At 39.3% G+C, this 288,358-nt stretch overlaps 5 protein-coding genes and 1 long non-coding RNA gene across 14 annotated transcripts in view; 1 reads left to right on the top strand and 5 right to left on the bottom strand.

Annotated features, from left to right (window-relative positions):
- The window catches only part of sardh (sarcosine dehydrogenase), a 49,721-nt gene extending 20,716 nt beyond the window's left edge, over positions 1–29,005 (bottom strand). Inside the window, exons 1-12 of the mRNA XM_042508865.2 lie at positions 28,794–29,005; positions 26,560–26,749; positions 25,299–25,435; positions 24,880–25,058; positions 21,874–22,053; positions 20,931–21,054; positions 20,520–20,620; positions 16,540–16,644; positions 11,619–11,748; positions 9,762–9,848; positions 4,391–4,481; positions 3,997–4,138 (exon numbers count right to left, since the gene is read on the bottom strand). Of these exons, the coding sequence (XP_042364799.1) occupies positions 3,997–4,138; positions 4,391–4,481; positions 9,762–9,848; positions 11,619–11,748; positions 16,540–16,644; positions 20,520–20,620; positions 20,931–21,054; positions 21,874–22,053; positions 24,880–25,058; positions 25,299–25,435; positions 26,560–26,744 (1,461 nt within the window). The 5' untranslated portion in view covers positions 26,745–26,749; positions 28,794–29,005. The remainder of the gene's footprint in view (positions 1–3,996; positions 4,139–4,390; positions 4,482–9,761; positions 9,849–11,618; positions 11,749–16,539; positions 16,645–20,519; positions 20,621–20,930; positions 21,055–21,873; positions 22,054–24,879; positions 25,059–25,298; positions 25,436–26,559; positions 26,750–28,793) is intronic.
- LOC148186204 (uncharacterized) lies at positions 27,685–38,962 on the top strand. Its single transcript, XR_015775095.1, has 3 exons — positions 27,685–27,745; positions 34,886–35,109; positions 38,298–38,962. It is a non-coding gene; the product is annotated as an uncharacterized LOC148186204 (long non-coding RNA).
- On the bottom strand, positions 31,976–49,135 carry cercam (cerebral endothelial cell adhesion molecule). Its single transcript, XM_042508866.2, has 12 exons — positions 45,365–49,135; positions 44,007–44,117; positions 41,130–41,247; positions 40,801–40,935; positions 40,396–40,600; positions 40,109–40,228; positions 39,831–39,907; positions 39,491–39,597; positions 38,980–39,112; positions 38,286–38,413; positions 37,492–37,695; positions 31,976–35,147 (listed from the first exon to the last, which is right to left on the bottom strand). The coding sequence occupies exons 1-12, from the start codon at positions 45,586–45,588 to the stop codon at positions 34,913–34,915; spliced, it is 1,797 nt and encodes a 598-aa protein (XP_042364800.1). The 5' UTR covers positions 45,589–49,135; the 3' UTR covers positions 31,976–34,912.
- A 13,490-nt stretch (positions 49,136–62,625) lies between these two features.
- urm1 (ubiquitin related modifier 1) lies at positions 62,626–76,162 on the bottom strand. The gene is made up of 5 exons (XM_042508752.2): positions 76,084–76,162; positions 73,144–73,214; positions 66,350–66,431; positions 64,399–64,447; positions 62,626–63,755 (listed from the first exon to the last, which is right to left on the bottom strand). The coding sequence occupies exons 1-5, from the start codon at positions 76,116–76,118 to the stop codon at positions 63,687–63,689; spliced, it is 306 nt and encodes a 101-aa protein (XP_042364686.1). The 5' UTR covers positions 76,119–76,162; the 3' UTR covers positions 62,626–63,686.
- Positions 76,163–81,364: 5,202 nt separating this feature from the next.
- sh2d3ca (SH2 domain containing 3Ca) lies at positions 81,365–159,563 on the bottom strand. Of its 7 annotated transcripts, none has more exons than XM_088070604.1 (20): positions 159,294–159,563; positions 157,587–157,659; positions 157,122–157,284; positions 149,659–149,833; positions 146,575–146,757; positions 145,122–145,394; positions 144,512–145,028; positions 141,260–141,299; positions 99,567–99,695; positions 96,004–96,153; positions 92,135–92,412; positions 91,952–92,029; positions 90,553–90,680; positions 90,071–90,443; positions 87,128–87,257; positions 86,620–86,735; positions 86,152–86,323; positions 85,923–86,034; positions 85,624–85,830; positions 81,365–83,707 (listed from the first exon to the last, which is right to left on the bottom strand). In XM_088070604.1, exons 5-20 carry the CDS (start codon positions 146,591–146,593, stop codon positions 83,532–83,534), a joined length of 2,898 nt encoding a protein of 965 aa, XP_087926730.1. In that variant the 5' UTR covers positions 146,594–146,757; positions 149,659–149,833; positions 157,122–157,284; positions 157,587–157,659; positions 159,294–159,563; the 3' UTR covers positions 81,365–83,531. The 7 variants fall into 7 exon arrangements, with proteins under 7 accessions (XP_087926730.1, XP_087926727.1, XP_087926732.1 ...); XM_088070601.1 differs by having other exon boundaries at positions 146,575–146,736; XM_088070606.1 differs by having other exon boundaries at positions 146,575–146,638.
- A 2,652-nt stretch (positions 159,564–162,215) lies between these two features.
- strbp (spermatid perinuclear RNA binding protein) lies at positions 162,216–266,502 on the bottom strand. Of its 3 annotated transcripts, none has more exons than XM_088070777.1 (19): positions 266,382–266,502; positions 232,180–232,274; positions 209,497–209,677; positions 196,738–197,000; positions 195,110–195,278; positions 192,162–192,420; positions 188,711–188,823; positions 187,710–187,805; positions 186,842–186,953; positions 185,332–185,429; positions 183,483–183,588; positions 182,598–182,681; positions 181,693–181,901; positions 179,563–179,715; positions 179,167–179,301; positions 178,444–178,584; positions 177,838–177,967; positions 177,270–177,323; positions 162,216–169,599 (listed from the first exon to the last, which is right to left on the bottom strand). In XM_088070777.1, the coding sequence occupies exons 3-19, from the start codon at positions 209,497–209,499 to the stop codon at positions 169,505–169,507; spliced, it is 2,220 nt and encodes a 739-aa protein (XP_087926903.1). In that variant the 5' UTR covers positions 209,500–209,677; positions 232,180–232,274; positions 266,382–266,502; the 3' UTR covers positions 162,216–169,504. The 3 variants fall into 3 exon arrangements, with proteins under 3 accessions (XP_087926903.1, XP_087926902.1, XP_042364796.2); XM_088070776.1 differs by lacking the exon at positions 266,382–266,502 and adding an exon at positions 264,403–264,660; XM_042508862.2 differs by lacking the exons at positions 162,216–169,599; positions 266,382–266,502 and adding exons at positions 171,986–172,543; positions 264,403–264,647.
- Positions 266,503–288,358: the final 21,856 nt, after the last annotated feature.

Below are 288,358 nucleotides of genomic sequence, written 5' to 3'. Positions count from 1 at the left end.
ATGGCCTGCTCTGAAATAATCTCATATAGCCTCCTAAAAGAAGACAGTCGCATTATTCGCACAGGGACAGCTCCCATAGCGGATCAAGCTCCTTAAGTACTTCTTAGCCATAAAACATAGTGTCATGATCAGAAGCAAGAGCCAGTATCATGAACAAAAGCTCATTTAAAAAATAAGAATTAGACTTCTGTGTGTTTTTTTTTCTTGTTCTGTCACCCCTACATTTATCTGTGGCTCCCCAACAGTAGGAAGACCAGTTGCTAGGTGATGGCCCTTGATGAGTGATTAGCAGGGGTCTAATGGGCTTGCAGCCGAGGGTTGGACCAACACATTCTCACAGGGACTGTGCTCTCCTTCGAGCTACTGTCTGTCTACCTGAGAGCAGTTTTTTATGTCTTTTTACTGGTGTACACTGTAGCTGACTAGCATCAGATCTGGTGGCATAATTATAACGAGCATAACATGATACTACCTGATCCAGCACTTGTTATGCAAATTGAGGTCTTAAGTGCTGGCTGGAGAGAGCTGTAATACTAAGGAATTAAATTGTAATGGTACAGTGTTGTGCAACAGGACACTATGTCTGCCACAGCTGCCTCAAAATAACACTGCATGTTGACACAATCTACTGAGCTTCTGAAGTGTCGAGCATCTCATATGTTTTACATTAGATCCATTCTTTTATTTTGAAGGGCTATCCATACTGACAATGTCTCAGTGAAATTTAAATTGCAAGTGGTCTATAGGCGGTCTGTGGAAAAACTGTGCAGGTGTTTTGACAGGCATCATTCATCATGGTGTGTTGCTGTTAAGACAGTTGGAGCTCTCTTTATATCCTGGAAGTTAAAACTACGCTTGACAGTGATGTTTGCATTGTACTAGAAGTAAGACTCATCGCTTTTGTGTTTTACTGATTTTCATTAAACAAAATAATCTGAGTTGTTGAGTTTAGTGGTCAAAATCATAAATTTAGATAGTAATGAATTCAAAACACATAATAGAAATTAAAGGGAAACAAGCTTATAACAAAAACATTTTTTAAAGAAGTTACCATTCCTTCATGTCTTTGCTCATTCTGTACAACATCTTTTAAAAAAAAGCCCCTGGGGAAATCTGGTTAATTATGCATGAAAGGTGTCAGCGAAGCTAAATAAAACAAGCTGTAAGAAAGCAGTGGGCATGATCTACAAAATACATTGACAACATTGCTAATGCAATTCGTTTGACAATAATCTGTTCTGAAATAATGCCTGCATGCATGAGCAGGGGAAGAAATTGCTACAGTTAAAAGGTAAATGAAGTCTGGAACAGGAAAGCAAGGCTAAGTGGGTCATTAATGCATAAAATATGTCAGCGAGGCCCATTAAGAGTTTATGTTGGGCTAAGGAGAGAAAGGAAGCTGAAAGACATCCGAGACCAGGCTACCGAAGCTAAGTGTATCATTTATAGTCATTTTGGCAGGGATCGCATTAATAAATGTAGCTGCTGGGGATAAGTTACACAGCTAACTGCAGTCAGACTGAGCTTGAATCTGCTATTTGCCTACAGACTTGAGCAAAGAAGACATGAGGAGAAACAGAGGGATAAACATACTGAGAGTACTGAGAGGGATGCGGTCAGAGTTGACAGATGATATCTGTGCAAACACTTGAATCACCAGGACTTCAAGACTACAAAAGCTGGGCAAAATATTCAAGGACAGACATGAGAGAACACACACACACACACACACACACACACACACACACACACACACACACACACACACACACACACACACACACACACACACACACACACACACACACACACACACACACACACACACACACACACACACACACACAGTTTGTACCACATTCCCATTTGCTACTTGAATCTGAATTTTAGCATCAACAACTGAAGCGAACTCAGTTCAGTGTCGATTACAAACATTCATGCTTAATTAGATGTTGAGGCATGCACAACCCTGTGGTTTCTACAGCAACTTTTATATGTTCATTTTGTCACATGACTGTCGTGATGACTGACTCAAAACTCATTGATCATTTCTAAGGTCAGAACTGAAAGGCATGGAGAGGCAGCCTTTTTTAATTATGCCTCTAAACTCTGGAACATGTATCGTTTTAACAATAATTTTCATTTAAAGTAAGTCATTATTATTATTATTCTTAATAAGAAAATGGGGGACAATCCAAGGACACAGACCTTTAGCTTGAAAAGCGACTCAGACTCAGCCAGCCCAGTGCAAACTCCCTGCCTGAACAGTGAACTTTCTGTTGCTGCAATTACAAAGATTAGACCCAGCCTATTGTGAACCCCGGTCCTGGTGTTTGCACCAGCCGAATTCAAGTTGCTTCAGCCGCCACTGTAGGCCTGTCTCCAGTGTCTACATGGACACAGATGGAGCTTTCTGTCCATACTCTGCATTTCTTTTGTTGTTTTTTTTTTGCACCTTTTCTGAAAAGCTTGTGGATACAAACAAAACAGAGCAGTGCCACCGCGGATCATGGGGGCATCGTAGCATAGTTCAAGTGAGATATAACTGTCGGAGATGACATTTTAAGAATGGTGCAATGGAACAACTTAGTAATATAGTAAAAATAAATCTCTGTCCACATTGTGTGCATGTACATTTTAGTAAGTAAAGTTTGTCTTTCACAGCAAGGTCATCAAATTCTTTACTGGAATAAAAACATTAGAAATAAGACCATATAAACAGTAATTAATTTATCTATCAAGTTTCTATGCAGTTTATGATGCTGCTGAAATAAATGCCAGAAAGACTGTCATGAAATGTGAATTGTTTGGGAAATCTGATTCATGATATTCAATGTCAAGAAGTGCATGATTTAATTTTTTCCTGTAGTCTAGGGTTAAAAGAATGAACGAAAAACGCAGAAATCGCGATAAGGAATGGTAACACTGGTAAGAATCTCAGTACACAATTAATTGGCACCCGAGTATCGTGATAGCACTGAATCAGGAGACAAACATATCGTACCAGATTTATAATTATTCAATCAGATGCTGCCGCTACAGATGTCAATAGAGGGAAAGAAATGGCGGCAGCTCTTTTTTCTCTCAGACAAAACAAAGATTGGAACGAGAACAAAGACAGTGGCAACCACAGGAAGAGAAAGAGAGAGGGAGAAACAGACATTACAGTCTGAACAGACGGATGAATAGAAGAGGAAATTGTGTTGGGGAGGATGTCAAAAGACAGAATACCAGATGAGAGACATATGAGTGAAGGCCGTGGGTAGATGCATGGAAAAAATAAACTGAGAAAGGAGCGAAATGAATGGCTGAAGGAGAAAAAGGAGAATAGAAGTGAGTCATGCAACCTCTAAAAATACAGGAAGTGATCAAAGACGACTGGTCGGGTCATATGGCAGCAGAGTAGCTCCTGTGACTTAACAAGGTGAGCTGGTTTCATCTATGTTAAGAAACCTTGTCAATAAAGGTCCAGATAGTTTTCCCCTCAGCTATGTTTCATCCAAAAGGTGTCTGTCTGTCTAAATCCAGAGAGATACAACACTGCCTACACTTTTTCACAGAAACTAAAAGCTCTGCTTACCTAACCGAGAGAGCCTGAATAGAGCCGAGGCTGAGCTTAATGGTTATCAGATCGAGGAAAAAAATATATGAATGTGGTTTCGTAACATCTCAGGGATAGGTGCCGGAATAGAACATTTCTGCTTTTTGCTTTTTTATTTGACTTAAAAGACTCAATCAATAAAGAAAATCACACTGTATACTGGGTCTATGTGTATTTTCAGGATGAAGAAATTCTTTTCATTCATCAGCTTCATCTTTCAATTTTGTCTCATTTATAAAGTTGGTGTATAAAGAAGAGAGAGTAGAAAAGATTAAACCAATGGTTCCTTGACATAAATGACTGATCAAACCACGGTTGAAAGAAGTGTTATTGACTCACATTAGAGTTGTTACTTTAAACTCCTCAAGACACATATTGTTTAAATGCTCATCTACCTGATGGAACGGGTCCTTCCTCATGTTTCGGCTGGCCAGCGGCTCGTCAAAGGGGAACACCACAGAGTAGTTTTTAGCATACGACTCGTGGCTTCTCTCTCTGATCCATTTTGCATTGTCTGTCAGTGAGTGATGGAAACGCCTGAGACGGGAGGGAGAGGAATTCAAAAAGATTAACGCTCATTAAAAGTCTCAAGGATTTAGACTTCATTAAAACTTCATTATTCTGGTTCCTGCTGCCCTTTGATAAAATGCCAAACGGAAACTCAGAGACATGTTCTACTTTACAGAGTGGCACCATACCTGTGCAGCCTTCTGTGATTAGTCATTGCTCAAATACTTTTGTGTTTCACCTCTGTAGGTTTTTACACAGTCTTAAAGTGCATTGATGTACCTGATGTCATAGCCGTACATATCCTTCTCAGGGCGGCCATGTATGATCCAGTGAGCCAGCTCTCTACCACAGCCACCTCCCATCATCATGCCTGAAAATAAACAGAGAGAGACAGAGAAAGAGAGAGAGAGAGAGGGGATAACAAAGTGTTATAAACCACATCTCGTTATCGCATTAAGTTCCCTCTAAAAAAAACTACTGCTGAAAGTATTAATTCAATTAAGGCATATCCTAATCAATTTTGAAATCGTGTTGCATCATGCAGATAAGAAAGAGAAAAGAAACTTGACACATTCTTCTCTCAAATTTCAAAAATGCACAAACTGCAAGATTTTGAAATGACACATCACTCACTACAGGATATTATTAAGATAACCATGCCAGAGGGAGCATTAACGCACCACCTCACTTGATCTGTTACAACAACCTTCTGTAATGCTGACAATACTTTGCAGTGAGAAACTAGAATTATCGCCTCGCGGTTGTATGCCTCCACACATCAAAAGTTAGTCTAGGGGTTAGCTTTCACTTGCTGGTGATATCATTTACAAACAGTATCCGACTATTCTGCACAGTTTACCTTTCAAAGCTGATAATCACTTGTGTAAACTATTAAGCAAAAAGGGCCAACTCAATGGTTCTATCTATTTTTCTTGAAAGTGAGGATTTGATTAAATATCCTAGGGTTTTTGTTTAGAGCTGTATATACAATTATTTCCCACAAGTCTGAATTTGATTAATTGTTAAGTCAATGAAATTCAAGACAAAAACGAACAAATTAATTGCTAATTAAAATGATCGTTACTTGGGGAATAAACACCGTGTTTGTATAAAATTGTCACAGATTACTAGCAGGGAAATGAAAGCGGAAAATCTGAACATAAAAACAGGATCTCTCTTCCCTTTTCTCTCACTGATAGTCTATCTGCAGGACTCTAAGAGTGTCTCATTAATTTGGAGAAGAGAAGCGTTTTTATCCTCTGCAGCAGCCTCTATATATGTCATATGACCTACAGAGGATAGTTCTGACCTTTGTTCCATCATTTGACCCTTGCTCAGAGCTGCCCCTGAGCAATCTGACCTCATCAGCTGCACCAAGCGGTCGCAGCATTCTGTTTTTTTCAAACAGACCAACAAACGAACACTAGCAATCCAACATTTTACCCGCCTATTCCCAAAACTGCTGTGTTAATGAACTGCTCCCTTTTGGCATCCCCCTTCTTGTGTGGTGTTGCTGCTAATTTGCATACATCATGCATGTTTGTGTGATCTTGCATGTGTTGCGAGCACAACATCAATATGCAGCAGCACGCTCAGTGTGTCCTTGCATCCCTCCTTCCTCCCTCCATCTCCATCTCTCAGGGCGTCCCCTCTCCCTTTATCTCTCATCGCTTCACTCATCTGCGGACAATGCCACTCCAGGCCAAGCCTGGGCGGATGTTTGAATGGCGGGATGGATGGATGGGAGCAGGGGTAGAGAGATAGATGGAGGAGGGTGGTACGAGGATGATGGAGTTCTCCCAAGACAACTTGGAGACAACCAACAAGGCAAGGTGGCACTGATAAATGTCACCCAGGATAACTACACCGATGTGTGAGTGTGCATCTTCGTGTGAACCCTCATGCTTGTGCTTCCACTTGTCTTATCATCCCTTCTCTCTGCCTTTGTGCCTTCCTTCTCCTACCCCACTATCAGTATCTCACTGCATTATTGTTCGTTTATGCTGTACAAACATTTGTTCCTTTCTATGTCATTATCTGTCATCCCCCTCATCTGCATGGCTCTCAGATTTTTTTTTAGATAGCTGCTCTCTCCGTTTCTCCTGACATTTACAGTGATGCCGCTAGTAATCCAAAAAAATGCTTCAAAAGAGGAAGAAAATACACATAATTTTATTAGTCCTTCTCTACCATAGAAGCCTGATAAGCATACTGATTTGCAGGTGAAAGTACTCCTAAATATCTAGGTCAAAATAATATAACTTCGGATAAAATGTTTTAGAATTCACTTAAAGCAATACTCCCAACATTTTAAACAATGCACCCACCTAGTATCATTTTAAGAAGTATTTCACCAATATACAAGCCTTCATATAAAACTAGGCCATCTATGCAGTAGAAAGACACACATACTTTTGAAACTGGTGCTACATGTCCACAGAAAAAGAGGGAAAAAGGTGCTTTTGCTAAAGAGGTAGAAAACCTACAACTACCAAAATGCCAATAATCACTCCTGCTGGTGGGTGACGTGATGTGGAATGGTCTGTGTGAAACAACAGCAGCTGGACAGATCTCAGATTACAGTTCAACAGTAGGCAAAAACATGTTTCTAAAAACATTTGAGGTGAGAAGTATACAACGCATTAACAGAATCTTGGTTTATAGTAGACATTTCTTGCCAAATTTCTGATTTCTTTCTTTCCCCTGTGTTTTTAAAAGAAATCAAATCAATTTGCTCACCTTTCAGAGGTTTAAATGTTTGTAAAAGGTGTCTGAATGCAGCACAAGAGAGCTGTTGTCAATCCAGGTTTCAAAGGGTTAAACGTAAATAAACAAAATGTGAAAACAACAACAGTCTCAATTCATAGCACAAAACTGCATTTAGTGAGATGTGATTTCGTCTCAGGCCTTTTCCTTTTTCTTTCTATATGGATTCAAACTCCTCTTTGGGGCTACCATCACCATATCTGTTGTCCTGTAGGACAGCCGTAGGGGGATCAGGTCCTGTAGCTTTTTGCATCACTGACTCTATTCTTGCAAAAAGCATCATGTCACTGAACCCAATTTTTTTCAGTCTTCACTGCATACTGTCTTAAAAGCAGGCATTTTTTTGTAGAATGGGATGAAAAAACTCTTCAAGTCTAAAGGTGCTCTGTATTGTGATTATGAGCAACATGGTGACACATATAAGGAGTGCAGCAACCTTTATCAGAACAAATAAATGCACTCAATGTTCAGCTTGATGGTTTCGACACTGAGAGTAAGTAACTTAAAAAGGTTGCTAAGCAACAAATACAACTCCTACAAAGCAAGTAGAGTTACTGATTGCTTGGAAACTGAAATAAAAGCAAGCAAGCAAAAAGAAACAACTGGAGGCTTAAAAAGTTACCGAGCACCCAGTGATGGATTTTTTTAATGTGAATGTGTCGACTTTGACCCTGTGGTTTCTGAATTAGCCCACTTGTCACAGCCTGCCTTGAGCCAAATAAGCCATGTGACTTCATGTGTGTGCCTGTGTTTTTGTGTGACAGAGTGTAATGGACACAGAACTTTTCCCTTGCCAGAGGGACAAAGAGGCGGGGGGGAGAAAGACTGACGGGCTCAAAGAGGGAAGGTAAACAGAAGGCATGAGGAAACACGGACATTATCTAGCTCCTGCTTTGATAAAAACTGGATGTTTTGTTTGTGCGGGTGCATGCTGAGTGCAAGTGTGTGTTTGTCAGGCAAGTAGAAGGAATTTGAAATATCCTTGCTGTGCGTTGCCAGTGGAAAATCCTTAATTATCAAGTCACTGTTACCTGATGTATCGGTGACGCTGGGCCCATTTCAATGAGCTTGGGGACAGCATGACACATCAAAACTAGAGGACGAGGGGACTACAATAATTTATGCACCCCCATTCAAATAGGAAGATAGGAATTTTAATTTTTCATTTGCACTAAGAAGAAAAACAAAAATGTGCAATATGGGGTGAAAAGGGGCTGAGGCATTGTTTTAATTTATCTGTCCTTTTTAGGAAAAAAAATCATTTAGTCTTTAACTGACCAAATTTAGTGAAACATTTCCACTGCAGTTTCCAAAAGCCTGAGGTGACTTCTTCAATCACTTATTTTGTCTGACCAACAGTCCCAAACTTGAAGATATTCAAGTTACAACAATATATAACAGAGGGAGCCAGACAACCTTCACATTTAAGACACTGAAACCAGCATATGGATTTAGTACTTTAAAACTAGAATTACCGGCTAGTAATTGTATGCCTCAGCAAACCAGTCACACTGCTGTTACAGTGAACATTCATGTCAGTCCAGACTCAAACGCAGCTATGACAGATGACAATACTTCAAATATGGATGTTACTGTAAAGAAGTAACAAGTAAAACACACACAATTCCCTCAGAGTCTCCTTGAGCAATCACATTGATGAGAATGACACATATGAGGTCACAGTGACCTTGACCTTTGACCTCTAAATCTAATCATGATTGTTGAGTCCAAGTGGACACTTTAGCCATATTTTAATAAATCCCCTTAAGGCCTTTTTGAGATATCATGTTCATCAAAAGTGTACATTTGTGCCAAATTTGAAGAAATTCCCTAAACATGTTCTTGAAATATTGTAATCATGAGAATGTGTTCAACACAAGGTCATGTTGACTTTGACCTTTGACCATAAAAATGACTTGCACAACTAATCCATCATCAACTTTGTTACAGATTAATTTTGTACCAACAGACTAAGAGCTCAACCATCTTATACTTTCTACACAGCATAAAACCATAATCAATACAGGTCCAATGAATAAAGTATGAGGTAACATGTAGGATACATACAGCATCATGTGCCCCTTTGTTAACACAGAAAAAGTGTCTCATGGTTAAGTGTTTGAGTAATAAGAGAGCTCAAGGACAGCGAGGATCAATCAGCAGTCTGCCTCCAACTCACAAAAACTACAGTCTGTGAATGTTATTGGTGTTGAAACCATTTGCTCTCTCATTAGAGCTCCACCTCTCTGTGCCTCCCAACCTCTTGTCACAACAACTTCAGAGCTCTACCCTGTGATCTTTTGCTCTAATGCAGAAAAAAAGCTCTCTCAACCGTCTGTTACTGCTGATAGCGATTACTTTACCCTTTACACCCCCCTCTCTATGTTTTTCAGATTGCTGAGATACTTACATTCCTCTCTGTCTACTGTCAAAGGTAAGGTTGTTGTTTGTGTGTGTGTGTGTGTGTGTGTGTGTGTGTGTGTGTGTGTGTTCTTCATGGACTCAGTGAGAAATGAAAAGCTCTCCATTATTCATTTGTGCCTTGAGAGTGTCCACAGAGATTGACGAACGCTGGGTCAAAGTGTGGAAAAAACACTCTTCGGCCATTTCTTCTTGCTTGTTTTTTTCCCCTTGCTTATTTTGTCATGTACTGCCGATTGCTTTGACCTTTCTAGCTCTATCATTTCATGGTTCCCTCGAGGGAAAGCTCTACATCACAAAGTATTTGAAAGCGTATCACTGCGAGTGATATGTATCATCGTTTACAGTCTTTACACTCTCTATCATCCTTGTGCACTCCTAATTTCTCCCCATTCTTTTTCTTTTCTTTCTTTAAAAGTCTCCCTCTGTTGTGTTTCGATCTTGCTGTCACTACAGCACTTACCAGCACTGTTAAAGCCGCAGCCCAGGAAGAAACCTCTGACCTCTGGGGCTTCTCCCATCAGCGGTTTATGGTCGGCTGTGAATGATTCTGAAAACAGACAGTGAGAGAAACCTTGTAGATAAATGCAGCAACAAATGTAAGACAGAGAAACTTAACACAGAGGTGACATATTTCCCAAATAATATTTTTTTTTGGCATAAAAGATGAATGAAATTAAAGAAGTCCATGTCTCTCTTTATGACGCTGTAAGTGGTTGTGTTAGCTACTTCTAGAAAGGTACTATATGCAGTCTTTTGGGCTAGCTGCTTTGCAAAATGTCAAATGTCAGATTTCCTGGCTAAATAGCAAATGAATAATGACATAAAATAAATAAATAGTACCATTGTCTTAAACTGGGAGTTGAATGGAGGGCTGATATTAATTTAGTTTCTGAGCATTCAGTAGACCAACTGGTGTGGGACGTGTTGCCTTGGTGCAGGAGCAGGCGAGCCACTCGTATAAGAAGATAAAAGCAACACAGCAGTAATCGAAAGTTGTTTGCTATTTACAGGCTGTGTGTTTTTAGCTGGCTTTCTGTTGTTATTCACCTGCAGTGGTGTAATGTGGTGAAGTAATTATGTTACAGAACTTGAGTATTTTTTGGGAGTATCTGTACTTAACTTGAACTTTTATATTTCTCTCAACTTTAACTTTTATTCTATTATATTTCCTATATCAAATGTAATGTAATGTTATTTTACTCCACTACATTTGCCCTAAGCATTTTAGTTACTTACTGCAAAATAGTGAAGGAGGGGAGGAAGAGAGGAAGGCAGTAAGAGACGGACGGCAGAATGAATAAGAAGGAGAGAAAAACTGGATTTTGTTCTTTAAATTCTTTGAGTTGCAAAAAGACCTTCTTTTTCTTTACGTGTAATGTATGTTCCGTTTTTAAGGTGGTGCACGTTACAAAGAAAAACTTTTTCTGTTTTGTCTGGTCACGAAGCACCAATTTCAAAACTACTTGTGTCTTTTTACTACATAGACAGCCCAGTTTTTTTAAAAAGACTTTTTCTAGCAGTGAAATACTTCTTTAAAGTGTGGGTCATGGTCACGGCGATACTCTGCAACAACTGTGATGAAATCGGCATTTTCATCTCCATTTCATCTGAGCTTCCTTACCCTCAGAGCTCCGTTTTTTGGGGTTTTTTTTAAACTTTTGACCTTAAGTCATTTTTCTTCCTATCATAGTGTGCTTCTATTTCCTACATTTTGGTTGTCGCTGCCATTCTGTACATTTAATCTCCCCGTCTTTACATCTCTCTACATTTTCTCTTTATAATCTTATTTCTCTATTAACTTCACAAGTTCTGCTGCAGTTTCTTTTTCTTTTTCACATTTCCTTCTCAATTTCTCTGTTTTCTGTCTTCCATCCCTACATGTGTGTCATTTGTTCCACTTTTTTCTCTCCAAACAGCTGCATCACACTATGGTGATGAAAAATCCAATTCAATACTGTAACTCTTCAGGCTGCACAGCCACAGGCCTGTTCACTCAACCACGTCAGCCACTTGATATTGCCTGGACGGGACGTCAGGCTTGAGCTAATCAAACTATCTCCTCTACAAACATGACACATAGTCTGCTAGTTTAGGTATTCATGAGCAAATGCAGTATTGGAGTGCTGCATAAGATATTTTACAGACGGATACATTTCACTTTTAAATTAGAATGTGTCCAATTTAAGAAGTGTCATGGAAGTCGCTTGTTCCCTGCTGTAATGCATAATGTTATAAGAAATTTGCAAGAAGGGCTTGCAGGATTTTCATTAAAATGGATCCTTATGTGGAACTGGTTTGTGTGTGTGTGAGAGAGTACCTGGTCCACACACAGTAGACTTGATGCCAGTCTGCTCCAGGACAGGAACTCTGTTGATTGCCCCCTCGATATGTTGCATGAATACATCCCAGTCCAGGTCAAACAGGCTGAAGGCAAACTTATCAGACACCTTGGGAATAAAACACACCAGAAATGTAATTGAGGTTTTCTAATCCTGGCAAAATTCAACAGTCATTTTTAGAAGCAGCTCATGTTGGGATGTTTTCAAGGATCAATGTTTTCAGCTTCAGTACAAAAAAGAAAAGTAAACAAAACTGATTTTTGAACTTGCTTTCAAACAGATTTTATGTTTCAAGTCAATTATGGAACATACAGCAACGACATACTGATCTTAGTATAAAGGCGCTCTTACAAGGGGCACATCTTCCCTTTAGACAAAGTAATGAAAAATTATGAAAAAAAATACAAATTAGTGACAGATGAGTAAAACAGGGTTTAATTACAGAATGCTAATGTAAAAATTTGTGTCATTTTGTATTATACATATCTTTTTTTAAGTTAAAAAACAGATTAATTCCAGGACATTTTCAAAAACCTGCAATACACTGACACTGCTGACCATTAAATACTATTGGATGGACTGGAAAATTTGGTTGGATTCTCCAGGATGGTCTTAGACTGGTTCAGGTACTATCTGAAAAACAGGGACTGTTTTGTCTCAAATGGCACCAACAGATCTGAGCAAGCTAGCACAATGTGTGTGTACCTCAAGGTTCAATTCTGAGCCCTCTCCAGTTCAACCGCTACGTAAAAATATTGTTTACCACAACTATGTAGGCAACACTCAAACATACATGTGCAAATTTGCCTTTGTATGAATTAAAAATTATGATTTAATTGGACTATTTTCTGGTCAGGTGATTAATGTAATGTTAACATTCACTATATTTAAGCTCTGTTTGAGTCTCTGAGAATGAATTCTCTGTAGTTTCCTCCCCATGAGCAATCACTTTCATATTGTCAAATAACACATTGTGATTATATAAACATTTATTATAGCCAATTAAAAAAAAAAAACAAAAAAAACACTCAGGTCTGGCTTTTTTTTCTTAATTTTTCCCTACTAAGTGAAGTGGCACTACTGCGGTGGATTGTTGGATATTTTATGTTCACCTCAAGGCCAATGTTATCAAGGCTGATGTGCTCTTTTGTTCCTAATCACTGTTGACAAGAAAACTGTGAACTTCAATCCAAGTCATCACACATGACTGTAGACTACCAACTGTATGAGTAAGACACACACGGCAGCCACAGCACAATCCTGTAGCATCTGTTGAATGGACTCTTCTTCACCAGAGAGTAAACATCTGTCAAATCCCTCTCAGTTCCCTCTCCAAGTCTTAATTTGCTCCCATCTGGACCTCAGCAACTCCCTCCTTGTCAGCCGGGCCAAAATGGAGCCTTTAGCTCCTACAGCTCATGCCGAGCAGTGCCGACCGCCTCGACTTAAAATTCTCCCCTCCTACACTAATCTGACTGACTCAGGGTGCTCAGATTGAAAAGTCCAGCACACCAGCAGCGATTTTATCAGTCATGCATTTCTCTCTATATCCTGGTACTGAACTGGTAATCCTTTCACTCAAACTTCTCCATCTCCTCCACAGTGAAATGCAATTCAGGAAATCAGTCATTCTCTTACTTACAGCACTTCTCATTGCAGACATATCACGCTGGATGATCAACCTACAGCCTAACATGGTAAATATGTTGAATGCAAGTGATTCTTAAGTTGGTAGTCTGCAGTCAGACACAAGTGCTCAAGGAGAAAGGAGTTCCTGTGGCTTTACAATTTGTGTCAGCATTGACACTTTCAGTTTCGATTAAGACTTGAATGTCACATGGATGTGCGTGCTGATGGTAGCTGCTTTCATGTGAACAAAGAGTTTCTGCATTAGTACGGAGCACTGACACTCAACCGGAGTATCTGAGGAGCAGCGTTCTTTGTCCTAGCCGCCACACTTCTCTCAATCCCTCCCAAGCCATCGATCCTGCTCATCTTCACTCAGTAGGCACCCTCTATTCTCTTCGTCTCCCTGCTAATTCTCCTTTCTCCATCTCCTCTTTCTTCCTCCATTCGCCTAAAGACATCAAAGCAATGCTCAGCTGCAGAATGAGAACAAAAGACGCTGCTTCCGTACAAAGAAATCCTTTAAAATGTAAAAACCACTGAGGAGTCTTTAGACAGGCAGCCAGCCAGACAGAATGACTAAAGTCATGAAGTCAGTATTATCGGTGTCCTGCAAAAACCCTGTCTGGTGCCTTTCATAAAAACTGAGAGTATATATTTTGCTATTCTTTTACATTTCTTTGGGTTTGACAACTTGTATTAAAGACAGAGAGATATCTTTTGTACGTGTATTTTCATCTTTCTCTCTTTCACTCCACTGGGATGCGGTCGTCCTCAGCTGACATTTCTGTCTGTTGGAGGCTAGAATGAAGACACTGACATAATTTAAACTAGAAGACAAGTAATCCATTGGTACCAACCATGCCAAGCTAGCTGACATGGGAAGGGGGTTAAATAAAGCTCCAAATTTAGGCAGAATTTTGCAGAGGGAAAAACTAACATGCCCATTTTCACCTACTAGCATCCCTTTTACAGATATACCCCAGTCCCATTCAGTTTTGGACCAAAACATGCAGCTTTTTCCATGCAGTACAAATCTGTTATTTTCACCTATTGTATTTGAATATTTTTGCATATTGGAATCCATGAACAGCCTTGGAATTGCATAAATTAGGTATTACTGGAGAGCTGAGACTCATGTAAATTCAATTTGCCCAACTGTATTCATGTGGGATGATGTTAGTCCCCATAGCAGCTATTTCAATGTGGAATTTTTTAATGGACATCAGTGCATAAACTAACCTATTGTGACCTCTTGTATAATCACAGCCTCACGAAACTTTACAAGCACAAACCAGAGACATATTGCATTTAGGGATGTATGTTTTTCACGGGTATGTTGACAATAAGGCAGTTTCCAGAACAAAAGTGCATGCCATCCAATTGCCAAAAAATGCAATACTTAAAGACATTTACAAATGTTAAAAGTTCTGAAATCAAATCACAACATGTGGTACTCTGAAGGGATTTTTGACCTTTTTTTATTTCTGGTCAAAAATACTTTTAGCATTAAATCTGTGTAACAATAAGTAGCCAAAAGTTGCTGCAAAAACTTAGGAGACATAATTGAGCACAGTAATCATAATCTAAGCCCCTATATACTCTTAACTAGGAGGTCGAATATGCCCGGAACCAAAAAAAAAAAAAAAAAGTTTATTACATACTTATGGAAAGAAAAAATTGACGCACAGTGCTGAGTCATGTCTTAAATCAATTGTCAGGTTCTCAGCTTTCAGAGGATGTACACCACTTCTATGTGGAGTATACTGTTGACCTGCTGTCTCCCCCTAAATATTCCTCTGTCCCCCCAAAAAACACAAAAAGGGTCTCCAGTAGGGAGGGAGAGGATGGAAGAGGAAAACATGAACAGGTTGACGAGTCAGTTATGTTTGCTTGTGAATAGTGTGGCTCCAGGATGACATTGCATTGTTAGAGCACAAATTAAAAGGTATAAAAAAGGACTGCATGAGCAATAAAAAGTTACAAGCATAGAACACAAGGACGAGAAAAAGAGCAGAGATGCCTGCCACCAGACCTGCCAGCCTTCTTAACAAACTGCTCTAAAAACCTGTCCTTAAGGAAAGCACATATCCATTAAGGACCACCTGCGGATTTAAAGGCTTTTGTAAAGATCATTCTCCAAAGTCAGCCACCCCTTTAAATAGTCAGACTGTGCGTGAGAGAACGGCCTGTATGATTACCATTTAAAGCTGCCAAGAGTTGTTTGAATAATCTTCTCTCGTCCTCACAGCCTTTTGTATTTTAGAGAAATGCTTGGGTTTTAATGCTCCAATAAAAGCAATTTTACCAGCAGTAGCGCTACGAATGTGGGTGGTGCTAAAAGCAGCTATGGGGTCATTAAAATCAATGGATTTATCTCCTTTGGAGCATGTGTTATGCTCATCAATCTGCCTATTAGAAATGAAATATGGAGTGTACAGGCAATAAGACACCCGAGTTTCACCATGGATGACAACAAAATACTTTTTGATAGCTTACCTCGTTGTTTTTTATAAGAAAAATAAACATTTCAAATGCCCACAATACCTATAAAAACACTGAATTGATAAGGCCCTATCACTAGTGTGAAAAAACATTCATGAGTTTTATTTTTGCATCTCTATTCCCTGTAAGAACTTGCACCACCAGGTACAGTTTAGCCTACACTGCTGCATGTAACGTTCCTTGCACTTTGCCATCTTGAACTTACTTTAAAAAATGTGTTAACATTTTGAGAAATATGCTTTTTGCCAAGAGTGAGATGGGAGGATTAATACAAACTCATGTTTGAACTCTTAATATGAAGCTACAACCCACATTTTTAACTTCAGCAAATTTTTGAATGCAGAACTTTTACTCATAACAGAGTAAATCTTAATTATACTATTGCAACTTTCACTTGAGTGCAGAACCTGAATACCACCTTCCAGTGCTGGGAAATGAGTGAACAAACACACACACAGTTTTATGAGTCCTGTTATGAATATGGTTTGACCTCGAAGCTAATACAGCAGCAGGTAATGAAAACAAGGGAAATGAAGCCAGACTAAATAAGAGATGAGGTCAAACTGACAGAGAGATTGAGAAGTATATAAACAGGATTAAACTTTATTCAGCTTCCTAATAGAAGTATCTGATTTTATGTCAAACAAGACAGACGTGCGTAATCAATCTCACTCTGGCACATAGAAAGTCAATATGTGAGGTTTCAGAGTCCTGACGCTATTGACAGTGAATGAGACAGTTAATCATTCAGATCATACTTAGGCTTACCTCATCCCAGAAGATGGGGTTGGCTTCGTAACCACCCACAGATAGGGCGTCACCTTGGAGCCGCAGGTACACTGAGGCATCGTGGTCCCGGACGTTTGGCATGTTCTGTGTGGAAACATTCAAAACATGAATTAGTTCAAGCACATTGTGTTTCCGTGCCAACATGATGAGCAGATTCTTTTTTGTCAACAAGAGGAGGATGAATTGTAAGAGCCTCAGTCCTCTTCCAAGAAATGAATTAATTTGATTGGCAGCTAGAACTGTAAAATCCTCATTCATAATGACACATAGAAAATCAAGTTTATGGCAACATATTTGAATCTGAATCAGCATATGCTTGTCATTTTCATCAGATAATGGACTTGGGTTACAATGGTAAATCATGGCAGAGAAGCACCAGGTCAACAAAAAGCGAGAGATTTTTAGTCTGCGTTTCCAGTCAAAGGTTTGGACACATTTTGGCTTTTGTAAAAATGGGAGATGTTCTTGATAAAATGCTTTCTGTTTGCAAAATATGCAGAAACAAGATAAAAAAACAATGGCAATTTGTCATTTAACTGTTGTGTTAAGTCCTGACCTCTACTATCCAGTACCCAAGTATTTATTTCACACTCTGAAGCCTTGCACTGAATGTTTGTGTAGTTCAGTGTATCATGCTTTTCCAGAGTTTTACCTCCACTACCACTGACAGATGAAGTGAAATACACTGATCATCTCGTAACAACGCAATGTTCTGTTGGGAAACCTTGGGTCCTGGCATTTACGTGGATGCCACCTGACACCCACCAAACACCGTTGCAGACCATGTGCCCTTCCTCATTGTACTCCCTGATGGTAGAGCTGCCCCCCATTTTCTAAGAATTTCCTCTTGAAGTTCAGACTAGGTCCTCATAAAAATAAAACTTATTCACAAAGCATCTTAGCCCTTAAAAGAGCTTCTAGGGTGAAAACTGTTAAAGAGTGGAGAGGATGACTTTTAAGAGGCTTAAAAGTTTCTTAAGAGGAGAAAATGGTGGAAAGACAAAGAGACTGGAAAAATATTCTTAAAGTGCTGAATGACAGCAAGTTAATGACTTGCTATGGATTAGATTGTGCAGGGATAATGTATGTGGTTGATCTCATAAGACATGCGCTCACATCTCCCACCCAACACAATAACGATACAAGTAAATGTCAGAAATAACATGATCACAACACTGATGTTATTGGTCTGTCAAACCGTCGATCAGCAGAGTGATCACACGAATAATGACAGCTCTTTCATAAGTTCAAATTGTGACACAGTTCACTTCATTTCCACTGGGTGTCAACGCCTTCCAGGCTCACAAAAGCGCACGCCTTTGACAACTATCACATCTGTTAAAAGACTATGTAATAGCTTGCAAAAGGGTCAATCACACCTCATCAGGTAAACGTTCTTGTCTATTTCTTGTTCAGAGTTGTTCTTAGGACTTTTCTAAATGACCCCTGAAAAAGGACTAGAACTTGGTACTTGGTCTGCAACAGTGTTCGGGTGGGAGTCAGGTGAGATCCATATGAATGCCAGGAACCACAGTTTCCTATCAGAACTTTGTATTGGTGCTCTACATAATTATAGCGTATGTTAAAGAAATATGGAAAATAACAACCATAAGAACCTTTACTGCATCAGTGACATACGTATACCATGACACGTCTTAACAACCAGAGTCTCTTTATGTATAGTACGGCAGCGACTGACACACTATGAAATCTTCTTCAAAAACAAAAACAGACAGAAGCATTAACCCCCGTTGTGTCAGAGTAAATATTCTTGTAGAAGTATCTAATGAATAGTTACACTTTAAGTATGTTGTGTCATTTATATTCAGTCTGTCGTGAGTGCTTTTCATTCCAAAGTCAATTGGCTCTCTGGGTACAAAAACAAAATACCAGTGAGCAAGCTGACATTTGGAAAACGGCACACTACGTATAATAACAGCCAAACTGCTCCTTTCCTCTCTCTTCTGTGCCGAGTACAGTCAGGCAGCTCACTCCATGTGATCAACACTAGACTTCAATACTCTCTCTCCGTCATGCAGATAAAAAACATACACCAGTTACTGTCTGCGAGCTTTTTCAGTTTAAACCTGCAGCAGCCTCTGAGGACAAAAAAACATCGATTCACACACAGACATGTGGTCAGCATGAGATGTTTGACCTGACAAGTTGCACACCCTGTTGGGAACAGATTTCCTGGTAGCATCCGAGTGTGTCACTTTGTGTGTGTGCGGGCCGCTGTCTGTGTACATGATGTAGCAGTAATGCCGGTAAATCTGCTCTTAAACTACATAACACAGAGAAGCTCTGACAGCCTGCCTAAAACCAACAGCCACTAGAGGATGAGCACAGCTATGCATGTGCACACTCAACTAAAACTGATGCGGATGAGATCCACAATCACAGAGATACAGTGGATCACATACACGAGTCAGATATGTGTTATATCTTCTTACAGCGGCGTCCCAATGACCCCTAAAAACACACATCATCAGAATTAAAGGCTATACACAAAACTATATTCCCTTCTCTCACGCAAATACATGCACAAACCTCATTCCTACAGCTCCTAACAGCAGTTTGTAACATTACAGTTGGAAATCTGTAATGTCACAGGGCCCCCTGCTGGTCATACAGACTTAATGCAGATAGATGAAGAAATTTCCGTCTACATGGAGAATTAAAAGATGAGTAAAATCTAAGTTAAATGAGTACTTTGTGCCTGATGATGCCTGAATAGTGTATTTAAAAATCATGCATAATGTAATGCAAGTCTTGTGGCATCTTACAATAATTGTCACAATTAAGGTAATAGTGGCACTCCGTCATTACACACCATCAGATATGGTAGATGTATTAGATGATTCCTCTGCCCTTTGTTTTGAAAAGTTACACGCTGGAAAACTGTCTGAATTGAACTGAATTGAATTGAATTGAACTGTCCAGGCATTTTAAGTGAAGTTAGAGAAAAGTTAAATAACCGATCCAATTTCATTACCTTAAATCAATTAACACATAATTTGAGTTAAAATTGCACACAATATCAAGTTCATGTAATTATCAACTCATCAACACAACCTATAAAAATTATGTTTGCAACTTAAAAGGTTTATCTAGATCAATACATTAGAATTGTTATCCTGCCATCACACATTTAATTAGGCGGGGGTTTTAGGTCCCATGAACTGGCTCTAAAAACGGTCCACATCTGTGAAACAGCCTGCCTGAGGACCTGACAGCAGCAGAGAGGGTTGTTATTTTTTAAAAAGCAAACTCAAGACTTACCTTTTTAGTCTCTCTTTTAGTTTTGGTTTTATTGTACGAAGCACTTTGTTACAGTTTTGTTTATATAAAAAATGCAATACAAATATAGTCTGATTGATTGAAAAATGTAATTTTTGTTTAGAACATAATTTCTGAATATAATTGCAAACAACATACAATTAAACTTGTTTGCAAGGGTGTAGGGTTAATTTTTATGCACCCATGAGTGACTTTAAATCATCGGTTTAAGGTGTCTTTAAGTTTGCCAAAATAAAAGTTTATTACTTTCATGTTTTAATTTTGGGGGACAAACACTTTTCTGCGTTATGAAACAGCCGCAGCTCGATGAGCTTAGAGCAGCCTCTGCAGCTTTCCATTGTCAAAGCATGGCAACCAACTAGAGGATGTACTCCCATGCTGCTCTGAGCGTTTTCAGTGTAAGCATAAACCACAGAAGCTAATTCAGAAACAGCACTTTTATAATCAGGAGCCTCTTCCATCTTCTGGTGTCTTGTGTTAACAACAATACAAACATTTCCAGCCACAGCTGTGCTGCCAAAGTCAGCATTTTCTTTCAGGATGAAAAAATAATATACAGTATTTGCCAGCACACTAACAGGGCCTACAGAACTGATTAAATTTTGAGTGTATCATGAACTACTGTCAAGTTGTTCAGATATAACACATGGAAGTCCTACCTGTATGCCTTCAATTCTCTCTGTCACCACATAGGCATGATGCATGGCGATAAGAGGCACCTTGACTCCGGCCATTTCCCCCAGCTTGGTGGCCCACACACCTGCACGCAACACCAAAAAGACAAAAATTATGTTAAATCTGAGTAAATGTTATTTGGGCAAACCACCAGTAAATATTGTACCAGATTGTTATTTAGATTAAGTATCAAACTACTTTGCAATCTCACTTTGATATGGAAAATTTGCATCAGAAGGTAGATGCTTCTAAATCTACCCCAAATTTTGACACACTGTCATAAAACATGCTCTAAACAATGTTTATTTCCCATGTCAAATACAACCAAAATGCTTTTAATGTGTGGTTTTGTTGTCTTTGGGATGATTAGTTTCCTGATTTCTTCTGAATCTCACCTGCACAGTTCACAACACAAGGCGTCTCAATGGTCCCATGAGGGGTCTCCACTGCCTTCACCCTCTTCATGCCAAAGTCATCTGTCCGCACTTGGATACCAGTCACAGGGCAGTTCTCGATCACCTGATTTAAAGAGGACAGTGTGCGTTTTATTCACATGCAACACAGAGAAAATGTATAAGATCTGCTCCACCCATGTAAGAGTTTTTTGTAGAGTAAATTCAGCTGATGACAGATTACTACACACTTTCATCGATAAAATTTGTAAACTTCTTCATGACTTTTCAAGGACACATAATTAAAAAAAGATACATTTCTTGTCCTACTTGTCTGGTGTTTTTCAAACGTATCACGTATAAACTCTATTCAAACATAATTTCAGCTAGCTGGCATACATGAAGGGAGAGATGGTACACGGGGAGAAAATGAAGAAACGCACATGATGGTCAACAAAACATCACATCAATGCAAACAAGAGCAATGCTACATGGACAGCTACATGAAATAAATTGCCTCTATTATACATAATGTGGAAGGTTACCCACACAAAATTCTTCTTTAGTTGCCAATTGCTTATTTTTTAAAACAAGCCAATTGGTCTAAATGACTATATCTGGAAAATTTACATGATTCAACATAATGTAAAGCACCAAGACTCAAAACTGCAAAACTGACCTGCAACTTTAATCACATTCACATGACTTCATAAGCTTCTAGTTCTGCTGTTGTATTGTGGCTTTTGGCACATTTAATCCATCTGCTGTTCTAAAACTACAAAAAAAAAATCTAATAAACGCCACAATCTACAAAGAATATCTGATATTTATTTGCTTGACTAGACTGCAATCACAAATATGAGCATGCACTCTGATATATGATGTATAACCATGACTGGATCAAACTTTATGTGTACATTATGTATATGTATGTAGTGTACATTACCGTGGCTCCCCTGGCGGAGGCAGCTCTGGTCAGCGTGGTGCAGGTGCCTGCTGGGTCCATGGTGCCGTCTTTTGGTACGTACAAGGTTCCATAAAGATCATCGATGTTCATCAGAGGATACAGGTCTTTGGTCTCCGCAGGTGACAGGACATGGGACTCGATACCGTAAACTTTACCCAGCTGGATATGAGAAGAGATTGTATGTTTTATTGATTATGGTCCTGCGTGAGAGCAATTTTTCCCATTTTAAAGATAATCAGTTTTATCACCTTAATTAACTAGAGGGAGCCTGTTGCGTACGCACACAATTACTTTCTATCAGTTATTGTTCTTTGGTAATTGTGACAATAGGGGCCATTACCTCGGTAATCCTAATATTTATGAGCAATTACTTTCTGGCAGTGCCCTAACTGCCAAAAAATCACTATTTTTTTTTTCTTTTTTTTTTTTTAGATGTGTTACTTAGAGAAATCGCTGTAGAATATACAATTGTTTAAATGCACTGTATTAGGCAGGGGATATGAAATCTTAAATTAGGTAATCATAAATCACAAGGTCCTTCTGCATAAATAAAAGATGAATTAAAAACTGTGTGTGTTCTTTTTTCATTCAGTTATAAGCATATTCATGTTAATCCCAATAATGAAAATTTGCCACAATCAACTTATTGTTGAGTGTTTTTATTGTGATCAGCAATAAAACTGTACATCGTCCCATTCCTAAACTGTCTGGTTATTGTAAAACCTGTGTTCACATGCAGTAGGCAAGACCAGCAATAATATCACTCTCCTACCTACACACTTATTTTGCTTTTTCTTGAAGCACAAATGTGTATGAATTTTACAAGAAATTTATTTACTTAGCTGATTTATTCAGAGAACTAAATTCTTTTAAATACAAGGATAAGCCTTTATGTGCCAATCTCCTCTGTCATCCCGCCTCAGCTCTATCAGTGATGCTTCATCTGTCTGAAGTGTTTTTGTATTCTTGAAAAATCCCTGTTAGCATTAGCAGCAACTTACTTTGTAGTCGACTAAGTGACACATGTTGCTATAGAAACCATTAAAAGCTATTATGACAGGACCTTGTGCCAGTTAATTACACATTTAAATAACCTCGGCTTATGCATGAGCAGCGGCTGCGTCATTTGAACAATTAGCAGGCAGCGACAATAACACACAAGTGTCCGTATATGACCCCGATTCAGCAAATATTAACTGGTTCAGTATCCCCCTCTGTAATTAACATTTAAGCTCTCAGTTTGATCATTTTTCTTCAAACAAATACATAAAGTTTAAAAGTTTATTTTTTTTCTCTTCCACGTTTGACAAAGAAGCAGAGTTTTGCTTTAAATGTAAGGCTGCACATTAGTTATTTTGATTATTTTGACAGACATTGCGATTACGAAATGAGTTGCGATTTTAGTGGGAATGGTAATATTTGCATTTCATTTTCACTGGAAAAAAAAGACAACGTGGTTTTTGCTGGGGTCTTTACCAAGCAAGCGTGTTCCCTTACATCTGGAATAAGATTTGTTTTCCGGGGCGTCTCTGTAGCACCACTGTGCTTTAGTTATTATGTCTTTTGTATGCACCGTTATCAGAAATTGCAGCTTTGGATATTGCACTTGACCATATTGTGAGTTAGATAATATTTTGGTTAATTGTGCTTCTCGATATAAATGTTTGTTTTATAGACTATTTCTAATAACTACATTGCTGAGAAACAACTTGAGTCTTGAGTTTGATGCCATAGACATAAGTCCACACACTGCAACAAGAAATAAAATCAGTCCATATCATAAACAATGTTTAAACTGATTAAATGACTTAAATTTGCAAAAAATAAAAAAACATAACACATATTTCTATGAGAATATATATTTTTGTTCCCAATATGACTATTAATTTGGGGAAAGTTTTGATAAGCTTGCTCTAATGTTTGTCACATTACAAACATTAGAACTACTTACAATGAAATCCAGCCAAACACTAAAGCGGCAACTATTATTCGACTAATCAACTTGTCAAAAATAAATTAATTATCATGCAATCATTTTAGTCTTTTTTTTTCTTTTTAGCAAAAAATGTCAAATGTGCTGGTTTTTATACTTTTTAAATGTCAGAATGTGAAGCTTTTCTTTGTCACACGTGATAATAAAGACTAGATTGTCAAATAAAACATACAATTTGAGGATGTCACCTTGGGCAGTGGGAGATTATTAGAAAATGCATTTTTTACTATTTTCCTACATTTTACTGACAAGACAACTAATAATGAAAATAATCTTAAGAAGCAGCCTTACCTTGCAGTAGATAAATATTGTAACTGGGCTATCAAATTATTCAGTTTTTAAATTGCCACCAATCCCTGCATTTCAAAGTTAATCCCGATTAATCTAAAATGTTTTTTTTAATGCATGTTTACAATTCCATTATTTTGCATTTCAAAAGAGTTTTTCAGTCCATATTGACAAGATAACGGAACCAGTTTGTCTTGTTTGGGGAAACAAATAACAGCATTTGCACTTTTCAGGAGTTTCAGTTTAGCTGCTTTCTCTGGTTCATGCAGGTCCTGAATATGTAAAACCTCTGTTCAGATATCTTAAGGTGCTCAAGGAACCCCCGTGAAATGGCCGTGCTGTTTTACCTTGTCAAAATTTAGCCTTACTTTGGAGCATTTTTACCCCCCTCCCAGAGAAATGGGTTGACATGGTTGGTACCACTGGATTCCTTAAGTCTTTAATTTTAAACGATCCAGTATCATCACTGCAGCTTTAAAAACTCAGCCCGGTACAGCCTCTTTAAGACGGGAATGTTGGCCGGGATGGACAGTAATTGACCAGTTAAAAAAAACAACACGTTCTATACGAACTTTAACAGCACCACAACTAATTCTTTAACACTGACAGCCATAATTGTATCCATTAATAAGCCTTTAACTGTTTATCAGTGCAATGATATTTTTTCTCACAGTGGCCAAAAATCAAGCAATCTCAGTTCTTACCGACATGAGGCGCTTGTACTCATCCAGCCTCTGCTTGTTGGAGGCAATGAAGAGTCCTCCATTCTGGATCCAGCCTGTGTGGAGGCCTGTCTCCTCTTCCAGGTCTTTGCTGATCACATTCCTGGTGTGGGCCAAGAGCTCTACCTCGACATCACTGGGACGGAGCTGCCACAGCAGGCCTAACAAACAGATACACAGATAGCAGATTTAGAAGTTCTTAGACAGAAATGCATGCACAGTGCGGTGAGCACTTTATCTGCAGAGACCTTAGACTAGACATGAAGTACAGGAGATAGAGCAAAAAAAAAAAAAAAAGATAACGTGGGTAGATAAGAAAAGAGTAAGGGTGAATGGTTTAAACAGTAACAGTGACTCAGAAGTGCTCCTCACACCTTTCCATATTCTATACGCTCCGTTACCTGCAGTGTGCCAGGTGGTGCCAGCAGTCAGTCTGTCCCTCTCCAGCAGAACTGCGTTGGTCAGCCCCATTTTAGCCAAGTGGTAGATGGTCTGACAGCCCAGACTGCCTCCTCCGATCACCACCACATCTGCTGACCTGAGGCAGGTAGCAGTTAACAACAGGTGAGCTGAGAACATGACAACACAACAACACATTTCACTAAAGTCAAAAATGAAAGCTGCCTTTGGGTACTAAAAGGAACAGTTTAACATTTTAGGGAAGACACATTCACCTTGTTGTCAAAAGTAAGATAAGCATATCAATACCACATTCATTTCTGTCCGTTAAATATGAAGATAAAGCCCGCAGGCAATGAGCTTAGCTTAGCATACAGGCTAGAGCCCGACTTATATACTGTTCAGCCAATTTTTTTCAGACAATATTGGCCCATCACAGAAATATCAGTATCGGCTTACAGGTTGTCCAATATGCATGTTATAAAAAGTTTGTTTTTAACAGAACATGATGCAAAAAAAAAAAGTAGAGTAATTTAAAATGATCAAATTCCTGATAAAGTTTGCTGTTTCAGTGCACTGATGTCTTTGTGTTTATTTTCAGCTGTAAAATATCTTACCTCCATCACAGATCTTTGTCACAAGTATTTGATAACAACATCTAAGGAATCACTGCATTGCATAATTGCAAATTTATAAAATAATATTGGCCGATATATCAATACTGGTATTAACAAAGTCTACAAATACCTCTAAAGTTTTTGGAAATTCTGGGCACAGCATGCCCGTGTGATCAGAACTGTATATGAAAGAAAGTGACAAGATGCCTGACCATAAGCAGCACTCATCCATGAAGGAGCTAGAAAATCATGGACACAGTGTAATTAAAAAACAAAAACAAATAAAAAACCGATAAAATTGAGCAAAAAAAAAGAGGGCAGAAAAATACAACAAAATTGAGAGGGATTACTTCTTTCTTCTTACTTTTTTGCACAGAGTGAACCACAGAGCACCTACAATCTGTTCAGGCCATGCAGAGGTCATCATGACCTTTATTCCTCCATCAACTGGTCAGTAATCACAACTGTGTACTGATCCACTGCACAAATCCTCAACTCACTTAGCTATGAACATATTCTTCAGCCTAAATCACTTCATCACGATGTCAAGAAACAAACAGAAGCTGGTCTTAATTTGCAAAAACTATCAGAGATCAAATTTACTTTTACAGCACATAAATAAACACTATCCATCCACTAAGCTAACCTGGGTAAAGGTTTAGTGGGTCCAGACGAGGTTCCTTCATTTTGTTTAAGTGTCTTTTCATAAGGGACACTTTTTTCCGTGGTGGGCTCTGAGCTGTAGGACCGAGCGCTTGTCCGGCACAAGGGAGAGAGAGGAGGCCGCACTGCCGACACCACCCGCCGAACCGTGCTCCCAAGGAAGGCCATGGCCCCTGTGGACAGTCAGAGGACACGAATGGACAGAGTGATGATGCAAAAACATGTAGGGGTTGCATTGTGTATAGAGCTGCATGATATGCAAAAAATAAATAAATAATTATATTGGGTGTAATTTCAACAGATATTACGATAACAATATGATTCACCAAATCAGCGGAAACAACGTCTTTTTCTTTATTTTTATTGAAAAATAAAATTTAAATGATGATGATGTGATTTAATTGTGCGGTCTAAATGTGCATAATAATCGAGGTCAGAGTAAAGGCATGAATAATGCAGCCTGTTTTCAAATTTATTTGAAACTTTTTTCTTAACTACACAGCAACATGACGCAGCAGCAGTGTGAATTTGCATATTAGCTAAATATTTACAATCGTGACATAAAGATTTAGGATTTAACATTTTGATTTAATATTTAACATTTTGATTTAATATTTAACATATCACATTTAGATTTAATATTTAACATTTAGATTTAATATTTAACATTTAGATTTAACATATAACATTTAGATTTAATTCAAAATGTTTTTATTTTACAGTGATATTATCTTGAACATATTTTTTCACGAAAGAATAAATCTGACAAAGTTTGCAAATATTGCTCTAAATGTGATTAAGAAGTGAATTTGAAAAATTCACACCTATTTTTAATCATGTTTTAAAGTTAAACATGGAGAAATGCTGCTGTTTCTTTTAGAGTGCACAACTTTACAATCGGCACACCATACATCTTATCTAAAGTGATTATTCAAATCCAAAGCTTGTGTGCCATTACACTGAATTGTGCATTATTTTATACAACATAGTGGAAGGTTAAAGTCTAGTGTGCAGGATTTAATGACATCTAGTAATGAGCTAAACATGCAGGTAAACTACAATACCCAACATGAAGCTAGTGTTTGTTTTGTCTGTTTTTGGCTGCAGTCGAGCATCATGGCAAACTCCATAGACGAGGACCTGCTCCATATGTAAACAGCTCATCTAAGGTAACTAAAACACACACTATTCTTAGTTTCAGGTGATTATACACAAATAAAAACAAAGTTGTAAAGATTATATATTTAATTTCTGTCATTAGACCCCCCTACATCGTACACACTGGATCTTTAAAAAGTGTGGTAAAACAGGTAGTTTGAGTTAATTTCTTTTTGATTACTGTTTTAGATTTCGATCCTCCAGGTTGCAGTTCTGCAGCTGGCTGCAATCTGAGCACTAAAAACCAAATTCCTCTAGTGAGATCAAGGTTCAGAGTTGTATTATCACAGGGAAAACGACTAAGAAGTGAGTTTAACATGGTCAATGAATGACAGTATTGTTTGATCATGATGGTAAAATCACAGTTTTAGAGGGTTCAAAGCAGGCCATCTTGCTAACAAAACCAACACAGAAAATGTACTTCTAGTGATCCAGCTACCCTGATGTTACATCAAACATTATTCATATGAACTGCACCCCAACAAAAAGCAAAGACAACAGAAAGACTTTAGACTGACAGATTAACTGCACTCAAAGCTCCAGACCTGACTGCAGTAAACCAGTCAGGTCATGTATGAACTGGAAATCAAGAGAAGGCTGACAGGTTTAGTTAAGGGTAACATGTGTGTGGTAGGCTGACGAGTAACTATGGACTTTAACACGCACGCTGTTCTTATGCAACCTCATACAACTTTAGTGGTAAAAAATCGCAACAAACTTGACACTGGCTGCGTACAGCATTAAAATAACGGCACACTGCGTTTTTAATGACATGGTGGTCACAGTCGGCGTAAGTTCATTGCACTTGATAATAAGCAAAAAAAAAAAACAAACAAATTAGCTCATGAACGTAAGAAACGGAACAAGCTTGCTGAACAGGCTGCATGCACTACATCTTAAAGCCACGTCCAGAAATAACAACAACAGCATAAACAGCTGCAAGGGGTAACGTGGCAAAACGCTGAACGCTGCATGCGATCTCTCACACCAACAAGCATTAAACACAGAATAACGTTGATTTTCATACAGTAACTTTAAGGTTCCGGCATGCACACTTACACTCAGTACCGCCTGCTACGGTCTGTCCCGGAAAATTCACTCGATGCAAAATCTAAAAACACAACGGTTTGCAGAGAGAGGGAACTGAAGTCGCGAAAAATGGCCGAGTACTTGTTTAAAAGAGACCGACAGCGTATGAAAGTGCAGCAGGGCAATAGCTGTGAGATAATAGGTGTAGGACCGCAGTTGTAGTTCCTGTCTAGACCCCTCCTCTCAGTTTCTCAAGAATGTCACCCAAGCGGTCAAACGATGAATACCCGCGCGTGTATCTTATGGACCATAGAGCGTGCAATTTGGCACCAACCCAGAAAAATGATGAGTCAAATAAGGACGCTGCAAATCAAGTGCTGAAGCAACTCAGAATTTCAAATCCCTACACTTCTCAGAGAACATTTTCAGTTTGCTAATTAATCAGACCCTACATATATATATATATATATATATATATATATATATATAGGCTGCATGCATTGAGAAGTGGTCAGCAAGAAGGTGAATGTGCATGACCTATGGAGCTAAAACTTGCAGCACTATGGTTGTTTTACAGATAAATATCACCTGAAAAGGTCAGGTGTCAGGACTATGCATTACCACTAGCCCCTACCGACATGGGACGGATTCAGTTTCGATTCCTTCTAATTGTGGACAATTCAGAACATTTTAACCAAAAATAAATAGGTTCATAACCTACCAGCAGATTTTAATTATCCTAAGGTACAAACCATGACAGCATTAGTAGGTGTGTCATACACCACAGGTTGTAAAGAGTCTTCCACAGAACTATCTTTTATGTTCTCTTAACAGTCTTCTCCGTCTTCCTTTCACCGTGGTCCTTGCTTGTTTTTCTGATTAAAACTGATGTCTTTAATAAACTTTCGTTATGCATTCGGTAATGCCCTCTGTCTGGCTGGCCCTTTCAACTCTGAAGGAACACAAACTGCAGCTTACTGTACTACACTGAATCAATTCAGACTTGTAACACATGTTGATTAGAAGCAAACCACCTGGCACTGGATTTCTTCCTGTCTCCCTAATTAAGATAGGGTGACACATTCACTCCACCCTAACCTGCTCCAGTTCATTCCTCTGAGGCCAATAAAGCAAAATCTCCACAAAATTAATACTGCCAGTTAAAGTGGGGGCACTAGAGGCCATAAGCAAAGTCTGACTTGGATAGCAGTGCCTTGAATCAGCTGATGCCCACAGCAAATCCAAGACCATGGCAGTGATCCTGCACCTTTGACATCTCTACTGATAGCTTTTAATTTATTTCATGGTTGGGACCAGGAGGTTGCTTCATCACTAACCTCTACAAGGGCGTGTCATTGGAAAAAACCTGGTCTGGCTGCTTCATGGTCTCTCAGCTCTACCTTTGTGCTGGCATATTTCAGGAATAAGATGTGTAGTAGCGTGTCTCAGTTGTGCTTGGTGCAGCATCTTTGGGGGAAGCTTCCGATTCAGACTTAAGCTTGAAGCCACAGGCTGTGTAACTCTCAGGTAAGCAGGGCTCAGTGGCGTGGTCACGTCCACGTAAGCAGTTGAGTTGTTGTTTGCAGATTCAGGCCCAGTTAGGAGCACATCACATCCTGAAAAGCCTTTGTCTCTGGTGTTTATCAATACATTCGATTAACGAGCATTTACAAAATAATTCCTTGATGTATCTCCAGTTCTAAGGGCTCATTTGTAGCCTTCTAACAGAATCCCCATCTGCCTGTCTTCAGTCAATCAGGTCAAAAGCAGACAGATGCTTGAGGTACTATTTCATAAGGTATGCAAGCGTGCAAAGCATATTATAGTTCTATGCATGTACTCATAGATCTAGAATTACTTTCAGGTTACAAATACATGAGAGAAGAACTGAAAACATTTACAAAAGCGTTCAGCACAAAAACGTGGTCAAAGGAGAAATGCAGAAGCAGTTGTTTTCTTGTGTGTTATATTCATTTTCATTTATTTAAACGGTGTGTTGTTGTGCATGCTGGAAGTATGTCAGGATAGCAGCTGCTGTTAAGAGCCCTCACAGTCAGATCAAACCAAGCAGAAGTAGCACATCAGATTTGTATAGGACTACACGTATGAAGCATTTCTGTGTGTGAGGCATTGGATTCATAGTCATGATAAATTTACAATGGAGAAATAACAAAGAGAAATGTTTTAAAGCAAGAAAAAACCCTACTAAACTAACTTAACATTATGAAACCTTATGCTCTGTAGCCCTAAACTATAGAAATTGCTCCGCCTGCCAAGTTGACCTCATGGATCCCCACCTCCAGGCCAGCAGCCAATAAGGTCCCGAGTTTAGGCTCCCTCCTGTGAAAGGAGGTTTGCTCCAGTTCATACAGCCTTGAGCAGGGGAGGGTCTTAATCTGGGAGCAGCAGCCAGTCCCTGTTTTATCTATAGCTGTGTGTTCTGCTGTATGTCTGAAACAGACTCACGTGGTTGAATAAACAGGTTTCTGAACTAGTTATTATCTGCACACATGCACTGAGAGACACACCTCTACATACACATGCCTTTGCGAGTGTCCTTATACAAACAGCATGATTATGTCTACACAGGTTGCATTTTGGGACTTATCTTTGGCTACATTTCCAAGAGGGAAATAAGGTCATGTAAAGCAGATATATTATTGCATGTGCAGACAGCTGTTGTATGAATAAGGGTAGATATACAGGATTTGGTTTGACTTGTTTACACCTTTTCAATGGTAAGAGAACAGACAAATCTGCAACTCTGATTCCACTGACAGATCAATAATAAAGTTACAGTATATAGTTATGGTGACATATAACAGTAACATACCACATTTGCATTTACTTTTAGACCCCTTAATTTTTACATTTTGCCATGAACTAAAATATTTTGTAAAATTCACTAGCTGAAATTGACTTTCTAGCTACATTAAGTGGAATAAGGATTATACTGATTGTCACTATTATGAATTAAACAATAACTATGCAAGAGCTGTCACCTCTTGTTTTGTTTCAATTTAATTTTTCAAAATTAAATACTTACAAAAAGTTGTTAAATATGGAAATCTACAGCTGTGTTTACCTTGACTCATAAAATCCAGGGATTAGTAGCATGCTTGGTAAAATTGTGTTACACCCTCTTGTGGTGATTTTTTGCCAATGCATCTGGTATTACTTTTTTTTTTCAAACCACCATATACTTAGATTGCTCTCTGTCCACAGAAAATTTGGTTTATTAACAGTAAAAAAAAATGCATAACCACAATTAAATCAATTTAGTGTATAGCAAAATCTGTCATGTAGCATTTGAAAATTCTGCTACACAGTTGTCCTAAACATCCTGTTTCATAGCTTCTGTATACAAATGATCAACGACAGAAAAGACGAGGCTTTTGGCAGAAAAGCCATTGCACTTTGATTTCTTACTTTACATCACGTCATGTGACTCATGCATCAACTGCATCAAGAAATACATGATAAATAAATTAATACATATGAAGGAAAAACAACACTCAGAATAACAAAAATGAATACATGAAATCAGACCATCATAAATGCTTATGAAGACAGACAAATGCGACTTTAACTTGATCATCGTAATTTAAACCCATGAGGGACGTCAGACTTGCAACATCAGTCACTTGCATCGCAATCCAATGCTGACAAACATTCCAAGATATGAGGATCCCAGTGATGCTACAGAAAGGTTATTACAGGTCTGTGTTTTAATATGACTTTTACTGAGTTTTGCTACACATGCGGGGTCATTTTTCTAACTGGATGAAAATTGAACACAAAGTTACCCTCTAAGACTTACACTGCCAACAAATATGGACATGCTGCACTGATTTTGTGCAAATATTTCCCAAATTATTTGTTTACTTCAAAGACACACTTCTAAAGTAATTAACATACATGATAAAGCATGAAATGTGTCCACTGACTTGTCAAATAATCATGCATTATTATATTGCCAAAAATAAAAAAATGTCAAATTGAACAGCCTGAAGCCACATAAAGGCATTTTGTTTGTGGTTACTGTTGATTAAACTGAAAGAATATAAAACATTAAGTCTTTCATAATGTTAACGGCTTTTTTAAAGATACTTTCAAGTAATGTCAGATATGCCTTAGTTGCTGTGTAAACAATTTGTGGTTTTCTCTAAAGCTGAATAAATTATTTTTATAATGTCAGAGTCTATATGAATACAGTTAGAATTTTCTCTAAACATTAAATTAAAAGGCTAAAGTGGAAAAGATGACCTGGAGGTGGTAGTATTGGGAGCCCTAAATAAATATTCCAACTTATGTGCTTAAATGTAAAATGTAAGAAATATTAAAGCCAAGCCATAGAGGAGACTGTAGTCTGATGAGTCAATGTTATTTCAGTTAATCTATTAAAGATTTGATATGTGATATGTAAAAAAAATAGAAAGCTTAAATTGTTCAGATGCAAGAAATCTTTGTGTTAGTTTCACTACCAAAACACTTCCTGAATATTATCTGGTGCCAGTGGAACAGCAATATAAAGTCCCTAGAAACCATGAGGTACATCAGGTTCAAAGTGTTAGAGAAGCCAATGGAAATATGAATTACAGCCTGTCTAGATTTGTGTAAAAGGGTACAACTTGGTCTTTTTCAACCAGGTCCCTATTTTCCCGTGTTATTGTGTCTGAATGAGTAATGAAGCCAAAAACAGTTACAACTGTTTCAGTGTGCGGTGAGAGCGCTGCAGCCGGCAGCGAAAAAAACCGGCTGTAGTGTTACATTCGCAGGCAACTGTGCACCGTCAATTCACGTCCACTAAAAGTGTCTGCGCCACTTACAGATTCATATTGCCTGGCAACAACTACAATGTCTGCCAGCATAATGTAAAGGATCACTACAGCGATACACTTTTTTGTTAAAGAGTAAGATCCTTTTTGAACAAGAAACAGAAAATTGCCATCACCAAACCCATCAGACTCCTAGTTATATTGTCACGGTTAAAAAACTAATATTTAAAGTCGACAGAAAAAAATGAAACTCATAAAAACGTTCTTGGTTTGTCTTTCCACTGTTTCAATATTCAGCGACTCTGGTTTGGTTGAAATAAACTCTTAATTCATCCCGTTAGATGTGAAAATATGCTGCCTCTATACAGCCTAAAATTGCTGTTTATTTAAATAGAGTCTCGTGGCTTTGATAATAGTGATTTAAGGGCTGTTCTGGTTTAACAAAAATAATCTTACTCTTTAACAAGAAGGTTTATCTCCATAGGAACTAATTCCAAAATGTTGTCAGGCACTTAGAATAACAATATGAGCCTTTTACTGGACGTAAATTGATGGTGCACAAATGCCCTGAGTGGATACATTGCAGCATGTTTCACTACTGCCGTGTGCTGCGCTCTCACAGAATACTGGACAAGTTTTAAAAATGACTGTCTCCAGTAGTCACCTAGATACAAAAACATTAGAAAATAGTTACCCTTTAAAATATAATTGCATCTAATAACAGTCCTGATGGAGGGTGTGGACATATAGAGAAAAGGTTAGACTGACAATCCATCAAGGACAAAATATAGCAATAAATGTCAGAATATTGTCCAGACTTGACAGGAGTTGCGAAACAGTGCTGCTGCTGCTGCTACTGCTGCTGGAGCCTCTGTCAGCGATCAACAGATGACATAAGTCCTTGTAAAGCCGCCTCTTTGTGTTCTTTTGATAGCTGTGTATTAAGCATTGTAAACATACAATGAAGACAAGCACGCAGCCATCAAAATCATACATTCAAACAAAAATCAGCCATACAAACTGTATAAACTCTCAAAATATTAAAAATGTTTAAAAATATTTGAAAACGGTAAAAAAAAATCTAAAGAGTGGATCTGTACAAATATTAAAACTCCTGTAGTTTTACATTACTTTACAAACAACCACAATTAGCACTGTCCCTTATATTGTTTCCCTCCCAAAAATCCTCTTGTGCCATACACTTGCTGACATGCTTTGAAATGTTCAGTTTAAACAACACTGAGCATGTCAGCGGTGTGACACAGAGTGGACTGAAATAAAGTCTGGGAACACTTTCTCTCCTCAGCCTCTGTCTCTCTGACCTCACGGCCTTTTGACCCGCAGGTTCGCCATGGCTACGTCTGCTCTGCACTAAAGTTCGTCCCTGTAGGCAGCTGACAGCATGTCGGGTGGCGGAGTGGAGCCTTTCAGGGTCTTGTGGGAACCCCTCCAATCAGTGCGTACGTTGTCATCGTCCCACAGAGTCGACGTCTCTGTGTCGCTCACCCACTGGGGATCACCGGCGTAGTGACACGGCTGGACCAGAAGAGGGTGCGTACTGAAGGCTTGTAAGTTTCTGTTGGGGAAATGGGACTTGTAGTCCTCACTGCAGAGAGAGAACAGTGAAAGAGATATTATAGACCTGATTAATTTGAGACTTATTTAAATCCTAATAACAGTGTTGGAAACTGCAGCACATATTTTTTTTTGTTCACCAGTATCCGTGATGTTTTGTCATTTATATGGAATACACTGGTTTAAAAAGAGATGGAGACAGAGGCTGATTTTCAAAGACAGTTCAGTTACTCTTAGCATGAAGGGCGACAGCAGGACCGATGTGTGGTGTGCGGTCGTTGTGCATTCTTAGTGGACCAGTCAAGCATATCGAATTAGATTCACAGAGGTGAGAGAGAGAATAGAGAAAGTGGGTTGGCTTTAAGCCAGTTTTCCACACATGATGGAGCACACAGACACTGCCAAGCCTTCTGGTTTGCAGGCCCTTCAGCCCAAGGTGCATTTCATCTCTTACAGTCAGCGCCCCATATGTGTCCCAGTTACTCTGTTAGATCATAACTGTGGGCTGATGATAAAAGTAATTTGTCTTGGGCCTAATGTCAGGGGGATTAGGGTAAGACCCATAGGGTAAGGGCCAATAAATAAATAAAAACAGCCTTCTATATACTATAAAACTAAACTGTTTTGAAAATTACACAATTAATAACACCACATCTTTATAATAAATCACAAACAAACAATAATCACAAATTGACATAAACAACCATCTTATGTGAGTTGAGGGGCAATGAAGCAGTGGACAGGTGGGAGGACCTAAATGTTGTTGCTGTTTTGAGACAACATTGGTTGGACCATCTGTGAAGCAAATATGAATAAAAGAAAGTAAACTAGAGTCCACAGACCTGCAATCAACTCTGTGAGGATCTACTCAGGCACTCTGGAGCTTGAGAAAAATGTTGGCATGCTAATATGTCATTATGACAATGCTAACATGTTCATGTTTAGCTGGTGTAATGTGTACCATGATTCCTGTCTGAGGTTAATTAATACAAGGTTTTTAATACACTAACAGTACAGCCAATGCTCAATGGAATGCTATTAGGTATAGAAAGAGGTGGGACCGAGTCACTGTTTTGCAGGTCGCAAATATGTCTGAGGTCTTTGCACACCAGTCCAAAGTGGAGACAGGCAAGATCCTTGTCTAGTCCCAAGTCTTAAACTTTGAGTTTCAAGTCCTAAACAAGTCACAATGGACATTTTAACATCAGAGTAGTGATATATTACATTTTCAAAAATCACAAATGATTTTTAAAATTTGTATTTATTTGTTCAAATAAGTGTGATGAACTTTATCACAGAACTAGTATTACTGGTTTGTGGTTGTATGTGTCCACGTGTCGAGGTCCAGTCAAGTCCTGAGTCATTTGTGTTATAGTCCAAGTCAAGTTGTCATTTTTCATTTTGTCAAGCCAAGTTTAAAGTTATCAAATATGTGACTTGCGTCTGACTAGAGTCCAAGTCATGTGACGTGAGTCCACAAGGCACATGACAATTATGGAATAGGAAGATGACTGGCAATGACTTTTCAGTCTGAAATGAAAATGTGAGCCTTGAGGTACTGCTGGAGGAAAAATCTGGTTATCAAAGACGTCATTGGAATTCATCCTTTGGACACAACAACTGTCTGTACAAAATTTCATGGCAGTCCATCCTGATCCTCATCCTTTACTGAGTCATTTCAGTCCAAATCAAACTGTTGGACCGACCGTCAAAACTGCTGACTTTCCCATCCCTCAAGCTATGCCAACAGCACGGCTAAAAACTTTGAGAGGAATGTTAATTTTACAAACACTCAGCACAAGTGTGCCACAAACACATCTGAATCCCCTCAGGCTGTTCAAGTACATCTGGCAACCACACTGTACCTAAAAAAAAAAGTGGCATTCCACATTGCCCAAAATCTGGACAACCATTCAAAGAAAGAGATGCTGCTATGAAACCTGCACATCATTAAAAGACCTACTTTGAGATGTGGTGTTTCTAATTCAGCTCAACAAGCACCACATTTGAAAGTGACAGGAATAAAGATTTCAGCCCAGAATGCCCTTTAATGCCAAAGAACCCACAGAATTCACTAAAGCTCTTTAATCTATAACTCCACAAAAATGAGACTAAATATATGGCGCATGTATACAAGTTTAGGTGACTATAGGGAAAAATATTTTTAGAAATAATGAGATCCATTTTAGATTTATAGGTCTGGCAACAGAGGGGAGTTGAAGAGTGCTGAAAAACAGTCTGATCGAAGAAATCACTTGATGAGAATATTATTGAAACAACTATAATTCCACATAAATGTGGATTAAGATCAAAGATTAAAACAAATGTGAAGGAATAAGCACAATAATTTTCTGCAGTGTTGTGGTCATACTCACTTGGGATGTTTGTCATACATGATGGGGAGGAATTCATCAACAGGAAGCATCTTGGACAGTGGCTCAGCGTTGAGCAGTTTTTGGGCTCCCTGCAAGGAGATGGCGTAGGACAGAGTCCAGTACGAATAGTCTGCAATTACCAAGTTTCGAATGAACTCCACGGGTTCCTCCTTCCCAGGATTCACCTGTTTCCTGCCAAAGTATCTGCAGCGAGCCACAATGACATAGAAGAGGACAAAAAGAACAAAAAGAATGGTGAAGAAAAAATGAGGCAATGTCTAAAACATCTGAGTCCTGAAATCTGCTGTGGTATTGCTCTTCTTTGTTGCCAAGTTGGAAATCATTTTTGGAGTATCATCTATTTTTCAGCATTTGTTCGGCATGTGTGTCCGACCATTTTCAGAAAGTCATGGCAACAAATACAAATACACACACACCAAGAAATAAGCTGGGACATTTCCCGTCTTCCTGTTGATGGCTATTTTCAAATTGTTTCATCATGTGTCTGAAGTTCGTTCTAAACACTTCAGTATGATTTCTATTAAAAACATTTGTTTGTATGTCTTGTACAAACCTTAATCACAGAAACACTGACACACAAATATACAAGCGATATGCGTTACGTTTCTTTCCTCTGAACTCTGCTCCTATTCCTTTACAAGCATGCACATGCACACGCACACACACACACACACACACACCATACTTTTGAGGATACTGTATTGATTTAGCCAAACCGTACCCATCCATGCCTAAACAAGACCCAATAATACAATAAAACGTGTCTGTCTTACATGATGTCCCAGTCCAGCTCCACCTGCTCCACATCCTCCATCAGCTTGAGGACTCGTCGTTTGAAGTTGGCCTGGAAACGAACGTCGTCTTCAAACACCAGCGCCTTGTCCATCTGCATGTCGACCATCTGAGGAGAAGAGGGAAAAACTGTTTCAGAAAGACCAAGACGCAGTTAGGGAATACAAATAAAAAACATTCAAGACTTTGTCATTAAAAACTACAATGATGGAACAACAAAAGATGGGGCAGTGACAGAGAGGGCTGAGACTCAAAAATGGTCCTAGTCAAAATATGAACAGGGAATGTCTTGAGTAAGTTGTATACCGAGTATAGATGTAGATCTTTTATTTCCTCTTTTATTTATTACCAAAGACAAAATTACAAAACATGTAAGTAGTTATTTAGCCAAATTGCAAATATGTTATCTATAAGTCAAAATTGGAGTTTGGTTGTTTTAATTTCATTCTCCATTTTATTATAATTTATTTATCCCTGTAATTTTATAAATTGGGATTGAATTCCAAAAAAACAAGGTTGGAAGGTTGGTATTTTATAAACAGATTTGATACTAAGTTCACTGAAAATACTATAAAGAAAGCTGATTGCTCTTGATTATATAATCTGTATTGTTCTATGCAAACCACTGTCAGTCATACTAATAAAGACTTCCATGTGTTGTGTGTGTCGTCTCACCTCCTTCCAGATGAAATAGTGGCTGAGGAAGCAGCCCACCTCTCCTTTGGTCAGGGTGCGTCCAGAGAACGGGTCATAGTAGCCTGGCAGCAGGTCGACGCCAAGGATCTTAATGTCACTGCTGTTCAAAGCACTGTAAACACATGCAGGAGTTATGTTATTGTATGTCAACAGACAAACTCATCATCCAGATTTTTCTCTCAATGTAATTAGAAATGAACAACAAGCTGAATGACCAATTGTTTTAACCTTGCACAGATGACTGAATGGCCATATTTAAGAGGATTTTTTCCATTTACCATCATTCAGAATTTTCCGAGAACCCATGACCATGAAATAAAGTGAAGCACGAGCTGATGTATCAGTACAGTTCTGTTATGATTGTAACCGCTCTCCAGTCTCTACAGTTAATTATCAGTCTCTTGTATTTGGTATAGATATTTTGTCATGTAGCCACATCCTATCTAAGCCAGTTGAGTGAACTCGCTGTATTCCTGATAAGTGTACTCACTTTCCATCCACAGCGTCCACAACTTTGACGTCAATCTCCAGCTCATTCAGAGAGAACAACATCCGGTCTCTACGGTCATGACGGCGGCGCAGATTGATCAGATATATCTGAGGAGAGGGGAACAAATGGTTATTCAACTCTGTAAACTGCAGTTTAGAACTGAAACGTTAGTTATTGACTTCTAATTTTCACTTTTACGAACAAGTCTGTTAAGTCTTAAAGTTGAGAAGTTTGGGGATATTGGGTTTTTTTTCATAGATGCCGAGACTAACTTAAATGATTGTGGCCCTAAAACACGGCTACTTCCCTACCAGATGAAAAACAATGGGGTGTCTCTTACCTCATCAAAGCCCATGAGGTCCCTCTGTTTTGTGAACATGTGGACGTATCTGGACGGGTACATTGGAGGACCATCAACTGTTTGACAAAGCAGAAACACAAGTTAAAAGAGAAGGACATAACAGAATTGAACAAAGCCGAACCAGCATGCTGTGCTGAAATGCACTGACACGATGGACTGTTTTTTGCTTTTCATATATTTCTGTCTGTGTATTACTTTTTTTTATTTTTCTCAGTATCTGTATATTGATATTATTAATGAATGCAGTCTGTTCTTACTCATGGAATCAAGATGGACGTGGACAAAGTTGAGCCGATCATCTTCCAAAGTGTGGTGAGGTTTGGCCGGGACGTTCAGGTAGCCGTAACGCTCCTTGTTACACAGATACATCTGTACCTCTGAGGAGCAACAAAGATGAATTAAACAATATATTCATGTATACATGAATAAAATACATTATTCCAAATTATGTTAAGTGTGTTTATACTTGTATTTTTTCGCTTGAGTTAACCCAATTATTTTTCGCCCTGTTTTTAAATGGATATGATTACAAAAATCAACCGACCTGCAGCCCGGCAGGAGAAGGCGAACACGATGATGTCATCGTAGGGCCACGAGTAGTCATCGTGAGGAGGAAAGAAGGCCAGTTTCTTCATGCCTTCCTTCCTTAAATCCAGCAGGATGGTGGAGTGAACCATGGGTACAGGGAAGCAGCCCAGTCTGTGACGGTGACGGGTGGGAAAATACTCTGCTGTTCGGCGATAATATCCCTGAGAGAAAAAGAGATGGATTAGAATATACAGAAAGGATGAAATAAGTGTACATACAGAAATATATAAAAAAGTATGGTTTGTTTAAAACAAATATAATAGGTGGTCGTAAGAATGAGATAACCATGTGTCGAAGAAATCTTGATATTGTTTACTTTCTAGTCGTTTTTGTATGCCCTCCATGTGTCAGACACACTCACCTGTGGAGTGATACCACACCAGTAGTTGGAGTACGCTCCCTGAGAGTCAAGCATGGGAGCGATGACGGACTTGTTCTCCGCTATCATCAGTTTGAGTGTGTCTGGGTTGGTGAGAATATTGTCTGTGTCAGCATACTGAAACAGAGACACAGAGGAAAAAAACACGAGAGTGACTGTGGTATCATGTCTCTGGAACAATCGTTGCCAAAAGTCTTTCTTGGATGAAGACACAGCTGCGCAGAGGGAACAAATCTTCTCAGATAAATCAAAGGAAGGAGCTGATATGAATCTCACATCGCTGTCAAAAGAAATATTATCTCATCATGTACCAGGATGTAATCGGCCCAGCGTTTCCTGGCGAAGTTGAGCGCTGCCTGCTTCAGCTTCATCACATACTGATATCTGCTGTTGGGCCAGTGCTTAGGACCCATCTCTCCTGCATACGACCTAAAACAGAGAGACATTATAAGGACATTATAGTATACTATTGTACTGATTTACCATTTTCTCATTTTCTCTAACAACTTACTGAATTAGGCTGAAAGGACTCTTTATATGGTTAATTCTGTAAATGTCTATACACACTGTTAAGTCCACCCAAAAATAAATAAGACATATTTTTTGTCTCACCTGTAATGCTATTCATCAGTCTAGATTGTTTTAGAGTGAGCTGCTGAGTGTTGGAGCTATTAGCTCCAAAAATGTCTGCCACCTCTTGAATATAATGGAAGTAGATGGCTTGTGCTGCTCAAAGTGCCAAAAAAAGGGGAAAAAAATAATCTATTTCCAGAAATCATGACCTGGTTACCTAAAATAATCCACAGACCATGTTGTGAGCAGTTCATTGTAGAAACTACATAGGAACTATTTTCCTTCTACCCAGCTACACCAAGCAATCATATCCCCGCACAGATGGGATTGTGCTTTTTTCACGGATGAGAGGTTCGTGCTCGCGACACCAACATTTATTGCCATACTCCTTGGTCGAGCTGTAACGTCAGCTAGCTCAGTGGTGCTAGATGAGCAAGCACAGACGCACGCTTCCTTCTGTGAGGTGATACAGTTTGTGGGTGTAGTTCAGTGGACAGAAAATAGTTCCTACATAAAATTGCTCCCAACAAGGTCTGTAGATTATCTTAAGTAACTCAATCAGGATTTATGGAGTTGAGTTTTCAAATTTTTTTTTTTTTTTTGCAGTGTAAGGGCCACCAGCAGCGTGCCAGCAAGTTCCATTATATTTTAGAGAACGCAGACATCTCTATGGCTGATTTCTCAAACACTCTGACTGATAAAGACTGATAAAACAGCAATACAGGTAAGAGGAAAAATATTTATTTCTAATTTTGGGTTGAACTGCCCCTTTAATATACAGCTACACAGACAGTTTATGGAGTTTGACTACTGTAAGCAGATTAGCAGACTCTATGACTGATATGCACAAATCATTTCCACTAACGGCCTCTTTAGCTCAGACACATCTCCACACAGAGTAACGCGTGTGGACAAGCAGAAGCGTGCTGCATCATTCCTCATTATTGAAAGTAAAGATGAGTTTTATCTTCAGGCAACACAGTGGATCCACTGTAACGGAGAGGTGCACTACAACTTAGAGGCTATAAAGGTGTGTTAAACTTTCAGACAAAAAGTTATTTAGTTACCCCAGTTGATAGATTTTAAGTATTATCAACAGAGTGAAACTTCAAGAAATCTTTGGTTGTGATCCTTATTAGATTAAAAAAGAAAAATCAACAAAAAGCTTTTGCTGGGCTCCCAGTAGCTCAGTGGATGGTGCAGGAGCCCCATGTACAAAGGCAATGTCCCCTTTTACGCTTAAATTATGTCCTGTCCAATAAAGGCAAAAATGGCAAAAAATAATCTTAAAAAAATTGCTTTCTTATGATAGCCAAGCAGGTTTTCAGGTGGGTTGGTGTATTGTATTGATGCATAACATAAACATAGCAAGATAAATGACAAAAAGCAAGTATTAAAAAATTAGGAAACATAAGTAGAAAATAGAGGAAGTTTTAAGAAGTGGTTGTGCAAAATATTCCAAGGAATGAGCAAAGGTTCATTGTACTATGTATAAAAGTATGAAAAGGAGGTCAATCAATCCTTAATTTGTCATATGGAATGACATAAGGTACAACTTGAGTGAAGTGCGATCCTATAACTTCCTTTAACTTGTGCACTGTAATTTAGTCTTTTTGTGTCTTCTTACATTGTTGGCTGCAGCTTTATAATAGTCCGTGTTTCCGGATGGTTCTGGTAATCCATAGGTATAATCTAACTGTCCACACATCCTGACCTCAGCAGCCATATAGTTGCTCCACCCAAACATACAATGTATATTGTACAGAAGTGTAGTCCTAAAGATGTGTGTTGATGTAACACATATAATGGGGCGGCATGGCTCAATATCTCATAACAACCGTTCAATTTTTTTCCAAGCGTAGTATTGAAGACCCAAGATCACTTGTGGGTATATAAACTGTGAGCTCTCACTTTGTTCTTCATTGATAGATAATAGATATTTGAGTTTATTTTTAAATGAAGAGAGTAAGTCTGAGTTGCAGATGTTTATTATTATCATTATTATTATCACTTGTTATTTAAAGTACATAAGTAACATACAGATAATGATGTAGAATACTGACATTTTCTTGATGTCAACATTCGGTGGCAGTACATTTACTGAGCATTGTTACATGGCCTATGTTAGTATGCAGCTGTACTCTCCACTGCTGCAGCTGAATCCAGTTATTACTATAACGTGCAGAGGCAATTTCATCATTTTGTTGCATTTTCTTTCATTTATTATGTCCTTACATTGCAATAAAACATATTTTCACTTTAATTTGTATAGAATTAATATTTGTGGTGTTGAAAACATAGACACAGCAGCTTGTGGGTGGCTAAAGTGCTCTATACCAGTAACAGCAGGCAGCCATTTTTGAAAATGGCCGCCATGGTCAGGAGAACGCCAGTCTGCAGTGGCCTCATATCCAGATTTCTTCATAATACATTAAGCTATATTTGTACCAAATTTGGTGCTTGTATCACAAAATGAACGATAGCTATATAGATAGATAGATGTGAAAACATTGCACCTGCTGAAATGTCCTGTGTTTGATTCGATCAACAGCGTCACAATGTTTGTTTACCCAGATTCCTGCTGTAAACAAATGCATTCATATATTTATACTTACGTGGGCTGATCCATTGGTCTCCACTCGACATAGTGGTAAAACTTCTGCATGACAGTGAGCCACTCCTTCAGTATGGCTGTGGTGTTATCTATATTGTGATCCGTGGCTGCCCTGAGGAGCACAGAGAGAGCAGGTTGTCAGACAAACCACTGAAGAACTGATATGTTTCAAATGTGGGAATATTAATTCCAACAAATCTTTAAGATATACAACTAATTGCTAGTTTAGTCTTTGTGATCAAGTGGCATATTTCTTTTTTTGTACATTTGTAAGCACACTCTTGATTTAGTGGAGCAGCCTATCATAAACCGGAAATATTTGGACCTCTTAACCTTCATACAGTTTCAACAGAAAGTTCTGAGGAAATTGCTAGACATTTCTTACCAAATTGGGTCAGGTTTTTTGTGAAGGGTGTTTACATGCAGCACAAGAAAACTGATCTCCATCCAGGTTTCAAAGATTTAAGCAAGAAGACGGTGATCAAAACATCTTTAGGCACAGGATGCCATTTTGGGCCTAAATGTAAATCAATCAGCAGAATCCATCTACTGCAAAACTGCATTTTTATATGATCTTTGCATAACTTAGATGAGGTATTTGTTTTTTTCAGGTATGTAATGTGTTGGATTGACTGAAAACAGACACTATTGTCTGATTTCTTTCATCCATCAACTACTTCTTAACTGATTTTTTATAAAGTGTACTTTATCATGACATTTACATTGTGATCTAAATGACCACAATATGGTACTTTTTTAATGTGGAAATTGTAGGTTCAAAATCCTGCATACACACTGCTGTTAACACCATCTAAAATGCCACCACACAATCACATATTTGTGTTACTGCATCATTATTCGCATAGATCATGCCATCTGACTATCACAGCTCTGTTTTAGACTTTTAGGCAGCCCAGTAACAGTTGATCTTTTCCCTTTGATTCAGTTTAAATACACCAGCAAATTTGATTTTAAATTAGAGTCAGTTCAAGACAAACAAAGTACACTTGAGTACCCCACAGAGGAATACACTGCTAAAGCCCTGATGACAGTTCAGTTTGAGGGTTTTAATAATGGGTGTTAAGTATTCCTTTTATGGAAATGAAGCTAAGAAAGCACATCAGCTACAACAAAATCTACAGAAAATAAAATGTCATGCAGCCCTCAGTAGGAAATGAATGCTGCGGAGAGAAAGGCAGCAGGAGTGAAAGGCTCGCAGGGAACAGGGGAGGGGTAGGACGCTGCTGCTGCTGCTGCTGCTTTCACAAACTCATTTAAATGCCATTGACCTTTTGAACAGCTCGGATAAGAAGGAGAGCCCTCTACAAACAGCCTGGCGGAGCATGCAGGAAAACCCACCACACAGAGATGCGATCTTTGGGGTAGTTGAGTCTCTCCAGAGCGCCGAGGTAGTACGGCAGGGAGTGAGCAGTGTTCCGGGCTATGATAGCGATAACCACCGTAGGAGGCTGCATCTTCGACTCCTCCGGATACTTTTCTTCCGAAAAGTAACATTCAGCCCTGAAAACAAAGGCCCCGAAAACTAGAAAGTGAAAAAACATAGTGAAACCTGGCGAGGACATGAAGCCACGGTGCTCCAGCACACAGCACGCAACGCTGGCCGGTGGACGCGTCAGCAGTCCAAAAAAAAAAGAAGGGTTTCCCAAATGTCCTCCCCCTTACTTTAAGTACAAGCTGGCTCGCTTTTTCCAGCAGCAAATCCAAACGGAGTTAGTGAGAGTTACATGACAACTTCCGCTTTATGCGCAACAGAAGTTTGTCAACGTTATCCGAAAGATGAAGGCGTGATTTGGCCAAAATATGAAGCATCGTAAATCTGTGAAGAGCAGGCAATGTCGACAGAGTAACTATGGCGTTTGGTAGTTACACTGAACTGTAAATGAGTCAATAAGTTTAGTTTTTAGTTTTAGTTTTTGCACAAGAAATGCATTTATAGTAACAGCTGCAATAGTGCATCGTTACTTTGTGTCAACGTTTGCCACTGCAGCTCCTCTCTTCATCTTACTTTTTTTGCATAATCTGTAAATAAACAGATGAATTATGAATATAAAGACTTCATAATAGGTGTTTACATGTTTTTACACCATATATTAGGTAGGTACATTTACTGTTATGAAATATAAACTGAGGAGAGATATTAGATAAAGGTAAAGTCTGAAATAAACTTCAGTTGTTTTTGTTTATTCTGGCAGCAGTTTCAAAGATTCACCAGCAGAGGGAGGATTTGATCCAAGAGAATGTTACTCAGACCCAGGAGATTTTTTTTAGTATTTTTATTAGATTTTTTAAAATATAACAAAGGTAATGGGATCTAATGGGAACTAAAACTGTGTTTGTGAATATGAGGTTTGGTGGTTGCATGTTTGAAGTAAACAGAGTCAGGTGGGATGCATATGACAGAGGTAGGAGGGCTTCATGGCTGAAAAAGTCTCATCATTTGAAATATATCTCATAATTTGTCAATAAGAAGAGTTTCAAAAGTTGTAAACAGATTAGCAAAGATGATTCAAAAAGGTACATTGAGTCACAACAGTTACAAAGTAAAGGAACATGCCAACCAGAAACTGATGGGAGCGGGACTCTGGAGATAGCTTCCACAGCCTGCTTAAATGAATAGCCATGGCTATTTGTCAGTAAAGGCCCAACAAATTATCTTATGAAATAATCTCCTCCTGGTGAAGTCATAACTGGAATGATCTTGCATCTCATGCACACACAAGTTCAGTTAAGGTTTTGCTGCAGTGGACCACCTTGAACCTCCTTGGTGACCCCTGGAGGTCCCTGGGGCCTATTTTGAGAAACTTCTTTGAAAGCCACAGGTTCTCATAAAGAAATATATGATCTCAGTACATCACAGGTGCATCCTGCAAGCTTTAATCATCTTAGTTTGCGGAGAACATTGCCAAAAACGATTTATAACATGCAGCATCCATATGTTTAATAAATGACATGCGTGTGTTAATATAACAGGAACCAATAATCTAATATAGATAGATTAGACACAATATCACTAACCTAGCAATCTAAATTATAGAAACAATGTTAAATCTATCAGTCCCATACTCACATGCACACAGTTAAATCTTCAAATAAATCTCACTTATGTCACAGGAGAAATGATTTTCTTGGAATGAAAAATAGATATTGGAACAGTCCTGGAAAAATACAAACACTAATTTCAAGTGAAAAATTATTTTTTTTAAAATGATAATTTTTCAAAAATATGTGGTAAAGGCACTGAATTAAGTTTTCATCTGAAAATTTAGTATAGCTAAACCATAGTGAATAAAGATGCAAATAATTTTGCTCAATCTGCTCAGAACTCGATTGAAAATCCAGGACCAGAAGCTGAGGTTGACAGGACAGAGTCTGTGAAAAAAAAGCCAAAAGAGTAGTGATGGGAGCCGGAGGAAGACAATGGGGATGATGGAAAGAAGGACGATGAAATGTGGGGAGGAATAAAGACATAAATGTGGGTGGAAAATAATAAGCAAAGTGGTATATAATGAATTTTGCCTCCTTTGGCGGGCTCTCTGAATAAACGCAGGCAGTCATGGCTGACAATAGCCGAGTTGGGTTAAAGGGGTCGTTTGTGTGGACAGGTCAGAGGGGTTGAGGGTCAAATCCCTCCTATTCATGACACCCCAAGTGTTGCCACACTCACACACAAACACACGCTCACACGCACACATATACGTATGTCAGGCCACTTTCCCAGCGTTTGTGGTGGAGGCAGATCTGGGAGAGTTCAACCTCGGGTGCACTAACTTTTCACTGCGAGGTCAAGGGTGGAGATGGCGTTTGTGTGTGAGGGGGTGTGTGCATTAAAGACGGCGGGCAAAGGAGAGAGAAAGAGAGAATGGGAAAATCTTCATTGTTTTGGCCAGATTGCAGGAAAGAGACTGAAAAAAGTCGATAAACTGCAGTTATTGAGGCTTGTATACTTGTCTGAAATGATGATGGAGGAAGTATAGATCTTTTACTTTATTTAAAGTAAAAATATAGAGAGAAATGTAGAAATGTTCAGTTACAAGTAAAAGTCCTGCATTCACAATTTTACTTAAAAAGTAAAAGTACCAAAGTATTGGATTCAAAATATACTTCAAGAACCAAAATTGAAGGAAATTTCCCCGCAAAATACAAATTTGTATTGAGAAAAAGGGAAAGAAAATTATTAGAATTTAAAAAATAGGGTAAAATATATAGTTAGAATTATCATGATCATACATTTAACATTATGTTACAGAAAGAATATATTAAAAAGATATATTTTATTTATTTTTTTTATTTATTATTTTTTTCCTCACATTTTCCCAGGTCATTTCCTTGTTTATCGTTTTCCATTTTTTAAAATTTAATTCTGTTTTTTTGTGGTAATTTTCTTGTGACTTTTTACTAATTTCTTGCTGTTTTTTTTCCTTTTTTTCTTTTTTAAATTGTTGTTAAATTGCTTGTTGCCAATTTTCTCAGGTTTCAAAGGGTTAATTTATTTAAAAAATAGGCTGTATCATAATTTATTAGTTGCTAGTTTAGTTTTAATTAATTAATTAGTTTCTATTTTCTATTAATTTGAATCTGTGAAGTAACTAATAAATTTGTAAACTCTACAGAAAAATGGTGCTTTAAAGTACCCAAAAACAGTTCTTCGGCTTGTAATCATAGGAAAACCTGTGTCGACGCATGTCATCCATCTCTTAAAGGTGCTATAAAACACTTTGTCAAGTATATAGAAACATTAGAGGTGTCATAGCACTATGTTGTTTTTTTAAATTTTTGAGCCTAGGGCCCCTTTAATGATGCCAGATGATACCAATGTGCTTTTAAATATGACAATCATTCATGATTTCTTACAACATGTTGGCTTAAAAGAGCTAGAATCCTTTTCTTTCCCTGATAAACAAAAATGACGCTTGTCGTAAAATCAGTCAGGAAGACTTTCTTTACGCCTTTTTTTTCATTCAGAAATCTCTCAGCCTCCCTCCAGCTTCTACTCTATCAGCTGACTATGGGCGTCACTCTAAGTTAATCCAACCCGATTTTGCCACGATCTTCCTCAGCCAATCATGTCGTTGCTGTTAAATTTAAAACTGTTCTCCTTTCTGCTGCTGTCAGTTGTCATTTTAGGACAAACAGACGCAACCCTCCTCCACCCCCTTTCACCTCCAGTCTGCACCACATCCACCACCCAGTCCTGCTCCTCATCCCATCACCCTCGTTTTCAGCCATCCCTCTCCTCACCTCCACCACCAGAGTCTAGACTCCATCGGTGGGAATACTCCAAATGCTCTTTGAGTAGAAGCGGCACGATATAGCACCTTAACCCTTGCCAAAGAGTCATTGAGGAATGTACATTTTTCTATATCTTCTCAAATCTAGAGAAGTACAAAACAGGTTTCCAAAATTTACTGGAGTACTTGAGTAAATACAGTTAGCTACACTACAAAAACTAGCTATATTTTCTCTTTTACTGATGCTGATATTGAGTCATGCATGTAGTTTGGTTTTATTTGTGCAGATTTTGAAATATCTAATCCTGAGACTTGGCAATACAGTGGAAATGATTAACATTTTGCATGTGGCACTTAAAGCACTCAAAAACAGATATTTTGGAAATTAAGCAGCAATGTGTCATTTTAGAGACAGTTCCCCACTTGTCCTGCATAATTACATTGGCGTAGATTGGGGAAATTGCCGCACAAGAGGCATGTCCCCCTCAATTTAAAGAAAATGTGCATTCGTCTCCTGAAATAAACACTTGAAAATAGTACATTTTTTAACAAATGAAATTCCATTCACCTCCATTGTACTGGAGTAGCAGCAGAAATCTAAATGACAAATATCTCAAAATTCAAGCAAAATAAACCAAAGCTGTCTGCATGATGCCACTGGGGTAAATGTGTCTTTTGGACCAACTCATGCATGTGCACACACACAAATGTACACCTCGACCCGCCAGGCAGTCACTGTGCCACCAATCTCCCTTTCATCTTTTCTTCACCCAGGCAGAACGCTTTAGTTAGTGTGAGAGAATGAGTGGCTGTAGGTTAGGATGTGTCACAGTGAAAGTGTTTCTGTCTTTGTGTTTGCGTGTTGGGACCGGCAGTGGAGAGTCGTGACATTCTCACAAGCTTCCGGGACCTTTATTGCTGTGGCAATAATCAATAGCGTTCCCACAGAGACGTCTTTTGGCTGGGCAGGTCAATACCTGTCACTCAGGGTCTGAGCCGTGGCACATACCCTCTTACTCAGCAGCTATAGCAGCCCTGCTCTGTCTGCTCCCCTCCTCCCATGTCATCTCATGTATCTCAGGAGTGTGATGTTTCCACAATTTAAGGAGTCATGTGTTTCATCTGAGCTCATGTCCAATTGAGCTGCTGTATCAGTGATTTGTTTCTTTGCATGGTGTGAAAATCTATAGTGACTCCAGTAAGACTGCTGATTTTGATGATTGTTTGTGAATAATCTATTAATCCATGATCCATTTACACTGATATAAAACAGAGAAAAGCTGCATATCTTTACCTCTGAGAAGCTGGAACCAGAAAAAGGATTTTCTTTTCCTTGATCTTAAACGATTAATTGATTATCAGAATTTTTATCAATGATTTTTTTGTTAATTTAATTTTTTTTGTTAATTTATTGTAAACACATAATCATCTATCGGTTCAGAAAATTTTGACCACTTGAGCTTATGAAAATCTTGCTAAATCAATTTTATGAACTGAAAATTTCATGTCATTTTCAAGAAAACAACATCTCTATATTTGGTTATGGAGCAGCTGATATTTGAAAAACTCGAGAATTTTTCCTGAGAGCAACAATAAGCTGCTACAACAGCATAGATTTCATTTGAACTCTGGGGGGACACATATGTAATGTAAAAATGTAAAAATCTGAGCATTAAACACTTAATTTCCTACATTCTGGCAATTTTTTTTATGTAGTAGTGTGTCATTTTTTTCAAAATTAAAATAAACAAATAAATAGAATTAAATAAAAATATGTAAACTCCCTGAGTTTCCTCTCACCTGCTACAGGCACAAAATTATTTACCCGCTCTGCAATAAAGGCAGCTAAGGCACCTACACATCTTTCCCTAATAAATGGAAACCGGGGTCCAAAAAAGAGAAGAAGGAAAAAAAAATGAACAGAAAAAAAGCCAGCTTTGTAAAAATAAATAAATAAAAAAGTGCATGAACAGGACATGGATTAAGCGAGGAAGGGTGGGGGGCCCACAGAGACTGCTTATGCATAGGGCCCAGAATTTGGTGCTCCGCCCCTGTGTAGGTTAAGGTTAGTTTTTGGGGTTCACATTTTGTTGCATTGAAATGACATCCATTCACTCTATATTTACCTTTTTAAAAAGAAAATGCCCATACTTTTGTTGAAACTCAATTGTTTTTTGTAAGAAGTTCCTCTTTCAAAATATGAAATTAATCCAACAAAAGCTGTTTCTGTGACAATGTTTTAAGATTTAAGGGGGGACGCTGGGGACATATCCCCCTCCATATTTAGAAGCATGTGCATTTGTCCCCCTCAATAAAAACATGAAAGTAGCAGAGGACTTTTATTCTGATGAAATTAAAGACATTTACACCATGAGCTGACGCAGGTAAGGCACAAATTGGTGCATAAAAAATCCACAAAATGCAGCAAGTTAAGTGTTTGATGCTGTGTGTTTGATGATAATTCACAGGACCCCCACAATGTTGAAATGAAACCTAGGCCCTTGAGTTTGCAAATGTCAAATAAGAAATTCTCAACCCAACAGATGTCATGTTTCTGATCACAGTCGACAGGGGAAGAGGCAACAGACAGTATGGATAAAGTGACTGACAGGCCAGTAGGCTAGGTTTTTGTTTTTTGGTTTTGTTTTTTTTACCCCAGGTGTCCAATACAGCTGTTTGACTCAAGCACTTAAACAGAATTGTTTCAGTAAAAAAAACCAAAAAACCTGTGCACGTCAACTCCAGTCTTTACACAACACCACTTAGTCAGCACAAAGAAACTGATGCTCAGCCTGAAAGCTCTGGCGATGACTGAAATAATGAGATTATGAGGGCAGTGATACAGGTGTGATTTCATTATCTGCTCTTATGAATATGAAAAAGATTGTCAATAAATATTTACAATTTCTTATTTGATTTTTTCAAAAATCTATTCGATTTTAATGTTGTTAAATGAAATACCTGCCCAGTTAACTTATTTTTCAGTAGATGATGATGATGACAATGAGCCGTTCAGTCTGGTGTAATGTGAAGTGGAGGTTTTATCTCAGGATAACGAGACGCTGGGACCTTCTCTTAAACTCATCTTCTACTTTTACGCTGCTGCAGTTCAAAGTCAATTTAAGGATTTTAGTTGCCGAGGTATGATTGAGGAATTTCACCTTTTTAAACTCTAAAAAACTCACAGAAATCTTGCTCGTTTACTTTAAGGCCGGTTTACTTTAGTATCTTTTAGTCCTTCAAACACGGACACACAATAACAAATTACAGGATATTTGGAACGCTCTGGAGCCCTGTGATCTCTACAAAGTAATGGTGAGATTAGTGGAGACTTCTCTGCTTCTCATCTTCTCTGTTACTCCCTGGATGACGCTGTCCGTCGCCTCGTTGCCAAGCAACAGCGCAGCCACTGTCAAAGAATTCTGGGGGATGTTTAGGCAGCGGCATGCTTGGGGGGAAGGAGTGTGTGCATGCGTGTGTGTAGTGCTGGCAGAAGAGAGGTGTGTACTGGTCTGAGCGGGGAGTAGCAGGACACACTCAGTTGTGCATTTATATGAGAATTTTCTTTTAATCTTTTAATCTCAGCCATTATGCCACTTGGTGATTCGTCAGGATCTATTTTACCATCCCGCCTTTCATCAGTGTCACAAAGTACACCCCCTTAATCTCTGATGAGTCAACTTTTTTTACACCAGGGAAAACTTACGGTTCACACTCACTCATATGTGTGTCTTTTTTTTTTACGTTTTCAGTGCCTTTTCATTGGTCGCAAGGTCAAATTCTTGACCTCCAGTAAGATGTGAAGCAATCTCCTGTCAGCTAAAATTGATAGTAAAGTTGTATGAGATTTGGCTTCATCTGTCAAACACCTAAAATATTTTACCAAGACGCAACATTACAGCTTGGCGGGAAGTAAATGAATGTGCAAAAATAAAGCAAAAGTACATGTTCACATGAGACTGTAGGACACAGAATGAAAGGTAAGACTCTTTTTAGAGTGTCATGGCCTTAAGATTTCTGCCGCTCTGTAGTTTGCTTCCTGCATTTGCTGTTTGTCTCAGTTAATGCCCCTGGTTGTGCATCATATTTCATTTCCTATCACTTACATTTTCTCCACTAACTATTGCAAGCTACCAGTAAACAAGAGTATACGTTTTGTTTTTAATTTCTTTTATTTGGTGAATTTCTATGTATCAATATGATCGTTTTCTGCATCAATTTACAGTGACAATGTCTTAAATTTTGTCAAAATAAAAGTCCTCTGCCACTTAAATGTTTTATTGGGGAATACAAATGCATTTTCTCTAGATCCTGGGTCTTCAACAGGGGGTCTTTGACACCTAGGGGGTCCTTAGAGATACTGCAAGTGGGCCACCAAATTACACCTACATAATTGAAGTTTTAAAAGTTTTTTTCATCAAAAATTAAAATGTGCCTGACAATACACATTTAATTAATCCAACATGTTATAAGGGAAGATAAATTGGTCTATTCATGAGGCCTATTTAGTTACATAACATTTATAGCGACTACCACCAATAAAGAAGCCACAAAGAGGCTAAGCAGGCTCATAACTGTGACTGCTTTAAAGAAAATCATGATGACGTCTAAAGATGCTGATGATTATTTATTAACAAAGGACTTGAAACTGGAATAACAGAAGCAAAACGATGAAATGTGATTTTATCAGTCAACAGAAAATAGCAGAGCCTCACTCATCCTCTTTGTCTAAGTGCCGCCACCTCAGTGAATGAACAGGTAAATAATGTGAAATCAACCCCCCCGTGCCAATTCCTACGACGAGAAGTGAACCAAAAGAACATGTGCGGCATAAACAAATACAACAAAAGAGGATAAATACACATTATGGCTCCTACAAAATTAGTGATAGGCTAACTGTTACCCATGAATCCTTGTGCAATCATGTGACTTAATTAATGCTAAATCACTTTGTGGCACCTTTTTCCCCCACAAATTGGCCTATTACCTGTATCATTATACAGGCCGCAATGGGCAGTTTTATAACTTTTCAAACAGGGGACCCTGACACACTGTCCATCCCAGAAACCACTGCGGATGATGCAGAAGGTGAGGCTACCTCACCTCGCCAGGTGAATTCACACCTACAGGCCAGAACAAACAAGATGCCAAAATATTAAGACAATTATCCCCAACACTACTCCGTTTTATACAATATCCTGGGGTCCCTTCTCTGTCTCTCTTGAAAATAAAAAATATTCAACCCCTGCCACAATCATTGAAATCCAAAATTTCTGAAATCTGCGTCAATGCAGATGAACAAGTCCCACTTTTATCATGGCTGCTGGATGAAATTAGTGTGGTGCTAATCCCATAGTGATCTTTTTCAAAAAGAGTAGAGCTCCATCGGGTAGATATGTGGACGAACTTGTGTTTGTCCACTGAGCCTGTTCAATAGCTCTCCTCCCAATTTCCCTCTTTGTCCGTTAAACTCTACGTCCTGTCTTGCCCAAACATTCTTCCCACTATAAATTCCAATGACATTCCCTGCCACAGCGTTGCCTCTCTCTGTAACCTCTCCACTCCACTCTCTATCCTCTATAGCCGTGCCCTAGCAGCGGGGTGGAGATGCCTTCACCAGAGGAGGTTTATTTTAAGGATTCCCCTGTTCCTTTTGTCCTCTCTCTCCTCTCCATCTCTCGACGGGATGGTTTCATAGCTCTCCCTGCCGACTGGGCCTCCCTCTCCCCTGCCAGGCCTTTTAGCCAGCGGGTTAAACATTGATTTGTGAATGGAGGGAAGCACAGTGGCCCCTGCGTAGAGTGCAGCGGTCCCCTACTGTTTCTGTGTGTACACACACACACCCCTACTATACACCACCAAGACTAACAGCCAACATGAAAGCTACTGCACTAAAAGGCTTTAATTCAACAACTGAAGATAGTGTTTCACAAGTTTTTGTGTCGCTATAAAGCCTTAAATTGTTCTGATAAGATTTTTTTAAATGCAAAGTTTTCACATTCAGCTTTGTGCTGCAGAAGTCAAATACACACAACTTAAGAAAAAGAAGTAAAGGAATGAAATTTTAAAATAGCAATCTTCTCTCAGTGCTTGATCTTAATGTTTAGTTTAGTTAATCAGCACGTATGTACATATTGAAAAATGACAGTAAGATCTGAAAAAAGTTTGAACATTGTGCACGAGAGGTTGGAAGCCAAAAAATTGGCTTATGAATCTAATTCATCTATTAAAGAACAATAGTCATACTTAGCCTTAAAGTGGTTTGTATCCATGCCTTCAATTGCAAAATGTCCAGGACCAGGAAGAGGCTCAAAATGACCACAAGGTACCTAAAAGAGATGCAAAATAACCAAAAATTAGATTAAATTACTTCAACAACACACAAAATTACCTCAAAGAGACAAAATGACCAGAAAATACAGAAAATTATCACAGAGACAAAAAAACACCAGAATTTGATACAATTATTTCAAAGAGACAAATGACCAAAAAATATCACCTAAAAAAGACACAAAATGACAAAAAATAGATCAAATTATCTCATAGAGTCAAAAAATACCTCAGAGATAAAATGACCAAAAACTACAGGACATTATCTCAAAGAGACACAAAATGACTGCAAAGACATAAAATAACCACTAGGAAACACAAAACGACCAAAGAAAAAGAAATAAAAATACAGAAAATCGTCTCTGAGACACAAGACAACTGCAAAGAGACACAAAATAAAAAATAAAAACCTCATTCTCATTGACACAAAATGACCAAAAGGTACAGAAAATTATCTCAAAGAGAGCAATGTCTAAAAACAGATACAATATGACCCAAAAACACTAAAAATTACCTCAAGACACAAAATTCCTTCAAAGACACACATAAAAACTGCAAAGACACACAAAACAACAAAAAGAGGCAGACCCCCCTTCTTCCTCTGTAGGAGAGGTAGTGGGGCCCTTTGTCTCATTATCTGCCTGTATCACCTTAAAAGGATAACCTATCTAATATTTCAATGGTTTGCGGTCTGAAATGTAATTTGCAGGTTCAAAGATGTTTATTGACAATTTGAAAAAAAAGTATTAAAAAAAGCAGCTGATGCCGTACATTATGTGCATCACTTTTTGAACTGTCAGTTTTGCCACATGTTGGCAACATATAGTTCAAAATAATACATTTATGTTGCAGGCGTTTCTGTGATCTTAGCAGCGCATGTTCATTTGAACACATTATTGCAATGTGGTACTCAGCGTAAAGTAAGAGTGTCCTGACTCTCCAGATCCGTAACCCTGAGCACCATAAGTGAGTGGATGTCAAGGTGAGAGTGAAAGTAGACCCTCTTGACTTCTGAGTTTCCCGCCTCTGGAAGAGTCAGGGCATGAAAAGGCAAAGAGGGAGAGAGGGAAGGAGGGGAGTGGAGATGGAGGGGTTTGCTTTTCACCACTCAAAAAAAAAGAGCAATGAATGAGTGACTGGCTGAATGAATGAGAGGCGGGCTGGGCCTGAGAGGGGCTCTGGCCCTGTGGATCAGCAGAGGTTAACTCGGCTTCTTCAGAAGGATGAAAAGGGAAAAAACGGATTGAGCTTTAAAGAGGAGGATCCCCCTGCGCCCGGGGCGGGATCAGACAGGATGATTTATTAGAGAGAGAGAGAGAGAGAGAGAGAGAGAGAGAGAGAGAGAGAGAGAGAGAGAGGAGGTGGCGTTTGTAAGCATCAAAAAGCTGCAGAGCAAACGCAGCATTCAAAACTGCTGATATGCACGACATGAGGATGGGCTTGATTCAGATTCGAGTTTCCACTGAGAGAGAGACAAGCTTAACACTTCTTACCTCTTGAATTATACTCACATATTGGGGCATTTATGCAAAACCGTTTTACGCATGAACACAAAAGCTTGCCAGCTGTCTTGATGAGATTTTTTCAGTGTTTAAATTGCAGTTATGGGGCATACAGACAGAAAACACTCAAAATACGCTATTTAATTTGGTTCTTTTGCATTCGTGCTTGTAAAAAAATACCTAAACTGGTCTCATTAGTCATTTTGTTCAGAGTGTAGTCAGGTGCGCCTGGGGGCTTAAAGATTTAACCTCGTGTGTTTTAAAATAAATTAAAGAAAAGCTGCACAAGTGACACACAATCGTGTATTAATAGAAAAAGTGCAATGACATGCTGAGCCCTGACAAAATGCCCATTGCAGTTGTGCGTTTTTTTTTTTGTTTTGTTTTTTTGTTTCTGACTGCATCTTTTTGTACAAACTGTGAGATTTATCCACATTTAAACTATGAAACAACGCAGCCTCTGTTGCCCCTTCAATCGGCTGTCACATGAGCATCATATAATCCACTCATTTTCTGTCACTCCGGACAAACACTTTGCCACACAGGCCTACAGTAGGCTGCCCTTTTCTGCAGCAGAAAGGCTGCACATGGCGCTGAAGGCGCCGCTTTATGTCCAAGTGCCTGGTTACAGCGTTGCACTAGTTTGCTCACACAAGAGAGGGGGCACAAGACAAACACTAAACGTCATGCAGTGCGGTCAGAGAGTAAACAGTGTCGGGATTGTAATCTCTTTTTGGGGTAGAAAATAGGGCTGTTGTGTCTTTAAGAGGGGCTGCTGGTCCCTCATCGCAGCTGCTGGCGTGTGTGTGTGTGTGTGTGTATTTGCGTGTGTGTGTGAGTGTGTGTGTGTGTGTGTGTGTGTGTGACATAGAGGACAGCGGAGATTCATTACTTAAGCAGTACAATGGACATTTATCACCCCGTGGTGTTATTCAAATTCAGTACCAAGCGAGGACCTTCTCCACTCCTCTCTCCGCCTTGCGTCGCGGCCGCAGCGTTTATTGTTGGAGCAGCGTGAAGAAAAAGCCAGGAGGGCAGGAGACATGCATCCAGTCAGTCAGTCCGAGAGACCCGTACAGGAAGGATGGAAGCGAGGCAGGAGCGTCTCACCGGGAAGCCCGCTGCTCTTCTTTGCTCCTCAGCCTCTTTTTTTGTCACCATCCTCCGCTGCTCGCTGGGGGGCTTCTGGACGGAGCACGGAGATCCGAGAGAACGCACGACGTGGGAACTGAACCAAGGACGCACCAACGGGAACTAAGGGGTTTCCTTTTCTTTTCTTTTCTTTTCTTTTTTTTTAAATGTCGGTTTCATCACCAGCTATGAAACACCAGAGGAAAGAACGAAAACGCTCCAAGTCTTCAAATAGGAGGGATTTTTTAATGTAATATCCGTGGAAAGCCATTGTGCATCTTGAGGCACCAGAACTGAACAGTCTTTCCCCGAATCGATGACAGTAGCCTGCACAGGTGCAGAAATGGCGTTTTTCTAACGTTCACCTCGGACTTTAAAATGAAATTAACTTCACTTAAGCTGTTTCATTTCATGTTTTTTCCCGTCTTTAAAAGAAAGACTTTAAAAGTGAGACTCTCCAAAAGGAGATGACATTTTTACTTAAAGATGCAGCGGCCATTCAGCCATCTTAAGGGCCCAGAGATGTGGACAGACTTGGGGTTAACTTTACAACTAGCAACCAGTGAGGCAGCTAAAAGAGAAAGTATACTTTCCCTATAGGGAAAGGATGCTTCAAAAAACAGCAGAAGTGACTGAGGCTGCAACAATGCCTTCTTGGCATTATCAAAAAAAATGCAAAAATGTGGAGATCAGTCCGACCTTCTCTGCTTAAGCATTTAAGATGCACTAGTTTGGGTTAAAGTTGTACTACAGGCTTTATTTGAATATTTTTATTCTTAAAAAATATCTTAAGGTTTAGTTTTCTGCTGCGACAGCTCACTGTTGGAAATGCATTGTGAGATTTCTCTCTACGAGAAGCCAAATCCGAGGCAATGCTGAGCAGAGAGGATGTCAAAAATAATGCACAGTACTGCAACTCCCTATCTTGTAGAAAAAAAAGGCGAAAGAAAACAGTTATCCGCGTCAGACGCAGCCAATACTGTCAAAGGGCATTTAGGCAGCCGTAGCAGGTGCAGCCATAGGGCCTATACAATAACTGCTCGTGCACACTTGTGATTTAAATAATCAAATGCTTCATTTCTTCCTTTTTAATCCTGGCAGAGGATACACAGGAGTCTTTAGCGACTGATTGTCCAAACGCAATTCTTGAGTAAACTCAAATTCAACCCCAAGAATTGTGTATGGACATCTGTTGCTGCAGACTCACATTCATCACTGCTGTCTTTGGCCAAACGCCACATCAAGAATGTGGGGCCTCCGAACCACAAAGAAGGCTACAGAAAGGCCTTTTAGTCTCGTTTTGTTTTGTAACTGTCTCGTTTCAGGTAAGATACGGAGCACATTTAGCGTGTTGTGGAGGGAAAAGGACGGGGGCCAAATAAAGTGGGGGAGAAACCTTACTCTGCCTCGTGTAGTGTGTTTTTCGAGGTGTGCGTTATGGTTGGCCCGATTGGTATTTACACTTTGTCGAAGATCTAATCAAGACTGTTTGTTTTAAATGGCAAATATCGACTGGGAGCATTGATGTATCGACTGTGTTTGGCAAATAGTAGAAAGCAGTGAGTTGAGTGGTCGCAGAGTGAGGCCTGCATGCAGCACGAGATGCACGTGAGGAGCTAAAATCTGGACCATCACATACATGGAGGCATGGTCGAGGAAATGAGCGAAGCAGACTGAATACATTTTTAAAAAGTCTTCGTTAAATGCTGAATTTGGTTATAAAAATAGTGAAATAATTCCTGATAATTTATCAATATATTAAGAGCACATTTAGAGCCTATTAAGGCAACGTGCATCCTACAGGAAGCCACTTAGCCACAGATAAATGACTGAAAACACAGTTTTTAAATGCATTTAGTCCCTCTAAGGAAAAATAACTACATATTGTGTCACAGTGCTGTAAAAGCAGAAAACACACAGAACAGAGGAGGCCTGATGATTGATGCTGCCAAATCTCTGGAGCCAAACAGCGTCACTCATCAATCACGTGGGACACTTTTTGGGCCATTAGTTTTTTTTAAATTTAAATTAATCTTTTTACTTTTTTCATTATTATATTTTTTAAATGAATGATTACACTGATTATAATACTTCTAATTATGTTTTTCTAAAACAACACATTCTTTAAAAAAATACAATAATATTAATCTTACGGATGATTAAATTATTGACGTTTTCACATTTATTGCAAAATAATTTTTAAAAAAGATCTCTAAAAGGAATTTTCTTCTTCTAAATATCTTTTGAATTTTTTTTTTATTTCGTACGATCGCCATTTAATTGAAAACAACAGCACACACACACACACACACAAAGCAAACGTGTGTGTGTGTGTGTGCTGTTGTTGCTTAACATTGAAGGCTAACATTTTCTTAATCCAGGGGATCAGTGCATCATGTGGACTCTGTCACTGTTTCTATTTATTTATTTTTCAGAATACCAGTAGCCTCTGAATTACAAACTTATGTTAGCCTAACTATTTTTTTAATATGTGAAGCACAAATGCACTGATTTGTGAAGGTGATTTTCTGCGTTTTAAAAAATATATATAAGGGGGCAAATTTTTAAATAATAATCAGCAGATTTTAAGAGTTAAGTCTTGTTATGATTTTGGCCAGAGATCTAAAGAAATACTCCTAATTAAGAGTTATTTGGACATGCAGGCTGCAAGCTTATTTTGTATATTTCCCACCACATTGTTGTATACGTGTTATTAACATTCTTTTTAGCCCCAGCACTGCAGGTAACCATTAGTGCAACAGGAAAACACGATGGAGAGCAAATCTGTCAACAGTTGCTTTTGTCAGCATAATCGAAATATTAGGGGTAAATGTATATTTTCATGAGTGGCAAGCTAGTTTCCCTCCTTTTTTTCGTTAGCCTGGCTTTTAGAAAAGATAATTTTACAAACATCCTGACAGCCTGAAATCAATGCTATTATGTAAAATCATAATCTCGCACTTTATTTTTATTGGCTACTGTTTACTACATGGCTGTTTATTACACAGTGGAGATCACAGGCGCCTTTTTATGCCCACTGAGCTGCTCAGAGTAGTTATGATACACTTGTGTGATGTGATGGTGACGGTGAGGTCGACTCTCACCACCTGCATCGTCACCATCTCCCCTGTTGAGCAGCTAGTCAGTGTGCAGGCTGTGGACTAGACTATGAACAGTGCAGGCCCAGGAAATAGTCCAAACCTTGCATGCATTGCATAACAATGGAAGAGGGAATAAATTATGGGCACAATCTTGACTGTATTATTATAGCATTACAGAAAATTAGAGTCTAATGTATGGGCTATAACTGCTAAAATATTATTTTATTTAAAAAAAAAGGTTAACAAGCCTTAAAATTTTAAACAGCCTATAAACTTTGAAACCTTTGATGTTTTTAATATTTGGTCCATTTTTAAATGGTGGCCTGTAAGAGCATCAAGCCTGTAAACACATGCAGAACCATGTTTTTGATCATCTTCTCCCTCTCACACACACTCAGTATCCTCGGCCTGCACTCGCTGACACAGAGCTACACTTTCTCCTCTCTATAACCCCCTCGCAGCCTCATTAGCATTTTCTTTCTACCGGCCATTATCGGCCGGTTTCCCGTTGCAAATCGGACTCCACAACCGAGAAAAGGTTTTAGGTCGCCCCGGGCGTTCAGGGGAGGGCAGCCTGGAGGCTAGACCTCGACCTCCCGCAGTGGTCCTGTAGTTCACACCCCACCCACCACCACCACCACCATCACCACCATCACCACACACACACACACACACACACAAACACACCCTCGACCCCCTCCGCTCTTATGCATATTCCAGCTCAGGATAGGAAGGTAAAATCTCCCTCAAGTCTCATCTAATCAGCCTAAAACTGCATGAGATCACAGAGCTTGTCTTAAATCGATCAGATATAAGCTATCACCAGGAATTATCGAAGCGTGGTGTAAAATCCTAATCGAGGAAGGCGTTTGGCTGTAGGCCTCTGCGTGCGGTAGCCTACATGGGTGCTTTGAATCTTTTCTGCCAAAAATGCATTTTATGGTGACACAGTCGACAGAAATGCTGTCAATTGCAGAAACACACAATGTGGTTTGGACAATTGTGAAAGAATAAGCTTTACACTGGAGAACAATAACATAAACATAGAGGATGTAACATGTAGCAGTAGAAAATCACAAGAAAAACATTTATTGCAATTGCAAAACTCTTAATAGGCTAAATTAAGTGTGTTTAAGAAGTGTATTTTCTGATTTATTGTAGTTTAATTCGTTATTTTGACTGAAAATAATCGTTCATTTCAAACAGGTAGGTGTAAAATAAATATATATATTTTTTTAAAAACCCATGAAAAATACTCGTTTTATGAAGAATTACAGAATTTAGGGTAAAGATAAGGAGGAACTATATTTTTCTTTTAAAAAAGTTTTTAATCTTATTTTCATTTTGCGAGGAAAAAATGTAAGCAAGAATAAAACATTCTAAGAAAAAATCTTTTTTCAATCACCTTTGACCAGAAATTATAAAATTAAAAAAAAAACAATAAAAAATACATTTCTTCAGTACACTATTTAATCCCCCGATTAGCATTTCCAAGCATTTCATGAACATTTAATACATATTATAATACACAATAATATAGTTGTAAGCAGATAGATATGCAGGGCATTTTGGTTTATTTATTAGTTGTGTGATATGAAGCATCCATAACTGGTAACTGGTGTTTAAACAGGTCATGAATGACAGTCTATTTAAACACAGATTGAATGTGCAATTTAGAAGTTATAATAGTTTTTATTTAAAAAAAAAATTGAAGGATATGTGTAAATTACAGTGTTACAACTGAAACAATATTTTTACTTCCATTTTTCTTTGAGCGGTATTGACAAATACATTTAAGAAAAACACCTAAATTGCCCTTTTATCCACTTACAACTACAGCAGAGTGTGTTCTGAACATATTGCTAAATGTTCACATAATGCTTACAGATGCTAATTAGGGGGGTTTAAAGCAAAGTGTTGCCTTTTATTTAATCTTCTTGTGGACTGAAGGTCGTTGTAGACCCTAAGATAAGATCAGTTTGTGTTTCACAGTCATGCTGCAAAAAAGGATGCAGGGAGATGAGGGTTTACACACCAACTGTAGGTGTTCATATTCACACCTGTGCACCCACAGCTTCATGCGATTACACCTGTCTTTCTGAATTTAAAAAAAAATGTTACGCAAACAATTCCTGTCTCACAGTTTCCACATTTTTCTTGGTAACCATCTCTGAATTTTCACTCATGTCTGCGGACCAACATCAATCACGGTCAGAGCTCACGGTGCAGGCTGACACGTCCGCAGCGTCCAATGGGGTGGTGGGTTGTTAAGATGTGGAGGAGGGAAAGAAGTGAAGAGTGCAGAAGATGTGGAGGAAAAGGCTGTTACAGAGAAGTCAAGGATGTGTTTGTATTCCTCACTCATTTGCTATCCTCCATGAAGAGTAGAAATAAACACAACGTTGTCTTGGTCCTGTAGTTGGTAGTCCAGCTCCCCCTGAGGTTCAGAAAACACACCAAATATTCAATATCAAGTCAAAGGAGAAGCATCTGTCTTTACTAATACAAATATGTGTATCACTCCTCTGTTCCCATTGGGGTCCAATCAATGACAAACTTTTCATTTCATTTACATCCTATCTTGTGTCCTATAATTGAATCAATGGATTCAAATTGGAGCGTTCACACTGTGTGTGCATGTAAATACGTGCTCAGATATGAGACCCCAAGGACAAACTCGTCTTGCAGCTGCTTTCACGTTACATGAAACATTAACTGGCTCAGAGAAAATGAGCAATCTCAGTATCAGTGAGCATACAAGCTAACCTCCACACTCACACAAACAGTCCTAAATTAAATGTCCACACGAGTGTGTAGTTACAGAGATCTATGCATGAACATATTAACACAGCTGTGTGCATGACCTCCCATCATTTAAAACTGTAATGGCACATCCTGGAAACAAACATAAGGGTTAAAAGAAAAAAAAATAATGCATGTTTTTACAAGCTGCTGGAAACACACACACACACACACACACACACACACACACACACACACACCCACACACACACACACACACACACACACACACACACACACACTCTGTACACCATCTGACAGTGGCTCCCAGTGCTCACCATTAGCTCCCAGTCTGCATCGTTGATAAGCACCAGGATCCCGGGTCTCCTGTGGGAAAACACATCGTTTTGATTCAGACGCATTTCCCAAAGGTAACAGACATAAACCCACGTCATACACACGTGTAAATGTCTCAACAGATGCACAAAACAAACAAACTCAGGGAAAAGGCAATCTGCATCCTGCATCAACAAATACAATTAAAAAACTAAAAGAAAAAGCAAAATTTACCGTTGTTTTGAAATAAAACTAAACCAATACCACAAAGATTCAAATGATGTTAAATAAAAGAGAAATCACAGTCTCTTTTGTGTTGGGCATGATTTTTAATTTTTGTGTAAAATGTAAATGTAAAATAATTTGTTTTACTGATTATTACTGTTTTTTCTTTCACCTTTAAGGGTGACGAATCAAAAATCAGGTCCTTTCCTTGCAAGTGCAGCCTGACTAACAGTTCTAATCAAAGTAATTGATAATAGAAAATGACAACTGATTAATACACCTAAAAGTAACTTGTAAAATTAGCAAAATGTGTTTTTGCTTAAATCTTTTCGGTCAAAAACTATGATTTTTTAATATTTTTAATTGTTTTTACAAAGCATGCCAATATGTACACCAGAAGGAAAAGAAAGGAAATCAACTCTTAGGTGTTTTAATTTCAAACACCTCTCAGTATAAAATTAATAGACAAAAGTATAATGTTTGAGAACACTCACTGGTATATTTAGGATAATAAATCTATCAGCATAAGTGACTGCATGTCTGCGCTATGTCCATTTTATGGCCCATATAAGATCATAAACAAGCACTTTGGGGTTATTCTCATTGCTGCTCATGCTGTGTACATTTACACTGCTCTTTCTGCTAATATGCACAAGCATCACACATTTCCACAATATTCTGACTAACAAGGACTGAAAGTCATGATGATTTTTTAAAAATAAAGCAGTTATAAGTGGCGGAGGTAAAAGCGATCGTGGGGGGAAACAAACTGTCACCGGAAATTAATGGCAGCCCAAAAATAACATTCAGATGATGCCTAAAAAAACCACCACCCTTCAGAAGAGGATAATGGGGATTTTGGGGGAGGGTGACAACAGGCACCTATGGGTGCAGTCCTGTAAACATAATGTCAGTGTGTTTTAATCCCGAAAGCCACAGATGAAACTGTTTAGGTAGCGTGGATGGTGAGATAATGCCTGAAGCAGTTTGAATAAGCTTCTCTCCACCTTGTAGATGCTCTATGACGTCAGTGGGACAGGGCGATGTGAGAGGAACCTGAATGCAAACGTGACCGCACAATCGGTACGCACACACAAAAACAGGGCTGCCTCCAGAAAGCACAAAAAAGGGTAAAGATTGTAGACTAATCACACACAGCTCCCAGTTTTTAAAAAAGATAATGAAGAAACACCTTGATGATGGTTTGCTCAAAAGCAGCATGTGCTGCCAACATAAAGTCCACACAAACACACACATCTAATCTATACGGTTTATAGGTAGGCCAGCTTTTATCTTCATTCATTGGTTAGGGGGTGCTATAAATAGGCCTGCACAAAGGCAGCTGTAAAAGTCAGCCAGTCCTATAAGGCTGCTGTAAGCCCTGGACCCACACACACATACACACACGTGTGCGCACAAGCTCGCATGCACATACACACTTGCACACAGGTAATCATCTTACTGAAACCCATAACCTCAAGGCTAGACTGTTTTTTTTCTTCCCCAGCATTTCTGAACTGCAGGAAAAAATGCTTCAGAAAGCTCCTCGACTTCAGTTTCATTTTCACATTTTCAGTATACCGAAAGCTGTTTAGTTTTGATCAAATATTAGTCATATTTGGCTGTTAAGATTTTTGTTTTCAGTGTCAGTGTGACATATAACATGTCCTTTAGGGTTATATCATTGTGCACAGATCAAGTGTGTGTCAAGTGCACGCACACACTCACACAGAGTCTCCCTGGACAAAGAGCTCAGGCCGTTCCTTCAGCAGGTTCCGTTGGATCCAGACCAGCAGCTGCTTCACGTCCCCTAGAAAACACACACACACACACACACACACACACACACACACACACACACACACACACACAGAGCCCATACAGCAGCAGACAACAGAGGTCACAGGTCAGGGGTTAAGGGTCAAGGTGCATGGTTCCAGCCCCCTGGTCGATGTGACGCGACAGAAGCACCAGGCGGGACGAGGCTGTGTATATGTGTGTGTGTGTCTGTGTGCATGTATATTTATGAGTGTATGTGTATGTTGGGGGGAAGAGGACACTGGAAATGGGGGGGAAGGGTTGACTGATGTCAATGGCCAAGAGCGACATTGTTCACCTTGGTTAGAAAGAAATAAAATTAATAAATCTAGAAATGACTGTTTGGATAAAAAGAAATAAAAATTTCTGAAAAAATCCTGTCGACATGTCATTTTTGAAGATTAAAATGAAGAAACAAAAAATATTGAGCCAGACATCCCCCAAAAGCATCTACCTCTTGAGTAAAAATTAAGATTGCAATTATATTTCTCTTTAGCATCGCCCTCGTAGTGAAATTTGTCAATGCAGGACTTCTAAAATGATCAGAAAATCCAATTTTAGAAGAATAATTTTCTATGTTAGAGTCGAACATATGATGCTTCTCGCCTGAGCTTGAATATCAGCATTGCTTGAATTTTCTATGAGTCTGACCTCTTAAACAATCAGATTGACCTTGTCTGAACAATAGGTTGAGCCTCACTCAGGCCGACTGACAGAAAGCCACAAAGGCGATGACAATGAAAGGTTTTAGGATAAATCCCCACTAAACAACCGAAGATGAATACATTATACTTAAGGCTGTTGTTAATATTAGGAGTCAAGGTGGTGCAGGCGCTTATGAGTGTGTGTGTGTGAGTCAGTGCTTGATGTGTTTCAGTATGTTTACTTTTTTTTTTTTTGGCTCTACTCTAAACTCTAATGTGATAATATATATACAACAAAATCATGGCAAAAGTAACAAAACACACAAATCTAATATTTTCTGGTGACCATTTCCTGATTGTGTGTTTGCGTGTGTGTATGATCACAGCTGTCTTAACGTACACGAGCACGTCACCTCGCGATAACACTTGAGAGCAGCACTGCAATTGCTGGTAGCTAAATCACGCTCACACGCACTCTCTCTCACACACACACACACACACACACACACACACACACACACACACACACACACACACACACACACACACACACACACACACACACACACACACACTCAAACCATTAAAATGAACAGTATCTGCTTCCTTGACCAGTTTACACAAGACTGAAAGAGCAGAAAAGATGAGAGATGAAAATGAGAGTAAATAAATTAAAGCGAGAGAGCAAATATATTACGAGAGAGAGAGAAAAAGGAGAGAAGCAGATGGAGGAGATGCAGGAGATATGAGGGGAAGAGGACGACAGTGAGTCATCCTGAGCCAGGTGTGAGGAGAGCGGTGAAGCCGTAGCAGGTAGGCGTCGAACCACACGGGGATTCAGGAGTTCAGCTGGATCAAAGGCAGAGCTAATACGACATTAAAACTGTGCAAAGGCTTCAGTTTGTTTTTTTTTTTTTTTTTACATGAAATACATTCAGAAAAATGCAGGAGAAAAAAATGCTGTACAGGTGGAGCCAAATTTGGATTTTGCACGGTAACAAATACGTGTTAACAGCGTTTTACTGCAAAGCATCAAGACTTAGAGTGTTCAGCTATATTTTGTAAAATAAGTCCATTACCCCCCCCCCAAAATATCGTAAAACATTAAAAATGTTGATACTTTATTGAGCCAAAAACAACACTTTTCACATAAACAGTAGGCTGCTGTGTGACTTTATGACATTGTGCAGTATTTTTTATTTTTACCAGAAGTACACTTTTGTTTTCAATGAATTATTCTATTATATATGGAATGCAGACATGCATTTTGTGCACATCAAAAATTTCTGAAACATTTTAGTGTCTAAAATCTAAAGAGTCACTAAAATAGATGTCTTTTGAATAGTACAAAACTGAACTGAAAGAGGGCTTAAAATGCAAAAACTAGGTCCCTAAATCGCAAAATAATTCAATTTTCTGCATCTTCAAGTTCAAGTGTTTGTTTATTCACCTAAAAAAACACAGAAATTACAGTGCTTGCTGATTAGAAAACATATAATACAAAATAAACTACAGAATCATATCACGTTATCAATTTATATCAGAAATATTAAAAGGCCGACTTGTATCATTTAGCTTGTGACAAAAAGATTTGTCGAAAATCCTGCCTGGTCACTGTGACTGCGAGGGCAACAGACTGTGCACATGATATGTGATGTATAAGGTGTGTGTGAGTGTGTACTGTGTAGATGTGTGTGAGTGTGTGTGCACATGCGTGTGCGAATGGTGCTCAGGTTAATTGCAGTGCTGTCGGCCAGCTCGGTAGTACAATGATAGTGCTGGTTTTCTACGGGTCTAGGCCTCCATATAAAAAAAAGACATATACCTCCCTTTGACAGACACACACACACACACACACACACACACACACACACACACACACACACACACACACACACACACACACACACACACACACACACACATTACAGAGTACTGGGCAGTGAATATTGACCTGCACCTCTGCGGGGCTAAAAACAGAACTAATCACTACAGCAGTCATAACTCCTTCTTTGTGGTGACTCGCTTCTTTGCTCTGCCTTTAACTATTGGTAATTTTTTCTCCACCATTACCCCTTATTCGCTCTTTCATCCTCTCGCCCATTTACTTTTTCATTTGCTCTCTCTCTCCGTCTCTCTCACACACACACACACACACTTTCATTCTCTTGTAAAACCTGCTCTCCTCCCCTCTTTCCCTCCTTCATCTGTTTCCATCTTTTGCCTTCTATTTTTATTTCGCTCCCTGGAGACACACACAAGCAAACATGTTAAAAGTTGCACACAGAAAATAAATAGGTTGTCTTAGCTCGATACACAGGTCGGCAATAATTCACTTTCATTAATGAAGCTTTTTTATAAGAGAAACAGTCATCAGGCGCTGCCCTTTTAAAGGCTTTCTTGTAAAAGGCTACAAATTTAAATCATCCACAAGCAAAAAGGCTTGTATAACTTAACTGTTTTAAAAATGGAAGACATGTAAAGAAATTAGGAGTCAGAGAGGTGAAAGGAAAGAACGACGACATGGTGAGGCGCCGAGGTGAGGGTTTTTTGATAGCGCTTTGCGGTCCAGGTAGAGGGGGGAAAAGAAAATGAGGGAACAAACGGACAAGAGAGAGGGAAAATGCGTCACAGGCTCCCGAAGCATCTTGGGATAGCTGCGTTGCGTGGGTGGGAAGGAGACATGGAGGGGAGGGGAGGGAAAAGGCGCCATTTTGACGCTGATTCAAAACCGTGCCCGTTTTTTCTTTTGTGCGTGCAGTTTTTCCGCCCTTTCTTCTCATTTTGCTTCTCTGTCTTTGTGTGATTATGACGGTCATGTGAGGGGGGATGAGCTATCCATCTTTCTGCTGATGTGAGGGGCAAAAACTGTGTGATCCTTAGACCACGGGGGTTTTGTTGTGTGTGTGTGTGTGTGTGTGTGTGTGTGTGTGTGTGTGTGTGTGAGAGAGAGAGAGTTAGATAGAGAAAGAAAGAGAGAGAGAAAGTGGGGGTGGGGTCTTTCAGTCGAGGGTCATCAATCACCGACTGGGGTCAAAGAGAAATACGAAGGATTCAGAACCAATTATATCTGCCTTCACTGCACCCCCTCTGTACTAACACACACTGGTGCAAACACACACACACTGACGTGTAAGGCAAAATTAGTTCGGGCCGACATTTTCAGGATCAGCAAACCTGCCAGACACACAACCGGCCTAGACGTGACATCACAATGAGCAAATACATCCCGAAAATGTTGTGTCAAAATGTCTGCGGTCTTGCGACATTAAAATTATTAACTTTGTGCACAACGTGACAAAAACTCAGGTTATGTTAAACACACACACACACACACACACACACACACACACACGCACACACACACACACACGCACACACGCACACACACACACACACACACACACACACACACACACACACACACACACACACAGGTCGACTGGTGCAGCAAGGTCATATCTGACTGACATTCCCTGCTCTGGTCAACTTTTGTCTTTTTGTTGTCGTGGAAACATCAGCGCTATGGATGAACACCCTTTGTTTCATCAAATACCAAAGACACATATTTTGTTTGTTCTCCACACCAACACACACACACACACACACACACACATGCAAACAAACAAATAAACAAACAAACAAACAAACTCCCAAAACTTTTTTTAATCTCTAGGCAACTTCCATTCCTCTCTCTATTTCCTCAATGACCCTAGTCCAAGGCTGGCTTTGGAAAATAAAATTGGGCTGCAGGCGGTTTTCCCTCGATGCCTCCATGCTGAGTTAGTGGCCCATATTGGAAGGAGCTTGAATCCCACAGCAAAATAAAATCTAATCTATTTGGATCCTGAGGTGGGAAAGTTTTTCACAAATTGAGATATGAGCACACACCTGCCAAGTCACCCAAAAGGATCTCAGACAGAAAAACAACTCGTCACTCCATCGCTCTTCTGCAACCCACTGGAAAAACATTAACTTTCCCATTTGCACCCTTTACCTCCATTTACATACGCATATTAATTGGCATAACCTGTGGGCAATATTTTAGAGTGAAAGACGTGGAAAGGATCAGTTCAGAGGTGAGGATAGAAGGAGAGAAGAAAAGTGACAGAAGGATAAGGGCTTACAGGAGGAAAGGGGAACATGTGTTTCCATATTACACTGTTGCAGCAGTGCAATGACTGCTACACTAAACAGACAGCCTTGAAGCATAAAAAATAATAAATAAATAAAAATAAGAGTAAATGCAAAAATAAGGTATTTCACAAGCCACAAATTGCAAGATGTGTCCCCACCTTTCCCCCACAAAACCTTGTAAATGTCCGCACTTTTCATATTTCACTGCCAGTGGCCTAAAAAGTGTCTCTCAAAAGGCTTCCTGGCAAAATTAAGGTTCAAATCTAAAAAAAAAGTTTGGTCATTATGATCTAAAAATAAGCATTCTTTGCATCATGTTTATTGTTTTGAGCTAACAGCTGTATTTATATCAAATGAGGACCATACTGATGGCTTCACATTTTTATGCAATTTATCTTTAAATGACTGACAAACATTTCCAAACCATTCTCTAAGTAACACAGAAAACCCTCACTGAGGTGTACTGAATCACAAAGTCTTGACACTATCCATCAGGTAAAAGACTATATTATTAATAAACGAATACAAGAGAACAGCGTGCAACGGGATCACTCCAGCTGGGATACAGCGATTGCAATTTAAAATGAATGCGGGCCAGGGGCATAAAGTGGCCCCTTCCATATGTCCTAACCCCCTAATTACAGCCTCCTCTCTCTGACCACACCCTCCTCAAACCCGGCCTTCATTTAAGCTCAACTACACACCTGTACAGTTTTGTGACTGCATCTTGCACGGTTGCGACACTAACAAAATCTGCCCACACAGACAGACATATGAACACTTTCCACAGTACTTTAAACAGCCTCTGTGGGAATTCCCACTATAATATGTGCCACCAAGACTGAATTTGGGGTCGACATATTATTGGCTGATGACTGAAGACAATATTTGGCATTTTGCTGATTATCTGTATTGGTTTTTTATTTTAATGATCGCCGATAATATTTATTAATTTAAAAAATGCAAAGAAAGTGACGGCATGGGACAAAAAGTAGCAGGGAACTTGCTGTATATGATGTTGAAAGTTTAATTAAACATTTGCTAAAGACATTTATACAAAGTTTTGTGTTGGAGTTTATTATATTCCAAATTCTAAATATTGTTAGAAAGATTTTCATTTTTATTGTGAATGCAGATCAGTTCCAAATATCAGTTATCGGTCTCATTAACTACTAATAATCTGTAGAGGTATTGACCCTGAAAAACCAATAAAGGTCAACCCCTAGACCAAATGATGCCATGATGACACACACACACACACACACACAGACACACACACACACGCGCACACACACACACACAGACACACACACAGACAGACTCAGGCCAATGGGACATTGTTGTGGCTGGTAACAAGTGATCGAGAGTGACGGATTCTTTGGTTTCTCGGTAAAACACACTACCTGCCAGGAAGTCATTGGTTTCCATTCATTTCTGCACAATATGACTCTCAACTTGGCAAGGCTGTAAGCTCGATATGTAATCTATTACACCAAACTTCATATCTAGTTTTAATTTAGTTAATTTAAAATCATCATCACATGGCAATGCAGCTAAAAACATGGACTTATTTGAAACGTCAGTAAAGATGATGCATTCAGGTCCAGGAGGGCTGAGGTTTGGTTAACCACACTACATTATCAAACAGTGTGTTTGAAAGTTGAAACCTGAAGACAAATAATATGCAGAGATGGATGTTGTGAAAATGATTTAAAGTCATGTGTAAAAGTTTATGCAGTAAAGAGAAGTGATTTAGCAACCAAGATGTGTGATATCTTGGATGTCAAAGCATCTCAACATGAATGACCACAACACTGATTAGAAACATTTGTCATCCTTGGGTTTTTACTTTAAACATATTGGGGAGGTCACTGTTTGACAGTGAGGCTCTATTTATGACATGCAGAAAAAGGTAATACTCACAAGGTTCGGACTGGCTTGGCAGAGTCACATGATGCTCCTTCACGCTGTCAAAAAGCAGCTCTGCTCCGCCACTGAACAAGAGAAGAGTCAGAATGATCAAAGTTTGCCTTTTTGTGAAATTAAGATATTTTTACAGGAAAAACTAACTAACTAACACAACATGAAGTCCTGCATCCTGAACAGGCTGCAGAATTAAATGTACAAAAACAATTAATACCTGATGTCCATTACTCTGACAAAGAGAAAGGTTGTGTACATACACGTGTTTCAAGTGCTTCTCGACAGAAACCATTCAGACAGACTGACAGCAGGTTCCAGCTGACAGCGTTCACGTGTACAAGCTGCCTCTCAACATATATTTGGGAGTTTATTGGGGGACGTTGCATGATGACCAAACTGCTCGCCTATGTCACTAAAGTCTTTTGGTGCAGGTCCAAGTCAATTCTCAAGTCTCGTCAGTCTGTCGTGTCTCTGCTGTACAGATATTTCCTTTATATCGATGCGTATTAAGTGATGGACAATAATGCAAATCACCAGGCAGAGACGCTTTATGATAAAATTGTATTCTTATGGGATTTTTTTCATCGCTATTATTAAGTACTCTTAACTGTCAGATATTTCATTGACTGGATTAGCCAGACATTCCTGTCTGCTTATCTGATTAATGAATATGTCATTTTAACTTCCAGAAAACCAGAAAATGATTAAATACATTTTTTCTGTGAATTTTCCTGAAAAGAGCCACCGTTTGAACACATTTTACCTGACGAATGAATGACAACCAAAACAATGTCGTTGTTGTTATTTTTGTTCTTTGACACTCAGTTTCTGATCAATCACACCTGTCCGTGGAGACATATTGGGGCACAGGATCTTTGAAGAGACAGTAATATTTGGGAAATCAAAGCAAAGTTCTGAGAGGCATTTAAGTTTTTTTTTTTCAGAAGTCTTTATGACAAAAATGTTAGTGATACATTCAAAACCCCAAAAGTAAAAAACAAATCTTATTATTCACACATTCATACACAAATTGTTTCGGGAGACACTTGAGGTTCACTGTCTTCTTGCTTAAGGACACTTAGGGACATGACTAATGTGAAAGTGACGCATAAAATAAAGCGTTACCAAAAATATCATCTACAGCTGCTGTCATATTTCCATAGTCCTCATTTTTGTGATGCAAGTCCAACTTGAGTCTCAGATCTTTAGCTTTGGTGGCGGCTGGTTTTCACTTTTTTCTGCAGGTTTTTATTTATTTTCCTGACCAGTGGTGGAATTCAAAGTACATTTACTCAAGTACTGTACTTCAGTTGAAATTTGAGATACTTGTACTTTACTTGAGTATTTTTTTCATGTCACTTAATACTTTTATTCCACTGCATTTCAGAGGGAGATATTGTACTTTTTACCTCACTACAATTATCTGAACGCTTCAGTTATGAAGTTACTTTAAGATTTTTCCATAAAAACATGAGAAAAGTTTATAAAGTATGTGCTGGTATAAACTAATTTACCAAACAGCTTATACAAGAACAGAAACAATTTGTTGAGATTAATCAATTAGCCAATTTACTGTAAATCAATGGACAACTATTTTAATAAAGATTAAAGTCATTATTTGTTTAGTTTTTTTAAATACTTTTCTTTTTTTTATGTTTTTTTCTGCACAGTGCAAGTTTTTTACTTTTAATACTTTGAGTACATTTTCTTGATTATACTTACTTTTAATCATGTAACATTTTCAATGCAGGACTTTTACTTGTCACAGAGTATTTTCACGGTGCGGTATTAGCACATGATCAGATCTGACCTAGTGTTTGCATTATGGAGGAGTGTGAGATAATCTCACAGTTTTAAGTATTTTAGCATCTGCGTAATAACAAATATTGTGTCACCAATAAACTTATAGAAGTTTCCTTTAAAGTAATACATTGAATACATCATGTCGACCAGATAATCCCTAAACTGAGAGATGTGGGGAAAAAATAGTGTCTTTTTTAATAAGGACATCAAAAGTATTTGACGTATTAAGTAGTATTTTATGTGTGACTTTGTGTTAAATTATTTGAGATGGCAATACAACATTTCTTTTAAAGACTGACAAGTTCAAGGGTTCAGTTAAATCGATTATAATATAATATCTAACATTTTTGTATAATAAAAATGGACTTGATCATCCAAAAAAATTTATTTTTAATGTATTCATTTTTTATTCGAAATGTAAACTGACTCAAAAAAAAATAATACAAGAATATAGAAATTGAACATTACATCCAAACATTACACGGACTGAAAGATAGCAAAGCTGAGAAAACACTAGACTTTTATAATTCATTAATCATTTTTGTGTGATTCTTTGGTTGATACCCCTTTGTATATATGTATATATGCAAAGAATTATATATAGTTTGTCCTTTTTTTAACTTTGTTTTGTCTTTTTTTTTCCTTATGTTTTGTTTGCAGTGTCCTATTTCCTGTTTGTTACATAACTGGATTTGTAAATATACTTCAGCCGTGTATGGAATAACTGGAAAAAACGAATTAATTTTTTAAAAAGGGAGAAAAAAGAGTCTGCTCGGGTCAAATATGTTAAAAGTGGAGTCAGTCAGCTGTGTCACTTCTGTGTGACGTTATAGTGTTTTTCTCTGCTCGCGCTCTGAAACGTGTTAAAGCAGCGCGCGGCGCCTCTCTGTATCTCTCTCTGTCAGATCAGACGGAAAAAAACGACCACACGATGGTGAACATTTCATAAACAAACTCACAACTTAGCAGGCAGCTACATGTTACACTGATCTGAGCTCTTTGTTTAAACCAACAACGGACGATGGTAGCAAAGCAAACTAATGCAACTCTTCTTCGACGTCTAATCTCCGCATAAATGCCGACAAAACACCAAAATATACACACAAAACTATCAAAATGAGGTTTAAATTCGCCTACCCAAACTCCAGGTGAATCGTTAAGGGCGCTGCCATATTGTCGGCACAAGCAGGAAGTAGTAGAGGGGAAGTCGGAAGTGACGTATGTGAAAAGGAGACTTGGGTTAGCAAATGATCATATATGTATGATAAATGATGCACTATTGTTAACTGATTTATGTAATTTGGAAAAATTCATATTCCTAAAAATAAATTTTCTAAATTCAGTCCATTTTTTTCATTTACTTTAAATTGAAAGTGAATTTTTCTCTCATTTTCACGATTTCTTTTTATATAGAATAGAATATAGAATAAATAAGAAATAAGAAATCCATGTCAGTCGCTAAAATTTTCTGAGATGTTTGCTCGATGAAATCTGTCACATAAGTTATTCTTTTCTTTTATTAATCATGATTATTTCTTTTATTATCATTATCATTAAAGTAGCCTAAACTTCAAACTTTTCATTTACTTCTCTTTACAGTGAACTAGTAAGCTCTCACTGAATGTGTTTGAAGAGACTTAATATAATCAGCAAACTGAAAGCAAACTCCTAATTAGTTTTTAGAATAAAACATATTTTGTAAACAAACATATTATCCTTGAATTGATTTTTTCCAGCTCTCGCTTTCTTTTTCGTCCTTTCTAGTATTCAGTTTAAAATGTCCTTCATATGTGAACATAATCAAGTACAGTACTGATTACTTTTTTATTATAATAATAATAATAATAATAATAATAATAATAATAATAATAATAATAATAATAACAATAATAGGGTACAGCCATGTCTACAGGAAATGTTGAAAAAAAAGCTGTGGTTATGTTATTATCTCTGCCAATTTAATCAGTTTGTTTATAATCAAACTGCAGGGTATTCTGTGGCTGTTTTTAGTTTTTGGTTTTTTTTTTAAAATACATTTTGCTGCTCAGTTACTTTGATTAGATTTGATGTGTTATATGTCATAATGAAATCGTTCCCCTAAATATAAAAAAATAAGGAGCTTTTGAGCAACTTCTTCTGATATTTAGTTTGGTCTTTTTATTTGCAGTGTTGCCAGATTTTATTTTAATACACTTTCAGTTATACCCTCACTTTTGTTGAACTTGAACATGAAATATTTTGGATTGAGTCCTGCTCTTCACACATGTCAAGTTGTGCTTCTGTAAAATAGCTTCTTTATCTCAAGGCAAGAATGTTTGTTTGTTTTATGTTTTTAATGCATTATGTAAAGAAGATTAAATTTTATTTGTGTATGTAATGTTCTAAACAACAAAGGAAAGTAAACAGCATAAAACATTAAAATGCTAATTGAAGACTAGACATCTTTACAGGAGAATTCAAACATTGAGAACAGCGACATAAATACAGGATAGGAGAACATGATGGTTCATGGTGAATATTTAATGTTCAGTCAAAGGTAGTGCAGAACATAAAAGTTTATAACCTGGATTTAAAGGTGGTCAAAGATGGTGCAAGTCTATTATCTCTTAGATGTTTGTTTGAACTCTTTGCGGCACAGTAACCAAATGCTGCTTCTCCGTGTTTCGTTTGCACTCTGTTACTTATTCTGTTTGATGGTGCCCCCATTTATGAACTGGTATTCACTTGACTTTAATTTAGAAAATCATTATATTGGAAATTCATATAGCTCTCTCTTTCTCTCAGACTCTGTGTGCATGTCTGCATGTATTTGCATTGTGTATGTCAATATGAAAGTGTGCAGAGGCATGACATGAGTGTGTGAATGCACATCTGCCTCTGTCTTTCCCTCTCTCCTTTCTTACATACATCCTCAATCATACTGGTGACAGTTCCAGTCCCAGTATACAGGGCCGGGAGGATGGGGTGCGGGGTGGGAGAGGGTCGGTCAGAGGTTTGAATTGCAAATCCACTGCCTTCTGTTGGCGTCCAAGCCTTCGCAGGCCCTTCCCTGTCTTCATTCATGTGTTAATGAGGAGTCAGTGCAGGGGCAGATAGACAGATCGACCAGGGGCCTGGGGGAAGTGAGGCGTGGGGTTGGTGAGGAGGCAGGCGGGAAAACGAGGGGGTCCTCTGACGGCGGTGGAAGTTTTGAAAGATGATGAAGACATGATGGGTGCTATTCGATGTGGCTGGGATGATGTGTATACAGTCATGGGGCGAGCTCAGAGGGAGGCAGAAGATGGGGGGTGGGTGGGATTGTTATGGCTGTAAGTTTCATGAGTTCCCCAGGAATGATCACACCATCACTGGGTGTCACGTCACATTTGCTAAGCTGCCTTGAGGTTCAAGTACAGCTGTTGTTTGGTACACCACACCTCTGCTGAACATTTTGAGCTTTCTTCATCTCACCATGCAGTAAACAAAAATGAGCATTTACATATTTCTTTCACAGGTTTAAACAATCAAGATGCTATTACTATATATTTTTAAATATATTTTAAATGCATAAAACTAGTTGAAAATGATATGAAATAGCTACCTAAACCCTTGTGATAATGCTCAATCTAATGTCCTTAATATAGAACATTTGAAAACATCCCCATAAAAGGATCTACGCCATTCAATGCCAGTATTCATAAAACATTTAAATTATCCACCATAGACTCATTAAAAACATGAATCACCACCTCATCCGTGGTCTAAAAACATTATTTTTATTAGATTATTTTTAATAACACTATGACTTTAGTCTGCGAAGGAGTATTGGTAACCTCTGACATGACAAATACAATAACCCCCCCCATTATTTTATCATCTGCCTCCAAATATCCCACCCAAACTTCAGTCATCTTCATCTCAGCCTCTCATACTTAAACCTGCATGCGATTTTAGAGATTTCTTGAAATTAGATGGACGTCAAAAGTCAATGCTATGCTGCCAGGCACCAGCTATAGAGCAGCCAGGGTCACACATGATCAGATGACAATGACCCGCACAATGGATTAGCTATAAAAGGACTGGGGGGAGAGATTAGGGGTGAATTGATGACGGTTGGCTGGCTGGTTGGCTGGCTGGCGAGCAGGCCTGGGAGATCTTGGGTCTGTTTCAATAAGGAACATAAAGAGCTGAAATTAACATGTACCATGATACCAAGCAGAGAGAATCCTCTTAGAGATTACATCCATAACATGTTACGCCTATGGAACTGTATGTAAAGGGGAGACAAAGAGCAGAGCGAATGATAATTTTCTATTGTAGCAGATTATGGGGCATCCTGTTCGCTTCTATTCTCTTCGATTCTATTGTGTCTTGTCCATTTCTGTTCTACATTAGATCTTTCTTAATGTCACAAATTAAGCAATTGTTCTACTTTATGTTTTTTTCACCTGGAATAAACTGACCCCTTCTCGGTGTAACAGCTGCCAGGCCACACTACTGCCTCCTTCATGAAGGGTGTAAGCAGCAAGAGCAACAGCAAGTATCCCTGCAACATCTGTGTTGTGGCACACACACACATGTTGACAAAAGCACACGTTGATATAAAAACACACGCGTGCACACATATGGACACACGCTCACACATGCATGGATACACACACACGCACAGTCCATCTGTCTTTGTCTCCCTCCCACTGCTACCACCGTGGGTCTGTCTGCAAAACAATGTGTGATGCTTCACGCAACACGCATGCTCACTCCATACGGTGCATTTTCAGTTATATAGGAGATATACTGCAGATTTTTATACATACGTAACACTAACAGAATAGCTGAAGAGCCCAGAAGGGTGCAAAATACAAGAAACTAGTTGATGCTCTGGGCTATGTAGGGAGGGACCATTAAAACTCAGGACTGCCAGTCATCTAAACTGGTCCAGGAATCAGGATGCTCTTGACTGCAGTTGGCTAGAGGAGGAATAACTGTGGACAGTATAGATGAGAGAGGTCAGCTTTGCTTTGATAGTGAAATGATGCCCCCTATTGGCTACTAATGTACATTACAAGAGAATGCCTCCTTTGGGAAAAAGCCCTAAGTAGAAAGAGTATTGTTGCTAAGTGTCTTCATTGGAACTCAGAGGTGGCATTCAACATCTTCATCTTTTCCTACAAAAAAAGCCCAATATGTGTTTATATCGGTTAAAGCAGCATTTTCCAAACCTCTCCTCCAGTAGCCTTCCTCCTGTTCTGAATGTTTTAGATCTCCCCCTGCTGCAAACACAGCTGATTCAAATAATCAACTCGTTATAAACTCCTGAAGCTGCATGATAACAAGCTGATAATTTCATTCAGCTGTGTTGCAGCAGGGAGAAAACTAAATCATGCAGGACAAGCAGTACTCAAAGAGAGATTTGGAAAATGCTGGCTTAAAGGATAAAGGCCGTGTTCTTTATTTATTTTACATTTTATTTTTTTCTAATTTTCTAGTGTCAACAAATCCCATTTAAGGATCCAAACAACTCATTCAGTCATTCCCAAGCTGTCTGTGCAACAACCCCATCCGTATTCAATCCTACTAAAGATGTCAATTGTTCAAAACACCTCATAAATGAATAGTTTCATTGTTTAAAGAAACTAAAGATTCTTAAAACAGCTTGGCATTGCAAGTTTTAGTAAAAAAAATGACTCAAGAACAAGTCAATAGTGTATTTGTTGGGGGCTAACTTCCAGCACAAATGATGCTATAGTGAGCATTTGCATCAGTAAATACAGCCATCAGCAGTGGCAGATCCTCCTGTAGACAACATAGGCAGAACACTGAGAAGAGGGGTAACAAAATTGTGGACACACACCTCTGAGGATGTCCTGTGGCACGACTCACGGGGATGTTGGTGTCAGATCCTTTGAGTCTTGTGGGTTGATTGGATTGGAATCTGGGGAATTTGGAGACCAGTTTAAAACCTTGAGCACTTTTTCATGATCCTCAGACCTTTACTGAGCAGTTTTTGTAGTGTGGCATGGAGACTTGTCCCTTCTGGTGTTTGCATGTCAAATTGCATCCACGTGAATGCCAGGAGCCAAGGTTTTACGTTGTATTTTGACATCATGATCAATATTGTTTGCTTCACCTGTCAGTGGTTCTAATGTTGAGGCTGATTGGTGTATGCAGTGTATGTAGGACTGACTCAAAATAAACTGCAGTGCCTGTGTTCATTAGGATGAAGGAACATGTCGCCCGGTGCAACAGTGTGACTGATTGATTTGTTTTTAATAGTTTTGGGCAACACTTGAAGTCTGTGTCACAGAAGTCACAGGATAAACTTTGTCAGTCTTTGGCTGCACAGCCAGCTTCATTGTTGGTTTAGGTATTAGATTAGGTAAGAAAAAAACAATAACAGCAAAAGGCATGTATGCATTTTTTTCTGGACAAAATCAAACTCTTTGACACAAGCAATCATTTTATTTGAAAAAAAGTGAATTTCTATGTACAGTATACGTTAAAAAAAACATGAGATCAGTCCTGAAACATTTCTCTTTTTGCTTTTTGTGTTCATCTCATACAGTCCTGTTATACACAACAGGAGAATCCATACACTGTCAGAGCATTCCTGTACAGCATTCGACAGAGAACAAATAAAAACAAATTATATCATCATCACTTTTTCATCATCAGTGTTATCAGATACCAAACCTAAACCAGTAGGGTTAATATTTAATAACAATGATATCAAACATTGGTCTCAAAACACATACAATATGTTTTTATGTGTGTGTGTGTGTCTTCCTGTTATGTTGTATTACAATTAATGATTCAGAGTTTTTTTGCTGACTAAAGATTGCCCCCTGTTGGACCACATTGGGAACTGGCACATGGTTCATCTGTACAGGTTCAGACTAAAGAGCAGGACAATCAAACATCCATTTAAGAATCTCTGATATGCAAATCTCGGGTAGGAGGATATTTTTAGAGTTATTTCCATTTGATTGATATCTGATAGGACTTCAGTTCACATATAGATAATCAGTTTGGATAGGCTTAGGAAGAACAAAGGATATACATTTTTAAAAGAAGGCGATGTCAGGGGCAAAGAGTGAATATGGCGATCGGGTGTCTGTTCAGGGGTCTCAGCCCTTGGTTGAAATGATTGCATAGCTCTGAGAGTCGGCTCCAGCGCTCTCAGGCCCATATGCTGTACATACAGCAATGATTTAACACTGAGCAGTCAAACAAAATGAAATCCCATAGCATTTAAAGAATTAGCTTGATTGCTGAAACACAAACTCAAAACATAGAACCAAAAAACATTCTCTGTAGCAGGGCTATGGTCAACATTTGCCTCAGTTTGGGAACTTCTTTTTATCATTTAACGGGTTTCAAACTGGACAAAAAAGACGAAAAATAACAGATTTCTCTGTCTGTTTGGTATCATTCAAGATTATCCAGACATGAAAGATCTTCATGGTATCATCTGCATATATCTAAAGTTTGAAATGTTGTTATACTTAAATTAGTAGTTTAAAGCAACATTTTACTTGGTAAAACATCTATAGCTGCATGCATCAACGATTTCAATAATTCCTGCAACTTTATAAAATGTTTGTATACTAAGTGAAACATTGCTTAAACTAAATTTAAAGAGTGCACATCCCATTTTCTCCTCTGTCTCTTAGTGCCTTTTTTTCGCAATATTTTGTGCACAAGACACACAATATCAAATGTATTAGTCAAACAGCTACAACAGAGGGGACGTTGCTTTGTCCTCTTAACATTTTTAACAAGTCACAAAGCCCTCGTATTGAAGTTGCTGCATTACTTCTGCAAATGTTTCATTTCTGATACATTTATTAATGCATGCCTGATACATTTTTAATGGGATTCAATGGGACTGCTTGATACATTTTTAATGAGGTTTTATGATCGTGGTTCCCACAGAATGAGCACTGACAGATTCTCATGAGTTTGGTGAAGCTGCGTCCATGATGTTTAGATATTCTTTGATCATAACAAATAAATAAGACAAGAAAAATAATACATGAAACATTTATGACGTACAAAAATGAAGGAATGTAAACACACGCATACAGACACACACTCACTCACGCACTAAACATCTATATATGAGCTATGTAAGTTATTGTTAGCATTTCTGCTACAGTGTGTGACAGCGGTTGTTTGAAACAAGAGAGTCTGTTTTTTTATTTTGGAGCAAAGCCAAACTCGGCAGCTCGGTTTGGCCCTCGGGACGCACCATACACGTTACTGTTTGTACCAAGTGGAGGAGCTGGTCACCCATCTCCCCTGTCTTCTTTTCCACTTAGCTTGTCTCCTTCCAGACACTGTTTACATATTTTAGCGCTAAGTGAGGAAGTCCACAGGGGGGGACAGAAGTCCACAGTGAGTGCATCACATTTTACAAGTGAGACCCTCTTCTTTGTATTTCTCACTGCACATGCCCCTTTAGCTGCCTCTTCATTCACTCTCCCCCCTCCCAGTGTTCACGATGGACTCTTCTACATCATCCTTTGCGTTGCAAAATAAGACCAGACCACAATGAGTGGTGAGTGCAGATGGGGGTGTTTTGGCGACGGCTGTTGTTGGGGCAGGTGCTATAGCTCGCTGTGACGAACAGGAGGCTCTAGCTTGTGTGACAGAGCGGTGAGGACTTTGTCAAACTTCTCGTAACGCTCTGATTGGCTGCCCTCCGAGCCACGGCTGCCCCAAAGGAGACGCATCTGGAACTCTGTGTGGAAGATTTCATGTATTTCTGGCCTCTCCTGGAATCCTGGAGATGAGAGGAGAGGAGGTTACCACTGAAGTCATGATAGTCATGTTGACAAATTATCTCATAACAGCGTGGTGCAGAGATGGTGTTTTTTGTAGTCACTTCATGGCTTTTGTAGAAACTTGAAGGCTTTTAAATTCACAAGTGTGGTATTTACTGATGAATTTTATGTTGCAGAACAAGTCTCTCAAGTCTCCAAGGTCCGCGAACTAGACTTTCAATCATGTCTCATGACTTTCATCTATGCACTTCTCCCTTGTATATCACTTCTTATTATTACATGACAGACTTTCCACACTCCTGTTCACAGGACAACAGCTAAGTCCATATGCTGATGAAGAACATGAGAGGAGGTTGAAAGCTCTGAAAAGTGGATCTTTGAGATGGCACTTTGTAACAATTGCATTTTGAGAGCAACAAAGCATTTTTTGTCCATATCCATGCTGTGATGATCAACTAAATAATAAAGCTACCCTAAAGATGAACTACAGATAGCTTTTGAACATAAACATCTTGGACTGAATCAATGTTGACAACTGTATGAAGTATAAGCATCTCAAATTTGGCTCATAGAAATGTTGATGATGGGAGCAGACTGAGGTCAGGCTGGTCGATAGCGGGATATATCAGGAAACAGAGATGTGAGCTGATAGCTATTGACACACTGTTCAATAAAACAGTAATGGCTGGGACTGGGAACCATTGGGGAGGTATTAGGGATCAATACAGTTAACATAGTGGTGACCACACACACACACACACACACACACACACACACACACACACACACACACACACACGATCATTACATCTAATCAGTGATACTGAATACACACATCATTATTAACAACAATACATTAACAGTGAGATGTAACACAATGCCAGCTATACCACAGCAACATGAGAGGCTGTGGAGAGAAAATAACTTATTTTCATAATTTCTGAAGGTCAGTCAAACATTGGGGTGCCAACTTGGTCACAATGACGATGCTAACTTGCTATCTAATATGTTGTCTAAGTACGTGTCATCTTGGACAATGTGTCCCATCCAAAAAATACGGTGCTGATCAAACATAGGACGAAATTCAGTGAAAGACTTTTTTTCTCTGGGATGCATCACAGAGCGCCAAAGGAAGTAATTCCTGCCTGTGGCCATCAAACTTTTCAATCTCTCCCTCCCTCAGAGTATCAGACACTCTGGATCAATAGACTGGCCCTTGGACTAACTGGTAGGCAGCTATAACCCCATAATTTATTTATGATGTGCCATGGTAACTTCACTGTACAATATGCAATACTGGACATAATTTGTGCAAAAATTCATTTGCACAATACTTTGTCTTAAAAATTTTATTTTTCTATTCTTGCATTCATATTTAACATATCTCTTTTATCTTATCTTATCTTATCTTATCTTTTCTTTTCTTTTCTTTTCTTTTCTTTTCTTTTCTTTTCTTTTCTTTTCTTTCCTGTTCTTATCTGATGTTTTGCAGGTATACAGTAATGTTTGCCATGTTAATTGTTTTAGTTAAGTGTGTTGTAATGCTAACATTTGTTAATTAGTGTTAAACACAAAGTACATCTGAGGCAGATGGGACATCATTAGTTTTGCATGTATTTGGTCATAAACTTAAGTATTGGACAAATCAAATTTTCATAACTAGTGGAAGACTGCGGATTGACATCATTGCAGTTCATCCTTAGAAGAACATGAATGTGTTTACCAAAAATCATAGCAATCTATTTAATATATGTTGAATTTTTTTTAAGTACCAAAGTGGTGAACGGCCGAAATGCGTGACTGACCAACAGACCTTCAAACTGACGCTGCTATATGCAGAGTGTCAGCTTTAGCATGTCTAAAAACGTAACAGAAGCTGTCTCAGTTAATGCTTCCAAAGACTGCCTGGTCTTACCCTGCAGTTTGGTCTCAGCGTTGGTTCTATAGATCCCCCCGTGATGCGCGATGGTACGAGCTGCTTCTAGGTGGTACATGACCACGTCTACTCCCACCTCTGAACTCTCCCAGGGCTCCAGCGCCTCTCCGACAACCATGCCCCGCTCAAGTAAGGACAGGACAGGAATGATGTGGGGTACGGAGGTGTTGGACAAGGCATTCAACTCTGTAAGCAAAGGAGAGCTCAGATTTGTAAATAAATAAACACTTTTGCTTGTTTTTGTATGAAACAGACACATAGCAACTATGTACACTCACCTTTGCCATCATTCATATTTTTCATGAAAGGTTTGAGTTTCTTCTCGTACAGAATAGCGCCCTCTGTGTGCCTCTGGCGTAATGTCACCCACGTCTGCTCCAGACGGGAAATCTGTAATAATGAGTGACACAACAAAAAAATTTAAGAATGCATTCGAGAGAAAAAAATCCTGAAAACCTTTGGAGTTTTTGCACTATTGATGGTGACTTTTAACTGTATCTTTCTTACCTGTGGCAGCTCCAGGGCTCTCATCACAGCAGCAAAGCCAAACATATTGCCCAGGTTGCTTTTTAACTCTGCTGCCAATTGGATGGTCTTGTGGAGCAGCGCCGCCCTCTCCTCTGTGCTTCCCGTGCAGCCTAGCAGGTCCACCGCCATCATGATAGACATGGTGTAGAACCTGAGAAAATGAGAACGTGCTATTCAATAAAACGCATCAATAAAAGTTAATCACTGCTGCTGATAGGGAAGCAGAGGATGTTGAGTCAAAGCCTATATTTGAAAAGAACTCTGGATATTCACATTGTGGCAGACTGTGGTGTGTTACAAGATAAGAACAGAGGAGGGTGGAGAAGAGAAGAGATGGAGGAAAAGAACAGAAGAGAACAGATAATCGATAGCTGCATTAATGAAGGGGGTTAGTGAGTGATGTTTCAAGGAAGACAGTGGGGTGGGTGGGTGGGGGGGTGTTTGTACCTCTCCAATAGGTCAAGTCTTAGCTGGTGTCCATGTGGTAGTGTCAGTAATTCCAACCCTGAGGACACTCCCATCATCCTTTGCATGTCTGGGGTCACTCCTAATATTCGAGCCACCTATAGAAGAGTTTAAAATATTTAAGGACATTTCTAGGATTTTAGGAAATTCCTAGGATTACAGAACATTTCTAAGATTATAGGATGTTTCTCAGATTTTAGGACATGTCTATGAACATCAGACAATTCTATGATTTTAGGATGTTTCTCAGATTTGAGGACTTCTCCAGGATATTAAGACATTAGGGGCTTAGCTAAGACCTCAATCAGGGGTGCAAGGGATCCTCCACTGGCACTTTTTTGATATTCAAGCTCTATTTTGTTGACTTTTTATGCACATAATTTGGCCTGTTAGCCGTAAGTTGAGTATCAGCATGCGAGAAGATCTGCTTTTAAATGCGCGTGTGCTTCCATGTCAGCTGCATTACATTTGTGTGTGTGTGTTTGCGTACCGTGCAGTCTGTCATGGTGATGTGTTTAGCTGCTGTCCTCGCATCCACCTCAGCCAGCAGCTCTTTGACTCTCTTCAGCACCGACATCTCCAGAGGCTTATTCTCAGCGGGCATAAGGCAAGACTCATACCTGCACAGGAGCGATTACACTGTATTAAAATACTGAAACAGGACAGAGACATGAGTACTAGCAAGGACAGCTAGAAAAGTGTGTAGTGAAGATAAATAGGTTACAACAAAATGTTTTGTAGACCTGGTAGGTCCATCCAGTGGTCCAGTTGTTTGGCTCAAAGAAGATACACAGCTTATGACTTTAATAAAGCTGATTATGTAGTTAAAGAGACCAAATTATATTAAATATGTGTGTAGAGGTATCCTTATTTTGCACACAAAATAAGAACATATTCATGACTTGGACTGGTCAATTTTGTTCCTACCACCATGCTCATGTTGGTGAATCAGAATCATTATGAATTGACAGGCAGGGGCCCGCTATTTTCTATTAGCATACTGCCACACCCCCATTTTATTAAGGAAATACGTTTGACTAAAGGTGTATTGTAGAGAAAGCAGAGGTGTTGTAAAGCCAGCCCAAATCTTACCTGTTGTTTTACACTGTGAATGCTATAGGCTTTATTATGGCCGTCATTGCAGATCCCATCATCACTATCGCAAATGTTTTATTTCAGTCTTGTTGTGGGTAAATCTGTGCGTTTTTAGTGTAACAAAAATTTTAGAACTATTTTCATTTTCTTCTTGCTAATTATTTTTATGTCTTTATCATGTTGTAGATTATATTGTAGACAAATATTAAATTATGACAATAACTGATGAGGATGATGTCAGTTTCATTGTTGTTTAAAACATTTGGCCAACTGTTTTATATATTGTTGTTAATTAAAGCCATTTTTAGTGAATGCAGTTTTAATATGTTATGCATTAAGCTAAAAGGTGTGTATTAATATTTTCTAAGACAGCAAGGCCTTCGTCATTTGTATGCATGCATGGTCTGTTCTAATTTTTTTGCAGTGTACAAAAAATAAAAAAATAAAATAAAAAAAAACTCAGGTGGGAAAATACTGATAAAATGAGTACAATGTTCATACACATGGTCTAAGTACAGATTTGTGTGTGCACACTGTTGGTGGATGAGGCCTATTGTGTCCTAATCATGCTGCTTTCTCTTGAAAAAGCCAGTCAGTCTCTGGCTTACGCTGGTGCCCAAATCACAACCGGTCTTTACTGCTTAAATGCCAATTTCCCCAGTAGTGTTAAGACCGACAATAATCCCCCTGCACCAAAATTTCGCAGCAGACCCTTCCATGTCCAAAGCTGCTGCCGACTCAGTGTACCTGACCATTTTCCTTTTACAAGCCTCATCTGTCCTCCCTTGGCACCGTAAGCCAAATAAAATACAGTATCTGCTGTGTCTCTGACCACAGCACAAAGTCTGCCCTCAGGCAATTTCCCACAGGATTATCAGCTGTTTACTCAACTCTATTTTCAGTCTCTGCTCACCTCACTCATAGCCCTGCCTGCTCAAAACTGCCCATAACTCCACTATTTTTGCCCTATATGACAAAAAGTCAGCAGGTGTTCTGACATTTGAACACATCAACTTAAATTAATTCTGCTGTAGTGATGAGCTCTAACTGTGTCTGTTCCCTTTAGCAGTCGTCTTCATCAACTATTCAGTGAATTTCCTTTCCATTTTCACTGATCCAATCGATCCGACTCAGCAGAAAAGCCAGCCAGAAAGTAAGGAAGGCCAAATGTTTGGACACATTTTTAGTGCCTTCTCTTTGTGTGGCGATGACAACAATTTCTTAAGGGTGGCCGAGACTTTTTCAGATCTTAACAGATGTTAAAGATGCGAGAGACCCCAAACGTAACAACATGTAACGATAAATGTAACACTTTTGTTGTAAAGAACAATGATTTGGCCAAGACAGCACACCACATACCAACAGATTTCACTCACAAACAACCAGAGTCCCAACTCTTAAAAAAACCAAGAATCTCGCAAATCTCTTGTGATCAAACGTGACTTTAGAAACATGTTGCAAGATGGGCAGGAAGAACCAGCTGATCGTTTTTGCACTAGTTTCTGAGGAAAATTCACAAACAAAAAAGACAGAAATATAGATAAAGTCATGAAGACGGTGTGAACATGGGCTGTACATCAATTGAATCCCATGTGATTTTGCTTTAAAACCCTCTGAAACCTGTGCGACCACCAACGATTTCTCGGGGTTCCACCTCACAACCGGATATCGGATTGTCAGGGGATATTAAAAAAACATGCTCCACACCACAGGACAATCTGGCAAAATGATCTTTAAACCATTGTTGATGCAGATCAAAGTTGGACCCCATTGTGCATTTGGAAGTGGTTACACTGTCTGCATTTCTGACAGTCTGAATGTCCTACGTATTCCTCATTGAGTAAAATACACTCCTAAATTGGCTCTTGAATTTCTTTCTGTATTTGAAAGACATTTTCCTATGTAAGGCATTAATGAAATGAAATATTTCAAATCATGTTAATGGAGAGGTTAAGTATCCTTTGGTAACACCAGGAAAAGCAAAAGCAAACTCTATACCTACCTTTTTAGTCTGGCTTTTAATTGAATTTTACCTATTTATTTATTGACCATTTATTCATACATTTTAGTCTGTTTTACCGTTTTACTAGATGGGATATCATTTTATTATTTTTAACATATTTATTCATCATTCTACTTTGTACTTTTTATCATTTTATTTACCTCTTATCTACTGTTTTAATTGTATAAAGCACTTTGTGTTCCAGTTTTGTTTGTATGAAAAGTGCTACACCATAAAGTCTGATTGATTGATTTATTCATTGACTAATTCATTGATTCATTGACTGATTGATCAAGAGCAAATTTGGAAGCCTGTGTCTCTGTCTGTGTCTCGTACCTGGATGGTCTGAAGGAGGACGCTGTCTCCACCTGTGGGGTGCTGAACACCCCCTCTCCTTCCTCCCTCGCTCCGTCTCCCCTCCCTTCTTCCACTCGCAACCGCTCCACGTAGCCCTTAGTCGGTGGTTTAGGGGGCCCGGCGGGGCAAGGTCTGAGGTCACAGTAGCTCCCTGCTGTTTCCGAGGAATGTGATTGGTAGTTGGGATGATGGGCGGGCGTGGAGTGTGCAGAGTGGGAGGTGTGCGCAGGATGCTCAGGAGGGTTGTTACCGGCTGATGGGCTGAGCTGAGGGTCGCTGGAACGACGCATCACGGGGGAGGGTGGGACGACAGCCAGGACCCGCCCACCTGAGTGGGCTCTCTGCCTGGTGACTGAAGGAAGAGAGACGAGTCTTACAATCACTCACAGGGACAGTGCTTGTTAATATGAGGGAAACAACTTTTATTTTTTATTATGTGTCAGTGTGTCTCTGGCACTTACTAGCACTATAAGCAGGAGACAGTGGAGCTTCCCCAACAGGTGACAAGGGGCAGCGATACTCCTGAATCTGGTCCATGCTCATCGCACAGTTCCGCATTGCGTCTTTATGGTGGTGGATTGTCGACGGGCTGCAAACACAGCATTTTTGGGATGTTAAAAATCTTTGGGTATGGATTTAAAAGCTGTCAGAGCACTGAGTGGAACCTCACAAAGCGGTGCAGTTTAGGGTGTCACATTCAGCAGTTTCAGATGACAGGAATGGTGTCATTACAGATGCAAATGCTAATCGTTTTAGGGTGAGAGACGAGGGAAAAAGTTTAGTTGGTGCAACCTTGAAGACATTTCTTCTACGTCATGATACACTCATATTGCTGTGTTATTTATGAATTGAAGAAACATGTTTAGGACTTTAAAGCAGGAGCAGAGAATGGAGTACAAAGTGGTTTCTGAGAAAAAGTTGATGCAAAAAATAAATATTTAACTAATGTTAAAGGTGCATAATCACAATTGTAGTGCATTAAAGGTCCAGTGTGTAGGATCTAAGGACATATCAAGAAGAAATGGAATATATGGAATTTGCAACGAGCCTGCATCAGAAACATTAAAAAAAAGGTTTTTAAATGTGATTTTTTTAGTGTTTTTACATGTTGAAATCACTGCTACAAATTTATTTGTAGAGGAAGAGGACTCAACAAATTATTCAGGTCTTGGTAAAAACCTCATACATGTCTGGATCTTAAGTTCTCAGAGAAAAAGGTGACCAAATATGAGCAGGTGCTGGGAAAGTGGCTCATCTCCAAAGTGCCGAGCAGCATTGGAGAAACACTGATTTGTAACATGAAACTGCTTTATTCAGTGTTTTTTGTTTTTAATGACCGGGTCAATTTATTTTGAAGAGCAGGAGACCTCTGTGGGTAATTCAGCTTCCCGGAAAAACCTCCAGTTTCAAGTGGTTGTAATCAGAAATCCTGCTGGATGCCACTAAATCTTGCACACTGTTCCTTTAACACTTGGAAATGTTTTCAACATCCATGCCTAAATATATTTTTTCCACAAATCTTTGCTTTTTAAAGCCCAGTGTGTCTTTTGTATTGCTTTCGCACCATGCTTTAAACGCTCTCTCAACTCTCTACCGTACTCCCTGTGAGGCTGAGAAGTATTTCCACTGTACACATCATATTTGTCTGCTCCTTCTTTGGAGATTCAAGTTTCAAACAGCCTTGTTCTGTTTGAAACTTGACGGATCCGGTGCAGAAGTAACTTCACTTAATGCTCATTACTGGGGGGGTGGTGTTGGTGTGTGTGAAGTGAGGGGACTGCAGGAATGTGGGAGCAAAGGTCACTAGTTTAGTGCTCAAACACAACACTGGTATCACACACACACAAACACACACACAACCTGCAGTTGGGCACAGGTTCCGGCTCTGGTTCTGGTGGTGCCACTGGTGTCTTAACTGGACTGGGACTGTCTGAGTCACTGATCATGTATATAACATAAAGCAAGAATTAAATATGATGAAGACTGCAAAAAAGAACTGTAAGAGTATTACTATCGGCACAAACACTCTTTCTCCCGGCTCACCTGTGAGGTATCATCTTCTCAGTCGTCAGCCCGTCGGTCATGGTGACGCTCCGCCTCTTGATGTACGCTCCCCTCTGGCTGGACGGTGAGTAGGCGGAGCCTTGCTTGCTGGTGGCCAGAGCGAAGGTGGCCTCCAGGTAGCGCAGAGGGAGAGTCCTGCTGACTGGACAGTAGATATGGACACCGCTGGACTGGGAGACCGGTTTGCGCTGGCCCACATAAAACCGCACAAGCTCCTGGACCGAGTCAAAGCTGTCGGACTCCAACATATACTTAACCTGAAGATGAAGAGACATTAGAAGTTAATATTACATCTTTGCTTTGTTTTTTTAATTGCATACTTTGCATTAATTGCTGAAATTATTTTGCACCATAAAAATGTTGAAGGGAGGAAAACTGAAGCTTCTGTGTTCGTTTCTTGTACAAAAATCACTCAGAAACACTCAGAAAGTGGAGCCCGCCCTCTCTGTTTCTTATTTTCATTTTTTAATTCATTAATTAATTAATTTTTCTTTAACAAAAACAGGGACGGCAGACAGGGTCATTATGGGAAAGTTCTCAGGATAAATTAAATGTATAAAATAAAACAATCACATTAAATTCAACTTTTTCACATATTTTTCACATTTTCAGTTGGACGTGTAAGGGAAAAAGTTTCTGAAATCTCTGAAACAATGTCTACCCCGTAAGCGAAAATTAGAAAAATGGCCAGCAGACATATTACCACACATTCTCCAGCACCGACCGTGCTCAGGTTACTTGGAGATTTTTTTGATTTTGGAAGTTATAAAGAACCTTAAAGTATTTTTCTAGGTGAATTCCCTCCACAGATCTGAGCTGGAAGTGGTAGACTGTGTCCTACATATGTATAACCAGTCATCTTTATGTTAGCGTTTTTCTCCCAAAGGAATTTCAACTACACTGTGAAAAGACCCCTTTCCAGTTATAAAGAAGAATAAATCCTGGAAATCAGTTTTCTACTCTTATTTCCCCCAACTCTCAATGTTTTGTAACCACAGACTTCTTTAGGTGGGGAGCATAAAATTCTGCTGCTTCTCTTCAATACTATTATTTCTTTAGTACTTAAAACCAGCGCAAAATCATCTGATAACTGCTTTGTGTGTGATAAAATGAAACAAAAATTGATGCTTGGAGGCAGACAGAGACTCACAGCTGGTCAACCAGGCACACCTGCGTCAAATTAGCCTGCTCGTGTAACCATTTCCATCATAAGGGGCAACAAGAGAGAATCTTCAAATGGAGGATGGATCTTGACTTGCCAGGTGTAAATAATTACGCTAAAATTGTACAACGCTCAGGTATGATGCTGCTCTGAAGTGAGCTGAGAAGAGGAGGCTATGAGCAACACTGGCTACAGTTACATACAAACAATTATTCTCCTATTATTCTGAATATGACAATATTCTGAATTCAATCTGGGTCATGCAAAGGGCATAATACATTTAAATATTAAGAATTAGGCTGTTTTCTGGATTTAGCATTTTCCGATTAAGACATTTGGGATATGCTGGTATCATTCAGGTTTTAGGAGCATTATTTGGACATGTATACAGTTGGGAATATGAGTCTCGACTGGGGTTTTTACTGCAGTTTGCAACACACTGCCTGCTGTCTGTTTACAGTCGGCTTGGTGCGTTGTCATGGATACATTGGACACAAACCAACTTGACAACAGTTTGCAAAGCTGTGACGTACAGATGCATGCAAAAGTTTCTGGTCAAAAGGGCAGACACGCCTACTTTTAAACTTTATGAAAGACATGTATCAGCAGGTTTTTGGATAATATCACAACGCTGACCATATCAACAAGGTGAAGAAAGGAATGAGAGAGTCCAACAGGTTTGCCACTGGTAGGAAAACTGTGAAAAAAAATCCTATTTTGATGCAAAAATGCAAAATGACGAGTGGCTCAAACTGTTCAACTTTGCCATATTTCGACTTGATAAAACGGCTTGTTAGAGCATGTTAGTTTGAGTATACACAGCTGCATGTAAACTGGTGTTAGTGGAATATTCATTTTATTAGACACGTGAGCAGTTTAGTAGGAATATTGGGGTTTTTTTTTTTCAGAATAAGGGCAAAAACTGCAATATTTTGTGCATGAAAATGTACTCGTTGTGTCTATAGAGACCAGTAAAGACGCTCTGTAAACCCAGTGAACATTCTGACAGGTCAAACACAGGTGTGACCAATAACACCAATAATGGCTGTCCTAAAGCCAGAGCTGTGGTGTTTTGTATGCGGAGCACCGGCTGAGACACCGCAACGGAGCAGAGCCATCGTTAACGTTATTAGTCACACCTGTGCTCTCCCTGCTTCCACTGTGAAATAGACTGAGTGACTTTCTGACTGATGAAGGTTTGATTGTTTGATCTCTCTGCATTAAATGAAGTTGAGAAAATAGACAACAACAACAGTAAATTCATCCCAGCTGTCTTTTATGCCGACAGAATATAAAGAAAATGCAACAAGGTAAAAGGCATCGCATACCAGCGTATAAAAACAAGTTGTTAAGAAGTAATGAGTGCTGAAACAGACAGACAGTAAAAGCTTCAAAGCTAGGTTTAGATCAAGTCCACACTGACACGAGTATTAGTATGAGATTGAGACCCTGTGTCTCAATTAGATTACCTGTATAAATAAAGATTAAATAAAAGATAAAAATTGTTGTAAATTGGGTTGTTCCATTATTCTTTCTTAAAACTATTCCCACAACCACAAGCAGTTAATAAAAAAATAACTTTGACCAAATGACAACACTAAAACACAGTTGAAGTGCTGTCAAGAGCATACCAAACCTGCAGGCAGGGATGTAGGCTAGCTGTAACCCGAAAGCAATGCAAAGAAGAAGAGGTATTATAGGAAGGCTACCTGGAACAGTAGCCTCAGTAGCACGTTCTGACGCCTCTGCTCCTCAATATGGTGGAAGAGTAGCTGTACATTTATGTGTAAACTTCTAAAAAGTCATCTTAGCAAAGGTTAGAACAAATTCCAACCACATCCGCCATTGTACAAAATGTTGACACCTCACCAAGGAGATAAGGGCACACACTCTGATGTTATGACCTAAAATAATATGACCTAAAATGTATTTTGTTTGTGAACGAAAGGCCAAAATGCATTTTAGAAGGACTAGGAATGCAAATCATAAGCACCTTCCTTAATCAATAATTGGCAAAGTTAACGAATAATCGTTTGTTATTTTTCTAAAAAAACATAAAAACTTATTTCAGAAAATACAAAATGCCTTTTTTTTCTTTAATCAAAGCTCAATGCAACATATTGCATATACTTTGACAGCACTGCATAGCCTATCGATTGATCAATTAAATTTCACGTTTGATTAAATTCTTAACAAATGATTAATCAATGTCGATTAATAGTTATCATCCATAAGAAGGATGATAGAAATTCATTTTTAAATGCATCAAAAACAGGAGACCTTATAAATCTACATTTGAGTAAACCTTTTACCAGCTGAATCAAACCGTTTATTGAATATTCAACCTATCAGCCTTCATTTTCATTATAATACACTATTTGCTCAAAATATGTGTTTCCTTTCCTTACAGCAATTGTATTAAGGTATGTTCTTGAATATCTGATAGAAAATATGAGTTTACAGTTAACTAAGGGGTTGCAGATTTGCTTTATTGCCAGTAACACTAGTTGACTTCTTGCTTCTTCACAGAATCACTTATTTGTGCACCCCCTGGCATTTCGGAGAACGCTGCAACTAACAACTTGATTAACACAATCACTTTTCTGTGTGCTCATAGCTTGAGCACCGTCTGTGGAGGCCTGCTTCATGGTGTGTCATGTGAATATAAACAAGGCTTTCTACATACCTTGGTCTCATTAGATTTGACGAGGACTTTGCTGATCTTGAAGTGCAGCACCTCATTATCCCATCGACAGGTCAGCACGTAGTCACCCACACTGGTCAGAGAGTCACGCACCAGGAAATCTCCATTACGTACAACCAGTGTCTCTGACACCTAGAAAGACAAAAAAATGCATATGTGTTCAAGTTGTTAAAATGAGACAAAAGGCTCCAATCTTAAAGAGCTGGAAGCAAACTTGGCTCACCGAGCTCCAGCATGCATGTGAATATTTTTTTTTCTGGCATTTTGTTGAATAATTGAATTTAGAGAACAGTTATTATTTATAACAATGCCTAAGGACAGTTTGCGTTTCTGAACAAACACAACCATCTCTCTCACCACAATACTACCTCTGCTGTTTGAATTGGCAATGATGGATAAAACGCCAGCGACAATGATTTTCTGAGGATGCGTTTTATCGAGTTCAGCACTACTATAAAGATGAGAGTTATTTTGAATTTATTGACAAAGCAAGCAATCTAGAGAAAGCAATCTCCCATTCATGGTCAATGTAGCAGCTTCAGGCTGTACATTTTGCTGATCCCAAATGGTGCAGATGTCTCTCTGGTGTCTTTGAGGAGAGATAGCAAATATTGATCCAGTAGGAAACGAGAAACATGTTTCACGCTGAGCAACATTCAGATTAAAACTACCTGCAAAGAGACTTAGGATGAAGGCTGGAGTTGTTTAAATTCTCTCAACACTGGAAACAAGGCATGAAATATGCAACGCAGCACAAGGTAAACAATGCCCCTCAGACCAGCAGGAGGCAGTATATACACAGATCAAAGGCTGAAAGTGCAGCATCCTCTTATTTCTCCCACTACTAAACATCATTCTGCCGTGGACAGTTTTTATGGCTTCCTCTGTCTGATCCCCCGCTGTATTTGAGAATCATGTTTTACACTCACAGTTTGCAAAAAATTAAAATAATATGATCAACAGTTTAAGTTACTTCAATACAATTGGATTTTAAAATCTTATATAACATCATCAAAACTACTCAACTTTAATCCCAATACACTGGGCACGTGCTTCAAATGTAATAATGCTAAAAGCAAACACTTTCGCTGCTTGTGGGAATGTGTCAAAAGTTTTTGGACGTAGGATCTTGACACGGTTAGCCAGATAACTAAACTGAAAATCCCTTGTTGGCTAAAGCTGTGCATTTTGGGTATTTATCCAGGTGATTTTTGTTACCAAGAACAGTTCCCGTGCACAAATAGACTTACGTCTCTAACAAGGTAAGAGGGCAATAGCTATAGGATGCAAAGATGTAAACAAACCAAGTAAAAAGCAATATATTAAGGGTTTATCAACATATGTTGCTTTGGAAAAACTAACATATATTACAAAAGGAAAGCTGGCAGTTTTTGAAAATGTATGGAGGCGCTTCATAGACTTTTGGGGGAAAAAAAAAAAAAATAAATAAATAAATAAAACAAAGATGGTCTTGGGGTTGGGGCAATCAGAAATAAGATTATAAAGTGTTGTAGCCTGTGTAATCTTCAGTTTTTCTGTACATTGTAACTACTGTAACATCTGTTTTTCACCTCTGTTCTAAATATGTTTTTGTATGTTTTTTTGGTTTGCCTTTTCATTTCATGTGATACCATATTTGCTGCCAAGGCCATTTTATTTATATATAATATCTGTTTTAATTTAAATACCCCAAATAAGATATTGCTAAAAAAAATAACCAAAATGGAAAGGCGTGTTTGTTCATTTACTCATGACTTGTGCACATGCTGGAAGTTTTCACTTTAGAAGGGGAAGACCAGAGGGAAGAAAAGCAGGAAGGGAGGATGCGATGTACAGTCTTTGTCACACACAGGGCGCATGTGAGGCGTAGTCACTAAGTATTGTTTTGGTAACCGGGGGGGCTCAGGGTTTCCCCGAGTTTCCACTGAGGCACAACCATGAATAAATGAATATTTTATGTAAATTAAAAGAGGAAAGACTCACAGATGGCTGATTTGAATCTGTGTTTATGTGTGTGTGTGTGTGTGTGTGTGTGTGTGTGTATGAGACAGAGAACAGAGGTTGATCAAGAGACAGCATCTATGAATGAGTCCCCTCCACATGTGCATGCAGCGCGTGTGTGTGTAAGTGTGTGGGTGGTTGCAGGTCTGTTGTTGTGTGTCTCAGTCACCAGCTGTGAAACTCAATTGCGTACATCAGTAACACACACAGCTGTCTGTTTGGCAGAGTTTCCCCTCCTTCTGAACGCTAAAGCAATTTCGACTGAGCTGTGACAGATGATGGGATTCAGTAATCAGTGTCATTCTGTGTGTAAAGCGCTTAAACTGTGCTTTCAAAGCCAGAGACTTTGGCCAAGTAATCGCTCAACTAACACTGCTGGTTGACAACCACATCAGCCCACACAGAAACACTATTGTGTTTGTACTTTATCACATTTAATTCTTGCTTTTTCAAATGTATTGTGAGATGTGGGGAAATACAAACCACAGCAGCAATACATCATTTTCAAAATTTATTAATTTATTCATGGTTTATTTCACTGCTGAAATTTAATTTGAAGCTGTTTCTTCATATCTTCTAGTTAACTTAAAGTTCTAAAAGGTACTAAATAAATTATGTTTTGGTTATTTTTATGTATGAAAGTTAAATGTATCAGCTGAAGCACATTAGACCAGATGTGGGTCCAAGTCACAGTCGAGTCTCAAGTTTCAAGTCAAGACAGGGAAGTCTCAATTCAAGTTCAACTCAATTTGAGTTTTGAGTCCTAAACAAGCAATTTTAATGTTTTTTTTTTTTTTTTTTTTTTAAAAAACGTATTTGTTAAAAGAAGTTTGTTGGTAAATGTTTTGTGTCTTTCATTTTTGACCCACGTTTTGCATACTGCAATTTGTTTTTTGTTGATCACTGCAAAGATTTTGTATGCAAACAAAATCATCTTTAGTGTCTTTTTTTCCCAAATGGCACTAAAATATCTGCATATGTAGGCAGGATCTGTAGGTGATGGGACATGATTGTGTTCTGGTTTCCATTTGTAGTCCGAGTAGTATTGACAAATCATGTTTAAACGGCAGGTGAACAGTGCATGTGGGGAAAGAACTGAAGTTCATGGTGAACTATTTATTTGTTTTGTTTTGACCAAAATTCAAAGATATTTATAATGATATGATACAAAGAATAGTAGCAAATCTTCACATATGAGAATCAAAGAATTAATGAATTAATGAATGCATATTTCCTCAAAAGAAAAGTTGCTAATTAATTTTGTGTCATTCAACTCATATATACATACATAGTATACATACTTGACTCCTAATCACTGCCTGTATGTATGCTGTTCAAGCTTGTGTGTACCAGTGTGTGTGCTGGGACATATTGTGCACAGGCGGTGCGTTACCTCAAAGGTTTACTGCCTTGAATGTGGGATCTGCGTACCCATCTGTTCCCAAACATCCATTCAGGACTTCCAGAGTCATAAATACCTCAATGTACTCTTCAGTGCATGTATACAGAGTCCATAGTGTACCTCACAGTGTGCGTTTGTTTACCTCTCTGGGTATGTGTCCATGGTACCAGCCATGGCTCCTGATGTCAGCGGCACTCAGTTTCAGCTCCTCCTCCAGCTCCTTACGAAGTTTCTCAGGAGGAGACTCCAGCAGGTACTTCTCCTTGGAGAACTGCGTGGAACAAACAGGAGAGGACAACAAGACATGAGTGAGAGTGGGTTTACACGAGGGACATCTCGCATGTAGCTTGTGCAGTGTATTCACATGGAAATGGACCATTAATTACTTTTCTTTATTCAGGTACATCCCATAGAGATTTTGATCTAATTTTCAAGAGGGACTTGAGTACATAAATATATTTATATCCGCATAATTAACAATTTACAACACAAACAGAAGATGAAAAAATATTACAGTTCAGGGTATGAAAAAAAATGCACATAGTAGTATAACACTGTAACGTGGGTGTGTGCTTACTAGCAACCGCAGAGCGTTGTTTACACGAATACACACAGACATGCACAAAGCACACACCTGTGTTACAGAAGGCGACACTGCAGGGAAGCAACAGTGTGCACTGCCTTCCACAAGCATGCACACACTCACTCAAGCACACACACACACACACACACACACACACACACACACACACACACACACACACACACAGAAAGAAACAATCCAATCGACCCTGACCTGATTACTAAGAGGGAGAAATCATCATGAGTACGCTCTTATTGTTCTCATGTACAGCAGAGACCTAGCTTTAGTTTTCGAGTGTGGTCACCCAGGAAGGCTTACAATCAAGCCAAATATATATACACACACACACACACACAACTGGATGATGAGATCCGGATTTTAAAGCTTCATATTTCTGTTTGCACAAAAACAGCCCTTGGGTGAAATCTGGGCTGTAAAGCAGCAAAATAAAGAAAAAATAAACATTTTCATGGTTATTTAAATACAAATACTCCACTGCTGCAGTATGAGATAATGAGCATATGTGCTTCTCTTACCAAATTTCCACCAAAAAACACTTTCATTCAGGTTTTTAAAACTTGGGAAAATTGCTAAAAAGAGTTGTTAACCCCCTTTTCCCTAGCATAGAAAAGTTATTTTTCTACAAACAGGGTTATTAAATAGTATAAAACAGCATGGAGGCCAGTGAAAACATTATCGTAATTACTCCTTTTTGATACCTGTTATTCAGTCTCTTTTTCAAACATCGTGCTGACTAATTTTGAGTGTGTTGAGCACCGCTTGGACAGAGATGGACAGAATTTGTGGCTGAGATGACAAAGAGTCACAGAAGTTACTGAAAGCACAACCACATAGGCACCATTAGACCATTATAGTCAATATGACATGCATAACTTCTTAAAATAATAAAATTAACTATGTGTCAGGTTCATTAACAAAAAGCAGATAACATCTGTCTTCCTGTTCGTGCCATGCAGCTCCCTCTACCTCCCTGCATCACTGACCAAAATCTGACTTCCCTGTGTTATTATGGCGATTGCTCCATGATAAAACAGCATTTGGGCCGAAATCTAATAACAGTCATGGAAAGCAAGCACTGCTGGACCACAGAGTGTTATGTCTATCTCTCTTCCACTCCATTCAGTTCTTGGGGACAATGGTTCGGGCAGGTGGGTCAAAAAGTTAAAAGGCAGCATTCCAAGTAAGTTATCAATCACTTTCTAAAACACTGCATGCAATAGTCCACGTTCCTCATCCTCTTCCCCTCTGTCACTCTTTTTCCACACACCACAAAGTAATTACACTTAGGGCACCCAAATGGACCAACGCCAGTTGTTACTGGGGGTTAGTGGGGGTTTTTGTCCAGCGGGAAAGAGGCTTTCGATGATAATTGACACCTGAATTGGCTGAATGCACAATCAAACTATGAGAGAAAACTATGCACAATAAAAGAAAATGTCAGAAGATAGTGTTCAAGTATCTGATCTAACTCAGGAAAAATAGAAAAATCCCACACTGGGACTTTGATGTAACGTGACAACACCATAGCAACCGACGATTGTGGAAAGATTGAGTTCAGATAGATGATCTTAGAGGCAAACAGGGGACATACACGAACACAAACTGTTTCCCAAATAACCTCAAAACACAAGAAAGCCACACAGGAATAAACAGCGAACTCATCTCAACTCTGCCAATATGAGGAGAAATGAGACTGGAGACCAAAATAAACAGTAAACAGCCTTGTCGCTAAGGCTGGCCTGTCGTTCCTCCTAATATTTTTCTTCAATCTCTCTCTCTGGCTCAGTGTTTTTCTCCTATTTTCTCTCAGGCACACTCTCCTCCCCCTGCCCATCATCCCTCCTCTTCCCTCTCTTCATCATCACAATAATAAAGTTTCAGCAAGTTGTTCAACTTTTTCTGAATGTGTGTGACACTAGCAGAGAGTGTGGGCGAGGATGGGAAACTGTGTGTGTGTGTGTGAGGTGTGTTTCTACATTCCCACACAAGTGTGTGTGATACGAGGAGACTACAAGAGCCAAACAATCGATCTTATCGTCTCCAGGTCACTGTGAGATGAAATTATTAACTTCCTCCTCTCCTTGCTCCTCTCCCCTTCTCTTCTCCAATCCTTGGGGGAGGCTAGAGGAATATCGCCATGGAGGCTCACTCTCCCAGATTAGATTTAGGTGTGTGAGTGTACATGTGAAGGGGAGAAGAGGCCAATAAGAGAGCAGAGGGGTCAAGTGTGCAGTTATTGCTTTTCCTTGTCTCCCTGGAAACCCAGGAGAGGCCTGCCACTGAAGTGATGCTCAACAATGAACCTTGTGTGTATAAATGTGTGTGTGTGTATATATATGAAGGGTTATGGGGCAAATTGAAATGTCAGTGGGGCTCTATTTATGATACGGTTCATGGAATGGGCTGACATCAGGGGAGACACATTGAAAGAGGGGCGGAAAATGGACTGACAATAAAGGAGCGGTGGAGAAAAAGTAATTTGACAAAGACAGAAAGCATAATTGTTTTTTTTAAGATTCTAACATATGAGGTAAACAGAAACACACACGCAAGCTAGTAGCCATTAATCTAAATCTATCTCATGTAAATATGGCAGAAAAATTCCTGTATTCCTTGTTTCACTGGGAAATGTATTCCCCTTGTGACCTGTAAAAGCACACATGCTCTCCTCTTAAGGACAGAGAGAGAGTGGGGACAACAAGGATGAAATTGACATGAAGGAGCACAGAGAAGGTGAGAACAAAAAATGGAAATTTCTATTTAGGAGAAATGTGTTGACTGGTGAAAAAAGGGCAGGACAAAAGGGAAACTATAAGGGTGCAGACCTCCACCAAGTCCAAATGCCCTGTCTAACAATAGTAACTAGAGTTAAAAAAAAAATCCTGTATCTGTAACGGGCTCTTCTTGGCAAATACATACAATGGGAGACATCAACAAAAACAGTATGATATTACCATTGTAACTGCAATGACTATTTCAATACAACTCTTACCCCACTACGCTGAGTCCTTGGTCGTCATAGCAACATTTCATTGTGTTCATTCGACTGTTGGTGTGCAAAGAGGAGTAAAGTCTTCCATCTTTCATCAACTAACTCTGTGCTACAGTACTACTACTGCTACTAATATTAATGGTTATTCCAACACTATATATAAACCAATTCCTTCCAATGCTACAATCATTTATAACATCCAAATAATAGACAAAAGTTAGAAATGCACCCAAAATGACCTGAGCATTTAAAAAAAAATCTCATAGTTAAATTTTAACAGGGTTAACCTCCAAAGACAGTGGAAATCAATTTGTGTTGTTTGTATATTTAAAAAATAAAAATAAGCTAAATTTTTAAAAAGCCCCCCAAATTACTGCAACTGCTACCACCAGTGTTAGTACTTTAGGAAGCCTTAGAGTGGATCTATGAACACATACAGAGTAACAAAGAACGTCAGATCAAAACACAGAGACCATCAGATTTATGAACCAAGAGGCAGACAGACAGGAGAGGAACAGAAGCAGACAGGTCAGACAAAACAACCAGCACACATAAAGACAACACATCAGACATTCAGGAAGGCACAGAGGCAGACAGACAGACAACAGAAACTCATTAATGTAGACAGAGAGGCAGAGACACAGGAAGACAGGTAGCCCATTAGCAGATGAGAGAGTTTAGGCAATTTAGCAGCTGATGCAGGACTTTGTTTCCCCAGGGGGGCGAGGAGAGGAAAAGTGATTGGTGTTCGTGCGTGTGTGTGTGTGTGTGTGTGCATTTGCACACATGTAGGATGTGTGTGGGGGTTTGTTCATCCATATAGGCGTGTGTGCATATGTGTGTGTTCTACATGGGTGGCACTATTAATGGATAACACTCTATTTTTCGGTGCGGAGCTCCACAGAAAGTAACACAGGCTTACCAAGATATAAGAGCATGGTTAATATATTTTTATAACGATGGGTGTGCTATACTTTGAATGGATGGGGATGAGTCAGGGAATAGGATACGGGGATTTGAGCTTGTGCGCATGTGTGAATATGAGTTATAGATAACAGCACAGTGTGATACATCACCTCATTTACACCAACATGCACTTGAGCCTCTTTTCCTCACAGTGGGCCAATTAGACAAGTTTCAACTAATGACATCACCACACACTAACCAACGGAAATTTGACACTGCTATCACTCAACATCAGTAAGAGGGAAAAAAGGGTCCACCTAAAAGGAAAACAAATGAAAGGAATGATAATGGGGAGAAATTCCAAATTTATGCACATATTTATACATATATTATGCATGCACACGCCTTTTTTTTTAACTTGTGTGTGTGTTACTGTGGCTCTGGATTTTGATGTCTGTTCCACGCTGAATTTTATGTTTATTACTTTGTCCAGTGTGCATGCTTGCTGTATTCTTGCCTGTGCATGCATGCAGTTCGGAAATAAAGTTAATTAACATTATTTGATTCAACAAACAAAGTAAAATCCACTAAAGCCACCTCCTGCAGTTTGACTCACTGTTGAGTCAAAAATATACAGCCACAGGTATTTACAATGCACAGCACAGTGGGGTAGAGTGCTAACTCTGGCACAAATCAGCATGTTGTTGTTTGTGGTTGAACTAGTTTGTTTGCTAATTCTTGTGAAAGGAGCACAAAGCCAAGTACCTTGAGCAATTTAAAGAGCTGCGACTAAAAACAAACAACTCCAAGAGCGAAGGCATGAATGAGAAATGAAATGGAAGATAATTGCTGACAAGAATAAAACCCTGCAGGGAGGGGGAAAAAAAGACATTTACCAGCATGGATGCAAAGTGAGAAAAACAGAAGAACAGATTCTAATGAAACCAACAAAAGAGAGGAATGCAGTCTAAACAGACTGCAGCACTTAGATCTGAACTCACGTCAGAAAGCATCTCCTTTCTTTTTCAGCCTGTGGGCTAGCCTCTAACCCTGTTGTTATGGTAACGCCCTGAGTGGTGGTGACAGTGGGGGGAGGAAGGAAGGCTGGGTTTGGCTGGGGGGAATGAACCCATCTCCTGGTCACGCACGCACGCACTCACGCACTCACGCACGCACGCACGCACACACACACATGAAGGTCAGGGGTCAGATTCTTGAAGAACATTTGTATCCCTTGATCTGCTTTCTCTTTCTCCTCTTGCACCCTTCAACTCCATGTATCCCCTCTTTTGGGGAGATAGAGACCAGGATTATTGCATAAAGACCCTTGAATCCCCCTATCTCCTATTACACACCCCCACACACACACCCACGCTATAAGAGTTTATGCGCAAATACGTGGCCAGTATCACCCCTCTCCAGACTGTTATAATCCCTCTGTGCCCTCCAGCCTGATTTCCACTGTTACATTCACACTGGTTCACACAGGTGTAACAGTCTCTAACACACATGTAAAATGATATGAGCATTAGAGGGAGTGCTGGTAACAATATATTTACCCTTTATTTATTTATTTTTAGCAAGGTGAGAGTGCCGTTGATTCACAGCTAATGAAACTGCTTTTGCAATGATGCAATAAAGAAGCTCCACTGTGGGTTCAGCCTGAAGTCAACCTGAGCCCGAGCCATGGCTGTTTTACAAGCTTGAACCCTTTCAAAATATCTGCCAATGTCCCTGACTTAATACCCTGGGATGTGGTTAGAGTAGCAATCACTCTTGTGGTAAATGGGCTGCACTAAGAGAGCACTTTTCTACCTTAGCAAAGTGTTCGTCCATGAATCTGTGCACACTTCACTGAGACTATAAAATAACTGACAAAAGTATATATAGATGGTCCTTGAACAGAGGTTGATTCTTATTGTTGACATGAAGATGAGGGGAGTTGGTGATGAATCTTACAAGGGGGAGACTGGTCGGATCATTAAGACCTGCAAGTGTCACGTGACCAACTGAGACCGCAGACGACATAACTTGAAACAAGTTTTTGATTGCATAACTAGCTTGACTACTTGTACTGTAGGAATTTAATTAGTGCAGATGCACATGACACAACTGTACATTCAAAAATTGTCTGACTACATACATAGTGAATTAGTATAACTGCCTCTGCAAACCAATGAAGTTGCAGTTAAAGTTTACATCTTTCCAGATTAATATGTGGCCAGACAGTCGACAAAGCTTTAAAAATGGATGTTGCTGCAAAGACGCTACAAATTCTACAATGTAGATGTTTCACAAACATCTTAAACCCGGCAGCGCCGACGATCTAAACAATCAACACAGTTTCAAGTTGGACATCCAAGGTTTATGTCACCAATTCTGAGCAAATGTCTCTCCTTCTGTTCCTGAGTTATGACATTAAATAAGGGCCAAAAAAGTGTTTTTGCAGAACTTTATGAGGTCACAATAAAGTTAACCTTTGACATTTTTCAATATCAAAATGTCATTACTTCATTATTTATTCAAATTAGACATTTGTGTGAAATGTTATCATAGCTAACCCATCACTTACTGAGTTGTGGTGAAAAACATGGTTTGTGAGATCACAGTGACCTTTGACCACCAAATTCAAATAATTCATTGTTGAGTCCAAGTGGGCATTTTGGGCAAATTTGAGTAAAGTTCTCAAGATGTTCTTGAGTTTTTGTGTTCTCAAGAATGAGACAGATGGACAACGTGAAAACATAACGAGTCCAGCTTCAGCAGTTCTCAGGCATAATAATGCTACAATGCATTATTATGCCTGATAATAATAATGCTTCTTATCAACCTGATGCATTTCTTTACTCTTTAATCTTTTTTTCAATTGAAATTGTGATTTCATAAGTTACTTATATTTGATCCGATATTGAAAGCCCCAATTAATGATCCCTTCCATACATTATAATTTACAATTTCTACCATATTTCCTTTTCAATAATCAAGTGCAATGTGTCTACTGCAACATCTTTCAACTAGCAACTCATGAAACAACATCGAACACACAGCCAGCGTGGTGTATTGGATAACCGTGTAATACCAGCTCGCATGCAAACAGATTAGCTTAATAGCGGTAGTATTAGCTTATCCGCCGAGACTCTACCTCTTATCAGTCTAATAAATGCAGCAGTGTAATCAGCTGACACACATGGTATTTATTAGATGTTGCTTCCTGAAACCTGTATTTGCTCAAGATGATTGTTTAAAGTAAAGCTTCAAACACTTTCTGAAATAACCCTACTCTATGAGGTGAAGGATGCTCTTAGTAATTAGGCTTCTCTCATTGATTAGGGCTGTCTGCCTGTGGGGCAGATGCAGACTTCTTAACACACATGATCTCATATGAAAGACACTAAAGAAAACAATTAATGAAAAGAAAGCTTACTGATTTATACGCAAGAAAATGGGGACAAATTAGACCCAGAGCCTGTCTGGTCGAAGCTTTGACTGTAAGTAAGAGCAGTGCAGTCACAGATCCTGAGATAAAAAGCTATTTATATTTTCGCAGTATTGATTCCACTCTATATGTATATCTGTATACATAAGCACTTGTCACAAATGGGATATACCATTAAAAAAAGGAAAACACTGTGATAAAAATAACAGTGCTGATGTCTCATAAGATCAGACAGTATCAGAGAGCCAGCTTCAGACAGAGAGCGAGCGACGACGGGTGGAGAGACAGGAAGAGAATATGAGACTGATAACAGTGACCTTCTACTGTCGTTAGGAATGAGCATCTGCCACATGTACACACACAAACACACACAGGACGTTCACCCCTTGAGGCAGCTGGATGCCGATATATGAAGTATATATACACACGCACATATAGAGGAGTGGTATGAGCTGACAGTCAGTGTGGTGTCAGAGAAGAGACCCCCTGGATTGAGTGACAGCTGGTGGACAGGATATGACATACAGCTACACTCCCACTGAGACTGCAGGAAGCACAGTGCCACTCTGCACTGCACGGCTTCTCAAAACTACTCTCCCGTCCTCCTGTACATTTTGGCTTTCTCCATCAGTACTGTCTTTCCCTCTTTTCCAGGTCTTCCTGGGTTATCTTCTCCCTTCTGTTAAATCTTCTCTCTCTATTAGCTCAATGTAAAGGGCATTTAAAAACATGAAGTGACAGTGGGAAAGGCAAAATAATAAAAAAGAAAATATGAGAATGCTATTCCTCAGTTTTGTTTGTGAACTGAAACCACTTTTATGTGCAAGTTACTCTTTAAAACCTATTTATATAAAAAGTGATTCTTTTAATTTAACAATAATAACTTATGTTATTCATTTCCATGTGTATTTCCTTTGGCCTATTTTCTATAATGTCTAAACTTTAAATCTTTATTTCTAATTTTTAAATTTTTTTCTGTCATTTTTATCATTGTCCATGTTTTTTTTATAAAGTAATTGGTACCTTTGTTTTAAAAACCTTTATATAAATAAAGTTGGTAGTTAATAATAATAATAATAATAACAATAATAATTATCATTGTTCTATCTGTTAATAATATTATTAATAATAATTCTTCTTCTTAGTGTTGTTGTTATATTTACTTTGGGGTCTGAGCTATTTTTTCAGGACTGAATAGCACCTGTTCTTTTCAGGTACAACCTCCACCAATCAAAGGACAGGACAGCTGCCTCTATGTAACCTGAGAGACACAACCCCTGGGAAAAGAAAGTCCTCAATTCACTCCTCTGCTCATAAAGCTTAATTGCTCTGACAACTGAAAGTGACCTTGATGAGCATGTCGAAATTTTTATCAACTCCTCTCATCTGAATTATGGTGACCGGGTAGTGAGTAGACTCTAAGAAGTGAAAGGGACACGTCCCTCTCATTCCCAGTGGAAATAATGCCCTTGTGTGGAGGTATAAACAAAAGCGGATGCACCCAAAATGTCTGTTAGGATCATCCTTTGCACCGCAGCACCGTGTGAGCCCCAGCTTCTGGTACATCTCAGCACATTAGGTCAGTTTGGGTAACAGCCCTGAAAGCTCCCTTCCCTGGTTTCAGTGATACAGTTGTACACTGTGGACTTCGATGTGTGCCGGTTGTTTTTAAAGCTAAGGTATCATTAATACTGTCAGGAGGTCAAATCGTGTCAAAACTGATATGATATGAAAATAAAACATAGATTGCAAAAAATATCTTTATAAAAGTCTTACTTTGATTGGTTCAAAGCTGATGAAAAATACACAGCTGTGTCCACATTACAGTTTCAGTATTACTGCACCAATTACAGTCACCTATTGTCACATGGGACACAGAGCTAAAGAGGGCAACTACCACTTGAAGTCTGAATCATTTATCATATGCCAGGACAAGAACAGTGAGAAATACGCAAGGCATGATGCAGGAATTCCATAAATGCACACAAAAAATCCTCCAACAAAGATGCCATGAAAGAAATACAGAGAGCCTATGGGGATTGACGTTTGAGCAGTCAGAGAATCCACTGTGTCCTGTTGTGTTGTTGGAGAAATACCTGTTGTTACTGCAGCCCAATCCACTGGATTTTTATCTCCATCCAAAGCAGACATACTACTCCAACAATCTATGCCAACTAAGTTAATGCTACATTTACTAGCTTGCATCTTTTTTTTATTTGTAGCCTATTAAGTTCACTTTTCTGTAGCTATGTCAATTGCAGGTGATATCATTGTTGTTACAGTGTTGCTTGGTTACTCAGCAAGTTACACGGTAAAAAGTAATATAGTACATGGGGAAAGAGAGCATATTACTTTCCAGTGGTAGATACAAATGTGGTGATGATATAGCTGCAACATGATTATAACTTTTTTTTCCTTTGTCCTTATGTTAGGTATACTAGAGCACACAGGTGTGAAATTCAAGCTCCTCGGAACATTGGCTGTGAAGCCAATTTGACCAAGTGGCCAAAATGTGAAATGACAACATCTCAGTCTGACACCTGTAATTCAGCGGATACAGTTTTTTGAGCATCACAATCCACATGAAATGTCTCACTATCAGGATCTGATCCACTGAATTCAATAGCATTTCAAAATTCTAGAGGAGACGCATGATTGCATTTAGCAGATGGCTAAACCGCAAGTTTGCTGCTTGGCTGGAGAGCAGAAAATCCAGGTATTTTTACACAAATCAAACATTTTTGACTTTATATGGCACTGAGCAACTTTCATTCAATAAAAGGAACCCCCCTGTCTAACACTGTATCCAGTTCCCTTTATATATCCATGGTGAACTTCTTCGGCTTAATGTTGTCACGGTATTGCAAAGAAGCCAACATTTCCCACTGCGTGTGTTTGTTGAGGGGAAACCATTCTGCTAAATGTTGCTAGAGAACTACATTGCTTGGTATAAGAATAATTAGTTATTATTTTAAAAAATATGCATTTTTTATTTATTTCATGAAACATCCCCAGGTATATGTACAATTATATAAAAGCACTTGAGGCTGTGGTTCACAGTGATTTTAGAACAGCTGAAGGACGTCGTTTGGCATAATATGGTGCTTATTGCTTAATTTAATGCACTGAAGATATCTGGATTTACTCTTCTTCTGTGCTCTTCTTACTTCTACGTTAATGTGGGCAGGTCACTGTTGCAAAGAGATTATGTCACCTGCATCTGAGAACCAATACCAATTTAGCAACAATTAATGAAGATTCAGTTACAGTTGGGGAGTTGTTGAGTGCAAAATTCTTAATAAATTTTAACCTAACATGTTTTTAAGTTGATGCTGCTTACTTAAAGGTTCTGTATGTGGCATTAAGAGCATTAAGGAAGAAAAAAAACTATTTGCAATATTGAAGCAATGGTTTCCTGAGCAGAGAATGAACTGTGTATATGTCTTGTAATCTGAGCTTCTATGTTAACTGTTGTGGTGTTTATGTGCAACTTAATTTGTAAGAAAAAAAAAACAGAATTAAATACATTTTAAAGAATGTATGTATGAATTAAGGCTGATGAAAAGTGGATTAAATTGTGAGTTTAGTTTGCTTAATTTAATGCACTGATGCAGGTATCTGCTTTCCTCTCTTTGGACCCTCTGTATGACTCTACCATTCATATTTTAATGTCTCTTCCTCTGTTATTCACTTCTTTTGCAGTTTTATGTTGTTTTTTTTGTTTCTGTCTCAAAGAACTACAAGAGCATTTCCTCTGTCTTTTTCTCTCTCGCTTTCTCTCATCAACCTGGTAAGCAACATCTATCAACGCTTTGATGAGAGAACCATTACTGAGAGTGAAACACAAGTGTGTGTGTGTGTGTGTGCACATCAGTATACATGTCTGTGTGCCAACAAGCAGCTGCCCAAAGGCTCTGAATGTCCTCTGTGGATGTGTCTGTCCCACATGTGTTTGTGGTTTGTGTATTATTATCATTATTATTATTATGATATGTGTATCCACAATACTGTCACTCCTGTGAATTGAATTGTATCTCTTTTGGCTCATTGATCAAAAAACTGTTGTTTACGGAGGGTTTGCACATGACAGCGCTGTCAGCGACAATGAGAGAGAAAATGCAAAAAAGCAACCCAGTTATCACAGAAATGCAAAAGAGAGAGAGAAAAAAACTTTTTCATCCTCACAAATGTGAACAGACGGAGAAACACTAACACATACAGATATAAATACACATGACATGCTGATGCACGCACACACACACACACAAACACACAGAGGCAGAGAAGATTTTAATGATGTTTGACTGTTAAGTACGACTCCTAACTGAACGTCTCTCCCTTGACTCCCGACCCATGTTTTCTCTGCTAAACAGGCCTATAGGCTACACACCGTCTCTCTCTCTCTCTGTAACCCCCCCCCCCACACACACAGAGGAGTTAGGGGAGTTAACATCCATTTCCCTACAGCATCCACACAGATGCCCACAAACGCACACACACCGTAAAACACAAGTGTACACACAGGTAAAAATAGAGATGATAACGCGTGCTGATGTCACCCAGAGTACCATGCAGATACTGATTAGAGATTACACAGATTCAATTAGATGTTTCTCTGGATGAAATGAGATAGCTCGCTTGAACCTAATTCAATTCAAATTAGTTTAATACTTCTGCTAATGACACAGCAATGTGGCCACACACATTGCGTTGGTGTAATTGGATATGCGTACAAATTTAACACATGCACAGGCTCACCCAATGACTGGAGGGCAGGGTGTAGATGACTAAGCGTTCCGGTCTTAACTGAGCTGGTTATCTTTAAGGCCTTAAACACATTTTCCCAATCAGCTTCTGACTGTGAGTGATGAGATGAGTGCAAGATGAGCACTCTTTACTTTGACACGGTTTGGGTTATTTCACATGAAAGATATCTGGATTTACTCTTCTTCTGTGCTCTTCTTACTTCTACGTTAATGTGGGCAGGTCACTGTTGCAAAGAGATTATGTCACCTGCATCTGAGAACCAATACCAATTTAGCAACAATTAATGAAGATTCAGTTACAGTTGGGGAGTTGTTGAGTGTAAAATTCTTAATAAATTTTAACCTAACATGTTTTTAAGTTGATGTTGCTTACTTAAAGGTTCTGTATGTGGCATTAAGAGCATTAAGGAAGAAAAAAAACTATTTGCAATATTGAAGCAATGGTTTCCTGAGCAGAGAATGAACTGTGTATATGTCTTGTAATCTGAGCTTCTATGTTAACTGTTGTGGTGTTTATGTGCAACTTAATTTGTAAGAAAAAAACCCAGAATTAAATACATTTTAAAGAATGTATGTATGAATTAAGGCTGATGAAAAGTGGATTAAATTGTGAGTTTAGTTTAAAAAGTGATTTTTTAAATTTTCCTGCTTCTTATTTAATTTTAGATACAGCACTGTGTTGTATTGCCAGTCATATGTTGTATTGCCAAAACATTATGTTTTTGTGTGTGTGTGTGTGTGTGTGTGTGTGTGTTTGTGTCCCCTTATGTCATTCTGTGTCCCCTCGCTACATTTGGAAGTTTTTGCCGGTCCATGAACGTAGTGCAAACGGCCGATCAGATCAGAGCTGATCAGATGAGATTGATGGATGAGAGGAGCAGATGGTGCAGAGGCGAGTGAAAGCAAAATTTTAGATACAGCACAATGAACAGTTAAGTTTCACTTTCACTGCCTCTGGCCTTCTTCTGATCCATCTAGCCTGAAATACGCTCTGCAATAAACAACTAAACGGTTTATACATGCCAGTAGTGCTCCTTATAAACAGTCCAGCTCCAAAAATAAAAAATCAATATGTGGCGTCAGATGTTGTTATCATGGTGGGCCGCCGCAAATAAATAAAATAAGTTTGTGGGGAAACTCTGCACATAATAGTTTATCGCAAAATTCACTAATAAATATTCTGACACAGTGTTGTGCCGACAGCTTTTAGAAACACTTGAAAACCATCTAAACAAAACAACTGCTGAATAAAGATGTGCAAGCAGCAGAGAGAGACAGTGAAAATATGGTAATACGGTGCTTGAATGCAGATGTCTGCTATCTGTCTGTCTGTAATATGGACAGACTGTTGCAGTAATGAGGGGACGGATAGATGTCCATTAAACAGAATCATTATCTAGAATAAACACCAGATGCCACACAAATAACACACAAGCAGACATGCTCAGCACCCCGCTCCCTTAATGTCGACTCAGCAATGCCACACCTATGGATGCTGTTGCCATGGTAACCGCATACTCTGCATGCCCCAGCTGGTGTTTCCCCAAGGAGAAATATATATGTGTGTGTGAGTGTGTGTGTATGTGTGTGTGAGTGACACAGAGAGGTTAATGTGCCCCATGTGTGCTTTGCTCTGTCATGTGCAGTGGTGTGTAGTGAAGAGGAAAACATGGCTGGTTGGTAGCAGTTATCATAGTATATATCCCATTGTGTGTATGATAGTATGATTGTGTGTGTGTGTGTGTGTGTGTGTGTATGATTGTATGATTGTGTGTGTGTGTGTGTGTGTGAGTGATCTTGCCCTATCATTTTATTCTATATTTCAGTCGAGCAGTTCAGCCTTTACTGAACTCCACAAGACTTGACAAATCAGGACTCGGCTTTCATTTACAGACACTGAGGATAGACCAAACAGACAATGAAGATTAAACGCCACGAAACTCTTTAGATCAACTTAACTGCCAAGAATTCACTGCCAAAATCTGATCTCAATCCAAATTAATTAGAATCAGATAGTACAATACTGAAAACAAAGTCATGGAGCCACACCAGAGTAAACAAATCCCTCAGCAGCCCACTCGATCACACAGCTTTTTGCTATTTTCCTACAATGACTCATGGTCTAAACTTACACACATTACAGTGTGTGGTGACCTGGGTTTCTGCCAACATGGCTGAAAGGATTTGTGAAAAGTACAACATTTAGTGGTTTTGTTCCCTGTAGCATCACTCACCACAGGAATTTACACAAAGAATAATAAAGGATTGAGCAACAGTCTGACTTCAATGAAAGTGTAATCTATGATGTAATAGATAATGGGTAATTTGCCATCACTGTGGCACTGTGTTTTGCTGTGTACTTGTAGTTTGCTTTCTGTGATGATGAATAAAGGAACTTAAAATAAAAATGTCATGAGCTAATCAACATCACATGTAAGCAGGAGTGGATGATATGGCCAAAATCTTTTATCACGGTATATGTAATTTAAATTTACAGTCACCGTATATATTAGGATACAGTAATTGTTCCGTACCTTCAATTTTGAGATTGTGTAAAATTACCATACTGTACTTCATCACATTTGATTATATTCTTCATATAAAAAAAAACCCCAAAACACTTACGTAAAAACAAAAGACTCAAAACACTAAAACTAAAAATTCTATCAAAACGGAAGCTTATGGTTCCCAGGAACAATCATTTCAGGTGTTATGGATTTTTGTTTTTACAACTTCACTATCAAATTACCTTGTGAATCAGCAGGATAAGCAAGATCACGCAAAAATACAGCCATAATTTCTACATTGCCTCCCTGTCACTACCAGATACGTACCGGAAAACCTGATTTATTCAGGTCCTTTCTCCTAACCTAGGGGTGTCCAAACCTTTTTTTTTGTAATGGGGGCCACCTGGGTAACAGTCATTAAAAAAAGCATCACATACAAATGGGACAAATGCAACTGTTTCATCAATTAGTGAAAAGATATTTAATCTTGTAGTCCTTTCTGTCGGCTTTACGTTTCATTGATGTGCATTGATCTGGCTGTCTGCACCTAGCAGGAAATATCTGTTGTTAAAAAAAAAAAAGTTTTGTTTTTTGTTTAGTGTCTTTTTAAAAAAACATCTTAGTTCTGTAGTTCCTGTTTGGCACATGTCTACAAATTGTATGATAGTCCTGCCATCTTGAGGTGAACAGAAAAAATATATTTAAAGTGATCCTGGGCTGGACTTTGACATGCCTAACCTAACCAATGTGCTATCCTGACCCTAATAATTTGATTTCAAGGCCTAACCCCAAGCATCTTTGCACATGCATAGAACAAATTAGTTTTCCGGTACAGGTCAGGTAATGACAAAGCCCTGAATCCCATGAAATAAACAGTATTTCATAATCTCTAGCTGTGGATTTATTTCTATTGTCGTCATATCATCCAATCCTACATGTAAGTTATACATTTCCAAGACATACATAAAAGTAAGATAAAAACCTAACAGAGCAACTAAGAGTGGCTTAACCTCTCTCCCTATTCTACTAGGTACACTAGGTAATGATACAGAATAAATTCCCGTCTTGTATTCTGAACCACGTCGAAACTGGTTTCAAAACTGTTTTCTATTTTTAGATGTTTAACTCTGACTGACTCGGCTAAACCGACCCTGTCCATCTTTCCGCAGAGTCATCAAAGAGAATTGAGGCTTTGCTGTTTAATCACTGTATTTCAGTCTGCTTTCCTGTGCCTCTCATACTTCACCTCTCCCTCACTGCGGAGCAATTTATAGACCGCTCGAATGTACACACACACGCACGTCTGACTCATCATACAGCTTTCCTTTACCTCGCTGCTTTATTTCCACCTCTCTTCATCAGAATGCACCACCTATGCTTCAGGCAAACGCTGCAGACTTTTTCTGCTTTTATTTGACTGTTGCTTCCTCTTATCGTCCTCTGAACGTGTCTTGTTCTGGGAAAGATGGATATAAATAAGTGGAGGGAGGTCAGTGGTCTCATTTCCCCTTTTCCTCTTCTTTCTTTGCAGTATTATAGCTGATCTGTCTGTCTCGCCTCTTACTCTCTCTTTCTTAATATGTACTTTATTATCCTGCCAGCTCGCTCCATTACATTTCGGCTTTCTCCTCCTCCATTCCTATATTCCTCCACTCAAAATTCTCCTTTATTCCTGCTCTTCGAAGTTAATCATCACAGTCCACTGTCAGTTCATCTCTCCCTCCCTCCCTCCCCCCTGCGCTAAACTGCCATCTCTCAGCCACATATCATATCATTCCCCTCTCTGTGCACTTTCCCTCACCGATCCACTCAGCCGGTCTGTCGGCGTGGGTGTGTAGCTGTTTGTGTGTGTGAATGTATGTTGATGTAAAACAACAGCAGGAGCGTCACCTTGTTCCATCAGCAAAACAGAGAGAGAGAGACACAGAGAGGCAATAGATTAAGATGCAGAGAGGAGTGAAGGAAATGTGTGAAAAATTAAGCATTTGGGCATTTAATCCAACACTGCTTCAATTTATATGATATTTTAAGCAAGGTTATACACACCTCTAAACCAATTTGATTTAAATTCCTAAATTTGTCACTTTGACCACCCAGTTTAGGGGCAGATCACCCCTATCTCACTCCAAACTTGTCAAAAACAGAAGCTGATATCGACACACTGAGGCATCCTTTAGCACCGCTGTGTTTTTTTTATGCTCCTAGCAACTGCAGTGGTATAAAGAGCATGAAATTCTGCTGTTCATGTCCCATTTGAAACAGAAAGACAATATACTTATTTTAATTACAAAAAAGTGTGCTAGTACAGTGGTTCTCAACTGGTCCAGCCATGGGGTTTATGTTTTACACAGCAAGGAACGTGATTCTTTGGCTCTCACTTGTGTCATTTGATTCGTCATTTCACAGGACTTTTTTTGCCTTTGATGAGTGCACTTTGTGTGATTGGTCTTCACTCAGAGGAGAGCATCCTCTTTTTTGTCTTTAATTGAAACAGGAACTGTTGATGTCTATGACAACCAGGACCAGCTGGGACAGCTGAAAAGATGCTCCGGGCAGTTTATTCACTCGGCTGGAAATATAAATCTAACCTTTCAATTTTCGCAGTTCAGGGGAGAGCCTGTGATTGGTGGGGCAGAGGGTCGGGAGAATCATGAATGTCAGCAAACTGGAAAAGTTTGTAAATTATTTTGAAATAGACCTCATCATGACAAAATAAAAAATCAGCATCCAGTCACAGTGATAGAAACCTTTGTCCAGCTTGGTTGCAATTTTTCTTCAAAATGACCCCCACACACACACACACACACACACACACACACACACACACACACACACACACACACCCACACACACACACACATACACACACACACACAATTACCCCTAAGGGCTGTGCCACTTGCTGTCATCCTTTCCTCTCTGGGCTGAACCATTAATGGCTAATTTGCTGGCTTTTTGGGGCAAAAGGTCACCACACTGATAGATGGAAGGTCTAAGGACTCATCAATACGACCCATCCTCTATCACACACATTTAAAAAGCCACACACACATAAATGTCTGGGTGCAGACACGCATGCATGAATTTAAACATATATTGCAACCAATCAGACGATACACACACACACACACGCAAATCCATTCCTTACATGCGAGCTAGTGCCATTACCATCCACACGTATCATCTATCTTGTCAGTGACAGGTGTGAAGGGAAAACCACAAACCCACAATGCATTTCTCCAAAGCAGTTAAACAGGAAAGGGACAAAAAGCGAAGAAGCAGCAGCTGAGGAACAGGCAGCAGCAGAGAGGCTACATGAGGGGTGGGGGGGTTGGCGGAGAGGGAGAAGATGGCCTCGGTTGGTTGAAATGAAACAGAAATCTTTCTCTCTCACTGAGTCGTGATTTTAGGTGGAATGCTGTTACAGAAAGCAATTTATATGCCCACTTCTACACAGCAAACTTCAAAACTATATACTTCTTTAATAAGGCTGTGGCCTAAGATGAAGCCTCGTTACCATGGATACACACACATATGGTGACACAGCATCTAATAAATTAATCAATGACTGACAACAGAGGATTAATCAGCTCTGCCGGCTGAATCACAGCCAAGAAATATAACATGAATACACACATGGTTACTCGCAAACAACCACAGCTCCTGGTGTTTTGTTTGTTTGTTTAATTAAATTAAATGTTATGTGTTGAGGGATTTGGCTTATCTTTAAGCTTTAAACTGGATCAAATTAGGATTCACTGCCCGTCCCGGGATCTTAACATTTTTGGTGTGATACAGCACAGGAATCGGGTGAGATTTTCATGCTGAAAGTGACCAAAAATCCATTAAATGGCATTAAATGATGTGAAAACCACCTACTCCTGGCTTGGAGATGTATTTTAAAGCAGTGAATAAGTGACAAGCCTGCATCAGTCACACAGTGGTACCACAAAACATATGAGGTTTAACCTTTCAAAAGACTGACTGCATGAGTAAAGGGAGATGATGGTCTGTTTGAGATAAGATGGTTATTCTTCAAAATATATCTACCTCTATCCCTTCAGATCAGTGTAAGGTAATGCTTTAAGGCCCAGACACACTATTCCGGCTTCTGAATAAGTTTGAAATAGCCACCATCAGACACCACGAGACATGACAGACTCACTGTATGTGGTTACCTGCTGTTTTATTTGACAATCCTACCGGACTGCATGAACTGATTTGTCAGACTGTTGTGCTCAAACAAAATTAAACTCCAAAATAAAGCAGGCCTTTTCAAAAGTAGAGTTTAAATCAACACAGGAAAACAAACAAGCAATAAAATAAAATAAAAAAAAAACAGATCAGACAATAAAACTGAGATTTGACCAAAAACAAGACAGTTGAAAACTGTATTCGCTTTGGATCCTGACATGCCAGGCCAAGTAATGCATTCAAGTGATCCTCCAAAAACTGGGAAATTAAAAAGTCTTGCTAGAAATGGCTCCTAAACACATCAAACTGACATTAAAGAACTAGTGGTAACAAAGGCTGACTTTTGCTTTGCCTTATGTTGCCTTACATTGCCTGTGTCTCTGCCAACAACTTGCAATAGAACACACTGCAAAGAGTAAAGCCAGCGGTCAACTTGCACATACGCTCTGCACCTGAGTGACAGGAATAATGCTCTGTAACAGCGGGCAGCTGTAGTGTGCATTCAGCATAGAAAAAGGGAATCTGCCAAGATGGATTGAAGATGCTAGTTAGCCAATTAACACATTTACAGCAAACCCAATGTTTACAGGACAAAGGATTTTTACTATGTGCAAACAATAACGGCAATAATTACAAACGGTTTCTGCTAAAGAGCTCGATGGCAAAAAAAATCTTCCCTAATATATTAAGTTTGTTTCTATCTCATGCCCTTTTGTTTTTCCTCGTGCACTGAGCTGCACTGCCTGTCAGTGATTTCATTCACCTTTTCCAACACTGATTCAACATGCTGAATTGTCTGAAAAAAGGCTAACAAAGGCCCACGGTGCAGGACACACCAAAAAAAACTAAGCCAGGGTGCCTGGTGGCTCAGTGGATAGAGCGGCGCCCATGTGCAGAGGCTGTGTCCTCACCGAAGCAGCCGTGGGTTCAAATCCGGCCTCGGCTCTTTGCTGCATGTCTCCCCCTCTCTCTCTACCCCTTTCAAGCTCACACTGTCCTATCAATTAAAGGCAATACAAGCCTAAAAAAAAATCTAAAAAAAAAACAAAAAAAAAACTAAGCCGACAGATGCTCACTAACGGCCCGACACTGATCAACGGACTGCTGCCGGCTTGGTGTATCAGGGCCTGTAAACTGCAAAGATCACTTTATAACCACCAGGTGAACTAGTGGCACACTACTGGGATGTAAACCTATTACTTCTCCTTAGGAATCCCCTTTTTTTCCATTCTGAGGATGGTAGTAGGTTTGGGTGGGATGTAAACGGACACAGAGTCAGGATTTAGCCAGAAAGATGAGGTAACAGATATGGGCTTTACAAGTTTAATTTAGCATTGATTATATTTATTTTATTTTTTTTTATTAGTTTTCATTAGTTTGTATTTTCTCTGAGAATGTAAAGGGCACTGTGTTGTTTAATTTTAAACATAATGCCAAAAATCTATAAAAAAAAAAATCCATCATAAAGGATTTACTGTCTTGGAAACTTGAATCTCACTGCATGTGCTGTCTGCAAGAAAACCAACAAACAGTGAACATCTGGGAGCCAATGATGTAAACACTCACTTTATACGGAAGGTCACAATAGGGAAGTGTATCATGAGCAAGTTTATCTGTGGCTCGGTCACGGTGTCATCCTACTCCCTGCTGTGTCAGTACACACACGCACATAAATTTTGCCTAGTCACAGTGCAAACAATGACCTATCGACCGGCCTTGGAACTTGACACACAAACACGCCACTTGCACAGAAAGAAATGATGATGATGCAGGTGAATAGGACAGAAATAAAGAGGAAGAAGAGGTAAACAGACATTGACATTAAAAGTTATAAGATAGGAGGAAAAAAGACAAGCAGGGACGGGATATAAGAGTATGTGATGAGAAAGAAAATGAGGACCACAGTTGCATATCAATCAGTTTTATCTCCCCATTACCAGCACACATACACAACCGTCCTCGTCACCCCTGATCATGCAGACCGTTAGAGAGCAGCACGCCCTAGAGCTGTGATGCTATTGGCCAGCAATGATGTCATCTTTTCCTGGAGGTTGAGCAGCGAGCTGAACAATTGGCTGGCTGAGGCAGACAGTGGGAGAGCGCCGCTGAGGTATCAATTCCATTCATACAGAGGCAGCAATGGAGCGAATGCATGTGTGTATCTGGTGTGTATATGTGTGAGTGCCTGTGTGTGTGTGAGTGTGTGACCACTCCCCGCTGAGGCATACAGGCAGGGCTATTAGGGCCGTGTCCATCATTCAGAGACAGACAGTACCTGCTGGGATGCTCCCTAATGGACACTCTCTGTCGGTCTACTCACGCACACGCACACACACACCCACACCCACACACACACATACACATACATATACACACAAGAATTGCGCTCAAATGCACACTATCAAATATGCAAGTAATCAAGCATGCATGCACATGCACACACACACACACACACACACACACATCCACTCTTGCACACACATGACTGATGGGGGTTGGGAGGGTTGGGATGGGTGTTGTCTCCCTGTTGTTACCGGGCTGTTGTCATGGTGATGACGATGGAGCTTTTACCACTTGCTGGGACTTTGCAATAAACAAAACACTCACAGACACACACTTTCTTTTCATTGATGCAAGTGCACACCTTTTTGAGTGCAGCCTTGCCCTTGCAACTGCTTTCAAGCAACAGAAAAAAATAGGGAAAAAAAACGAAAAGGACTCGCTTTCAGTGTGTGGAAGTGTGCGTGTGAAGGTGTGAGCGTAAACACTCCCAGGGGAGACACTAGAGTCGTTCCTCTAAAGAGAAGCTCAAGGGAAATTAGCCTGTGATAGCCTGTTACAGAGTGCTGCGCATTCACTCTCCTTCTTCTCTTTCCTACTCACATACTTTACACTCCCCTCCCCCTCTTGCCACCCACACCTCCCGCTCTTCACCCAAACACCCCTTTTTTTAGAGTATGATGTCACTCGCGGGCTTGTAATTGCCGGCATAGCTGTTGGGATCTCTTCCAACACTTCACGTGTGAACACAAAATGCAAACCAGCCCTGAATCTCATTAAAACACACTGTACTTGCAAGTTTTATGAAAAATTCAGCGTGCACTCTATAGATAGATACAAGTGCATATACTGAAAGCCATTTTGCCAGACTTGATAATGCAATTGGAGAATAATTGCCTTGCTGGAGGATGTTCGTTGCCTGTGCATTGTCCATTATTTTCCTATATCTGGACACTTCTATTGCTCACAGGAAACATAAAAACTGATATGCACTGTTCAATCGACTCTGCTCATCCGTCTCTCTGCTTAATCGCTTTTACTAAAACCGTGATTATGTGTATGCATGAGTTATGTGTCCCAGCACATGATCTGTGTGTCCACGCTGCATGATTTCTATCTTATTAGCACAAGTGTAACCTAATTTGAATTGAATTACATCCAACAAAGCTATCAAATTTCAGTCAATTAAATCTGTTTCATCTCTAATCAGTATCTGTATCTGGTTCCCATTAACACCCTGATCTGCTTATTAATAACTAAAGTTATCAGTATCTTAAGCAAAATTACATCTGCCGATCTGCCAAGTCCTCTCCATCTCTGCGAGTGAGCACTTGTAATAAACTTGTGCGTCTGCAGTGTAGGGCTGAAACAATTAGTCAATTTCCCAACTGATAGAAAATTATTTGACATTTTTGATGATCGATTGAATCGCTCAAGCTGTTTAATAGGGACAAATGCAAATGATATGCAAATTGTTTAACGCCATAGAGACTAAACAATTCATCGAATCTGTCAACCCGTGCATGCATGTGTAGGCATGTTCACACAAGAGTGAGAGTGTGTTTGTGTGTGTGTATGAAAGACACAGCCAGCAAGTATGTTCATTGCCAGCCTCAGCTACTCTGCAAATTACCCAGAGATGCTTCAACAGCCCCCGAGTCCTTTTCTTAAAGGAAAATGATGCATTAAAAAGTCCACAGAGGTCCAGGGCCTTCTGTAAGTCAAACACACTCCACCCAGTGGGATTTATTAGAAATTAGAACAGAGTGCAACACTGGCATGGAAAGCTGGAAAACCTTCACCCAAAAAACAATCCTATGACCCTGGAAAAAATGACTTTGCACTGAGTAGTCAGCCAGCATAAATAAATAATTTTCTTTCGACAACATTAAGGATACGCCAAACAATTCAGAAATGTAAAGCAAAAACTAAAATGACAGCATTACTGCTTCTTCTGAACCATTAACAACAGGTATTTGCTCAGCAGCAAGTCGATCAATAATACTCTTTAGCATTAACTGCATTAACAATCATGCAAATATCAAGGCCATCTCAATGAGGAGTGTCTAGATTCTGCAAATCCACAATTCAATTTTTGTTAGCATTAATGGCACACACCAAGCAGCGGCAAAGGGCAGCTAGCTACAATAATTTCATTTTTCTGCAGCCGGGAGGTGTATTCATAGGTTTCAGGTGGAAATCTTTTTCTTTTCAGAGTCACAGGACTCTGTTAACTGATTGGCTGCGGGTATTCTTCAGATACAAGTCACTGCTACAAGTTAAAATATCATCAACTTTTAGCTTTGCGCCACTTTAGCTAGCACAGAATCAAACAGCTAAGCTCGAAGCTTAAAGCTGGATGCTTGAAGCGGCCGCCACAGATTTCCATAGACATTGCATTGCAGCTTGCCTCAGGCCGCACTTCACAGCTGCTTGGTGCCTTCTCGGCATTTGACTATCGAGTCTTGATTCTAAGAGATCAACGGATAATTGTTTGTATGACATTTTCCCTTTCTATCATTATAATAACATGATAATAATATTACAGTGGCAGTGACCATGGTGCCTGAAAAAATGCAGCTGCAGGCTGCCAGCACACCACACTGTGTCAGTTTAGAATCAAAATTGAGATTGCATTCATTTCAAACCAGAAGACCCAACTTTTTTGTTCTAAACAATGGTGCATTTAAAGCATGAGAGCACAGCTCCCCGTGCTGGAACAGCTATTCGATTCATTTGGGGAGAACTGAGCCCTTAAAGCTGCTGCCGCCTTTGATCCATTGGCCTAGGCGTTCTCCGAGGTCAGGTGAGGTCAAAGATGAGGAGGGCAAACAATTGCCAACCTCCTGCTCCAAATCTCTGCGCTATGCCACACTCCCTCTCAGCTGTGCCATTCCCAGCATATGTGAGCGTGGTGTGTCTGCGTGTGGATCCACAGGCATGTGTGATTTCTTCAGCGAGAGACTAGTGGAGAGACTTCAGAGGATTCACACACAGACACACACACACACACACACACACACACACACACACACACACACACACACACACACACACACACAGAGTTCAGTCCTCTGTGTCAGTTCTAAAGGTTTGCTTGTAAAACTAACACACTTGACTTCATTCATCTTAGTATTAGAATTTGTGAATGAAAGAAGCAGCGAGAGAAGTGAGTGTGAACAGAGAGAGTCTGATAAGGAAAAAAGGAGGAGAGAGGGGAATATTATTCTTATTCCCGATCAATGGCGAGCAAAGTGGATGCAATACATAAACTGTGCTAATGGGCGATGCCATCAACCTACGATCAGTGTGAAATTACACCTTTATGTTCGCAGTTACTGAGAGCTCTTTTGCAATTTGTGATCATCTGTAGCTCATTTCTCTTTATTCAGCCTTTCGTCATAACACTTCTGTGAGGCGAAGGTTGTTATAATTAGGCATGTTTTACCCAGCTCTCATAATCCAAAATCAGGTTCAGTAAGCAGAACAAAGAATTAAGTACAAAATAGGTTGAGATTGCATGAATTGCAGAACAGTGTTGAACATTTTTGAGTTCCTATAGCAGCAAAGGCACTAAAAGATAAAAAGTGAAATGTAAATATTCACCAAAGTAATTACTTTCACGCCTACATCTTAAATGTGAAGAGAGACGATGATAATTATAACATCCCGAGGCATTTTCATCTCTAACCTTCAGGCAGGTATTCCTGAGAATAATCTCTTTCCTCCACCAGCTCCTCTTTAAAGAGCCCAGACTTAATGCACAGAAGCATTTACCGTACGTTTCTTTTCTTATATTTTTAAGCTTTCCTCTATCATGTCAAGAGAGGGAGAGAGAGCAGATGATTACATGAAGCACTGAGCTGGAAAATTCTATGATCCTGGCCTGCAGCTAAAAGTCATGATATAAAGAGGCCAGTTTTGCATTTTCACTTGTTTGAACCATAAGCATGTTATCCACTAAAGTTTGCTGAACCATACAGCGCCCAAAGACGCATTTCTACCAGGCAGCTTGGCTATATTTTTTTTATAAATTACAATATTTATAACTCTTTCACTATTTCCATCACGATTGCTCTTATGTCTCATCTTTTTTCTAGCTGAGCTTTTAATGTATACCATCAACCTTGCAAAAAAGTTAACATTATTTGATTAAAGAAAACAACCATATGTCAACGAGTCTGTTAATCCGCATTTTATCTTCACAGGACTCGATGTACTCTTTCTACCTTATAGAGTGAGCTGCCTCGGAAGCTGAAGGAACACTTAGTGTTTTCTCTGACCTCACAGGCCAAGATGAAGATTAAAAGAAAGCCTGAGCACGATGTATCAGCAGGACAAAGTACTGCTGAAGAATGAGATGGCAGTGGACTCTTTAGTTTGCTGTTAAAGCTTACTCAACACTTCCTCTAGCTGCTTCACAGTGAGAGCCTTCAAGCCAAGACGATATAAGCCTCCTGTTTACTGTGAGGCAGCCGATGAAAGTCTGGAGTCACGGCACAATCACTTTAGGTATTAGTTTGCTACTGCAGGTATTAAATGGTGTTAGATGTTACATCACCTTATTGCTGCTCACATTCTTTGGTCATTTCCTTACGTGTCTTTGACTTGGCCTGTCATGATAAGTACTTTTCTTGGATGATATACTGTCACAGAACAGGCTGTATTCATGCATTGTTCGTACGTAAACATAAAGGTATTGTACCAGAATTCGTGTATAACACGTTATGGGTAAGGCTGTGATCACGACTAATGCGCTAACGGTAGTTAAAAAAAGAAGCCATTTGTGTAAACAAACAAACAAACACAGGACTTTCCCCAAGGAAGCTGATGTTTGTGTTATATGTGAAAACAATTGAATTTTGAATAATTTTAAAGTATGTCATCAACATGTTTCTTTTCCCAAATGTAGCCTGCATCACTTTATGTTAAGTCTATAACTTTATGTAATTAAGTAACATGACGATGCCTAACCATGTTTCTTTTCCTAAACCTATGTACGTAATATAATAAATACAACATTTGTGAGACACTAATTTGTGGGATATCATACAAGTTGTTTTACGAGGATACAATGTTCAGAAATGGTTGCGATAAACAACATTGTTGTCATTTCAACAGCATTTTATGCCACTGATATAATGATTATATGATAGCATGATAATGCAGTACACCTTTCAAAAAGTAACAAATTTAAATTTGACTAGCAATGACAGTAAACGTGTATCAACACAGTTTTTTCTTTCCTGTTAGTTTAGTGCTGAGAAAAAACACTTAAGCGCCCCATCCAAGTCATATAATATTTGGGAAAACTCTGCTGTTTATTCTGCCATCATGTTAGCTTGCAAAATATATGGACATAACTTCAATCATTTTGCTGGCTTTGATAAGAAGGTTAAGGGCGGCTGTAGTTTTAAGGTAATGTTGAAATATATTTAGGCAACATGCTAAACTTTATTGATTAATGTGACATGTAGAGTTCAAGTGCTTTGAATGGTCAGAAGACAAGAGCAATGCAAGTGCAGGTGCATTTACCGCAACTCAATATCATAATAATGGTTGAAGGCCTATCTTTGACTGAACCTACGTTCACATTTTCTTGGCAAGAAACATCTTGTAATTGTGCAAATAATGACAGTTCTCTCTCAGGAGCAAAAGCTGAAGTAGCACACTGTTATTGTAGCACCCCAAAACCTGTGAAAGAGGCAGTCGACGTGAATAGTTGGACTTTAAAAGGATCTGATTTTGTGGTTTGCATCCCATCTCTCACAAACAGTTTCAGAAATGTGGGTTTCTTAAAACCATGACTCAAAGCTTTCCTTCAAAAGTAACCTAAACTTAACCACAGATATGGCAGATTAGAAAATGCTTATATCATTTGTTGCTGTGGGTTTTTAAGAGCACAAACGATGTTGTCCTGCTGACAAGGGCACCAGATCAGGAAATGCTCAAAAGGGTCACCTGGGAAGGCAATGACAAAAAACATATTTTGTTGTTCTGGTATGAGGAGCTGTTTCAGTGATACTTGAAACTCACTCCAAGGAACTCTTACCAACTCAGAGCGAGGTTACAAGCGTCAAACAAACTTGTATAAAGTAGTTAATCTAAAGAATTGTTGATCGATTTCGCTGGCTTAAACTAATCCTTTTCTCCAGCTAAGGCAAAAAACAAACCAAGGAAGGGCTGAGAGCCGAGAAATGCGAATGAAAAACAAATTCACTGAATGGTCTGCAGCGCCACACACACACACACACTCACACACACACACAGTCACACACGCATGAAAAACACACATACAAAGCTGACACAAACACTCACACAAATGCAGGCTTTTTCCTCATTACTGCCAAAAACATCACAGTGCTCTAATGAGGATACGGACTCTGGAACAAGGCAATTTAAGCACACACACAAACACACAAACAGCTGCCCTTCACACTATGAGCCTGAGGGTGTGACAGGCAGGCACGCCAAAAGAGGATTTGTGGTGAAAAGCTTTTGGGAGGAGGGCGAGAGGGAGAGAGAGATAGGAGGAGTGGAGAAGAGGGGATTACATGGTGAATATTTCAATACTAAAACATACCAATTGGCTTGGGCTCCCTTTCTGGCTTGGACAGACAGATACACACACATACACACACATAAAAAAGCATTAGCAGGGCCATATCTTCTACAGCTAGCTTAGCACTGACTAGACGTAGAGTGGGGTGATGGGTAAAGCTAATACTAAACCACTGGGACCCCCCGGGGATCTGACCGACAAGAAGATTGCTGGTTAACCCGCTGTGACTGACTGACTGGACCAAAACCAAGATCTCCCATTGAACTTAAGATCACCTTTTGGAATTAAATCTAAAAAGTATCAGATGTCAATGAAAGTACATCCGACTAAATTGCAGAAGGCGAGAACATATGAGACAGGGTTTTTTAATAAAGTTAATTGTAAAATTGTAAAGTAATAAAATCAAAGTCCAGAATGTGCACTGTGTAGAGATGTAATATGTAAAAGAGGCACTATAGAAAGGACATACAGCCAACGGTACCGATTCAATTTCGGTTATTAAACTGTGACCTTCTCTTGAGGATAAATCATAGACGAGACAAACAAAGGGGACATGTATGCAATAAAGCTGGCCACTTTAATATGTATGACATATTTGTTGCAGGATTTTGTGAAAAAAATCCTCCTTCTGCATGAAATATATGGAGCTCTATGACTTATTAGTATCACTACAGCTGTATATTTCCACTTTTATTTTTAAAAAATATGTGAATGTATCAGTTTTTATACTTTTATTTAATATTATCATTTTTTTATTTTTACCCTGGTATAAACCGGATTTTTGCAGTATAATTTGTAACCCCATCATCCTGTGTTTTTCCTTACTTAGATGGACTCTGGTGCATAATCGGCCACTCATTTGCATTTAAGCCCCATTTGTCTCTTCACACTCTCTAACCAGAGGATCCTCTGAGCTTTATTTGTCACGAGAGTCCTTCATTTACACTAAACTAAGGTGATCAGGACATTCTTGTGGCAGAAAACACAATGCTTGGGTGCATAGTGATGTAGAATCAAGATAAAAATCTCATCTCTTGGTATTTTTCAGTAGAAATAAGCCTTACATTCTACTGTATTGTTATATTATAGCCTTATATTAGTCCACAATATGCAGAATAATTAAGATGAGGTGCTGTATTGCTAAGAGTCCCTTTGCACAAACAGAAACTTGGTTAACAGTGCACAGGGCTGGAAGGCAGAGAGGTGCCATGTTGCGAGGTTGGAGGTCGACAGCAGCGTTCCAGATACAGTCGGGCTGCAGGAATGTGAAAGGACAGAGAGACCAACTGCTGGCTGGCATGACGGCTGCCACATGCTGGTCGGGTCAGCAGGGACTGAGGCTACAGTGTCGAGAGGCCGAGAGAGAGACAGAGACAGGGAAAGAGAGAGAGACAGAGATGGAGAGAGACACAGAGAGAGAGAAAGAGAGAGACAGTGGGGAAAGAGAGGGAAAGTGGCTCACAGAAAAGAAAGGATTAGCTTCAAAAACAATCTAAGTCGAGGGGGCAGCTCTGTGTGTTTGTGTGTCCATGCATCTGTTAATGTATTTGTATGTGTGTGTGTGTGTGTGTGTGTGTCTGTTTCTGGGGAATCATTGGGGGTTTTATCGCTGCGGGAGTTCAGCGGACAGTTACATTGTCCCAGTTTCATCGATGCGCTGGAAGCACTGGGTATAATGCAGACACAATGGTTAAGCTGCATGTCCGTGTGTGTGTGTGTGTGTGTGTGTGTGTGTGTGTGTGTGTGTGTGTGTGTGTGTGTGTGTGTGTGTGTGCGTGTGTGTGCGTGTGCATGTCCATAGTTAGCATACTGCAGTCTAGACCAGGGGATCAAGTGTAATCTCTCCACTGATACAGCTGATGAGCTGTCCACTGTCCCGGAGTGGAACAGTGCAGAGTTGTTAATCAATTATAAATTCATGTAAATATATGTTTTATAGCAACGTTGTTGGTTTTGTTTCAACACTGGGTAGGACAAAAATGAAACGGGGGTTGTGCATCCTCCAGCAGGACATGCACATTATGCAACACTTTGTGCATTTTCTGCATCAGTTTATGGTGGAAATGTCCTTAATTTCATAAAAACAAAAGTCAGTTGTTGTTTTTTTTTGGAGGGGGGGGGGGGGGTCCACAAATGTTCTTCCAAATCTAAGCCTATTATAGTACATGATTCTTTTGGCTGGAATTATGGTTTTAAAACTTTGTTATGAAGTGTCAACAGTTTCTTAAGATAAAATATAATGGTTAAAATATTCAAAAATTCTGTAGTGGAAGCAGTTTTTCCTGCTGTGGTTACTGACCACTAATGAACACTCATGAAGCAATCAGCTGGCATGAAGAAGACAATCTGCATTCATTAGTGATGGAATTTTTTGGTGCTTTTTTTTTAGCATAAAACACTAAAAAGAAGATCGAGATCGACATAACTGGTTCCCTTGAGTGTTAACAATTTCACACACCATCCAAGCAGTGAGTAATCTTTATCTTTTCAGATAAAAGGAGATTCAATCACAAGTTGAAGGTGTCTAAGAGAAACGTGTGGATATCATAACAAATGTGTACCCCCTGGAGGTAAAGAAGCAGCATCAACATGACATCGAATGCGCAGAACAAGTAATGATTAAAGCGTCACTTCTCTGGGTAGCCGACACCGTTTGGGTTTCATGACACACAGTATTGTGTTAACAGGCTACGTTCAGTGAGAATGGATTGGGGAATCAATATAAGTCTACAGACAAAATTACACTGTTTGTAAACAAACAAGAGTTTAAGGGAATTAATTCTTTTTTTTAACAGCAGAAAGGTTCCCACTTAACTCTAACCATTCAGCAACTGCTAATTAATTTACCCCCTGCTCACACACACACACACACATACCCCTAACACAACACCACCACTTCACAGGAACCCCATGACAGATTCAATTAAAATAACTTCATTACTCTGAAACACTTCATTCTAAATAAAAGCAGATGCTTCCAAAAACCTAGAAAGAAGAGCGCCAAGAATCCCTCTCTCTCTCTCTTTCAATGTTTTCTCTAAGACAGATGTGTGTTTTTAGAACAAAACAACAAGTAATCCAGCATGACTGTCTCAGCTAGTTGTCACACTGACAAAATGTCCTGCTGCCAGGGACAAGGTGGGACACGCCATCACCCAACATGAGGATTACTGCCCTGAAACACACTTTAACCACACAGACAAACACAACTCTGAGGCTTTCCCGTTTCATGTAAAGCAATAATTATAGCAACACAGTCAGCTACAAACAACGTGGCAGCGAGAAGAGAAGAGAGGAGAAGAGAAGAGAAGCTTCAACTTCAACTACTTCAGTCCAGCACACATTCATAACCCCAGGCAAGAACATCTTTTAGCTCCCCATAGTCTACTATTTCCTATTATCTCATCTATTACCAATTCGCTTTCAGAATTCTTTTGTCGCTGCTATCATGTGAAATGCTCCCACACTTGTGTCTCATGTTTGGGAATATTCTTCAACGCCTTAGCTTTGAAAACCAAACCATGCCAAAAAAAAACCAAATAATCATGATTCTTTGATTTTTGGGTCCCTGAAAAGTTGACATTTTACAGCTTTTAGCCAAAAAGCATGAAATATCAAGAATAGAAACAAACTGTAAACACATGCAAAACACACTGTGGGTGTCATTTTGTCTCAGGAATAAGGTCAGATATTAGGTTTCAGGCATGAAGCCAGAATTAGACCAAAGTAAAACTGATACGCTTCTCTCTACTGTACCCTTCACACATCCTCTCATATACAAAATCACATTTTCCCTTTCTCTTTTTCTCTCTTCGGTCCCAAAACCCTCTCCTCCCTCACCCATCTCTCTCCAGGATTTCTCACAGTCCATCTGACACCCAAGTACTGTACAGCATCTATGATATCATCAGTCTGCCAGCTCGCAGGCAGGCTGACATTACCGGCTGCCGGGACAGGAGAGGAGCCAACAGCGAGCACACCTCCCGCGAATACACACAAGCACAAACACACACGTGCGGAGACAAATGCGCCAAATGTACAGAAACTTGGCTATATGAAATCAGGACACACATATGCCTGGTGGTGACATATCACGCACTTTGTTACACACCAGGAAGCACGGGCACTCTGCTTCTGTATCACAAACACATGCAAACAAACAAATAGATGCTCACTCACCTGCACCTGCATGAAAGATCCCCTGTAGAAGCAGCATGCTGCAGCCGACAGGGCACTCCACAGACTACACCTCTCCGTCATGGTGGGTGCACACCTTCCTCTGATACCTTTCCTCAAGCCTTCCCCCTGCGCTCCTTTTTACTTCACCTCTTTCTTTCCTCTTCTTTATCTCTACCCCCCACCCAGGGAGTCCAGTCTCAACCCCAGCCCCTGGGCTAAGCTTGTCCCACCCCTGCCAGCCTCCTCTCCTGCCTGCCTGCCTGCCTGCCTGCCTGCCTGCCTGGCTAACAGCCCCTCAACATAGTGCCACCACTACAAAACCAGGCTACAAGCTAAACAGCTAACACCAAACAGCTACAGCTTGCAAGCAGCTGCTGGTAAAACCACATCAGCTACAAGCTACGAGCGAGCCGCTAACAGCTGGTACTGATAACAGCCACAGATACTGCAGCTCCTGACATCTCGGCTGCTTCTGCCCCGCACCGGCTTCTGTCGCTTCTGCTCTCGCTTCTCTCCCTCTCACTGCACTTGCTGCACTTCACGAGGCTGCTAGGGATTACCTCATTGCTTGCTGATGAAAGGAGTGTGGGTGGGGGGAGGGCGGACCAGAGAGGGAGAGAGAGAGAGGGTGGGAGGGATGGATGGATGGAGGGAGGGAGGTGTGGGGGGGTGCATGCTAGCAGGCACAAGCAGAAAGGAGTGCTGTCGAATTGCAGGCAGAGAACGCCACCCACCCAACCACCCGACGACCCCGGTGCTCAGTGCTGAGACAATGCTGACACGGGGTAGGGGGTGGAGGGGGAGTGGGGAGGATGGAAGGAGTATAACAAGGAGAAAGTAGGAAAAGATGGGAGGAGGGAAAAAAACGTAATCAAAAGATGAGCTGATGAATGAAGAAGATGCGGGTTGAAGGAGAAAGGAGGAGGAGGAGGAGTGCAGCCTCCCAAAGGAATCTAACCTTTCTTTTGCCATGAAAGGAACTCAGCAGGGGTGCCCCCCCTACACACACACACACACACACACACACACACACACACGCACACACACGCACACACACACACGCTTGAATGCAAATTCACACCTTTTATTCCACCTACATATCGACACACACACAAACACCACTAAGAGGGATAGCAGGAGCTCCAGAGCTTTTGGTTCCTGTGAAATAGTGTTGATAAAAATGTTTAGGTGTGTGTGTGTGAGAGAGAGAGAGCGAGAGAGAGAGAATATGTGTGTATGTTTGTGTGTGTGCAGCAGAATATAATGATGTGTCTGTAAAAAGCCATGCAGTCTGCAGCTAGACAGCTCATTATAGGCTGAAACACACAGGCAGGTGTTTCAAGGATAACACGGTGTGATTTTCACCGGCCCATTTCACACACACACACACACACACACACACACACACACACACACACACACACACATCGGTAGGGAGATGTCAGGAGGGGTGGGGCTCTGTCTCCAGAGGCCTGAGTGAGTGACATCATTGAGGACGCCTCACCATGGCAACACTGCGAGAGCACTTGACAGCATCCAAAATTCTGACACTGCATTTAGTCGGGTCTGCACCACTGCAGGGGAAGCGAGGGAGAGACACAGCCAGAGAAGGAGAGAACATACCAGGTGAAAAGAAATACTGTAGGCCCCTTTTTCTTACTTTGTTTGTGCAGTGCACAGATGACCTCAAAGAAGCACGCGGCATCAGATGAAGCCGGTAATCACTTTGCTAATCTGCCTCTCGAATGCATGCTTGTGGGTCACAGGCAGAGAGAAAAGGCCCATAGATAAGGCGCTACAAGACACAGGGTGGATTCATTAACTGCAGCGACTCCTCTTAATGTAATCTCAAACCATCCAGTGCTGGATTAGACAGATTACACAGCAGGGACACAAATAATCTCATAAGAGGGGCCCTGTGCTTTCCTTCCTTCAATCCTCTGTAATACCGTGCCAAAACAATCACAACATACAGCGTTCTGCATCTGGCTGCTGCGCCACACACAAGCAACTCAAAATACATGCTGTGGGAAAAACACATGTGACAATATGATGGATGCAGAGTTTAAAGCATACATGGACAGCTATATGAGATTAGCATTAAAATTGGCAGTGTTAGGGGCGTAATTCCCACTCAGACAGGTCATAATGAAAATGTATTGCGCTACTAGGTCCATTAGTTAAAAGGCACTTCACTTGAAACATATTGTTTTTATATCACAGCTCTGTATCCTTTAAGTATTTTTATTTGCACAAGTGAAAACAGTCGTGCCAAGAGGAGCACATCCTCTGACTATTTTGAGGCAGAATACATTCTGAGTGCACAAGCTCGCGTTTCCACGTCAGTCTGCATCCTCAGATGAGTTAAGTTGAGTCAAACAGATATCAAATGGCTGCTGTGGGGAGCTGTGACATTAAAGCAGCAGATTCACCGAAACTGAGTCATACCGTGTTCTCTGGAAATATTTGATATAGAGAAAAATATATTGTGCTCTGCACTATGATATAACCCCTCAAGGGTAGATGTCCTGGTGCATCAATCAGTAACTTGCTCTTTTTACTTACTTTTCTCCAGCAACTAAGAAGAACTATGGCTTGAGTCGAGCTGACAAGTGACTGAATTTGTTGAAAAAACAGTATTATGAATCCCTCACAACCATAATATGGTAGATTTGCCATTTTCAATTCAATCCCACATAATTTAATTGAGAATACAGTAGCTATGACTAAGAAATTGCACTTAGGGCACTTAACAGATTTCTGGCAGGCGGCTGTGTGCCAGCTACCTGAGCTGATCAAGACATCTCAATTGAAGCAGACTCGCCACAGCGTGCTTGAGAATATACGATATGATGATAGGGATGAATGTATTTTTAATAAGTAAAACACAGGAATAACTCTTTGGTTCATGTCACTCATTATTGGACTTTTGATTGTAATTTTTAAAAAAGTAAGAAATAACAATAAACATGATTTAAACAGAGTAAGAAAGAAACAATTAAATTGCCTTTTCACTTATTTAAGATAGAGCATGAATATTGTGTAAAAATGACATCAACAAAATCTGCAAGTCTATAAAACTGGGCAAGCAAAATGCTCCCAGTGTGATAAGGTGCTGTGTGACAGACGGAACAAAACAGGGTTCAGCCAACAGGTGGAGAAGCTGCACCCGGTGGAACTGTCCCTCTCAGCTCCCTATGGTCGCAATGGTGGTGAAAATAACAAAAATGGGGAAAAATCATCTTGTTTTGTGCCTAAATTTAGAGTATCATAACATATCGGGTATGGAATAACCTGCAGATGCAGATTCAAAAAAAGACCAAACTTTCCGATGGATGGCTTTTGAGTCAAGATGAAGGCCAAAATTTGTCCTGCAACAGACTAGGTAAGGCTCGTTTTTAGCTAAGCAGATTTTACAGAAAACGTGCAGCCCCTACCGGCTGTTTAAGAGGACTGAAAAGTCAGCAGTCAATGACAGTAAAAAACAGTCAATATAAAAGGTTTTTCAATAATTATGAATCACTGTAACCATGAGTGGTCCTCAGCATACACTCATGTGCACACAAAATATTAGGCTGATGGATCCAGTAGTTTGTGAGATTAGCAGTAGACAGACAAATACACACAGTTACACACACTAACTCACTCATGCCCACGCACACAACCAAAATTATGATCCCAGCCAGGCACAATGATAATGATAATTATCCAATTGTGCAACCCAATCAAACAGTCTACAAGTCCACCTTTTTATATGGCCACACTTACGTTTATCAATACAAACATATCAGATGTGAGTTATCATACAAAGTAAAGCTCATGCACCAATGTATAAAAAATGGTATTGTTCCATTTTTCATTATGGAGATAAATGTGACTGTTTAGCCCCGGCCTTCACTGCTCCATTTCATTTAAGATGTTTTAATGAAATAGACTGAACGCTTCGCAGACACAGGTTGAAAGAAAAATGGTTGTAACTTCACCCCGTTTTATGCCTTTGGGGAGACTAAAGAGTCTCATTCGCAGTGTCTTGTACACTTCATTACCCTGAATTTTCTCCTGTCTTGTTCCTTTTCTTTCCTTGCTTCATCCTTACCACTACTGCCTCACTCAAAATCCTTTTATCTAACTTCCTTTCATTCTCTGCATTCACAACAAATGCATCTGTCAGAAAACGTCTGTACTGGTGCTCGTTCCACCGTTTTCTTCACTTTCTCTTTTCCCTTTTACGGTTTTCCATTCATTGAATCTGCCCTTTCTCTTTTCAGCATTCCCTTAACTCCCTCGAATTCAACCTTTCTCCAACCCTCCTTATCACCGTGCTCCTCCCCTCATCTCACCCTCCCTCCTTATCCCGACCACTCATCACTAGCCTAACCTCCTCCTTCCAGCCTCTTCCTCTCTCTGATCTCTGTCCTTCCCTTCTCCTCCATGGCCTCCTTCTTCCCCTCCTTCCACACCTCTATCTACACATCTCCTCCCCTGCTTGGAGGCGGTCTTCAGTTAAATATTAATTAGTGAGCCCCATACCGCAGGCTGATAGGGAGCACAATGGAGAATCCCAGCATGTGCCTGCAAGCGTCCCACTAATGAAAGGAAAGTGTGTGTGTGTGTGTGTGTGTGTGTGTGTGAGAGAGAGAGAGAGGGACACACAGAGAAAGACAGAAAGAGAACACAGACGGTGAGAGAGTGTGTGTGAGAGTTAAAATGTGTGCGTGTGTGTGTGTGAGAGATGAAAAGAGACACACCGTGGGCAGATCAAGATTATATGTGCACACACATCTTTATGTGTGTCTATGTGTGCACACGTGCATGTCTGCAAAAACAAAGGCCGACCTCCGTTGGGGGTTAGTGGGGTACAGCTAATGATCTGCGTGTGCGTCTGATTGTCATCAGTGTGTTTTCACAGGGTGGACCCCATTCGCCGACTGGTTAATCCGTATCGAACCAGCAGATATGTGTTTCAAAGGCCGTTTGAAACATCAGCCTGCGATAATGATGCAGCTGGAGAGGAGGCCTGCTGGAAAATGCTGCGACTTTGTCCACGCAGACGTGTAGAAAAATATGAATTTAGGTGTGAAATAGCGCAATTAAAAATCAGCTGTCCTGCTTTAATCGCATTAAAATGACTTAAGCTTACAAAAATGTGTTGCTGTAGCAACTAGACACATCCTGGGTGTGAATAAAGCAGTGTGTAATACTGTCTTAGAGAGATGAATTTGTCCTTATTCTCGGCCTTGTGTACTGCTTAGTGGCATGAACAAGCTGACCTTGAGGAGGGTGGACAAAATAACAGAAACACCTGAAAATAACATAGCCTGGCAGCAAATATCAGAGGGTTTTTTTTTTATAAGACTGTCAGAGGTGTTGATTCAATTCAATGGCTGTTTGTGAGGCTGCAGTCTGTGAAGCAAATATCCAATAATGTGTCTTTCACCACTGGTTCTCTTTTACAGCTAATGCAGATTTTCTGGGGTTTTTTGCATGTGGTTTTCGGATTTTTAAGACTTTTCCCTTTACCACATCACATATTCTTTTAGTGTTTTATAAGTGATGCACCAGGAGTTGAGGCAGCGACCACTGTACTGTAAATCATAATTACACAAGGCAGTAAGACAATGAGCCATTTAAAGTTGAAAACCAATTTGCAAAGTATGCCTGCAGATAGTCAGCAGTTTTGAGGGATGGCGACGGCAGTGGTTTGGTCCACCTTTTTGGACCAGACTGAAATTTCTCAATGGTGCTGCTCAGCTGCAAACACTGGAAAATGATATGTGTAGCAATGGAAAACTCTCATTCTAACTATTGTGGGTTTTACCATACTGGCGCTGAAGGGTACTGTACTGTATTGCATTTTAAGATATTTATGTTATTTTGTAAAATTTAACATGACCAGGTGCCAAAAATGATATTAGTACACATCTGGGCCCTTTTCTTTTCTGTGACCTAAATAAACTGTTTCATGCTAAATCAGTGTATGTGCTGCACTGTATGTGTGTGCAGAAATGTGTCTGCACTGAGTCTTTGTCAGTCTGTCTGCACAGGAACAGAAGCTGGAGACTTTCCAGGGGTGTGTAACCAAGGGCCAGCCCTGACAGTTTACACCCCCTCTCATTTACAGAGGCGCCACATTAATTCATCTACTGTAATAGTCACACACACACACACAGACACGCACCCACAGGGCACTGCCTTAATCTAATCAGGTGGCGCACAGACACATACAGATTTTGAAAATTTAAACCATTCGCATAATCAAACATGCAGTAATGCACAGCTACAGCTGAGCCCCCTCACACACACACTTTTTTTTTCAGAGCACCATTGTGACTCTAGTGCCAGACGTGTGTTAATAAACCTCATATGATCCGACCCGCTCCACCTCCCCCCTCCTGCCCCTCCTGTCAAAGTCGCACCAAAACACTTAACAGGGCGGGAGACAAAGCAGGGCTGGGCTGCAGGCGAAAACAAACACACACAGTCATAGAGCCAGACACATCATATATGTCATCCACACTATTTTTTAACAAGCACACACTTAAACTGAGCAGTTTTGACTAACACAGCATGGTCAGGCACATTTTTTCACCAACCCCAAACATCTTGAAGCTGTGTTTTTTTGTTTTTTTTTAACATCTTTCACTTAAAGTCACAAAAACAAAGGCAGTAGATACTGCTTGACCAGCTGTGTGTCCACATGAAAAATTAATGATGATGGATTTTTTATGATAAAGCCTTAAACATGAATAGCTTGACCTGAATGCTTTAGGACATTTCTTACTGATTGCTTATTTTCTTCGAGCATATTTATGTTAGATTTGTTTGTCTGTCTTTCTCTCACTTTGTGTCATTTTATTTATGTGTGATAAGCTGTGTGTGTAGGCAAGTAAATAAGTACACGTGTGTGAGCGTGCACATGTGACAGACAGGGGGAGAGTCACTGGCCTGGTCGTTCCCATTATAACAGGGAACAGTGAAGCCGACTCCTGATTTAAACATCAGCTGTCATAAATGTTTTAGGGAAATGGAAGGAGATGGAGGGACTGCTGGCAGCTTTCAGGGAATGGGTGGGGCAGTGGGTGGTGGTGGGAGGAGCTGTTGTGGTGTTCGAGAGTGAGAATAACATTTAACATGAATGGATATGAAAGGAGCGGGTGAGTTGGGGTGTAAAGCAGAAAACAATATTGCTGTTTTAAAATCTATATGAATGCTTGTTGAATGTTCGTCCGATATTACATGCATGAAATATTCTGAAAATGTATGTTAAAGCAGTAGTATGTCAAGTTTATATAAAATTAAAATACTTCAGGACCAAAAGAAGTCAAGCAACATTTATTTGGTATCCGTGTGAGAGCAGTGTTAATAGTATTTAGTAAAAGTCACAGAGGCGTCTCCGTGGCCTGCAGAGTTTCATAGTAAAGGTGGGTCACTGTGCCTGAAAAAGACACTGCGTCACTAACATCCTAAAAATTTCATGAACTTTTATACAGTAACACTAAGTTCCCAACACTAACATTCAAGGAAAAGAAAAAAGACACTTTTTCAGCCACACATATAAAATGCAATGTTTAGGCCTTTATCTATAAAAGTAAACTGACGACGAGATGAGATGTGTGAGGACCTGGGTGGCTTACCACTTAAGCTACACTAATATTAAACAGCTGTGTATAAACACAGCTGTAAAACAAGTCTATATTCTCAAATACGAGAAACTGATGCAAAGAAAATGCTGATTTTTCATCTCCCAGATTATTATTGTAGTTAAAAGATATGGTTAAAGAGACAGTTCAACCCAAAATAAAAAAAAAAAGTGCTGTTTTGTTCTAATGTGTTTTTTTTATTGTGACTGTAAAGGCATTTAAGAGCGCAGCATCTGAGTCCAAGACAAATGTCCCTAGGGGAACAATGAAGTACATCATTTTGTAGACTTGTATGACAAATAAAAATTTTTGGTTTTCGATAATGGGGAAATTCAGACCCCATTGTCCCTGGATAACAAAGTCCAAAATTTTGTTTTCTGGCAAAATAAAAGCAGACAATGAAATTGAGTCATCTCAACAGGCCAGGTTTCCATCACTTCATTAATATTCAAGTCAGGAAAAGTTATCTTCAGGGCAACTTTGGATGTAAAATTGAAGGTTTACGGATGTAGTTTGGAAGAAAGAAAATAGTTCCTACATGAAGCTGCTCACAACAAGGTCTGTGGATTACCTTGAGTAACCGGGTTATGATTTCTGGGGAGACATTACTGTTAATTTTTTTGTATTTTTTTTAAACACGAGCACTAAAAGCTGACTGTCATCTACTTCCATTATATCTGAGAAGGCAGACATCTCTACAGCCGATATCTCCAACACCAAAACAATCTAGACTGATAAATAGCACTACAGGTAAAAGGAAAAATATGTATTTTTGATTTTGTGCTGAACTGTCCCCAAGAAAGTAATGGGCCATAATAAGGCAAACAAACTGAAGTCGTTACATAGGTGTACCATTTCCATGCTGCTGTTCAGCCTCCAATATTATAATCCAAACAAAGGAGGCAGTTTGGTGAGATAGTCAAGTTGCTGTGGTCAGAGGAAGTCAGATATGTTTGTTTTACAAAAGGAGTACAGGTCAGGGTCATAGGAAAAGGCTTTTACCTTACACCTCTGATGGATAATCAATAAAAAAACAGATCCCAAGTGCTATAGTTCATTTCTCTTTCCCCTCTCTCTTTCCTCATTCCTTTCTTAGGCTTCACTTTCTTTACTCTTGTGCCCCACTTTTGCTCTCAGACTTAAGCCCAGCTTCTGTATTAATCTTTGCTTGTGGTATAGAAGATGTTCGAATCCCCATCATCCATCTCGAAGGTCATGAAACATCTTCACATGCTCTCTGATCTTTAAGGAGCTCACAAATCAAAGTGTATGGCCCCACCTACTGGCCGCAGCACAGGCTGCATCCTAACTGCACAGTGCTGACATTAGCACGGCCTCACTCCTAATTCAATTAGCTAAATGGCAGACTGAATTAGGCTAAATGCAGAGTGAGCCTGCTAAAATGAGCACAACTGTTGACGTCTAAGGGCTATAAGCAGCCACAATTACATCTGTGAGCTCACATTAAAAAAATCTAATTCAATAAAAAAAGGAGGAGGAAAGTCAAGCTGAGATGCTGTAGGTTAAAAACTACAACTCCTATGTACTGGCATTTCAGGCATTACATGTGATCATGTGTGTCGCTGACAGAAAAAGACAGAGCGGTGAAACAAGAGACCTTGTTTCATGGAGCGAGAAAGAGCACACAAATCCATATACTGTAATCTCTCTCTCTCACACACACACACACACATTCAAGGACATAGACACAGAAAGAAGAGGACATGATAAGGGCACACACAGATGCACACACACCTAGACATACTTACCTGCACATATTCTGCATGGCTTTCTGCTGGCTCCATGTGGCTGCAGAAATTTGAGGAAAAACGGGGAAAAAAAGAGATGAAAGAAGGCAATGTTTGGGAATGAAATAACAAAAAAGAGACTGTAAACCTCGGTTGAAACCATGTGAACACGTCTCTGTGTTTGATCTGTTCTTGTAACAGGTGCAATGCACAGACAAAAAACACGCCTGTATTCCCATGACCCACTTCAGCAGCGGCCTCTCCAGTGAGTAAAATGCTGCAGTCTAGCTTCATGGAAAACAGACAGATAACAGACCCCACCAAGCATCTAAGGTTGCTCTCAAACCTCTCGGGCTCCATAACTCACACTTTTACACTCACGAGGCGTCCGGATCATGTGTCAAAACCCCTGCTGCGCTGCTGTCCTGGGAGCTGTACTGTGGGTACTTTGTGATACTGAGCGAGCGCAAGCTAAAAGGGGCAATTACACTCCCGGACAAGTTAAGATCAATCAGCGCAGCTCCCAACTGCATGATGGGTCTCATAGGGCCCAGAGCAAAGCCGTGTTACACATGACCACAGAGAGGCCAGATCAAAGGGTCCCATCGTGGCAGCAGGATGGGGAATGTTAAAAGGTCCCACGGCGGAGGAGCTCTACATACATTCCCTTCACAAGCTGCTCCTGTGCTTCAACTTAAAAAAAAAATGTCTGTACAAATGTGAAGTATTTGCTTCCATCATTTGCACTGATTACATCTGAATTTATGCAGAAAAGAATGTGACTGAGCTATATATAGAAAAACATACCAATCATACATGAGGCTTTGAAAAGGAACAGCACGCCAGACCTGGATGGTAAGAAGGCCATAAAGCAGAGCTGTAGTTCATGTCAAGCAACACTTAATGCTCTGAAATTATATGATTTTAACTATTTTTGCAAGTCAAAGTTGGAAAAACATTTTATATTTCAAATGCAAAATCTATTTCTCCACATAATGCCATGCAAAACTCCTTTGCAGGTGTTTGATTGCTGCATTTAAGGCTTTAATGTTGTGAATTTTGTTTAATCTCTAAGTCATTTTCTAACAAAAAACAACAAAAAATGCTAAGCAAACAAGGCCAAGTGGTTGGTTGCAACTGAATAGAAATAGACATATAAGGAATCATGCCTGCATTTCATGCAGCCTTAGATTTACGAATGTAAGAAAAGAAGCTGTCATAAGTCATAAAAATTACAAATCCCTCTTAACTGGAATTTGAGGCTATAAAATTGAAACACACTTGAAACTGTCTTTGACTGGTGCGTCATTATCCACTGATCTACAGATTATTTTGTTGAATCAATTAATTATGTCTATAAAAATGTTCTTTAAAAAAAAAGAAAAATACCCATCACTATTAGGGCTGGAAGTAATAAAAACTTTCAGCTGTAGTTAAAGGTGAGTTTACATGGTGGGGTATCACTTTTCCACCTCTTTTTTTTTTAAATTAGTGCCCAACAAATGAGTTGACTTGCTTTGCTCCATGAGAAACAATCTGGTAAAAGAACAAACTAGTATTATTAATATTATGCCAGCTGATTTGAGAATCCCAGACACACCACGACTGCATTTCATTTCAAAGTCAAATCTTACCAGCCAGCGGAGGCACCACCAACAGCCTGAGATTAAAGTGAAATTGGTTTTCCAAAAAAGCAGTCAAACTCGGGCAAAGTGAAGAGCTGCACTTGGGACAGAATAAGAACAGAAAAGGGAAATGGACGGTGAAGCTGAGAGACAGGAGGACCTGTGATTTAGGGCTGAGGAGACAGAGAGCTCTTTGATGTGCCCATACATTCACCATGCAGCCATATTTCCCACGGTCCCAGGGCTGAACTAATGGGCTGATGCTGCACGCTCGCACATGGACGCCCATGCATGGCAGCACAACATGCACACACACTGTACTGTAACACGATACAGGCACTCTGCTATCATGCGTGGAATATATGAGGCACCTTGGCATGTCTTGGGAAAGCAGCAAGAAAATGCAATCTGCACAGCTCAGAGTCAGAGCAACAGTCCATCAACCCCTCAAACTCCTCAAAAAAAGTTCTGGCTTTGTTTATAAGTCCACTACAGCATTATAAAACGCACACAATGAGCACACAAAGGGCTTGTTTAAGTCGGTCTCCTATGTGTCAGAACAAATCGATGCAAAATAAGAAAACATCAGAGCAACAGTGAAGCAGCTTTCCAGCAGCACCTGATCAATAAAAGCGATCAATATCACCTGCTGCCTTTAAAAAGTGAAGTAATGAATCCTGTTATCATCTCACCTCACACCCATCGCCCCAGGCAAGTCCTGTCTACAGCAAAGTCAGCACAAACTGAGTAGTAGTGTCCAACTTCCCTGAAGGGTCCACGCACAGTTTAAACCGATTTGCGCCCCCTGGCTTACGCACAGAGCATGGATGCATCAACGTGTTTTTTAAGGCCCCGGGCAAAAATGTGCTGCTGCTGCTCCCCTACTGACCCACAGTTCCTGTACTCTTTCAGTAATGTGTGCTGTTAGATAAACACACAAACATTTACTGCGTGTAAGTTTTAACAAACACATGCATATTACTTCACTTAAATAAAAGTTAAAAAATAACAATGTGAAAAAAGGTAAAAGTTCTTCATTCAAAATTGAAAACAATGAGTGATTGATGCATTTTGACCCTGAAGAGGTAGTTTTCTTCATGTGACCTCCAAAAAGTCTCTCAGCTGCTTTGTGAAAGCCCCTTATCATCTGATATAATAAAGGTCATTCGGTGGTTTCTGCTTTACTACCTGATCTTGAGGCCCTGTGTCCAAATTAGTGTTGGACAGATAATTAAGTACATTTACAATTTTTTTTTTTTTTTAAACTTGAGAGTCACTGTAATTTGTCAGCCTGGACTTTGTTTTCCATATTTTTGTGTCTAAGTGACTAATGGGAGCAACATTTTTTTAAACTGGTCCAGTATCAAGCAAGAACACAACCAGCGATGAAATGTAGCCTCTGAGGGCATTTGTGCACCATCAATTGACCGTCGCCTTGTTTTATTCAATTTTCTCAAGATAGCTTGCTGTTGATACCTGACAAATCTGGGTCAACCTGTTACACAACAGGCCCTTGAAATTATGGCACTCTTCCATCCTTCTCAATCACAAACCTTTCCTCCTTTAATGGTTTTATTGGCCAAAAAGACATAAAGGAGGTAAAATGAACTGTTCTCACCAAGGAGAAAAATAAAGAAAAGAAAATTACCTGTAAATATTGTCAGAGTTTTGTTTTCCTTTTCCTGCTCCTTCTGTCAGCTTTCTGCTTTCTGCCTCCTCCTTTATTTCAGATACAGGCTCTAACTCATCATCCTCGGGTGTCTCGGTCAGATCCTTCCCCGGGCTGACTGGAGGTGATGAAGTCTCTTCAGGGTTCACCTCTGGACCTGTCTGGATGACTCCCTGTCCATCACAAGTATCTGGTTGAAGTGCTGCACTTGGGCCACTAGATGGCGACACATCTTCCCCTGCAGCTGCTTGTCCAGTGGTGGCGTTCTGGATGTTTGTGCCATTTGCTTCACCTGTAGGTTCAGTCTGGGTCTTTGGATCAGCCAGAGAGTCTTTGCAGAGGCCAGGGTCACCTTTAGCTCCAGCTTCATCCCCAGTCACTTTGAATGAAGCTGCTTTTAGCTTCATGGACACATGGTCTCGGTCCCCTGAAGGTCGCTGGCTTTGACTTCTGCTGAGGCTCTTTTCTTTTGCCTTCTTACTGCTGCTGGGGCCTCCTTAAGAAGAGGAGGCATCAGAAATAAACATTATAGATTTGTCATGGTGAAAATTGTTATATATGTTGTTTTTCATAACATCTGCTGCTTTACCTTTATTGTTTTTGTCCTTCCTCTTCATTAGCAGCCTCGGCAGTGTACCCATGTGTGTGTAGTTCTCACTGGAGCGGACATAGCTGGCAGTGCGAGGACGCATGGCATCCATGTCATCCACCGTTGTCTCAACAACTGGAGTCAGGATCGGCGCACCATAGCTATCTCCAGGCACGCATCCTGCTGTAGAGTTGGACCGAGAAGACTTGGAGTCTGATTTCTCATTGGAGCGGCGAAAGGAGAGGTTGGTGAGGCTACCAAACCACTTGAAACCTTGAAGGAGGAACAGTTCAAAAAGAAGAAGAAATGCCCATTACGTGGGAACAAGTCTATGCATTTGCCCATCAGCCAACCGAACTCATCCCAATTTAAACCTCTCAGCTGGATATTTGCAGTCAGGAGAGGAAGGCAAATAAAAAAAGATGGAGTGATTAAAGCTGCTGTTTTATAATAATGGATTAAATGACTAACTGTAATCTGAAAGGCGTTATACTCATCTCTACAGAGCATTCTGGTGTCTTTTAGCTCATTGTTTTGGTTTTTCAGCTTACAAATTCTACACTCATTTTCAGCAAAAAAAAGCCTCTGACCAGCCACCTGCCAAGCAACAAAATTTAGACAAATTTAGCCATTCGCTGTGTAAAATATTGCAACATCTTTTGAGTTAAACATGTTACTCAGCAGTTGGCAAAGACTAAAGGACCAGACACACCAAACTGACATCAAAGAACTAGTGGTGAACAAGGCAGATTGTGTCATTGCCAACAAAGTTGCCAAAAACCAACTAGCAGGTACGTTCTGCACCTGTGTGACAGGAAATAACTCCCCATACCATCAGGAGGTGGTAATCTGTATTTGTCATAAAAAAGAGGGAGACAGGCACACCAACAGGATGGATTTAAGATACCAGTTAGGACATTAACAACACAACTCAATGTTGAAAGAACAAATTATATTTTCTTTGTGCTCGTGAACAATAACACAAACAATTACAATCTGTTTCTGCAAAAGGGCTCAATGGCTAAAAAAAAAAAATTACCTAATAAAACATAGTTGTTTTGCTCTCACTTCCTCGACTATAGTTTATTTTGCTTGTACATTGTTTTTAGCTTGTTCTGCTTTCTTCATGTGGTAAACAATCTATGAATGCAGCTTTAATAAAAACAGGTGTTAAAGTAAAATCCCCTTTTGAAAAGTTACCGTTTTGTTCCACAGATGAGATGTAGGAGCAGTCAACCATGTGCAGCTTTGCAGCAAGTGCAAAAATGTGTGCATGCATTTTTATGTGTGTGTGTGTGTGTGTGTGTGTGTGTGTGTGTGTGTGTGTGTGCATACAGTCCAGCTTGATTGTCCCTGTGTGTCAGTAGCAGTAATCTCACACCCTGGCTGACTATATGGGTGACCATATAAACAAAGTGCAGTTGCTCTAAAGACAAACACACACAGTACTCACTGAGTTTCCGTATGCTCATGTTGTCGGTATAAAATCAGCTGCAGGTGGGTGACAAATGGATCATCTGAGAGGAGAGGCAGTAAAACAAAAAGAGGAGAGCCAGATACGGAAGGATAACTTGTTGTTGAGGTGTGAATCTTCGGTATGAAGAACAGTTCCTCTCTGTGGGTGAGATGCAGCACACTGTTTATATGTGTGACAGAGACAAAACTAAGAGATGAGAGGCAGCGACAGGGGCAGGGCATACTGTGAAACTTCCTGTGTAAATCTGAAAGGACTGATGGTAAGAGGAAATGAATAGATGAGATGACAAGGCTTGAAAGGGTAAGATAAGGGATAAAAATATATGAAACACGTGAGACTGCCCTCTGGCCGAATGAAAAAGTGTTGATGGGATAGATAGAGCGGTGACAGAAAGTACAGCAGGGTGTAAAGTGTTTTAAACAGAAGTGTTGATTGGTGTCTTTGGTCCCACTATAATAAAAGCTGGTTATAAACTCAGCCAGAGGTAATAATAACAATCACCTTTGGTATCACTGATTACCTACTGCAAGCTGAGTCCTTTAATCTTCCAGGTGCAGTTTAAATACAAAGTTAATATTTGATAATGGTAAAGACACTTATGCATGATTAAGACACTAAACCTGTAAAGGGGCAGTTCACACTAAAATCAAATATGTGTTTTTTCTCTTACCTGTCATGTCAATTATCAGTCTGGATTGTTTCGGTGTGAGTTGCAGTGTTTTTGCCTTCTCTTCAATATAATAGAAGTAGACAGCACTCGGCTTGTGGCTCTTTCCAGAAATCATGACCCGCTTACTTGTGATAATCACATACCCTGTTGTGAGCAGTTTCATGTAGCAACTATTTTCTTTAAACTGAAGTACACCCACATCACTGTGCAGACGTAAACATTATCATGGATGGGAAGCTTGTGCATATGACAGTGTGAGATGTAAACTTCTGTGACATCCTCCACAGCTGAGCTAATGTAAAATAGCTAAGTGGTGCTAGCAGTAGATGCACATCCCTTGGCAGGTGTGGTTCAGTTGAAAGAAAAAAGTTCCGACATGAAACTGTTCAAAATGAGTTGTTTCCAAGTTGCAATTTTTGTAAAGAGACATTGCTGTTGATTTTTTCAAGTCTAGATTAATCTTGATTGATAAATAGCACTACAGAAAAGGGTAGAAATATGTATTTATGATTAATTTGGGGATGAACTGTCGCTTAAAATGCAAGAAATTTATTTTTTTGGCACTTTGAGCATCACGAGCCTGGTGCCATATAGTTTTATTATATTGAAGACAAGTCTGAAATCTCTACAGCTGATATCTCCAACACTGCAACTCACAACAAAATAGCAATACAGTTGAGAGAATGTTTTTTGTGAATTGTCCCTTTAAGAAAAAATAGAATGATTTAAACAATGAAAGAATATTTATTTATTAATCAGGACATGCTGTTTGTCAGCACCTCACAGATCCATGCAGGACATCCTGCAGTGCAGCCCGAATGTGATTTCTGTGAGTGTGGCTAAGAGTTGCACTGGATACTAATTTAGAAGCTGTGTTCATTTTTCTTATTCCTTTACTTCAGGTAGCACTTATGTGTGTGTCACGTGCTTTTTTAAAAGGATGTTGGTATTGCAGTATTTGGGTGAACATCTGTGATTCCTGATTTAAGGGTGCTTTAAAAAGCTGGTGTGTCATTCAGCTTTATCAAGCTGAAACTTCAGTTAAATTTGATTAAATTTAACTCAAAGTGCCCTCAGTAATCTCAATATAAAACTGTCGTTTATGAGAATCGTCCATCTTTCAGATCCCTTAAAAAAGTATCAGTGGATCAGAAGCCTGTGCTGTGCAGCCAAGGATTATTTAGAGCCACACAACTTTATTTTAAATTCTAGCAGGGATCCCAAAGTTCCAGTGATACAAAATATGTGAGGCTAAATTTTTGGGTTAATGTTTATAAAATGTTGCAGGACATCAAGAATTTTCAAATTTGAGGGAAAGGTGTAGTTATAAAAAAAAAAGTGTAAACATCGTATGCTGGGTTGAACACATACAGAATATGTGACTGTGGGGTAAAAGCTGATTTTTCTAATCTTAGAGCTACTGCTTTAACATTTCATGAGAACGATCTTCATAAGCGTATAATAATTGCTGCTAAAGCAGGATAGTATGACTTCCCACAAAACCAGAAAACTGAAGTGGCATCCAGTCCGCGACCAGAAGTCACCACTGTTTCATTTATGTAAATCTTTTTTTTTTTGTTTCTTTCTTTTATTTTTTACCTGCCATCATTTAAGCAAAATTAAGAAACAAACTCCATGAAATACAGTATATAATGTTTTTATGTGAGTCTGACATTATATATATATTTACATTTATTTTAAAAATGCATGCTACAGTAAACTTGAATGTGTTTTGTTGTTTTAAATGTCAGATCAGGGAGATGCTGAGTACCAGTCACTGTAGCGAAGCATACTCTATATAGTGTTTAGCATGAACCAAAGGCTTTTGTGGGCTTTCACTTCCTGTCAGGTTTTGGGTGTGTGGTTTTTGCAAAGACGCCTTTTGCCTTCCTGTCAACACTGCACCACACCAGTATGAAACTGTGAAGTGTAAAAGCTTATAATAAAGCAAATGTATTATAAAATAAAAGTAAACTCAAGTGCATCTGAAACATTTAAACAGTTCATTAAAAGTAATATTAGCTGCTGAAAAATTATCTTCATGTCCTGTTTGGATGGAAAATGGTTTATTTAAATGGAGAATTATCGGGTTTAACCACTTTTTTCATCATTATATTGTCTGGTTGCATATTGCCAGAAAAACTAAATCTTTAACTTTTTTGTCCTATTTCACTGACAATTGGGTCTTTGAATATACTTGTGCATCCTCAACCCAAAAGCTTCTTTTCATACAAGTCTAACTCCTGCAGCAGTGGTGTATTGGTAGCTAATGAGGTGGTTAAATGGCAGGTTACAGAGGAAGAAGTGGGTACACTCTCCTACATATTCCAATGACTTCTTGGCTGATTGGTGGGTATACTGTAAACGACCACAAAAAGAGATGGACATACCTCATATATACCTTCCACGTCATCACTGCCCTGCAGATTCAAAGTAAACTGGCTCAGAAAACATCCCAGCATCCCAGAAACAATCCCTGTGGTCAGTAACTGTGATGCAGAGACAGTTATACACAGATCCTCCCTTATCTTCTGTCAATCTTCCTCTGGGTGGCACCAAAGGTCCCTGAAAAAAACAAAACCACAGCCACACGTACTTAGGTCAAACACATGTTGTATGTACTTCTTCACATTACTGTATATATACATGCATGTTTGATTCAGGAAATTAGTGATGAATTAACCTGGCACATTCCCAGTTAACACTTTGAAACCTGAGCAAATTGGCTTAATTTCTATCAGAAACATGGAAAGAAGGTAATGAGCAACTTAAATTACCCACAATTTATCAAGAAATTTGTTAAAGGATGCAAGAAAATTAGCTGAAATAAGCAAAGCAAAGAAAAGTAACAAAACAAAAACAGAAAATGACCCGGAAAAGTGCAAAAAATCAAATAAAAACAAGAAATATGAAAAAAAGAAGTTTTTTCTTCTGTAATCGAATTTTATATATATATGTAAAAATTCTGAATATAGCTTCATTATGTTTCTCTAGTCATTTTATAATTCCCTATTTTTTTATTTTATTTTATTTTTTTATCTAAGTTTTATGTCATTTCCCTGCAATATGCAAGACATTTCATACCAATTTGCTGACTGAGCTTTTGCCATGGTTTTGAAAGAAATCCCTATTTTAAAGGTTTATACACAAAGGGCATCTGAGTGCTGTGCAAGAAAACTGATGCCCATGACTTATGAAGAGGACTCTGAATTGCCTGATTGCCTAAACACCAGTCTTATAGTTAATTGGATCCCATTATACATATATTTCTTGTGTAATCATTTGTATGTCTTAAAAAGTGTTTTTGTGATGACATTTTTCTGGCCCTCAGGGTAAGACCATGTGCTCATCAGGTCCTCTTTAGGAATAAGGTCCCAGGACAGCACCTGTCCCTCCATGGCTGCTGATCACTGCTCTGTAATCCACCAGGTAGATGGAGTAAGGTGAGAAATATGAGACTGTGTAGTAAATACAAATATGAGCACACACAAACAAACACACACACCCTGAAGTAAAGGGTTGGACTTTCATTTTGTACTTTTTGTCGCAACCAGGTTTTTCACAGAAGTAATTTGCTGGAGTGAATGACTGTGTGTGTGTGTGTGTGTGTGTGTGTGTGTGTGCGCGCGTGTGTGCGTGCGTGCGTGCGTGCGTGCGTGCGTGCGTGCGTGCGTGCGTGGTGCGTGCGTGCGCTGCTTTAATTCCACCTTGATGAAAAACAAGCCTTCAATAATTCAGCTCTCTGCCTCCTCATACGATGACAAATATCAGTCACTTTGACCCGAGGCCACGCTGACACACAAGGCCCCGTGAGACAGGCACACAAAACTGAAACCTTATTTAGATTTAAATAGAAGTGCTGTCAGCCTGACCGATGTCTCCTCAACCTTTTTACATAGATTCCTTTTGTTTTATTTCATTTCAAACATTACATTCCCCAAGTTCTGATCCTTCATCATTTTAATACACATTCTAGTAGCAGTAATTTCTCATGCCAGATATCATTTAATGGTTTGTTGAGAAAGTTTACATTGTGTTCCTCAGAAATGAAATACAAAAGCTTACTGGACAAAATCAGTGTACAGCATTACATTTTAAAAGCCCTATAATGTAGCTTAGAAACATGATAACGTATGGTTTTATGATTTTCTCCCTTGTTTCCATTATGTGTATGAAAGTGTCAGCATTAACTTTTGGTGAAGCGTTGCTCATACTGCATTTGCTGGGATAATTGGGTTTGTAGTGGAGAGCTTTGCAATTATCTTTTGTATTACTTTCCCCAGTCAAACCTGCTGAAACTCAAAACAAATTTGTAGGAGCACTGCTCCAGTGTAGCATCTAAATAGCCTTTAAATGAATTACCCTGAGCTGTTATCCTTAAATGTAAATTTTACAGATGTTTCTGGATGACTCTCACAATAGATCTGTATCTTCTGTACCTCACTCTGCAACACAGCACATGTGTCATCCTATAAAAAAAACCCAAAACATAAAATCATTTATGTTGATATTACTGCAAGAACAGCTGCATTAGTATCTACTGTTGGGCAGGTGATCGCTAGGACATCTGGGCACACCTGAGGGTGTATAAGGCTATTGAAGTCTGTGCACAGCTGGTAGCCTGTCTCTGGTGGACCCTGCACTCAGCTGCTGAACCTCTAGCTTGGTTATGTTGTTTTTTCTCTGTTTTGCTTTCATGCACCTTTAAAACACCCACACGCATTTTCCTCTCATGCATCACAGACACTACTGACACCACTGACTTCCACAGTGTAAATACCAAGTTAATCTTTAACATGGGCTTATATGGGATAATTCAAAATAATTGTTTAACTTTTCTATTATGTATCTCCATTTTGTTGTGGCCTGGTCATAACAGAATGTGATTGTGAACTTTGGTGATACTGTTGTGTTAAAATACCATATAGTAAGACTGAAGTCAAAATCTGTACTTAAATGTGCAGGACAATTATCAGTAAAAATATTACTGATGCATGCATGTGTAAAAAGCATTTTAATGGTGTAGCTAACTTTAAATTCTTTCAATATTATTAGTAATCATAGTGGTTGAATGACAAACGCACCCAAAAACTTAACAGAAAAAATAGAGAAAAAGGTTGTGAAAGTCAAAGTGTGAAGATCACAGCTGCTATATAATCCAACATCATATATTTCATGTCCCTGTGCTGTCCCCAGAGATTGAAGGGTCATAGGTAGGATGCAGCAAAGCTAACTTTCCGGGTTTTTTTTCCATATCTGCTCAGGTCAAATCTCCATGTCATTTTATCCTTGTTTATTTTAAGCACTCCGTTCACTTTCTGCACAACCTCGTCTCTTTTGTCATGCCTTTTGGTTTCCTTTTCAAGCATTCCACCTGTCATTTATAACAGTTTACTGTCCAATAAAAGAGCAAAAAAATGATCGGAAAATGAAAAGAAGGTGGAAAGGGTCACGACGACAGTGTTTCAGATTGTGTTGTAAGGTTTTGGTGCTTTGTATTGATGTGGCCTCTATTTGTCATAGATAAGGAAGGCTGAATTATTGAAGCCTCGTTTGTCATCAAGGTGAACTGAAAGCTGCACACATTCAACTTGGCACACGCGCATACATCCTTTGCTGCACTTGTGGAGACCTTGTCTTGACGTCTCACTCTCGGTTCACGTCTCTCTGCTATTTCCAAAAACAAACACAATAAGGACATAAAGACAGCAGACCAATAAATGTATACCCCACTTGGCTCTCATGCTTTGTTGATGTTTGTTTTTACCATTTCTTTTGTAAAATATATCTAAATTGGTACAAATAAGAAGTGAAATCTTTAAAAAATATACATTACTACACACACTTAGTAACTTAATAGCCCTTTATTTTTTTGTTCTGTTAATCTTTTAATTTTAAGTGCTATACCTAAAAGAATTATAATTATTGAAGAAACAGATATATTGTAAGTGGTGCACATGTAAGTGGTAACCATCTGCTGCAGGGGGACTGACAAAATTCTATGAATGTTTGACCCATCTTTATATTTCTTTTGTTTATCTGCTCAGAAATTATTCCGCTTCTAGGTTCTTTAATACAGAGACCAGTCCTTTATCAGAGGCAATCAATAAGTCATTACCAATTTTTACAAGTGCCATCTCTGTACTATGATGCACTCTAAATCCTGACTGAAAATTCTCAAATAAACTATTATCTTGGATAAAGTCACAAAGTTGATTAGCAACTACTTTCTCATGGATTTTAGAAATAAAAGGGAGATTGGATTTCAGTCTATAATTGGCTACCTCTGGATTGAGAGTGGGCCTCTTTAGAAGGGTTTTAATGCCAGCTACTTAAAAGGCCTGTGGAACATAGCCTGTTAATAGAGACACATCGATTATATCTAACAAAGAGTTGTCGATTAAGGCTAAAACGTCCTGAAGTAGCCTAGTTGGGATGGGGTCTAACAAGCAAGATGATGGTTTGGATCAATGAAGAGAGTTGGTGAAGGTCAATGGGGGAAAAACAGTCTAAATAAATTTCAGGCCTGACTGCCATATCCAAATTACGTGTGTCTGAGGTCCGGTCGGTTGAGGGCTCTAATAGTTATAATTTCATCATTAAAGAAACTCATAAAGTCATCTGCTGAGGGCTGCAGGAATACAAGGCTCTATAGAGCTGTGACCGAGTCAGCCCTGCTACTGTGTTGAATAGAAACCTGGGACTGTTGTTATTTTCCTCAATCAATGATGAGTAATAGTTTGCTTTGAACCCAGTGTTTTCTTTTTTCAAGTAGTGAAAGAGCCACAAACTCATCTCCATTTTTTTTTTTTTCATCTCGTACTGCGATTTTTTTTTTCAATTGCCAGAATAATAAACGCATCGGACTCTAGGTGCAAGGTTTGTGTCCGTGACGTTTTTTGTCAGATTAAAAAGGACTCAGTGTGCACAGGCCTTTAGACAGCAGTTTCAAACGTGACTGGACGCCGCCGGCTCTGGCCCCAGGGATGCATTTTACTATGGCCGCCGGTGTCACTAACTTCGCGTTTGGCAAAACAGAGCCGCCTCAGCGGGTGTGTCGCTGAGCGGGGAGAACTTATTTGAAACGTGGAGGTGGGGTGGGGGTGACAGTGGGCTAAAGCTTGTCACCATGCTTCGCTCGGACACTCACCCAGCCTCCCGGCTGCACGGGGGTCACCGGGGGACGGCTAGCAGAGGCTACGGCACGGTACGGAGCCGCGCTTCCAGATCGCTAAGCCTCGCCTCTAACGCAGCAAATAAACTACACTTATTATCAGGACCATTATCGCTAAAGGAGGCAGATAAACACCTGACACACCGAGCAGCAGGGAGCACAGGAGCGTAACCACAGATAGCTGCTAACGACTTAGCAGTGAGTGAACAGCTATGTGATTAAAATAAAAAACGCCAAAAGGAGACAGCAGTGGGTGCTTGAGTATAACCTGAGTGAGTTTAAATCACAGGCAAGTAATAAGCAACCGGGGAAAGGTAGAAGTTTAGCTGGGAGTCGCTCGCAAAGGCAGCAGAGAGACGCGACAAGACCCAAACAAAGAAACACAGGAAGTGATGTAACACGCTTACCTCAGTACGTCACCACGTCAGCACCAACATACTATACAGCGAAACACTATAATACATCCCTGCAACATGTGCTACATACTATACCATGCCATTTTTGTCAACTTTTGACCGACATACTATACAATTATGTTTTTGTCCATTTTTTGACCGACATACGATACTATGGAATTTTTGTCCATTTTTATACGACATGCTATATTGTGACGTTTTTGTTCATTTTTGGTCGACATACTATACTATGACGTTTCTGTCAATTTTTGACTTACACACTATACTATGACTTTTTTGTAATCAATTTTTGACTGACATACGATCCTATGATGTTTTTCCTCAGTTTTTTTTTTTACCTATATACTATACTATTTTGTTTTTAGCAGTTTTGACCCACACATATGATACTATGGTGTTTTTGTCATGTTTGACTAACATATGATACTATGAGGTTGTTGTTAATTTTTGACCCACATACTATACAATGACGTTTTTTGTCCATTTTTGACCAACATAGTATACCATCATCCACATACTATTGAAACCCATCTCAACATGTCAGCTGAAATCTTTAAAAAGTTATTTATTTATTGGTCTTTTGCATCTTTATCTGTCTCCCAAGTTCAAAGCCAGCTTCTATAAAAAAAAAAACTATACAGCCAAACGTGTCATTTCCTCATCGTTCCCTCACTAACATTTCATACTGCCACTGAAAAGGAGAGAGAGATAAAAGAGGCCTGTGCTGTTATTTTAATGAGACTTCTCTACCTCACCTCTTGGGAACATTTCTCTGGACATCTGAAAGAGAGTTTTGAACATGAAAATAAACCTGTTTTCTTCCAGCTAATTATGTCTTGTGAAAAAAGCCTCTATCTGTCAGCTACTTGAGCGAGCCGTTTCCCTTGAGCTAGATGGAAATCTCCTTTTAGCTTTTACTTATTTTGGCTCCAGTTCTATCTCTCATCTTCTCCCTCCGAGAACATCCCTCATAACATATGGCTGCATTGTTATCTGTGTCAGGGATGAGCTATTTTCTGCCATGGCCTCAGAGTGTAAATTGAACAATGTGCACTGATTCTGCCGAAAGTCTTACATATATCATTTGGAGTGTTTATAACTTAGAGCGAGCCCATAAAATTATCACCTTTAGTTATGACGGCCACTGGGATCTTGGCTCTGCGTCTGCCACTGCAGCTGAAGACTGCAAAGCAGCATGCATGATGAGTTGGAAACCCAGTACCTGCAGCAGCTGGAGGTAACAAGCGTCAGCATTATGCAATCAGCTTGACACCTTCCCCCCTCCTTTTTCTGTTCTGCGTTACAGAGCTATAAATATGACCAGCGAGGCAGCAACAGTGTAAAATGCAAAGGTGGAATGCTCATGGGACGGGTGTCTTTGGTTGCGGCTCGGCTCAGTCGTTGATGATTTGTGAGCCGGAGACTAAACTCTGTGCACATACATCTGTGAGTGTGTGTTAGATGGTCAGCGGGGGCTATTTAGACCCCAGATCCTCACACAACCTCATGAACTCCCTGTCACCTGATCTCCTGACTGCTATTTGGCTGCTGAGGCACTTCCACAGGACCATTCTTCTCTGTACTTTTACTTTTGATACTCGGACTAATTAAAGGACTAAGACTCAGTAAACTAAATATAATTTTCATTCTTGATTTATTTACCAATTATTTTCTCAATTAATTGATAAATAATCCAGTCTCAAGTCCAACAAGCGCAAATTGACATATTTAATTGTTCTTTTTGTTCATACAACAGCCCAAAATCCAATTACTGTTGGCTGTCAAAATCTGGAAATATTCACATGCGTGGAGCTGGAACTAGAAGATTTTTTTTTCCATTTACGCTTAAATGTTGTTTTTTAAATAATCACTTCAGCAAGGAATAATTGATTACGCAGCTTGTTGCCTCTTATTTTGCTGTCAAACATCTAACTGATTAACTAGCGAACTATTTCAGCTGTATTTTAACCATGACTACATTTCAATGCGAAGCAGGTCCTTACTGTATTTTAAAAATGATATTTACTAATGTTAAAACAACTAAATTCAGGCAAAACTCTACCTAAACAACTTGCAAACCATCACATCTGTGCTTATTAGGTATATTTACCACTAATATTTATAGATGTAGCTGACTTTTACTTGTTTACATTATGGTATTGACACTTAAATAGTAAAGAATTTAAATATTTGTTTCACAACTGTTTCAGAAACAAAAAAAAGAACAGAGTATGTTTTCTCTTTTGCCTACACAGATGCACACCTTTCCGTTTCCTTTCTTTGCTCTCTTCTGGGGGACTGTGTGTGAAGGTTTGGATGCTTGAAGCGGCCCTTGAGGGTGAAATCCCAAGTGTTGGATCCTGTTAGTTTCACTGCTGATATCTCGTTTGTTCAGGAGAGGAGTGTGAACAAAGCAGAGCCTCCACCTGTTAAGAAAATATATTTTGTCTGAGTAAAATATTCACACTTCTCTGCTGTGTCCAATTACTTGGCTATCGTTTCCCTCTTAATGGACAATTAAGCCTGAGGGTATTCTCGGGGAAGGATTCATATTATTTTCTTAATCCTTGACATCTGATAACCACAGTCATATTTCTCAAGTTAGATGGGGAGTGTTGAAAAAAAAATGAAAATCCACTCTTTAAAAGATTTGTAGGTCTGGATTTTTGATATTATGCTTAAAGGGATAGTTCACCCAAAAATGAAAGTTCAGTCATTATCTACTCACGCTCATGCCGACGAAAAGGGTCATGGGGGAAAGGGGTTGCACTCATCTCCCAAACAATCGAAGCGATGGAGACCTGGATTCAAATGTTAAAAAAATACATATTAAAACCACAAAATGCTTCCATACTGCTCGCTCCATCAGCATGAGGACGAGTAAATAATGACTGAATTTTCATTTTAGGGTGAACTATCCCTTTAAGCTTGACCCAGAAATACTTATTAATTTTTAACACTTCAGCACTGACAACAAACGTATTTTGAAACACAAAATAAAACAGTATTCCAGTCCAGTTTTCCACCTGACTCCCCTAATTTGATATAAATTTACTTACACTTAATTTTCTTTTAAATCAGTGCTGTTCCTCAGCTGACGGTGTTTACAAGTTTAAGGTCATAAACATGTCAAAAGCAGAGGTGGAGGGAGGGAGGCTGCAGTGATCTGATCCAGGTAGAAGCAGACAGGCTGATAATCTATAATCTGAGTGCAATCAAGTATTTTTCAGAAGACAAGGTTTGTGCAGTTAAAAAATCAATTACCCAGACTTCAGTGCCGCTCACCTGCTGAGAAGAAGGTAGGGCTGACTTCTCACTTATCAGATTGTGTAGAAGCAATCCAAGGTCTGCACTGATTTGAGTGCACAAAATCCCTGAAGCTAAATTTAAAGATTCATTGAAACCAAGTATGTTCCTCTATTCATTGCAACTGGGGGTGTTTGGTGTTGTTTTCTTGTACACAAATACAACCTGTGTTTAGATTGCATGTTTCTTACCAAAACAAACAGGGAACCTAGCCATAAAAACACCATTACACAGTGCTTCTAGAAGTAAAAAATAAAATAAAGAAAATCCAAAAGGTACCTTTAATCAATCATTCTGCTAAAACCGAATATGACATGATTAGATATGAGGGGAGGAGGTGGAGCACTAACTTTATGTCATCTATGAGCCTTTTGTGCTTCGAGACACGACACAGTGACAAGGAAGCAATACCAGGACCCTGAACCCAGAGAAGCTAAATGGATCTCAGCCATCATTGCATTAAATATTTGCGCCTGCTGCTTCTACTGTGACGCAGCAAAACCTGTTCTGTGGGAAAAGGGGACACATTGAAATCTGACAAAAAGCATTTTCTGTGACAAACATCTGAAATACTCTATACTGCCTTCAATAGGCTGAAATTCAATTATTTAGCCCACAGATAATAAATCTCAAGACACAAATATCTAATTTGAGGACGACATAAATAAAAAATATAGTAAAAATCTGTGTCCCAAAACGTGTGTGCACAGATTTTTTAATGTAGTGAACACAAGTTGATCATCTCTTGGCACAAGATATTATGTTGCGCACAATTATTCGCTTGCATGCACAAATATTATGTCGTGCACACAAGTAAGGTTGTGTTCAAAAGATATTGTTATTCATACAAGTTATTATCTTGTGTACAGGCTTTTAAGTATTCTAAAAAAGGGGGGTAGATTTGCACACATTTCTTCAGCATATTTTAAAACGATATATTTTTCGACTGTGAGTGTTTTTACTTCTGTTTTTTATTACTATTATTATGGTGGTTGCACTTTCTTGTGCTGCATTTATGTTGCCATCACTTATGTTTGTTTAAATTGGGACTGTGGTGCAAATTAGTATTATTTTCATCTTGCACTTTACAAGAGAAAGGAAAATCGTTTGTTCAGTATCAAACACTCACCTGTTGTGGTCTTGAAAGTTTGTAGCTTCCTCGAGCAGTTGATAAACATCGCAATTTAACGTCGGAAAAAGTAGCAAAACGTCATACACTCACTACTTTAGCACCATATATTAATCTGCTGTCCGCCCATATGTTTGATATGCTCCAAACAGTCACATATTCGACAAAATAGGTTAAAATGATCATTCAGTTTTTTGTTTGCTGATGGAGAAGTTCGCTCGCTAAGCTAACAGCGCTGAGTGTGGCACGCAGGTGTTTACGTCCGCTACGTCAGTCGCGTGCCACAAACGTGTCAAAGGTGGAAAAAGTGGACTGACGTCAACAACTTTAAAAAAAGAAACTTAAGATAAATATTTAGATAAATATATTTGATATAATGCTATATTTCAGGCAAGATAAGATTGAAAATAACAAATTGGACACAATACAACATTTTATTATTTTGTTTAAAATTTCATATTGTGCATTTTTGTAAATACGTTGTGTTTAATAGAGAAAGGTTTTTATATATATATATAAAAAGTTAATGAACAAGTGCATTCATGTTGCCAACTTTCTAAAAGAAGTTTTTAAAAACCTCAGATAAATGACAAATGTATTTGATATAATGTTAGACTTTAGGCAAGGTAAGATTGAAAATAAAAAAATATATATCACACTGTTCAAGCAGCTGTATATTTGTATTGATATTGGTTTACTTTGTTTATAGGTCCTGTTAACTCTCCAACAGCAATGTTGTCTATAAACAGGCACTAATGTGTGTCAGGAGGAAAGGAATGAGTCCTGTCAAATCAATCTGATTTGTGAGCATTTGTGAGCTTCCTCTTACCAAGTGAAATACAAGACGGGTAACTCTAAGAAGTTGTCAGCAGTCCAAGGTCATTTATTGCTCTACAGTGTGTATTAATCTGCCCCTGCATACAGATGCCTCTGTATACTGTGTCTTAGCGGTTTCCCAGATTAGTGTGTACATAACTCAGAGATCAGGGAATGTGATGTGACAGCGAGACGAGGCTCATAGCCAAGTTTTATCATCAAACTATGATCTGTTAAATTAATAAATAAATGCCTCTGTTAAACACCCTCTGTTAATTCCTTATCATATGCAAAACACCGCAAGCTCATTTTTGTTATAAAAAACATTTTACTCGAGATGGTTGTGTTTTTTTATCATGTTAAAAGGAGTTGGCATGCAAACACAGCATTACATTCATATTTTTGACACTGCTTTTCACATGGCCCCCTTTTTTTTATCACTTTAAAGGAAAAATATACTATAAAAAGCTTAATTGATGTATTAAAAAAAGTGAACTGCCACATTTGACACAATCCACTGATATCTGCTGAGCAGGGTTTAATTTGTCAGGATAACTGTCATCAGGCAGGAGAGTTTAATCCTCATCCTCTCTGTCTCATTTGCTTTCTCTCCCACAAAAGCACTTTCGCCCCAGTTGTTCTTTTTCATGAAAACACACACATATAGCCTACACATTCACACACTCATAGCTCTGCTGGATGATTGGCAGCCGTGGCTGTGTGATGGTGGTGTTGAGTGCTTGAGATGTCACTGGATACCCAGGCTCAGCTGTCAGCAGCGCTGCTCTAAATATGATTGACAGCTCATATGTGCTGAAACTCTTCTCAGATAAACTTGCCAATTATCGCTCATAACCTTGACTCTGTGATTATAGTTTGACATAATGACAAGTATTATCACTATTAGGTGTCAGAATGCAGCCCTAACAATATGTGCAATTTAAGGTGGGACTGTAATAAAAATTTGCCCATGTGTTGTATGGATCCAAACCAAAATATTGTGTGGAGACTTTATGCATTGTACAGAATCTGCATAATTATGTGCTGGGAAACCAGTTCAGCATGGTTAATTTTTTTTTTACCTCTGATTTCTACTTTCTTTTTTTATTATTTTCTGTCCAGCTCTGTCACCTGAATAAAATGGCAGTTTATATTTGTACACCTAGCAGAGACAGCTACCAAGCAGCAGATAGCAGCAGACCACAGATCAAGACCAACAAAAAGAAACCCCAAAGTGGCTTTGTTTGTGGCGACAAACCAGTTAATTCCAACAAGATGTTGGGACATTTCCTACCTTGCGTGTGGCAAGAAAAGCATGCATTTTAACAAGATGTTGGGGCATTTCCAACCATGTTCGCAGTCACAAGAGCAGGATTTTTTTGTCGACACGTCAAGGTATTGCCAGCTGTGTTTGTAGTGACAGTGGGGGGAATTGTTTAGTGGCAACAAAAGGGGTTGTTTTTGACAAGATGTCGAGACATTTCCAGCCATGTTTAAAGTGGGTAATTGTTAACATTAGGCAGGGACATTTCCAGCCCTGTTTGCAGAGACAACAGCAGGTATTTTGTACGGAGAGTTCAGGACATTTCCAGCCTTGGTTGTGGTGACCAAAAATAATATTTAAAGCATAAATACAATGTTTTACCAACCCTAAGTAAGTGGTTTTGGTATCTATACCACGTTAACCACAGCACTATCACAACATAAAATTTCAAAAGCTGAAATATAAAGAAATGTATAGTTTCAACATAGTTTCTGTGGTTTGCAAAAATGTAAAATGTCAACTTTTCTCTGATAATTGGGTTGATTTTGTCTATGTCTCCTTAAAAGCATAAAAATGTACGATAATCTTTTCTAAAATACTTAACTCTACTACACTTAAGAGAAATTGTTTAAAATGAAGGAAGATGTATATAAATCTTACACAATTTTATTTTCTCCAACTTGTGCACATGATACTGATACTGCCCTATTTTTCTGTACTTTGCATCATGTCATGTAAAGTAAATGTTGATGACACACCGACAACATTCACTTACACTCAAGTAACTCAGTCAGTTCATCGCTTTCCTTTGACAGACACCATTAAAGACAGATACTCACATATAGAGATTTAGCACTTTCTCAGGTTTATTTTCAGTCCGTCAAGCATAGATTATGTCAAAAACAGTGACAACCACAGATCATCACTGCTGTGAATGTTGCTACTAATCAAAACGATCAATACAGCCAGTTCAAATGACACCCCTCATTCACTGTCATTGACCTCTCTGTTCTGCACGACCCGTGAGACTCCTGCCATGTTTTATTTCACAAAAATTTCACTTTGATAATTTCATGGATCAAAACAAATTCTGTGGACAGATATCACTTCATAGTTTCGTAGGCAGCATCATAAAACAGTTTCTTTTGATCCCCTTTTTGTCAAAAAAATAAAATAAAATAAAAATCATATTTACAGGAAAAAGTAAACACTCATCACTCGTAAGACGCTACTTTTGTCAAAACATTATAAATTAAAATTGGAAAAGGGGAAAAAAATATGAATCCTAAGGGTGGATGCGCCCAAAACAACTCTCACACACAAGTAGTTCAAAAGATATATAGATGTATATATATGTATGTATCCATATATATTCTGTATATATGCTTCTCTACAAAAAAGCAAGTTTACTCTCTCTATGAGTAAATACATTCTACTCTACAATCACTATAACAACAGTGTACATTCCCAACCAAAATGCTTCGATCGTTTATCAGGAGGATATTAGACTTAAACAATCAGTGGATCATGACCAGTGACAACATGCTCAATGTGGCTGCAATATATTGTGTGGATGTATATGTGTGCGTGCATATGGGTGTGAAATAGCTTCCCATTACCCTCCAGTTTATGTGCTTGCCAGACAAACACACAAACACACACATTCCCCCTCCACACACACATGCGCACACACACCCAGAGAAATGATGTGTTCAGCAGTTAGTCTGGTTCGCTTTGCCTCAGCAGTTGAAACGTGATCCCCGATCTATTTCTGCTGCTCTGCAGAGTTCAGAGTGGCTTGCGAATGGACTTTCCGGCTCTTTCTGCCGCTGTTCTCCCTTTGCTTCCAGACAAATTTAGCCTGATTCCCAAACTTAAAACTCTCTGTGTTAATGTGTAAATGAGCAAGACACAGTTTTTCTTCATTTACACACAGGAAATCAGATTTTTCTTACTTTTTTTTAACCTGATATTTCAGAACTGTCTAGACGAAGAATATCAGATCACACGCTGCCTGGTTTCTCACTTCTGAGACTGCAGGGATGATCAGATTTGTGCAACAAAGGCTTCAGAGGCTTTGGTGTCTGGATAAATCCCATCCCACAGAACACACCAGAACCCATTTCCCAACAGCATCTCTGCACCATTCGCTTTCCTTTTTGGCCTTTGACCTGGCAGAGGGACGAAGAGGTGCCTTAGGGAAAACCGGGCCCAACAGTCTCCACATAGAAAATCCAAAAAGCTGACATTTCCTGGCAAACGAAACACGCAGAACCCTTTAACTACCGAACATATTGCAGCATCTGAACGCGCAAAGCTCCTGCATTTGGTGCCAAAAAAGTTCTCTGTCCACCCTTTTTTCTCTCCTGTCAGCACAGCTCGAGTTGTTCACAGATAACTGCTGTTTCTCTGAGAAGCAAAAATAAAATCTGTTATATACAGTGCTACAGACAGCCCGTTACGAAGCACCAAGATAACAAATGAGGTGGGGGGGTTCAGCTATGCATGGCTCAAATCCTAAAGTACAAACAAGGCTTATAACCACTTGTGTGACTCTCACTACACACAGTACATTCTTACGTGTTATAATATATAAACCATGGGTCAAAGAATGTCACGCTGTCTCAATGTGCACGGCTGTTATTGTCAGTGAAAGCTGAAATATTTACATACAGGATTAAATGTGTGTGTTTGTCGATTTGCATACACGTGTGTGTGTGTGTGTGTGTGTCAGGTGGCCCTGAGAACGATGTGTGGGTGTATTGCTTCTGTGTGTTTTGTGCTTCTTAGATTTACAGGTGTAGTTGTGAAACGCCTACAGAGAGGCGGTGGTGTAAAAGTGTAGATGCAGGGAGGGGGAGCATGTTTACAATGGCTGACACGTTTTCCTGCTTCATACTGAGACATTTCTGGGGAAAACTGGAGCAGGAAGAACATCCATCAGAAAACTCACTGGGAACCAAGTCCAGAACAAACAACCATTATTCTCTAGAGAAGTTATCCACGTGGACATAACTGTCTCGTCCTTCAATGACGATACCTAGAACATGTTTCTTCAGAGAAAAAATCCCTTGCAGTAATATATTATATTCTTAGACATAACATAGTGGAGCTGGAATCGTCATAATCCCGATGGTGCAATTGGAAACACAGCTGGAAACTATCTGGCTATCTGTATGTACGTAATAAAGCTTTTTATGAGGATTATGAAAGGACCAGCATTAGTTTTATTTTCCTCTTTGTTTCTCAGCTTTCTTTAAAAATCATCACCAAATACAGTATTTACTTTTCAAGGAGCAGTGTGTAGGATTTAGTGGCATAGAGTGCTGAGCATTGCAGATTGCAACTAGCTGAAACCTTTCCCCCGTGCCAAGCGCTGCTGTTCAGGAGGTTTTTGGCCAAATTATCCGCACAGTCTCTTCCTCTCCAAAATAAATGGACCAAGTGATTTAAAGTGATAAAAACACTGAATTTAACAGTTTTATGTTACAAACCAGTGTTTCTGATACTGTTTGAATGGTTACACACAGACTGCTAGCCCTGCAACTGCTTAGGTGTGCTCACATTTTTCTCTGATAACTTATTATCCAGACATTCAAGAGGTTTTTACAGAGAGGTGAATTATCTGCAGATCTCTCTTCCTCCTCAATACAAATGGACCAGGTAATTTAAACCTGTGAAAGAACAGATTTAAGCACTTTCATGTTAAAAATCTGTGCTTTTGCAATGCTGTTTGGTTCATCACGGAGAGGCTGCGATTACGGTGGCCAAGGCAAAAATACAAATGGCCAAATCTAGACCAAGTGTTTAGTTTGTTCATTCTGGGCTACTGTAGAAACATGGTGGTGCAACATCAAGGACTACATGGACGAGGACCTGCTCCCTATATAGATATAAACAGCTCATTCTAAAGTAACAAACACAATTGGGATTCTTATTTTCAAGTGATTATACACTGAAGAAAAAATACTTATGATATTATATTCAATTTCTGCCAATGCATCCTCCTAAATCCTACACACTGGACCTTTAAAGGAGCAAGAATAGGGGTTTTCTTGTATTTTCTTCTTGCAATAATCCTTATTAGATAACAAACAATATTGATATTTAAAGTATATTTAATCAAACAGGACTTTCAGATAGTGGTAAAATGTTATTTTTCCTCATATTCACTGCAAAGCCCAACAAGACACACATGAGGGACCTCTAACTAACCAGAAGACAACAACTACCCAACCTCTACAGTCCCACCAGACCGCTGGTGCCAGACTGACCGCGTTTCCCTGAGCTCTCACTCCACCACCCTTCCTCTAAACGCTGTTGTCCAGCCAGCAGACCAAGAGGACAGGGTCAGTAGTCAGGGTGACTCCTCCTGCGTGTCTGTTCAGTCTGAGGGGAAATGAAAAGGTTGCTCACTGAGGTATGACTGTCTGCCTTATTAATGTGGGCCATCTGGATGGAGAGGATGGGGGCAGAGAGAGAGAGAGAGGGACAGAGAGAGGGCAGAGGGGAAATTTCCACAGAGCAAAGCTCCAAGTTTTTCACCTCCATGTGAATTCCACACAAGAATGAAAAGTCACGCAAAGCAGATGAGACGAACAGGGTAGCTCTTTGATTTGATGGAAAATGATAGAAATTTAAGAGGAAATTTGTCATGGGGAGCGCAGTGGCTACCACATGGGCATGGAAGTGGACTTTGACTATAACCACACGTACAGCACGCTGTAGTCCAGTTGTTTAAGTTGAGGAACCAGCTGTTCAAACATAAATCACTGAGAGCTTGTGTGCTTGACCCCACCGCTCAGACTTACAAAGCACAACTGGAGGAAGTGCAGGATATCCTCCAGTTTACCTCCAATCACAGCTTGATGGCACATTTTTATTCCATTTTCAGTAAACTTGCAAAATTATCTTTGCTGTCAGCTCAGCTGTTTCCCAAAATCTAACTTTAATTTGACTTATTGTCTTGGAAAAATAGGCCTGAGCGGGTCTATTTTCTCACTCTCAGACATTGTTTTTTGTTAAATCAAAGCCGAAACAAACACAGAAGATCAAACTGGTGCCCAGATCAAGGTGAGCATGATGAGAATTTAAAGCCTTTTGATGCACGTTCTGTTTGATTTTTGCCTCTGCTGACTGACACCTCGTCTCTATTAAAGGCTAAAAATAAAAGTAAAAATTACTAATGAAGTGCTTTTAGCAGCATGTAAGCACCACAGCAATTTACAAAAATCCCACACAGCGCTGAGTGAGCACTAGTTTCTGCTTTGACTGCTATCTCGGTGTGTTGTGACACCTGCTTCATTCCAACAATACCCCAAAATTAGACCCAACACACTGCTTTGCATGAAATACTTTCAAGTTAATGGAATATATCATCTAATTACTACCTACGTAAATTTAATGTGTGCTATAGCAGCATTAAACCCCCAACACTAGGACTACACAGTTGACTACAACAAAGCAATATGCATCTATTTTGAGAAAACTAAAACGTGACGCCAATTTCCTTTGTGGCTGACAGCTGAGGCCGGTGTAGCAGAATCTTAAAATGCAGAAACACTAACTGTATGAGGAGACTTCAAATTTTCAAAAAGAACCAACTTCCTTTTCAATATACAAAGACATTTCCTTTTTACCAATGAATTAATTTTGCTGCCTAAAATGTGTGTTGTGGTGAAAATGTTCAGAATAACTGTTCCATCAAGAGTATATAGTCTTACAGATTGATAGGCATCTCAGCCACCATGTCTGAAACTAGAGATGCACCAAGGTACTCAACTTTCTCTCTCCCAAAAGCTCAACTCAGGGTATCTGCAAGTGACAATTTCTGGGGCTGATACAGATACTGAAGTTCCAAACACTGCAGTTCCTAAAATGGCCACTTGAGGCTGGCTCCAGAAGCCTGTCAACTCCCATAGACCCAAAAGTTAAAATGTCCAACTTCATCGGGAATAAATATGTTTACAGCCTGGTGCAAAAAATGGTTTTGGTCTCTATAGCTAATTTTCCCAAAACTTGAAGTTTTGTATATTTAAGAGCATGGCCCCTTTGAGTGAAGGCTCTTTGCGTGGCGTCTCCACAGTCTGTGAGCCGGATCCATCATTTATTTCTTCCCAGCTAAATCTTCTCGTCCATTTATGGTAACTTTTGCCTCCAAAAAATCAAGATGGCGACAGCAAAAATGCTCAACTTTAAAATGGCGGTTCACAAACCAATGGTTGTTGTCAGTAGCTATGTCCATTATTTATGCAGTCTATGGTTAAAATGTAAACAATGCTAGTAGAAAGTCAATTAGAATACTTATTTCGTGTAAACGCACGAATTCCCTGGATAATACCATGCAAAAGGTAGTAAAAAGAGTGAGAAAGTCCACATTTGGCAGAGGGTGTGGTGGTTGTTGGGTCAAATAAACAAAGGACTTTTACCCCAGGCACTGCTGTTTGTGACTCCAAAAATCAGCATTTTTCTACCTCTGTGGGTATTTGCCTACACCGAATAAGATTTTTTTCTAAATGTAAAATCACTGCATGGAACTCACTGGAATCTTTTCAAATTACAGTAACATGAGGACAGAAGTTGCTGTAGCCCATTTTGATCAAGGAGGCTGGATTGGCGCATCCCTAACTAACATTTCCTTAAGCCACTTGAGCTCCAGCCACTTTGCTTACATTTTTACTCTGTTTTCAGAGGCAGCCAAAGGTCATGCCCCAACCATCCAGGAACCTTTAAATGACATAACCAACCACTGAAACGTGCCTGTTCCCAGGCAGGGACATAAAAATCAAATTTAAGTCCCACTTTTGGAGATATTTGCTGGACTATACCTTTAATTAGTAAGCCAGTTTGTGCTGTCTTTCCCAAGAAGGGTTGACAATTAAACAATATCTGTCACCCACAGCGTCACGTCCACACAGCAGAGCATTGTCACAGGAGGGTGGAGGGAAGGCTGTGTGTGAATGTGTGTGTTTGCAGAAAGAAGAAATAGTAATGCGTGGGAGTGAGCTGTGCTTTTGGTCCCTAAGGCGAGCGGGACAGAGCTGACGATTGTTCTGATGGGCGAGTCCGCTAATGTGTTAATGGTGGATGGAGCGGCACGTACATTAACATACTATACACATACAGTACTGTATTTGTAACAACAGTATTCCCTGCCAGCAGTGAGACTATAGAAAATGTGCTTTCTGACAGGAAAAGTGTGTGTGTGTGTTTGTGTGTGCACAGGTGTGATCAGGTTATGAGTGTGTTCAGTAGTAGGGAGCACCTCTGGTCCGGGCCACATAAACAAAGCTCGGGCAGCAGAGAGCGTGCTCAGAAAGGCTCAGAAAGACATCAAAGACAGAGGAAAAGTTTGAAGGAAGGAAAGAAGGAAGCATTATAATTCTAACAGCACAGGTTAATAGGAATACCAAAGATAATATTGCATCTCCTAGAACTAGCTTCAATTGCTCAGTGTATATAAAATTGGAAGAAAGCTATACTGTGATATTACAGTTACATTTCACTTTATAATTCTAAAATAATTTATACCAACAATAGTTATATTTTATAGAATATTTACATAAATACATCATCATATAGGAATATTATTGTCAACACATTGTTATAGAAACATACACCATACATATATGTGTATATAGTCATGTTATAGCCACACGTACACACACATACAATGAATATACAATCAGAATGAGCTATTGCAATGCTGTGTTGGGTCAAACTCCATCGGACATTCACATCTTCTCAAGTAAGTAAGCTCGCAGAGAGGAGTTCTGGTGTATTGCTATAAGAAAAAAGTTCAGCCCAGCCTCACACAGCCGAATGATTCTCGTAAAATCCGAGTATTGCTTCGTGTAACGTTACTCTCCTCTGAAGTGATAATCTGAGCAGAGAGGAGGAAAAACAGAAAGAGGAGCTTTGAGCCTCTCTTGTCAGTGTGTCAGATAGTTTCTGCCACTGCTGTCTGGGCAGAAAGTTTTTTCCCGGCGGACTGATCAAACAGGAAACAGTTTTGGATCTGTGAGTCCGTCACCTGGATAGAAAGGCAGCCCGCATTGACTGACAGAAAAATAGGTGTCCTGCATATACAGACAGGTTAAGTGTGAAGAGTGTATCCAACAACCTGCTGCCTCTAGAAGTCAGAGAAGAGATCCTGGGGACCCAGATGAATGATAAAAGGAGCGATGGTCCGCGGCTGATAGAAGGGATTGTCAATGAAAAGACCACCTGTAGTGAGATGAAAAACAAAGACAAAGAGAGCAGGAATGATTATTTTAAATACCTATATATAGGCCTATGTAAAAAGATATCTATGAAACACAATGTGAGGCTACTATATATTAAACTTTCCTCGCTTCTTTGACAGTATGTGCTGAAAAAATGAATGCTGATGAAGGATACAGAAGGACAAAGAAATCCAATAATGTTCTTTTAGGATGACGTTACCTCGGGTCTACTTGAGTGGTACCTGGAAATGTTCCAGTAAAAAAGATTATTGCCTGGGTGGCATTAATAACGTTATATAAGTGTGTTTATATGGGAACGTCCAGCAGATTAAATTAAAGGAATGGTTCAACATTTTGGGAAATACTCCTATTTGCTTTCTTACCAAGAGTTTAAAAAGAAGACAATATTTTGTCTGTTGCCTACATGTCAAATGTTATGCATGTTCTGGAAAAGAGATCCCTCCTCTGTTGCTCTTCCTGTGGTTTGTGCCATTTTATTTTCCATTTAATGCTCGATTTATACTCCAGGGTTGCGTGTAGAGCTGCTTGCTCCTCAGTGTCAAAAGTTGAGGCGGTTCGGGCATTTTTGGATGCCTCATAGGTGCCTTCCTTTGGTGGTTTTCTGAACACGTCCAACTAGTAAATGACCTTGGGTAGAGTCAGAACACACCAGATCGGATCTGGAAAATGATGCTAGGGAGAGCCTGCTGTCTCTGTGACCTGGTCCCAGATAAGCAGCATAAAATGGACAGATATATTAAAATGACTTGAAAAAAATATCTCATATCTGTCATTTAATGTGAACTTGGAGCTTTAGGACTGTAAGTTTAAAGACCAAAAGCAGAAACAAGAAGGCTCTGTCCAAAGGTAGAGAAGTCTAATAACGAACACCTCCGTTTTCTCTCTTTGAGATGTGATTTGGATGGAGCTAGAATTGCTTTTTTCTTTGTTTCCAGTCTTTATACTGAGCTACGCTAACTAGCTGCTGGTTGTAGATTCATATTCTGCGTGCAGATGCGCAGAGCATGGTATCAACCTCCTCCTCTAACTCTTGGCAAGACAGCAACACAATGGGTTTCCCAAAACTAGTCCTCAAATTGGCTACTTTACAGCTATTCCAGTCAGGAACGTCAAGTAAGAGCTGACTGAAAGGCCTAATTACTAATTCTATTAAATGACACATGTAAAGACTGAAAATTAGATCAGACACAGGTACAGTGAGGCAGTTTTGTAAGTACATACTTCTACATGTATACACTGTCTCTTTGGCCTCAGCTCTCACTCAAAATGAATTCAACCTTGAAAAAAAAAATTCAGAAAACTAAAAATACACGAGTGCTAGAAATGAGCCGCCAAAATCAAAGTTTTGGCAATGTCAGACAAATATCATTTGAAAGTTTTTATAACAATTCAATGGAGCTCAACCAACCATTGGACAAGATACTGGGTCCTCTCATCCAATGGCTGCGCCTCATAGCTGTAACCATGGAGACGTCGTCAGGGGGTTATCTCTCACTGGCTGGATGGCCGAGACGTTGTGAAGGGCCAGTGTAACTCTGTCTCGGCTGGTGCTGACCTTTGACTAGCATGTTGGAGTATTTCTATTTTTTTCAACTGTTTTTAGCCAAGTTGCTCTTAGTTTTTTTTAAAAATATTTTTACCTGATATTATCTTGTCATTTTTTAAACCTTTATTTGAAACACAGACTGAGCCAAGATGGAAACTTTTGATCCTATGCTTTTGGTGGCTCAGTCGGTGCTGATCCTTATTTAAGCAAAGATGTGCAAAATCGACAAATGCAGCAATGATTTCGATAAAATGAAACAACATAAAAGACACTGACATAGATAAACAGCTGTCTATGTAGAGGTAAGTTTTGTCTTTATTATATTTGGACCATTTATGAAAACTGAGTTTAGCTGAAACAATGTACTGAACTTCAAACTTGCTGCTGCAAAAAGGCTGCAGTTGGCTTATGTGACAACCTATAAAAGCACTGCATATTTACTATAGGTGATACCTCTGGTAGCTGCAGGAAACATGCCAAATTAATCCACGTAAGGTAATGAGATCGTGCAGCTGAATGCAAGATGCAGGATCTGACGAGAGCTTTGTAAATTCATCCGTTGTCTTCTTGCTTTTCTCTCTGAATACCTATAAGCTGAGGGTCAAAAGGATGCAACAAGGCGCCCTGAGGTACATGGAGAGATTGAAATTCAATCCATGAGCATGTACGAGGGTGGAATATTAAAGCTCAATGCTCAAATGTAACTTTAGGTCACAGCATCGTGTGCAGGTTGACAGAGGTGAATCTTTCTGTATGCTAAGTGACAAAATCAAATCCTTACCAGCTGAAAGCCTTTAAATCAGATATACACCAGGCAGTGTTCAGCTTTTATAGGAGATAAACTTTATTCAGCAGTATTTATTTATTCCTATACATCCTTCACACAGCTCATTATTATTTCCTTTTTACAGAGAATGTGTGTGTGTTGTGTGTGTCATATGTAAAGGCTTTCCTCTTCCTGGCAAAGAATAAACACAATAACAAAAGACTGATATATATAATTTAGACTCAAAGAATGAGGTCACAGTTCACAGTAAAAATCTTTCAAGTTTTTGTTTATCTCTTAAGAACTTAAACCTGCAGTATTTATCATATTCATTAAAATTTCTGAAAACAGTAAGAAAAAACAAAACAAAAAAACCCTTCAGCTCAAGTCCATAATCCTCTCCCCATCACTGATATTGTAAAAACAAAACCAAAAAAACAAAATCGAGTTTCCCTTCTATATAAAAGCAAATTGTACGGTTTGGAGAAAGCGTTTGGTATGTATGAAAATATGTTTGGTGTGTGTGTCTCCTGTGCTAAAAGAAGTGGTAGTGGGGGACGGGGTAGGCGGGCACTTTCATGACAGGCAACAGAAGCATTCTCTTGGGCAAACCTAGAGGGGAGACATGAGAAGAGCACAGCTCTGCATGAGTCCAGGGCAATAAATAAACCAAGTGTTTCTATGCTCACTACACTACACACTACTCTGCATCTAGGTCCAACAAACACCCCTCGCATTACACAAACAGGGCTCCCAAAAGGGGGTAGTGTAAGTGTGTGAGAACAGACAGGATTGTGAGAACAGACAGGATTGTGTGCACACGAGGCGACACCCTTCAGCGATGGTTAAAGGAGCCGAGAAAGAGAGAGATTCAGAGTTAAAGAGAAGAAAAGAAATTTCCAAAGTTAGCAATTTGAAACCTGGAGTGACATCTCTTTTCTTGTGCTGCTTTCAGATGCCTTTTACAAGTATTTCAACCCTGAGCAACTGGGTATGAAATGTTTCATAAACTGCAAGAAATTAGTAGATTTTGAAAAATATTTTTAAAAAAAGAAGCTAGGAAAAACTATATTTATAGTTAATTATCATAATTACATATTTAAAATTATGTTACAGTATTGTTTTTCATTTTTTTGTTTTCTTTTTCTTTCTTTCAGGTAATTTTCCTGTACTTTTTCTTTCTCTTTATTCTTTTTATGATTGTATTATTTTACTTTTATTTTTATTTCTTGCTAATTTTGTTGCCCATTTTCTTCTTTAAATGTTTTTGAAAGAAATCATGCCAATACTTAATTAAAGATTAATTTTGGTTTATTACAGCATAGGTCTTGTTTCTGTAATTTTGACGATCTTTTTCCATTATTAAATGTTTTAGTCATCGAGCTAATTTGCTGAGAGCACAGGTCAACATAGCCTGGTCTCGCAGAAATACATAATATGACCATGACCTCTCAGTACCGCATTATGTGGTGGTGGCATATATAATGTATTAAAAATTCACAACATGCTGGCAACATGACAACAATGTTAACTGAAGGTTAATTATGATCCTTGCTCATGGTGGACACAAACTATCTAAGACAACGTCATTAGGTATTATAAAAACAGAAAAAGTCTACTTAGGGTGTAGCGGTGGATAGGTCAAACAAACACAGGACCTCGTTCTCCCTATGTGGAACCAAAAGTCAATTATTTTTTTTTTACTAAGTCTACTCACAAACTTTACCAACAACAACGTCACCACACTATGTTAACTAGTTTGCGTCATGTTATGTGATGTACTTACATCCTGTATAAGAGCTAACCAAGTATTATTCACCCCTAAATATTCTCCAAATGCGACCATTTCACAAAGCTAACCACATACCTAAAACTGTGACTGTTTGAAGTTTTTTTTCCATTGGCTTCATCTCTATGGTGCCGGCATGTAATTTTAGCACATTAGCAAAACGTGACGTCAATCATTGGAAGCTACTCTGTGCCAACTTTAGAGGGTATCATCATGTCTGTGTTCTATGGTCTAATGTTGTGATCTATGATCTAATATTCTATTTGGCACCACGGTCTGATGTTTTGTGTTCTTTGATTTAATGTTCCGTTTACAGTTTGATATTATTTTCTGTGTTCTATGGTCTTATGTTGTATTATGTTGTATTCTAATGTTCTCTTCTAGATGATGTTGTAATGTTTTGCATTCTATGGTCTAATGTTGTGTTGCATGACCTAATGTTCTATCTGACACTATGATCAAATGTTCTGTGTTCTAAGGTGTCATATGATGTGCTCCACAGAATGTTCTAGTGTTCTGCTGAGCCCAGCAGCATTATAGAATGTGTTCTATGAATCTGCCAACAAGAAAGCCCAAAGCAGCAGCGTGTGCTGGAGCTCAGTGAAAAAGCAGGAAACAGGATGAGAGCTTTGTATTAAAAAAAAAGCTTAAAGTGGTTCCCAATGTTTTCATGTGCCTTTTTTCTCCCCTCTGACTGAAATGAAAGCCCCAGTGGAGCCAAACCAAAGATCATTTTTAACAATTCAGACACATGCTGCTCTTATTCTGGAAAATGGATTTAATAGTAATAATACTATCAGTGCAAAACAATCTATCTCTCATTTTCATTCTTCCCTGGTCTGCAGCTCAGCATCATATGTCAAATGGGTGTCTAAAGAAAAAAGCAGATTTCCACCTTAACTCACCTAAACAGCAGGCGCATCTAGTATTTTCTATATTTGGCCTCAGACTTTCCACAGTTTCTGTGGTAACATGTTGGGCACCACTGAGCGAGAAGCAGAGCTCAACAAAGACAAAAACCACCCCAGCAAGGTCCAAAAGCTGTTCTGACGCAAATTGTGAGGTAAATGTTTCATTCCAGGACCTAATTCTGAGTGTAATTCTAGTTTTCATGTCCATCTTCTCTTTCAAATAACACGAACTGAACTTCCTACCTTCATGTGGGAGGTTACAGCTCAGGTTAAAGCTCAGGGTCAGCTGAACTCACAACAATCACCCACCAGGATACGTGACAGTACTGATGAGTCACAGGGCAGAGGTGCTCACAGTGTGCAACGACTAATGCTTCATCACTCCCACAGAAGACAGCGGGCATTTAATCTGCTCTTTATTAGCCAAGTCTTTTCATTGGCCAGGCATGATTCAGATGACTGAATGCCTTCTTAAATATGTCGCAAGTTATGGCCATTAGCAAACTTTAAAGAAGTATAATATAATAAAAATAATTCCATCAGTCACAAAAATTTGCTAGTTGGATTAACCCTTTAACGCCTAGATCAACATCAGTTTTCTTGTGCTACATTCGGATGCCTTTCACAGACTTTTAAACCTGAAAAAAGGGCTTTCATTGCTTTTGAAAACATGGGGAAAAGACAATGAGCAACAATAAGCAAAACATGTCCCGCAGATTGTGTTAAATGTGTGTGTGTTTTGGGTGGAGTGGATGGGGCACACTTTCTTAAAGTCACTTTCTTTGTTGGTTTTATTTATTTTTTATTTTTACTTTTTTTTTTTGTAGCTTATAAATGTCTTGCTAAGTTTTGGGCCATTTCCTGTTAAATTAATCATTGCCTTTCCCTGATGATTTTGAAAGGAACCAAGCCAATTTGCTCAGGTTTCAAAGGGTTAAAGGAGAACCTACCATTGAATTCTGAGTATTTCAGTAAGCGCTGCAGTCACAATAACATGTGAAAAGTGCTCTGATGCCAGGGACTGAAACGAAACACCCCAAATAAATCCAAAGTTCCAGCTCCACTATAAACACAAAAACTAAGGCGCATTTCATATTAAGGGCAGTTGGGATCTCAGGGGGGTACTAGATGTCTACCTGGGGCCCCAGATCAGTTTCCCTGAGCACATAAGATCCATTCAAACTTAAAGCTGTAGGATGGACAGAGGGGCCTCCCAATGCTACATGTGTGCACACACAACACAAGGCAGAGTCTGTCGAGGTGTGACAGAGGGAAGCATGTGTGAGTGAATTTTGCACCAATACCAAGGCTGTTACAGGTCAAGGACTAGTATAAACTTTAGCCTATGCATGTGTGTGAGCGAGACCTGTGAAGATATAAGAACCCCGCAGCAGCAGTAACATGACAGGAGCAGCGCTGCAGTGGCAAAGCTCCCCTTCACTCTGTCTTAAATAACTGTGGGTAAAGTGAGGAACTAACACTATGGGCTCTGGTAATCCACAGACACTCAGCTTGCTTTGCTCGGGGGCCACTTTTGCAAAATGACAGGAGACCAGGGTTGCAGCAGACCCATACATGTTTCTAAGATTTTAGGACATTTCTAGGATTTCAGATTATTTCTGTGATTAGGATGTTTCTACAATTTCAGAACATTTCTACGATTTTAGGACATTTCTAGGACTTACGGACATTTCTCTGTTTTCAAACATTTTGAGGATTTTCGAATGTTTCTAGGATTTTATGTCATTATGGGGCTTAACTAGGACCCCTGTCGAGGGTTGCAGGGGATCCTTCACTGGCACTTTTTTTGATAAACAAGCTCTATTTTTTAATGCTGTTTTATGCACTCTGGCACCTTAGGTATACTGAAGTATAAAACCATTCCCAGTGTGAATCACTTTATTTTTATTTTTATCTAGAAAGTGGTTGGGGGGCCACTTGGCAGCCTTTCTGGGGCCAGATTTGGCCTATGGGCCATGAATTAAGTATCACTGTACTAACCTCAACAGAACTGAAGATGGTGGCAACAAAAGCAGCGTGCCTGGGTTTTTATAAGTCCAGAAAAGCTTGTAAGGTCAGTTAGAGGTAGCGTCTTCTAAACTTTTCTATTTTCATTCAACATAAGCAAAGGCAAAGGACTGCTAGTGCAGCTGTGTGTGTCATGTTTATGATTGGTTTCTGGGAGTTTTGGCATAAAAGCTTATGCCTGACAGCAGCTCTTTACTGACAGAGTATTGATGCATAAGAGATGAGGGAGTGAGTGGCCACAAGCCGATTAAGACACAAGTTGTGAGCGGACAAAAAGCCAAAGTACAGACAGATTTGCTTGATGCACACAACAAAGACGCAACAGCAAAAGATTTGTTTAATCATGACTGAAATTCAGTGCCAAACTCTAAAACTTGGAGAAGATCAAGTTTTAAAGTAGTTTTGAAAAAAGGGGAGAAATTAAAGCAAAAGGAAGTGGAGAAAAAGGATTTCAGGGGTATTAAAAACCTATTATAGAGTTAATTTACCCACTAGTAGTTAGCTGTTATGTTGGGTTAGAAGTGAACAGCATAGTTAGAGAAGAAAAGGTGAAAGAAGGTAATAGATGGGAGAAATTAGTCGACAGGTAAAACAACCAAGAAGCACGTACCATATGCAGGAGCAGCTGCTGCAGCAGGGCTGTAGCCATACGGTGTCCCAAAGCCTGTTGCAGAAGAGGTTATAGGGTTTAAATTCAATTGCACACTTGTTTAATTAAAGGTAGCATTTTTCAACATCTTTGGTAAGTTTAAATGAATGTTTGGGCCGGTCTGCACTGTGGCAGACAGCTGTGGGTTCAGAGTGAGCAGAAGCCACACCACTTCTTAATAAGTTTCACATAGGGCACATTCACTCATTCACACACAGCAGGGTCATATGAGTTCAGCATGGGTTCAACACAAACACAAACAAAAAAACTAAAGGTAGGATCCAACAAATGTGGGTAGAAATAATTTGACATGATATAGGGTACAATGATAATAATATTAATAATTTTATATAATTATTATTTTATTTCTATTCTTTGATTTTTCTCTCGTCTCTTGGATTTTCTACTTGCTCTATGTATCCCTCTCTTGTTTCAATAAAAAATTGGGACATATATCTCAAAATTTCAGAAACAATGCTTTCTGTCTCACCAAAAACAACAAAACCACACACAACTATCCTCTCACTACCTGGTGTGACATATCCAGGTGCAGCCGCGCTGACGAAGGCTCCTCTTGCGAGGGCTGCTCTTCCTCTTCCTCTGGCTACCTGAGCTGCTACTGCAGAGGCTGCTGCTGCCGCGGCCAGGGCTCCTTTAGTCTGAACACAGACACACATTATATATAAGTGTGTCTAAAACACTCAAAGATACACACAAGATAAAGATATATAGATACACAGATATATGTCTTATCCGAGACAATGCTCTGATGCAGTATGGGTGTCATCACTGACAAATCTGTTGGCAGACGGGCTCATTGACAGAAGTGGTGGATAAGTGGTGATCTGATAACTGCCAAGTATTGAACTGATTGATTAGACACTTGTTAAACGTAGTTCCATTGATTACTGAAGGGTGAACAGAGTGGACAAATCATGCCGCGGCTCCACAGAGATGATTACTGATCACTAAAGACGTTTAAACTTTATCATCTTTAAAGCTGCACTGACAGTTGGGCTCTCAAGGAAGAGAGGAACAGATTGCTTCGATTTTATGTTTCATTTTGTATGCATTAACGCTCCAGACTGAAGCAGAGCACTCTGTGTCTGGTATGTACGTATGTGTGTCTCCTTACCTGAGGCAATATCTTCTTTTTCTTGTTTGCAGCTGCATTGGGACCAGAAAAGAGTTTTTCCAGAGCTGCGAGAGCAGCACTGGCCTTTGCTACTTTTTTGTTGGGGCCTGCCCCTCGAAACTTCTGCCCATCGACCTCCACCTGCACACGCGCAAACACACAGAATATAAAATAATACTCTAAATATGTTTTATGTTTATAGTCAATAGGAACACTGCACTTTGGCTCACTGGTAAAAACTCATTTTTCCACAATGGATTTGTGTTCTAATTATCATATCTGTTAGTGTTTTCATATTTTATGTTACAGCTCTGTCAAAACTAACAATCATACAATAATTCTTCCCAAAACTGATGTGTTTATCAGTCATCAGTAACTCAGCCAGCGAGTCTGTACACAGGATGGCTTGTTTAGCAGTGGCCCACTGTCAAGCAGGCTTGCTAATCAATCAGCAGAGCGATGGAGCAGCCAGGCATGTCGGAAAACAACACACCCCACAGAGAACGGGCCTGCTCCAGGAAGCAAGTTGACTGATTGACGCTGCCGGTGATCAGCCTGTTTCTGAGTGTGTGGCTTGGACTCTATGTGTCTCCTCCTGGCTAGAGTGCATGTGTATTTTTTCTGTCATTTTTGATTATGTCATGGGCCCACACTCTTTTACATGTGTATGCATTTAAATTTTTTTCCCCACAGTCTGTCAGTGTGTGCACACGGAGATCTTACCTCCATAACAAAGCGTTTGTCGTGGCTGCCTCCACTTTCAGAGATGAGTTCATACTTGAGGCCTCGTCTCTTTTCGTTTAGCTCCATGACGGGATTCTTCCCACTGGCCGTCAGTATGGGACCCTGAGTTCGCACCTGGGGAGTGGAAAGGTTATAAGTCATTTAATCTCAATGCATCTTCATACCTTTATGAAACCACATAGTGGACAGTAAACCTGCAAAATGGAGCTTGATGTGAATAAACAAGAGCATGACTGTAAGCAGGGTGAAGCTTAAAGTTTTGATACCTTTATGTCCTTAAATTAGAGTGACTGTTACATTTTAATCACTTAAAAATCTAGATTTCTTTGATGCTTGTGTGCATTTATGTATTAGTGCACGATTCTCATTTCCCACCTCCAGTGTGTTGGAACTGTCTGAAGAGTGTGTTGGGTTATTGCTAGTGTGCGACGACGTCTCGCTCTTTCCTTCACCATCCGACTTCTCGTCTGAACTCATGGGGTCCAGGTCTGAGTCGAAACCTGTCGGATAGCCCATCGCCTGGAGAACCTATAATGGGAAGATGATGATAAAGTGAAAAGGAGTTGTGAGGAAAGAAACTGCAAAGAAAAACTAGAATTACTGCCTACAGTTGTATGCCTCTGAAAACCAGTCAAATTCAGCTACACTTTACATCCATGTCTGTCCAGACTAATATGTTGACATGAAAGTAGCTACAAAGGTGTTAAAAACTAAAGCTACAATATGGATTCCCAGAAAGAACCAATACTGGTTTAAAGAAAAAATAATAATTAAAAAAACAACAAAAAACTAAACAAGTTGTATCTTGCTTTTGTGCAGGCCTAAATGGATTTCTTAATAACCTATATGTTAGTGAGATGTAATTGTTGACATAACTCACTTAATGGGATGAGACAGATTTAGCAATATGAAAATAATTTCGCACAGATACATGGACATGTGTGATGACTGCGAGCTGCCAGCTAAGGGCAATAAGGATAAAAAGCGATGCACAGACAGGAAATTCAACCATATCTGCAAACCCTTCACTGCCTTGATGACACAAAGTACTGTATTTTAAAAAAAAGACTGCAGCATCCTGCATGTACTGAAATGACAGATCTAATCTAACTCACACAATGATTACAGAAAAAAACATTATAATACACTGTCTGCACAGAACTATGGGAGTCTACTGTAAGTCTTTGACAGCATGCAGAGCAGCAAAGTGATTCAGGACAATATGCACACGAGAGAATAGAAGAATGACACGTTTTTTGTTTTTTTTTTTACCCAAATGGTGTACAGTGGGAGAGTACAGCAGAGAGACAGAGGGAGAAACTGAAGCAGAGAAGTGGAGATCAAAAGGTGAGTGCATGAGAGAGAGAAAGTGAGTGAGAAGGAGAATGGAAAAGGGGGAGAAAGAGCCTTTTATGGGAATGGAGCGGATAGCGGATTATCCCGGCTCTGTGCTCTGGAGAGCCTCTTTGTTCACAACCACTTTGGGATTACATGGATTTGCCCACCTCCATCTCTCCACACACGCACACACACAAACATACAGACAGAAACACATTTTAGGTACGCTCAGGTTTGACTGCGGCTGGAGCTTAGAAAGTCCTTCGGGTAGCCAAAAAAATAATCTTCCCTCTTTTCATATTAGCAGATCTTTTATTATTTAGCTGTTCTGTCAAACAGTTTGTCCTAGGGATGTCCTGATCAATTTTTTTTGCTGATATTGAGTCCTGATCCGAGACTTGTATTTACCTAGATAATACAGATGCTTAATGCATACTTCAAGTACTTTAAAGCCACTGAAAATAAAAATAAAAACCTGCATCCAAACAGGTCCTAAGGGTTTTTCTATTTCTTTTTTATTTAATATTAAATATAATATTATTTAATATTTAATATGGCTTATATCACAATTCCACTTAGTGCCCAATTCCACTTTGTTTTTTCAACGAAAATAACAAAGTAAACACACTAAAATTTGTCTTCAGAAATTGCTCTCAAAACGTCTTAGTGTAGCTTTGTAACACAAGTACAGAACACCATAAATAAATAATATAATCACAGATCCACTTCAAGTAGTGTTATAACTGAACTTAAACATCCCCAGTTCCAACAAATAAAAATTGGTTGCAATTCCACTTATTGCACTATTAAAGTAAAACTTATTCACTAAAAATGAACAACAAAAATTTCTACTCTACTAGCGGTATAGCAGCTTAAGTTGGACATGAAAAAAAACAGTTTCTACTTATTGTAGTACCAGCAAGTCGTGCTCGACTTTTGCGACACCTGTCACACGGATGTAAACAAAAGATCCAGTGGGATGTGTGCTCAGAATAATCAGTCTCAAACAATTAAAAAATACATTTCGGGCCCTATACAGATCCTTCTGACCCAATCGGGACATCACCAATTTGGCCGAATGAGCACAGACATAAATCAGAGAAGATGCTCGACTCCTGTCAGTTGCACATACATACAACACACGTGACTCCTTTTGAAATTCTTTACCTTGACGGCGACATGGAGCTTGGCGGTCTTCTTGGAGGATCCAGATGCTTCATAAATAGTTCCATCCAGATCCACAGACATGGTAAAGACTGGAGCGTGAACCGGGCCCGACTGGGACAGCAGGCGATACTGCAGCCCCGGCCGGATCTGGTTCAACCGCATCAGGGCGTTCATTGGCTGGTTGGAGTCTATGGCTTTACTGTCTAGGACTAATGGAAAAAATGGAGGGAGTATGGTTATAGTAGAAAGTGGAGCATATTAGGAAAAATTCAGTAAGGTTTTGTAGAGGGTGTACCAATTATCCATCTGGAATTGGACAGACTGGGCCAATTCAGAGATACTGTAAGTAATAAATCACATTTTCTAAAGGTTTTCAGGCCCCTTGCTAAGTTGTTTTCATGATGAATAAAAGGGCCTTTATTTTCTTTCTCTTTCAATCACTTTCCTCCTGTTCGCCAATATCTAAAAATGCCTCTCTGTCTCCATTAGTCGTGGTTCATCTTCTCCTTGTATGAAGAAAGAGCTGGGGATGGTTGGGTGGCCTACTAAAACGTTAGCAATCAATACTATCGATCTGCCTCCAGGGGATGGAAGGAAGGTGGAAGGGAGAGAAGCAGACAGGGAAAAAATAGAGACGGGGAGAGAAGCAAGGCTTGTCTGTAGACAACAGAATATGATTATTTCCATTTCTAAGCTTTGTGCTGCTTTGTTTTCGGTGTTTGAATAAAAAATAAGGAGAATCCGAGGCTGAATTGAGCTTTTGTGAGATGGTATTTATGCTCATTCTCTTCTTCATGTATGAAGAATTTCTTTTCTTTTCAAGTTTAAAATGATTGAGGTGAATAAACAGAAAAAGCAAAAGAAATAGCTGATAACACTCTTCTTTCTCTCCCTCCTTGTCGCACCTTTCCTCAGATTCCTCTTCATCTTCTTGATGAGGTCTTTGTCATCCATCGCTCCATCCTCATATGGCCTCTTCAGACCTAAGCCTAGAGAGAGAGCAAGAGAAAAGACAGGGTTACTAATTAATCAATGACTTCAAGAGATGCTTACATGAAAACACACACAAAGGCACTTGTGTGTGACAAAAAGACAGGGAGGCAAAGGCTCAGAAAACAAATATTATGTAAGAAGCAGCATAAAGATGGATGAACTCACAGAGAAGATAAACAGAGCCGACAGGCAGACCAGCAAACAATGAGGAAGACATATAAGCTCCCTTCCTACATGCACCTTAATCTGGTAATGCTCTGGCAATTTTCCATGTTGGTGTCACGAGGCACCAAAAAGGCTCGAGTCTATTTTCCATGAAAGTCGCTTTGAAAATTTGCCAACTTTGTCATGGGTGAACAAAAACCAGAAACATTCCCCAATAACCCACACACAGGCTTAAGACATTTCACCAAGGCTAGTGTGTTTTTTTTGCTGTGATACTGCAAAAAATACATCAGATATATTCATCAGATACTATATGTTTGTGTTGCTTCACATGTCAGCAATATAGACAGCACTGTCAGTGCTTGTGGGTAGAAAAACCACCAAAAGCATCCAAAAAGGTCACGTCATGTGTGAAAAGATTTGATGCCAAGTCAGACATATGTACAAAAGCCTTCTGCCTGAACCCTGCAATGCTGCAGGTTTTATGTAAGAATGACAGACAAACAGACAAGCCTTCAAACAGCATGAAAAATAGATACATGCTGGCTTAAAACCTAAATAGACTATAAGGCACAGACGAACAAGGAAAGAAAGACACATGTGTGGGAGTGTAAACATGCAAGTAGGCACACCTTCTTTATCAGACCACGGGTATTTCTGCGATGGTTTATTTGAGGGAAGAGGCTCCATCTCCAAAACCTTGTAGATCTGTCCAAATGCCATGAGTCTGAGGGCATGCTGTTGAATGCAAAACATGGGAAAACAAAGAAAGTTGAGAAGTTACATTCAAACATTATTGACAGTATAGTATGGACAAAAGCAGTCAAATTATTTGCTGTTCTTATACAGGCAAAGAGATACTGTAATATTGTCTGTGAAGGCTCATGCACAGGTGTAAAGGAGGTAATGTCCATAGGTAAGAGAGAATTTTCTTAGACCTTGGCAGGTAAAGCCTGAACACCTTTCAGGACTGAATGTTGTATTTCTATATTAATTTTATTGCAAGGACAGTTTGTGGGGAAAAAGTGAATATATTGATGTCTGTATTGGTTGTTAGAGAAGTGAGTGGTTACATAACGGCATAACGAATATCAGCAAAAAATCCAATATCATGCATCTCTGGTGTGAACACAGCATTAGACCTTTCCTGCCTTATAAATGCCCACTTTTCTCAAACAGCACAGTTCCAGTTTACCAAGAAGGGTGGAGTGACCCCTCTAATTTAATGTTAAATATGATCCTGAAACTTGTTACTTATAATTAATAAATTACGATCATAATAACAAAGAACCACTGCAAAGTGAATGCCCTTCATTTTGAATTTGTGGAAAAGCAGTCATATTCTGTTTTCTTATTGTGATGTTTCTTACCTCATGCAGAGAATGACAAATCAATAATGTTATTTTTTCTCTAAAACTTGTATTAGAGCTTTTATTAAATGTGAAATGAAGATGCTGTGCTGATTTCAGACAAAGCAGGAGGTGGTAAATTCGGGTTGAAAAACTAAGCGAGACAAGACATTAAGAGGCTGATGTGAAGTAATTCATCTGAACAAAGTTAGGAGGCCATGTCCAAACACAGAAGCACATGGGTAAAGTTGAACAGCACATAATATGTAAATGAGCAACAAATCTCCGCCAGATCTGTGCATTCATTAATGTCACACGTCTTTAAATACACCATGAGTTGTTTTGCAACACACAGCATCAAGTTTGTACACAAAGGTATGTGGAGTATTTATTCTCTACCATTTGATATCAATAGCATCAGCACATATACTGACAGTATGTCTGTGTGTGAACTGATGATTCTATATCTACTGTACATGTCCTCAATCTACACAAACAATTAGAAAGATAACCAGAATGGCACACAAGTGGCCCTGCTAATACAAATCCATTAAGGAGGTAGAGTGTCTCAGATATTCATGAGGCTCGCTGTAGCTCATTGACAGAACAGCTCCCTCTCTTCTATCTGCTCTTGTATCTGCTCCAATACAATTATCCCCATTGACATTCCTGCCTCGTTCCTGCTGCCTTCAAAGGAAATGGACGGCAGGATTCACTAAGCCATGCGGCTCAGAGGTTGCCCTGCTCAGCCGAGTGTGTGTGTGTGAAGAAGGACATGACAGCCCGCACGCCCACAGTGCAAGCACACAAATACTGTTCTCGGGGTGTCAGAGATGGATTTATGGCTTGCAATGGCAATAGTTTCCCACACCAATCATTAAAATGCAGCACCACACAGCTCTTTCTGGAGATGCGCACTCACACTTCCACAAGTGCGTGTGTGTGTATGTGCATGCAGATTGTGTGGTTGGGGTGATGATGGGGTCTTTCTGTCTGGTAATAGGCGTGTTGCTTACTGATTCCCACACACTGACAGCTCAGGGCAAGTGCAGCTGGGTGATAACAACTGTGTCTTTAAGCTAGCTGATGTCTGTGTGTGTGTGTGTGTGTGTGTGTGTGAGAGCTTGTGTACCTGTGCGCGGTAGGTAATGGCCTCAGCCTGCTGGTCGGTCATGTTGGCCAGTGTGTTTGTTGGCTCTTTCTCACATGGGTCGTGTAAACCTGGACCACCTGGGGGAAGCGACAGATGACGACACACACACACACAAAGTCAGTTGTCACTTTACATGCTGACACTGCAGCTCAGCACCATTTAATTAGGCTTCACTGTCGTAAAATGAGCGACAGTGGAGATACTGACTATTAAAATGGAAAGCAGCAACAGGAAAATTGACCTGCTGTGAGACATTCAAACCCAGGGCCAGCTCTACCCATTATGCAATATAAGCAGCTCTCTAATGCCCTCTAATCTCTGGGGGCAAAATGTATATTTTTGAATGAACAAGACACAATAAAAAAAAAAAAAAAGACTGACAACATTTTTTACCAAAAAACAGACAAAAACTGTAATAGCTGTAGTCTATTTGAAGACAGTGTTGCTACTAATAGAGCCCTTCAAGGGATACTTTGCTGATAGTCAGCCAGCTTTGTATCAAAACGATATGCACAGTATGTGTAAATGAACCTTCATCTAACCAGTGCCTAGATATTCCTAGATGTCCTAGATTTTTTCCCTCTGATCATGTGGCACAAAATTCAAAGTATTTGCATCCTTCTACTTCATATATGGTGCTGTTTTATGTGAGGACCCTCTTTAAATAATTGAAATACCTCATTAAATCTTTACATGATGATTTGTACATTATGTGTGCTATTAAAACTACAATACATAAGCTGGTTTACTGGCATGTGTAGTGGCAACAGGGGGTCCAAACTAAATCATATCCTGCTTGGTCTAGGGCCGGCCATGTTCAAACTAATCACTTAATTTAAAAGGTAAAAATCCTCAATCTCTAAAAGTGACATGTTTCTTTTAAATGTGAATACTGCATGTGTATAAATATTCTCCTGCCAGCATGACACACTTTTTCCATGTAATTAAATTTGAGCAGTTTGTTTTCAAGTCTTTATTTGCATTTTGTTAAATTCATGCACACTGCTCTTTTCTCCTTTTAAATAATTAAACGGACAAACACAAAGCTATTCTCAGTACTTTCTAAAGTAAGACCTTAATGAGCCTCAATCTAGAAGGACATAACATGCTTTTGCATCCAAATTACATTTTTTAAATTAAGTAAGAAGAAAGTCAGCTTTCACATACTCTCGAATAATTGGATTTTTGCCAGGGATGCACATCATTTTGTAAGAAACCCTTCAGCTGCTCCTAATTAAGATTCTCTCGTAATGACGACCTTCCTCAGACAGCTGTGCTCTGCTGGGTCATTGATGATGTCTCGACCTCTTTTAGAGAAACGGCTTAGAAATGTTCCAAGCAGAGACTTGATGTATCTGCTCATCTACCCGAAACCTAACATGTTCCCTCGCTGGCGATGCCAAAAATTAGCATTTGCACACACATGCTCCTCTGTTGATTTCTCTAATCTCCCCAGCTGTATAATTATGCATCCGTCACAGCTCCATACCTGGTAGCAGTATGCCTGAGGCCAGACACTCCATGACTCGACGTAGGGCTTCTCCAGCCCCGAGAGGTCTGTTGCAGGTGGCAATTGCCTTCTCACAGATGAGCTCTAAAGGCTGCAAGAACACACAAACAAGAACACAAATGAGCACGTAACTGTAAAGAATTAGAGGTGCTGTGCAAAGAAGAGCTGCAATGCTGCAATGGCAGCTTAAGCTTGAAATAGGGAGAAAGAGGGGATGACATGCAGCAAAGGGCCACAGGATGGAATCAAACCAGAAACCACTGAAGCAAGGACACAGCCTCAGTACACAAGGCACCCACTCCACCAGGTGAGCTCCTGGGCGCCCCATAATGACCATTTCTGACATATCATAGACTAAGAGATTTTTCGATTTATCGTAAAAATATAATGGTTAGCTGCAGCCATAGTGCAAACAATACAGACAGTATATGTGTGATATGGGAAATCAAACTTGTGGAGGATGAACTTGCATGAATATTTTTTTTTAAAAAGTATCACCATCTGTTGCTTAAATGTTGTATTTACATAATATATTCAGTGGCTTTCTCACTAAACATAATTCATCTTTCATGCTTAAAAGATAAACAGCACGCCGGTCAATTATATCTTAAGAAGGCTATGTTTTAAAATGCACACTAGACTGCATCAGAATTCTTCAGCCTTGTATGCACAATTCTTCAAATTTTCAAAGAAATATAATCTTTCCTTTTACAGCACAGATATGGAGGGTATCTTGGCATAATGCACAGAAGCATAAAAATGCATAAAGGTTCAAGAGGACTGAACACCTTCATTTCACTTTGCAGGATTAACACTCAAACACAGGTAATTACAGCAATGGACTCACCCATCCCTTGAGAGGTTCCCAGACAGGGTGTCTATTGCACATGTCTCTAAGTATCCTGAGAACGATAACGCAGGACTTGAGCCCATTCACTCGAGCCTGAGAGAGATGGAGGGGATGGAGAGAGGAGTAGAAGGAGAAAAGGAGGGATGCAAGAAGGAAGATTAAACAGAAAGAGGGGGGGAAGGGAACAAATTGAGTGCACAAGGAGTGGTATTTGCGCAAACACATACAGATAAACAGCCTGCTTCACACCACAAAGCCACATGATGAAGTGATTGTTTCTGGCTAAAACCCCACAGAGAAGGAATATGTTGAGTTTAAGACACTAGACATTTTGAATTTAGTTTTCTAAACATGATTTACTAAAATATTACTCTTAGATCTGTCTATGTCCTCAGAAAATACCTACGTCTTGACCTTGTAATTTTTCGTCAGTATGGTAAGTGAGTTGGGAGATAGATGGGGAAGGGTATGGGAGAGGAATCAAAGGGAAGCATTGACATACTGTACAGAGCAGGCAGGTTCACATAATAGCCAAAAAGAAAAACAAGTATCAACCATTGCTTTTGTAGCCTTACGATTCTTCTTATATTCATTTTTTTTTCCCAGTGTGTATACAGCGGGTGGAGTGCATCATCATATATAGTGAGAATACACTTTTTGGGAGAATTTGAAAAAATGAGAAACTCCAAAAGTACTGATGTGTAATATTTGGCTATTTTTCTTAGTGATGAAAACTGAACTGGAGAAGAGCAGGTATAAAAACAAACATTTATCAACAAAATAGCCATTAATTCTTACATAATTTGTCATCTAATATGTAAATTAAAAAAATATTTTAGTAAGTAATTCTTCCACCCTTGTATCTATTCTAGATTAGTCTAATCTGAGCGGGCATAATAAGCACCACATCATTAGCTATCAGAGTGTATTCCCTCTGCATGAACCGTCAGGCTACAATAAGCATCGGGCAGGAAGACAGGAAGTGAGTGGGTGCCGACCTGGAACCACTTGGCGTGTCGCAGCGCTGCCAGGGCCAACAGACATCTGTGTCTATCCAGCACCTCCCCCTCCTCCTCCTCAGCCTCCACTCTCTGCGCAGCAGCACCCAACACTGCCACAAAACAATAACAACCCGATATAGAGAACGTAAAACACACACACGTCACGTCTGAGTGTGTGTGTTTGAATTGTGCGCGTGTGAATGTGTGCAGGCACGCTCTGCGTGAATGCACACATACACACACACATGCATGGATATTTTTTGGTACATACAAGGTGCTTTTCATGCCATAAAGTTGTTCCTCTCCTTGTAGAAAGTGCTGACTCTCTACAGGTCACAGATCCATGATGAATGCTCAGATAAAAACGTCCTCACTCTTTAAACGGTGTGTTATTTTCAACACTGTGATCAGTCTAACGTGTTAACTACATTACATGTTGACGTCTTTAGCACATTGTAACACAGGATGTACTGTTGCTTGTTTATGTGTTGAAAATTACACACACTATTCAACAGTGATTAGGTAATTTACATTCATCCAGTCACTGAGAAATCAGTGAAAGGGAGAGCAACTGGGGTCACAAGGGAAGAGACAACTTTGTGGGATGGAGAGCCCCCCACAGACATACATTAAACAAATACCTAAGGAGTGTTTGATTTAATGTGTGGGCATTGCTGGGACACATTCACTCATTTCGCTGTGCCCAGCAAGGTAAATCAACCTCTCCTTTATGTATTTGAGGAGGATTTTATTTATTTTGATCCAGTCTGCACCAGGCAGGAGTCAAAATAGGAGTTTGTTTTTCTTCTGGATTTCTTAAGGTGCGCTTGATTTCACAGGTTCATGGAGAAATGGTGCAGAGAAAGCAATTCAACTCCCTGTCTGGGCAAACACGGAATCAAGCGCTCTTAAAGTAGAACTGAAAAGAAAAAAAAAAATCTTAGATAGTTTGACCCAGTCTCAGACAAACACAACACAGGAGGGATCAAGGCAGGGTTTAGTCACAGCATTGTGGTTGGTAAAAGAGGAGCATTCTTACGCGTTTATATGTAAGCGTTTGATTCACGCTGCCATGCACACCAGGATGGTTGAGTTACGACACTCTACAAATTCTGCTACACTTGAATCAGCACAAAATCTATGATATGCAAGGCGAGCTGAATCAAACGCAGCTGTGTATGAATGAGTGCGGTTACATGGGGTTTCTGAAGAGGGTTTATTGTGTGTGGGACCTACTTGAAGTGACATAAAACACACTACAGAGCCCTTTGGGTCTCTATGATAACACAGCTAGGTAAATATTTTCCTCATCGCTCTCCCGTGAAAAGAAAAATTCTTCCCTGAAGAGGCATTAAGTTGAAATGTCAAATGTGTCCAATGAGTAGCAGCACAAGAACATCTATCTCATATTAACCCTTATCTGGCCATTATTGCAGCAGATCTCATCCTCAATTTAATGCATGCAGCAGTGTATGTGTTTGTGTCTTGGTGTGATGTATAATGGCCTATCTTAAGGTCTGTCAGAGTGATCCCAGCTGCATGTGAGACCACTCTGCTGCTAGTGGATCATTATCGTCTTTCTCCTCCTGCTTGCTTGTCCTCCCGCTGCTCTCTCAAATGCTCTCCTGGCTGCACACTCACTCAGAGCTCTTATTTTATCATTATCTCCGTCTGTGTTACTGATGCCTGTCCTCTCCCTCAGTCTGATTAAAAAATTTCCCTTTGTGATCGTGTCTTGTCTAATTTACTGTCACAGCACCCTCCCTTCCTTGGTGACCACACAAAGCAGTGAGCTATATCCGACAGAATGCTTCAACCCCCAAATGGCCATTTGTATATCAATTACTCAGCCTGTATTACATTGAATTCATGAAGAAAAATGTTATTCTGCTGGCTTACAAGTTACACACCATTTTATCAGCTTTCCTGGTCCTCGCAATTAAATGTTAAGAAGTGGACCTGTGCACTGATATGGAGAGGACCCTGTGACTTTGGTGGATTTAAACTAACCCTTTAAAACACCAAAGTAAAAAAATAACACACACTAACTAACTGATTGAGGCAGCACTAGACCCGCAGCTGCCTTGTCCAGCAAGGTAATAATTATGTTTTTTGTCAATGAAGTCTCGCTTTGAAGATAATATAGATAACATGTTTCAAAATCTGTTTAGCTCAGTGTGTTACACACTGCATAAATTGTATGAGAGTTTGTAAAAAGATGTTTTGATACTGTATGTTTTGCTGTTGTTAAATGTGGACCCCTATGACTTCTATTCATCAAGAATTTTCTCCATTTTTGGATTTGTGAAAAAGGAGTTTTCATCACAAATTTAATGTAACACAGGGTGAGTAATTGATATACAAATAGTAATTTATAGGGTGAAGTATCCCTTTAAAAACACACAAGCATGAAATAACTTATATTCAATCAAATATTAAACTACACTCAAACGTAGTAACCCAGAATTATATGGTAACTGATTAAAGTAACAGATAAGATGAACAAGCACTATTTTAAATAAATATACTGATTGCCTGACATCAGATCAGAAGGCTTTATTGATCCATGTAACAGCACTTAACTAGCCGGAGCTTACTGAAACATTCTGGTGCAAAGCTTTTAGTCTTATTGCATGAGCTTGCTCGTCTACCAAAAATTTGTTTACAGACTCTCTAATACTTTGATAATAAGGTCCTGACCAGACACAAGCAGCAATAGCTTTAAGAGAGCTAGAAAAGGTGCTGACCCTGGTATCTGTGCCTGTCACTCCACATGTTAACATGTAGTAGTGGCAGTAGTAGTATTTGTGCAAACGTATTAGACCCTGCCTTTTACAATGTGAGCCTTTTAGACAGACTGGCCCACATCCCTCAACCTCTACAGGTTCCTGATGAAATCTGAGCGATTAGACATCCAGTGTGACAGGTATCTTTATCCCTTGGGTGCAAAATACGACTGTGTGCGCATTGCTTCCCCTCCGTGTGCTCTTTTTGGTACGCTAGAGAGAAAAATATGAGCCGTCTTCGCTGTGGCACATGGCGTGATGTACAGCTAACCTTCATGCTGTCTCTCATCTCTCTCAGACCTGAGTGTCTCGTTGGACGGGAGCCACAGGATGGATGGGCAGCTCGCTACTGCTCGGTTATTGATTTTGCTGGCCTGCTGGCCTTGCCTCCCCGTCCCACCTCCCACAACCAATTACAATCAGTTCCTGATACCCATGAAAAGGGGGTGGTTTGGGGGGTGGGGGTTATTAGACTGAGCACCAGACAGTTCCTGTGTGTTTCAGCTCTGGTATGCGTCCTGTACTGCAGCTGTCTTGTCTTGTGTCAGCATGTGTTAAAAAGGTCATACCTCTGTTTTAAGGGACATAAAAACATATACAGATACAATATGAAACAAAATTTTCTGTTGGGATGTGGAGTGCGAAAAGGGAATAAAAACTACCTCGCCCATTCTTTTCCTGCTCCTCCTTTTCATCCTCGACTTCCTCCTCTTCTTCCTGTCCTTCCTCCCCATTCTCCAACTCCTCCTCATCCTCCTCCTCTTCTTCTTCCTCCTCCTCCTCCTCCTCCTCCTCATCTTCCCGCATGGCCGGCGAGGTGAGGGTGATCGTCAGTGTGAGTTTAGGCTCTGTTGTAGTTCGTACCAAGATGGCCGCCTCGGTCGAGGAGCTCGTGACCTCATATTTCTCTTCTGTCAGCTTCTGTCATGTGTAAAAACAGATACAAGTGGATGGTCAGAGGCCAAGGCCACAAAGCATGCACTCGATGCAGATTAAAAAAAGAAGCAGACTATATCTGAGCCTACTGCTGCTTCAAAATGCTGCAACAACATGGTCAAGTACGAAAGTAGAAATGTCAAGTGAAAAACATGCGTGGGAAAAACATTTGAGAAACTGATTAGCCTTGCAGTTATGGTATCTCCTGATATTTCCAAAAGGGGTTATTTTGGTCCCTAAGATATGAGTGATATGCTGAACTAAAGAAGCATTTTAAAATGTGAGAAAGCAATGTATCTCTTTCTTTCTTGTCTTCACATTATTGTCAACAGTGTAGTTTTAAAAAGTCACATTTGTACCAACAGATCCGTCAAAATCATACACCTGACACAAGGAAATGAATAAAAGGGCACTGAAAAAAAGGTGTGAGATTGGCGAAAACACAACTGAGACAAAAAAAGGCTAATAGACAGATCAATAATGTGAAAGGGGGAGATGACATGCAGCAAAGGGCCGCTGCAGCAAGGACACTGCCTTCACTAATGGAGCGCCTGCTATCCATTCAGCTACCGGACGCCCCATTTCTGAAGTTTTTAAGGTCTTTTCTTTCTTTTCCTTTCATTCTTAAAAAATTCTATTTTATTCATTCATTGATAGTTTTAGGAAATGTTATTGAACTTCTTTTTTTTTAGAACTCAAATCCTATTTTCCCAGGTTTTACAGGGTAAAAATAGAGGCCATCTACATCCCGAGGATGTAGAATAAAACAATAGAGACAGGGCACAATTAAGTTCTGTCCCCACCGCAGGGGAAAACAATAAATCGCTCCTCATTGACTTTGTATTGCGTGAAGGTGCCTCTTTGTCAGTTTCTAGCAAACAGATGAAAAATGCCTAAAAGCTGCTGTGTGGTGAGATGCACAACCAGCAGAGTACAGAATACATAAATAAGTTTTTCAAAGCTGCCGAACAGAAACACTGAGACTTTGAGAAGACAAAAGTGGATACAGACAACAGCAGGAAGATTTGGAAAACTATGGGATCCTGACACTCTTAAAAATGTTACAGTTGCTAATTCAGCCAAACTATAAATGCTGAAGTAAACTACTCTATGCAAGGCCTGATCTTTGCTAGATTAAATGATGACCTTACCTGGTGATACCATTAAATAGTTGTAAGTATTTAACCACTTTCACTGGTAGACATATGGTGCTCAGATAATTCTTTGACATGCTGAAATCTAATGTTTCTAGCCAGCCACAGGCCTTTGGGTGCATACTGTGGCGGCGATGGTTTTCCCCTCTTGTGGGCATGCTTTTCAGAGCATGACGTCTAGTGTTTTGTCTCTATGGTCCAAGCCTCTCCCCTTTCACACAGTTATTCAATGCTTTCCCCTCCAAGTTGTGACCATGCTCGACCCTGCTTAGGTTTTGTTCCTAGCTACTTGCTTGTGAGCTACTGGTCCCTTACGATATGAAATCAGGGTTGGAGCAGGAAACCAGGGTGAATATGAATTTGTATGAATGGGGATGGGAAGTTGTGGTTAAGGTTAGCGTTAGTGTCCAGGATATTAATCTAAGTCTATGAAATGTCCTCCTAAGTGACAAAAACAAATGGGTGTGTTTGTGTGTATGTTTCGAACACTGCTTAAGTGAGCAGTGATTCGCAGAGGGCCCATCTACATCCCATTTGGCCTAGATGAGAAAATCAGAATCTCTGGTCACTGGGCTGAGACACAACATTACATCCCTGCCCACACAGACAGAAAACACACATGCGCTTTTTCCTTCTTGTCATTTCCTCTCTCACACCACTTAGCTGAGTTAGAGAACAAGCAGAGCAGAGGCAGGGGGCAGAATTTATTCATTGGGTCATTTCTGCACTAGCTGGCCAGGATGGGAAATTTAACCACGTTTTTAGTTAGTGCGAAATACTTTATCTTCAAACTGATTTTTTTGTGAATGTAAAAGTTCACTTGGTTGCAACAATATATATCTAAAAAATTACTTGGATGGTGGACTGCAATCACTGGGAGCTACATAAGGCTCGAAAAAGTTTAATACAATTTAATTCCTAGATAATTTACAAGCAAACAAGTCCAAAAGTTAAAGTGACAGCATGTAAAAAATAAATCCTGTCTGTTTGTGCCTGCACTTTGTGTACACTCTGTGTGTACTGTAGGGATCAGCGTGTTTTGTATTCCTGTGCCATGACTTCTTCAAGAGGAAACATGATGCTGTGGTAGTGACGAGAGCATTAATCACACATGACTCATACATACTAAAACACCTCTCAACTTCTCACTTGACGACTTTGCTGTCTCTTGCCTACTTATGCCAACACTTCTCGCTTCTCTCTGCATTTACACATGAACTTATACGTACACACGTAGCAGTAAGAGTTGCCAAATTCAAGCAGGAACACTCATAAAATGATGAAAGCTCATCCAAATCGCTTAATTTCTGACACTGGAGAAGAGTGTTCAGTAGAAATAGAGCTTTCTTGGATTACGTTTGACAGACTATGACTGAAGGTTTGATGCACAGCCAAGATGCAAATGTGTGTTAACGGTATGTTTGCAAGCGACTGTATGAGAAAAACAAAAGACGAAGAGGTTAAGACGTAAAATGAGGTATCTGTTTGCATGCATGTGTGTATGTGTGTGTGTCTCTAACCTCTATCTGTGTGGGTAAATTGTGACAGACAGTGTCCAGCAGTGTCTGTGTGGGTTTGTCTCTGCACATCAGCACCAGCTCCAGGTCCATGTCGCCTTTGATCAGGAGGCCTTTGGCCACCAGGCCGATCCTCATCACTCCACACAGCACGCCGCCACTGCTGGGCTCTCTGTTTTTAAGGAAAAATAAACAACAGGTAACAATTGTTTATTAGGTGGTTTTTAACCAAAATGAATTTTAAATTCACAGCAAAAAAATAATCAAGTGCTACTGCTTTCTATTTTTGAATAAGATCGAAGCTTGTGCAGGAAACAAAACACCGTGTAAATCTAAAAGAAAAGTCACATTATCATATTTAATATGAGTATTCATACTTTCCAACATCTTTTGCCAAACATAATAACTACTTTAAATGAAGAATGTCTTAACATGCCTCAATATTTTATGTAATCTTTGGTAAATAGCTGTACGATGAACAAATTAAAATATAAGGTGCCAGTTAAGACTGCAAAATAAGATCCGACAAGGCAATCCAAGACCTTAATGAGAAGTAGTGAACCCTCAATAAAAAGATTCATGAAGATAGCCAACCATGGAGACTGTGCCCAGAGATTGTCAAGTGGTTTAGGTTAATTTCCTCCGAGCCGTTCATGCTCCTGCTGTTCATCTAACTCTCTGCCAAAAAGCGAAATACAGTATTTCCCAATATGTTGAACTATTAGTGAACATTTTTTAAACAGATAAAACAAGTAAGAGGACGCCAACTCCTACGTCATGTCAAGTTTTTGACATTTTATAGACTAAATATTCAAACATTATTAAAAAACTTAATTACAGAACCATCAGTTGCAATTCTACTTAGGCCTGCCATGGTAATAACTTTTGTTGGACAATAAATTGTCCAAGAAATAATTGTGATAAATGAAATTATAGTCATTTCAAAACCATTTAATGCTCCTAATAACATTTTTTTAAGATTATTTTTTGGGGGCTTTTTATTCCTTTAATGGATAGGAAAGCTTTAGTGTGAAAAGTAATTAGCATTTGATACTTTACAAAAGAAAGTATAATTAAAATCATTGTTCCTTTAAAGGAATAACCCAAAATTACCCAGTTTCAGACTTAATACAAAATTTGGCAAACAAAAACAAACCAAGTGACATCTCTTTAGACTAATAGAAAAGCTTAGCGAAGCTCTGGGAACATCGCATTTGTTCATTTATAATGTGCCACATAATGATAGCCAGTGTGCCACAGTCAGCTCCTTGTAGTTTGTTTGTGATTTCATTGGATGAAGTTGTTGGGGGATAAACTAAAAATGATTTCCTTTTTGTCCCTTTGCCAGGGGCTATTGGTGAGCTACGCTGTGTCACACGTATAATGTCTTTTTTCTTAAGACTCGCACAACTAGGCAGGGGTGGAGAGAAAAAAAACGGAGAAGCGCTGCACCAAAGTCTTATTGGTCAAATAACCCTGCTGTTTGCTGTGGCACCACATTGGCCATGATAGGCAGTATTGAGGTCATCAATACGAAATGATCGAGGTCATGTTCAGATATCGTACGATAAGCTGATAATTATTGTGACAATTATTGTGACGAGCTCTATTATGTGTCATTGTTACTCCACCTGTAGCTGTCGCTTGAATCCTCAGTTTCATTGCTGGGTTCGTCGCCAGGATCCTCCTCCTCTGTGCTGTCTGCTGGTTGGCTGTCTACTTGGCTGTGGTCGTCGCTGCTGCTCTGATCCAGCCAATCAGAGACGTGCTTGAGGGCGCACTCGACAGTGGACACCAGCGTCTGAACGGCTTCCAGCTCATGAGAGGAGGGGTAGATGGTGGAGTGTTTTGCCATGACATGGCGGTCATCGTTACTAAAGGAACGGAAGGACCTCTGAAAGGGAAAGATAAAGTAGGAGTTAGTGATTAAGTTTAGTTAGTTTAGTTTGATTAAAATGGACTTAGACACTAAAACAAAGTGACACACACACGAACACACGCAGCACAGGCACCACTGGAGAGATGTTTTCAACAACACATTGAGCTTTAATCCATCAAATTGAGCTTTGGGCTCCCTGTTGGGTTTGACTATTCTCCATCACACAACCAAATTAAAAACACACACAAATGCCTGCACTACAACAGTACGGCAAACAAATTAAATACACAAACTTAGTGTCCCACCACACATGAGTACAAATTTGTGTGCCTCCATGCGGACGTTGTATCTCTTTTATGGGAAAAATCAATTCTTAACTCAGTGACAGCTTCTATTTAATGGCCCTGACCCTGACACACATGCATGCACACATGTGCACATACACACAGCTGTCAGAAATTCATCTGACCACCATCCTCATATCCTCTCCACGTGTCCTAATTCAATCGGACATTCTGGCCCTGGGAATTTATGTCAGCTCTTTCTCATTTTCTCCCTCTTACTCTTTGGGAGGTGTGGAGGAGATCAGGTGGGAGGCATCAGACGTGGGGAGCACAGAGGAGAGTAAACAACAGAAAATAGAAAAGGCATGGCATGAAAGCCAAGCACAAAGAGAATAGAGAAAAGCGAAGGAGGGCTTTGGGAACAGTACGGAATCTGTTAAATATGACGTAAAATGTTTGAGGCAGGGAAGGCTGAATTCAAAGACGGATGGAAAGGTAAAAAGATGAAGGGGAGCAGGTGCAACTCAGGCTTTTGTGATTCACACTCTGCAATTAATGCCACCCAGATGGGCCCCTGTGCATTTATATGAAACACGTTGTAAATTACATGTCGGCTGTTTATATCTTTTTTCGTGTCACAGCATTTCAGTGCGTGGCAGCTTTGTGATGTGAGAGATTATTTAAACATCTGACCATTAGATATTAACTAATGTGATTTAATGTAATGTTAAACTGATGCGACGGGTAACTTAAGTGGCAATGCAGAGAACAGATGATGGGATAACCCTCTGCAAGTTTAATTACATTCAGAGTGCATTTTAATCAATTTTCATAGCACAACATTTTCAGCAATACACATAATGTAAATTCTTTGGGGCTACTGTATAATTAAAAGGAGAAATGAAATCATGAATATACAGCGGTGCTTGTCATAACATATTTCATATCAATTCCTCAGTGCTTTCATGACTGGCAGTGATACCACCTCTGTTGCATTATTTGTTTTTATTCTCCTTTTTATCTGCATTACTTTTATGTACATCAAAATAATATCTAATGCCGATAAAAAAGCTTAGAAGTTTAGATCATTGCTAAGGTAATTGATGTCTGAATCAGTATTTAAAGACTTTGCTTTTCTTTACCATTAACCATACAAATCCTAAATAGCCTATTAATTAAGAAATAGTTATACAACAAAATTCATTATGCATTAACATTAATACTAGTTATTCTCAGAAAAGGGCATTTAAACTTAATGACATGTCTACTTTTGTGACTATGACAGCTTGATCATCTGTGACAGGCTTACATATACACTAGCATGACGTTGAAAAAGGTCAAGCATTTGGTACATAAACTGTACATAAATATGGATGACATTACAACTTCCCAAAAGTGAAACCAAGGCATCTTGATTGTCCCCTGGTGGCTGGCTGCAGTATCTTCATAAACCCCACCCCCTTCATGTTGGCAGACAGGACATGGGCCCAAATTAAAAAGTGCAGCTCATCATTTTCTGTAGTTCTTCTTCTTATCTCCCGATTACTTTCAAGTGTTATTTTTTTGATAAATTTGGTTTAATAAGTAATTTGATGCTATAAAAAGAGAATTTAATATCATAATTGAGCTAGCTCTGACTGTGATTGGTCTGACAGGTGTATGGGCGGGAATTCGATACTGCGGAGATCGCTACTGCACACACTCTGGCTCCAAATTATGTCACCAGCATAAAATTCAAACTGCTGTATACAGGATATTTTTGCTTCATCTTTGCAAGTGGGGGAAAGTAGAAACATATTATCCATCTTTATACACAGTCTATAGTCTGGAAAAGTTTCAAAATATACTAAGATGATCTTCAAAAAGTCAAGAGGTGTCAGTGTCAAGTGTCAGTTTAACTGTCTTACATGGTATTCTTTTTCTCTAGCTGTTATGGATGATATTACTGTGACCTGCATGCTCATGAAGTGGCTGATTGAAGTGTGTTTCCACCAAAGCATTTCTTTCCTCAGCTGGAAACAGCAGTTTTTGCTGTTGAGCACTTTTATTTGTCTTCTGTGATAGTTCGTCTTTATGGTATTTGGCCCGACCCTTCTCTCCAGTGATTGGACAGCTGATGACAGTGACGAGTTTTACCCAAAGTTAAACATTTTTCAACTCTCATTTTGAATCAGAAAACAGATACATAATCACAGAAGACATCCAGTGTAGGATTTATCACTACAGATTTATTTTAATAAGTCTCCAAAAAGATTCTGCAGTTCAAGGCTGGATTACACAGCGTGTGAAATGTATACGATCACACCGAAGCAGCCTTTGTTGGAGCAGCAGGATGGCTAATGTTAGCTTGTGAGCTAAAACTAGTAAGTCTCCCTTGTATAGTGTTACAGAGATATTAAAGGTTAGTGACGTTATGTTGTATATGACATTGTCAACCCCAGAGTTAATTTCTGTAACATCCAGTATGTCAAATTTTTCCATCAGTCCTGTCAACGCTTAGCGTTGAAACAAACGTTACAGTGAAAAGTTTATTTTCAGATAATACTACATTAGAGATCACAATTATTTTTTCCCCCCATCGACCAACTGATTGGTTGGAGAGTAGGCAGAATTTCAGTCGACAAAGATCTTCTTTGGGTGGTTACAGCCTTACTAATTGTCATGTTATTTCAGGAGCACAGACTGAAAACAGATTTGATTTATGTTCTTGTCTCTCATCCCCCCTGAGGTTTTGATTATTTGTGGATATTTTTCACTGAAGCTTTGGTGTCTCAGAACTGGTATTTAGGACAGCCCTGAAAATATCACTGGAGTTCAGTTTTGCTTTGTCTGCCTTTTTATCTCTTTCTTCACTTTAACTCTTTGTTCTACTCCATCTTCATTTTCTGGGGAAATATAAAGAAATCATAGCTGAGAAAAACAATTAGGATAACACAATATTGTTTACATCATCCCTTGGTAACCTGAATCTGAAGGACGAGGTTCATTTTTAATCATTAGAGGGTATCGCACTGTGCTGGGAAGCCTGAGGTGCATAACCCAGTTCAACATGAGGAGGCTGCTCTCAACAAGCTGCTTATCTCCGAGACCCACATTTCCCCTTTATTCAGTACACACATCGCCTCAAAGAGAACCACACACCAGGCATGCTTCCACGCACGCACGCACACACTCGCACACACACTCACACACACACAAGCCAGATGACCTTTTAGTTGTAGTATGGCTAGTGTAGTTTGAGTGCTACTATCAATCTACTTGAAATCCAAGGACCCCCCCACACACACACACACACACTCTATTCCATTCCTAATTGAACTGGTGACATTCTCTTTCACCAGAGTGAGTGAGATAAAGCTATTAACAGAATGGAGGACAAGCGCTGCACAATAACTGCAGCCTCACAGCATGTGTAGCTCAGTATGTAGAGTGTGACACAAACTTTTGGCAGTGTTTGACTCCAGACTCTGCAGACTGATTCTCTCAACACTTTGGCACTGGAGTGACAGGGAGTGAATTAGGATACCTTGAAAAAAGATGACAATATTTAAAAAAGTCTTATTTTGAGATGCATGGCTTTATTTGACATTTTACTAAATGCTAATTTCAACAGATCTTTGTTAGTATCATGAAGCATTAGCCAGAAAATATTGACTCTCCCTTATTTAAAGGGAAAATGTAAGCAGCTTCAGTTGTGGTAGTGCAGGGCAACAATTGACTAAAAAACAATGACAGTTTTACTTAGTTACTGCATAAACTTAATATGAAGATTTCCTGCTTTTCTTTGTTTTTTATCATTAAAAATGTAAAATCTTTTGGGATTTCTCATGGTCAAACAAAACAATTTTTAAATGCTTTTTTCAATAATTTGTTGGTAATTAAAAGTGCAATAGTTGTAATAATAGAGAATGAATTTATTGTTACGACACACTGAAAATCACTGCACTGTTGCTTTATTGAGCTATGAGTAATGGTGCATTCACATGGAAGCAGGAAGACAGTAGACAATGACTTTTGGATGGCATGGGGGAAAAAACTGTCAAAGGCATGACAATGTTCAAACACATAAGGATATGCTGGGATGGTGAGGTCATGATGTAACAATGCAAAGGCGGAGTAAAGACAGGATTTTGTAGCAGCTCAAAAGCCTTCCAGTGATGTATTACCTGTTTTATTTAAAGATAAAATGTCACGTTTTGGCTTCAGATAATAGTACTGTACAAAAAAAGGTGATACTGTAACTGTGAATGTGTGTGTGCACCTACAGGAACGTGTACAATCTTGTGTGTATCTTTATACTTGTGTGTCTTCTCACAGGACTGTTTAACAGACCAACAGTCGCAGATTTTATGAGCCGTTGCTAATGTGAGCTTCTGCAGCCATAAACCACATTGCAAAGAGAGTGTCCATGTATCTGTGTGTGTGTGTGTGTGTGTGTGTGTGTGTGTGTGTGTGTGTGTGTGTGTGTGTGTGTGTGCGTCCGCACTACTCAACCATGGGGGAGTTGTTGCCCAGCCGCTCTGATCACCATGTAAATCAGAGCAGTTAAGGAGGACTCACTGACAGGAATCGACCCCCCAGGCCAGCGTGTGCCCAGATAATGTTGCAGACATTTAGACAAGCGACAGGATAAGCAAGCTGCTGTGGCCAAGATGGGAAGTGATGCAGGATTTCGCAGTTTCACACTAATTTGAGAGACAACAGCCGCATGATTTTCGAGAAAAAACAGACCGAAAAGTGCTCTCTGGTGAAACAGCGCACATTGCTTTCATGCCCTCTTCACAACCTGATTACAAAGACGCACACTCCTTCCGTTAGAGACAACACTTTGGTTGTCCTTGATTTCACCCTGACAGCCATATAACCAGGAGGTCAATTGCGCAATCTGTTCTTCCTTCCTTGTAAGTATATGTGAGCGCATGAGTAAGAGTGAAATAAATCACAGATCTCCATCCAGATGCCTCAAACAACCCCCAGTGTCAATAAATAACAAAATTAGACTGAGTCCAATTTCAGCACAATGAACTAAAGCTGATCCTTGAAACTGAAAATTAAGTTCAGGTGGCTTAGGGCCAAAGTTAATGTTACTAAGTCAAATAATTCAATATATCATGCTCAAATCAAGTTTGGATATGATAGCCTAATGGCCATAGCAAAGTAAACAAGCCATTAACTCTACAATAAAGTACAGCAGAATAAAAGGCAGGAAACACAAGCAGTTTAGAAAATCAGACCGGTTACAAACAAACCAACACTTCAGCCATATTATCTGAACAAGGGCTGTAACTAAAGACTGTTTTCATTGCTGATTAATTTGTTGAACATTTTCTCAATTAATTGATTAGACATTTGGTAAACAAATTGTCAAAAGATTATGAAAAATGTTGATCAGTGTTTCATAAACTCCTCAAATGTCTTGTCCAGTTCTGAGCCCAAATATATTTTGTTTACTCAGGAGGAAGAAAACCAGAAAAATGTTTACAATTAAGATGTGGGAATCAGAGAATTTTTCTTCTTAAAAAATTACTCACATAGATGAATCAATTTTCAAAGTATTTGACAATTAATTGAATAGTTGACAACTAATTGATTAATCATTGCAGGTCTGATCAGAACCACTTTGATTTGAGTTAAACATAAATGTGAATGCACACAAAAAGTCAGAAATACTCTTCAAAACTGGCTTATCTGGAGGTTTATTAAAACTTGTCTGATCGTCTTACTGCTCATGTTCCCAAATAGTTGGAGTTAAATGATGGCCAAACATATACAAATAACACCACACCACATTAATCCCCCTGACATGTCCCAAGATTAAATATTCCCCCGAAATTGGGCATAATTGCACTACTGTTTGATACATTTACTCCAATTTAAAAAAAAAAAAAAAAGTACATTAACATCACTTTTCTAAGCTGTTTTATCTCTTGCGTTTCCTTTTGGAGCACTTTCTGGATCATGTTACCTGAAATGATTTATGTTTCAATTATGTGAATATGTAGAATTGATGTATAACATTTATAAATAACCAAAAAAATTTGAGATAAACATGTTTAGTTCACTGTGGAATGAAAACATGGACACAGATCTCCATTTTTCCCTCTTAGAATACAATAAATTCAACATCTATCTCCAAAGCAAATTATTTAACCAAACCTCCGACATCTGAAACAATGGATAACTTTGCAAAGAGCCTATTATGAGTAATACAGATCCTGTAAAATTATATGAGGGATGCAAAAAATTAACCACCTGTGATTCTTCCCCTCTATCTAATTGACCTGATTCTAGGAATCAGAAACAGACAAGCACATTAAAAAAAAATTAAATCCCTGTCTGCAAGCCACCAGCACACACACCATACGACTATATACCTTTGTATGCCATTGTTGCATAGCGCTTTTAGACCACACACTTACCAATTACACTCCATTTCATGCTCCAGTGAGGCCGCCCGGCTGGCAGCCCCATGTTACATAACCACATTACACAGCATTTACAACTCGCTGTGTACTAAACTAATATGCACACACTCCAACACAAGAACACCTTGAACATATAATGGCAAAAATCCAACACACTTGTCACTAAACATGGAAATTATGAATGACATATGCACATATAAACCTACACATTCAATTACTCACAGTGTTTTACACACATTACTTCCATCACCTCCATCAATTCCATCCATCACCCCCCAATCTGCAGGAGAAGCATTTCAGTTCAAGGTGTGGTGGTTAGACACGTACCCTGTCAGCGGCAGCTACTTCACTTTAGAAGCGGCAGAATCCAATGACTCTCCTCTCCATCTTCTCTGTCAGTCTCTTCCTGTCTCATCGTGTTTCTCTGTGGCCATCTGCTATAAATTACATGACCCAATGCCAAGGACAAGACTCACTAGAACAATATCAGCTTTGATTGGAGCCTCTAAACCCGTGTCGTTTTTCTTTCCTGCTATAAAATCTATTATTTTTACAGCACCGTTTAGGAGCATTGTACTGTATGTGTGTTTGTGTGTGCTTGCACAGTGTGCCTGAGGTGTTTGTGTGCTCTTATTTTTAATAAGTCATGTGCCTAAAGTGCATAGCGAGTACTTGGATGACAGCACACACAACGAGGTACTGTGAAGAGAGTCAGAGAGATGAGGGAGAGAAGAGGATGACAGAGAAAAGGAGAAGGCCTCCAAAAGTAAACAAACGACCAACGCTGAGAGATCGACAGAAGGAGATGCAGGGAGATAAAAACAAACTGGATTTTAATATTTTTAGCCAGCTGCAGAAACAAACGTTTGTTTGTAGTTGACAACAGAGGCCGAAAGATCCTCGTAGTAAAACTACACTGAAACCCAGAAAAACAAATCAACACCACCCATAAATACCACAAAAAAAACTATTTAGGAAGTGGCGTTTGAGCAGATTTCACACCTCTTTAGCCTAACATGAAACCAAGTAAAGTTAAAGGAGAAAAAAAACCTCAGAAACTTCAAAAACCCATCACAAAATAGGCTGTGAGTGATGGAACAACCAACACACACAAATAAAAAAACTGCGTGCCGTCTCTGTAACATCCAGCAGCCTAGGGGAGATTGCATTAAAAATTCATCCTGTGATTTATCTGCACTCTGCTTGGCAAGCCGGCCCGACACACTCTGCTATCCTGTTTTATTGTGCTCTCTCTCTCTCTCTCTCACTCTCACTCTCTCTGCTGTTTTTCAAATTACCACGTGTGCTGTCACACACATGATAGCAAAGTACACATTCAAATATATATAAAAAATCATCCAACAGCAAAATAACAAATAGGGTGTACATGTCAAGCCGGACCTTTCAACTGTCCTGATAAACATTTGATTAAAACAGACACATTAAAACAGAACTAGAAAAACATCATACAAAACATTATAAAGAACATGCCATCACTTCTGCAAAATTTCCAGTCTGTCATGTAGCAAAGAAATGGTGAGCATAAATATTTCACATTTTAAATATCACTAAAACAATTTTTGATCACTGCACTTTAAAAAAAAAACTTACGGTAAGTATTGTCCAGCATCAACAAAAGTTAGCAACAGTGTCCCAGACGCAGGAGGAGCATGCAGCATGAGTTTGTTTTGCTATTCCTTCATTTACAGAGTGGACATGCAGCAGGAAAAGCCAGTGATGCTACTGGTCCCCTGTCTGTGTCAACAGTCACAAAGAGCACTAACATGTGTTCCAGTGATTTGAACACAAGTGGACAGCCCAGACACATCACCACTCAAACCTGCACCTGTCAGTCTTCGCCAGCTGACCACTTGTGTGTGGATTTCTGGTGTTAAAGGTGTTAAAGTATATCAGCTAAGTTACCTTTTTAAAAAACATGTAGTGAAGATCTCATCACCGTTTTTCTTTTTCAATATAATGAAGGCGATCACTAAAGCATACAAGTGATACTCTGGACATGCTAAAGTTTTACTTCTATTCCTGGTCGACAGCAACCCTACCCTTGAGAGTGTCCCACCATCTGCAAGCTCGAATTGTCCTGATCCAAAACCGTCATTTCTGGCAGACTTTAAATGGATGCTGAGGTGGAGCAATATGCTCATTACACAAAACAAAAATGGGCATGTGTGAATTGAGGAGATGACACCATCATTTCCCAAACACTATTTTACACGTCAGCACTGATAAAAAAGTAATCTGAGTTTTGATAAATAGAAGCTGTTTAAAAAAATCTCGGTTTAAGTTACTTAAAACTCCATATGTGCGTGAACGAGAGGCCAGAACATCGAGGAAAATATTTGTTTACAAAAATATCAATATATGTGTAGACATGGTCTACAGTCTGCTGTCATCAATCAAGCTTACAAAGCAGCCTCCCAAAACTACACTACCCAGACTACTCTGCACTACTCTGAAGGAAGAGATTTCTTCATCTACACCCTTTGCCCCCTTTAATGTGCCAGCATGGTTTTACAGGTTTATGGTCTGCTGCCTATTAGAGATTATGACCAGACTGCTAAAAGCAGATGAGCTGGCTTTACAGTGTTCCTCACAATACGATCACAGAACTGAGTACGGCCATGACTGCATGGAGGAAACATCACAATAAAAGAACAAACATAAAATGATGTCATATGGAGGAGCGGGAAAATGTCCTACTGAAATATGTTTCAACAAAGCTTTTAAAACCTCACAGATTTGTATGCTTTCTTTTTAAGACAATTTAGTTACAGTCTGTCTTTTTCTAATTGTACATCAAAGATGCTGTAAAAATTAAAGTATTTTTCAACATATTATATGAAGTGGAACTAAAACCGCAAAACTGTTAAAGCTTTCCGCTTGGCAATGTCTGCAAACTGAGCAGTGAACTGAGAATGACATGTACAAGACACAGACAAAAAAAATCCAAAAAGTTTGTATGGGTGTGTGTGTAGGGAGAAAAATAAAGACGCAGAGAAGCATTGTCGGCCTGTGTATTCATTAAATGCAAAAAGCTCAGAGGAAAGTCGATAAAGAAGCTGTTTGGCGTATTGTGCGGTTTGCGCGGTGACACTTGCCAAGGTCACCCACCACAGTATTTGCTGCATCACCATAACTCAAGACTAATCACAGTACACACACACACACACACACACACACACACACACACACACACACACACACACACACACACACACACACACACACACACACACACACACACACACACACTAGTCTCATTACCCTTGGTTATTTATGAGCTCAACCATGTGCCCTCTTCTGCGATGTCCAACCTCAGCACCTTCCGCAACATCTTATTTTCTCTCAATCATTCATTTTCTCCCCTCTCCTCCATTCTCCGCCTTCTCCTACAAACCACTCTTCCACTCTCTTCCTTTTTTCCACTCATTTTTCCTCCTTCCTCCCCTTGTTCTAGTTTTTAATAATTCATCTTCTGCTCAGCTCCCCCCTCAGGGAAAAGCTCCCACTGTCACAGGCCAGGACCATTAATCAATCCCTCCTCTCTCTCTCTCTCTTTCTCCCGCTACCTCTCTCAGCTCTTAACCTCCCTTCTCTCCCCCATTTCTCCTCTCCACACTTCTCTTGCTTTCCATATCCTTTTGCGCTTCTCATCTGTCATGTTTCTGTCCATCACTTATGTTTTTTATGGTCTTATCTGCCCCCACTTGTCATTCTCCTCCTCCGCTGCGCTCTTTGATCTTTTGAGACGCCCTCTCCTTCGCTTAAACAGCGCGCTGCTTCTTTATTGGCATCTTCTTCCTCCCATAGCGTGCCTCTTGTGCTATGAGGTAGGGAACAAACGTCTTGTCTACACTCATTCATTATTTGTGATTGTGCACTGGTAGAGAACTAATGAAAATGTATTATCTAACCCTCTCATTTAACATCAACAAATGAATACAGGCAGGATTTAAAACATTAATTCCATGCATAATTACTAGTGATTTAACTATAGGAATATAAGCATATGGACAAGAACAATCTAGAAAACCTAACATCACGGCCATCAGCGATTAAACTATTTGGGTTTTTTCTTGTTCTCTTCTCTGTCATTGCTCACCCTCTTGGACTGTGAACAGCTGGATTGACCTTCAAATGCCTTTCACTAGCATTTAAACCTCTAAAACCCAAGAAAATTAGTTTTATTTCTTTCAAAAATACAGGAAAAAAAACATAATGAGCAACTTGGTGAGAGATGTCCCGCAAACTGAAAATTAAAAAAAAAACAAAAAAAAAAGGTGACAAGGAAATGAGCTTGGCTTAGCTGAGGAATTACTAGATATGATCAAAAAACGAGGGAAAATGTCCAAAATGTCTCCCAATTACATGTAAAATTATGTTACGGAAAAGAGAAAAATACTAATTTTTAGCACTCTATTGAGTACATTTTTTTGTTTTTTCAACCTTTCTTTTTTGTGCTTTTTATCAGGTAATTTTCTTGTAACTTATCAATTCCTTGCTAATTTGGGGGGCCAGTTGCTTGCCGCCTCTTTCCCCTGATTTTGAAAGAAATCAAGCCAATTTGCCCAGGTCTCACCTTCTCCATCTCTTGTATTCTTCTGTCTTCTCTTTCCCCAATCTTAACATACAGCCTGTAGAGTTCCTCCCCGTCTATGCAAAGCTGTACACTCCTGTCTGCACTGCCTCTCATGAGGAATCTTTCTGTCACACACACACACACACACACACACACACACACACACACACTCACACACACTCACACACACTCACACACACTCTGTTGTCATGTCTAGAACATCTTATCAGATTTAACTCGCATACTCTCCGGTCTGGAAAGTGTTTCCTTCTCTCTCTATTGTGGATAATCCACTAGCATCGAAGTCAACACAACCACAACACAGGCATTCAAACACTCACACACACACACACACACACACACACACACACACACACACACACACACACACACACACACACACACACACACACACACACACACACACACACACACACACACACACACGCACACACGCACACACGCGCGCGCACAAGCTGGTGAAGCAAAACAGCATCCAAACAAGAAACTCAGGCCTTAATAATGTCAAATCTTGACTACTGCTCAGCTCTTGGACAAATGCTATAGAATCCATGATAAATAAATTACAAATGATACAATGAAGAACTGCCCTCAAGTTGTATGTTGTAATCTTTCGACAAATGTGGTTAAAATGCACAGAGCTCTTAAGTGGTTGCTGGTAAAAGACAGATTGCTCTATTCATTACTTGTTTTTATAACAAATATCTGCATTCCAAAACTCCGGACATATTGTATCAGAACTTATCACTCAGTGCAGACAAACATAACTACACTCTGAGACACGCTGCTGGAGGTGACTTCACATTGCCTTAAGCAAAATAAATCAGCATAATAAATACATTATGAAAAGAACCAGTAAAATGCAATTCCAATTATTTAAACAAATTAACAAAACACAGGACCCAATCAGGTTTTAGACAACAGAAATTGGTTGCACTCGTCAAATATGTCAAAGCAGATGTACTTTGACTTATATTATCATTATTTTTTATCTTGTCTTGTTGAAATTATTATTATTATTTTGTTTTTATTGCTACATGTTTTGTTAGGTATGTTAAGCGCTGTATATGTTAAGAATATGTGCTGGACCCCAGGAAGAATAGCAGCAGCTATTCTGTAGCTAATGGGGATCCTAAATAAAACATGAAACATACGGCAGCAGCTACAGACAGAGAGAGTATTACCATGCCTGCAGGAGGAGTGGTTGCACGCTTCCTTCCTTCTGACGCCCCGCTTCTGGAGTTGCTGGGCGTGTGGTGGGGGAGCAGAAGCAAGGTTACCGGTCAGGATGATGCTGTCACGCCGTTTCCGCTCCTCATGTGCTCCTCTGTCACTCTGGCCACTGCTCTACGAGAGGTTATGCTTCTGACAGATGGAGAAACAGATAGAGAGCAGGAGGGGGAGAAAAGGATGGAAGGTTGATCAGTGTTTCGACAACTGCAGGAGGGAGAGTCAGGAGGAAAATGAGATGGTGCTTCTTTTCTTAAAAGGCAAAAAGCAAAGCAAAGGCAGTAGTAGTTTCAACCCCCATCACATGTAACCTGCATCTGTCTAATCCTGCAGAACCCAATTCCACCCATGCCTTCATTTTCAACACCCAATTCTCCTTCTGTCTCTCACACTAACGCACACACACACACGGTTTTCTCAGCAGGGGTGCAATCTCTGTCCTTGAGTAAAAGATCTGACGGAATGGCTGATCGACCCATGTGGAGATAGACATGTGGACACACATACACACACAAGCACACCCACACAGGCCTTCATTCATTTTTCATGAGCTGGCACGGGTCTGAGGGAGGGGGATGTAAAACAAACATGTTCTTGTTTTCATACACTAGGTTACACACTTAAGCCTTACACACCCTCCTCCATTCACACGCATGCACCCACACGCACACACACAGACACACGTATGTGCACACACAGACACACAGACACACACACACACACACACACACACACACACACACACACACACACTAGCTGAAAGGCTACATACAGAACCACAAATCAGTAAGGGTAGGAAAAAAATTGATCAATTTAAGTCTCACAATTTTTCTTTTTGATCATTTTTTAAATGCCTGAATAGATAAATAATACAGCTATCCCAGCATAAACACCCAGGAAATCTAAAAATAATATAGACCTGCAATTTACAATTATTTTCATGATCAATGAATCTAAAAATTTGCTTATAGATCAACTAACTAGTTGTTTTGTCTGTTAAATATCTTTTTTTTTTTCCAGAGCCTAACGTGACATCTTTTAATGACTTGTCTTATCCGACCACAAGTAAAAAACCCAAAGATATTCAGTTTACAATTAAAGTTAAACAGTGAATAAATGCAAGTTCTCACTTTGAAAAAGCTGCAATCAGCAAACGTCTGATCAGCAAACATGTGGAACTAGCGCCCAAGTTTTGGTCTATGATAGTTTTAAATCTGGACATCAGCAAATTGTCCCAGTCCGACAAATGAGTATTTAAATGAGATTTTACTGAGTCAACAGTACAGTACACTGTTTCTACAGTGAGTCCATACCATTGCAATCATCAATGTACACTGACATTTCCCACCACTTTATGGAAGAAGCAATGACAAAATTGTGAAATAAATTATTATGTATAACTCATTAGTCCTGTGTACTTCTGCTTCATCCAGTGATGAATGGTAGAGGGACTGAAAAACCTCAGAGTCCGACTCAAAATTATAATGTTTAGTGCTTGTCGAGAGCCCGACCACTGTTCTTCAGAGTGCTCCTTCCAGTACAAATTGTGACAGTAATGGTTCTAACCTTATCTCTTCCTGGCTTTTATTCCTTTCAGTGAACAGAGGTGACAGTAAAATAATAAAATAGATGTAAAGACTCTATAGAACCCAGAATACTGAACAAAACAAATTATCGAATGCCAGTAAACCAACTAATCTTTACGGTTTTCCTTGCCTCTCATAGCAACTTTGTGATTTTCTAAAAAGTAAATTAAATGTTATTTTTGAGCTTCAATGAAGTTACTTGTGACTTCAGCTCATCTTTGGGCTCCGTAGAGAAAACTAAACATCTGGTGCTGCTATGAAAACACGGGCCAGTTTTATCAGTGTGGAGTGAGCTGTGGTGAATAGATACACAACGTTCCTATTCACAACATGAAATGTCAACAGTATCACCACTGACAGTAAACAGACGCATCTGGTCATAGTCAAACCAGAGCAATGACATTTATAGAGCAGTGCATGTGTTCACACCAGCGTGTATGAGCTGATTTCTCAAAGGTCTACCAGCTTTAGAGGTTGCCTGTTCAAGCAGGTGTGTGAAAATGCAGCAGTAATAATTTCATTAATTCTGAACAGTGAAGTTTTTCAAAATACAGAGATCAAAACAAAGCAAAATAGAAGGGCACTCAGACAGTGCACACCTCTGTCAAGGGCAAATTACCTATTTGCAATTTCAACAAAAGTAAAAGATAATTTGTCTATGCTCACAGTGATTTGGATCTGGTCCATTTTTTTTTGTTTTGCCCACACTAGACCCTTCCACCATGTTTTATGAAAGTCACAATTGTATCTGTTCAGTAATCCTGCTATCAAACAACAAAATGAACCAAAATGAATATATGAATATATGATGGAAATAATGGGGCACAGAAGCATAGAAACCGATATTTGGACCCACTTCATTTGTAATGTTGCAAAGAGTGATTCTTTTTTACCTTTACTCAAGTCACTTAAATCTCAATTAAGCACAAAAGTTTTCGTCAACTAGATTTGATATCTATAATAATAAAAATAATGATAATATAATAATATTTTTTCTAGTTGTTCCTTGTATAAAATATCAGTTTTTACAGAACACAAGGTGACGTCTTTAAATGTTTTGTCTTGTGTGCTCACAGGTCCAAATCTTAAAAATATTCAAGCTATGGTGAAACACAACAGAATAACAACAGCAAATTCTCACTTTGCAGTAGCTGGAAAAAGCAAATGTCTGTCATTACTGGAAGACTTAAATCAAGTGTCAAAATAATTATAGATAAATCTTCTGTTGATTGCCTAATTGTTTAATCAAAAAAAGAAAAAAAACACCCTTCAATATTAAAACTATGGTGCCAGAGCCTCATTATTTCATTTGAGTTTGATCTCTAAAACCCATCATCTCTGAGAAATTAGATGAAGCAGCCACTGCACTGATATGACAGACATTAATAAGGCAGAATCAAGAAGAAAGTGCACATACATCTATTAAAATCCATCACAGACTGTATCCTGCTGCTGTACCTCGCAGAACTACCACTGGCATCGTCTCAAATGTGTGGAGGATCTCATCACCTTGAGTATACTGTTCATACATCCAGGGCTCTATCTGGATGCTGTCAGGGGACGGAAAAGATAAACACGCACATGACTGTTGGTCTGCTCTGGAGTAGGCCTGCTGGGGGATTAAACTGTGGTGAAGCTGCAGCCTCTCAGTGAAAACTCAGTGGGAGCAGGAGAACAAGAGAAGAGCGAGATAGAGAGGCAGTGAGCAGTTAGAGAAAAGACGGATAAAAACGAAGAGAATTGTAACTGTGCATGAGCAGGAGCAACTAAAGCGGGCAAAAGAGGCAAAGAGCGAAACTATAAGGAGGATACAAAGTGGTGTAAGGGGACAGAGGGGAATCGGATAAACAACGGCTGATATTGAGCTGGCCCCTCGGGCGAACAGACTCCACCAGAGGCTGCTCCTCATTTTCTCTCCAGGTCTCCCTCTATCCGCTGGCTGCTGGCCTGCCACAATGGCAATTACCTCCTCAACACACCTGGCAGTGACAGTGTCTGTGTCTATGCACTTGTGTTTCGCCAGTTACCTTACAGCCAGTGCTCTGTGCCTGAGGGGGGTAAGCTCTCTTCCAACACGGCTTGGCCACTTAGGACTGTATGCACATGATTATAGCGCGCACACACACAGACACAGACACAGATGCAAACACCCTGCCAAGAAGCATAATAACAACGTGCCAGCCCCCATTCGATTCTCATTATCAGAGCAATTCAGAGATAAACAAAAACACCAATCCCCTGTCTTTGTTTCTCTCTCATGGCACTTTCCTTCTCATTTTCCTTTAATTAAAATCATGTGTACACGAATGAAAATACACTGCACATAAAAAATGTAACAGAACAAAAATAGAATGCTGTTTGAATCAAAGCTTTAATGATGCCCTGGATCTCCACAACAACAATACGTGGCCGACAGTATGCCCACCCTCCTCTGGCTCCCATTGGGACAGAGGGCGACTGAGGGGACTGTGCTACATGCATGGCCGCGTGTCGCCTGTACGAACTGGGGCTGCCTGCTTGGTAATAAATCCTCTTGTGGCTTTGTGTTTCTTGGGCTCACACTAACCAATTATTACATTTCTCCACCTCTCCTTTTGTACGCAACCCACCAGTAACCATTCTCCATTTTCCTCTTCTTCTCTCTTATTCGCACTGTCCTGGTAGGTCATTAATGTGTGATTTTGTGTTTTTCTCTAGAGAAGGAGAGGAGAATGAGGGGGAAAACTGGCAGAGGCCCTGCCTCATTAACACCGGGGGTGGCACATTAGCATGTGCGCGCCCATGCACGCATGCACACACACACACACATCATCACCTCAATTTGGTTCCATAGTTATTGAATATATTTCTTCTATGGTTTAAAGGGAAAACACACACACACACACACACACACACACACACACACACACACACCTGTGTTGTGTCCTTCCAGCGCCAAGAGTTGCTGATAGCATCCCGTTTTCCCTACAGAGATAAAAGGAATCAGGCAGAGGATAAAGAGCGAGGGATGGGAAGTGATTGAAAGATGGAGGAGAGATAGCAGAGCTGGGGAATTTGCTGAGATGGCTCTGAGCAGCAATTTACACCTTTCTCATCTGATAACCATCAAATAAGATGCACGGTGGAAAGAGACAGAGTGAAGGGAGACAGAGGATTGACAAAAGCCAGAGTCTGCTAATTAGTGTTGGAGGAGCTTATTTTCACAATGTGTTCCCTTTTACAGTTTTGATTATCTGCTTAATATTGTAATCAGATTATCAGCCGTTAGTCTTTAAAATATTTTAGACAAATGTTTAATAATTACAGCACAGTTTAGTGTTTCATCTACCAGCCACGGTGCCAGCAGGATACCAAAATTCAAGACACGCTGTCATTATTTCGCCGCTGAAAGGACCTCCACTAATTACACGCCAGAATAGCTGGAGGATGGATCTAACATTACAGCCACAACCAAAATGTGCTGGCACTTCATAAAATTATGAATTCTAAAACACCAAATTAGTATTTTTTCTCTGTTAGGGTGTTTTAGTGAACCCCTAAACTAATGATCTACTGTAAAAACCATCTGTAGTGTGATTATAAACAAGAAAGCCTTTGGCCCCGTCCTGGGAAAAAGTTTACTGCTCCAGTTTTTTGGAATTAGATCTCATCTAACACAAAAAGGTGAGTCCAGTGATTTACTTTTTTCAAGCGTGCATCAACCTATGTATATTACTCCCACCTTGCTATAGTTGGTCTGTACAGCACATAGACACACACACACACACACACACACACACACACACACACACACACACACACATACAGTAATATGCATTTACAGCTGCAGAGAATTATTAAGAATTATTTTTATTTTTATTCTGTAGATTGTTTTTTGATTTACTGTATAGCATATCAATGTCTTTAGAATATGGACTTCACAATTTCACCAGTGCCCAAGGTGATGTTTTTGAATTTCCAGTCACCAGAAGAAAATATTGGCATTGTAAGTTTCTGCAACACATACTATGTTACATAAATATCATATCAACACTTCCAAAGTGCCATAGTTCATGTATATGAGCTGATGTCTCATCAAGTGAGAGGAGGAGGGAATGGTGGATGGTGTACCACCGAAGCAAGAAGGCTACCAAGCAGCAGACAATAGAGGACCGCTGTTCGAAACCATCCATGGTTTATAACAATAGGTGATTAAATTTCCAGTGGTGTTTGTGTTGACAACTAAGGGGTATATCTTTAAGGCGACGCTGGCATATGTCCAGCCCTAATTGCTGACAAAAAACAGATTTTTTAAGCCAAAACACTTTCTTTTACGGGCCTTAACCAATGTTTTTTTGTACCTAAACCTAACCACACGTTAACCACAATGTTGTCATGAAATAAATCTGAAATGTATAGTTTTAATATATTCTCTATGTATAAAACTAACAAATATAACATATCTGTGGTTTGCAGAGACATACATTTCCGACTTTTATTTTGGCAATCTGTTTCTGTTTGCAGCTTCCAGAGTGCAAAACTACTAAGTTAGCGTGTGGGATTTAGTGGCATCAAGCGACCTGCTCCATATAGATATAAACATCTCATTATTAGGTAAAAAAAACCACAACAATTCTTATCATGTTTTTCTTCTCTTTCTGAACCAATACACTTCTATGGAGCAGACCTCTATGAAGCTAAACTTGAACAGGTGTAAATATGGGTAATATTTCTGGCAGTAAAGTCTGGGTGTTATTCTTAAGTTATTTCAGAGCATTACTGTTGATTTTTCCCCTGCAAAGGTATTTTTGCTCTCCTGAATAGTTTTCTCACCAATGCTATTTCTGATCCATCATATTTAAACATTCATCATACACCTGAAAGGCTGTTTCAGAGTGTGAGCAGCCTCTATGTTATATTAGTACTGACTTGTGTGTGGTTGGCTCGGGGGGCTACTGGTGCCATAATGTTTGCATCTGGGAAAACATCTGCAAAAGTGTGTGGTAATGAGCTGGACAAACACCCAGACCAGCAAACACAAATAATGAAACTCATAGGAGGCGGAGGCAGTGCACAATAAACAGAATGGATGCAGAATCACGTTCCCATACACCTCTCTAACCACCTCTGTTGTGAAGAAGCATGCATTGTGTAAAAATGTGCTGGCTGGTGCCTGTTGGCCCGTCTGTGCTGGAATGAGACAGCAGGACAGAGACAGATGGAGAGACAACCAATAAGAAACATAATGTTACAGGAAGGTAAGGGCAGAGATATAGATTGGAAAATACAGAAGTTCAATTTTGACTGCAGAACAGATGGTATAGAAAAGCTCACATGTTCAAAGGAGAGTGTAAGAAGGGTTAAGTCTCTGTTCTTATATGAAAATGTAAAAATGCATGACTTTGGATGAAAATATTATCTACAAACTGTATTTCTTTCCATGTCTGTTTCTCAAATAAATTATGTTATTCAAGTCCTTTATCTCTTCCAACCATCTCATTTCCTCATCAGTTTCCTTATTTCCATTCTTTTTTTCTTTAGCTCCTTATAGTGCTGCAAACACAGCTGTTTAATAGATTAGACTGCAATTATGCTGCCTAAAATAGAAGAAACTATGATTTGACTGAAATCTGGGCTAGAAAACCCAGGGCTCAGGGTTTTTCTTTTGTTGCCACGAGAGTAACTGTGCGCAAATAAAATGTCTCATAGTTTTTTCTCAGAGTAGGACCTTTGACTTTTAAAACACATTAAGGGTTGCTACCATTCACACATGGAAAGAAACAAAGACTGCCTGCCAAACAAAAAAATCACCAAGGCATAATGGCAATGGCAACTATTACAAGCACTACAAACTAAGGATCTTGAGTACCTAATTTGTACGCCACTATTCATTCTATGTAACTGCTACTTGTGAGCATATCTTTTCTATATATTTTTGTACTATTCAAAATGGGTAAAACTTTAGTTCATTGTAAAGCTGCATGCACTGTATTGCATTGATCACTATGATTAACTGTCAGTGTAACTCACTGAAAATGTGACACTAAATATTGCAGTTCTATGCAGCCTTAGGTTATGAGGGCTTTTCCTTTCCATAATCAACTGCTTCCCTTTCCAGAAATAAACAATGATTTCTTCCTCAGATAAGAACCTAAGTTACTTTCCAGATAACAGAAAATTCCACATTTACATACTTTTCAAGAATTAAGGAAGTATTTCCTTCACAGATAAGAAGACATGTCAAAAAGAAGAAAAACACAACAACAGTAGTTACAGTGTGAAAGTGGCCAGCCTATCAGGAGCTGGACTGGGATTTGTAGTCCAATGAAAGTGTAAAATTTGAAAAACTGAAGACAAATAGAGGAGGGCAACCTTTTGGTTAGATACACTGTTCTCCTTATGGTTTTAGGGCTAGAGGCAAAGGTTGGACACTCTGACCCTGACTGTTCTTGTACCATGTGGTGTGGAGCCCATTTATACATAACTGAAGGGTTGAAGGGTCCAATGGCACTACTGTGGAAGATGCAGTCAGCATGCCCTGTAGCCAAAGGAAGAGGCTGTATTTCACGGAGAGTTGAGAGACATGTCCATAAACTGCTTCCTGACTGAATATAAGGTTGCCTTTGCTACTGTGAGGCTCTACTGGTTCACATAGCAGAAGAGGCTGTGCTTGATTGCTCGCTCCTGAATGGTGGAAATAATCAACCAGTCATCAAAATATGAGAGGAATGCCGGGCCAGCAGTGATGACAGCGTGACTACCAAACACCTCATAAATATTAGAGGGGCTTGGGAGATCTACTGTCCTCAAATGGAGGGTGTATGTGTAAATGTACACATGCCATTTAAGGTGACAGAAACAATCCAGTCCCTGTGAGCACAGGCATACACACATATTTGAAAGTAGCATCAGGGTGTGCAAAAGTTTTAAAAACTACTTTAGCCCTCTTATGTCAAGGATGACTTGACAAATACCTGGAACTGAAGTGATGAGATTAACCATGATTGTTTGTAAGACAGCAGGATGGAAAAACAATAACTTCTCACAACCTCGGATTAATGAGACCTGAGGGGCAAATTCTTGGGTTATGACCTACTAGCAATAGCAATAAACAAGCAAGCAATGCTAATTTGGCAGTAGATTGCAAGGAACATTGAGTGGTCCACTAGTGAGAGGCTCCTTTAAAGAAATACTTCACCCCCTAAATGACCATTTTGTATATTGTTTACTTACTCCATGTACTGTATTTTAAATTCCTGAAGAAAAGTTTTCCACACTTATGTTCACAGTGAATGAAGAATCCAAAAAATGAGAAAATTCTTGGTGATTTGAAGTCATTGACAACCACACTTAACAACAGCAAAACTATATCAAAATAGCTGTTTAAAGCTCTTACACAACTTGTGAAGTACAACACAAGCCTCATTTATCCAGCTGTATGCTCAGTACTTCCCACACAGCCCTTTGCAATAGGGAACCACACTACAAGTAAAATTTATCTATGCTCTCTTCAAAGCCAGACTCCATTGACAAAAACAATCATACTTTGCTGAACAAGGTGGCTGCTGGACTAACACTGCCTTACTGTTAGTTAGTTTATTATTTTTTGATTTTGGTGTTTTAAAGGGTTAGTTTGAAATCTGCAAAGTCACAAAACAACTCAGTAAACTATCTGACTGAGGCAGGGTCAGTATAGCAGCTCCCGTTTTCAGCTACAGAAAATAAATGTTTTTGTCATGGGAGTCTGGCTTTAAAAGACAGCATCGATAAGTTTTGCTTTTAGTTTAGATCCCTGTCGGAAAGGGGCTGTCTGTTTGAGTAGTACTGAGCATACAAATGGATAAATGAGACTTGGATTATACTGGACAAGTTGTGAGAGAGTTTATTAATTGATTTGACATAGTTTTGCTGTTGCAGTTTCCTATGAATTCAATTCATCAAGAATTTTGGACTCTTCATTCACTGGAGGCTTGCAAAAAAACGTTTTCTTCACAAATTCAAGGTAACTGGTACATTACTGATATGTTAATGGTAGTTTGGGTGGTGAAGTATGCCTTTAATAGAAATGTGAAGAAAGAGTTAGAAGTACAAGAAAGCCACTACTTTGTACACTGTCTGACAGATCTTTAGACTGTACTTAAAAGCTAAAAAAAATGCTAAAAGAATACTCTTTTTACACATAATTCTTGTTCCTGTACACAATTTTTGTGTACAGGAACAAGTTTTCATCTGTATAAAATGCATGCACATGAGCTGCAATAAATTAATACCACTCAAAGGTATGAGCGTTCATGCACCACACCCTATATAGAGGAGACATGATCAGGAGAAAGTGACATGCCATACAGTAGATACTGTCTGCATTATGTCTCATTAATGCAGAACTATGCAGCAAGCTCGACACATGCTGAAAGGATATTAGAACAAAGGACACCAGGGACATGGTGTCAGGTATGTACTGCATGTGCGTAATGGTGATGGCAGGGAGGTGTGCTGTCGTCTTTCCTCATTCCTGTTAATTCTTATTTGCATCTTTTTCAAAGCCAAAAAACACGTAGGTCGAAATGTATAGAGTTTATATTCTATTATTGCAGTTTTTGTCAACTTCGTTAATGTCCCAGTTTCCCTCTCCTTTTCTCTGATTAGCTCCTCCTTTAGTGACTTATATATTGTTTTTCGATTTTTGTTTTCTTTGTCTTCTCCTCTATAACACTGCAACTGTTGATCACTTGGCACAGAGAGTAATTAACAGGTGTGGTAATGGGCAGAACAACTACACTGTCAGGAATTGGCTGATTAAAACATCACACGTTCATTTAAAACTAATACTCTTGATTTCTTAGAACAAGGAGACCTGCTGGTTCTTATTCCAGCCATTCAATCAAGAACTGTTTCAAGGGGAGTAGAAATTAATTTTTTTACTAAACAATATAGTTGTTGTACTATACAAATACATTCATTCTGTGTCTTTTTTGTGTCATGAAGTGGTGGACCAGACTTCTGCTATTGATATGTGTTTTATTTATTCATATGTTCGCAGAACATGGGATAACAGTCCGATTTTAATGACCACGTATTCTGAAGACAAATGCCAAATAGAGATGGAAAGATCTGTCTCACGAATAAGTGAGCATGATTCTCCTCACTATCACAGTGGTCCACGCACTGACTCCACTGAACACACACGCACAAAAGCAATTACTTCTCCTACTGACTACCACACTGATTTCCCCGCTGATCTCAACTTATGCACCTGGTCTGTTCCAATTTATCTTAGCCCTCCTACTTCTCTTTTGTTTTCTCACAGTGGTATTAACAAGTTGCTCAGTCTTAAAGTCTCAGAGTGACTGGGATTACATTCAATTTTGTCAATTATCAAGACTCCATTTTGTTTGTCATCCTTATCGTGTTGTCCTTGTTGTGATGTGATAATGACAAAAGCCCTTCAGGTTTTTATTGTATTTACAAAACTTTAACAGAAAAAAAGGGTTTTTTTGCAACAATGTTTTACTTTAAATGTGGAGTCGGTCAATCTGTCAGGTGCAGTAGGTCATTCTGTTAGGTACAAAAATCTATTAGAATGAACTACTTCCTGTGTAAATGTATTTAAATGTGGTGTAGGTCACTCTGTCAGCTACAAATATCTATCAGAGTGGGCTGCTTCCTGTGTAAATGTAGATAAATGTGACGTAGATCATTCCGTCAGGTACAAATTTCTTTCAGAGAGTACTGTGGTGTAGGTCATTCTGTCAGGGTCAGTAAGTCATTTCGTTAGGTACAAAAATCTATTAGAATAGATAACTTCCTATATAAATGTTGTTGAAATAAATGCTCAATGTGATGACTCAACACTAACAGTGTTCAGCAGTTCAGTTGCTATTACCTCTAACTGCGTCTTTGCTTCTTTTGAAATCCTACAAACAAGAAGTGCGTCACAAAAGGCCCAAACAAGAACACTAGATACATATTATATACATATGTATGTACGGAACACAGCCTTTAAACTGGCTAGTGAGGATGAATGACCATGTTTTGGTTTATTGATTAAAAATGGTGCTCTAATCCACAATATTAGCAGGACAAGGTTAGGTCAAGTTTTGTTGAACCCAGTCATTGATTTCTGTGCCACTGATGAGCTCCTTTTGGTAAGCATTTTCATGTTTGTCTTCTCTATATTTGTAGGCTTTCCTGGGATTCCGTCATCAAATATCACTCGTAAACATAGCTTACAAAACTATGTGTCCACTGCTTGCCTTGAAGAAAGACACTCTTGTTTCCCTGCATATGTTTTTTTGAGTACTACACTGTGGTTCTGTCTTGACTGGGTCCAGGTGCAGGCCAGGGGAGGTCAGAGCGCAGAGTATTGATGAGATGGCAAAAAGCAAGGAATCGCTGATGTAGCTTCTCAGAAGGAAATAGATAACATTGACAGGGGAGTGTAACTCCCCCGGTCGATTATTAAGATGGAGAAAATCTGTATGTGTGTGCAGTTTCTGTATGTGTGTGCAGTTTTGCAGCATCAGTTTCTGATGAGAGATTCTATCTATCTATCTATCTATCTATCTATCTATCTATCTATCTATCTGTCTGTCTGTCTTAGTGGTCATTAGGGATGGGCATTTTAAGTAAGTTACATATTCAAGTATTCACACTTCACTATTAGAGAGTACTGGAGAACAAGAAAAAATATAGAGAGAATATATGTAGAGAATATCTACCGCGTGATAATATGACGTAACAAAGGCTGCACTGCGAATTAATTTAATTTCTTTTTCTTTTTTTTTTTTTTTAAATACCTCTACACATCACTCCAATATCCTCTTCACAATTCAGCCTGTATTACCCTTTTCCCACCAAAATAAGCATTTATGCAGGTGTTTTTAAATGCGGGACAACCACTAAAAATAAACAACAGACTCCTTTCCCACTGCCAGTAAATTAGAGACGTGTACACTGCAGTCAAGTATGCCTTTCTGTCTTTTCTACAGATGTGTCACAGTCAACGTCACAGATAGGCCACAAAACATGTTAATAAACAAGTTAATAAGCACTAGAAATCAGCACGGAGGCAAGTGACAATGTTACAGTGGTTACTTCTTTTTTATATCTTTTACTTATTCTGGCTGTCTCTCAGATGCGATGCTGGTTTTGGATCACTGCTTGAGCCCTGCTTGGGCAGATACAACAGTATTTTGTGGTGGTCTGCATCTCACCAGTAAAGGGGCTAAAATTAGCGCACCCGCCCGGGTGTTGTATTTAAATCACTGCCAATGGAAGCCAATTGGAGCTGGAGCTGATAAATACCTGCGACTACAGCAGAGTCATTTGTCCTGGGTGTGAAAGCCGATTTCAACCTTTCCCATTAAAAATAAAAGCCATATGTTAGTTGGTGTCAGTGGGTTTTGTTTGTCCATCTATTTATAAGGAACTGTAATTTTCAGATTCCAATGCTCAAATTAAATAATTATAAAGTAATCAAGTACTTGCAAAAATAGAACCCCCCCCCCAAAACAATAGGGATTAGCTACAGTTTGATATTTTAACATTGCATATCTTGCACTGTATAGTCATTTAGATTAATTTGTCAAAATACTCTCATTTTACTAGATTTTGCTATATGGGTCTGTGCAGATACTCAAGAATACCAGTTACATCACTGCATCCCATCCAAAATATAAACTTATACCATTGATAAGGATCAGTTTATAAAGATATTTAATATAAATGTATATGTTATTTTATCAACAAAAAACAAGTAGGGCTTCACAATGTGCCAAAAATAAATCATATCACAATTATTTTTGATAGATGCAATATAAGTCACAATTTTAGTAGGAATGGAAAATGGTATTTTTTACATTTCATTTTCACTGTAAAAATACAAAAAAAAAAATGATGTGATTTCTGCTAAGGTCTATACCAAACAAGCATGTTCCTTTATGTCTGTAATATAATTTGTAGGCCGGGGCATCTCTGTAGCAGCTCTAAAAAAAAAGGGGGGATTACTCTATACACTGAATGAATACTGAAGTCCAAATTGAGTAATTGGGTACTCATGCCCAACCCTACTATCTATCAATCTGCCTGTCATCTCTGGGGGTTACCTTACTTTTAACTGAAAACTGAACTGCCACATACACACACACACAATTGAATACTGTCCTGCGTCAGCGTGGGGAATAAATAGACTATCACTATGCCAGAACTGAAGCATGCTGTAACTGTGTGTGTGTCTGTGTGTGTCTGTGAGCACTGGTAGGCTCCTGCTGCAGCAGGAACAGATGGTCCTGCCAGGGCTCTGCCGAGCCTCCACAGTCCATGGTCTGTGGGAAGACTTGTGAATGTGCATACAGTGTGTGCGCGCGCGTGTGTGCGCATGTGTGTGCGCATGTGTGTGCGCATGTGTGTGCGCATGTGTGTGCGCGTGTGTGTGCTGCTGATTTCCTTGTCTGTTTGTTTTTTAAATTAAAAATCTACCGCACCGCTGTAACATTACCTACATTGCATACTACCATACAGACACACTGACACTGATTGTTGCTGTGTAAGTGATACCCTAGTGGTCTTTGGCCTAGTTGTCTGTTCCATTGACACTTAGCAGCTTAATCCTGCTTGAAAGGCTCTTCACCGCTAAGCTCATGTTTGCCAACACATGAAGCTGTCACGCCCCCAAACCTTTGTGTGTGTGTTTGTCCAAACAGGCCCGTGAATATATAAGTAGTTATGAACACTGATCACATTAACGCCAGCTGTCAAATTTAAGTAAAAAGTGAAAGAAGTGTGGGTTTCTGAAAACCTACAGAAACTAATAATAAATAAATAGCAAACAAAAAGTGTTATCGACACACAGCAAATTATCTATTCATTGAATGATGGACTCATTAATAGATTGTGATGCAAAGATATGTAGGTGAAAATACGTTAGGGGGTAGCGAGGGGAAATATAGAAGAAAAAATAGTAAATATCGACACTTTGAAGCTAGATTGAGTGTAGCTTTTCCTTTAAATCTCAAATTTGGTCTAATTGTATTACGTGTAACATCAAGAAAAAAAAAAAACAATTTTGATATGCTCTATTAAAACAATGACTTTCAAATCTGAGGATTGTTTAAAGCCAATACAGCAGATCACAAAATATCAAAACAGTTATCTAAAATTATTTGGAGAGAACTGTCAGAAGTTTTTGTCTATGTAATGTTGTTAAAACATGAGCTGTGAGTGTATGAGGACAGCTAGGGTTGTCCAGATGTGAAGTAATTCCCTAATGGGCTTCAACACCACAACACACACTGGCAGGCAGGCTAACAAACACACACACACACACACACACACACACACACACACACACACACACACACACACACACACACACACACACACACACACACACACACACAGCGGTGCCTAATATGTCAGTGCTGTGTCCATTCTCTTTTTCTCTCGTTCTGTCCATTTTCATTTATAAACACAGTAGTGTGGCGGGTGGTGACAGATGAGCAGATCAGTGCGATGTATTACGAAAGCCAAATCCCATTGAAGGATCAAGTATTTTAAAGAAATTAATTTCACAGGATGGACTCAGAATGACTTAGATTTCTGGCATTAATAAACATAGAACAACTTCAGTGACTTGGAAGAGCACATGCTGTCATTCTGTCTCTTCCTGTTTGTCAGTGTGTTTTCTAGTTTTCACTCTCTTTAGCTGTTGCCTCGCCTGCCTGCCTCTCTGTTCTCTGATCAAACAGCAGAGAAAATCTCTTGAATGCAGATTGCTTCCCTCCTTCAGCTGAAATGACTGAATTCATGGACTTTGCCAAGTATCGATTTCAGGCAAATTTTAGCAGAAAAAGTTATTTTTCTGCACTCATCTATTATTTCAGTTACAGCTCACTAGTAATAGAAAAAAAAAAACATTTGCATGAATTCCCAAGTAAACTGTGGTGTCGGTTACTGTGCACTTTAACTCACAGATACACAAGGTAAACAAGATTGTGTACTCATTTTGTCTTATAGTCGTATTCATAAAATGTGTGCTACATTAGGCAGCTTCATTTTCACTCCGAGCCCCCTCTACTTCTTCATCTGGGCAGCTGTAGCAGGAGCTGATCAGTGACTCCATTCATTCCAGGTCAATTTGGGCAGTGTGCTCGATATGGCCGTTTCATTACACACTTCCTTCCTGTCTGTCTCTGCAGCTCAGGGGAGAAGACGGAGGGACCGAGGGGGAGAAAGGAAGGAACAGTAGGAGAGAGAGTGAGAGTAAGAGCAAGATTGCAGGGTGAAAAAAGTATAAGGGAGGTTTGGAACAAGGAGAAGGAAAAGGCTAAAATGAAGAGAAGGGGGGAGAGAGAAAAAATGTACAGTATATGGTGAGGAAAGGAGATAAGTGGAGGGTGAGAGATTAAGAAGATATGAATCAGGATGACATAAAGGAGGGAGAGACGGCGAAAAGGGTTGAATGACAGGATGTGTCTGATTTAGATAAGAATAATGGAGCCATACAGTAAGACGTGCGAGGCTGAAGAAAGAGCGCAGGATTGAAGAAAAGAGACAGCAAGGGAAGAATAGAAAGAAAGAAGAAAAAAAGTGGGAAACTGAGAGGAGGATGCATGCAGAAAGGTGGAGACAGGAAGGAAGGAAGCAGAGGCAGGGTGATGACAGAACAAGGGATAGATTGTCGAGAGAAAAAGAGGGTAAGAATAGGAAAGAGGGATGGAGAGAAGTGAAGGAGACAAGAAGACCCTGAGGAGCTGTGGCTGAAATGATTCATATCAACTGTCTTTTTCACACTTTATAACAAAATGTTTTATATTAATATTAAAACGAATATTACCTAGCCACAGGAACAGGACTTGTCATTAATAATTAACAATTAATTATCATGATTTTATAAAAATGTATTTCCTGCACTTTTAAATCTCAAATCTGTCTTTTTAGATTTTGTATTGCCCAAGGCTACTACCATGAAAACCACAGATTACGATTAACAGATTAAGGATAATTCCAAACACTTTAAAGGAATAGTATAAGATCTAGGTGGATTTAGTGGCTTCTAGCAGCGGGGATTGTAGGTTTCAATGAGCTAAAAGTCAAATTCCCTCAGTGCTTATTGTTCGGGAGGTTTAAATTGGGGGTTGAATTATCTGCAGAGGTCTATTCCTCTTTAAAACCAACAGACCAGGTGATTAAAACCAGTAAAAACCTAGAATAAAGTAGTTAACTGTAAAAATAAAAATAAATCTGTGTTTTTCAGAATCTCTTGACGCAGAGGGATTGCTAACTGATGAAAGGCTGATGCAAAAAGTGGCCCTATATGGGGCCAGTATTTGGTTTGTCTGTTATGAGCTACTGTAGAAACATGGCAGTACAACATGTTCAGAGAGGACTCTGAAGAGGCACTAGAACATGAACAAGTCTTGGATCTCGTGAACTGTGGAGTGTGCAGTGAACAGGAGTTTCTGCATGTATCCAATCCACCAGCCAGCACATGTTTCAGTGACAGTTCACGTCTATTTACCACAGACTTCTCCCACTAAAAGGGTGCAACTGACCAGCACAAGCTGGTGGCAAGATGAGGAAACAAAATAAAAATGTAAAGTTTGTATGTATTATATTGATGCAATATCGACACTGTTGACATATGACACCTTTTATGTTTTTCTCAGAGAGTTATGTATTCTTGTGGGCATGTAAGGAATTGATAACAAGTTATATTTCTTCAAGAAAGTTTAGCGTAACATTTTCCAGAAGAAGCAAGATGGGAACTAATCTTAGAAGGAATCTAGTTGTAGTGCTGAAAATAGTGACCCTGCATGATCCCGTTTTTGCAAAAAATCTTCTACCTAGTGTAAAAAAAAACCGTGAGAGGGTAATAACCTTTTGTCTTTAAACAGTCTTTTAGTTTAGTTTAGTTTGATATAGACAACACAGTAGCATTACAATATGCAAAAGAACCAGATGCACTGTGTTCAGTGTTTGTAGCGAAACGCTAACTTGCAACGCCTGTCAACAGGAGGTGTATTTAAAAAATTAAAATATTAATAAGGAAAGATAAGCAAGTAAATGCACAAAAGAAACATTAGCATATCCATAAACAAAATAAATATATCCACAAATACACCTGCTAATACACATCCACAAATAAACACACAAAAATCTTCTCGTGTATGATAGGCATAAGAAGCAGGTTTAAAAAAATCTGTATATCAGAAGATCCATTCAAAAACACCACATAAACCCACATGGCCACACACACATATGTGTGACAGCACCCTTCTGTATCTGAGGTCTGACAGCTCACACTGTTTATCAGCACAACGCTCCAGATTCTTATGAGATGATTCTTCCTCCTCACTTCCTTCTTTTTCAGTACTAGTTCTCCCACAGCTTCTTTTGTGCGATTGTTTGTCCAAAGGTCAAACTGTAACAGTCACTGTCACTAACAAGCAAGACAGCAAGCAGTTAAGAAATGGTTGGAAACAGAGAATAAGATCCTCAACTCGGTCCCCAGGTTTAGTGTTTTCTCAGCAATTAGGTCACTTGTCTTACATCAGCGCTCAATTGAGCTCGGTGCCAAAACAACATGTGACTCACAAACTGCATCTCCTCTGCTTTTAGACTTTAGCATGCTAGTGTATGTGTGTTTCTGTTTGTGTGAGAAGAAAGCATTCAATTGCAACAAGGCATGAGACAAAGGAGGTAAGAGAGAGTGAGAAAGAGATTCAGCATCAACTTTTCCCCTTGGGATTGGTCGCCATGGCTACGGATGCATTTTCAGCTGAACGTGGGACAAACATAAAGAAGACAGAGAGATACACAGAGACAGAGAGAGAGATAACATGGCATGGAGTTTTTGTCATCAAGAGCAGAATTGTGAGTTAATGTAAATATATTGTGTAGATGTAATGTAGATGGTAGAACAGAATATATTGCAAATTACTGTGCATGTCAGTGCAGCAATGCAAGCTAATTATTCAGGATGCAGTTTCAAAAACACTTATGCCATATAGCGCTGCAGCTAGGTAACCACAAGACATTTGATCTCCAACAGAAAACACGTAAGGCGGCAGGAAAAAGCCGCGACCCAATACGCACTCTATGAACTCTAATGGAAAACAGAGACCAATGAGAACAAACAGCATCAAGAGACTATAACATCTCATCTTACAACCAGACAATCAGACTCCATTTATATTTCAAAAGCTTCGGAAAACTGTGACAATGGGCCGTCATGATCTAAGATTAGTGGAGGGCACCTTTAATGAGGAGGAGGGCACAAAAGGGATCATGTTTCCATGCTGGCAGGCGAGCCGTGGTATCACCTGAGGGCAATTTGTACGAATTCTGTAACAAACCTTAAGGAAGAGTAATTGAACTTGTGCGTCAAATCCTGTTTTCTTCTATGTGTCACCAACCAACCAAGATAATTCAAGTGAATTCAACTGACAGTAAATTATGCTTTTACTTTAATGGATACAGTCTCATCTTTTATGTCACACATCATGTCAAAACTATCCTACGTTCCATTGTGCCATAACTTTGAGACATTTTGCATGTATCAGCAGTTTGTTGATGATTTACTCTACGTTTCTGAAAATGGTAAGCCGGCAAAAACTGTGCTCAACATGGGAGGCGACTGTCTCAATTTTTCTCTGCAATAGGTTTGTCAATATTTGCATAAAGTACAGCCAATGTTACTGGCGATGAATTATTTATGGAGACTAAAGGAAAGAGACTTGTAAGGGCTGGTTCTGCTTGACAGTGCTGCCATGGACCAACCAAATGTGTGCATGTGTGTGTGTGTGAGACAGAAAGACAGAGAGAGAGATCAGGCAATTGAGTGAGTGTCAGTTAGAGAGCGTGTGTGCAAGAAAGAAAGAGAAAGAGAGAGAGAGAGAGAGAGAGTGATGCGCTCTGCTGCGCTCACCGGCAAAGTCACTGCTTTCTCAAGGACACTGCGGCTAGGGGGCAAGAAAGAGAGAAGGAATGACACACAGGAAGAGAAAGCAATAAGGAGGCAGAAGGAAATAAAGATGCTTTGTGATAGAAGGCCAAGCAAGATGAAAACATAAAGAGATAAAATGAGAGTGGAGGAGGCAGCAGATGAGAAAAGTGTGACAAAAGAGTAAGAAATGGAAAGATGGGGGGCTGTGCTTCTATGTGAGAACCGAAATATTTCTTGTTGGAAAAACGCAAGGTCTACAGTATGTTGAGTAAGCAGAAAAAATGTTTGGCCTGAATCTGCTCAAAGTGACCTCTTCAGTTAACAGTGATCTCCCTTAAAAGCTGGAGGCTCGAAACATCAGCCCGAGACCCTCATTTAACTGAGATTGCTTCAAGTCGAGCAGTTGTTTTTTCCTTGCAGAGTACTTGTTGGGACGTTTTGGTCCTTAGATTTTGCTGCCTAGTGAGTGCTCCTGGCGTTCACACTACTCTTTGCAGTGGCAGACATGCCGGCAGTGGCATGGAGGGAGAGACCACACCATAAGGTGAAGAAGTGGTGAATTTGCAGCTCACAGCAAGTTAATACAACACAGTCTCTGGCTTTTGTTGAAATCTAGTGGCCGCAAAAATGTTGTTGCATTTTCAACCCATCGTTAGCACCATTAGCTTGTTTACTATATGACGTAGATGCTGCTGTCACACTTAACGTCCTGCAGAGCGCCGCTCAAACTTTGTATGGAAAACAAAATGAATTGCTGAATATTTGTATCGAACAGCCAGAACTGATTCAACTGACATCACTCTGAGTCAAGGTACAGCCCTACAAATTTTTAATCAAAGCTGTTGTCAGTTAATATTCATATGGATTTTCTGCGATTCCTAGATTCATCGTCTAATCCTTTCAGCAATAATACCACAAACAAAATGGACTAAGGCCAGCACAGACAACAGAGAGCACACTGAGCAGCAGCAGACATGGTATAGTTACGTTATGCACACTGGAGCAGCCTCTTCTGCCTGATACTTACGCTCTAAACAGTGATCCACTAAAACCTCCACAGAAATCAATTATTTACACACAAACACACATGCAGACCCCAAAACGCTCCCACTGAGATGATAGTGGGGAAGGCCGCTGGGTGCATTGCATTAAAGCTACTTTACATAGATAAATAGGCAGTTTACCAAAGCAGTGAGTGAAGTTGGCAACCGCTCGGACCACAGCCCCTGACCAGCTGTGATCAAAAAAATGTGTCTAACCTGAAGGCATTCCCAGTGTATGTCTGTAATACCAGATCACAAGATGAATGTGGGGCCTGTGTTTGTTCAGATACACAGATGGGGAGGCAGAGATACATACGCAGATGGATGCAAAATAACAATCAAGTATGGTGGCGCTGAAGCTTTTGACATCTTCTTTCTGTCTGTCCACACTGGTGGGTAGTTGAAGATGCAGGAGGGAACAAATTTGAGCTTGCCACTCACACGCCAACCAGCTCTTAGTAAGACGCCTGTCGGACATAGAGACAGTTTAGCGATTGTGGAATATTATTTAATTCGTGGTTTCCTAGAAGACTTGCACCCTGCCTGATTTCGCCTCGTGGCAAAATTTGAAGTCAAAGTACACACGCATAGTCAGTCAAACTGCTGATCTGTACCCTGAGAGTGCACTTAATCCGAAAGAGAGGGAACAACACACAACCAACCGCATCAGAGAAAAGACCACAACAATCTATCTCTACACCAACCAAGAGCGGAGAAGAGACAGTCAATCTCATCCGCTTCCCAAGAAAAACAATAAGGTTAGGCTTTTTTTTTTTACCAATACTGTGACCCAAAAGATCAATTCCACTGAGTTTGGACTCAATTCAATGCCTTCTCAACAAACCAGAAGGTGAAGTGGCTCCCAGAGCACAAACAGCACAGGCGATGTGCATCAGGCTAGTATAGGATTCTTGTACCCTGAGGACACCTTGCAACACCTGCAAGGAACAGCATCTGTCCTGACTGCCCTACATGATGTTGCACAGCAGAGCAATCAGAGTATTCTTATGGACCAAGTTCCATCTGAAAAGTTTTTGGGTGGCTCTAGTCGTCAAAATAAGGTGATGGTGAAAATCTAAACGGTTGTCCTCCATAATGGGAAATTTGTGGAGACACACGTGCTGCTGCCACTGCCAAGGACAAGGTCAGACTGGCGCACACACATGTTTTGCTCTGCGCAAAAGGTAATTGGCTTTGATCTGCCAATCTTCAGGACCTGTACGCCTTCAAGACGGTGAGGTGGTCGGAAAAGATCACAGCCAACCCCCTCCCAACCTAAACACAAACTATTTGACACTCCCCTCTGGCTGGAGGCTGCAGTCCATTGCATATTCTTTTATTCCTAATACTGTGAACCCTTGCCTCCTATAGAATATATTATTGCACATTCTTGCCAAGCTCTTTCACTTTCAGCATTTACATTGTACAGTTTTTTAAAGGTATACTATGCAAGATTGTCGGGTTCGGTTTGTAAACACATTTGCCAGCAAATGTTAAAGCAAAAGTCAACCTCAAATTAACTCTTGTTTGGCATTTCACCTTTCTATATTTGCTTTTTTCAGTGTGTCTTTCCTGGCACCTGGTTGCTAGCTATTTATAACATCGTGACCCCCTGTTGTGTGGGTACACACCACACTCATAAACGTCCCGAACATAGAACATGAGAACATACAGGTAGAGGGTAGAGTCTCTGCAGAAATCTATACCACCACACACTTCTAGTGGGTTGTGGATGATGACTGATAGAGACTATGTCTGTATGAGTCCATACTATGTTATTTTTAAGAAATTCCTGCATAGTACAACTTAATAATAATGATAATTCAATATTTTTAAATATTTCTTTTTCATGCTCTTTAGTTGTGTGTCTCATCTATGCACCAAAACACCACAGCACATTCTTGTATGTGAAAAGCTACTTGCCAATAAACCAGATTCTGACTCTGAAATTCTTGTCATAGATATGTGTTGTTTTCTGACTGACTGGGCTCCTCTGTGAACAATGACCCAACAAGCCTACAGCAGCCAGATACAGTGAACACAAACTAAGAGATAAGAATCGATTCTGTTATCCTTTTCACTCACCTCCCTCTGTCCTCCAATGTACCCACTTTTTTTAGCGTCTGTCAGCCAGTGTGTCTGTCTGGAGTTGCGGCGTCAGAGCAGGCACGGTTCACTACCTGAGAAGACAAAAGTTCAGAGGTCAGCAACAGCACTTAAGGATCATATTCAGCTTGACTTCAGTGACACGTTAACCAGCTGACATCACAGTGAAAAAATGAGGTGCAAATAAGGATATGCTTGTCTACTTAAATAGAAATGTAAGTATCATGCATTTCTCTTACACAAGTAGGCAAGTACACAAATACACACTCCACTGCTATCTACACAAGGCAAAAGAGAGCTGAGCAGACACTGAAGGATGAGAGGTTGAAAGACTAAAACCTCCATTAGGCAAGTGCATGTTTAATCTCTGTGTGATAAGAGTAATTATTTTGCACTGAAGTATGACTGATTCACTTATGCACAGAGGCAGACCCTCATTGTTATATTACGCTCTGCCCTCCCTCCTGCAAACATCAGCAGAACAGGCAGCGGAGAACTTTTGAGGGCAGAGGGGACGAGGCCTGAGGAACCAGGGCTGAGAGGGCACTTAGAGTGCAAGTAGAGATCATAAGAAGGGACAGAAGTGTACAAACACTCACTGACCAGAAAATTAAGACCCTGCCCCTGCAGAGGAAGTGGACCCTCCCTTCCTATTTGCAAGTGTAGCTTCATAAATACATGCATGCAACATCAGTTTCATTTGCACATTTGCGTTCCAGGTTACAGAGACTGAGCCTGAAACATATTGTATCGCAGATTTTTAGAGAACGCTGTAGTTTATTCCTCTGGGACATGTTTGACTTTGAGAAAAGCTGCGTATTAGCTTGTCTGCTGAATTCTCACAACTTTCTGAAGCTTACATAATGCACTGCTGAACCATTCTCCTTTTATATGGAACAGGGACGTTGCTCACTTACATTTTGATAGAAGTCTGATGCCTAACCATACTGCTATAAGCACCATCTTCAAAGTACTGTGTATAAACTAATTTACCAACAGAAAATGTGTTGTTTTTTAGGATGTTTCAGCTACTTCTAATCTCAGTTAAAACTTATTTTTACCTAACAACCATAGTTACTTGAGACTTTACGGTGAAACAAAACTACAGAACAACTCAAGAGCTGCTGGCTGCTCTGCAAAGCACTGTTGTATCTTTTTGTTCACATTTTCGTTGTGGCTCCTAGATAGACCACGGTGTCCTCTTTCTTCTATTAGCTCAAACATCTTTAGGCCCCATTAAAGGATAAACTAGCTGGAGTCATTAAATAATCTTGTTGGGTTTAGTTTGTATGACTGTAAATTAACGAGAACAACCCCAACTGCTGGACTACTGGGAAATATCAACTGCACTATTTTTTCAGTATTTACGTGTGAAGTCAAATGTCTGCAGCGGCAATAATCCAAACAGACCATGCAAACTGTATTGCAATGCATAACATACCAGAACTCATAAAACGGAATCACGCTCCCTCAGGTGTAGCAAAAAGTGACAGTGATAGTCCTGAAAAACCTGATACAACAAACTGACGGTATTGCACACTCCTACAAATATGTGACACGGTCAAACAGCCAAGGAAATCAAAGCAGAACAAATCTACAGTATTTGCTTTGTGTTGCTTGGGGAAGCGATCACACCTTGTTTAACAGAGCATAACTGAGTTGGGTGTTGGTCGGTGTGATGGATGTAATGTCATGGTCCTGCAAGACAAACTGGTTCCCAGTTTGATTTCGATTTCAAGTGATTCTTTTTTGCAACTCTGACACACACTAACACACACACACACACAAAATCAGACTTACAAGTTCGGTAAACAAGCACACACATAATAAAATTTTCCTGTAGAACTAGAAAAGCAAGTGCTGACCCTCCAGGGCTGAAAAGTGAAATGAACGCATAAATAACAAAAAATGCACTTCCTCAACTTGCCACCTGAGGCTCACTCCAAAAGCAAGTCAATCCCTATAGACTCCCATGTCAAAACCTAACTTAACAGCAGAAATAAACATGTTTATATGCTGGTACAAAAAGCAGTTTTGGTCTCTATAGCTAATTTCCAAGTTAATGACAACTATACAGGAGGTGATTTTTTTCTATAATTTACCAGTTAACATTTTATTAAGACATGAAGTTACGCTTAATTATGGGTGGGCCACTTGAGTGACAGACTGTCTGCGAGGCGTCACTACAGTCTATAGCCCCTTTCATACATTCACTGCAAACCTGAAATTATCTCGACATTATCAAGAGGAGCTGTATGTGAGAACATAAATGTCCAAATCTGAGCGGACATTAAACTTAATCCTGCCAGTTTCAAAGTACAAAGTGTGTATGATGTTGGATTGAGGCCATGTGTGAATAAAGCAAGTCATTGTCCAGGACTTCACAGCAAGCAAGTGGCCATCACAAACCAATGGCGATGAAGCATCATTAAAATCTTATTTATTTATTTATCTTATTTCTTAAAATACTCTCTGTGCTAAACTCTCTGGAACTCTTTAACTTTGTATTTATTCATGTGTTTGAGAAATGTCCAGGCTGTCACTGACTCATTTCATTTTATAACACCATTTTTTATTTTGTGTGCTGTGTTTGGACAGTTGGACAATTGGCAAACAAGATGTGACAAGAGGGGGGTGAGCATAAAAAAATGAGGTCATGTTGACATTTGTATTACTTCTGTTATATACGTATATAAAAAAAAGTGGCATTTGAAAGCTTATACGTCATACAACAAAAATGAGTACACTTCACACTATTCAGCAGTTTGTGTCTTGGACTGAAACTCAAAACTATGACTTGTACAGTGTGCAAATATAAGAAAGGAGAAGGTAAGAAGGACATGTAGCCTGTGTTTTCCCTAAATGTAGACTCACTATCGAAAACAATTCAGTCTGTTTTAGAAATAACAGTCTGAGAATGACAAATATTACAAACTGTATAACACATTCAAAATGGAATTGACATATAAATCTGATCACATTCTGTATAAAGCCATGCTTTATTGAGTGATGTTAATACTATATCTTATAATAATATAATTTAATCTCCAGCTGCTTATTTTTCACAGAAAATCTGGCAGATGTGTTAGGCGGGGGTGAAGTATAGCATGCGCATTAGCCTTAAAAACTCATTTTTCACACCCATAACAGGCATGGTGAATCAGTATAAAAATGGAGAATATATAAAAAACCACATGATATCACAGATTTGTATTTTTCTCTCTGTAGCAGAGCACTTGAGAGAGATGGGTTAATGGAGACATACTGTCAGATAATGGTCTCCAGTGACTGACACGTGTTCTCGTTGGAGTGCTCACGAGAAAGAAAAATAAACCTTCAGCCGACAGCATTATCTAATTTGCCGATCCTTCACGTCTCATTTGTAAACCATTACTGATAGTGAGAACTAAGAAGCTGGGTGTCAAACTGAGAAGCAATGGTGCAGTGGAGCATAAACAAAGACATAATTTTATGCTGCAGTAGATGGTAGTAAGAACCTGACTCAGTGCATAAAACACAACCTGTAAGAAATTGAGCACATAAGTGACATATTGATGGTTTCATGATTGTCTTTTTTTAAATCGTAGAAGCTGGGGGAAATGTAACCAACATGGAAATCTAAACAACAACACATGAGCTTACACAAGTTTATATACCACCACAAAACACACAAATTAATGGGTCTGTTTTCTTATTCTTAAGGGTATGCATTCTGGTCCATATGCAGCCCCAGCGTGATGAATAAAACAAGGCAGAGCACTCGCTATCTACATCTTTGAATAAAGCTAAGCGCTCTCCAGCTCTCTGGAGTCAACCCCATTCTAAAGCTGTTCATTTCAACATGCTTGAATAAGGAACTTTTTTACTTATGAGCCCTGAATTCACCAGATGCATTTCACAAACTTTAAACCTTCACATTGTCAGTTTTGATTCTCCTGAGTGCAGGTGCCTTCGCAATTCCTCCGTCTCTGGTGAGTCACTCAGGGAGTTCCTGATCAAAGGGGCTGTTTAATCAGCTTGAGCCCTCACAGTGTAATGTGTAGTGAATGATGATGTAGCCATTAGCCAGACAAGTAGTAGGAGACTACAGCCAATAATAATAAACTTAATGAAGTGTGGACACAAAACAAAGGTGGCTGTTTAAAGCAAAAAGGGACTTTCAAATGACTGGACATTTTCAAATTTATAAAAACTGCCCAAAATGTGATGGCCCATACTGTAACATCAATGCCACTGCCAGTTCTACAACGATAGACATTTAAAGGGACAGTTCATTTTTCCTCTTACTTGTATGGTAATTTATCCATCTAGATTGTTTTGGTGTGAGTGTTGGAGATATCAGCCTTTTCTCCATTTTAATGAAACTAGGTGGCACTAAAAGCACCAAAATAAATTTAAAAAACTCAACAGCAATGTCTCTTTCCAGAAATCATGACCAGGCTACCCACAGGTTACTCAAGATAATCTACAGACTGTGTTGTAAGCAGTTTCATGTAGAAACTATTTTCTTTCTAATGAACACAGCCATATTTTCACGCAGAAGGATGTGTGCGTCTACTGCAGTGATGAGCACAAGCCTCTTGTCCATGAGTAAATGCACAGTTCCTTCTGCATGTTGATATGGTTGTCAGGTGTATTTTGGTAAATAGTTTCTACATGAAACTGCTTTCAACAAGGTCTGTGGATTATCTTCAGTAACCGGGTCCTGATTTTTGGAAAGAGACATTGTTGTTGAATTTTTCAAAGATATTTTGGGGGGCTTTGAGCACCACAAGCCGCGCACCATCTAGTTCCATTATATTGGGAGAAGGCAGACATCTCTATGACTGATATCTCCAACACTCGGCAATTCACACCAAAACAGTCTAGAAAGATAATTGGCACTACAGGTGATATGCATTTTTGATTTGGGAGTGAACTGTCCCTTTAAAATATAACTTTTCCACAATAAAAACCCAAAATTAATTTGTACTGTCATTCTAGTCCACTTTTTAATTACCAGTTCTTTAATGTTTTGCTTCAGTTCTTTGTTGGGCACAAATTAATTCTCTTATTCATAATGACAACACTGTCGAGGATTCCCTAAGGTTCCTGGGCTATCTCCCTACAGTGAATTGCTTATCTGGTTGTTATCTGCTGTTATTTTAAAACATGATAACGTGACTTTACTTTGTGTTTTCTGTAATCATCACTGCAGTATAGGTACTGTTCTCCAGGCTGTATTATTATCATGAAGCCAATCAGCAAAACAAATTCTGTTGATTTAGCGTTTTCTCTATCACTTTCTTAATCAGGTTATTTTAATAACGTTGCAGTTAAGTAAAAATGTGGTCAATGAGACTTTCTTCAGTTCTGAGCCTAAGTGAGATTGACGTGTCATGGGAAGCACATTAGTTCATCTCACTGTGAAACGGTAGAGTGCTTTCATAAAAATATAATAGACCATTCCGTTTAATTTTAAATTAGTTTTGCTATTCAATTTGCGAAATAAAATTAAAATGACAATCCCTTTTTAATATTCATACACTCTAATAGTAATTATGATGTGAGGGAGTATCCCTAACCTCGTTCTCAATTTAAAAATATTACATGTAATCCTAATCCAGATAATCTCCGTTATAAATCATTTTCATTACAGTGATGCTTCTGCACGCACGCTTCTGATTTGTATGCATTTAAATACATAAAAGGACAATTTTCTGAATTAATTCTAAGACTCCAGAGACCTGGATGTATGTCTGTGCATTTCTGAGCCCAAGGTGGAGGTAACCAAACATAAACAAACATAAAAAAACTCAAGAAAGCATACAACCACAGAAAGCTTGCAGTAAATAGAGAATCACGTGCCTAAGAGGAACAAAGCCCTCTCTTAACCCACAAATGCACACCCTTACACTAGCACACACATGCATGGTGCACACACAAACACAGCAGAGGAAGCCCTGCAATTGGTTCTCAGTTTCTATATTCCCTATATGAGACCGGCTGGCCCATAGATCTCCCCTGACTTAGCCTTGGCTTTGGAATTCCAATCAAGAAACAACTAGAGGGTGAAGGGTGAGATGGGTTGCGGCTGCGAGTGTAGGTGGGGGGTGGGTGAGAAGACAGAGAGACCTGGTTTATATACAAAACATATCGATAAAATCCATGTTTGCATCCTTTCCAGAGCAACAACAAGGCACATATTGCAGCAGTGAATAAAGATGCTGATACACGTGATAGAGGCAGAACGTGAGGTTGGGGAGAAGGAACGCGGGACGGAGTGAAAACAGAGGGAGAGGTGACAGGGAGTTTCTGTGCTCAGCCTGTTGTTCTTCATTCTTGTGTGCAGCCTCCTTCCACTCAACAATAAAAGCAATTTAAGATACAGATGCAGCCATTGCAGAGTAATTTGCAGCTGAGTGTGTTTCTTTATTCCTGGGAGCAAGTGTTCAGGGGAATCAAATAGCCTTCTCTTGTAAAAGAAATGATCTAGTGACCAGTTCAACTTTTGATTTTGAGAATAAAACACTCATCTATTTTACTACATATGAAAAAAGAATGGCCTTAAAATGAAGAGGCTGTACTGCAGGTTTGACTGAAGAAATAAAGAATTTCGAGGAAAGCTACTGCTGTTAACACACACACACACACACACACACACACACACACACACACACACACACACATTAAAAACACACTCTGCTTTTATATTAGGTTGAAATAAAAGCCCCAAAATTCTCTGAAGGCCTGAAGCCTAATTAAAAAAAGAACGATTTCAATTTACAGAGTAAGACAATGTAATGCTTTTTCAGCATTGTATTTTTCCACCATCGATCAAAGGGTTCCTCTTCCCTTTGTTCTGCAAAAAGAAGTGAAAAAGTAGATGCCATCTAGAATAAGTGAATTTGTTGTGCAGAAACTTTTTGTTGTCTTGTCTTAAGTGTTCCTGAAGGTACATGGTCAGCCGCATGACTTCTATTTTTCAGTTTATTCAAGCAGACTGAGCCGGGGCTGTAAGAAAAGCTGAACGCAAAAAGTGCACACACTATTATGAACTGCAAACTCATTCATACTTTCATGCACAAAGTCTGCAAAGAAAACACTAAGAGAGCGAGCCCCAGTCCCTGGTTGTGTTCTGACGTCTACAAAGACAGCTCTGTTTCAAACATGACTAGAGCCCCCCTCTGTGTTATCCATACAGCTCCGGCAATCGCTGCTGGATTGTGGGCACCCTTGTGTGTCTAGGCGTAGGTCCCTAAAATCACAAATCAGGCTACATTCAGCGCTTGTCTAACACTAACCCATTCTGCTGCAGAACACACACTTGTACACATACATATAGGACTCTATAGTGCAAAGTGTCTTTGACACTAATGCAGGGTAGAAGGCATAACTTAGACATCCTGCATGGAATTGCCAATACGCTAACACACCAAGAAAAGAACATAAAAAAGACCATCATGCTATGATGTTATAGTCATAACTCTTGTGGCTGACAGCATACTGCGATACAGGAAAAACATGATATTATTTTTTCAAACCTTAGCGATATCTGACAGGTTGTTTTGGATCAGAGGAAATTAAACTAATAAGATGTCTTTGCATGAGTATTTTATGTGGTAAAACTCTCTTTATATACTCTTTTTAAGTATAGTGTTTTATTTAGAGCTGAAACAAGTAATTTATTGATTACTTGATCGACAGAAAATTAATTTGATAATATTTTAATTGTTTCAGCCATTTATTTTTCTAGCAAAAATGACGAAATATTTATTGGTTCCAGCTTTTACATTACTGAGGATTTGATGCTTTTCTTTGCCTTACGTTAAAATGAATGGAATATCTTTGGGTTTTGGATTGTTGGATGGATAAAACAAACAATTTTAAGATGTCATCTTGGGCGTAAAGGTAATCTTTGCCGGATTGTCAGTTATTGTTAGTGATCACGCTAATCAGTAAAAGTAAAAGCCAACCCCACATACACTGTCATTTGGCGTTTCATCTCGCTATATTTGTATTTTTTCGGCACTGTCGATCTTGGACACCTGCTGCTTACCATCTGGTACCTGGCTGCTTCCTTTTAATAAAGCCCCGAGCTCATCTGAGCGCTGTGAAGGAACACGCCCATAAACTTCCCCAGCACAGAAATTAAGAAGAAAATACACGCCGAGGACAGAGTCTCTACATAAAAATACACCACCACACCTAGAGGGTCATAAGTGATGACTGAGAGAGATTACTTCTGTATGAATCTACACATTGTTTTTTAGGAAAATCCTGCATAATGTCTCTTTAATTAGGTTTGGCGTTTTCCACTATTTTTTATGAAATGATTAATCAAGCAAATAACCACCCAATGAATCAATGAGAGCACAAAAAAGAGGCACAATCAAAAAAAGAGACGGCTCCTTTGTGACAGATAAATAGTAACAAAGCACACAAGAGTGCAATTAAACTCTCAGTGACACAAGACATTTAAAACTGCGAGTTCTCCTCTAAAGGCCAAATATGAACATATGCCCGTCTTTTAGTGAAACATTGGGCTTACATGGTCTATTTGATGTCACAGCGACTCTGCGGCTGCTTTGTGTCTCCCCTGTGAAGTGTTTCATTTCATTCAATTAGCCATGCGAGTGTATGCAACCAATTGATGCAATTCACAGTCTGTTTCCAGGTTTATAGAGCGCTCAAACAGAACGTGAAAACAGCAGACAGACAGGAAGGGGAGTGAGGAAGAGAAGTCTTGACTCCTTGTGTTTCTTGCACCCACTCTTGTATCAACACTCACACACACACAAGCACACACACACACACACACACACCAAATGAGAGTGACTAAGTCTCGCCCTAGGCTTCATACAGTAGCTCTTAACAAATTCAAGCCTTGCCCAACCACTTCCCTTCTCTCTGGGTTGCCATAGCTACAGCCTGCCTCCTTGTCTGTACTTTGGGAAGGGTGAGACTTCACCACTGTGTGTGTGTGTGTGTGTGTGTGTGTGTTAACCCCACCAGATGGGGGTCTTAACACTTCCTATCTGTCAACCTTACATTCACACTCCTGCTGTAGGCTGTGAGTTAGCAGAGAGGTGAGCCTCGCTGGGAGAAGGGAGAAAGTGTTGGATGCGATTGCTTGTGACCCCACACGTGTCCTTCCATTCAGTACTGACACCATGTCTAAAGAGCAACAACAAGGCTTTTCTTGTGGGAAGTATGGACTGGACTCCCTTAATGCCTCTGCGCTGGTGATAGCCATGGCCGAAGGCATTATGTTTTTGGGTTTTCTGTCTTTTCCATTCTCAAGAATGCAACATCTCAGGAACACGGGCATGAGGGAACTTCTTTAAATCTGACATAAACGTGGATTTAACGATGAACTGAGTAGGTTTGGGTTGTTTAAGGTTAACGTCACTGCACAAAAGACTAAAGACTGAACTGATCACGTCATGTCACTGTGACCTAACAAAATATATTTTTGGCCACAACTCAAGAATTCATACGCTAATCATGACAACATTTCAGACACATGTCCCATAAAATGAAATTCTGTGTAATTGTATAGTCAAAAGGTTAAAGGTTAACTTCACTATGACACCATAATGTTCTGCAAAACACTTTTCTGGCCATTATTCAACATCATGACTCAAGGGGAGAAATTTGGTCAGATACTGAATTGGTGACACTAATCTTTTGTGTCTACCTTGAGGCTGTGCTGATTGTATAGATCTTCTGTGCAGCCGGGGGGGAAGATGTGTGAAGCTTCTACGATTTCACAGACATGGATGTAAACTATAAGTGCAACTTGACTGTCATACAACCATGAGTCAGGAATTCTAGTTTTAATTAACTTCTCAAATGTAAAAGGTACTGTATATCTTTACTTAAATAAGAATATTTGAAACTGGCAAAAATGCGACTGAAATCAGGCACTACCTAATCAAAGATTAAGTGCGAATTATTTATTTGACCACAAATTTGCCAGTAGTTTAGATGGTGTGCTCTATTTGCCAAGGGAAGTCAGAATTTCAAAGATCCCAGTTGGTTATTTCGACTGGAACGCCCCCTGAGGTTGGATTTCTGACACAGAAAGTCGGAGGAACCTCATCAATCCTGACCTCAAAATCCAACATGACTGCTCCACACATAAACAGAAGAGAAAACTATAGTAACCTACTTTTTACAGCGTAGTGCATTGTTATAAACTGGTATTGCTAAGAGTGGCTAAACTGGCTGGAACTGGTATTGCTATTAACATCTTGGTTTTTTGACTTAATGTACTGAAACATGATGAACTCATGTGACACCATTCCTGCTTTGACCCCCAACTTCCAAGCTAAATGGAACACAGCTAGAGTATTTAAGGTAGTACTTTTTTGAAGTTTGGTTGTGAAAACACATTTTAGTAAAAAAAAGTCTTGAGTTTTGGTACCAGTACTTAATACCTTTAAAATGCAGCTTTTCTAAGCTTTATATTCTTAGAAACCAAATTTTGACTGTTCGTTTGGCAAAACAAGCAGTTTAAGGACCTATCTCTGGTAGATTGTGATAAGCATTTTTATTTATTTATTAAAACTTTACGCTACTCCTAATCATATGGGGAACGTATCATAAATAGTGCAAACAAAAAAGCCTCTGTCTCTTGGAGTGTGTGTTTGCTATGCATCCATGGTTCCCTTTATAATGAGTAAATATGATAATCTCCTGAGATACAGTGATTTGCTGTTAACCATACAAACACTGCAGATCTGTGCAGGGAGACGATTTTTGGAAGAAATTATTATGCTACTGAAATAACAGAGCACAGCACTGTCTATGAGGCCATCACGAGTCAGTGGAGATGGTGAGAAAATGAGTGTGTGTGTGTGTATGTGTGTGTGTGTCTGGGGGAGAGAAAGAGAGAGAGAAAGAGGAGAGAAAGTGTAAGAGCACCCCAAGAGATCTCCTACTTCTATAAACAGGACAGACAAGTCTGAACTGACATATGAGAGACAGAGCTCTGTGTGTGTGTGTGTGTGTGTGTGTGTGTGTGTGTGTGTGTGTGTGTGTGTGTGTGTGTGTGTGTGTGTGTGTGTGTGTGTGTTTGCAGCGATGCTCAAGGTCCATGTGTGCCTTCTAAAGTGTGCTTCTCAATGCACCATACCAGATGTCACCTTGCAAGCACAGCACACAGGTGTATGTGTGTGTATTTGTTTGCTATCAGGTAGATGACAAGAATGATATAAACACTTGAGGATCAACATATCACTAAAACTCCCACCATCTGCCCGGCAGCAGACAAATATAAACACAGTCTTCTCTTACTCTGCTATTTCTTTATCTCCCTGCATCGCTCCACTTTTCTCTCTCTTCTCGCTCTCTGCAGTCCTGCCATCCATCATCATTAGGAGGCGAATAGATGACCTGTCTACACCTGCAACCACTCTCTGTCCCTTTACTCTCTGGAGAGGAGAGGAGAGGAGAGGAGAGGAGAGGAGAGGAGAGGAGATTGGTTGGGGAGGGGTGAGGTGAGGTTCTGTCCATTCAAGAATCGCTGATATTAAAAAAAGGAAAAAGATGCAGATATGATGAATTAAACTGTGTGGTCTGTTTATTCTACTTTTCAAACAGTATTAAATTAGGCTCCCAAGGTATCTATTTTTTAACACTTTCCTTGCATTTCACCAGGTTATATGGTATATGACAGTATTCGTGTAAAAGTACCGTAACACCCATTCCTTCAACAGGAGACTTCTAACTATAATGGACTCATCATGTAAGCAGGCAAAGGAAGGGTTTTTACCTGCTACGCAGACTCCATCTTTTTAGCTGTAGTTGTGTGCCAGCTTACTATGTGTTCATTGAGTTTTGCCAAGTGATCATTCAGTTGGTTAAACTCAGTTTGCAAGAATATAGGCTATAGTTACTGGTATTGAATTATTTAACTTAGTAGGTTTTACAACAGTATGCACTGATTTCACCATGAGGTTGCTTTTCTCCATCACTTTGCCTCTAGTACAACTAGGTATTTATCCTTAACCTTTTTAAACAGATTGTGCTAATTTTCACACAGTTTTGTGTGGTTTACCTGTTGGCGGGCCGCGCAGCTGTGCACAGAGAAAGAAAAATGACAAGTTTCATAAAACTAAAGAAGAGCTGTGTGATGCCTTTGCAGGCAAGCATTGCTTCTGTGGACAGTGTGGCAGCTTCAATTGGTTATAATGGATGGATAATAATCAATAAAGTGATATACTGTATTCTCTTGTGATACACCATAGGTAATATCTAAATATGTTCATGCTGATACGGAACTATGAATGTGCCTTTTATTGTAAGCAATACTAAAACTGTTCACTCTTTGCACTGATTAAACAATATTTTTCTCAGAGGTTTTTCATGTGTATTTACATGAAATGTAAATTCTGACACGTTGCTCTTTCTCTGTTTGTGCTACGATGAGCTGCTTAGCCACACTACTCCCAGTATGACAGCCCAAAACAAAGTCAAGTCCCATGAGTATAATTAAAGCCTTGGTTCAGACATCTGAAAACAATATCTGCAATTCTTACATCAATTTATTTATGATTTGCTTCTGTTTACATGCATAATTCTCTGCGATTATGTTCAAGTTATTGTGGGAATACGCCATCAAGTCGGGATCTTGTGCTAAGCAAAGCAGAGAGTTGATGAACCTTTACATCCCTAAAGGAGGATCAAAACCGATAGAGACAATTACAGAAAAGGCAGGAAAAAAAGCACGGGATGGTACGAGAGGAACGGACTGGAACAGCTAAGATGGAGGAGAGCGGCGGAGGAAAGCATGCGGATGAGGGGAGGACGAGCAGAGGACAAAGTATTGTCTCCTGTTAATATGTAAAAATAACTCTGCTGCTGCCTGGTGGAGGAGCTAACTGGGTCAGAGAATTCCCACAGAGAGAGGGAGAGCGAGGGAGAGAGACGGAGGGATCACATTGATTCAGTCTGTGGCAGCAGTGTGGAGCAGAAGTCAGCCTCTCTCTTCACCTTCGGCTGCGAAGGCTGAGAGGCATCTCTGTGCACATCTGTCTCGTGTATTTGTTCTACATCCATCCATCCCTCTAACAGTCTGCAACCCATCACATATCTTTTCATGTCACCCTTTCCTTCTTCTCTACTGCTTTGTTCACAGCCTCATCTTGTATGTAGGACGGGAAATGAGTGTATAGATAAATAAATTAATAAATGAATAAATAGAAAAAGAGAGCAATACAAAAAATAAAAATAATAATTACTGAAATAAATACAGAAATAATTAAATAAATGCATAAATAAAAAAAATAAATTCACAGGATGGGACCTCTTACCTCATTTATACAGACACAGAAATGCAGAAATAAATGACACTGTACACAAATGTAAAAATAAATGTGATATAATTATTTACTTATGACCTGTTTTTTATATTTATTTATGCATTTATTTCCTATATTCATGTTTCTTTCAATATTTTTTATTAATTTATTATTCATTTATTAGTTTATGCATTTATTTCCATATTTCTTTAAACATTTATTTATTCATTGATCATTCGATTTATTAATGTATGGTTTATTTATTCTGCATTTCAGCACTAATTTAATCTCTTATTTATTTTTCATCATTATTTATTCCAGTTTTTCCTTTCTTTTTTTTCATAAACATAGCCTTGACTTTGTCACTTACACTTGCTAGCCTGTCTCCCATGTAGCTCCCCAGTTCCTCTCTTGCAATTAACCCTGTCACCCTTTTCTCTTTGGTCGTCTCTCTTTTCTATCTCTGTAAATAAACATTTCTAACACGCCCCACTAAACTGGTAGATAAAAATTGGTGTAAAATAAATACATTGCCAATCACTCTGTTTATAATTCAGCATTTAATTACCCAGCAGTTAAGTAATGTGTGACACATCTTGAACCAATGATAATGATGATGAAACTGATAGCTTGTAGGAATAAGCAGAACTCAAGTTATTATATTCCAGTCTGTATTATCATCAGTGGCACAAAATCAGTCACTGATTAATGTGATGTTGCGCTTGTAAAACATTGGTTATTTACTGGGCCTCCAAAGGCATGATTTAATTTGATTTTAATTTGGTTAATTTACAAACAATTTCAAAACACTACTGAAGTAAAGTTGCTCAATTATTTTGTCTGTGGTTTTTGGTCACAAATGTTCCATGCATAGATTTCTTCTTCATTGGTATCTCCTCTTTTTTAGCCTGTTTTATTACTTCTTATTAATCATGCATTTTCTTTCCATTCACATTTTCTTTAATTGTTCAGCATCTCTTTTTTTGTGCACACTTTGCCCTGTCCCCATGCATCAAATCAAAGGCACTTCTATATTTGCCTGTGCACCTGTCTATTATAGCATATAGAATATCACATGTGGAGCTGAACATGATCTTTAAACTTTAACTTTCTTTTTCTTCTTACCCACCCTATCTGCTCAGCTGTAAATGCGGCAGATCTGAGGATTAAAGATTATTTGTTTACATAACTACAAAACCAGCCGTTTTAAAATCATTTTCAATATTTATGCTGTTTTCAGATGGGCTCAAAATTCCAGAGATGCTGTAAAGCATTTTCACAGTTTCTCTCTCACAGTTTTTAATCTATGAAATGTAATCCCATGCAACAAATATTTCATGGTCCTCTGTGTTTCCTTCATTTTTACTGTTGCCCCAGCCAACACCGCAGCTATAAGAGTAACCCATAAACCATACAATGTGCATTGGTCAGCAGTTCCAAGCAGTAATTAAAATCTTTATTGATGAAGAATGCAGTAAGCATACTAACCATTTTGCAGACTATTCATCAGGCTACAGTACATACTGCACGACCTCTATGTGAGTTTGCCAAAGCCATATATCTAGAAAACAAATGAATAGGAGCGCTCTTGCACTGAGGGGTGTCTCACCTGTGTAATTTCTCTTGAACTAAAATGTGCCATTTTTTGGCGACGGAATGCAAAAATGTGAAAAATTATAATGGAAATGGGATTAAGGTCGATCTTCTGCTGAATAATCAATCTGACCTTTACCTCTTTGTTCTCTTTACTTGCCATCTTTCATCTAATTCATAATTTTTCTTGTTAACAATATGTATATTACCCCATCTCCACTATGACTCCACACATGCAGGTGTGTGGATGGATACTTTAAATTAATCTAGAAAATGATTAAGAACTCAAGGCCTCAATGGATTAACCTGCAGGGTTGGTCCGAAATGGGCAGGGCTGCCTCTTGGCTGGCTGACTAGGGGCAACAGAAATAGCTTGAGCTGACTACAGCATATGTAATGCACTGCAGCAGTCCTCAAGGGTTCCATGTTTTTTGCATCCACACCACCTGCTGTAATTTTGTTTGTGCATACAATCAGCTTCATATGAATTAGAGTGTACATGATGGTGACAAGGGAGGCGCAGGGTGTTGCCGTCTTTCATGGAAAAGAAAAAGAGAAATACTTATGGGTTAAATGACTCCTGCAGGTCTTAATGGTACAGCATACTCTGCAGTCTTTTAAAGCAAGGGCCTGGGGAGAGTCTGTCCTAATGAATATAAAACATAATATTATCCTTGTCACATGGAGGCCTTTAGTGGAAGAAACACTGCACTACAGTGTTGCAGTAGATCTTTGACAGCAAATAACTACTCAGAGGTCACTGAGAGAAGGCACTTTGTAGCTTGGCTTCTGTAAGCCTTCTGTGCATTTTTGTGCATTACGGGAAAATTGGAAAATGTTGGAATGTGTTTTAGCTGTGAGCTGAACAGACCTTAAAAGCTTTAAAGTTATTGTGAGCTTAAACTGAGAACTGTCACTTACACTTCAGTCTCAATTGTTACAGACATCTTTGATTCAAAAACGTGGAATTCAAGATATATCTGTACTTGTTATTCCTTTTTCAAAGTATTGTATCAAAGTTAGAAATTCCAGTATTTTGACTTATTTACCCAGGCATTTTTATAGGGACAGTACTCAAAGTCAATAGTCTTTTAACATATTTTAATACTGCTAGGGCAGCTCAATACTCTATTTCTGGAATGACAAACACACTATATGCAAAACCACAAAACTATGCAGAAGCTTCTTTTTAACTACTGGGACTTAAAAATTCTCCTTCCTGCAGTTTTGCAATGAAATGTATCGTTATTAGGTAGTGTCCATTATAAGTCTGTATAACTCTATTGCAACTACAGCCCCATGACTGCAAGCTGCACCAAACATGCATATGTCCATGAGCATCTACAGTATTTCCTTTCATTTCAACACCTGCATAACTATGCATGCATGCATGACTGCTAGTTAATTTAAAGCAACATGTCAGCTGCTACTGTATGTTTCTGACATAAATCAATGGTGTGCATTGTCTAGAATCCACTAACTGAAAGGTTTAAAGTCCACAAGTATTAAAACAACAAAGCCATTTTATGACTGACCATGAGGTTAAACCTCAAATCTGCCTTCTTACTAGGACTTTGCTATAGAAAAATACATCTTGCTTAGAAAATCCAACATACTTTACTGAACCAACAACTGACACACATACAGACCTGTGTGAGTGCATTTACCTGAAACAACTTAGCAAATAGACACAGGTTGGGGTACAGCCTACACATAATCCACAGATAAAGTCTGGAGTCTGACTAGATCCACACAGAGTGAAGAAAATGTAATTCTGTCCTCTGTGATAACGGCCCTGTTCATTCAGCAGTGCTAAAATGACCACATGGTTTGAAATGAGTTTTGCATTTCACGGGAGCCAATATGTTTAACACGTTATGAGTAAAGGAAACAGGAACTTCCTATTTAGCATGGATGCATGGTAACAGACATATTTGCATGTATATGTTGTGGAGAACAATGCATACAGTGTTGTTCAAGAAACTAACAACACAAGCACTGCTGCATATACCAGTATGTATGTGGTGCTTGTCTGTATTAACATTAACAATAAGTAGGGAAGAGCATTTTCAATTTCTCCAACCCGAAACAAGCAACAAGAGATTAACAAAAGAAACCACAAATCACCTGATTCAATCTGCATATGCTTAGTTTAGTCCTTATTTCTCATGTGAGTAATTAGCACCCTGTGACAGACACAAAACTAATTTTTTTTTTTTTTTACTTTATTTTTGTAATAGCAATTCTGCTCTTTAGTTAAATTCATCAAACTTAATCATGATTATTTTGTGTTTATGTAGATATCTCTAAGCGCAATACAGACAAGCACAAACACACATAAACAGACAAATGAGCACACACACGAGTGCAAGACGTGTAAACATACATAAACAAACACAGACACTAACAAACACCAATTATGTTAAAGGGTCATTTAAATGTTAAATGTAAGGCTTTCGATGTTTTAAGTTTTTGTCATAACTTTATAATGTTAAATTTCAACCCAGGCTGTGCAACAACTAATCCGCAATATGGGGTGAATTGAATTTGAGACCAAATCATGCATTGTCTGTTTGTGTTACAGACATAGCAGCAAACTATACAATAGCAGACATATGTTAATAGGTTTTAGCAGAATTTGAACACACTGGTTTTGAAGAGCTCCAAGGTACAGACAGAAATGTCAAAAATGTTACAACCATTTCCGGTCTCCCCTGTGTGACTGCAATCTTTAGAAGAAAATATGATGGACACGCAAAGCATTTAAAAAACAAAAACAGAACAGGAGAGGAACAAGACTATCTAGAAAAATAAAAGCTAGTGCAGTAACAAGCATGCAGGCACAAAATCATTATGAAGGCATCACTCAAAGGCTGCAGTACATCTGGCAGGTTAGCTCTAATATTATGCCAATGCAGACATTTGAACTGCCAATATACCCACAAAACACACAGCACAGTTGGCTGAAGGTAGTACTACTAATTAATAAGAGTGCAAGAAAAGGTCACTAATCAAAGTTGCAGTGATCAAATTACCATGAATGATGCAAAAAGATGATAATAATTTATACAAATCACTCATCAATAATCAACAATCTAAGAAAACATTAAAAAATACCATTAAAACACTTTTCTTTCTTTGTCAATCACATAACTAACTGTTTGCTATTGAGAATCAAGCCCCCTCATTTGCTAAAGATCAGGGCTGGAAACAGCAGGCATGAATAAAACATGCATCCATGATCAGGTGAAATAGCCACTATACAATACAGGTGAGCCCTGCTCCACACAGAGGAGGACCCGGCCCCCCTCTGCTCCAGCCTAGGAGCCTCTCTTCCTCAAAGCCAACAGAGTGCTGCCTCCTCTTTCACACTCTCTCTAATGACCACAGCGTGCTACACTGCACATTTGCTCAAAAAATGCTTAACCTTAATTCTCTAGCTCTGATTAGCATCCCCAAATGAAGATCCTAGTCTGGAAAAAGAGCTATGAGAAAAATATCCTCTGTAAGAGAGGATGAACACGCCTGCAAATTCAATGTGTCTGAGCTGATCTTTGTTTTATGCAACTTTAATTTCATTTAGAAATCTAATTTGGAAAATAACTCCCCTCTCAAGTAAGCTGGTTGTTTGGGTCCATTATGGACAGCAGCTTTTGCTGTGTGGCATCATGAAACAGACATGTCCCGAAGGAGATGTTTCCCTCAGTCTGATGGGTGCGCAGCTCTGCCGGTGAAAGGGAAGTTGTTCAGACAACCCATTTCCACACTTGATATCTGGCTCTTTTTCCCCTGAGCTGTTCTGAATGTTGTCTGCTGCTTCTCTTCTTTGTAGTCTAAATCTTTTCGTCATCATTAAGCGACCCACAGTATTGTGGAAAGCGTGCGTTCCAGTGGTAATAAAACCTGGCATGGATTCCCAATTAACTGCAGCCTCCAATTGCATCACTCCGTATCGTATTTCACTTAATTATGCAAATGAACACAGAGCTTCTTTCTCCCTTCCTCTTGGTTTCCTGTAGCACAAATTACTGCACACACAGCCTGCATTTTTGTTGTGAAGAGTGTTAGTCCTCAAGCAATTCATAGTCCAACCTGATTCCATTATCCTCCCCAAATACAAAGCCTGTGGCGCACCATTACATTCAATTAAATCATAGCACATATAAACTTCACACACAACGGACCCAGATGAAACTGAAATGCCCTTCTTATATCCCAAACAGCAATAACAAAAAAAGAACAAACAAGTCCAAGCTTATCTGTCTTGTCCCTTACAATGAGTGCAGATTTTAAAAAAAGAAAAAATGAAGGAATTTATTTAACCTTTTGTTATTTTTTGGTCTTGTTTGCATAAATACCAAAGCTTTAACCAAATAAAGTTTGTGGTCTAAGGTTAAGGACCTAAATCCAGCTGCTTGGCTGCCAGGCTGCAGACCACAAAAAAAACAGTTGTGTTTTAGTGAGACATTGCCCTTTTTGTTGTCTTTTTGTTGTTTTGTTTTTGTTTTTTTTTAGTGTCTTGTAGCGACCCATTGCTGTTTTCCCAGCCATTTTTAAAGCACAAAAAAACTGTGTTTTTAACCAAGACGCTGCTTTTTCTGCTGGAATAGCACCACAAAAATCATTTATTTTTTACTGAGACATCATCATTTTCCTGACAGGATTGCGCCCGCCCCCAAAACTGGGTATTTTATGCCAAAACACAATCTTTTTCCTAACCAAGTGTTTTTTGTACCTAAATCTAACTACCCCTAAACCACAGCGCTGATGAAACGTAACATTTCAACATATCCAGTACGTTATAAAGTGCAAATTTAATATAGTTGTTTGTTGATATAATACCAACATTTTCTCTTGTGATTGGGTTGCAGATGCATTTGCAAAATAAGCCTGACACTACAGCAGAGAGAGGCAGATCAACTACAACACACTACAAACAACACAGTCATGTTTCACAAGACTCCAATACAGCAGACTGACATGACAGAACAGCTCAGCAGTCCATGTAACAGCCAATGGACAGCAATCATTACAATGCCTAAGTGATAAAAGATTTGTTGTGTTTCTGATATCGAGCAACTGGTACAAAAACAATTCAATCACTACTACCTCAGTAAAACAGAACATTTCAGCACCATGGAGAGCAAACATCCCCAACTAAAGAAAATATACAGCAAAGTTCTCCATAGGACAACACATCAGATCAAGGCTTGTCAAAAAGAACAAATAACAACTAAGCTGCTCAACAGACATCCTTTCATATGGACTCACAGGAAGCTGGTAGCAAACAGCAAGTGCCAGCACCCATTAAAGGCACATTTTAATCAAATAGTCCATGTTATGAGTCTCAAAATATATTACAACTCACAGTATATTGTTTCATTACTCTTAACAAAAAAGCCTCTCTTCTCATAGAATACAAGCACTCAGAGGAAACCGCATTTTCTCTGCTTTGGAACAAGCATTGTAAGGTTGTAAAGTCAGCACAATGTGTTATATGACTTTAGGGAGAGACAGCACCTCAACAGATTACAGCATCAAGGGATTAAAAAGCAATGGAGACATATTTTTCTTTGATTAAATAGCAGGAGTCACTATCATGGTCTTTGCATTGTTATCTTCTCCACTCGCTGCTCATTCAAGCTGCAGCACCAAATCATATCAGCCCTGTTTAGCAGCTCTACGCTGCCTGCTTTTTTAGGTTTAATTTACTGATAACTAAAGGCCCCCAGGCAACATATCAGACCTTTTTTATGAGCCGAGGCGCAGTTCGGTCCTCTTAGCAAAGCCGACAGCTTGTTCCGCACACTGAGCTGCTAACAGCGGTGACTGAGGCTTTACTGTCAGAGCTCTCAGGCGTTGCAACTTTCTGCAAGGAGAAGCTCATGCCACTGAGATCATGACACAATATCAATGTAACTGTTGAGATTGGGAACAGAAGGAGGGTGTTGCAGGGACGCTGCGCTGTTCAGCCTTCTTTGAGGTGTCGTGTCTCTAACTCAGTGAGTCACTTGTGAAGGAAGGTGCCCACTTGATAACCATGATGTCATACCCACACTCGTTCAGACGCAAAGCTACAGAAGAAGTACTGCAAGTGGTCAGTGTCACTGCCAGTCTGATGGTGCTGTACAGCCTGATGTTTATTTGCCAATTAAGTTCACAGGGTTCCCACACACTGTCATGGACAAAACTTTTTCTGTGTTTTGGGCAGACAAGAGAGACTGTTTGGAGCGATCTGGGAGGTATCCTATAGCTCTAATGAGCTGTGGATGAAAAGCCAGTGAGCTGTACCAGTGTAACATTTCTTTACTGCAATACAAGTACATCCAACATCAGCCTCGGCATGGTTCACTAAACAGAGTGGTTGTATAGTGCAATAAATGCTTTATAGTGCTCTTAAAAACACCACTTATTTACAAAGCTCCTGTTGTCAATATTATCTGTATCATGTATATCATTATTTATCTATTTAATAGTGTATTCATGTGGCTCTTACTCTCCCCACCTCCCCACCTACACATAAAACCAACAGCTGAATGCAAAGCATTTGAGACGCATACACTGAAGCATTGTTGAAGGTTGTTACATGGAAATGTGAATAAACACAAAGTAAAAATAGAAATTACAAGATGTCATCACTGAAAAAAGATCTGAAAAACATTAATATCACAAGCTGATGACAAATACTCATGCAAAGTTCTGAAGGTGGATTTTATTTTTAAACGTGGCCCTAGAATTGAGGTAAATTTCCATATAAAAGTAAGTTTGCAAATGTAAAAGTGTAATTTTTCAGTATTTCAAAGATGGTGCATTAATTCAAGCATAAATATACAAATGCACAAAAGCCTTTTGCTCTCCTGTCCTATCTTTTCCTTTTACAGCAACACACACACACACACACACACACACATATATATGTGTAGCTGGCTGAGTGGTAGCTGCGCATACGCAAGCCAGGCTGACAATGATGTGTGTACTGGAGTGAGACGATGATGTGGCTTCAAAAGATCTCAGGAGAAATATGGTGAAGCGTCCCTGCAAGTGCTATGTCTGCTCACGGGCATGTATGTGTGGGTGTACGCGTGTGTTAGTGTGTATTGCTCTGTTGCATCCTTTCCATCCCAATCCTCCCAGCAAGCACAATAAACACAAACAGATACACCTCAGTGGCTCTGAGGCAAATGACACAAGTGTGTCTGTCAATTGTACATTAATATCTTTGATTTTACACACTGTGAGTCCATGAAGCCCCACATATATATTTACACATACCAATCAGTTATCAGTATACTGTCAATTTTACTTCACATACTTTTGGGTTTGGCATTATTAAAGAGACAGGTCACCCTTAAATTGAAAACACATATTTTTCTTCTAAACTGTCCCTTTAAACTAACAATTAATTATAATTTTTTTCATCTAATAACTGCCTTCAATATATCCCTAACACGTTATTTGGAGAAAATCAGCTTTTGCCAACATACAGATGATTTAGAGTCCCACGGCTCTATTGAACAGGTTGAGGGACTCATTTGTTCCTCGGTCTGTCAAGCTATTAAATCAGAGTATGGCTTTGGTAGTAGCTATGGTCGAACACTGAATGTAATAGGTAATGAGTATTCAACTTTTCTTAATGTCTGTTATGATCTATAGTGTTTGTTGTATGGTTTTGTTGTTTGGTTGGCAAATTTCAGATTTTTTTTTTCTGACAATGAAGTGAAATCAAATCAAATCAAATTTGGTTAATCACCAACAAATCATTTCAGCACTAAAAACAATAATACATTTTAGCTTTAGGCCTCAAGGAAGAGGTCATGTAGATGGCTAACGTGTCCAAATGTGCCACAGTCCATAGTCTCTCTCAGTATTCAGAAAAGGCATTGCAATATGCAATACAATTGTGTCAATACCATGCAGCTCAGCAGAGACATGCATTCTGTTTGTGATCCTCTTCCTCCACTAATACACGTGTCAGCGTGGGCTGGTGTGTGTTCAGAGGAGAGAGAGACTAGAATCCCATAAATCCTACTTTATTAGATAAACTTCCTAATCAGATAAAGAAATCTCACACACCCCGTGCATACACACATATACAGAGATGGACACAGCATCTCACTGATAATCTCCATTACCAATTATGGGGTGATACGCCACAGCTTAACATGAAAGCAGCAATTAATCTGCTAACACCGGTCACTGGGTCATTGTAGTAGAGAGAAAATATTGCCTGCAGGCACACATATGCACGCACACAAAGCTACAATATCACTGAGATATTTTCTTTAATTGTTTTTAAGTGAAGTTTGATATTTTCTCATTTCTCCAGAGGAGCAGTTCAGATACAGTGGGCTTTTTTTTAATCATGCTCATTTTCATCTACTGCCTGTGTTCGCAAGTGTGGTGAAGGGCTTAAAATTGGTCCCAAGACTTTTTCTTTTGGGTTCCTTTTAAAGCAGCGCAAATTCATGCTTTAGATCGGTCTAATGGAGAAGGATTTGCCTGCAAGTCTTAATGACAAGGTTTTCGAACTCCTGTGCCAGTGTATAACCCTAAATGATGAGGCAAGGGTGGCTATTTCATAGCTACGTTGTGGAAACAATGGCTTCTATGGACTGAAAATAAAACGTCGATCCATGCAAAGTTTAATACTGTTGTCAAATGAAGATGAAGGCAGATTGCTATGTTTATATCAGATATGACAGATATGTTTATCAAGGCACTAACAACTTCCACAAAGAGACAATAGAAACTTAAAACAAGAGCTAGCAATGTATCCAACGGCACCTCATCTGCTCTGTCTCATTTATCAATAGGAAAATTGAAGAAGAGAGACTCAACAGTGACAAATAACGCTCATAAACACAGCATACAACATTGTGGGCAGTTCTCAATCACTGTTTGTACTTAAACCAATGAAAAGTAATGTACTAAACTTACTACATACTCTAAAGTATTATGAGCCAGGAGGCTGTGATCACATGCAGCACTGCAGGTTGTCCTTCCTCATATGATGGCAGCAAAGGAGGAAGTCAGGTGATGTTGAATGAAGAATGTACTTTGACCAAGGAAACCGTTGTTAATGTCCCATGTAAAATCAAACGTCAAACAACCTTTCATTTCATATAAACTGTTACGAATACGATTTACAATAACTAGTTAAAAGTGCTGCATGTTACTTTGGAGAAAGACAGTTGATTATTGTGTCTCAGTCCCAGCTCAGTATATACCAACACTTAGGGTTGACAGCTGGATAAAGCCACCAACCCAAAGCATCGATATTTGGCAACCATGGATTGAGACTCAACAATTAATTTTCCTTGTCCAGAGTTATACAGCACCTTTATTTTAAAACATGGTGATTTAATTTTTCTGTGGAACAGTTATTGATAAATTACTTGCAAAAAAGAGGATAATATAATAATAAAATACGCCATTACTCTTTTAAAAACTTCCAAGTGCAACCACGTTCGTCAGCCGCTTACTGAAGCAAATGGAGATGAATGCCTTGCTCTACGGCACACTGACAGTGGTTTGATTCAATCAAATTTGTTCAACTTTACTGGGATTTGTTCCGCAGTTGATTACCAACTGGCAACCTTCCAGTTACAGTCTAAACATGGCCTGCTGATCTTCCGGGAAGTCGGCATGAGGGCAAGCTATGGTTTCCCTGATCTAAGCTCTTTTTGAGGCAGTAAGCGGAGCTGGGACATTAGAGGAGGGGGATAGGGGAAGGTTGTGTGTGTGCACATGTTTGCGTGAGTGGGAGAGCAACAGAGTGAGAGAGCTCAGGGTTCGGCTGGGGTCTGTGCAAATGATTTATCAACGTGTACACTATATGCGATATATGTTGCTGTCAGTGTGCGTGCGTCAGAGTGACTGTGTACGAGGCAGAGCGGAGAGGTGACACTCACAGTAGCTGAGTGATAGAGCAGATGGGCTCCCATACCAAACTGTCAAACTGAAGACATTCTCTTCACCCAATCCACTCACTCCATCAGTAGATGTACACGTGTACATGCATGTCATGATTTTGTTAAAGCCAGACATTTACAATATTCTGGTTATTGTCACAATAATGTAAAAAAATTGGAGCAACAGAGGAAGTAGCTTTCATGTCACACCATCAGTAACAGGGCTTGCATTTGACCCCAATCCATAAACCATGACCGCAACATTTCAGCCCGCCGCACATCAGTCTATGCATATGAAAAATACAACTCAGACCATCTGAGTGCGAAGTGAATTAATCTTAATGAAAACAATAAAACAGAGACGACATTTCTCCATTTTCCTACAACGTCCAACTGAGCCTTTCTTCAACTATATCAGCTCATGTAGGGTAAAAATTGGGTTCTTGGGTAAGTTAATCATGACGCAGATTTAGGTGCCTCATTTTGGTGCCAGATTGCATGCGCAGCAAGTGTGCACCAGTAAAAGAAAGCCGGGGGTGTATGTCTGCTGATGTGTGCCGGTGACAGTGAGGCTGCATTAATGTTTTGTATCAATTCATATTAATATATCTGTTTAAAGCATTTTTTGACAGGGGTCAATTTGCACAAATTGCTAGCAAATATACACAAACATAGAAGATTTTGATAAATATACAACTGCAGCATGAATATAATTAGAGCATTTACATAACTAGTGCAGACACCCCTATTCTGCAGGATTTAAAAAAAAGACGATAGGAAAAAAAGGGGAAACATGCAAACAAACAAAAAAGCAACAACAAAACAATACAAAAAAACAGATTTATATAGCTAAATGAACTCCAAACTGTTCAGAAGAAATATTTTCAAATTCAATTTCAATTAAAAAAGCAATTCTTTCTGTGTTTGACAGTCGTTTTGTGCTTTATTTTGAAAAAAGTATCGGTTCAGGCACTGTTTAGGCACCAGTATTCTTTTAAACGTATCGTTTTGGCACCAGCATCAGAAAAATCCAAACAATGCCAAACCCTAGTGACTAATGCTCTCCTTTCACATCCTCTTCTCATTGCTTGACGCTTTGTTTTTGTTTAGTTTGCCTGTTCCTGCTATGTGAGGTAGTGCAGCACAAAGCAGTGATTAAAAGCAAGAATGACAGACAGGAAAGCAAAGAGCATCAGCCTCCACCACTCAACCACGAACATCCTTTTACAACTAAACTATCAAAGTTCTAGACAAGAGAGCACAAAGATCTCATTACTGCAATATCCTAAAGAAGAATAATCTTCTCAGTTCTGACAATTTCATTAATTACTCCAACCTCACACTTACTTTTCTTCCCCATCTTGTTAGACGACACATAATTAGTGCAGAAGTAACAGTTGTGGTATCACTAACTGCACTAACAAACCCACCAATGCAAGAAAAAGGCACATTCTTAACTCTCCTCGCCCACGTGTCCATCACGACAACCTCTTTCCTGGTAAATTCATCATTACATCAGCATGTAAAATGGAATATGCAGAGGGTAGACCTTTGAAAGCTTTTCTTCATAAAAACAGCCTTCAGCCAATGACAGTATAGTGCAGTAAGCAGATAATTCAGTAGCATGTGGCTCGGAGTTTGTAAAAAAACTCTGCCAGAAAAATATAGGTCATACGCACTTCAATCTATCAAATGAGCATGTTCACACTTGTTTCTGAAATTTAATGGAAACTGACCATTAGGTTTAACTTTTTTCCTTTAGCAAAATCATGACATGCACACATGCTGAAGGAGTGAATGGACTTTCCTTCAGGGTCAGTATGATAAAACATGTTCTTTGACACTTATTGTAGAACAGAGATTCTGCATAAACCCAAATTAAGTGTTTTACAATGCCATCTGGAGCATTTCTCTTGGAGTAATAAATGTCAATATTTGATTTTCAATTCTTTGTACAAAGTAAAGATGATAAACAAACTTTTCTGCTTGTCATTTGTTTTTCATTGCCTTCACTAATTAGAGAAATATGTTTATCTATGTTTTTGGTATTTTTTACATATTTTTCTCAATCGCAGAAAAAAATGTGACATAGATTGAACAACTCTGTATGGACTCTGCTTCTACATTAATAACACAATTGACCTTTTATATTAAACCAAATTAGTGCTGAGGTTTTTAAAGTGTGTGTCGAACAGCTACACTAATTAAATTAGCAAATTTCATTGAAATGCCACCAAGCCGATGATTATGTCAGACAGAATCCAAGGAACAGATTACATTAGCATTTAGTTCTTCATATGAATGCATTATAGCACTCTTTGTGTAAGTGTTAAAAATGGCATAACAAAGCACAAAAGGGAAAACTTTTCTACGTGCAAATGAAAAAAGACAAGTACCAAGTTATACTACATTAAGGACCAACTTGTTTACAAAGGGTTTGCATTTTATTGGAAAATGTCCTGAGTCAAATGGGAAATTACTTCATCATATACAGTATCAAGCAACAATGCTACAATTGTATATTTGGATAAAATAAGAAATACACACAAAACAAGTTCCTCACTCGTTATTTTAACAAGTTCCCTAATGCATCATATCCTGAAGGCTGCCTTTGTTTCATTGTAAAGCTGCCACACAAAGCCAAAGTTCAAGTGTGACTTCAGAAACCAGACCCTGAACAGTTCATTTCAGGTTCAGTGTTTGCATGTGGTGCAGTGAAACCTTACATGGCCATCTCTCACACTCTCTGCCTCTGTCTGTCCGTCTGTCTGTCTGACGGTCCCCCTTTGTTTCTCTCACTCTCTCTCTCATCTCTTGTCTCTGTCACTCTGAGCTATTCTTGGATCCCACACTGAGGTGAAAGGAAACAGGAACGGCTGCAGTGGATGTTGGTAGCAGCATTTTTTCTCTGCAGAGAACCTCTCTTCACAGCTAATATTCCTGTGCTACTGGCTTTGCTCCTCAGCCACTTAGGAAGATGTTTCCTCAAACATATTTGTATGACGAAAGCCATTCCTGTTCCTACAGATGGAATGTGGGGGGGATTGGGGAATGCGTGTTTGCATGCGTGTTTGCATGTGTGTTTGCATGCGTGCTTTTTAAACAGCACTCCTGAAAATGAGATATGGTCAGTTGGATGGATCTGAGTCAGCAGGGTGCAGATGGGTCCTTTATACTGCCATGTGGAGGAATATACAAAACAGTAGCACACTCTGCTATCTGCCCTTTGTTCACTCTCTTTGCACCACAGCACCACTGGGACCCTCCCCAACTCCCTGTTGTGCTTACTGGAACCTTGGCAGCCAGCTGCCATATCGGCCAATTAGGAAAGCTTTTACTAAAGCTCCAGCCAATTGGATTAGTGCTACATTTCCTTGCCAGATGAGACTCTAAATGTGCTGCTGTATGCTAGAATCTGAGAACTGGTGGGCAGACTCCTGTTTCGCTGATAGGCAATGGGCACCAGAATACACACGCGCTGCAGAGGCAGCGGCAGGAGAAAGAGACATCCCATGACGCTACTGTGAGTCCTCTGCTACTGAGAATGTGCTACTGAAATTCTAAACAGTTTAAACTAAGGACATAACATACAGCAAACCATATCCCAAGCAGCAGAGGGGCCACAATGCTGGTCCCGATGTACATAAAACAGACACACACAGATTGGTTTGCAGATGAAGCAGGCTGAACCAGGCTATACAAACAGAGGTGACAGCAGCAGGACAAGAGGAGGACAAACTTCAGAGTGATAAAAGGCAAAGACCACACATTTTGATTTTTTTTAAATAAAACTGACTATTTTCATTGTTTTTCCCTTGTCAAGTGTTGTTTTGGGAAGAAGTTTTTCTTTATCAGAACTGAGGATTTAAAGATCTTTTAACATCTTTTCTTACAAAAACTATATAAAATCAATCAAGTCTTTATTTTCTTTGTGCATGTAGCACTACAGAAAACAGTGATGTCACCGCCAAAATAAGAAATTACTCTCTCTGTCGCAGCTACACAAATCAATAAAACCATGACAACAACAAATGAAATCAAACGTTTTTGTATGCTGTGCAAATTGTAAGGTCATTTGAGACAAACTTGTGATTTTGGCTATGTAAATAAAACTGAGTGGACTTGACTTGAAAATAAATTAACTGCTGTTCGTTTATCTGCCTGATTGCTGAACAGTTGGAACAGATCAAAACAAATTTTCCTGTTTTTCTGATTTGCAGCTGCTATTCAATCATCACTCCACTGTGTCGGTGTTTGTCTTTGCCATGTATGCTCAATATACTTATGTGTCGCCTGTCCCTTTGTATCCATAAAGGAATATATCACCCACAAAATGAATGAAAACAGTAAAAAGACAATGGAGTGGCTTCTGGACCAAACATCTGGCAAAGTAGAAAACAAATAAGTCTGCACACCAAGGAGTTTAGAAGGATATTGATGCACTGTAATGTTTCGAGTCTGCAGCTAAAGTGTAATGCTGTGTTCACAGTATGACCAACACAGCAACAAGATACAATACATTCTCAATGGAAGCCAGTGACATGAAGCATTAAAATGACTTAATACGAGGTGAGTAATAAATATACAAATGATCATTTTCTGGTTGAAATAAACCTTTAATTTGGGCCAGAGTAAGTTCTGTTAGAGGAAATTATATCAACTTCCAAATTTATAGAAGTAATCAAATCAACTGAACTTCAATCACTGTCTGATATTAAGATCAAACACCAAAAGTTAAGTACAGAATTGTAAAAAAAAAAAAAACGTATTGTACAAAAAAGATTTATAATTCTGATCAAATAGACTTTTTGTTGGTGTATTGACTTAGGAATGTCAAATAAACATAAAGAAATAATGCACTAAATCAGTGTCTGAAATCTATGTCTGCCTTTTTTGTAGGTGTAAGACTACAAGGAAATATAACAAGGGGGTAAGATGCTTAACAAAATAAAAAAAAAAAAAAAAAACAAGCGTGTACCACATTTTCCAAAAATGAGGAGAGAAATAAAAATATAATAAGATACTCGAAGAAAGAAACACTGAGAGAGACAAAGATAGATTGTGCATCGTGATCGTACAACACCATCTCGTTCTCTCCCTCCTTCTCATCCTCTTATCTCGTCGATACTGATAGAGAGTTCACTGCCAAGTCAATGCTTACGAGAAAGAGTCTGTGAAAGTGCTCGTGGGGGCCTGGAGCATACACACTCAACCACACAGGTACACACACACACACACACATACGCTTTCTGAACCTGCCTTATCCCTTATACAAGGCTCACTTTGAAGGCTGCCACTAGATATTTGTCCATCAGAGAAAAAATACATAAAAGCACACAAGAAAAGAAGCAAGACTGCAAAAATCACTAACAATCTCTCGAACACACTTACCAAATTGCAAGGACATAATAACTCCCTCACACAAAGCCCACTGTATGCAGCACAAGAGGAGCATTATATTGCCGTAAGAAGCAAAAACTAAAGAAGTCTGTGTTTTCACTCTATAAAGCAACTTTATCTAAGCAAGAGAAGCAGGGGCTGGGTGTTGAAACAATAGGAGCCTACATTTCATTCTAAGCAGGGCAGGTGAAACAGGGAGGAGCAGGGTGGAGCAGGGTGGAGCGGGGTGGAGCGGGGTGGAGCGGACAAAAATAACCCAAAAGCAACAGGCCATTAGTCAAGCCTGGAGAGCACCGGCCACAAAAAGCTGATAAAACACAGAAACCAGCAGAGACCAGTGACAAGCACTAAACCAAACACTGTAAACTCACAAGCTGATCTTACTTTTATTAATCTAGGAAACCGAATACCTTGATAATAAGTAAATATAACTATTAGCTTTTACTTATGCATGTTTTGAACCTAATTGTTAAGTTTACTTAAATTTTAGTTGTATTTACTTAATTTTGTGAAGTTTTTGGACCTAAAAAAGTGATGATTGAATTAACTTGTTGTTTATAAGTGATAGCAACTCAACTTTTTAAGTGAATCGAGCTAGTTGAACAGTTTTATGTATTTTGCAAGATGAGTGAAAATTGAGTATTGATATTTGTGATAAAATGGCATGGCATGGAGTCCTGTTGAAATATTAAGTAAACTCAAAGAGAAAGATTTAGTCTTAATATTTATATATTTTTATGATTTTATGTAAAGCTTTAAAGTGGCTTTGTTTTGATTGTTTGTCTCAGGATGCTGAGGATGGCTTATTTAATAACAATTCTTTGTTGTACTCACTTTATTTATCAAAAGCAATCACTTTCCTTATACCAAGCAAACACAAATGTTCAGTTAAGTAAGACTGATTTGGTTTGATTAAATTGCTATCACTTAAAAAGGGCAAGTTCATTTTATTTTTCATTTTGAAATCGACTTTGTGAAATGAAATACAACAAAATGTTAAGTAAACCAAACAAATAGATATAGAGTAAACAGCAGAAACCAAATATCTGTCAATCAGTAAATACAGCACAATGTTTGGAAAGTTTAACATGATACTGTACATGCAGGTGTGAAGACCTTTGCACACCTGATATGCCTGTTGTGGTCTCTCTGGTAGTTGTAAGACCGAGAAATAAGGTGTTAAGTTTATGATTGCATGACTACTTAACAGCTTTAGGTACGCCAACAAGCTGGTTCAGCAAGAAGAGAGAGTAGATCAGCATTTCTTTCTTTCACAGTCATTCACTTCAGCCCACGCACGCATGCACGCGCACACACAAAAAAACAGAGAAGGTAAATTGTTTGAGGAAATAACCTCGAAAATGAAACACGGTGCCTCAATAACTTACTTTTGGTTCCCTAAAACAGTGCCTCGTGTAGGTTGTTAAAGGGGAAGTGAGACATTATAGCCTACTGAATAAAAGACTACTAAATAAACAACTATGTCACCTGAACTATAAGAATTTATAATAACCGAAATGTTGGAGAACATGTTTGACTTAAACAGACCTCAATAGATTTACATATCGATATCTCGTGGCACAGTGCGGAAGTGGGTTATCAGACACCTGCTAGAGAAGATGAGCGAGCTGCAGTCAAACCGCCACCTCCTCACAATACTTTAATCTTCACAACATACCGTAATTTACAAAACATTTTCCACAAACACTGACTGAAAACACTGCAGACTCACAACACGAGGAAAGTTAACGTTTCATCATGTGTAAAGTTCCTCTTTTTGTTCTTGACACGCTAAAAAGCGACAACAAAGACCGATAAACAAATAACAAGGAAAACAGAAGTTTAATTTAAAAACCGTCTATGACTCAAGAGCAAACCAGGAATCAAACAAATTAACAAAACTCGTGCCGGTAGCATTTTCTCTGCCGGGGTGACAGCGCTGAACATGCATGCAATGCCTCCATAAAATGCAGGAAAAAACATATCTATAAAGAAAATATCAACCAACTTACGGTGTTAGCAGTAAGCCGCTGAGCGTCCGTCACTGCCAAACCAAACATAGAAATCCAAAGAGGCGAAAATCCGAGCTCAATCCGACAAACCAGAGCGCCGACCTGAGCTGTCACCGTCCAGCCGAACCGAGGAGAAGTCACAGACTACTTGTGCCTTAACAACCGAGCGCGAGCCCGGAGCCGCCTGCTGGTTTCTCCTCTCTCGCACGAGACAAGAGAAAAGAGGGCGAGATCCCTAGAGATGAATGGTGGCGCGTGTGCGCAGGCGCGGACGGGCTCGATTCATTCCGGTGGAGCAGGGCTGCGAAAAGGCAGACACATAGCAGGGCAAAATGCGCTGCGTTTATTTGTTTGTTATTTATTTCTATATTTTTCTGAGGAAAACAGAAGAATGGCAGTGGAGTGTACAATTACCTTATCAAAAGGGTGATATTCGTATAGCCTAGTGCATTTGATTTAATTAACCCTTTGAAACCTGAATGGACATCAGTTTTTCTTGTGATTCATCCAGATGCCTGTAAGTATTTAAAACTTTGAAACCTGAACAAGAAGGTTTAAGTCTGTTCAAACAAATGGGGAAGGGCAATGAGCGAGAAATTGGCAAAAGGTTACACGAAATACAGCCTGAAAATTAATCACATTTAAAAATGGAGAGAGAGAGAGAATGTTAGAGAATTATCAAAACAAGGGAAACATGTCCAGAAACTATATTTGTGATTATTAGAATTATATAGCCTATTCAAAATATGGTGTGTGTGTATATATATAACATATATAGGCTATATATTTTTTTATTTTTAGCACTTTTTTCAGGGTCCAGGTCTTTGCTTTTTCCTTTTTTTCTGCTAATTTTCAGGTAGCCTTATTTTCTTGTAACTTCTTTTTTATTTCAATGCATGGGTCATTTATTGTCAAGTTGCTCATGTTTTTGAAAGAATTCAAACCTATTTTGCTCAGAGATAATTAATTAAGGAATACAACTATTGATTATTTTCACCGTCAAGTAGCATGTCAATATTTCAGATTTATCCATCAATCGCTAAGGCTGTAACATTTCATGAGATATTGACATGTCCATTACAAGTTTCAAGGGCACTTGTTTTGTCCCATAAATAGTCAAACACTCAAATATATTTAAATTATAGTCCGAGAATAAGATAATAAGAACATAAGCATATTCTCACATTTGAGAGGCTGAACACAAGTTTATAGCCGAACTTAAATGCTTAAGTCAATCATTTTCTGTTGGTAAACTAGGCTAATTTAATTAAAGCCTTATCCTGTCCTGTCTGCACCTTATTTGACTCCTTTGCCAAAACAATAAAAAAGAAACACAACATTTTTATTCCTGTCGAGCTTGTTTTCGTTTTTTTAAATGCTGCAGAAATGGGGATAAATCCCGATTATAAAGAGCATAGGAATATTGTTTCTTGACTCCCTCTCCATCCAAGAGAAGCATTACTCTCTCCCAGACAGTCTTATAAATAATTCAGCAATAAAAGCTTGCCTCTGCTTGCCTGGTTGCATGCAGCACCAAAAGAAGCCCCTCACACTCCCCCCTGCACGGCGTCAATCTATGCGGGCGTTACCAATTTGAGAAAAAAATCTCGGAGCAAATAAAGTTCAATCAACATTCTTGTTTCGCAAATGGCCGTGGCCGGTCAACCAGATCAGTCGGGGATTACCGGGCTTCTGTCAACTATCAATAGCCTCCTGCAAGAGACAAGCGGGGAGAGAAAGGGGGGAGGAGGAGGAGGTGGGAGGAGGCTGAGTTTCACTGCGCAGACGGTGCAGAGCCAACCGGCCGATGATGCTGTTTGTCCTGTCCGCGGATCGGAGGAGAGCAGAGAATCACCCGCAAGCGACGACAAATTTAATCCAACACATCCTGTCCCAGACATCTGAACCGCGCACTGACCCGACGCAGCCGCTGAGAGGGGCACAAAAAGTGTACAGACAAAAAAAAGAAAGCAATTTACCTGCACACCGTTCCCGTTCCCGTTCCCGTTATTACTTCCCACTCAGTGTTGCTCTCAGCGCTGCCGCTCACTCCGAGCTGCTCGCCGCCGAACGGGAATTTAGACAACGAGATTTGTTCACGTGGTCACGCTCAGTGCTCCTAATTGGCGGAGCGGCTCGAGCCCCGCTGTACGCTCGCACCTGTACGGTGAACGGTACAACGGTGCGGGGTGGGGGGGCAGAAGAAAACAGATTGGTGCAAAATATATCCTGCATTAGTTATTGCAATAGTGTGTGTGTGTGTGTGGGGGGGGGGGGTTATCTTAAATCTACTCATAAAATAATGGAAAACAATTAGAAAGGTTGACCTTTTTTTAAACCATATTTAACCATATTTAAGACTGTAACAATAGCCTGGATTTATGACAAATATGTCTAGTGATCTTGGGAAAACTATGGCCTATAATGAACACAATCAGTCTGAATATCCTTGGACAATCTGGCTCAAATAAGGGCTACTTGAAAAACTTATCAGACAGTATGATAAAATAATAGCCAATTACACTCACCATAGGGAAGGTTAGGCTACTTGTGAAATTTAATAAGTAGCAGATTAATGGTTAGGATATTCTGTACAAATGTAGCAATGTAACTTATGTATTCTGTATTTTAAAAGACTACTTTTTCAATAAATATTTTAAACAGGGCAATAAAGCTGAAAAATGTTCAGAAATAGGCTCTAAAGATGCAAGAAGCATAATAAATAATATACCATACATACTTTTTACTGAAAAGAATAAATTCTGATATAATCCCTTTGTAATCGTCAACATTTTTCTTAATGACCGTAATTCAATGACATATTTTTCTCAGTAACTGTAATTGATTTACATTTATTTTGTAATTAAATTACTCGCCAACACAGCTGACAGTAGGTAGAATCGGGCTACACCACTGTTTGTATAGTGCTAACTGGTTGTACTGTTAAATTGAACTGTTTGGAATAAAACTATTGATAATGAGTAGCATTTATGAGGAATTAAAAGGATTTTTCATAATGCAAGCATACTGTCAGGATTCAGTTTTTCCATGTCTATAGGCTAAACATTATAACTTCACTTATATTAATTGACTGTTCTTAACATTTTTGTATAGCCCAATTTTGTCTTAGATGAATATTACTTACAAATGCATTTAAAAAACAAAAAACAGTGCTGCACCAAACTCTACTAAAAGTCACAGCATGCAAAGTCTTTATGTTTTTAGTCATAGTTTAATGTCTGAGTAGTGTTCTTGCTTTTTGTAAAAGAAATCTTAGCCTCCATTAGACCTCCTGAGTAATTAAGCTACAATTTAAGCACCACACTAACACTTGTAGCAAATTAAAGACAAAGATTTCAAAATCAATAAAACTTGGCTCTGTGGATACTTTCGTTTGGGTTTGAGCGCTTCTGCTACTGTACATCACTGTAATACTAATGGCTGCTCCATAGATGAACCCAGTCTTCACTGTAACATTAGCAACATTAGTAACATCTGTCACACATCTGCCAGTAGCATGACAGAGGGATTGCTATGGCCCTCTTTTGAACAACAAACATACAATACTATTTACATTTACCATCCATAAGCATAACCTTACAGCATTTAGCATGGGCGGATTATGAGACAATAGCTGCAAGACACACAGAGTTTGTGCTGGTTTAACCTGCCTCAGTTGTTTTGCATCTCTCTGTAGTCGTTTGGCATCTTTTTGTGGTTTTGTCTTTAAGGTAATTTAGTAGTTTTTTTGGGGATGTGGGGGGTTGTTGTTGAGGTTGTTTTGCATCTTTGTAGTTATTTTGCATCTCTGTGCAGTTCCTTTGCATATTTCTGTTGTCATTTTAGTCTCTAGCTGTTTGTTTCTTATTAACCCTTTGAAACCTGGATTGCGATCAGCTTTCTTCTGCTGCATTCAGATGCCTTTCAAAGTATTTAGGCCTTTGAAACCTGTGCAAATTGTTAAGAGATGTCCCACAAATTGCAAAAAAAATGTAGTAAAAGAAAATTAATTTGTTTGTTTTTGTCTTTTTTACTTTTCTTTTTTTGGCAAATTTTTATGTAATTTTCTAAAAACCTTTTAATATTTTTTTTTGTAATTTCTTGTTAACATGCTCATTGCCTGCTTTCCATATTTTTGAAAGAACTTAGGCCAATTTGCTCAAGTTTCAAAGGGTTAATGAATGACATTTTGCAGGTGAAGGGCCCCCCAGACAGTTTTGATCCCCAGGCCTGTGCCCTGTAGGCTTTAGTAATCCATTCATCCTGTTACTCCTGCAACTTTTAAGGTCTTACTTAGGTGTTAAATTTTTTTGAATGTATGTCAAAATCTAATTTTTACTATCACACTTAGATATCACATTAGTTCTCCTCTACAAAAGCTGTAAGCAGTCGTATCAAATGACAATAATGTCCTGGATTTACAGCAATTGCTTAGTCCATGGTCCGTCTATCTCTCTCTCTCACACACACACACACACACACACACACACACACACACTAACTCACACAAACAAATACACAAATGCATATTTACAAAGAGGTTTTTAAGGCTGAGGCTTCTAACCAAGCCAGTGGTAAATCTCAGAATATAGCCCATACCCCATTACCAGTTTAACAAATGCACACAAGCATGGCATACACACGCAGTTATTCATCTACCTACCGAGGCCACGGCATAGTAGCAGTCAATGGTGCGGGAGTATTTTTAGATTTCATGTGGGTTGCAGATGCTGCTCTACTCAACCAGGTCACAGCAAATAGAACAGTGTTTTTAATGTAGCATCCTCTGCCTTCGACTCCCTCTCAGTTTCCCCATTAATGTTTGCCTTCCCGTATTTAGTGTCGATTTTTAGTGAAAAACATTTGAGAGCAGAGATTTGAGTGTATTTTGTAATCTCATCTCATCTCATCTCTTCTCTTCTCTTCTCTTCTCTTCTCTTCTCTTCTCTTCTCTTCTCTTCTCTTCTCTTCTCTTCTCTTCTCTTCTCTTCTCTTCTACATTGCCTATTCAAGGCAGGAATATCACACCAATATGCCACCTTGCAGATCTGTATGTAAGGTATGGCTGTGAAATGGGGGGACAGAGTTGTGTCGCCTATAAGCTGCCACAGGAGGTAACACGGTCTGCATAAACAGGACAGCTGGCAGGACCAACATGTACTCATCCCAAGTTGTAACATATTACTGCTTTGCAGTAGATTTATGTAATCTATATATTACACTCTCTGTATTCATCTGCGTCTGCTATTTAAATCCCGGGATGCTGCTTCCGTGATGTCAACACAAGCACATGGTAAGATTAAGCTGCACATGGCTATGTTGAGGCAACAACAGCACATGGAAACCAATGGCAGGACATCAACAAATTCACGTTGGCATGGATGGTTAGGAGTAGTAGAAGGAGGCACATGGTTAGGTGTAGAAACAACCTCGTCACATTTACACTGGAAACAAACACTGGACTCTTGCATGAAAGTGTCCCTCCCACCCACCTTATGGGCACCCTCATGCTCCTTATATTACATTGTTACTGGCAGCGTTTCAACCTTTTCATGTGCATAATTACACCACAAGCTGTTTTGTCCTGCCACGTTTTCACTGACACTGTCCAGTGGCGGTTGATGCAGATGCAAAAGATGGCTTTTGGCATTGAAATTTTATGCTAAAAACACTCTTATATGTCATCGAGAGGCCTACGCTGTTGTGTTAAGCGTCAGGCCTGTCCCACCTCTTTTGGTACTGCTATGCCATCAAAATTCATACACTGCAGCAGCATTATGCCGCCGTCATTTGGTTCTGTGTAAAAATGCAAATGTAAAATGTGAAGTGAAAAATGTAAAAATGTTTAAAGGGCTTTCTTTTCACAGCTATCAGTCTTCTTCATTGATCCTGGCAGATTAGAGCAAGACACTCAACTGGCCTCCAGGCTGTTGGCAGTGAAATGGCTCTATATTTTCCCCCTGCTCAGTTTTGGCCCAAATTTAAAGCATGTTGGGTTTTTTAGGGCAACACAGGGCATTTATAATTGAGAAATCTGACACAGTTGCAGCACCAACTGTCGAAAATATTCAGCAAATTGTCTTGTCATGTTATATATATAAATGTACTGTATGTATAACCAGTTGTCATAACCACAGTATGAGCCTGACTCCCGTCTCCAGACTGGAGGGGTTCCCTTGGTTTTTGGAGTCAGGGGGTGGAGAGTTATTATCTAGCAGAACAAAAGCTTGAAGAGCAGAGAACAGAGCAATCTCCCCCTCCTCCTGTTTCCTTCTATCCCTTCCTTCATCCGCCCCCATCATCTCTCCATCCCCCTCTCCACACACCGACACAAACGCCTGCCATCTGACACCCCTCTAAGGAGTTCTTTTTCAGAGTTTTCTTCTAAAAACACACACACACACACACACACATAAACACTGCTCGGTGGTTGCAAGGAAGAGCTTCTATGTTCTCAATCCAAGGCGGAGAAACAGGCCAAATGGCATAGAGAGAAACAGACTGAAGGACAGACAGACAGACAGACACCCTTCCTGCGCGTTATTCAGGCCTACGTGCACATCAAGAAAGAAGAAGAAGCAGAAGGATTGAGAGAGACTTTCTGTTGCAGGTCGCAGCGTGTGCGTAACAACCGTTGGTCAGTTGGTGTGATGCCACCTGGCTGTCTGACCACAAGCAGCACATGGGGAGTTGTGTGTGCGTTTCTGTTGAGTATCGCTGGGCCGGACAGAACTTCGACGGGCAGCAGATGGCGGTGCCAGCGTGGCATGGGCATAAGGGCAAGGCGGACTCACACACATGGATGCACACAGGCTGCCCTGCCTTTGGTCAGACAGCCGGGGTTGCCAAAAAGAATTTTTAATAAATACTAATATGAGTTACCTCTTTTTTAAAATAAATATATATATAATCTGTTTTTTGCGCTTTGTTTTTGTTTGTGCCTTTTCTTGTTGTTTTGTTTTTATTTTTAACCTTAGTTTATATATTCTTATTATTATTATTACTTTTTTGTCTTACATATTTGTATATTCTTGTACTCTTTTCATTAGACTGTAAATGGTAAAGCTTTGGGTATATGCCAGATTAATATGGACATGAAAGGACGTAAAGTATGATAAGTATGTGAACTTCATTGTAAACATTTCTTCTATGTTGTGTTCTATATACTGTCTTTATGTTGAATAAATAAAAAGTAAAAATAGTAACCTGACTTCCACACTGGATCACCCTTTGTATTTTTTATCAACCATGTACAATTAATCTATCTAGTCCTGTTTCTTTCTTGTGGTTATTAGCACAAACAAATTATGCATTCCACAGTTCTAATATCTTCTCTAATTAAAAAAGTTTCCTCAATATATTACAGACAAGATGACGTGTCACTATTGACAAAGGAACAATCAGTCTGTTTAAGTATCTATAAATGAATGGCATTCAACACAATACTGGTGTCAAACAGGTGATGTGAAGTCTTTGTCAGCCTGATTTGTTTAAACATAAGAGTATCACTTTTTAAGTAATTGTGATACATCCGCACAAACAAACTCACTCATGTTTGCACAATCATGAACATACAGATGCACACACACATCGTCAGGGCGCTGTGGCTGAGCAGCTGTCTGGGGAGTGGTGGACATCTCTATTGTTGGAGTGTGATGGATGAGACGGGAGGTTTAAATGCAGCGCTGTGGTGGACTAAGGACATGGGGGGGGCTTTTCCTCTGCCAACATTGTGCACCTTCATTACTGCAGATAATTGAAAAAGATGTTTTGAGGCAGTTTTTTTAACAACGTCCTGATGTCCTTTTTCGTCTCATGAGAGGTGAGGACAAGAGCCATCAAATTAGGATCAAATGGGACGAGCAGATAACGGCATGATACCTTCATAATGCTGGTATTGTTCGAAGAAGATGGATTTGAGAGCATGTAGCTATCTGCTTTAGAGGAGTTGCATCATATCTGAGCTTTAGATCGATAACTCTCAGTCATTTCACACACGCACACACACACACACACACACACACACACACACACACACACACACACACACAATGTCACTGGTGGGTAAATAATCCTGTCGTGTGAACATCTGTTGTCAGTGACAGGTGATGGTAAGGTGAGACCACACTGCTGCCCCCACCTCACACACACACACACACACACACACACGCACGCACGCACACACACACACACACACACAAACAGAGTAATGTGTGCAGTTCAAGCCTTTGGCTGTCAGACTTCATTTCTGTCTCTCTGTAATGGTGACAGCATGACAGACACACCCCTCAGAAGAGCTGACTCTCTCTCAAAACTCCGTCAAAACAATGTATAAACACAGCAGCAGGTTTTCAACCCAGCAACCCAAAATCTGTTTGTTTTTTTAAAACTAAAGTCATTCAGAAATAAAACACATGGAAATCAAAATCATACCACAAAATCAAAATCATGTTTTTGACCCAGCTCCAACATTGTTATGGTGGAAGCTGACCCCTGACCTCCTTGTTCAGGGGATAACTGGAAAAACAATGTATTCTCTGGGGAACACTGATATTTCATACATCATCAAGAACAAATCTGAGGTATTTTTACTTAACTCAAGTAGTTTAATCTCATGCCACTTTCTACTTCTACTTAACTACCTTTAGTTATTAGATTCTTTAGAAATTAAGATTTTTGCACACAAACAATATGAAAATATACACATGCAGCTGAAATGCTTAGTCGATTAATTAGAAAATGAACTGGCATCTATCTTCTATTGCATTGTTCCAGCTTCTCAAATATGAGGACTTTTTGCCTATTTTATTACTTTTTAAAATTATTTTGATTGATGAAAGGATTAAAAATTTTCTGCATTAGTCTACTTAGATACATTTGTCTGATTGTATTTAGATACTTTTACTAAAGTAACATTTTCTATGCAGGACTTAATACTTCCTCTTTCACTTTATGTACACATTCAGCATTAGCCTGAAAATCAGACTAAATTACCATTTAGTTTCAGAACTGAATTGCTCAGCACATCAGAGATATTGGTGATGGATCTGAGGTCTAGAACCAGGCTATATAAGTAGGCTCATTTTATTCCACTAATTGCCTCTGGGGCTCACTCTGGACAGGCACAAATAACGTTGTGGTCAAGACCACGTAAACCGAGGCTAAGTCATAACCGAGACCTGAGTGTATCGAGACTGATGCAAGATCAAGACTTTGAGGGATTTAGACAGAGTCAAGACCAAGAAAGACCAAGGCGGGGTGAGACCAAGCCAAGACAAAGACCAGACCAGTGCAAGCTCCAAACTGCATGATACACCATGCTAACCGGGTACTCCTCAAATTGATCTGAAAGATCCACATTCCCATAAAAACACCAACAGAAAACAAATCAAGATTCATCTTCGTGCATCTTTTAGCATATATTCTGTATATATGTGTGTATAAGTGTACCACAATTAATGTCTTGCTAAAATAATCAAGAGGCATTGCAGTGGTGGATTTTCTATCTCTGAATTTTCCATTGTTTTCTATGAGCAAACAAACAAACACTAAGGCGCTGAAATCAAACTTTTTGCTCTAGTAATATTGGGATTTACCTGGTAGTTGTGCTCTTGAAATAAAATCTGGAGTCCTCTTTGTCTGAGACAGAGAAAAGACAGAGTAAAAATGCAGTTGAGTCCGAGACAATACCTTCAATATGTGGTCTTGAGACCTAGACCAATCTCAAGTACTACAGCACTGGGCATCTAGTCACGTTGCACCCAGACATTTTTGGACGGGGTGATGTTAGTTTTCAAAGTATAGACATACGATCAGGCCCTCTCAGTAAATGTTGATGCTGTGAAACAAGATGCATGAGAAAAGCATGCTAGCCCCTGCTTTTAAATCACTCCCCAAAACCTGTTTTTACTTTGACTCTGCACTTAAGGCTGTCATCTTTTATCAGTATTCTTATATCTATTTATTTAATTGCACCTGCTTTTTTATTTTAAATGGTTTTATTATTTCTATATATTCCTGTCTGTTGCTCTGTTTAGCACTTTGCAAATTTGCTCTCAAAATAAAGTTTTCCACATACCAATAATAGCGATGTGACATGACTGCACAATTTGACATTTGATGCTCCTTTATTTTTGCTCTACTTTAGTGATATTTTTTAAATGAAGGGGCCATGTCATTCAGAGAGTGAAAGTAACACAAATTCAGTGTCACTACTTGCATTGTATGACCTGCCTTTTATTCTTTTCGCGCACAAGTGAGATACATAGAAACACTCACAGCTGCATGAATTTGCACTTGAACATGCACACCTGCGCGAACACAGAGGTTGGGAAACCTTTAGAAGTGGAAACACACAGAAGCTGAGTGAACAGACTTTGACTAAAACAGACCGTTGGCTAGATGATGCAAAGCGGTGAAATCAGCAACTCATGCTTTAGTCACTGTTGTATCAGTCAGGCTTGTGTGAGTTAACCTTAAGGTGTCTTAGTTTCGCTGCGCTCATCTCATCAAATGTACAATGACATTACTCTTCAATAATAGCTTTGAGATTAAGAGAGAGCGAAACAGAGGGAAAGAAAGCCAGAGAGGCTGAGATACTCAGAGGACACAAACCCCATACATGGCAGCTCTGATTGCGACATTGATCTCAACCTTGACGAATATTGGTTACTTTACATCTGTCAGGGACATCAGTCTAGTCTATTTAACCTCCACTCCACTCCACGTGCTCAATCTTTACTCGCCAACCACCTGCCTGTTCGCTGCTTCCCCATCCTACATGACATCTCAGTACTTTCATCTTCCCCCATCTTTACATCTCTCCATTCAAATCCTTCATCTCCATCTCCTGAGATTCAGTGCAGACCCCTACGCCTATGTTTCTGCTGAAGCACTTCAAAAGCAACAGGAACGAGGCGTGAGCCACCAGGGAAGCTGAGAGACATATAGAGAAGCTCCCATATCTAAACTGGAGGTTGTTAATGAATCTAGAGCCTCTACAGTAATGCTGCAATCGTTCTTTTAAAGGGGATACACTGTTATCATTTTCAGGTTCATACTTTTATTTTGGGTTTCCACCAGAACATACTCATATGCTTAAAAAGTCCAGTGTGTTGGATTTAGAGGGATATATTAGCCAAAATGAAAGATAATATAATAGAAAAACCAAACACTGTCTCTGGAGAGGGCCATTCGCATTGTTTTGTCAGCCACAATGGTTAGCTGTATTTCTGTGAAGAGCAGTGACAGAAAACAAATTTTTAAATGAGAAACTGTTGTGTTTTCACCCGTTTAAATCGCCAAGTTGTTTGTTTTGGAGACCTCTGCAGATAATGCAGCTCCCGAAACCTCCTGAATGTCTGGATCTTTAGTCAAACGGTATTGGTGAAACACTGATTTGTAGCGTGAAACTGCTTCATGGTTACACTCTGCAATCCTCACCCCAGGTGCCACTTGATCAATCCCCCTGCATCTTACACACTTTTTTGTTATTATTACCTACCACAAATGAACAGTCATTTCTGATTGGTCCGCCTTTCTGGGTCAGCATCTCTGCATCATCATTGCAGCAAAGGAGTACAACAAAGTGTAGTGACACTTTCTAATATGAAAAACCACTGATTAAAACTTCTAAACCAATATTTTCACAATTTGACGTAAAAAATGATCAGAAATTTAGGAGAAATTTACAACACTGACAGCCAAGATAACGTGTTTCCCTGACGTCAGTGTGTAGCTACTCGTAGCAATGTGTGCTCGGTGCAGATGACCATATAAAGAAATCCATCAAAAACTGATGTCAGTTTGTCTAAAGCAGAAAATACGTTGTATTCAAAACAGTTTGAAGCCTGAGGTTTTTGCTCACAGGGATTAATTTTACATAAGTTTACCTCATTATTTCAAACTTAAGCCATGTTCAATGTGAACATCTCACATTGTAACATTATACTGTATATATATATATATATATATATATATATATATGACAGAAAATAAGGAAAAGCATAATGGATCCCAATAGCAAGTGAAGAGAAAGATTATTATTACCTGATACTGGATATCACCATCAAAACTGTGCATATACCCCACTCATAATAGCAGATGTGATGAACAAAAATCTTGCATCTATTTTGTCTGTGCTTGTGGGTGAGAGAGACAGCGAGCGTCTGCCTAAATCCTTCCATCTGTTGAGCAATAACAGACCTCACATTAGATCAGGCTGAATGGAGAAAATAACAAACAATATTCCAGATCACTGGTTTCATAACCGAACAGACAAAACCAGTGCATCAGTCAAATATTCTATTTAGGAGTTCTCTCGCTCACGGTTTGACACCAAACCAAACAGGTAAATCTTTAAACGCTGATGTACATTCGCTCATTAGAAACCACAGGCGTTTTTATCAACAGTCTATTTGCATCTGAGTAAAAACAGTACATCTGACTAATCAACCTATACACAAAAACCATGAGTAATTAATACTGAAAAAACATTTTTGTAAATGTGATGGCCACACCTGCTGCCTCACAGTTGATTTACATTTCAGTAACCCTCCTGTACACTCCATAGTTATCCATTGTTTACACTTAATAGTTTTCTCCTCGTGATCATTATTGAACGTTTGACCTCATGGACATTGTACACTCATTAGTCATCAGATGAATGATGACATGGCTTTTTTTATGTTTCATACTCATACAGTCACAGTTTGACTAGCTTGACTTAGTTTGTTATTAAGTGGAAACAGACAATGTTTTAACATCCTCCCAATATAATGAGCAAATCAAAAGCACTACCCTCTTCCTGGTTTGGTTGCGAAATGGTTTACACACTTCTTTTGTGCTGTAAATTGAGCCTTCATTTTCTCGGGAGACACCCAATGGAAGACAAAATTGCATAATGAAAGTGAGGCTTAGAGGGAACCAATCTAAATGCAGATAGTGTCATCATTCTTTAGTCATTACATTGTCAAATCGACATTTATTTCATAATGATAAGTTAAAGCAAAACACTGGTCTATTTCCACATTAAGTCATTCTAACTTTTATTTCTTTGGCTTACCACTGCTGAAGGTTCTGTTGCTGGTTGCAGCTGCCGGAGAGACGTGTTGGCAAAAGGAGCACATGATGTGGCCCTAAAGAAGAGCTTTTGAATACACGAAGATGCCACCTGGAATATACCAAGTGTTGGCCACATCATGGGAAGGATTGAGATTTCTAGTCCATACATTTTATTTATTTCTGAAAAGTACATGAGCTTTTTTGGTGCTCTATGTTTTGGTTATCACTTAAATGCTTATATTAATGGACAAATTGTCCTTAATGCAGCAGAGTTTTTTAGGCCAGTTTAGCCTGTTGAGCTTTTTTTCAAAACTGACAGCTGACTGCTCGTGCCTGTCAGCTTAAACACTAGATCCCTCACACTAGGTCAGAGACATGACTTGACTCACATAGTTAGACTTTTTAGACAGAATTTGATTTGATTTCATACTTGTTACTATTTCTGTGTCAGTGTCTGTGTAAGTAAACGGTAACACTTCACAGTGAAACACTACATGTACTCTATGGGCAAAACGCCTCAAATGCTTTATATATTGTATGTATTTCTATCTCTGCCCTGTCATGTGGAAGATATTTACTCAACAAATGATGACGGCTCAGTATGAATTCCCACCATATGCAATGCCATGTTGGATCGACATTCATTCAGCGCAGCGCCATTATGTTGTAGAACGTCAAGAGCCATGTTGATGAGAATATGTGAAGCAGCGCTGTATTGATGCCTCTAAACAAAATGTTCCAGTCAGGGTTTGCTTCCAACCCTGGCTCTGGAACACCGTGAAATCAATTAAATACTAGTGTCAAGTCATTTAGTAGAGCTGTGTGCTAAAAATGCAGTGTTATGGTAATTTGGTTCAAGTTATAATGATACGTTTTGTTAGTAAATGGCAGTCTTCCATTATGTAACTGTAGCTCTTGATATTGTACCATATGCAGAGTGACTACATTTACATGACAGCTACCAATTTAAATAAAGAGAAAAAAATCATTATTATTATCATTCCTAAGCTTATTATTGATTGCAGCTAAGGATTCTGTCAGTTGTGTGCGTGCACATTTCTGACGTCTGATAACTGGTATGTGTGCGGGTGTATTTCAGAGTTGAGCATTAAGAGCAATGTAAATCCCTTGGACTTAGATCCAGAGGAGTTATGTGTGACTGACATGTCTCTGTTTATAATACCCTCTCTTACACTCACCCAAAAACATTTGCATACTTCCTTTTTTTTTTTTTGTCCTCTCGGTTCCCTAATGATGGTTCAGACTCTGGATTCTGGGTACTATGATGAAAATGAGCTCAGGATATTTACATCTTTGGAGATAATCCACTTTTAATGTGTCCCAGGCCTTTAATCGGTTTCTTTTATTTATGAGTCTGGCATGTTGGGTTTAAAGGTGTTAATTACAGTTCAGTTTTAGGAAGGCAGCTGTCTGCTCCTCCTTAGAGAACATGCAGCGCAGGGAGATGTGTGTGTGTGTGTGTGTGTGTGTGTGTGTGTGTGTGTGTGTGTGTGTGTGTGTGTGTGTGTGTGTGTGTGTGTGTGTGTGTGTGTGTGTGTGTGTGTGTGGTGTTGCATATCTGAAGATGAAGGGTGGCCCAATTAGTTTAAATGTACAAACATGCAAATGTTTGACTAAAATTAAGAACCAAAATATTTGTTTTTCTGCTCTTGCCTTTTGGATTTTATTAATGCAGGGGTGTGTATACACAAACACACACACAAAAACCACTGACATTTTCTCAGTGCTTTTCATAATCCTGCCATTGCTGCTGGGGACATTGTTTATCTCTCCTAACTGATTTTTTCTGACAGGTTTGTCTTGTAATTTAACCCTTTAAACCTGAGCAAATTAGCTTGATTTCTGTCTAAAACATGTGAAGAAGGAAATAAACAATGAAAGAAAAAATCAAAGGAAAAATGATCAAGAAATTAATAAAAAGCACAAGAACATTTCCTGGAAAAAAGTAAAATGACCTGGAAAAAAGTTTTAAAATTGTAATAATTCATAATTTTAAATATGTAATTAAGAATTATTAATATAGTTTTCCCTATATAATTCAGAATTTTTTTCTTAGAATTTTTTTTCTAAATCTAGTTATTTCTTGCAATTTGTCTAACATTTCTCAACATTTCTCAATTTACGCGGAGTTCAAAGATTTAAAAACTTGTAAAAGGCATCTGAATGCAGCACAAGAAAAGTGATGTCGATCTAGGTTTCAGAAAACAGAAAAGCTCCACAAAAGCCTCAGATCCTGTGATATTGTGCAACAGGAGCTTTGGATGAAAGTTTTAAATTTCATTAATGATTACAGGGATGCAGGTAAATCTATAATGTGTCCAACCATTCCCATCATTAGCACAGTGTGAGAAAAGAGACAAAAACTGATGGATATATCTTGTTTACAAACAATTGAATAAAAAGAGGAAATAAGAGGAGAAAAGGCAGAAAGAAGACTGAGAAAACACATTGGTAAGACACAAAGTGAACCCTGAGTCCACATTGGATCTTGGACTCCACAGCGTGCACAGTATTGGATTTTGTTACTTTGTAGAAAATTTTATCTCATCATTTTACTGTTTGTTTCCATTGTTCACATCTCACAAACTCACAATACTGTTTTTGACAGTTTTATCACAGCCATTGTTGTTTTGTTCACCCCAATTTCTCTTTATCTCTGATTACTGTTGCTATGGCACTGTTTTTGTGGAGTTTCAATGACATATACAAGAAAAAAACTGAAGGTAATTTTCAAATAAATAACATTTTTGTCTTGGCTTTAACAGTGCTTTAGTGGTTTTGGCAGCTCAGATTATTTTCAGCATTACTGCATGCACACAATATGATTATTGTAGACACCAAGGACATTATTTGTGTTGAAAAGCAGTGGGCACGGAAGTGTCAGCTGGCAAAAGCATTTTTTAAACAGTCTTCAACTTATGTGTTTATAGGCAATGTAAAGGGGGAATCGGTATGAGGTCGGAGTAGATCATTATGGCAGGTTGGGGGAAAAAGGCACATCAGAAGTGCATTGCCCAGGCTACCACCAAGGGCATTGGTTTTGTTTCAATATTTGGGTTGACATGAAGATCGAGGTCTAGGGGTCCTCGCTCAGAAAATTTAGAGCATTTACTTAACTTCTTGCATTCTGGTTCAATTTTTATGCTCCAATTTATGATAAAAATCTCTTTGTATATGTCAAGGAAAACGCACGCAGTGCAGGAGAAGAGTTATTACCAAATCATTTGAGATTGGGTTTTTGATTTTCAAAAAAGATAGAAATGTAGTTGTGTTTTAAAATCCACACATAAATGTGTGCTTGTGTGTCTGAGAGACCGAGAGATGGAGGGGTTAGCAGAAACAGGAAGGACAAATCAAGACAGCTTGCCGGAAAAAAAAGTCTCCGTTGTATGTAAGTAAGTGTGTGTGTGTGTGTGTGTGTGTGTGTGTGTGTGTGTGCGTGCATGCGTGCGTGCGTGCGTGCGTGCGTGTGTGTGTGTGTGTGTGTGCTTGTGTGTGTCTGGGGGTTTAGATGTCTGCCACTGATCTGCAGGCTGAGACTGGATTCACACCTGCTGTAGATTTTTTCCAGACACTCAGAAATCTGTCACCTCCACATTTCTGTCTCTCTCTTGCTGTCAGGCTTTCATTGGTCTTTCTTTCCACCCTTTCTCTTATCTGATTTATTTCTTCGACTTTTTTCATTACTTTATTTTAAGTTTTTGCATTGCGTTTGGGGGCAAAGATTCTTTTTCCCACAGAGATGTGCTCCTTCGCTTTTTATAACCCTCTTGTGTTTTTTGATTTCTCTTCTCACACAGCACTCTTCTCATTATTCCTCCCTTTCTAAGTCTAATACTCACCTTCCTTGTGACTCCGTCTCCTCTCCTTTTCTTCCTCCCTGTAGAGTTTCAAAATAATGGGTGCTGCATGGTCTTGAAATCCTGTATGCAACAAAATGTAACAGAGTGAGGCACATTTACTTTAAGAGAAGCTCCAAAATGACAAAGACACTAGAGGCAAATGATTTTTCTTTAACCTTGTATCTAGGCCCAGTGTCTTACAATTACTTTTAATAATATCAACATAATGATAGAATAGTGTGGTGAAATTGATGGAAATGTCATTAGTTTTGCGGGAATGTGTTAAAATAAAGTATACACATTTTTGATTTGATGATGGTGCTACATGAAAAGTCAGGGGATCACCAAAGATTTTCATCATGATGGGAACATTAATATTTGAATGAATTTTGACAACAATCCACCCAATAGCAGCTAAGACATGTCAAGATGATTCACGTAATCTGTACAGAGCAGTGTGCCGAATGTCAGATGTTTGAAACTTTCAGATGTTTTTATTTTTGTCTTGTATTTTGGATTTCACAGCAGAGCTCCTGAAGGAATAGTTTGACGTTTATGAAAATGCACTCTTTTGCTGAAAGTCAGACAGAGGACTGATACCACTAGTGTCTGAACAATAAATATGAATGAAAAAATCCCAAACAGAAAGTTGCAAACTTGAACACAAAATAAAATTGAATAATAAAATGAAACAATTTAGACTGATCAAGGCATTGAAAAAGCACTTTTAAAAATTCAACAGCAAAGTGTTTTTCCATTACTTTATAAAATCTACTGACTAAAAGAAATAGTCTGCATGAAAACTGCAGATAGCCTGTTTGTGGATTTTCTGATGCATGTCTCTCAAAACTAAAATAAAAACCTGTCCTTCCAAAACAGACCCCTCGATTGAGGACTGGCATGACCACATCTCCCACAGATACTATAAGGTCCCTTGTGAGCCTTGATTGTCTTAAGTGCGTGCAAGTTAGCGTTAACTTAACGTTAACATGCAAATGCAGGTTAAGACTCATGAGATAAAATGACTAATAACAAAATGTGTTGCAGCATATTAAAAAGTGATGGAATCAGAGAATTCTATAAGACCCCTGACGCTCAGCTGTGAACTTCTTCCTGTGTGGTCTCTGGGTTTTTTTCCCCTTGCTCAGCAGAATTACTCCACCCTGATTAACACCACTATAAATTTAGACAATGAGATCTTATTTCAGTCTATTATCCACACACACATAGAGGGGGAGCAGTTATTTGTCAACAATGCTGTGGTACTTTGTGCTGACAGTTGTTGCTCAGCTGAAGATAAGAACATCTGAGCACCGAGGTCGAGGTGTTTTGGAATTTCTGTCATGCTAAACAGCGTTGTTTGTGGACTACATGTGTCGGTGCTCAGATATTTGCAGGGGGTGAAGTGCTCAAGTGAAACAGAAGACACTATGAATCCAGGAATAGTTCAGGAAAGTGGGGGCTTTGTTACTGTAAGTGGGATTATTCCTGCTTTTTATTAAATATTGTTATTAACAATCAAATCAAACATGAGCAGCAGAGCAAAGGGCCACTTCAGTTTTTTCTTTCTCTGTGCTTGAGATATTATACTTTTTGGTGAATAGGCTGATAATGAAAGCCTTGGCATTTACTCTTGTAGATTACAATGATACTGATTATAATTACAGTAACAAAGGAGTTAAAGTATTTATAGAGTTTTCAGTAAAGCAACAAGAGCCCAACCACCTGTTCCTCTAACTATTTACTGAGATAGACCACCATGTGTCTGAGTGAGTGTGTGTATGTGTGTGTGTGTGTGTGTGTGAGAGAGAGAGAGAGAGAGAAAGGGGTGGGGGATAAAACAGAAGATCACAGCAGCATAACAGCAAAATAAGTATATCCACCATCAAAGACTGTGGTTGAGTATAATAGTTTGATATGCATGCATAGAACATGGAAAAGATGGAGAATGAAAATTGACTGAAGTTTTAATAAATAAATGTATATATAAATACAGGAATTAATAAATAAATATATATATGTAATTAAATAAATGTAAAAATAAATACAAAACCATTATAAATTAAGAAAATACATGAATAAACAAACAACTACAGAAATAAAGAAATGCTGAAATGAATAAATACAGAAACGATGGCATAAATATTAATGAATAAAATAAATGAATGAATAAATGTTTAAATGTATGTCAGTTAATAAACAATTGCACAAACACTGACAATTAAACACATACACTTTGAAACTTTAAATTTTGTATTATTTTGTAAAATTAAATGTATTTATTTCTGTATTTTGTCTGTATGTTCTAAAGGTAGGAGGTCCTAACCTCTGCATTTATTTCCTCATTTGTGCATTTATTTATTTAAATTCATGTTTATGCAAGCAAGTTTTTTTTTTATTAATGAATTCATATATTCATACTTCATTTTTTTTGTCCCTTATAGGCAAAACAGTTAAACATTAACGCATATTGGCTCCTCTACCAGTTAAAGTCTCCTTTCATTAAAAATGCATACATTTTGTACTTCCACTATCAAACACTGCTGGAAACCTAGAAATAAAAATAGAAGCCTCATAATTAATATGGCTAAAAATGAAAGGAATGTAACAGTGCTGTAATTGTTTCTCATAATTCCTGCTGAGAGCCACAACTCAATCCATACTCATTAAACATAACCAATCAATGATCTTGTTTATTGATCTTCAGACCCAAGGAGTGGTTGGTCATTAGGGACAGCCCACATAATTTACTTTAATCAATGCACTCACACTAATTGGGTTGAGAGCCGATGGAAGGGTGAGCGTTCCTCAGAGCAGGTGATCAGTGGTGAGGTCACCCATCTGCAGAGAAATGGAAAAGTGATGCAAGGTGAACACAGAAGCCATTTACCTGTGACCTTCACCTGAACTTCCCCTGACCTCTGAGAAAGTGACGCTGATTCAACAGATTTACACTCTGAAATAAAGTAGTGCACAGTGAAGTAAATCCATCAAGTACAGAGTGTTTGGCTCCTCACAGCAGGAAAAGCACAGGTGGATGTAATGTCACTAAGGAAGGCTTCATGCAATCAATGCAACAGTTAGTGATGTTACTCATTACACCTGTGTTTGACCAATCAAATGTCTGCTGTGAAAAAGGTCCATGTTTTTCACCTGGTGATTTTGGTCCCCCCCAGTTTGGAAAAATTAAGAAAACAAAGAAAAGCAACAGACACAGAAAATATTTCCCTGATAGGTGTCCGCTGTAACATGAATATTATTTGTCACTTATATATAGCTGAGGATAATGTTTGGTTATTTTTGGCATTGTGAAGTGAAGCACTGATGGAGTGTGAAGGAGGAAACCAGCAAGACAGCCAGCAACTTGTCTGTGCCTGCTCATTATCCTCCAGTGACGACAGCTGTTATATCTGTGCAAAATTCAACTTTTACAGTCAAAGGCCATCATTTCACTCTTTTTCAGCCGGCTGTGCGAACCTGTTTTGCTGTAATGACATCCTCACAATATTCTAGGAGAGGGGAGGAGGGAGAGGAAAATGAGAGGAATCCTGAATTGTTAAAAAAAAAAAAAAAAAAAAAAAGGCAGGACACAAAATAGCCAAGAGTAATTGAACTGTGTTGAAGCCTCAGACACTAACAATATTTTTTTCCAGGTCTCAAGCGAAATTTTAAAACAGTGAACATGACTCAGTTTTTCCTCCCATTCAGCCTATTGTGTAAAGCCAGCCAATCAATCATTGAGGACTTGCAGGGATTTGTCTTGTACGACTGTAGTGTTGCAGTGCAATAAACAATAATTGATATAAAGGAGGAGGTTAGGAGGAATGGAGAGGCTGAATAACTCAGTGTTAGAGACTGCAGGGTGTTTTGTTTGCGAGATAACACATGCTAATATTCCTTAAGAGAGTGAGAACGCGTTCAGAACATTCGCAAAAATGCGAGAAACAAGATCCACATAGACATAATTGCAAGTGAAGATAATGATTCAGTAACTACCTCCTTTTCTTTACACTGTAGCAAAACTGCCACATGCATGACATTTAGACAGATAACACAGGAAGCCAATCAAAGCTGCAACTCCAACCAAAACACTGATATGCTCTCATCCCTTTTATTTAGGAAAGCTCCATATGATTTGATTATGGCTTTATTGTATTTGCTTTATATCTGCCATATCTGCCTGTTTTTAGGTTGACCGTCCGTCCCATTCTTGTGAATATAGCATACAGCAAGAAAGCCATCAGATTTTTAATTTTTTTTTTTTTTTTTAAGTAGGCACGAATGTGCATTTGTACTGAAGAATAAACTGATTAGAATTTGGTGGTGGAAGGTCAAAGGTCAAGTTTACTGTGATCACAAAACAGGTTTTCGGCCATGACTTAAGATTTGATAATTATGAAATATCACACATATGTCTAACAGGAAAAAATGATGATATAAAGTGATGCTATTATAAATCCAAAAGGTCAAAGGTCAACTTCACCATCATAATGTTCTGCAAAAACACAAAGAAGGGGCATTTGGTTAGATACTAAATTGGTGACACTAATCTTAAATAGATCTTCTGTGCTGCTGTGGGGAAGATGTGTGTGAAGCGTCCATGTTTTCACATGATTATAAACTGTAACTGCAACTTGACTCGTTCTTGAAGGCGAACAACAACGAGGTTCCAGACTTTTAAGTGGCTGCCTTCATCTCGGTTTTTTGTTTAGCCATTCACATTCAGGACATTAAACTAGTTTATTTAATGCACCAGACTACATTTGAATAAAACATACAGTCCTGCCACATACTAACCTATTCTGATCTTTGAATTTGATTTTGGTTTATTTGAGCCGACTTGCACATGGAGGATTTATGCTGGAGAGCCAGAAATTATGGGAAATTATGTTGTTGTTTACCTTCACTATCCAGTTAGTCTTATTATCCTAAAGGATGTTTTTTTTTTTTTACTTCTCTACACTATAACCATGTGCCGTGGCATTCATCACTTTCTCAAGTGAGAGCTTGAAGTGTAAGTGAATTTTGAAGAGAAAAACACAGGTGCAGAGAAGAGAGACCAGGAGGGGAAACATTTGAAAAAATATCATGCATGTGGAAATGAGAATATGTGTTGTGGGAGCAACATGGCCTCGGGTTAAGATAGGGAACAGAGGAGAAAAAAGAGGACGATGAAGAAGGGAGGGGGATGAATGTGTGGGAGAGACAAGGAGAAGTGATCAACAGGCTCTGTTTATATGAACCAAACCCTGAGGCCTCACTTCCTCTGTTTCCCTCCTGTGAGTCGGTAGCAGAGGACGATGCAGGATTCATCTTACTGAAAATATATAGGGTTTGTTTGTTTGTGTCAGGTAATGAAGCACGAAGCAAGCATTTTGCTACATACACAAACTCAAAAGAAAATGATAGATTGAAGTGTTAAAGATTGCAAAGTAGTTGTGTGACGATATATCAAAAAGGACCTAATCCATTCATCATGATAAAATTTGTATCAACTAAATTGAAATTGCTGATGTTTAAGTTTATTTAGTATAGTTTGCCAGATGGTGGCTGTTATAGAGGACAAAAACATGACTAAAGTGTCAGAAAAAAATAATAAATACAGGATTTAAAAGAATAAAACTGAGAAAAAACCCAATAAGTATAAATAAATATAGCAATGAATAAACATGAAAATAACTGAATAATATATCAAGAAATACATGAATAAATAGATAGATTTGGAAATAAATAAATTAATATATAAATAAATAAATACATTTGGAAATAAGTTAAAAAAGAATAAATAAATAATAAAATAAATAAACCTAAAATAAATAAATGAATGAAAAATATTTTTCAAATATTTAAATAAATATGGGCATACATCCATAAAAGCAAAAATTAAAAATAAACAGCTGATAATTAAACAGGAAATAAATATATAAATAGCTTACATTTATTAGTATATTTTTGCACAGCTACATTTTTTTTTCTTTTAGTATGTCTTTTTCTGTATGTTAATGAGGTAGAAGGTCCTAAACTCTGCATTAACTTATTAAGACAGTTATACATTTATTTGTGTTTTTTTTCTTTCTTTGTGTTTGTATTTATTTATATTTTTGTAATTTTTTGTCCTCAGTAGACTGCTTGCTACATGGCAGTTTGCTTGCTACATGTCCTCCGTTGACTGCCTTCTATCACATGGCAGTCATGCTGCCGGCTTACTTCACTGCACATCATTATGATTGATGGAAGGTGTACAAATTGTTCCAAATTCTGCAAACTCATCGCGTGTCGTAGCTAAAATGAGGAGCAAAAAGAATGAAGCGCTAAACCTCCCACTTTAATGAGGCTTGTTTTTGTTCATGCTGCAGTGAGTTTGCAAACGAACGCACTTTTTAGACAGATATCGTATGAACGGTGAGATCAAGTAATGCATCAAGTCGCTTGTCAGGAGTGCACACAGAGTAGCAGGCAGGCAGCTGGGGCATCATTAGAGCAAGCAGCCACGCAACCAATGGTGCAGATGCTCTCTGTGCTTGTCAGGATGGATCTGACATGAAAGCTGAAGTGGGAAAATACTTTTCTCTGGCAAATCAGAATGAGAGGTTAAGACAAGGGCAGCACCGAGGTCAGAGGTTATGTATTTATAAATTTCACTTTCTCCCATTCTCTGCTTCTTTTGTACCACCCTCTGCTTTTTGATTTGAGCCTTTCAAACATTTCTTTCACCAGGATATGTCTCTGCCCTAAAAGGGCACTTCCATGCTGCACGTTTGCCCTGATGTCACACCAGAGGAGCATCTGCGAGGCCCGCATGTGCCTCTGGTCAGCCAGGGTGCACTTCTGTTTGCTCCGTTATGACCGAAATAACCTAAATGCTAAATGTAACCATAACCCTTCTTCTTTTGCCCCAGCCACTTATGAAGTTTGTGCACAACACTGTTGTAGTAAAGCATAAAGCTAGCATAGTCAACCCACTGGCCAGAAGAAAATGTTGCCATTGTACATTTCTGCAAACTGCGAATATGATATGTATGTTCCATACA

The sequence above is a fragment of the Plectropomus leopardus genome, chromosome 20, assembly GCF_026936395.1.
Source record: "Plectropomus leopardus strain MGB_pleo_1.0 chromosome 20, ASM2693639v1, whole genome shotgun sequence".
In the NCBI taxonomy this organism is placed as follows: Eukaryota; Metazoa; Chordata; class Actinopteri; order Perciformes; family Serranidae; genus Plectropomus; species Plectropomus leopardus.
This window is presented reverse-complemented; position numbering and strand designations above follow the sequence as displayed.

Excerpts from the sequence above, each read along its gene's own strand:
- cercam (XM_042508866.2), bottom strand. The coding sequence starts at position 45,588 with ATGTCCTCGCCAGGTTTCACTATGTTTTTTCACTTTCTAGTTTTCGGG. Across the intron at positions 40,229-40,395 it reads CTTCTCCTGCCGGGCTGCAG|AGGTACAGATGTATCTGTGT; the intron begins GTCGGTTGATTT and ends GTTGCTCCTCAG. Across the intron at positions 37,696-38,285 it reads GAGCTGGACTGGGACATCAT|ATACTTTGGCAGGAAACAGG; the intron begins GTAAGACAGACA and ends GGCTCGCTGCAG.
- sh2d3ca (XM_088070604.1), bottom strand. Across the intron at positions 90,681-91,951 it reads GAACCTGTGCCCAACTGCAG|CCCGTCGACAATCCACCACC; the intron begins GTTGTGTGTGTG and ends CTGTGTTTGCAG. Across the intron at positions 90,444-90,552 it reads GTCTCCTGCTTATAGTGCTA|TCACCAGGCAGAGAGCCCAC; the intron begins GTAAGTGCCAGA and ends CTCTTCCTTCAG.
- urm1 (XM_042508752.2), bottom strand. The coding sequence starts at position 76,118 with ATGGCAGCGCCCTTAACGATTCACCTGGAGTTTGG. Across the intron at positions 73,215-76,083 it reads ACGATTCACCTGGAGTTTGG|TGGCGGAGCAGAGCTGCTTT; the intron begins GTAGGCGAATTT and ends TCTCTTGTTCAG. Across the intron at positions 64,448-66,349 it reads TTTGTCCAGGGAGACTCTGT|GAGACCCGGGATCCTGGTGC; the intron begins GTGAGTGTGTGC and ends GTTTTCCCACAG.
- strbp (XM_088070777.1), bottom strand. Across the intron at positions 192,421-195,109 it reads ATTTACCCACACAGATAGAG|AAGCTGACAGAAGAGAAATA; the intron begins GTTAGAGACACA and ends TACACATGACAG. Across the intron at positions 188,824-192,161 it reads GCAGGAAAAGAATGGGCGAG|TGTTGGGTGCTGCTGCGCAG; the intron begins GTAGTTTTTATT and ends GTTTTGTGGCAG.